At 41.2% G+C, this 288,358-nt stretch overlaps 1 protein-coding gene across 1 annotated transcript; it reads right to left on the reverse strand.

The window, feature by feature from the left end:
• Nucleotides 1-19,184: 19,184 nt before the first annotated feature.
• Nucleotides 19,185-236,378, reverse strand: LOC126469915 (DNA mismatch repair protein Msh2). The gene is made up of 18 exons (XM_050097303.1): nt 236,252-236,378; nt 221,447-221,496; nt 193,756-193,873; nt 180,730-180,872; nt 145,225-145,332; nt 110,431-110,592; nt 104,956-105,144; nt 101,497-101,669; nt 75,831-76,028; nt 71,283-71,494; nt 55,767-55,912; nt 53,476-53,647; nt 34,088-34,309; nt 26,645-26,877; nt 26,390-26,481; nt 20,982-21,204; nt 20,698-20,793; nt 19,185-20,354 (listed from the first exon to the last, which is right to left on the reverse strand). The coding sequence occupies exons 1-18, from the start codon at nt 236,283-236,285 to the stop codon at nt 20,217-20,219; spliced, it is 2,709 nt and encodes a 902-aa protein (XP_049953260.1). The 5' UTR covers nt 236,286-236,378; the 3' UTR covers nt 19,185-20,216.
• Nucleotides 236,379-288,358: the final 51,980 nt, after the last annotated feature.

The following is a 288,358-nucleotide window of genomic DNA, read 5'->3' on the forward strand; positions in this document are numbered from 1 at the left end:
CCTTGCTTTCAGCCATTCGCAGTACCAGCACAGGAAGGTCATTTTGGTTAGTGTTCCATGGCCAGATCAGTCAATCATCCAGACTGTTGCCCCTACAACTACTGAAAAGGCTGCTGCCCCTCTTCAGGAACTACACGTTTGTCTGGCCTCTCAACAGATACCCCTCCATTGTCATTGCACCTATGGTACGGCTATCTCTATCGCTGAGGCACGCAAGCCTCCCCACCAATGGCAAGGTCCACGGTTCATGGGGGGGGGGGGGGGGGGGGGGGGGGGGTCTCAGAGTAGGCAAAGCAATCTAAGTCCTGTTCATACCATATCAGAGTTCTGCCAATAATAACCAGAGTCGAAAATACAAACACTGTAATCCATTTCACTATATCAATCAGCACATACTTCACTGATTGCATAACAGCAGAGAAACGGGCAGCTGCTGACCAGGATGGTGGAGGTAAAGTCGATTTTGATCTGGCGTCACAGAAATCCATGGGTAGAGACCATGGTATATTTCAGGGACCCATGGTGGGTGGAGAGTGTCCCACGAATCCAGGTCGGGTAGTGTCCAAAGTCATTGGCATCCACCCAGAAATGAGAGGCCTCAGCACCAACATGCGCTGGTGGTGGGTACAAAATGTCTGAGTGGGAGGGGTGAGGGCAGTGGAGAAGCCACTCTGGGAGGCTTCGGGCTTTGACTGGGCTGGCCTGTAACAGAGGGTATTACGTACTGTGCTGGGTATCATTTCCTTGCAGGTGTTGGTCACAAGAAAATCTTCTGTTTGTTCAAGTCTATGAGCTGCGAGGTTGAACTCTAAATATGTCAAGGATGATTGCAGAATAGGACACTGGTGCAGGCTGCATTTTAGTTCTTCTGATGCTAGCCTCTATGACAAGAGCTCTAAGTTATGGAGATGGTCTTCTGGAGGCAATGCAGCTGGCAACACTTTTTGGTAATTGATCCATAAAATGTTGGAATAAGACAGGAGCTGATGTACTAGCTATGTTAAGTAACACTATCACAGCCTGATATATTAATGTCATTAGTTAATGATAAATCTGCATGGTTTGCATTAGTAGCTGTTGTTGTTTCTCCATGGGTGAAAAAATATGCTTTCACTTAATTACAAAAATGTTCCAAGTGTGATCTGCACACATCACGGGTACTGAGTCATCGGCACTTTTGTTAAGGCATATGATACTAACTAGGGACTAACATTGTTTATTATGCAATTTGAGATCCTTTACAAAACACTTCCAGAGTAGCACAAGCTGTCTTAGAGTAAGCAATTCAATCCGAGCTGAGTTCACGCAGTATCACTTCCGACAATAACAACAAGACTTTGAAATGCAAACACCATAAAACAAATCAATATTCCAATTGGTGTGAACTGTACTGATCATGTTACAACTGACTCAGACTGGCCATGGGATGACTTATACGAGGTGCATTCAAGTTCTAAGGCCTCCGTTTTTTTTTCTCCGGACTGGAAAGAGATAGAAACATGCGCATTGTTTTAAAATGAGGCCGCGTTCATTGTCAATACGTCCCAGAGATGGCAGCACCGCACGGCAGATGGAATTTTACTGCCAGTGGCGAGAATGAGAACTGTTTTAAATACTTAAAATGGCGACGTTTTCCTTACTTGAACAGCGTGGAATCATTCGTTTTCTGAATTTGCATGGTGTGAAACCAATTGAAATTCATCGACAGTTGAAGGAGACATGTGGTGATGGAGTTATGGATGTGTCGAAAGTGTGTTAGTGGGTGCGACAGTTTAATGAAGGCAGAACATCATGTGACAACAAACCGAAACAACTTCGGGCTCGCACAAGCCGGTCTGACGACATGATCGAGAAAGTGGAGAGAATTGTTTTGGGGGATCGCCGAATGACTGTTGAACAGATCGCCTCCAGAGTTGGCATTTCTGTGGGTCCTGTGCACACAATCCTGCATGACGACCTGAAAATGCGAAAAGTGTCATCCAGGTGGGTGCCATGAATGCTGACGGACGACCACATGGCTGCCCGTGTGGCATGTTGCCAAGCAATGTTGATGTGCAACGACAGCATGAATGGGACTTTCTTTTCGTCGGTTGTGACAATGGATGAGATGTGGATGCCATTTTTCAATCCAGAAACAAAGCGCCAGTCAGCTCAATGGAAGCACATAGATTCACCGCCCCCCCCAAAAAATTTCGGGTAACCTCCAGTGCTGAAAAAATGATGGTGTCCATGTTGTGGGACAGCAAGGGCGTAATCCTTACCCATTGCGTTCCAAAGGGCACTACGGTAACAGGTGCATCCTACGAAAATGTTTTGAAGAACAAATTCCTTCCTGCACTGCAACAAAAACGTCCGGGAAGGGCTGCGCGTGTGCTGTTTCACAAAGACAATGCACCCGCACATCGAGCTAACGTTACGCAACAGTTTCTTCGAGATAACAACTTTGAAGTGATTCCTCATGCTCCCTACTCACCTGACCTGGCTCCTAGTGACTTTTGGCTTTTTCCAACAATGAAAGACACTCTCCATGGCCGCACATTCACCAACTGTGCTGCTATTGCCTCAGCGATTTTCCAGTGGTCAAAACAGACTCCTAAAGAAGCCTTCGCCGCTGCCATGGAATCATGGCGTCAGCGTTGTGAAAAATGTGTACGTCTGCAGGGCGATTACATCGAGAAGTAACACCAGTTTCATCGATTTCGGGTGAGTAGTTAATTAGAAAAAAAATCGGAGGCCTCAGAACTTGAATGCACCTCGTATGCAGGAGTCTCATCAGAAGGTACTCATGATGACAAATGCCAGTTGGGTAGTGACACCATGATGGTTGACTTTAATGTTGTGCCAGCTACTCAGTTTCCATAATGACTTGGATGGCGTTACTATACACAGATTTATCAACCAAAAACTTAAAAACACTGTTTTCTGCCAATTCCTCCAGTCCCTTGATTGTTAGTTACAATGATCATATGGTTATAGGAACCTGAAGAAAGAGCAACAAATTGGAAAAGTAATTAAAAACAGTACCACACTTACTATGTTACCTTGAGAGGTACTTACATCTACCTTGATGTCATCCAAATCACTGTGAAGTGTGTTGCAGAGGGTACTTCTCATTGCGCCATGAAGTGTCTCCCTTCTCATTCCAATCACATATGGAACATAGGAATTGAATGCCTCTATGGACGTTATAATTAGTCTAATCTTGTCTTCACAGTCCCTACAGGAGCGATAAGTAGAGGGTTTCAGTATGGTCCTACATTCCTTACTTGGTACACATTCTTGGAACTTTGTAAGAAGGCTTTCTACACTGCTATCCACTTTTAAGTGGCTGACAGTTCAGATTTTTGCAGTGGACACACGGTACGTATTGGGGCAATCACACTGTTGTAAAAATAATCCAAAAGCCAAGATTGCTTAAATACTGTTCACTGGATAGTCAGTTTCAACACACTAAAGGTGCCATCATTGGACCTACATTCAGATCCGATGATGGCACCTTTAGTGTGTTGAAAGTGGTTATCCAGTAAACAGTATTTAAGCGATCTTGGCTTTTGGATTATTTCTAGTTCAGATTTTGCAGAATTTCCATGATGTTTTCCCACGAATAACCATTCATGCTGCCCTTGTTGTATACATTCGGTATCCTCTATTAGTCCTATAGACAATATTCCGGGATGTGTCACATGACTGTTTTAAGAACAATCTCCTTTGTAGACAGACTGCATTTTCCCAGTATCCTACAAATGAATGTCACATGCTTTACACACAATTCAGCTTATATGATCATTCCATTTCATTTATCTTCAATTTCTTACGACCAGATATTTTTATGAGTTGTGTTATTCCAACTGAAACTCAATGATATTGTAGTCATAGGATACTACATTTTCTTCATTTTGTGGAGGGCACAGTTTTACATGTCTGAACATTTAAAGGAAGTTCTCAGTATTTTCACGATTTTGAAACCTTATCAAGATCTGACTGAATATTTGTGCAGCTTTTGCCACATAATGTTACACTATAGATAACTGCATCATCTGCAGAATGTCTGAGGTTGTTATTAATATTGTCTGACAGGTCATTAATGTACAGGGTAGGCAAAAGAAAACTGACCAGGAAATAATTACAACAAAAGTGATGTGAAATTGACCCTCTTTAACAAGCATCACAGAAGATGCTGTAAATGATCATCACTGACATCGATGCAGCACTGTGTTCAACTTATCAAACTGTGAGACATCAGTAGCAGCTCTGCTTGAGGGATGGCAGCAACAGTGTTTTCAACAGTCTTCTGTAGCTATTCCAGTATGTGAGGATTATGTGAGGACACCTGACCCTTCAGTTTGCCCCCTAGGTGAAACTCGCACGGAGAGAAATCAGCAATCAAAGTGGCCAGGAGACTGCATTGCTTCTGCTGATTGACCTCTCCTCACCTACCACTTCATGCGCTCGTGACAAGGTTGTCGAGGCGGTGTGTGCTGTTGCTCTGCCTTGCTGAAAATATCCATACAGTCGTTCATCTTCTGTGACATGATACACCTGTGGATTAATCAGTTTCTGAAATTACCAGACAAAATTAACAATTTGATGAAAGAATTGATGTGGACACCAGACACTGCGCACCAAATAGCAATCCTGAGATTATGTGACAGCTCTTCGAAGTAGTAATTCATAATGGAATGTTTTCTTCCAAGTTCACATACCCTAACAGGCTGAACCAGCCTTCATCTGAAGAAATGAAAAACTGATGATCCAGGAGTCCTAATTCCACTTCACCCAGAAACCAATGACAGAACTCAATGTGAGAATGTTCATCTAGGTACTTCAAATCATGCACAATAGTAAATTTGTAAGGATATAAATGTAGGTCCTTTTTGATAACATTTTGACATGATAATCTCTTAATTCCTACTTGCACAGATAAACAGTGTTAGAGATTTTATTGGACTTTGTTCCAGGATTTCTTTCACTTGCGCAATGTTTCTGGTGTTCGAACTCTTGTTTTGGATAATTACAGTTTTTATTCACTGCAGAGCCTGTTTTGTGCCAGTTTGCCACTAAATTTTGCATCACAGAGATTGGTGGAGGTTTTGCAAAACACTTGCAAGCTTTATCTCTTCCATAAACAGTTCCACAGATGTTTTACACAATCTGTGTTTCACAAAGTAATTGGCAAAGAACACTCACTGTTTTATCGTCAGTACCAATGCATTCAACTCTTCACTAAACACAGCTCCGCATTTCACTCACTAAAATGAAATGACATGCCATAGTACTCAGGACAGAACATGTGGGACGTGTGCATGCGCAGATAGGTGAAAGCAACCAGCTGGTGCACCAAAATCATGGATTCAAGCATTAAAGAGCCTCAGTTCCACATCTGTCTGACAAATATTTTCTGGGCTGGTTTTATTTTGCTCACCATGCAGAACCTTAACAGAAATGTTCCATCATATTTCCCTATGGTACACTTGAAATTAATTCAGCATCTGTTGATGACTCACCATTTTGAGATAATATACTGCAACCTCCCAACCAAGAAATCTTCAGTTCAGACACAAATTTCTATTGGCATTTCATGAGACTGTACTTTAATAATAATCGATTATGTGATACAGTGTCAAATGCTTTTCAGATGTCAAGAAGTACTGCAACTACCTCATTTTATTTGTCCGTGGTTTTCACAATCTCATGTTAGAAAAGCGAGAGTAGTGTTCCACATACATATATTTTTGGAGTCCATATTGGCCGCTTTTGAGCAGCTCATTCTGTTCAATATATTTCATTAAATCTGAATTCAGAATATGTTCTAAGATTCCACAACAAATGGATGACAGTGGTTTATCAATTTGTGACCCAAAAGGTTGCAAGGTTTTGAACTGCAAACTGTGTCCGTGTTCAAACACAGCCAGTAGTTAATACGGCGTACAGTTTGCCTTGCTGATCACCCATCTGAGTAGCGTTCTTCCAGGCAGTATTCTGTCTTGGAGTCGTATCCAGATTAGAAGTGATCATTCTATCAACAAGAGGCACTCAACAACTTGGTACCAAAGGTAGGTGGTAGTATAGCGACATAGTACAGTCAGCATTAAGGTATCCATATACAGGGTATGAGTAAGAGCACTGTGATGTGAGAGCCTGTTAGTCAATTTACTCAGGAAGGGGCAAATAGAGGAAATATATAGTTGTCTTCTAATGCACTCATACTGTTAAAGTGACTGCTTGTAGCATTTTGGCCTCAGAGACTACCTGACCCTTGCAACTCTAAAATAGCATGTTTGCATGAAGAGTTCATACAGAATGTGAGGATGAACATAAATTTTTATCTTCATGTGAAGGTTGGCCATATTTTCTGAATGTTGCACATCCACTTCATGCTATATGGGTGTGTCCATAGCAGGATTACAGCAATTGAGACCAAGTTGTGATAACAAGTCCCTCAGGTCGGAAAACACAGATGCACAACTGGTCAAGTTCCCTGAGGTGCTTACCATTTGGCATAACCCAAGAGGCACACAAAGTTATACAATATGGTACTACAAACATGTCAGGATTGGCCCCTGAGACTGAATGAGTTACCAGATTTGGAGCAATTTTTGTAGTTTTTTTTGTCTGTTTTTTTGCTCTGGTCTTCACTTAACCTGCAGAGATAACAATGGAGATTTAAAAATCACAAAAATACTAGAAGATCTACCTTTAATTCCATGTAGAGTGAGTATTGTTTGCTGTGTACTACCAAAAATGAGTAGGTTTCATTGGCTGCTTGGAGATGAACAACTTTGCAGCAGATGGGCTTTTATAACTGCATTTGCAGGCATGTTGCTGACCTGGCTAGGGCAACATGTTAATTTTTTGTGAGGGTTTCTTCATAGTATTCATAAATGATGGGCAGTCATTGTGCACTGTAGAACTATTTCACTATATTCATACTGTTGGCTTCTGGTCACTTGTGTTTCCTGGGTCTTTTCCTACAAGCACACTGGAAAATCCGACTAAGCGTGGCTGCAACCAAAGATTACACACGACTATGGGAAGACACATGGGAAGAGACAGGGGCAGATTGGCTGTTGTTTTTGCATGTGACCTCACCCTGATGTGTCAATGTACCGTGTCTAAAATGGCAGTGCTTAATATAACTCACAGCACAGTTTCCCAAACTGTGTTCTGCAGGAGGTGAATAAGTGTTCCATGAAAAACTATTAATAACATGGTATATCTAAAAATAAAGATGCTGTTACTTACCAAACGAAAGCGTTGGTATGTTGATAGGAGACAATAAAAAACACACAAACACACACACAAATTTCAAGCTTTCGCAACCCAAGGCTGCTTCGTCAGGAAAGAGGGTAGGAGAGGGAAAGACGAAAGGATGTGGGTTTTAAGGGAGAGGGTATGGAGTCATTCCAATCCCGGGAGCGGAAAGACTTACCTTAGGGGGAAAAAGGGACACGTAGACACTCGCACACATCCGTCCGCACATATACAGACACAAGCAGACATTGTAAAGGCATTACAATGGAGAAAGCATTACAATGTGTCTGCCAGTATATACAACAAAATAAAAATTGTACTGAACCTGCACAAAGCTATCAAAAATAGATAAAGAAGAAACAGCATGAAAATTCATCTGCTGTAAAACCTGATATGTATTGGTTCACAACAATGGTGCACATTTATCCCACATAGGGTCCTGTGTTGCCATGAATCAATAAACCATTCTTTCCATTGTGTTTACAAAACAACACTTCTACCTACATGATTACTCTGCAGTCCACAATTCAGTACCCTGCAGTGTGTTCTTCAACCACGTTCAACCTATTTCTCTACTGTTCCACTTTCAAACAGCATGTGGGAGAAATGAATACTTACTTATTTCTGTGCAAGCTCTGATTTCTCTTATTTTGTGATGATGATCATTTCTCTTTTTGTGGGTGGCTGCCAAGAAAATGTTTTCACGCACTGAAGAGAAATTTGGTGAAAGAGATTTCATGTAAAATCCTGCCACAATGAAAAACAACTATGTTTTAATGACTGCCGTCCCAGTTCGCATATCATATCCACGGCACTCTCTCCCCCAGTTCGCAATAATAAAAAATGAGCTGCCCGTCTTTGGTCTTTTTAGATGTCCTCCATCAATCCTATCTGATGTGGATCCTGTACCACACTGCAATACTTCAGATGATGGCGGGCAAGTATGGTGTAAGCAGTCTCTTTAGTTGACCTGTTGCATTTTCTAAGTGTTCTGGCCAATAAAATGTAGTCTTTGGTTTGCTCTTCCCATAACATTATCTATGTGACTGTTCTAATTTAAGTTATTTGTAATTGTGAATCTTAAGTACTTACTTAAGTTTACAGCATTTAGATTTAGGTGATTTAGTGTGCAACTGAAACTTAGCAGATTCCTTTAGTAATCATGTGGATGACTTCACACTTTTCATTATTGAGAGTCAATTACCACTTTTCGCACCATACAGATATCTTATGTAGATCATTTTGCAATTGGATTTGACAGTCTGATGACTTTACAAGATGATAAATGACATCATCTGCAAAAAAATCTAAGAGGGCTACTCAGATTGTCTCCTGAATCATTTATGTAGATCAGGAACAGCACAGGGCCTTTAGCACTTCCTTTGGGAACCCCAGATATTACTTCTGTTTTACTCTATGGCCTGCCAATTACTACAGTCTGTGACCTTTCTAACATGAAAACATGAATACATCTGCACAGCTAAGATGAAACACATGCTCACGCAAACTGATTAGAAGTTGATTGTGAGGAATGGTGTCAAAAGCCTTCTGGAAACATAAAAATATGGAATCTATTTACATCCCCTGTTGATAGCACTTATTACTTTGCGAGAATAAAGAGCTAATTGTGTTTCACAAAAATGATATTTTCTGAATCTGTGTTGGCTGTCTGTCAATACACTGTTTTCTTTTACATAATTCGTAATGTTCGAACACAGTATGTTGGAAAATCTTACTGCACGTCAACAGTACCTGTATTGGTCTGTAATTCAGTGGATTACTCCTATTTCCTTTCTTGGATATTGGTGTAGATCTTTCAACATTTGAGTTGTTATATATGATTGTTAAGTATAGAGCTATTGTATCAACATACTCTGAAAGGAACCTGACCGTTATAGTATTTGGACCACAGGCCTTGTCCAAGTGATTTTTAAGCTGTTTCCTACAACGAGGATATATACTTCCGAGTTACTCATGTTGGAAGTTGTTCTTGATTCATATTCTGGAATATTTATTCCATGTTCTTTGGTGAAGGAATTTAGGAAAATTATGTTTTGTAACTCTGCTTTAGTGGCACTGTCATCAGTAACATCAGCATTGTTATTGCACAGTGATGGTATCGATCGCATCTTGGTGCTGGTGTACTATATATACGACCAAAATCTCTTTGCATTTTCAGCCAGATACCAAGACAGAGTTTTGTTGAGTTCCAGTTAAAATTTCGAGTTTCTATAAAACATCGCCCATTTTGGGGGCTCTGTATTCTTTTACATTTGGCAGGCTTTTTCTGTTGCTTCTGCAAGTGTTCGCACCCGTTTTGTGTACCATGGGGGTTCAGTACCACCTCTTATTAATTTATTTGATATACGTCTCTCAATTGCAGTTAATTCTATTTCTTTGAACTTAAACCACATATGGTCTACACTTACATAGTTTCAAAGGAGATGAGACTGCATCTTCGGAGGGCATGAAGGGAATTTTTATCCGCTTTTTTAAATAGGTGTATTTTGTGTTTATTTTTCATGGGGTTGGACATTATGGTATCCAGTCTTGCTACAACCACCTTGTGGTCTCTAAACCCTGTATCTCTCACGATGCTCTCTATTTCCTCAGCATTATTTGTTGCTAAGAGATCAAGTATGTTTTTGCAACCATTTACACTTTGAGTGGGCTCATGAACTATTTGTTCAAAATAATTTTCTGATAACGCTTTCAGTACAATTTTGGCAGACATTTTGTGCCTACCACTGACTTTAAACATATACTCTTCTTCAACATATTGAGGATAGATTGAAGCCACCACCAAATGTAATTGTATGAGTGAGATACCTATTTGATATGAGACTCAAGTTTTCTTTGAACTGTTCAGCAACTGTATCATCAGATAACTTCTTCAAACCAGAACTTCTCCAACCAATCTCTCAACTGGAACTGTCATTGTACGTGCCAAACAATAACCTAGATTGTGGCTCACAAGTGACACCACAGAAAGTTTGTAACAACTCATCACATAACTTTGTTAGTCTACTAGCAATGTCTGTAGGCATTCACTCACCTGCAGTATTCTAAAGCTGTTATCCTTCCTGAACTGAGTTGGTCACCAACTTCACAACATTGGTGTTTTGGGTGGAGTACTGGGATGGTATTGTCTTAATAATTACTGTTATTAGAGTGCCAAGTATTTCTTAGTATGCCAAATTAAAAAAAAAAAACCAACAACACAGCAAAAAAGGAAGTTAAACATGACATTACTGTAAACATTGTTCTGAACAAGAAAATATCGTATAGAAGACTTTGTCTAAAATATTTAATATAATTAGTGACAATATAAGTGAAGTAGCCTATAGCTCTGAGCACTGATTGTAGACTGAGCAAAAGGTACTAGTTTAAGTGCACCAAGGTAGGGATGATTGTAATTTTTCAGCCAATGTTGGGGAATTTTTGTGCAAACGTTTTTCCTCGGTGATTTCATATAACAAGCACTAATTACAGAAAAATGATATACACTGAGGTGACAAACGTCATGGGTACCTCCAAATGTCCTGTCAGACAGCCTGTTGCCTGGCATAGTGCAGCAACTCCATGTGGCATGGAAGGTCCCTGCAGAAATACTGAGCCTCACTGTCGCTATAACCATCCATAACTGTGAAAGTGTTGCCAGTTCTGAATTTTGTCCATGAACTGACCTCTCAGTTATGTCCCATAAATGTTTGATGGGATTCGTATCGGGCAATCTGGGTGGACAAATCATTCGGTTGAATTGTCCAGAATGTTCTTCAAACCAATCGCTAACAACCGTGGCACGGTGACATGGAGCACTGTCAACCATAAAATTTCCACTGTTTTGGAATGCAAAGACCATGAATGGCTGCAAATGGTCTCCAAGGAGCCAAACATAACCATTTACAATCAATACTTGGTCCAGTTGAACCAGAGGACCCAGTCCATTACATGTAAACACAGCCCACATCAGCTTGCACAGTGCCTTGTTGACAACTTTGGGTCCACAGATTCTTGGGATCTGGACCATACATGAATGCTACTATCAGCTGTTACCAGCTGAAATTGTGACTCACCTGACCAGGCCACGGATTTCCAGTCGTGTAGTGTCCAACCAATGTGGTCACGAGTCCAGGAGATGCGCTGGAGACAATGTTGAGCTGTTAACAAAGTCACTCGCATCTGTCCTTTGCTGCCATACCCCGCTGATGTCAAATTTTGCCACATTGTCCTAATGGATTCATTCGTTGTTTGTCCCACATTGATTCCTGCAGTTCCTTTATGCAGTGTTGCTTGTCTGTCTGCACTGACCACTCTATGCAAACGCTACTGTTCTTGGTCATTAAGTGAAGGCCGTTGGCCACTGCACTGACCATGGTGAGAGGTAATGCCTGAAATTTGGTATTCTTGGCATACTCTTCACTACGGATCCCAGAATACTGAATTCCCTAACCTATTTCCAAAATGGAATGTCCCATGCTCCACCTACCATCCCGCGTTCAAAGTCAGTTAATTCCTGTTGTATAACATGATTCACCTGAGCACAAATGACAGCTCCACCAATGCACTGTCCTTTTATACCTTGTGTATGTGATACTACTGCTCTCTGTGTGAGTATCACTATACAATGACTTTTGTCACCTTAGTGTAAAATGACAGTTATACTTTGATGGGAAGCTGTCTATTTAGGTTTCCTGCTTATGACTGCTTACATAACAAGATAAATAACTAAAGTTATAAATATGCTTCCCCTATGAGTATGCAGCACTTCCAAACTATCCAGCTCAGCATAATTCTCAAGCTAACTGGACACCTGCCTGAATCATGCCATGTGGTGTCTATCTTCCACTTACGTGGTTGGTTAGTTACATGTTCCATGGATCATCTTGCACAATACATCGCAATGATGTGGAACAAGTTATTTTAGATTTACATTGAAAATTAATTTGTACATATGGCTACATTATGAACATTTGTATGTTGTTGTTGTTTTTTCTGTAAAAAGAAAAAAACAAGATATACAAATGTGAGTTAGTAATTCCTACCCACCACCTTTTTACACATTACAGTAATAGAAACTCTTCTATGGAATAGAAGGTGAGTTACCCTAGAACATTATTGACTGAAAATATGTCAACTTATTGATTTGTCTCTCCCCAAGATTTGCAATGATTCTACGTCCAAATGTGGCAGAACTGAGTATGTTGTGTCTCTTTAAAACTGAGGGTGAGACCACTTGCAGAAAACCAGTCAATGATACTTTTAAGAACTTTGTTTGCCATTTCAACTGTTTCTGCAGTATGCTTGGACTGATTTCAGTACTAGTGCCTCCTGCAAAAAGAACTAATTCTGCTTGTTGTATACAAGACGGAACATCATTTACATATATGATGAACAGTAGTGTACCTAATATTGGACCTAGTGGGACCCCACACATGATTTCTCCCCAGTCAGAATTATGTTCCTGCATTCTTTTGATTAGATATGATATTCCCCATTGGTTGGGTACATTATCAATCCCATACAATGTCAGTTTATGTAGGAGAATACTGTGATTCACACAGTGAAACACCTTAGAGAGGTCACAGAGAATACAAACTGGCACTATTTTATTATTTAATGCTTGTAAAATCTAGTGAGTGAAAGCGTAAATGGCATTCTCGGTAGAGCAACCCTTCTGAAACCCAACTGTGACTTGCTAAGAATGACACAGTTGCTAAGGTGAGACACAATTCTAGAATACATAATACTCTTAAAAATTTTGGAGAATGATGTCAGCACTGCCAGCTGCATATTTCAACTAACACTAAATATGGTGTTTAAGTTAAAAAACCGAAAAATTTGGAAACATACCTAATTAACCTCTCATGTTAGGTGGATAACTATGTGAGGTCACAAAGCAAGCATACCACCTTTAGTAGCCCCACCAGATATTGATATGGAAAAAAAACATCATCGATCTGTGTAACTGCTAATATGTCTGCTGTGAGCTGTTAGTATGTCTGTGGTAGCATGTAAGATCAGCCTGGTATATTTCACTTCAATGTTTACCTAGGCCCACATTCTACAGTGACCTCCATGTGCCTTGTATCACAAAATGTGCAAAACTATTGCTTTTCTTCAGTATATCTTCCAAGTTGAAGGATCAGTATTGCCTCTCACATTCTTAAATTTCTCTAGAACCTAAGCTGATCTTCCCCAAGGTTGGCTTCTATCAGTCTTTCCATTCTTCAGTAGATAATGCCTGGAAGATAGTCCAAGATGGCCGCCGAGTAAGTGACGCCAGAAACTATTTCTGGAAAGTTAAGTGATTTAGACAGGAATATAATTTAGTTTAACGCCGCCAACAAATTAAATACGTGCATTAGTGTATCGTTTAGTCTTGCCGTTAAAGGTTTCACGTTTCTTTGCGTATTTATTCAGAAAACACGAAAAGATCGTAACTTCGCGAAGTCGCGTTTAGGCTTAAATTTTGTAAACATGTTTGTTGTTTCACAGTAATTTGACTAGTTTCTCGGCAACAAATAAGTAAACTACCGTAAATAGCATATAACTTACTTGTTTTAATACAGATTTCAGAAAAAACAGCGTAACTTTATATCAGAAACTTGCTTATATACATTTGTTTATAGGCCTAATTCTCATAACGTTTTTGGAGAATCAAACTTAAAGTATCTCGTTTAATTGTCCTTTTTTTTCATTCCATCGAGTGAAATATATAATAAATAGCGTATACCTTCATTGTTTTAATACAGATCTCAGAAAAACAGCGGAATTTTAACTCAGAAACTTGCTTATATACATTTGTGAATAGGCTTAATTCTTGTAACGTCTTTTTTGATTTTCGGTATTTTAATTGATTTATTCTAGCTAAAGTATTAATTTTGCCATGAGTGAGAAGTGCCTGACTTCCCGTAGAATTGTTAGTTCCAGGGTTTGGTGTGATGGATGCAGTAGTTTTTTTCACTGGGGGGACTGCAGTGGCGTGGGTGTCGGGAAAGTGGATCAGACTCATCAGTGGTTATGAAGGATTTGCAGCAGAGATAGGAAGATAGTGGAACAGGAGGGGAAAATTGCTGCCCTTCAGGCTGAGCTAGATCAGGCTAGGGAAGATCTGGACAGGTTAAGGAGGGAGAAGGGCAAAGATGGGTGGGAAGTGGCAACAGGTAACAAAAGGAACAGGCCTAGAACTAAGTCAAGCAGTTTTGTGGTGAATGTCAAAAATAAGTTTGACCTGTTGCTTCAGTTAGAAACTGATGAGCCTCAAGCAGAGGTAGGTGTAGACAGCACACAACAAACTTTCAATAATAAATTGAAAAATAATGTAGGAAAGTCATCGAAAAGGAAGAAAGTTTTGTTGTTAGGCAGTTCTCATGCCAGAGGTGTAGGCCAACTCCTGCAGGAGGAATTGGGACCAGAATACCAGGTCACAAATTTTTTCAAACCAAGTGCTAGTCTGGATCGGGTGCCAGAGGATTTAGGTTCACTCTGTAAAGGATTTACCAGGGAAGACACCGTGGTTATTGTGGGAGGGCCAGGGAACAGTATCGACAGAGATCCTGGGTACAGTATAGAGTGTGACCTGGTAAAGATTGTGTCGGCATCGACACACACCAATGTTGAGTTTGTATCTGTCCTGAGACGCCATGACTGGCCTCATTTGAACTCTTCTGTTGGGAGAGTTACTTTGGAGTTGGAACGGCTGCTTGGGTCGGGTGCGGGGGCTCATATTGGTGTGGTTCCTGTTGATTCTCTCAGTAGGTGGGACTATACCAGGCACGGCCTACATCTCAACAGGAAAGGGAAGGGTAAACTGGCTGGGGTAATAGCAGGAAATTTAAGGGGGGTAAAATACCAGTGGTTACAGGTGTTGGAGCAGTACCTTTTTTTAGGATAGGTAAGACAGAAAGATGTCAAGTTCTACGAGAGGTCAGGATTGAAACAAATCTTCAGTTTAGGGAAGAAATTAAACAGCACAATTCTAGCACATTGGATCACCAATCACAGCTGTCAATTATAAATTTTCACCAATCACCAGAAATTTTATCTCCACTAAGTTGTATCTCAGTCCTAGGTAATTGCATTGATGAATTAAAGTCACCCAACCCAGTTGACATAATCTGCTTCTCTGAACTCTATGTGACCACTGGTATAGGAACTAGGCCTAAGCACAATGAGAAACTCCGACAGGAGAGTACTGCAAATGTTAGAATAAGGAAAGGTTCTCATAAAAGTATAATTAAAAATAATGTAAGTGTATTTCATCAAAATATTGGGAGTTTAAAGAATAAAATAGATGAGCTTCTGGTTTGTTTAGAAGATTTAGAAGCTGAGGATGAAATAGATATACTATGCCTGTTTGAGCATCACATTGTTACTGATATGGATAAGGTAAATGTAAGTGGATATAAGCTCTCTGCACATGTAATTAGAGAAAATATGGAGAAAGGAGGAGTTGCCATATATGTCAAAAGTTATCATTGTGCAAAAAGTATAGAAACAAAAAAGTTTTGTGTAGAGAAACATATAGAAGCATGTGCCTGTTAGCTTAAATTAAATAAAGGCACATTTATAATTGTAACTGTATATAGGTCCCCATCGGGAAATTTTCATCTATTTCTGAAAATTTGGACTCCTTGTTGTGCTATCTGTCAGACAGGGGAAAGCAAATTATTATTTGTGGGAACTTCAATGTAGATTCTCTGAAAGAGGGTAATAGGAAAAATGACCTTGAAGTATTACTCAGTTCTTTCAATTTGACACCCGTTATTGATTTTCCTACTTGGGTGGTAAAGGATAGCAGCTCACTGATAGATAACTTCTTTATAGACCAAGATAAGTTTAACCAGATAAATGCTCAGCCTGTTGAGAATGGTCTTTCTGATCATGGTGCACAGCTAGTTACAATATATGACATAGCTCCATTCAGCAGTACTAAACAGTCCTCCAAAGTAGTACGTTCAGTCAATGATTTAATAATTGCAAATTTCAGGGAAAGCCTCCAGCAGTTAGACTGGGATGAGGTGTACCGTGAACCTGATGCCAATTTAAAATATCATTTACTTCATGACTCTTTTGTAAATGCATTTGAAAACTGCTTCCCCAAGAAAATAGTTAAACATACTCATAAGAAACCATGTAACAAACCATGGCTTACTAAGGGTATAAAAATATCTTGTAACCGGAAAAGGGAAATGTATCTGACAGCAAGAAAGAGTAGTGACCCAGAAACTATCAAACATTATAAGAACTACTGTGCTATATTAAGAAAAGTTATTAAAAAATCCAGAAGTGTGTGTTTCATGTCTGAAATTAGCATCTCTGATAATAAAATTAAAACAATTTGGAACATTATTAAAAGAGAAACAGGTCAACCAAGAGCACAGGAAGACAGTATTACCATCAAATTGAATGAAAACTTTGCGAACAAAATGTCAGAAGTTGAAAATATTTTTAATAATAATTTTCTAAATGTTGTGGATATAGTAGGATCCAGGTGTTCATTAGAAGATGCTAGGCTGTTAATGGAAGAGGCCATACCTGTGCAATTTGATACAACTGAAATCTCACCCACTTCTCCCTCTGAAATTAGGAAAATAATAAACTTGCTTAAAAGCAAAAACTCACATGGAATTGATGGCATTTCCAGCAAAATACTAAAAGCTTGTTCTCAACAGATAAGTAAGATTCTCAGCCACCTGTGTAATAGTTCTCTGGTACAGGGCATTTTCCCTGATAGACCGAAATATGCCATTGTTATACCTTTGCATAAAAAAGGGGATAGATCTGATGTCAACAATTACCGTCCAATCTCCCTTCTAACAGCTTTATCCAAAATTATTGAGAAAGTAATGTATTCAAGAGTAGCTTCACATATCTGTAAAAATGAAGTACTAACAAAATGTCAGTTTGGTTTCCAGAAAAGTTTTTCAACAGAAAATGCCATATATGCTTTCACCAATCAAATTTTGAATGATCTGAATAACCGAACACCACCCATTGGGATGTTTTGTGATCTCTCAAAGGCTTTTGATTGTGTAAATCATGAAATTCTGCTAGACAAGCTCAAGTATTGTGGCATGAGTGGGACAGTGCACAAATGGTTTAATTCGTACCTAACTGGAAGAGTGCAGAAAGTTGAAATAAGCAGTTCTCATAATATGCAAAGATCAGCACATTCCTCAAACTGGGGAACTACCAAGAATGGGGTTCCGCAAGGGTCAGTTTTGGGTCCTTTGTTGTTCTTAATATATATTAATGACTTGCCATTCTATATTCATGAAGAGGCAAAGTTAGTTCTCTTTGCTGATGATACAAGTATAGTAATCACACTTGACAAACAAGAATTAACTGATGAAATTGTCAATAATGTCTTTCAGAAAATTACCAAGTGGTTCCTTGTAAACGGACTCTCACTGAATTTTGATAAGAGACAGTACATACAGTTCCGTACAGCAAATGGTATGACGCCATTAATAAATATAGACCTTATCAGAAGCAGATAGCTAAGGTAGAATATTCAAAATTTTTAGGTGTGTCCATTGAGGAGAGATTAAATTGGAAGAAACACATTGATGATCTGCTGAAACGTTTGAGTTCAGCTACTTATGCAATAAGGGTCACTGCAAATTTTGGTGATAAACATCTTAGTAAATCAGCTTACTACGCCTATTTTCACTCATTGTTTGCATATGGCATCATATTTTGGGGTAATTCATCACTGAGGAATAAAGTATTTATTGCACAAAAGCGTGTAATCAGAATAATAGCTGGAGTCCACCCAAGATCATCTTGCAGACATTTATTTAAGGATCTAGGGATATTCACAGCAGCTTCTCAGTATATATACTCTCTTATGAAATTTGTTATTAACAACCAAACCCAATTCAAAAGTAATAGCAGTGGGCATAACTACAATACTAGGAGAAAGGATGATCTTCACTATTCAAGATTAAATCTAACTTTGGCACAAAAAGGGGTGAATTATACTGCCACTAAAGTCTTTGGTCACTTACCAAATAGTATCAAAAGTCTGACAGATAACCAACAAGTATTTAAGAAGAAATTAAAAGAATTTCTGAATGACAACTCCTCCTACTTCATAGAGGAATTTTTAGATATAAATTAAGAAAAAAAAAAAAAAAAAAACCCAAACAAAAAAATTATTTTTTTTAAAAAAAAGAAAAAAGTTGTTATATTAACTTAATTATGTTGTTAAATTAACTTAATTATGTCATGTATTGGAAAATTTGACTTATTCCACATCATTACGAAATATCGTATTCATGATCCATGGAACTTGTATTAATCTAATCTGTCAGTACTATGCACGAATTCTTACCACTGCTTTTTGTCTGTAGTTACTTTATCAGTCTTCTGTCCTACAAGACTACAGTAACACCTTTCAGTGTCTTCAGCATAACACTCTAGTCCTCTCTGTCAAATACCGTACCCCAGTCAACAAAATAGATGTTCATATCATTTTAAACTTTTAGTATTCTTTGTCCTATCATCATAAAACATCCAATAGCATCACACATTCCTTTTCCTTTCCTGAATCCAAACTGATCCTCCCCATGTTTTCCTCAGTTATTTTTCCATTTTTCTTGGAACAAAGTTACACACAATCTTTATAATGTTGCACATGGAAAAAAAATCTATCATCATGTAATCTTTGCATTCCTTGGTATTGTATTTCTTTATGTGATGGGATTAGGACGCTTTTCACCAAATCTTCAGGTCAAATGCCCGCATTGTAATTATATCCTTCTGATAGGTTTATTAATGAAAGAGGTGTAAGTATAGGACAAAACTTCATCCTATGTTTGATCTGGGAATGCAACACCACAAATAAATGAGGTGTCAGGGGTTTGAGAAATTTATGTAGCAAAAAACGTATGAAAAGAGTTTATTTTTAGTAATTAAATACAAAAATTAATGTAAATGTTCAAGTGCACTATGTTACACAATTAAATCAAATTATAAGATGACATTCTGGCAAATAAAAGCAGAACATAAAACAATACTGTCAATATCATTAGAAACTGCCTTCACAAAGAGCTTGAATGTAATGTGTGGATGAATGGCTGATGTAAAAAGACACAATTAACAGCAATGAGTAACAGAGAGGTAGGTTGGCTGAAAATTACAAACACAGGCCTAAACAACATGTGATTTACATACAAAACACACATTTCAACAATTAATGCTGAACTATTGAGTGACTACAAAACGGTACGGCCTCATTTTATTTCAGTCTTTAAAGTCAATATTTAAAAAAAGGAAGGGACAAAAATGGGAAAATGAAACACTTAAAATCAATATTTAAAGAAAAGTATGGAACAAAAATGGAAAATGAAACATAAATAAGGGTAAAGACTCACTCTCTCACTCTCTCTCTCTCTCTCTCTCTCTCTCTCTCTCTCTCTCTCTCTCTCTCCCTGCCTTGCATGACCTCACATATCTTACACCATTACGTAAGTGACACTTGTGATTCAGCACAATTCAATTCTTGTGATTTTTCAGTATTGAGCATCTTATGCTCTGATGCATAACACAATAATTATTTTGTAACCTTTTCTTGCATTTGTTTCTATATTGTATACCTGAACCTAATACTAATAATCTCGTCACAAATCATGCAATAAAAATTATCACAACAGGCCAGAAGATTTCCATCTCTGATCAAAATTTTGTCAAAGCAGTTAAATGATAAACTTTAAATTAAATTGTGTTAAAAAACTGCATGTCTTGATGAAATGCAATCACAGCTGTCTAAGAATGGAGCACAGTGGTGCCTTGTTGAATGAAGTGCCATAACTGCTTGTAAGCATTGTAAACTTTGTTGCAGCTTCAGTTTGTTAGAGCAGGCTGGTGCCTTTCCACTTATATTACAGCTTCGTAACATTTTATAGAAGTCAGGTACTTATCTACAGGAACTTTCAAAGACAAAAAATGTGTTAAATTCATTCAAAATCATATAGTAAAGACACAGCCCTTTCCCTTTCTTCTATGACCTTCCGAAATTTCGCATTTGGCGGCAGATCTTCTTTTGCAATAGTTTTCAATTTGTTCAGAAGTTTCTCCAACACATCTGGGTGTTCCTGTGAACATAACAAGGCTTTTTACAGAATACTCAAACATGTGGAGGCAAATATCACCTGACATAACACTATTGGCATTTTAGAAAGACCTCTGTTTCATGGGCACAAATGAAATTTATTAGACAAAAAGGGAGAGAAAATACTGCTCATATAGAAAGAGCAGCAATTGGATCACAGGTTGGTCTCAATGCACAACTTACTCTCGTGTAAATTACCAAGTCATTTTAGTAGAATAATATACACAGATACTTCTTATTAATAAAACTGTTTCCTGTAGCAAAGAAAACGATACGTGGAAAGACCAGGTCACTTTCAGATACGAATACACTGAACACAATCTTACCATTAGCTTTTCAAAAGAAACAATGCTCTCCTTTTCATTAATATCACCTCTGTCTAGATATTCAGTCTCATAACTCTTGAGCCTAGCAGTGGCATCCTGAAACATGAATTAAATGATGATAGGAGACACAGGCGTTAAACTGCATCACACAATGACTTGTCAAGATGAGCTGTCCAATTCACTAGTAATATTGCAAGTCACATACCACTTTCAGTATTACAATATTTTCTAATTTTATGAAATATTTACGAACTATCAACCACTGCCAACAATACTGCACTTACCTCTATCACATCATCTGGTAATTTGGCAACCTTAGCAACTTCAACTCCAAAGCTCCTGTTGCAAAATCCTTGCTCAATTTTGTATAGCATTGTAAGTTTACCATCCACAATCATTGCAGTTGCATGTAGATTGTGAACATTTGGTAGCTCATTTGCTAGCTCAGTTATTTCATCAAAATGAGTAGCAAATAATGTGAAACACCTTGTTTTCTCTGCCAAGTGCCTAGAAAATATTGGTTTATTATTCTCAGCAGTATTTACTGTGTTGTATACATAATTGTGGTACTACAACAGAAAATACAAAAAAAAAAAAAACAGCAGTCAAAAATGGAATGAGTACTGATGACCACTCAGTGCATAGTGGACGTGGTGAGCAGTAGATCTGCAAATAAACAAGCTTTAGAACATGGCAACTAAAGTGGGAAACTTGCATTCTGCTTTGGACAACATGCATACACACATGGCTACCTCTGGCTAAACTAGGCTGAGGGACTGTTGGGCAGAGCAGGTGAAATCACCACAGTAATAAGGAAAAGGATGGAAAGATAAGCAGAAAGATGAAGAGAAGAGAGAAGAGAAGCAAGTGTTTTGATGTGGAGGGTAGCAGGGTTAACAACAGGAATATGACACCAAAGGAAGCTCACTCTGATTTATGCTGGGATAAAACATTATGTGTGGGGTGTATGGAGGGGGAGAGGGGGGAATAGAAGGGAAGGCAGGAAGGAATGAGGAAGAAAGAGTGATCACATTTTAACAATGTGTAAATGATGAGGTAATTAGGGACACTGCACAAGTTTGGATGGGGGGAGAATGGGGTAGGTAATCAATAGTGTCATTTTCAAATGAACTATCTAAGCATTGGCCTTAAGCAATTTCGGAGAACCACAGAAAATGAAAATCTGGATGACCAGATGGTGATCACAGCTGACCAGATGGGGATCAGAGCCACTGTCGCGCTGAATGTGAGCCAAATGTCTTGCAAATGGGAAACCTTGCTGTCCTAGAATGTAAAGGGGAAACTGCTAAGAGAACAAAGCGAATAACGATTTATAGAACAAAAACTATAAATAAAACTACAGTGACAAGGCCAGAGGGAATAGTGGGAAGCAGGTGCAGTACTGGGGGAGTGAAGGGACAAGAAAATAGTGGAAATTGAGACTAGACAGACTGGGGGGCCAAAGGGTGTGATAGAGAAAAGGTTCTCAGTTACCAATTTGGAGAAGACAGTGTTCAGGGTGGGGGTGGGGCAGGGGATGTAGATTCGATCACCATGAGGGTGCTGCAGAGATGCTTGGTGAAGAAAGATGATGTTAATAATTATAGAAAAACAATATCTGAGGCAGACTGTAAGATGGTTCTATTACCTCTATCACATATCTTCATTTTTTTAAAAAAACCACAAGTAAAAGATAGGGGAGGTAATTATGTGTTTGGAGGCATACTGCCAGTCATTTTCAATGGTTTGTGTGTAGTCATCTTCAGAAACCCATACATTAAGCTCCACACGGGGACAGAGACCAAGTATGTGTTAATGGGCAATATACACTTTGGTAATTCAGCCTATCTGTAGGAAAGAAGTAGCAACTGCAATGTGGAAGTAATAACAGTGTTTGCAGGTCCACTGAAAGTTAAAAAAAAGAGACAGAGAGGAGGAAGAGCTTTCTAAGCATATTATGCACGCAAACAATTTTGTTAGTGATTTTCACTTATCTGGAACAGTCTCATCACTTTAAAGACACACAAAATTCAGTACTGAAGCTACAAATTTTAGTTTCCCTGAAACTAATTTTCACTTGAAGCACTCTCTAAATTTTTCATTTATAATATGGTTTTCTGCAGACTGTCACATACATAAATGGATCTGGTTGACCACCACCACCACTACCTCAAGCTGATTACACAAACCAGCAATAAAATATGAAGCTATTCTTGGACTCCTGTCTCCCTCTTCCTTTAATTTCAACTGGTAATGGGCAGTAAAAGGAAATCTACTGAAAGTTTTTGGTAAGCTATCTCCTTAGTGGATGAAATGCATTTCCTTGAGATTCTACCAGCCACTCTTTACAAATAGTTTAATATGAGCCTTCCATATTAAGTCGCTCCAGATACATCTTTTAGATTTTTTTCTGACACAGGGTGTATACGTGGACAAGGAAAAAAACAATTCCAGATTTCCCCCCGGATCTCCTGGTTAAAAATACACTTTCTCCCAAGTGAAAATACACTTCTTCCGTGTTAAGTGACAGTATACTATCCCTCGCAACTGTAAAACGTATGAATCATTTGAATGGTTATAGTTCTACACAGCGGCTTAGGACTTCCCAGCACTTTAGGAAACGATACTCACAGGGGGGAGGAGGGGGGGTTGTCAACCACAACACATTTTGGAAAGTTCTTTGATGTGCAGCAACATAAACACTGCAAATTTTCATATTACGAACGTATAAATTCGCATTCCACCAAACACCGCATGTTACTCTCCGAAGCATTGAAATGGAGATTGCGAAGCGCTTTTGTAAGCCAGTCATACCTCATGTCATGCAATCTCGCCAGCCGATGACAGCGGATATTCAGAGCATAGGACATGTGATGTAGTCAGCCAATAGCAACATCATTGTTAAGTAGTACAAACACACAAATAGGAAAAGTTTATATACATAGTGCTGTTACAAGAAAAAACCTTTCAGATATAGTATTGGTCTCTCTGATTTGTAAGCCGCAAGAGAAGCTAAGCTTTCACATATAATTTTGATCTTTTTTGTGCATTTTACACTTTAAGATACATCACACAAATGTGCCAGCAAAATGTTTAATACCATCATTAATCTCAGATCTTCTGGGCTGGAAATTCTGGCAAATGGATTGTCATCAAACAGTTTATTTTTAAATGAGAGTCAAACACTCTGTTATTTAAGAAATTCATCGTACATTCTCGCACATAGTTCATCTTGCATAAAAGTAAATTTACTCTGAAAATAAAGCTTTTCAAACCACAATTCGCAATATTTTTCCCATGATCTGTTAGAAACAGATTTGTTCCAGCAGTTGCTAGAGAGCGGCAGATAAGAGGCATCACCGCGCTTGTGCAGCTGCGATGACGTAGGAAGCCCGTATGTGTAAAACATTAAAATATCTTACATGATGTCATAAAAGAAACAAGACATCAGAGCATACTCCAAGAGTGTCGGAATTTCGTGAACCATACTGCAATAAATAATTCGTCTTAAAGTGCACATTCGTATGTCCAGATTGCCAACGAAGTAGGCCTCGACCTGATATTAAGCTCTTCAGTGTGGTGTTTGGGATGTCAGTTTTCTTGGAGCACCAGTACTGTATTATCTAATGCTGAGATCTTTATTATGGCATAATGCCATATGTGCCAGAAGATGAAAGTGTGCATTTGAAATGCAGCGAACAGTTGAAACTAGCCAATAGTGTGGTAACACTTCGTTTCAAATAAATTGGCTGTCTCAGCGGAAAAGATAGATCAAAAGCCGGATTTCTGTAGCAATGCGACAAAAGTAGCTTCATTATTCTGCAAGGCAATTAATGCTTGACTGTCAGAAAGGTGGAAATAAAATCTGAAACAAATAACACATTTTAGCCTTCCGTAATTACGTGAATGTATTTTAATTCACTTGATAGCTCCCAGCCACAGAAATCAGTTTGTTTTCATTTGAAATGAGAGCAGTAAACGAAGAGCAAACAGCAGAATTACTAAATGTAAACATGGATCACATGTGAGCCAAAGGATGAGCAGTCTTGTGTGCTATCATCTACACTACGAGAACAACTGACAGTAACTGTATATGGAGGGCTGCTCAAATTTGCATGCACAGTGGCCTGATGGCTAACTTTGATGCTTGGCTCAATGTATCTAATTTGTTTCTTAACAATTATTTTTCAGCACAATCTATCTTCCAACAACCTTGGAAGCTTTTCACACTGTTTCTGACCACCCTATAATATACCAAGAGCAATGTAATACTTCCTGGTAGTGTGATCAAAAGTACTTTAACTTTTGATGATTTCTTTCCACACATACCTCCCTAGGCCTTTAAGAAAACTAATAACATCAGAGAGCAAAGCTGAGTTTCCTTCGTATAAATGGCAGCTATTGAAAATGAAAAGTAATTACAGTAAACAACATTTCCAACTACAAAAGTTGGAAAGATAACAGTTAATACCCTACACTAAGATTACAATTAATGTGATATTCATATTCACAGTACAATTTTAAAATGCAAAACAAACTGTAGCGTTATGTGTATTTTCAAAGTGCAAATTTCGTAAGGTAGCACAGACTCTTCATAGAATTCACAAGTGTGAAAAGTGTTTTTGAATAACCTGTCTATATGTCATTTGGTCAGTACACAAATACCTTTGCTGTGAAAGGTTCTTGTATATTCCCACCTCCTGTATGTGTAAGATATCTGTAATTTTCTTCAACAATACTAAGAGATAGATGATTACTCACCACATAGAGGTGGTGTTGAGTCGCAGACACAATGAAAAGACTGCTAAGCTTTTAGCTTTCAGATAAAAAAGTCCTGCTTCAGAAACGTGTGCACCCCGCCCCCTTTCCCCATCACACACACACACACACACACACACACACACACACACACACACACACACACAGCGCGTTTACCATCTGTGGCTGCTCGGGAACGACCCATCTGTGAATCATACTTCTGTGATTATGTGTGTTTTTTGCTGTTGAAGGGGGCCATTTTTGTCAGAAAGCTAAAAGCTAGCAGTCTTTTCAGTGTGTGTGTGTGTGTGTGTGTGTGTGTGTGTGTGTGTGTGTGTGCAACTCAACACATCTGTATGTGGTGAGAAGCAGTTTATCCTTTTCATATTGTTGTTATTCTATCCTGGACTTCCCATTGTTTAATTTTTCTTCACTTGTTCTATGCAGATGGAACCTGTATCTATTACACTATTGTGCCAAACCCTCCAATAAAAGATAAGACATGATCTTCCTGCAGCTCCATTTTAAACTGAATTGTTTTATTGCTATTTTGCTTCAAAAGTTCCTTATATCATACGATTTAAATGCAAGAAGTCTACAAAATTAAGTAAGTATTCTTTGTGTAACAGCAGAAATAATAACTGTAATTCCATATACTAACCACGCATGTTATCAAAATTTTAGTACAACTACTATTTTGAACGATATAGCAGGGCACAAATTTTGTGATTGCTCTGTGGCATCACTTATGTTTAACACCCCCAAATTCAAAATGGGGGGCCAAACTGTTCTAAAAATGATCTGTTATTCTCTGACACTATTTTATCAGTAATGGTAAAATTAATTCAAGAATTAGATTACACACTTAAATATTGAGCTGAGCAACAATAAAAACTTAAATTTTCCCTGATGAAAGTTTTTCTGAGACACTCACTTTGAAATTGCCCATGCGATGCCACAACCTTCGTAAGTAGATGTACCCCTTCCAAGTTCATCAATGAGAACAAGAGATTTTCTAGTGGCACTCTGCAATGAAAACAATTTCCAAAATTTAATTATACTTACTTTCCTGAATTAGCAGCTTAGGACCAAATAATTATAAATTTAAGTGTCATTTATTTGTCTCTGAAACATAAATCTTGCAGTGGTGGAAGTGGAGAGGTCATTAAAAGCTCAGAGAAGATCTTACTCTAATGATGCTCGATGTTTCCATCATCTCCTTCATAAATGTTGACATTCCTTTACTCAGATCGTCGCTTGCACCAACTCTTGCAAATATTTCATCCACAACTGATATTTCAGCCTTGCTGCATGGTACAAAGCATCCAATTTGAGCCATGAAAACACAGATACCAACAGAGCGTGCATATGTGCTTTTTCCACCCATATTAGGTCCAGTAATGACGTAAAAGGTCTTCTCATCTATAAGAAATAAATCACCATAAAAGATTATTAACCTAAAAGATAATTATTATTTATTTATATAGTGTATGTTTTTTAAAACACAATATTAAATAAAATAGACAGTAAGCATATGCAATTTACAGACAGACACTTAAATTTTTAACATAAACAACTGGATTGTTCGGTGCCCGCAGGAAATCATTGGAAGTTCCATGATATGCCTTGCATTCTGTAACAATGTGGCAAACTATTTAACTGGCTGCTCCACAGTCACATTTTGGAGATGGAGCCTTACCTCATCTATAAAAAGAGTCTGTGCTACTGCCACGATTGGTGGGTATTGTATTAGTGGTTGCCATATTCTATGCAATTGGTCCCAAAGGTAGATGGTTTCTTTCTTATGCAAGGCAAGTTCTAGCAATGTGGAGAGAAAGCCGCTGTCCAGTCTCACTCCCATGGCTGCTTTCACGGACGGTTTCCTTGATCGAAGCTTGTAGTTTTCTAGGATAGCTGCATCTTGATAGATAGGGAGTTGCATGTTGGCTTGTATGTGTTTAAACTCACTGAGCGGGGCTGCTTTTCGTCGCAGGCCACGGTGTGGAAGTGCATGTGTGACTGATCTGTACAAGAGCACCGTATTCCACAGCAGAGTAGGCTAGTCAAAGTGCTGAAGTACGCCACGCAGCATTTCAGTAACAAAGCCCCAGGTTGTTCTGTACAGCTTATGTAGGATGATGTTCCTAGTTCATATCTTTGCTGCTGTGTTTACCAGATGTTTCTTGTATGACAGTGTTTGGTCCATTGTAACCATCGGATATCTTGGGTGTTAGTTGCAGTGACATATTCTGTCACCAAAATGGACTTGGACCTGTCTAGTCACTGCTCTATTACACAAATGACAGCAAGCTACCTCTGAAAGTATTTCCCCATTATCGCCAGATCAGATGTTGAGATGTCTTCTGTTTCTTCAAAATTTCGGCGTCCCACTGCCAGCACTCAGTCATCAGCATATCAGAACTTAGGGGATATCGTTTAGAGCACATCAGAGATGTACAGATCAAGCAGCACTGGGGTGAGGACAGATTTGAGGTAGTCCATCATTTAGCATCTTTGAAGAGCTTACCCTATTGTCTGGTGTCTACATCTACATACATACTTCGCAAGCCACCGTATTGCGCATGGTGATAGGTAACTTGTACCAAAATTAGTCATTTACCTGCCTAGATATTCAATTGACATGACTGTGTCAAGGACGACACTAATAATGTTGTATTTGAACATTATGGCATTGTTTTTTCTACTTATCTGAATTAACTTACATTTTTCTACATTTAGAGCAAGCTGCAAATTCATCACACCAACTAGGAATTTTGTCTGTCACTTTGTATCCTCCTACAGTCACTCAATTATAACACCTTCCCATACACCACAGCATCATAAGCAAACAGCTGCAGACTGCTGCTGACCCTGCCTGTCAGATCGTTTACCTATATAGAGAACAAGAGCGGTACTGTCACACTTCCCTGGGGCACTGTAGATGATATCCTTGTCTCTGATGAACACTCACTCACCATTAAGGACAACGCACTGGGTTCTCTTACTCAAAAGTTTTCGAGCCACTCACATATCTGGGAACCTATTCCATATGATTATACCTTTATCAACAGTCTGCAGAGGGGCACCATGTTGAAAACTTCCCTGAAATCTAGGTATACGGAATCTCCACGTTGCCCTTCATCCATGGTTTGCAGGATAACATATGAGAAAAGAGCAAGCTGACTTTTGCACGAGCAATGTTTTCTAAAACTGTGTCGATTCATTGACATCAGCTTTTCTTTCTCACGAAAACTTATTATGAAGGATGATCAAGAAATTTCCATTTAAAGGCTGCATAGTCCAGAACTGGCATGTGAATCAGGCAAAATTGCCACGAGTATTGAGGCAATTGTCTCACTGATGCACTGTACAGTAAAACACAGTGTCCTGCTGTACGAAGAAGTTCATAGCTCCCTGCTGTACATTCCTACATGAATCTTTGACTCTTCAAGGCCTTTTCTAAGAGATCAAAGGCACTAAAATCACATGGGGAGAGAACAGGACTTAAGGGCAGTTGCTTGAATATATCTCAATCATCTGTAATGGCTGAGGCTGGCCTCCCAGGTCAACTGGCATCTTGCTCTCTTCCATTGCCACACCAGACTGGTAAATGAGTTACTTGATAGAAGTCTTCAACCCACTTCACAATTATGTGTAGGGTCAGAATTTCCTTGGGTTCTCCGCAAGATCTTTTGCTAAGGTATGATATTGGTAGTAGTTGTATGCTTTGCACATTGATCTTTTTACAGGTGCATGAATCTTTTGCCAATCATTTGCAATTTCTTTTTCTAACTGACAGTAGCCTCTGATTCCTCTACATTTTCTGAATCTTGTTCTTCATCTATTTGCTTGGCACATAATAACTCCAGAGCATGATTTACAATCCGTTTAAATTCTGCCCATAATTCCCCTACGTTCATCACACTAGAATGAAATTATGTCCATTCATTGCCCAAGAGCATAGCTAATGACTGCTTATCTGCTCTTTCTAGCAAAAATACTCTTCTAGCTGTCTTGATGGATTTATTAACTTTAGAAACCATCCTTACTATGATGACATCATGATCACAAATCCCTGTCTCTATACTGACAGGCCTGTTTGTAACTACATGATCTAAAATATTTCTATTATTTGTGCGCTATTGAACTAGCTACTTAAGACAGTTTTTGAAAATGTGTTCCAAAGTACTCCCCGAGACTGACCATCACTGCCAACTGCAATGAATCCATACATGTCCCAGTCAGCGCGTTAAAGTCGCCCCCACAAACATTGCATCATTTGGCTATTTCTGCACTACTGAGCTTACACTTACTTTGAATGATTTCAGAATTGTCATTTGGGTGGCTGGTAAATACATCCAACAATTAACATTTCACCTAGACCTGTTATACGTGTACAGGTAACTTCACAGTCAGACTCATTTTCAACCTCGATCAAGACAATATTTTTGTGAACTGCAATGGACACTCTCCCACCTACGGTGCCTAATCTGTATTTTCGGTACACATTCCATGCCTTGATAAATATTTAGAGCTTCAGCTCTCAGTTCCAAGAATAATTTGAGTGAGACAGCTTACCTGGAAGGCACTAAATTCAGGAACTTTACTACAAATACTTCAACAATTTACTGATAATATTTTGACAGCTGAAGTGTCCTTACTCTGAGCATAGTCTGATTTCACTACCTGCAGTACTCAAAGTACTGCCTAGTCCACAGTCACAAATAATCAGTTACTTGAGTAGACGCTTCCTTTGCGTAGTGCACCACTGACCTATCAACAGAAGTCCTACAATTTTCCACCCATAATGCAGGTCCAGAAATCTACAGCCAAAACCACCACAGAGTCAGTAAATTATTTGGTTGAATCCCTCCACTCAGCTCCAAACCAAGCATGCTGTTTAATAAGTTGGGCTGTTTTTCTACATGCGATTATTTGAACAAGTTTGTGGAGAAGCCCTTGTCTCCAGGCCGCATTGTAAGCTGCTGACAGATCTATAATGCAGCTGATGTTTGTAAATTCGTATGAAAGCCGCCTTCTATGCAGGTCTTTAGTGATGTTATCTGGTTGGTACGGCTCCTTCCTGAGTGAAAGCCAGCTTGTTCAATTGAGTTTTCTCAAATATTGCATCAGAGATTCTTTTGTAGATGGCTCTGTGAAGAAGATTGTCCATTATGTTTAGAAGGGTTGCAGGATGATATTTTTTTGCTCGTTGCTTGGTTTTCATGGCATAAGGATGGCGATGGTCTTTTCCATTCCATTCAGAATCAGGGTTCCACAAGTTTCCCCAAGTGAAATTTCCTGGCACTTCTCTGATTTCCAGACAAGTTTCAGCATTTTTCCCTGATCTCAAAGGTAAGTAAAGACATAAGTAGACAAAAAATCTAAATATTTCTGTTCTTCTCCTCCATCCGAGCAAAAATGTTAAGTACTAACTTCAACATCTTTTGTAATTAACTGTTTTTAGATGGAGTAAGCAAGCCAAATGGTATGTGCATTTCATTAAGACCACTGTTGTTATTTTATTTCAATAAAGCAAAACACATTTGGTGACAAAAATACACATTTCCTTGGAGTTGCAAAACATATTTAAAATACCTTCACTGATTTCAGAAATAACCTTAGAAAAAAGTAGGCCTCTTGAAAGAAGGGGATAAGGCAGGGAAGAGCTGTGTAAATCAACACTACAGGGGACTGCCGATAAAACGTTGGTTCTACTATGCTCGTTATTGTCGGTTATTATCTACTGTGTTATGTCTATTATTTTACAGGTACTGTGTGATTGTTCTTTTGAGAAATATACGAGTACATTGTGTACAAACCACCAGGGACTGCCACAATTTTCTTCTTGTTATCGTCTATACTTTCTGATACATAAATTACTTTTGAAATGCCTAAATGACTACAGTAAATAAAATGTTTACAAAATGCCGCACTGTACAATGTACTTGCAGTGAGACAGTCGCAATTCCTGAAATCTGCCACCCGAGCCCATTGATTGCAGAGGAGCACCGCAGTCCTGCGTACTTTGATAAACCACGAAAATTTGCCACATTATGCCACACACAAACAGACCCAGTCTGTGGGTAGATCGGTGAGATTAGATCTGACAGGCAGGGCTTGCACATTAGTGGGAAATGATGGGCTTCAGATCAGAAGGCCTGCAATTTTGGCCTGTAGTGGAAGTCCACTTGTGTGCCAGCTACTCACATGTCAGACAACCTCTTGATGAAATGAGGCTGCAGTGATCAACCATACAACAGATACATTGAAGAGCCAAAGAAAATGGTACAACTGCCTAATATCATGTAGGGCTCCTGTGAGCACGCAGAAGTGCCGCAACATGATGTGGCAGGGATTTGATTTATGTCTGAAGTAGTGCTGGAGGGAACTGGCACCATGAATCCTGCACGGCTGTCCATAAATCCATAAGAGTATGAGGGGGTGGAGTTCTCTTCTGAACAGCACGTTGCAAGGCATCCCAGATGTGCTAAATAATGTGCATGTCTGGGGAGTTTGGTGGCCAGCAACTAGGAAGAGTGTTCCTGGAACCACCCTGTAGCAATTCTGGATGTGTGGGGAGTCGCATTGTCCTGCTGGAATTGCCCAAGTCCGTCAGAATGCATAATGGACCTGAATGGATGCAGGTTATCAGACAGAAAGCTTAGAAATGTGTCACCTGTCAGAGGCATATCTAGACATATCAGGGGTCCCATATCACTCCAACTGCACACGCCCCACACCATTAAAGAAGCTCCCCCAGCTTGAACAGCCCCCACTGACATGCAGGGTACATGGGTTCACGAGGTTGTCTCCATACCCAAATATGTCCATTCCCTCAATACAATTTGAAACAAGACTTGTCCGACCATGCAACATGTTTCCAGTTATCAACAGTCCAATGTCAGTGGTGACAGGCCCAGGTGAGATGTAAAGCTTTGTGTCATGCAGTAATCCAGGATAAATGAGTGGGCCTTTGGCTCTGAAAGCCTGTATCAATGTTGTTTCACCGAATGGTTTGCACGCTGACATTTGTTGATGGCCCAGCATTGAAATCTGCAGCAATTTGTGGAAGGGTTGCACTTCTCTCATGTTGAACGATTCTCCCGTTCTTGCAGGATCTCTCTCTGGCTGCAACGATGTCAGAGATTTGATGTTTTACCAGATTCCTGATATTCACAGTAAACTCGTGAAATGGTCGTATGGGAAAAACTCCACTTCATCGCTACCTCGGAGATGTTCTGCCCCATCACTAGCGCGGCGACTATAACACCATGTTCAAACTCACTTAAATCTTGATAACCTGCCATTGTAGCAGCAGTATCCATTCTAACAACTGTGCCCGACACTTGTTATCTTATGTACGCCTGTTTGCATATCTCTGTATTTGAATACGCATGCCTGTACCAGTTTCTTTGAATTTTCAGCCATAGGCTTTGTCAGAACACACACACACACACACACACACACACACACACACACACACACACCACCACTCAGACACAACTCGTGCACACAAGACAACTGTCTCCAGCCACTGCGCCAACAATATCTGACAATCAGATCCAAACAAACCACTCCTCACGTGTCTCTGGCTCTTGTCAGCAGTTGCTAGGCTAGCAGCAAGAAGTGGTGGCTGCACTGACTGCAGTCTGAGGGGCGTGGTAAGAAGGGGAGAAGCAGTAAGAATAAGGGAGTAGGGAAGCTGCGCCTGGCCAGAGATGATGCAAGACATCTCAGTAAACAAATCATTTCAGTTACTGAGACAAAAAACAAGATTTTCCCTGTGTTTTTTAGAATTTTCATGATTTCCCTGATATGTCTGAAATTCCCTGATTTCCAGAACTTGTGACAACCCTGAGGACTCTCCCTCTCATTATGATATCAGCAAGAAACTTCGCTAGCCATTTTTTGGTATATTTACCATAGTTCAGGAGGAATTCGGGATTAATTCCATTAGACCCTGGTGTCTTTCCCACTTTTACATCTTCATGAGTCACTGTTATTCCCTTGACACTAAAGGGCCATGAAAATAGAATATGGTTGGGGCTACATATCTTCAAAGCTGTGAGTTCATGTTTGATATAGGTGGTGAATGCTTAGTACCATGGGGTTACTGAAGCAGTCACAAAGTCATTCACAATCCCATCTGAGTGCAGGGCCATTTCACCTCTTGTATCCTTAGGCTTTCCACCTAATTTCTTTAAAAGTGACCAGGCGTCTCTGCTAGAATTTTTGAAGTCCAGGTTGATGACTGTTTCTGTCCATTTCTTGCATCAATGCACTTCCAATTTGTACAGCAGTTCATCAGCTATCTCTTTGTCTCCTCCTTGGAGGAGCTTCTTGTATAGTTTTACACACTCAGCATTCCATCTGGGTATGTACTACTAAAACTCAGAGTAATGCTAAAGAGCTGATAAAGATTGCTACACAATCTTCAGAACTCCTGACTAAAGCACATGAAAGTACAACATAATTACCGTTTTTGTGTTTATGCACAATAGAACTATTGGAAAATTTTGAACTTAAGGGTTGGATTGATGCTTACCATTCACTCCTCCTAAAACTAAAATCTCTCAAATGTAATAACAGCAAAATTTTAAATGAACTACTATTCTTACATGTTACTAACCTTTGATAAACTCAACATCATTTGGAACATATGAAAGTCCATCACAAATTTCCACGCAAGGGTGTCTAACTTCCTCCAACTTCAATATGCCAACATTTGACTCATGAAGAATGGGGCGGACATACTGCCTTGAAGCAGTAGCAGATACTTCTGCAAAACTGGCTAGAACATCTAGCCGAGCAAGCACAGCATTCAACCCATAAACCACATCATAGTAAGCACCTGCAAATGAGCAACATCAAACCATAATAATTGGTAACAAAGAGAATGGCTGAAGGATAAATAAATTTAGTGTACAATTCGTATTTTGCAAACTTGGAAACTCTACAAAAAGAGCCTTTCTTTGTTAGAACTGATCATTTGAATTATATTTAAAAACATAGTTCACAAACAGTAATGGAATCACAAAACAACAAAATTTTGCTGCAGAGAATCTATGTCCAATAAACAACCTAAAATATAAGGGCTAGCCCACTCTTACTAGCAATTCAACTCATACCACAAATAACAGATACAGCAAAAACCCCTTTTAACTCTTTTCAACAGATTTATTCACAATAGTGTAAAAATACAGGAAAGCATAGGAAACACAACCAGTGAAAATGAATTAAGTACTCTTACTGTCATTCTCTTTATATTGTTCAAAATATGAAATTAAAACAATTTAAATTTTGCCTATTTAAAAAATCTGAAATAATTAACTGTTTCCGTTTCTTTTTAACAGCAGTTGGCTCTACTTATCTCTACACAGTATACAAAGCATCAATCACAGATGCAGTGGCTGGGAGCTTACATATACAAATGTGTGTGTGGGTTTCCCTCTTTGTTCTGATCATGTCCAATGGTGTGCAAATAAAACATGGAAGAATGTCTTTCATGAAACCACATTAAAAAGATATTCATGTTTTAGTGCGAGACTTCTTATTGATAATTGTTATAAAATTATGGTAAATAAAACTTTTAACACAATATTTGTTAAAACATTGAAGTTGGCAGTCTTCGTAGCTAGTTGCTGACAAGGGGTCACTCAGTTCAAGTACATCCAGGTTGAGAAAGAGGGTGGAAATTGTCGTCATTTTATGGAGCGTCTTGAGGTGGAATGTTGTACATCTGATACCAGGTCGTACCAACCTAAGACTGTGGGCCTACTACTGATTAGTGTACTTCGCACAAAAGTAACAATGATTCATGAAAGCCCACTATCGACACAGCCCTCTTCAAAAACAATGTTTACTTGTATAAATGACTGTGAAATTAAATTGAAGCTGTTGTAATACAATGCAATGAGCAGACGGAAGGTTGCTACTAGAGTCACTTTTGTTAGATTGTGATTATCGTTAAGGCAGTTAGTCAGCATACTCTCCCATCCTTCCTAACACTGCAAACCTATAATGCAGGCAGCCATGAACCAACATGCCGACAATCAAAATCTTGCTTATGATGCTAATGCTACATTACACGATCATAACTATCATCGTACAAACTGAATGGCTCAAGGGAATGTTTAAAAGAATGACAGAAAGCAAAAGTATCAATTTTTGTTTCGATCTCCTAAATATTTTGATACATTATTTATTAGTAGTAAGTTCCTTGTTGATTTTATCACATTTTTCTTGTCTGCCTGCATTGTCAATTTTTCTCCTTAAAAATTAGATTCACTAGTTTTACTGGGCACATTTCTGAAATTATTTACTCTGGAATGCTGCAGTCTTCTTTGTTTTGTAGTGAAAATCTTGCTCTACGTAGTGTTCTATTGTCAAGATACTTTACGCAGAACATGTTCTGAACAGAAACTTTGCTGTCATGTTTTTGTGAGCACAGCAAGCAAAGATTGTACGTGTTTTCCAGAAGAATAATGACAAGACCTGGAGTAATCTTCATGAAGCATGCAAAGAAACTTAAAAGGTTTTACCAAAAATGTGTACTCTTGTGTTCAAAACATATATTTCAGAATAACACAATATATTACAAATGGTATCTGTGATGAGACAACTGCAGTATGAACAGCGTCAGAGCTTCAAAAAGGAGTTTGAAGTGTATGAAGAGCTCACTATAGAAAATGGAAGATATTAAACGTAAATGTGGAGTTCAGCATTTTGGATGGATGGATGGATGGATGGGATTAAAGGGACCAGACTATCAGGTCACTGGTCCCTTAATTCTTCGTGTGTCAAGCCAGGAACAGTCCACAGAGAGGAAGGTCACAGAAGACAAATCCCAATGGACTCTATTGTTTCCAGGAATCAAGGACAACAAGACATAGAAGTAGGTAGATGTGAGAGATGGGTAAAAGGGTGGAGGCGAAAGACTTGTCCCACCCCAGGAAGCAGCTATAGGCCTCCTGGAAATGTTATGCAATTGGAGACACACACTCTGCATCCCATCGGTGCTCCCACATGGTAACAAGAAAACTAGCAACATGGAAAAGATAAAATCTCAGGAAAGAGAAGAATGATGACAAATCTGTCAGTGAATGACAGATGTAAAAGAATAAGAAGAATCAAAAAGCTAGGAAGGTGGGAGCCAGGCAGGACTACTGAGCAAGGGCAGCCATGGACCCCTTGGGTCAGGGCAGGCGATAAGGCACCCCTCCAATCCCTCAACTGGCCATTGAGATTTAATGTGCCCTATGTCAGAGAGAGGAGTAAAAACTACTTTCATGGGTTACACATGAAGCTGCTTTGGCATCATCTGCTACCACCATAGGTAGCGTGTCAGCACCAGAGGCGGCGTGTCAGCAAGTTAAAGATCTCACCGTAAGACGGTCAAATTAGGGTAGTCCAGTCGAATGTGGGCCACTATGAGATGGACATCACACTGACAGTGGGGTGGATCCTCACACCAGAGGATGAAACCATGGGTCAGTCATGTGTGGCCAATGTGAAACTGACAGAGGACAGTACATTACATGCAAAAAGTATGAAGGGGCAACTGCCACATGTTGTGGTCTCCTTTATGGTTAGCAGTTTTTGAGAAACCAGGGCACACCAGTCCACATTCTAAGCCTCTAACAAATGTCAACGTAGAGTCAACCAAAGGTCCGATTTCGGTACCCCATCTCCAAAGTCGGCATTCTGGTAGCCAATTTGGCCAATCGGTCAGCATGTTTCTTCCCTGGGATCCCAAAGTGACCAAGGATCCATATAAAGATGACTGACCATCCAGTGTGGTGGAGGTCATCAGAAGATCCTGGATAATAACGCCCTACTGCTGTCAAGGTTAGCACTGGTTGACAGCCTGAAGACTACTAAAGAAGTCCCTGCCGATTAAAAACACTTTGAAGAAAACTCACTGTAGTCGGCTAGTCTCCAACCTTCCTGCTTCTGGCGGTATGAAGATGATACATTTGTAGTGAGGCCCCGTAGAATACAGACATTACCGATGTTTCTGACATCTGAACTCACTCCATCCGAATACACAATTCAGCATGGAAGTGTAAAAATGGCATCTTACCATTCCTGGGTGTCATAGTTAGAAGAGAAGCAGATAGTACACTGAGACACAGTGTCTACCACACACTAACTTACAGAGAGTTATATTTGCAGGCCGCAAGCTATCATCATCTTGCACAACACGGGAGTGTCTTGCACTCTTTGGTACATAGAGCACATGAGGATCCCCTGGGAATGGCCGAAAGTCTGCCTGGCAAGCTATAACACCTAAGAACTGTGTTCCAACAGAATGGCTATTTTGATAGATAGATATGCCATGAATTCTATTCAAAGCAAGTTCAAAGCAAGGAAGAAAATGAAGATGCAGAGGCAACCACTGCAACAGTGTTCTTGGCGTATTTTGGTGGCATGTCTTCAAGAATAGAAAGAATCCTCACAAGACACAATATTAAGTGTGTTTTTCGGCCACCAGCAAAATTGAGGAATCTGTTGTGGTTGGATATGTAGTGTATATAAGATCCCATGGCAATGTGGGAAATCTTTATGGGGCAGACATGCCAAACAGGGCAAGAACATTGTTTTGAACACCATCATCATATATGCCTACGGTAGTCTCAAAACAGCAGTAGCGGAGAATTGTCTGGACACAGGGTATCGCATGTTTTACAAGAAGACTGAACTTTTATCCTCAGTGTAGTCATTCTGGGACTGTGTTCTTAAGGAGGTCATGCATATGCATATCCATATGATGGACAATCTTATCAAGAGGGATGCAGGCTTTCAAGTAAGCAGAACTTGGGATTCAGTACAGACTGACTTAAATTAAAACAGGAGAAACAAGAACTTTCAATTCCTGACTTGACGTAGTGAACTGCCGAGATTTAGTTCAGCTTTTAACCACAGAAGCATTTGGTAGTATGGACATTTCACACAGCGCACACATGGAAGGCTTTTTTGCGGCCCCCAGCAGGGGACACTAATAAATTTCAATGCTGCTGCGCGATGATCATCGGCCGTGTCTTGCAGCGATACCAACAGCAACTGCTACCAACCAAAGATGTCTAACAGTTGTAGTGACAAAATCATGTGAGATTTGCACAATATGATCCGGAGGCAAACCTGAGTAGTGTATTTGCAACAAATCTGCCACGATAGCCTGAAAAGTCACAAGAATGACTATTCAGGGCAAGAATAAAGGTGGCTGAGGGCTCATAAAATGAGCCACCAATTCTGCAGTAAATACAATGCATCCGTTTGACAGGGAGCATAGTTCACTGCATCTTTGATGGGTGTAGACAAAACCGGTTTGTCCGTCGACTATACAGATGTCTATGTGTACCACGTCCGAGCCCCAATATGAGTCAACAATGTCCAGGAACAAGCAGCAAAAAACCATAGGGACTACTGGGTCTTTTGGTCCAAAGGAGAGGTTGAGGCAGATCCAAGGACAGGGTACACAATATGGGGGTGCACATGATTCCTCCTTGACAAGAGATGACAGTGGGGAAAGAAGGAGTTTAGAGCAGAGTCTCGTGACTCTAAACCTGGGTCTCTGTTGTGGGAGGTATATTTCCCTATTAGGAAAAAGGACATGGTAGTTCAGATGCTCAGGGGAGCAGAGTGTGTGTGTGTGTGTGTGTGTGTGTGTGTGTGTGTTGCATAGCTGAGCAGCAGTTGTTGCCACTTGATCTGCAGTGGAGGGAGGCCAGCCTCCCCGAGTAGGCTGTACACAGGGTTGTTCCAAAAGGCACCTGTTGCAAAGTTGACCCCTACAATGATGTACCAGGACCAGCATTCATAATGTTGAAGGCGATGCTGACTTATACGCAAGGCTCCTATAATCAAGACAACAGGATCGGAGCTTTGTAGAGCCACAAAAGTATAGACCAGTCTGCACCCCAGCTTGTGTTACTGAGACAGAGAAAAGTATTAACGCATGACTAGCACATTCACTTAAGTTGACGAAGATGTCAACGCATCAATCAGGCAGGGGCATCTAAGACTAATACCAAAAAAATGACACGACTCCACTGCTTTGAACATTTGGTCATTGAGGTAGAGTTCAGGTTGAAAATGGACAGTATGACAGTGACAGAAGTGCAGAAGTACATCTCTTGGCCGTGGATAACCGGAAGCCTTGGCTGAGAGCCCATACTGTGCCTTTTGTATGGCAACCTGCCGTCAGCGTTCAGCAACACCCACACCTGAAGAGCAATAGTGGGTGCTAAAGTTGTCAGCATACAGGGAGAGAGATACTGTAGAACCCACAGCCGCAGCGAGACCATTGATAGTCACTGGAAAATGGGGCACACTCACTCAATACAGAGCCCTGTGGGACCCCATTCTCTTGTATACAGAGAGTACCGTGACAAACACCAACTTGAACCCAGAAAGTATGGTGAGACAAGTTCCGCACAAAAATGGGAAGTTGGTCCTGGGGACATAACTTATGGAAGGTAACGAGGATGTGGTGATGTCATGTGGTATCATAAGCCCTACGCAGGTTGAAGAAGACAGTGACAAGATGTTGATGCTGGACAAAAGTTGACCAAATAGCAGACTCCAGGCAGATCAAATTTTCAGCAGTAGAATGGCCTTGGTGAAAGTAGCCCTGGGACGGAGTCAAAAGACCCTGAGACTCAAAGATACAGACACAGCCACTGTCTCACAATATATTCAGGCAACTTCCTAAGAAAATTAGCGAGGTTAATTGGGCTATAGTTTTCCATCTCAAGGGGTTATTTGCCTGGTTTCAGTACTGGGATGATCATGCTTTCACACCATTGTGACAGGAACTCGCCCTCACTCCAGATATGGTTGAAACTGGCAAGGATGTGACATTGGCAATCCACTGGTAAGTGTTTGAGCATTTGGCTATGGATGCGGTCTACCCCTGGAGTGGTGTCAGTGCTATGGGCTAGGGCACTGAGGAATTCCCACTCACTGAACAGAGCATTATATGGTTCCAGGTGATATGCACTAATGGTAAAGGACCTCATTCTACCCAATGTTTGAGGCCACCAAACGAAGGCTTACATTTCTCAGATGCAGTGGCTCAAGCATAATCAACCAAAATGTTCAGCAGTGTTTGGTACAGTGCAGATATCACCATTCACAGAGATACCAGGTACAATTGCGGTGTACGGGTGTCTGTAGAAGTGTCAAACCTTAACCCAAACATGCGAAGCAAGGACACATGGTCCCACGGTAGCAAAATACCACTCTCAGTATTCTCGTGTTCGTCATTTTACAAAGTGGCAGACTTGGGAAAGCAGCCATTTAATAGCAATGAGGTGCTCCATCGACAGGGGTCACTTACGGCATTGGAGAGTCCGCCTGCAATCTCTAACGGCCACGGCAAATTTTGGGGGGCCACCGAGGTACTGTCTTCTGACGGGGAGACTCCAAGGAAGAAGAAATTGCCAAGTCAGCAGTCGTGCTCTGGACAACTGCACCAATACCTCAATGTGGCAGGATGTGACGGGTGACAGCAGTGGTGAAGACATTTCAATCAGCTTTAGAGAGAGCCCATCTGGGTAGAATGACAGACAAGTAATGCTGAAGAAGGATGAAAATGATCACTGTCATATAGGTCCTCACAGGCTCTCCAATGGATGGATGGGAGAAGACCTGGACTGCAAATGGACAGATCAATGGCCAAATAAGACCCATGTGCCATATGAAGAATGTGGGAACACCAGCATTCAAGAGGCAAAGATCGAGCTCTGCGAGCACGTTTTTGACAACTTTAAGCAGCCAGCGGTCATAGTCCCACCTCACTGAAGTCACCCAATATTAGAAAGGATGGGGGGAGCTGAGAAAACATTACAGACAATGCATTCTGGGACACTTCATCTTTGGGAGGCACACACACAATACCAGCAGTAAATTCCAGAGATGTCTTCACATGAACAGCCACAGCCTCCTAAGTCATATTGAATGGTACTTGTCTGGTGCAGACAGAGTCCAGAAGATATATGCAAACACCACCCTATGTTCTTTCATAGTCAGTGTGTTTCTTAAAAATAGCCACGATAGCTGTGGAGGGTAGGGGTCAGCATTGCCGCATTCCTGGGAAACTAGTTTCCTGAAGGGCAATGCAAAAAGCAGTGGAAATGCACAAAAGATGTCACCAAATGGTGGAAAAAAACACTGCAATTCCACGGGAGGATCATGCTATCGGTATTACATAGGGCTGTGAAAGGATGAAGGAGGCAGGTCATGCTTCATGGCCAGGGTACCAGGTCATAAGTTTTGTGAAACCAAGTGCTAGCCTTATCCAGGTGACAGAAAACTTAGGTCAGCTATGTAGGAACTTTGAGAAGGAAGATCACGTAATTATAGTAGCGGGTGCGGGGAGCAGGGAGCAGGGAGTAGCCTGGCTATGAATCCAAGATGTAGTATTAGGAGTGACCTGGACAAAATAGGAGCAGAAACTGGGCACACAAATGTGGTGTTTGTGGAGGACTTTCAGCGCCATAATTGGCCCTAGGCAAACACTGCTGTAAGGCATGTTAACACTGAGCTAAACACGATGCTCCAGACACCGGCAAAATCTCATACACGTGTTGTTCCAGTTGATGCTATTTGTAAGTGGGGATACATTACACATGGCCTGCACCTAAATAGAAAGGGGAAAGATAAGTTAGTTTCTCTACTAACAGATACTGTGAGGGTGGCCACAGACACACAAGGGATGATCCCTGAGGTTAACAGGACCAGACAGGCAGATTTCTTAGGTTAAAGCTAAAGTCCAGACAAACAAGAATCAAGAAAAATAGAATAAAATAAGCTCCATGTACACTAAAGAGAGATAAAGCTAAGGTCAGTGTCAATTTTCTTCATCAAAATATCAGGAATAAAAAATAAAGTAGATGAGCTGCCAGTGAGTTTAGATCATCTCAAAAATAAGAATGAGATTGATATAACTAAATATCCACGGGTGCCCGTTGGACACTGTAGACCGGCAGTACACCCGTGGATATTTTGATTATCAAATACGCCGGGAGAAACGCAAGAATCACGAGATTGATATACTTTGTCTGAACACCATGTTTTTTAACTGTGTTGATGGAAAGTGTGAGTATAAATGGGTATAATTTAGTGTCTTACACTTGCAGATCTAGAATGGATAAAGGAGGAGTTGCCATTTACACAAAACAAGGGTATACCGTATTTACTCGAATCTAAGCCGCACTTTTTTTCCGATTTTTATAATCCAAAAAACCGCCTGCGGCTTAGAATCGAGTGCAAAGCAAGCGGAAGTTCTGAAAAATGTTGGTAGGTGCCGCCACAACTAACTTCTGCCGTCGAATATATGTAGCGCTACACAGGCATGCTTTGTAGGCACAAAGATAAATACTGGCGCCAAAACCTCTGCGTTGGTAAATAAATTAAAAAAAATGTGGAAGACTAGATTTTTTTCTCCGTGCTGAGTTTCGACCACTGCATATTCATACATTATCCAACGAAGTAAATACAAATTCCATATTGTTCATCTTCGAATGTAGCAGAATTTCAATGTAGTACGAAAATCCGACTGGCAAGACTGTTTGGGATATTTGTCAATGTGGCAAACTCTACGTTCTGAATTTTTTCCTACCTGTGAGAAGAGATGGTTGCTAATAGGAACCTGATGAAATGTGAATCACATGCAGTATTCTCTTCACCATAAGAATAATACGAATATAAACATTTTGCCATGTATTCTTTCGTGTTTGCTGCTATCTCATCCTGTATACCTAATAAACTACGAAACTAGAGTGAGACACCAGCAAACGCGGAAGAATATCCATATCGTGTCATGTTTATATTCGTATTATTCTTATGCCTAATAGTGATACAGTCAGAAATGAAGCACGGCAACTGACTAGATTTTTAAATCTAAGATGACTAATTTCTGTGCAGAATTTGATGTACTAAAGAAGCGGCCGCAAAGATTTTCAAATGGAGAAAAATTTTCGCCTAACTCTCGTTCAGAACATGTTCTATCATACGCAGTCTATTATTTGGTTCTTGTTGATCATTATCAAAGAAAGCAGCTGTGTAAGTAACAACAAATAGCAGTCTCTTGCCATTGTTTCGCTAATGAGACGATTCTTCTCTCTCTCTTTTTTTTTTTTTTTTTTTTTTTTTTTTAAATTGTAAGCGGCGGCAGCGCGCACAAAAGCAAGCCATGCCGCGATCGGCGACAGGCCGTAAACACGAACTATCAGAATGCGACGAACAATGCATGACGCAGTACAGTAATGCATTTTCAGCTTAGAGTGACGTAAACATCTACAACAAAGAAAATGGCACTTATCAGAGCAAAGCAAAATAAGCAATCGATTCAAACTAGGCGAAGCACGTGAAAAAGGAAGAGTACCCGTATAAATGCGGACGGAGCGCCTGGCGCACAGCAATGGCTACCTGGTAAAGCTTAACTGCCAAGCTTACGACTCCAACCAAACTACTGTAGCGGTATGGTCATTCATTCGACCTAAATTGTGTCTCATATTACAATGGACCAACTTTGTTTCGATTTGGAGGTGCGGCCTAAAACTTCTCTCTCCCCTTGAATTTCGAGTCTCAAATTTCAGGTGCGGCTTAGATTTGAGTGCGGCTTAGATTCGAGTCAATACTGTAAGTACAAAACTGTAGAAGTAAGCAAATTTTGTGTCTATCAGCACTTTGAAGTTTGTACATGTGACATAGAGCTAGATAATGTAGCATTGATATTAGCAACAGTGTACAGGTTCCCATTAGGAGATTGGGAGCTATTCATAGAAAAGTTTGACTCCCTATTATGCTGTCTGTCAGACAAAAAGAAGTTATTAATCTGTGGTGATTTCGATGTACACTTTCTAAGTAATTCTGAGAGGAAAAGTGAACCAGATGTGTTGTTAATGACATAACTTAGAATCAGTGATCAACTTCCCTACATGTATAGCTCAAGACTGTACCAGTCTAATAGCTAATGCATTTGTAAAGCAAAAGCATGTAAAAGTAACATATGCTTTCCCTGTGACAAATGGATTATCAGACCATGATGCACAACTGAATAATTTACAAAACCTAGCAGTGTGTACAGTTCAGAAACCATTAAGTAAAAGTGTAAGGCTGGTCAATCTGGTATCTATAGAGCACTTCACAGAAAGTTTAAGAAATGTGAAAAATTGATGACAATAGTACAAAAGAAAAAGCTGAACAGTACATGGAAGACTCAGTTTTGAGAAATCCTTGTGGATTAATTTTCATGCACCAACCATTTGTGAAATAAAGAAAATCATTACATCTTTGAAAAATAAATGTTCTATTGGAGTAGATGACATCTCTAACAAGATATTAGAACAATGTGGAACAGTTACAGCTGATGTTCCGAGTCACATCTGTAATGCATCACTTACTGGAGGTATTTCCCCAGATAGGTTAAAATATGCCAATGTCAAGTCTCTCTGCAAAAAAGGGGACACCACAGATGTCAATAATAACTGGCCAGTGTCCTTGCTTACAGCATTTTAAAAAATCATCGAGAAGGTAATGTACTCAAGAGCGGTTAGCCATCTCAGCAGTAATGGGACACTTAGTAAATCACAGTTTGGATTTCACAAATGCTGTTCTATTGAAACAGCAAGTACGATATCACTGCCCACATAACAGAGTCTCTAAACAGTGACTTATCCAAAGCATTTGATTGCGTGAACCATGACATTGTTACAGAAATTACAATTCTGTAGTATAAATGGAACATACACAACTGACCAGTAAAATTGCTACACCAAGAAGAAATGCAGATGATAAACGGGTATTCATTGGACAAACGTATTATACTAGAACTGACATGTGATTACATTTTCACGCAATTTGGGTGCATAGATCCTGAGAAATCAGTACCCAGAACAACCACCTCTGGCCGTAATAATGGCCTTGATACGCCTGAGCATTGATTCAAACAGAGCTTGGATGGCGTGTACAGGTACAGCTGCCCATGCAGCTTCAACACGATACCACATCAAGAGCAGTGACTGGCGTATTGTGATGAGCCAGTTGCTCAACCACCATTGACCAGACGTTTTGAATTGGTGAGAGATCTGGAGAATGTGCTGACGAGGGCAGTAGTCGAACATTTTCTGTATCCAGAAAGGCCCGTACAGGACCTGCAACATGCGGTCATGCAATATCCTGCTGAAATGTAGGGTTTCGCAGGGATCGAATGAAGGGTAGAGCCACAGGCCGTAACACATCTGAAATGTAACGTCCACTGTTTAAAGTGGCGTCAATGCGAACAAGAGGTGACCGAGACGTGTAACCAATGGCATCCCAAACCATTACGCCAGGTGATATGCCAGTATGGCGATGACGAATACACGCTTCCAACGTGCGTTCACCGAGACGTTGCCAAACACGGATGCAACCATCACGTTGCTGTAAACAGAACCTGGATTCATACGAAAAAATGACGTTTTGCCATTCGTGAACCCAGGTTCGTCGTTGAGTACACCATCGCAGGCGCTCCTGTCTGTGATGCAGCATCAAGGGTAACCACAGCCATGGTCTCCGAGCTGATAGTCCATGCTGCTGCAAATATCGTCAAACTGTTCGAGCAGAAGGTTGTTGTCTTGCAAACATCACCATCTGTTGACTCAGGGATCGAGACGAGGCTGCATGATCCATTACAGCCATGCAGATAAGATGCCTGTCACCTCAACTGCTAGTGATATGAGGCCGTTGGGATCCAGCATGGCATTCCGTATTACCCTCCTGAACCCATCGATTCCGTATTCTGCTAACAGTAATTGGATCTCAACCAACGCGAGCAGCAATGTCGCGATATGATAAACTGCAATCACGATAGGCTACAGTCAGACCTTTATCAAAGCCAGAAACGGTGATGGTACGCATTTCTCCTCCTTACACGAGGCATTACAACAATGTTTCACCACGCAATGCCGGTCAACTGCTGTTTGTGTATGAGAAATCGGTTGGAAACTTTCCTCATGTCAGCACGTTGTAGGTGTCGCCACCGGCGCCAACCTGGTGAGAATGCTCTGAAAAGCTAATCATTTGCATATCACAGCATCTTCTTTCTGTCGGTTAAATTTTGCGTCTGCAGCACGTTATCTTCGTGGTGTAGCAATTTTAATGGCCAGTAGTGTAATATGAGTGGTTAACAGTCAAATCTACAGACCAGGAAGCAAATATTTTCTTAATATGGATTAGGTGATTTATGGAAGTTTCACACTTCATCTAACTGGGGTGAAATTACATTAGGTGTTTCACAGGGTTCGATCACGGGTCTGCTCATGTTCTTGATATATGTGAATGACCTCCATTCTTATCTGAAACAAGAAGCTAAACTGACACTGTTCGCTGATGATACAAGCATAATTATTAATCCAGTTAAAGAAACTCCAATAGAAAATGAAACAAATTATGTCTTTGGAAAAGTTATTGACTGGTTTTCTGCAAATGGGCTTGCTGTGAACTTTGAAAAAAAAAAAAAAAAAAAAAAAAAAAAAAACACGCACAGTACATCCACTTTTCTATTGCAAGGAGTACAGTTCCTTCAATAAACATAACACATAAACAGAAGTCAGTAACTAGGATAGAGCATACTAAGTTTTTGGGTGTACATATAGATGAGAATCTTATTTGGAAAATTCATATTTTGGATCTCTTAAAGTGTCTAGGTTCTGCAACTTTTACAATAAGAATATCTGCTAATTTTGAGGATATAGAAATTAGCAAGCAAACATGCTTTTGTATACCTTCACTCTCCGATGTCATACGGAATTATATTTTGGGGTAACAGAACACTAGGCAAAAAGTATTCACTGCTCAAAAGAAAGTGGTTAGAATAATGGGTGGGGCTCATAGTTGCCAATCTTGTAGGCATCTGTTGAGGTTAGGAATTCTTACTGACTCATAGTACATTTACCCACTAATGAAATTTGTTCTCAACAACATTGACCAGTTTAAAAACAGTGACATTTAAGGTTATAATACCAGAAGAAAGAGAGACTTACACTATCCTCTACTTAACCTATCTTTGGCACATAAAGGGGTAAAATATGCTGCTGTAAAACTTTTTGATAGTTTCAAAAATGAACTGAAATCATATCCCTTCACAACTTCTTCTATACAATAGCTGAATTCTTGGATATGAATAAATACATCTATAGGTATAATATATGCATATTGTGCCAATTAAGGGAATACGAATTTTTAGCTTAAAAAAACCTTGATTCATGTGCGCATTTATTATTCACTTGACACGTTCCACATCATCAACAGTTTGCGTGAGATTGATCAATGGAAGGCCTAACTAATTAACTGCTGCTATCGGTTGTGAAGATATACCATGAATACCTATTTGTCCCAAATCAGGGTGCACAGTGTGGAGCAGACGGGAGGGGCGGGGGTGGGGTTCAGGGCCACTGGGATGACCAAGAACACTGCCTTGTGTACAGATGTGGAACACACTAGGTCTGTCCGCAGAGGGCTGCCGGAATCTCCCTCTTTTTGGAAGACTATTTCTTGATCTTACACAATTTAGACTTCTGGGAGGGCTTGTCAGCACCAGATACTGGGACAGAGAATGAATGCGAAACCTACGAGCTGCACCTGTGGCTCCTTCAGCCAGTTGCAGGTCATCAGAATCTTGGGAAGGAAGCATTCCAAGGGACCCCTTCCTGGTAAGGGGTGCCAAAGGAGGGCCTCACTTCTCCGGCTAGAGACTGGGGACTGGCATCTCTGATGGATGGGGACTCGATGCTCACAAAGGGGGTGTGGGGGAAGCAGTAGGAAGAGCGGCCAAGAGAGTGGTTATAGTCGAGTGACCCTGAGGGCGAGAGAAAGAAGAAACAGAGGGCAATGGCACACTCATTAAAATGGACGAAGTTATAGTAGCAGTAGATACGTTGTCATAATATGTGTAGGATGTAGGCTATTTTATTTCTCCTCGGCCTCTCGATATGTGAGGTGCTCAAGGGTCTTGTATTTCTGGATTTTCCTTTCTAGTTTGAAAATGATGCAGTTTGGTGAACAGGGGGAATGGTGGTTCCTGCAGTTGACACAGATTGGGGAAGGGATACAACCCTCACCGACAGAGCTGGTCTTGCAACACGAAGACCTGTCCAAATCCCACGTATTTGTAGCATTGCACGGGAGGAATATACAGCTTGACATTACAGTGATACACCATCACCTTGACCTCAGTAAATGAGTCAATTTCAAAGGCCAAGATGAAGGCTCCAGTATCCACTCTGCTGCCTTTCCTTCCCCATGGGACATTATGAACAAAATGCACACCTCGTTGCGCCAAATTAGCATGCAACTCATCATCAGTCTGTACAAGGAGATCTCGGCGGAAAATTATAAAATGTACCATATGCAGACTTTTATGGGGGTTGTGGTGACAGAAATGTAATCAGCTCGTCACAGGTGATCAGAGCTGGTGGCCAAGAAAGGGAGGCCATTTTGAGCAGAATGGAGTCACTTTTCATTTTTGAAATTGCTGCCATTTTTCCAAACCTGTCCTCGAGGTGTTCGAAGAACTATTGGCTTTGTAGTAAAAACAGAATCCCTGTCCATCCTTGAACAAGCCAAGTATTGAGGGGAATATTTCTCACCTTGTCTCTGAGCCCTATGTTCCTCCCATGGTGTAGCCAGGCACGGAAACATTTTGCAGTCATACTTCTCCTCATTTTAATATATGTTAGCTTCAGGAGACACTGCGGGACTGTGTGGCCAACAGCAGGAGGAAGTGCGAATCTTCTGCCATGGTACCACCCACTCCAAACAGGGTCTCTGCCCACAAGCACCACCCACCGACGGCGATGGTTACCTGGTCAGTAAACCATTGCCCCAAGTCCCACGAACCAGCAACGATGGGCACATACTGCTCGGCTCATGTGAGGAATTTCCAGCTTGGGCACCGACAGTGCAATTCCTGTGCGATCAAGGGGCTACCACAATGCAGGTACTTGACGAACCCCCTTCCACAATGGAATGGCTACCATGCTGGGTTTGGGTGTAGTACTGTCTCAAGAAAGAAGGGTGCAAAGAGAGTAAGGCACAAAAGGTGGAACACACACTATGCTGGATGACCTTCCCCGCACAATTTGCACTTCTGTAAAATTTAGAAAAGAAGCAGCAAGTCAAACCCAACATAATTTTGAAAAGAAGCAGCAAGTCAAACCCAACAACAGGGCCGTGTAATTAATAATGCAAAGTGGTAGAAGACCAGAAAGTAAGAAAATGAGTGTCCCAAAACACAAACCAGATCAAAGCACAATCGGCACGAAGAAGACCATCCAATGGAAAAGTGAGAGGGAAAAAAGAATAGGAGAATGTGAGACTTGCAGCAAAGAAAGGGAAGAAGCAAGCAAGGGCTAGGGCCCGGTAGTGGCCAAGCATGTAGTAACAAAAGGGATGTCTGGAAGAACCAGCATTTTGGCTCACATTATAAGTGAAACAGTGAAAAATCAACGAAAGGACATCACACACATCCATGCCCGAGGCAGGATTCAAACACTGAAAATCCAGGACAGAATAATGACAATATTATGAAAAGGACAGACTACTACTCACAGTATCACATAGATGCTGAACTGCAGATAGGCACATTGGAAAGACGGGCAAAAAAGCAAGCTTTTGGCCTTCATATGAATTAGACAAAACACACACACACACACACACACACACACACACACACACACACAGTGGGCATGCAAACTTAGTTCATACCCGCGTGACCATTGTCTCTGGCTGCAGAGCGTGGCCGAAAGCTTACTGTGTGTGTGTGTGTGTGTGTGTGTGTGTGTGTGTGTGTGTGTGTGTGTGTGTGTGTGTGTGTCAGTATCTATTTTGGATTAAGGCCTTTCCGGCCAAAAGCTTACTTGTTTGACTAGTAGTGCCTACCTGTGGGCCAACATCTCCACTATATGGTGAGTAGCAATCCATCCTTTTCATATTATCAAGTGAAATAGCAAGCTATTTTCAGCAGTTCATAAAAAGTCTGAAGATACATGTCACAATTACATATTTATATTCTATTTGCATTTGTTAGGATGAAGACACTAAAATTTATGGTCTCTAGTGCTGAAATTACAGGGATTAGACATGGCAAGAGTACGGAAAGTCGGAATTTCAGCAGAACACATTATCAAAAAAGCTATAAAAAGAATAAGACAGCTGTTACATGGTAACAGAGGTAAAGAAGATGACCCACAATATGAAGCAGGATATTTTTAATTAATAGCATGCAACAACAAAGGTAAGATGTTTCATTTGATAATTGAACGCTCTTTTCTCATTCTGAAAATGGAGTCCTTGGTGGGATACAGATAATGGGAAAAAAAAAAAAAAAAAAAACAACTAAGGGTGGTAAGTAACAACACAAACAAGGCTGATTTTACAGCAAGCTGCCATTCATCACACCGACTAGCAGTTTTGTCGAAGTCATCTCGTATCTTTCTTCTGTCACTCAATGACGACAGCACAGCATCATCAGCACACAGCCGCAGATCATGGCCATCCTGTTTGTCAGATTGTTTATGCATAAAGAGATAAGAGTGGTCATATCGTACATACTTCTCCGGGACACTCCTGACCATACCTTTTTTCCTCGATGGGAGGACTGGAAAAGGGTGCATTCAGCTTTGTGATGCCAATTGCTGATATACACAAGTGAATAGTCGTGGCTCCAAGAGCTAAGAAATTGACAATGGCCAGTAGAGTGGGCTGCAGACTTTAAGGCCGTCTATATTGCATCCAAATTATGCCAGTGGCAGAGGATGACACCAGAGGCCAAGTCGGTGTTGAATGACCTGTCACTGTTTCTTTTCTTTCATGTCGAGCGTGGCAGCAAGATGATCCAGTGGGGACTCCAGACGCAGCGGACGACGAGAGCTAACCACTATTGCATCGTGGTCGACAGCCGGAAGAACTGTTGAAACATCAAGCTGACCATTGTTAAAATATGTTTCATGTTTTTTTTTTTTTTTTTTTTTTTTTTTAATAAAAGGAAAGGGAGTTCAGTGTTGAACGTGGAAGAATAAAGTTTGTAATTGGATGTCAATTGGTTATCGACTGTTAAATAAACTTTGAGTTGGAAGTTGGAACAATCAGTTGACTCTGTTGTTACGACATGCATCGTAAGTATTACTTATGTGTGAGATTTGCAAGTTTTATTAAAATTCAGACTTCTTGAAGACGTTCTGGCAGGGTTTTGTTGAGAGTGTGGACAATCTTCAATGGTTGACTGGTTTGAAGTTTTATTGGTGAGAGGTCGACACGTATTGATATTTTGAAAATAATCGATACAGTGAAGTGTGTTAGGATTCTGCTTTGAAACTTTATCGGCAATAGTGGTCGGGAGGATCGGTTTTAAAGTGGAATATTTCGTTGAATGAGAACAGGATCGATTCTTTAGTGACATTAATAAATTATTTAAGGAAAAATCAGGAGAATTTCAATTTATTCTGGCAAAGATATCAAGGAGTGTCAGACCGCACAACAAATATATAGAAACTCTGTGACTTTGTTGAAATGTCAAAAATTTTTTGTTTACGATAAAACTTGTCTACAACAGGGACTGGTGAATTTCGCTGCGTCTATCCTTATCTTCTAGGTTGAATCTGCTACAGCTGAAAGTTTTCCTTTATGGATTTTTCAAGTAACTGGGAAAAGAACTTATAACTTGATCTGCTGCGGACTGTCAATATTGGATACACGGTTAGGATGTTGTGAAGCCTGTTGGTTTGCAGATTGCCTTTCTTTCCCCTGCTGCAGACATCATTGCTGAGTTGCTGAGACAGAATCGGCGGTTCAGCGCAAGCTCCCCCTCCCCAACAGCAGCACACCTGTGCGCTTGTTGCCTCTCCCCTGCAGCCATCAGCCACCCTTCCTCAACCTCGTCAAATCCTTTCTCGACCCTGAGCTGCAGCACTGGTACAATGAAGCCGAGCAGGTGCACGTAGGTGAACTTGTATTCTGTACTTGTTAGCTTCCTCAGTTTGTTCATATGAATGCCTCATATGCTTAGAAGTTACTCAACCTGTTGCTCTGCAGTTTTCACAAGTTTCTCCATAAACATATGCCAAGTCATGAACACATGTTCATGGCTATTTATTCAGCTGGGTTTATTTTATTTTATGTTGTCAAAATTATAATTAAAATACAACAATTGAGTAAAAAATAATAGTACATTCCATATTACAGAATACCCTTTGTTGCGGAGCAATAGACTGACCCTGCAATTAACATAGGGCAGAAATTTCAATCCCTTATCTCTTATCAGAAATCTAAAATGGGCAAGATAGGACCACATGCCTCAATGTAGTCCAATAAAGGAATATTCTGGATGAAATATATGATATAAGGCAAGCTATTTCACTTCATATAATACTTATTGGCAGAGGATAGATTTATTAACCACACACACACACACACACACACACACAGACAGAGAGAGAGAGAGAGAGAGAGAGAGAGAGAGAGAGAGAGAGAGGAGATGTTCTACAAGCTGCTCCATATCTGATGAAAGAAAGAGAGGAGAAGAGTAAATAAACGTAAGTTAGAAATGATTTTCTCCTCAGCATGGCACTATGCAGCACTGCGTTAAGGATCAGGACTATCTTAGCCCAATCTATGCAAGTAAAATCTGATTTTTTTTAAACAATGTAATACAATCATATGATGATAGCAAGAAGTTTTTTGCTTCCCCAGGACCACAGATATGCACACAAAACATAAAAAAATGGTCACTTTCAAAATTAGAAAATCCTCATCTGGTAAAAGAAATGAGAGAACTGGAACTGGAGGAAATGAGACTATTCCAGAATCAAGCAGAAAGTCATCCAAGGCTCCAAGTTAAGGAAGAGAGAGCATGCTACAACTTGCGAGAATTGTACAATGAATTGTCAGTATCAGGTAAATTGAGAAAATTTTGTGCTTCAAATAATATAGCATCCACTGATGTTACTAGTGCTGTGCCTGCTGTTGCATTTTTACCTGCTACGTTTATAATTGCTTTCACACTTTCCTCTTGTTTCTCTTCATACTGTCGTCGGAGTTCTAAGAAGTCTTGATTTATTGACACCATCGGATTAGTGATAAAAAGCACTCCACTTTTTGAAGTAGATATCGTAACATATCTAGATTTGTTTCTAAGACATTTCTCCTCCTGTAATGAATGGAAAATGGTAATAACCTAACCTATCATTATTACAATACTTTATGCAACATTTCTACAGAGCAGCCTTTAGGCATTTAATAATACACTTATACTCATTTTTATAGTCTCTGATGTGTCAAGTTAAAATTTTATTGGTATTTGCAGAACTTTTACACGCAAGAAAAAGATGGAGCTAATTTTTAAATTAATAAAGAGTAAAGAGACATGTAGGCATGGTAAACTATCTATTAACATCACTGCTATACTCAATAACCTGTGCAAACAAGTCTTTCCCCAATAGAACACGTGTGGAACCAGCTCGAATGTCAGTATACTGAGGCCTAGTTACAAACAAACAGTTGTGAGCCAGCTTGTCTCAGGAGAGGATACAACGGCTTTTTGACATCCTTTCCACCTGAATCAGTGCATGCACCTGGGCCACAGGAAGTGCAGAATCATACTAACAAGTGGGTTCATACTGTGAAATTCTTGATTTAGTAATCTCAAAAATAACAGCAAACACACTCTCAATCCATGAAGTTTAATTTCAGTTCCTTCTCCCCCCCCTGTGTGCTTCACTTTTTTTGTCCAGTATATATCACTTCTGTCGAGGATGGAATTTTGTATTCCTCGGGTGGATCCCTGTCAGACTGGGGTCTGTACGACTTTCCCTCTTTTTTAACCTTTCCCGACCTATCACGTTTTCCACTCTGAGGGAATCACCGACAGTTTAGTAAATTAGGATTTTTCTCCTTCTTATGTATGTCCATCAACAATAACTATATTTTCATCTCATTTCCTTTAATGTTATAAATACAAAACCTCATCTGCTTTGCTTCTTTTCACTTCATTACATACAATGTCATCATACTTTGGGGCACTTTTGTGCATTCACAAAGACTATTCCTAGACCACAACAGTCTGTGATAGCTACTGTCTAACTGTCATCTCTGTACATGTATTTCCTCATGATGTTAGTGGTTAGTAATATGGACTCATTTTGAAGTAAATTTAGCTTCTAGGAGGAAGAGGTAAAATTTGAATACTATAGTCTATAGTAAGCAAATTGAAAACTATGTCTGCTGCAGTAGTTATGCAGAATGGAAAGGTTTGTACAGGTTAGACTAGCACGGAACACTGTATCGAAGCAGCCTTCAGGCTGGAGACAAGTAGTCTTCAGTCTCAAGATAACAATCACCTTTAAGACGAAATGAAATAACAAATAGACTGGAGTGAAGGGTTGCATCAAGTATGGTGGGAGAGAGGGGAAAATGAGGACAAGGGTGGGGAGGGAGGTTTGGAGAAGAATGGCTGATGGTTCAGAGGGAGACAGCAGGTGTACGCACAGGAATGTGTCAAACTGGCACTGGTGAGACTGTGCAAAGCACAATGACAATGTTGAGGAGTCAACTGGCAAACCCCTATGCCACATCCACCCCCAATCCCTTGCCACATGGGTCATAGCCCTGAGGAAGACCTGGTACCGAGACCAGTCCTATTCAGCCACACAGCATATCCTATTCTGGCCCATCCTATGTCATCAAAGGCAGGGACACCTGTGAAAGTAGCCATGTCCACTGACCAGCTGCCCACCTGAATGAATGGCCACTGTCAAACTGTGGCTGAGGACAGTGTTCACAACCCATTTGTTGAACACATTGCTGAGAACAACTTTATTGATTTCAATGGCTGCTTCATGATCTGTGCCATCTGGATCACCCCCACACCAGCTTTTCTGAATTATGTAGAAAATGTGCTGACAACTCATCCTTTATTCCCGTAATTCTCCCTGCTCCAATCTTTGCTAGCCATCTGACCCATACTCACTTCCAACTTGGCCCAGGACCTGAATGCATTCACAACTTTTTCTCCACCAATGTCACCTTCCTATGTTCTATCACCCACCTCCACCTCATCATCATCATGACCCACCAATGATACGCAGATAACCTGCTTTCCCTTTGCACATAATGAGTTTTTTTTAATTACATACACTTACCACATATGAACAACAAATTAGCACATGTGCCAATTATTAAGACCTAAAAGATACATATTCTAAAATGTCCAGAAATACATGATTAGGCTGATAACACTGTAAATAGCTGTGCATGGCAAATGCTGTTACCTTCAGTGTCACTCTAAAACTGTATCCAGAATTAGCATTGAAATCTAGTTTGATGCTCTTCTGTACTACTAGATTGAGATCAGCAGCAACCTTTTTCATTTCTCTGTTTATCATTTCTTCCTTCTCATCCATATCCTGTCTTAATTCTGTAAATTAAAAAATACAAGGTTGTTAAGAAGTTGAAGTGACTGGTAACACTGTGTCATCTGAAATGAACAATTCCAGTTAGAAAGAAATAGTTACAGAAATTACTACACTCACAGAAGTGAGACGAAAATATAAAAAATATCAGATAATGTACAAGACTATAGTTAAACAACACATATGGTACATTTATTCAACTGTGAATTAACACTCAACACTTGGTCCAATCCTCTTCAGCTGGAACAAAACAGATTACTGTGTAGCTGTGTCTACTCTAAGCTCATTTCTTTGGCAATAATGAATACAAAAGAAGGCATACATAGTAGATACAATAATCCACTTTGTTCTCGGCAAGTATGAAGGGTGTGACTATCAAAAAACTGAACATTAATTCACGGTGGATAGAGTATTAAAACAGAGATTATTTAATCCATAAGGATACTGTTGCATAAGATTATGTGCCTACAAAGTTAGATTCAGACAACTGAACTTCCCAAATAAAAGTATATTTTCAGGATATTCATAAAAGAATTGCTTAAAGTAACTGCCAGGTTTACAAAGACTAGCTCCTTCCAAATTTTTCTTAGTTAACATACTACAACTGACATAAAATATGCATTCACACAAGACAGCTAAGTAAGTGATCTGCTTCTAAGGATACAAAATTAGTAAAATATCAAACTTTGCCCAAACTGGTTGTGAAATGGCAACTGCTTATTTGATGACAACAAGAGATTCTTAAATGTATATCCCTCACACAGTATAGCAGACAGGAAGTCAGGCACTGGCAATATATCATGCTTATAGCCGGATCTATTGTTATCTTGGAGTAATGTTATGACAAATCTCATGCTCCAAGTCCCAAGTGACAAGAAAAAAGATGCAGGTGACCCCCATATAACGAGGTCACAAGAATGAATTACAAATTACAGACAAATATTTGTAACATCGGTCTGCTGCAAAATTCTAAAGCATATTCTAAGTTTGAATATAATAAATTTCCTTGATAGAGAAAAGCTTATACCCACAAATCACCACGGATTTAGAAAGCACTGTTCACGCGTAACTTAGTTTTTCCTTTTCCCACATGATATATAGTGAACCATGGATGAAAGGCAACAAGGCAGATTTCACATTCCTAGATTTCTGGAAAGCATTTTACACAATGTCCCAAAGAACACTGTTAATAAAGGTTCAAGTATATGGACATGCTTTCAGATGCGTGAGTGGTTTGAAAACTTTTTAAGTAATTGAATCCAATACATTTTCCTGGTCACTTGTGTTCATCAAAAGACAACGGTATTGCTAGCAGCACCCCAGGACTGCTCTTGTTCTCTATATACAGAAACTATCTGATGGATAGGATGAGCTGCAATCTGCGACTGTTTGCTGTTGAAGTTGTAGCATATGGAAATGTGACTATTGGATGATACAGGACGACTTGGCTAGAATTTCTATTTGGTGTGATGAATGGCAGCGTGTTCTGACACAGTGACATCTATTAAGTACCTGGTTGCAACATTGCAAAACAATATGGAACATGATCACACCAGACTGAGCTGACAGTCGCTTCATTGGTGCTGCTCTGGCATAACTGCTGGACCCACCTTAACAACGGTTATTCGTTGATGGAAAAACAATGGAGGTATTATTTTACATTCTTTGTTGCACAAATTACTAGCGGCCATAGTGCACGATGATGTTAGGACCGGCCGTCTGATAGTTTCTGCCCACTGGTTCTGCCAAGAATTTGAATGGTGACACGTGTTTGGCATGGTGAGTCACTGGTGGTTTTCTTGGGAGTGAAGATTTCATTCAAATTGTCGTATGCTATGGTTTCAACACTTTTTCTTCACACTGCTGCAAAAATATTAATAAAATTTAACAAGGACTAGCTGTGTTACCACTGGTGACACCTTCCTCTATAGGTACGTTAATATAATGCGCTGCCAGGCTCCACGGACCGATGTAAAAATAATAGTTATAATGATTCTCAAATAAAATATATCATTGTGTTGCACCTATGGCACCAAGTTTTGCTAAATGATTAGCTTATTTATTAAGCCTGATCAGCTGACATACCACTGGTCAACATACAATGGCTTGACTACTGGCTTTTTCATGTCTTTCATACATTTCTGCATACTTCTCATAATGTTTTTCTCATCACAAAATCAAATGCATATACACTGAGGAGCCAAATAAACTGGTAAACCTGCCTAATATCACATAGGTCCCCCGTGAGTGCGCAGAAATGCCGCAACATGACATGGCATGGACTCATCTAAGGTCTCAAGTAGTGCTGGAGGGAACTGACACCGTGAATCCTCCAGGCTGTCCATAAATCTGTAAGAGTACGAGGGGGGTGGAGATCTCTACTGAACAGCATGTCGCAAAGCATCCCAGATATGCTCAATAATGTTCACGTTTCGTGAGTTTATTTTTTTTTTTTTTTGTGTAGGGTTTAAGGGCGCTCAACTGCTGAGGTCATTTGCACCCAGTCACTGGTGTTAGAGCACATGGAATCTGCTAAAACTCAAGGGGATGGGGGGACACCAGAAGGACCTGACAAAGATGCAGATAAAATAAGTAAAAAGGTTAAATGTCTTTGGACAAGCCAGTTAAAGTTATAAAATGCAGAATACGAGCAGCTGCTCGAGCATCATCAGCTAAAACATCCGGTAAAGTAGATGGCAGGGACAGGACAACACGAAATTGACTAAAACGGGGACACGACAATAAAACATGGCGCACTGTTAATGCCTGACCACAAGGGCACTGCGGGGCTGGGTCACCGGAGAGCAGGTAGCGGTGGCTAAACCGGCAATGCCCAATCCGCAACCTGGTCAGAAGGACCTCCTCGCGCCAAGATGGTCGGGAGGATGTTGTCCAAGCAGTTGGGAGCGGTTTTACTGCCCGGAGCTTGTTTCCTTGGAGGGATGACCAAGCATCCCACCACAACGACACAAGCCTCTTACATACATCCCCACAAACGTCAGATGACGGGACACAATGGGAGGCTGGCCGAGGCAGGAGGACTGCAGCCTTGGCTGCAGCATCCGCAGCCTCATTCCCAGGAACTCCTACATGTCCGGGAACCCACAGAAAGCTGACAGAACCACCATTGTCAGCGAAAGAATGGAGGGACTGCTGTATCCGTTGAATCAAGGGATGGACCGGATAGGGAGCTCCAAGGCTCTGAAGAGCACTGAGTGAGTCAGAGCAGAGTACATATGATGAATGGCGGTGGCGGCGGGCATACTGAACGGCCTGATGGTCGAGGAGCCGGTATTTAAAGGTGGCGGCCCCGACAACAAAGGCACAGCCGACACCATCGTCAGTTTTGGAGCCATCGGTGTAAATAAAGGTGTGACCGGCAAGTCGAGCACGAAGTTCGACAAACCGTGAGCAATACACTGCAGCCGGAGTACCCTCCTTCGGGAATGAGCTGAGGTCGAGATAAATATGAACCGGAGCCTGGAGCCGAGGTGGTGTCGGGCTCTCACCCTCTCTGAAGGTGGTAGGGAGGGCAAAATCCAATTGTCGAAGCAGGCGACGGAAGCGGACTCCGGGGGGCAGCAGGGCAGACACATACAACCCGTACTGACGGTCGAGAGAATCGGCGAAGAAGGACTTGTAAGAGGGGTGGTCGGGCATAGACAACAGCCGGCAGGCATACCGACACAGCAGTACGTCGCGCCGGTAGGTCAATGGTAACTCGGCAGCTTCAGCATAAAGGCTCTCGACAGGACTAGTGTAGAAGGCTCCGGTCGCAAGACGTATCCCCCGATGGTGGATGGAGTTGAGCCGGCGTAAGAGGGATGGCCGAGCGGACGAGTAGACGAAGCTCCCATAATCCAGCTTCGATCGGACTATGGACCGATACAAGCGAAGCAGGACAGTGCGATCCGCTCCCCAAGATGAACCGCTAAGAACTCTGAGGACATTAAGGGAACGTGTACAACGGGCCGCCAAATAAGAGACATGTGGAGACCAACACAGTTTCCTGTCCAACGTGAGCCCTAGAAACTTAGTTGTGTCCACGAATGGGAGAACAACGGGACTGAGATGTAAGGATGGCGGAAGGAACGCTTTATATCGCCAAAAGTTGATACAAACCGTCTTCTCTTCAGAGAACCGGAAGCCATTTGCCACGCTCCGTGAGTAGAGGCTGTCGAGACAACGCTGAAGGCAGCGCTCCAGGAGGCATGTTCTCTGGGCACTGCAGTAGATCGCGAAGTCATCGACAAAGAGAGAGCCTGAGACATTAGGTGGAATGCAATCCATAATTGGATTGATCGCGATGGCAAAAGGGGCTACGCTCAAGACGGAGCACTGAGGCACTCCGTTCTCCTGGAGGAAGACGTTGGACAATACGGAACCCACACGTACCCTAAACTTTCGACCCGTTAAAAAGGAATCAATAAAAAGGGGCAGGCGACCGTGTAGGCCCCACCTGTGCATAGTGCGGACCGCGGAAAGAGTGGACACAACTGAGGCAAACGAAGTGGTCAATGGCACGGGATGGAGGCGGTCGTACTTCTTCCGGGCCTCAGAATAAGAGAGCCGATCCAAAGTTTTGATTTCTTGTATCTTCTTCTCCTTCTGATATGCGGGGCAGTCTGAGGATCTAGGCGAGTGGACGCCAGGACAATTAATGCACCGAGGTGGTGGGGTGCATGTATGTTCCTCACGAAGAGGACGTCCACAATCGCCACAAAGGGGCTCAGCCTCACACCGTGACGACATGTGCCCAAAGTGCAAACACCTAAAACAGCGCATAGGAGGCGGGACGTAAGGTCGCACGTCACACCGGTAGCACATCACCTTTACCTTCTCTGGGAGAACGTCCCCCTCGAAGGCGAGGATAAAGGCCCCGGTGTCGATGCGACGGTCTTTGGGGCCGCACTGGACTCGCCGGACGAAATGCACGCCTCGGCGCTCCAGGTTGGCCCTGAGCTCCTTATCAGATTGTAGCAGGAGGTCACGATGAAAAATAACCCCCTGTGTCCTATTTAGTGCCAGATGTGGGACAATGGATACTGGGATGTCCCCTAGGCGGTCGCACGCCTGGAGCGCCGCCGACTGTGTGGCGGAGGTGGTCTTGATAAGAACGGACCCTGAACGCATCTTGCTGAGAGCCTCAATTTCCCCGAAGATGTCCTCAATGTGCTGAACAAAGAACATGGGCTTGGAGGTGGCGAATGTCCCCCCATCGGTTCGAGAACAGACCAAATAGCGGGGGAAGTACTTCGCCCCAAGCCGGTGGGCCTGTCCCTCCTCCCATGGAGTGGCCAAGGGGGAAAGGGCAGGAGAACCAGGACTAGAAACGGTACCTTTTCTTTTGAAAGACTCGGCCGCAGAGCGACCTGATACGTGTTGACGTTTCATCTGCGAAACGTCCGCCCCGATACCACCCACTCTGACCAGGGGCTCTCCCCACGGGCGCCACCCAGCCGCAGCAAGGGCCACCTGGCAGGATGACCATTGCCGGGAGTCCTGATTGCCCCAACGAGACGGGCATCTACTCCTTGGCCGACGTGGGGAGGGTGCAGCTCAGGTATCGGCAGTACGATCCCTGTGTTGTCAGGGGGCTACAACCTAGAGGGTACATGACGACCCCACCACAACAGGCTGGCTACCGTGCTGGATTTCTGGTGCCATGGAAAGTCCATCATGATCGCTGGGGCAGATGGAGATGCACTATGGGCGTAACTTGGACAACCCATCAGGCGTTTAGGCCCAATTTGAGGAATAGTGGGTATGGTTACAACGCCGGTGCAATGCTGAGTGCCAAGGTCTTCGTGCACTTAGGACCAGTGGTACACCACGTAAGGTGTCCTTCCCCAAAAGGCTCGTACTTCTGTAGAATTTTGAAAAATGGAGGGCAAACCCCAAGGGGGACCATCACATGGAAGGCCAAAACGGTTGAAACTCCTTTTAGTCGCCTCGTACGACAGGCAGGAATACCTCGGGCCTATTCTTACCCCAGACCCGCAGGGTGGGGGGGGTGAGTTTAGTGGCAATCAGAAGAGTGTTCCTGGAGCCACTCGGTAGCAATTCTGGACGTGTGGGGTGTCACACTGTCTCCTGCTGCAATTTCCCAAGTCTATCGGAATGCACAATGGACATGAATGGATGCAGGTGATCAGACAGGAGGCTTAAATGTGTGTCTACCCGCTCAATATGATTTGAAACGAGACTTGTCCATCCACGCAACACGTTTCCAGTCATCAACAGTCCGATGTCGGTGTTAGCGGGCCCAGGCGAGGCGTAGAGCTTTGTGTCGTGCAGTCATCAAGGGCACACGAGTGGGCCTTTGGCTCTGAAAGCCCATATCGATGAGGTTTAGTTGAAAGGTTCACATGCTGACACTTGTTGATGGCCCAGCATTGAAATCTGCAGCAATTTGCGGAAGGGTTGCACTTCTGTCACGTTTAATGATTCACTTCAGTCGTCGTCGGTCCCGTTCTTTCAGGCTCTTTCTCCGGCTGCAGCAATGTCAGAGATTTGATGTTTTACCAGATTCCTGATATTCGCAGTACACTTGTGAAATGGTCGTACCAGAAAATCCCCACTTCATTGCTACCTCAGAGATACTGTGTCCCACTGCTCGTGCGCCGACTATAACACCACATTCAAACTAACTTAAATCTTGATAACCTGCCATTGTAGCAGCAGTGACTGATCTAACAACTGCGCCAGTCAGTTTTTGTCTAATATAGGCATTGCCGATGGCAGTGCCGTATTATGCCTGTTTGCGTGTCTCTGTATTTGAATACGCATGCCTATACCAGTTGCTTTGGCACTTCAGTGCATAATTTTAATAATATTCGGAATCATTAACATAATCACAAAGTTATTGTTATCATTTGCAGCCTTTTTCCATAACGCTGAAAAAATTTGGTTAGTAAGAAAAGAAACTTGTGCAACAGAGAACTGTGTTCCACCAAATGAATTTCTAGAAGCCACCATATCCAAACACACAAATTTCATTCTGGAGACATAATGATGTTTTTATTTCCTACTTTTCGATAATGACACAGAAAACACATTGAATGTATGCAACAGTAAAAATTTTAATTGGCTGCTACACCTGCCCCTGCCATGGTCAAATCAAATATAATTTCACTGCAGACAGTACTGGACATCATGTTTGCTATGAATTCTAATAACTGCAGATCCTAGTGTTCTTCACTTGGTGTTGCCAGAGGTGAAAGAGGCATTTTGGTGAGAGCCAAAATTTTTGCCACTGCCTAAGTATCAAACTTGAATTTTTTTGCATACTAAGCAAGACTCAATCCACACAACAAATAAAACACAGATAAATCAGACTTTTTGACATTTGTCTTGTATTGAAATCTTTTCCAAGCAGCTGGTATCAGTTTAAGTGGGTTAAATGATCCGTATGCTGATCTCTTTTATTTAGAAGCTGACACCTTACTTCAGATACTGTGATGGGACTCAATTAGAATTTAGAAATTGAAAGCATGATTTCTCATCAGAAATCAATGGGAGCATGGTTTCTGGATGGTGTCTGTTTTCATCTGCATAAATGGTATCTCCCGGCAGGTTAAAAGAATTGGAAAAGCCAAGGTATTTGATTTTTTTCTTAGAAGAGAGGATACAAATGTTCCCTCACTCATTCAATCCATTTATTTATTTATTTATTTACTCGTGTCCAGAACATAACATACATGTATAGCTGATAGGCAGCAGCTCACAAAAAATGTAAGTACCTGATTAAAATCCATATGACATCCAAAATTTCACCGTTTGAACTGCTGTATCATTGGCAATAACCAGATCGTCCATCGGGCATAGGGCTGGGAGGTTTCTACAGTTGAGCAGGTGTTGATGATCTTGCTGTTCGCAACATTCGCATAGTTCATCTCCTGGAGAGAAACCCCATTTCTTCAAATTGATCTTGCACTGGTATACACCAGTTCTCAGCCTGTTGAGGACCTTCCATGTTTTATATGGGAGGTGACATCCTTTAGCAAGCTCTTCTTTATGGTTGTTCCAGTACCTCTCTGATGGCGAGTTACGCCAAAGCTGTAGTTGACGATTTGCAGGTGACGTTAAAAGTGGTTCTGTTGAACAGAGGAAACACTTTCTTGATCTTAATGTTGGATGTTGGTATTCACCTCCGAACAAGGGGTGTCTCCTGTTTCTGCTTCTCTTTTTCTGCTGCTGTTCTTCTTCTGATATGTGGAGGTGATATGCCCACGATATGATATATTTTACTAATAGGAGTTGCCCACAAACAGCCAGTGACAATGTGTCCTGTTTCATTAAGGGCAATGTCCACTTGTTTGGCATGGTTGGGGTTCTGCCACACGGGTGCTGCATATTCTGCAGTGGTGAAGCGTAAGGACAATGCAGATGTGCGAAGAACACAATCCATATTTAAACATCATCAAGTTCACTAACTAGACATAAACTGGCCAGAACCATAAAATGCAATTTTGCACAAATGTCTAGAAAATCATATTCAAAAATTTCCTATGCTTTCTGTAATACATAGTATGTTCAGATTATATTTGGGAACTGTGGGCACAGGCATAAAAGCACTGATGTGTAAAACAAGGTCCTGGAATTGACTCATCTTTCAGCAGGGTTTTTTCTGTTTGTACTCATTTGTATAAGGGGTAAAAGAAACTTGCAATTTGCATATTTGATATTCAAAATACGTAAGTTAAGTGTCCAATAATGACTCTGTAATAGAATATAGTATCTAAAATTTTGAACTGTCATCCATCGCTGGCCGTGGTGGCCAAGTGGTTCTAGGCACTACAGTCTGGGACTGCGCGACTGCTACGGTCGCAGGTTCGAATCCTGCCTCGGGCATGGATGTGTGCGTCGTCCTTAGGTTAATTAGGTTTAAGTAATTCTAAGTTCTAGGGGACTGATGACCTCAGCCGTCAAGCGCTCGGAGCCATTTGAACGATTTGTCATCCATCCTGTTTATTATACAGTACCACTTCTTACACACAAAAATGTAAACTGGGTAAAATACTCGATCCAGCTCAACATTTCAAATTCTCTGTCCATGTTCCCACAACAAAACACATCTATCATGCTATGAAATTCATTCTACACCACAAATTAACTAACATTTTATCATTTTTCTATAATTTTACCACATCTAATTAGAAAAAAATTAATTGGGAGATGATGAAGCTTGCACATGATAGAGTAGCATGGAGAGCTGCATCAAACCAGTCTCAGGACTGAAGACCACCACGACAACAACAACAACAACAACAACAACAACAACAATTAGAAACTTGAAAACTAATACTATCCTTTGCAGAAATCGTCCATTCAACCTCCATTTTCAGTTCTGACGATAACTGCAATCTGTATTCATCAGTATCCTATTTGCATGAATAAAACACCTATCCCTAGAATTAGCCTCTTAAACATATTATACAGTCCTCAAAATTTGACATATGTAAATCTATTCAAAAACTATTCCAAAGTAATGTGTGTTATAGAGTTACTCATCACAACATATCCCCAAAAACTTAGCTCATACTTTGCATGTAAATACATTTTTACTCCCACAAGCAAGATTTTAATGAGGTCTGACGAGCACCAAATTTTGAGCGAACAATAATTCAAATAAACTACACATATTACAAGAGAAACCCATCCAAAATATTACAAGTAACACATATAAATAACCCCTTGAGATTCCTCCCAAATCTTACATGCAGTACAATAGTATTCTTCTCCTTTGCAAATAATGAAATTAATTATGTACTGCCAACTGCCACGCACCATGAGTCATGCGATTAATGTCAACTCTCTCCTTGCACTGAGTTGTGACTCCATACATCTTACATAAATCTTAAATTCACCATTTTTACTCTTTATACAAGAAATACAACCCTCCAAATTTTTTACATGCTACATATGAAATTACACTTAAATAAACACATTAAGACAAGCCGTGGTTTTTATTCACAAGGTGCAAATCTGCAGCTGTTGCCTCTTATACCATATTTCTTGCCAGTCTGAATATGTTCTGAATCTCACTCCCCCCCTCCCCCACTTGCTCAAATCCATGCCCTCTTTCACCAATGGACTCTTACATTTACACACAAAATGTATGACTACAGCTGGAACACCATTTTTAGATTCGAGAAACGCACTTTCTTTGTTCATCAACATCTTTTATTTCACTTACGGGTTGCACATTTTTAATTTCACCCCTCTCTAAACAGTGCACCCTCAAACGATCAGTTTCAACGTTCCTTCTTTTTTCCTCCATATTGATGGTGCACATTATAATATAACAACCACCCTCAATTTCTTTATCCATTCCTAAATTCTCCTGATCGATTTCCAACTCATCTGTAGGATTTCACCCAAACTCACAACCTGTCATTTCATCATCACAGTAAGCATCAAATTTACTTTTCCTTTCCTCTGAAATAATGATATTAGTAGTTGTAACGTTTTCACAACTAACCACACAACTTAAAACTTTGACTCTCTTAAACAAATTCTCACTTATCTCCATCGAAACACTACAAATTCTATCACAATTGACTCTAACATCCAACGATGGTCTACTACCTAACACATTACTTTCACATTCATCCTTTGACATCCACTTGCAGTTCATGGTTTCATCAAGAACAAGTAAGCTTTCGGTCAAAAGACCTCCTTCTGAATTAGATCTCTCACACACACACACACACACACACACACACACACACACACACACACACACACACAAAAACAAAAAACCAGTGTCTTTGTCGGCTGAGGTTAGACTGACACCAAGAGACAGTGGTCATGTGTTACAGCTGTGTTTGTGTGAATGTGTATGCGTACATTATTTAGTTCACAAGAAGGCCTTTCAGCCAAGAGCTTACTCTTTTAGTAGTTTTATTGTTGTGCCTGTCTGGGAATCAGCATCTCCACTACTTAGTGGGTAGCAATCTATCCATCTCATAATACTGGCATTATTTCATCCTGGATTTTCCTTTGGCTGAAAATTACATACGCAGTTGTTTTTGTGGCAAGAGAAACATTATAAGTACACAGAAATGAAAGAAAAATGCAGTGATTGTGTCATCATTTGTTGACTGATGGAAGTCAGGTGGTCAGACTTAATAAATAATTAACCATTTATGAAAATCTGGAGCTCTAACTTCTCATTTCAGATAATAATAGGTGTTAGTATTAGACCTCAATATCCTTTTCATTGATTTTTTTAAATAAGATACCAACTTCAGATATCTCAATTATAAACAAGAAGTGGGCTTAAGTTGGATATTGTTCAGAAAGTTACATAATTCATTTTTTTATTATGTGCGCTATTAATAAAAATAATAACCACTGTACTCTGAAACGCAAAGATTCATTTTTTGTTATGACATTGATTCCTGACATCCGGCAGCTTACTATGAGGCGTGTTTTTTAAGTAAGTACCATTTTGAAATTAAAAAGACTTGCTAAAATATCTCAATTTTATTTTTATATGAAAGCCTGTACCTTAATCTACTTTTCTACTAATTTCCGTCAATATTGAGGCACTTGTCATAACGTTGTACCAGTTTTTGAATACCCTCCTCACAGAAGTCTGCCACCTGACCTGTTAATCACTGCATCACCACTGTTTTGACTTTGTCATCGTCTTGAAGACGCTGACCGCCCAAGTGTTTCTTCAAGTGCAGGAGCAGATGGTAGTCACTGGGCGCAAGATCGGGGCTGTACGGAGGATGATCTAGAGTTTCCCATCGAAAAGATGTGATGAGATCTTTGGTCTGATTCGCCACATGCGGACGGGCATCGTCTTGCAGCAAAACGATGCCCTTGCTCAACTTCCATGGACTGTTGCTTTGATTCTGGTGTGACGTAGGCCAACGATGTTTCATCCTCCGTAACAATTTGGATTAAGAAATCATCACCGTCGTCGTGGTACCACTCAAGGAAAGTCAAAGCACTGTCTAAACGTTTGGTTTTGTGCACATCCATCAACATTTTTGGTACCCAACATATGCACAATTTTTGGTAATTCAAGTGCTCGGTCACAGTACCATACAAAACACTACGAGAAACATTAGGAAAGTCATCCCGCAAGGATGAAATCGTAAAGCATCTGTTTTCTCTCACCTTATTGTCCACTTACTGCACCAAACTATGATTGACGACCGAAGAACACCCACTCTGTTGTTCACCATGCACATTTGTACAGCCATCTTTAAATGCTCTCGCCCACTTTCTTACCATTCCGTCACTCGTAATATTTTCTCCGTAAACTGCACAGATCTCACGATAAATATCAACCACTTTTAGGCCTTTAGCACTAAGGAATCTTGTAACAGCTTCACAGTTGGTGGGACTCACGATTATCGGAGGCATCTTAAACACTCAGTACACAACGTAAACAAGGAAGAATCAGACTGCAATGGTGTCAGAGCGTAGATTAAGGTACAGGCTTTCATGTAAAAATAAAATTATTGAGATATCTTAGCACGTCTTTTTTTTAAAACACATATATAGATGGAAGTGTCACCAGTGGTAATACATCCAGTTTATATTTGTCATATTTTATTAATATTTTAGTTGTAATGTCAACAAATTGTGTTAAAACCAGTGAATACAAAAATTATTAGGTTATTTTGTCTAAAACTGACATGGTGAGACCGTGGCTGTATACAATTAATGTAAGTTGATTCTAACAAAGAAAAAGACAGCAACCAGCCACTATTAACAATGCTATTTTATTTAAGTATATAGTGCCGTAACCGGTTTTGAACTGACAAGTTCATCATCAGACAGCTGTACACAGGATTCACAAGACGCACTTTACATAATCGTCAGTTTACAATTTTTATCCTCCCACTGTAGTGCAATGTTCTTGGTGTGTTTGTGCCATCGAAAATTCCGTGAAATTTTGTTGCAAAATTGCTATGCATATACCACATTGTGCAAAGCAACACACACACACACACACACACACACACACACACACACACACACACACAAGAAAAAGTATTTGCCACATGTGAAATTGATACAAAGATGGTACTCTTTATCAAACAACCTTCAAGGAACTTCCCTTCCAGATGAAAATGCACTATGAACATGGCTCGACAAGTTCTTCACTTCGAAACTGCAAAAAATTGAGGAATCAAAAAGTTACCCCAGCATTGGCAAGCTGTTGTAAATAGTGAAAGGGACTATATTACTGACAACTGAAGTCTCTGTCATGGGTATCTGTTGTGTTTATTAAACTTGGGGAAAACACTACACACCAACCCAATAGAATTAAATCTTCACTATGGAGAAAATCGCCAGCAATCCACTACGCCAAGCAGTTGTTGCCATTCAAGCACCTGATAGAGATGGCGGGCAGAAACCGTCTCATTGCCAGTCCGAACACTGTGGTGCACTATGACCCCTAGCAATTTGTAACAAAGAGTGTAAAAAAGGATCTCTGTTGTTTGTCCCATCAACGAATAAGTGTTGTTAGCATCGGTCAAGCGATTATGTCAGCGTAGCATCCACCAAATGACTGTTGACTTGATCTGGTATAATAAGTACTAGCTACTGTTGATTATGAGCTTCCCTTCAATTAATTCACAGAATTCCATGTGATGTAAGTACTTTTACCATTCTATTGTGTGAGAAAAGTCTGAGGAATTTGCTTATACTGCAGATTCTCAATTCTTATTGGTGTCTTTATACAATGAATATACGATAAAGCAGATGATGAAAAAGAGTGTCAATAGTGAAGCGCTTAGAACACCATCGGAAAAATAAATTACAAAGCAGTCTGAAAAAACATTTCTGAAATTCACTTCATGTCACAGAAAAAAGCGAGCTTCGGAAAATTAGCTGTAACTACTGGCTGTAATGCTAGTAGGTAACTGTTTTCCTCTATGACAACAACACAGCAGCCACCAATAATTAATACATATTAAACGAATATTTCCACATCAGTTATGGAAAGAACAATGCACTGTAAAAAAATACTTCCAAAACCAACACCACAATAAAATTAATCGTTTCCAATTGGCAATTACAGAAAAAAAGTGTATACTAAAATAACAATAAATACTAGCAATAAATAGTAGCTAAACTTTATTGCAAATTCTTAAAACACACACACACACACACACACACACACACACACACACACACACACACAAAAGAGGTACTAACAACAGGCAACAGAAGAATATCAACATATACACCTCTTTGGAAAAAAAAAAAAAAGTGCACTTGACTGTAAATGTGGTGTTGTTATCCTCTGGAACAATAGAATGAACAGTTCCTGCAACAGACAAACATATATGAATTTGCCAAGCATATGTGGGAGTTCGTGGAAAAATGACGAACAACAAAAAGTTTCACATTAGTTAACAAGATAGGTAAATGGTTTTAATTCTAAATTTCTTAGCAACTGTATGCTATATATTACAAAAAATAATTATATAAAATTATTTACTAATATATCACACAATTGACAAAGCTTTCAGGAATAAGAAGCAAAACATATGAGGTACAACTATAATTGCAGATTCAATTGCATAGGAAATGATAGGACAAACTTGATGCACTATTAAACACACAATTGAGGACCAAACACATCATTAGCATATGGAAAAAGTCGTCAGCGAATAACTGCTTGGGTCTATGAGCGTATACTAGAAAGCAATCCTGTATTAGATTACGAAAGTCCAGTTTAAAAACATACAATGCAGTAGAAGAGTGTCTATATTCTCTGATTGTGAAATTATACAGAACACTTTAAAAAGTTCAGACAGAAGTGGGGGGGATTTGTACCAATGACATCTGGGGACCTTCATTTGTGTCACTTGGTTAGTGGGGTTGAACTTCACAGGAATCTAAACTGGTCTCTAGGCATTCCAAAACAAAACATTCCAGCAATGATGGGTCATGACACAGAATGCTACTGACTGAGGGCAAGAGACATAATTAATATATGTTGCACCAAGACTGGCCTTCCAATCTCTGCACACAATCCCAAAATAGGGGACTGCATTACTGACTACCTTTTAGATTCAAAAGGAGCCACCTAAGCCAAAGCCAGTGGTTCTATAATATAGTTACAATGAAAGAATTGCTCCAAACATAATGATAGACATGATCTGTCTGCTGTTTTTATTTCTCCTATAAAACAAAATGCAACATCAGATTAAGAATCAGCAACATTGTGAAGAAAGTAGCTGTCAACAAACATGCAGAAATGCATCAGGACTTATTTCAACAAAACACAGAGATCAAACTGAGGAGAGAAAATGAAAGGAACAGTACCAATAATTTGAACAGCTTTCATACTTCTGAAAACATGTTTCAGATTTACAAATTTATTTTGTAACTTACCTTGCAACACTTTATCTGTGGATGGCTTCACATAAAATTCTCCCTTATCTGCAGATTCTAAGTCTACCGTGTATTCAATCAAACCTTTAAATTTTTCCATGTCGAAAATATATCTCTTCAGTGGCTGTACCAGCATTGTTCTGACAACAGGGTGGTTAACTGACTGCAGTCGATGTAACAAGCCTGGCAATTTTATTAACGCCTGATAAATCCTGAGGGAGAGAAAACAATATTAATTCACTGAACTAAGAAAAATAAAATTTTTTAACAGCATTTTTTGAGGATCATTTAGTAGAACATAAAACTGCATCAGTAACAACATATTTTATACGAAACAAAATGTAGAAAACTGAAGTCATCAGAAATCTTTATTTAATACAATACGTATTAACATACACAAACATTTACTTACGTATGTCCAAGTTACAGTTCAAAATTCTGAAATGTTTTGGATGCAACATTTGTCAAACCAATAGTTTTATTATTCCAATTGATTTAGATGAAAATTATGTTTACAGAAATAACGAAACTTAAAAATCTTCAACACATGACAGAAAGGAGGTTTGAGATTGAGAGCCCAGTGACAATTACAATTAAAAAAGTGATTCATTTTGATTTCACTGTAAGTATACAGTCCATACTCTATTTGCCAATTTTGCAAAGCATCTTCCTTATTCTGACAGCCACAGCCTCAAGAGAGGTTTGAAGGAGCACAGGTTCACTGCATACAAACTACACCTGACACTATTATAGTTGCTACAGACCTATAGTATCCCTTATAGCCACAGAGAGCAGGGGTTCACATTGCTGGGAACCAGGTTTCCTGGAGGGCAATGCAGATAGCAGGTATAAAGCTTACCAGTTGCCGTAGCTCAGCCAGGCGGTGGAAAAAACCACCACAATTCCACTGGAGGATGACATTGTGAGACTGGGAAGGCATGGAACATTCAAATAGGCAGTTTACGCCTCTGAGTTACCTGCTGCCACTGACTTTGTGCCTGAGCACTCTATATCCATTGCGTCTGAGGGTGGGTTGGTTGGTTGGTTTGTGGGATTGCAGGGCACAGACTGCTACGGTCATCGGTCCCTTTTTCCAAAATTTCAAACACCCACACAGAATAAAAAAGAACAATGGAAAATATGGTGGACGACACAGGACAAGACAGACTCAGACAAAAGGAATTAAAATCACACAGAGTGTGACAGTGGTTGGCCGACCATAGAGAGTAGGCCAAAGGCCAGACTCAACACAAAAAAAGACAAACACTTAGATTAAGTGATAAAAGCCCCCTGCCCGGAAAAAACACGCAAAACTAAGCCTGCCACGGCAGTGTCATCTGTTCAAAGGGCAGGGAGCTTATCTGGCAGCGCAAATGTCTGCCTGAGCGCAGATAAAAAGGGGACAGGCCAACAAAATGTGGACCACCAAAGCTGCCCTGCACCGACATAGAGGCGGGTCCTCACGGCGCAGTAAATATCTGTGCGTCAGCCGGGTGTGGCCAATGCGGAGCCGACAAAGGACAGCCGAGTCCCTGCGAGTGGCTCACATGGATGACCACCACACAGTTGTCGTTTCCTTGATAGCACGGAGTTTATTGGGTGTGGTCAGATCGCGCCATTCAGCATCCCAAAGCGCTCTGTGGAATTGAAACGTGTATATTTTGTAATTGATGCCATCAAACCATATTCAGGACAGTGGAAATTAAAATGTCCTGTGGTGTCTCTCCTGCTTACAGTCGGCCGGTTTGTCCCTCTTTTTTTTTTTTAAGAGAAAGAACTCTTCAGAAAATTTGCACTCTTTATTCCCTATCAGCTAACAACTTGCTGCTTTGTGTGACATAAAATTAAATATAGGATACATAAACCCAATAAAGACATCAGACAAGCAAGACAATACACATTTCTTTAATCCTTAGCTCCTAGAATTTTTGTCTCTCCAATCTTGCTACAGCTTTACATGGCGTGCTTTCCTTTCTGTGAAAGGATATATTACCTTATCAAAGTTCATCAAACATTTTGCTACATGAAAAGTTGAAATGTCGTTGTCTAATAGTGAAAAAGCTGTTAATACAAATAGAACCCAAGACTGTTGTGGTTTCTTGACTGATTACGTCTATTTTGTCACTGTCTTCTAGATAAAACAATATAGGCCCTTCTAATACTGCAACAATTGTAATACACACCAAATAAACGAGACTGTTTTGGCACAAATGGTATTTTGTAACGACAGAATATAATTCACAAAGTATCAATATAAAATACCTATTAGGCCTATTACAAGCAAAAAGTTTTATGTTAGTAAATAGTTCCACACTTCATTCATATGCTCCAGTTTCTCAAGCAAGAGATCGAAAAGTAGTAGTACGAAATTTTTATACAAACTTGGAATCGTCATATTTTCCATAATTTGTGTGATGTCCCTGTTTCTTCTCTTTCCTCGCTCTAACAAACAGTCTTGTTATCACTAATTCAGTAACTATTCCTGCCAATGTCACAGCTTATTCGCAGGGTTACTTCACTAACTCTGCCAGAATCACTGGTTTAGTTATCCCGCAATTATTCTCCGTTTAGGCATTGTTACGTGTTCGTACAACGCATTTTCTGTGCTTCTTCCAGAATAGAACATAAAGCGGCTGCTAGCCGGGGACTGTACAACTGGCCCTTACTAGTATAGCGATCTGGCCAAAAATGTTCTGTCAAAATTTCATATTCTTGGATACACTGAGAAGGTAATACGTAATCTTTCTTACCTGTTATTTGTTTATTTCCACTCCTGTAGTCTGAATCTATGGATTTCGCTAGTAATTATAACAACACTCATCATTCGCAAACCCAATCAACCACACAATCAGACAGCGATTGGCATTCATCCGTTCGGCCTTACTCCGCTCAGCTTGTATAGCCCCTTTTGTCTGTAGGAAAGTTTGTTTCTACAAGCGACGAGGAATCCCCTGACAGACATCACGTACACTATGCACACATTCACAAATCAACTTACGATTCATTCAGAAATCATCTTACAATGTGTCAAAAATGTTCAAACACCAACAGGGATGCGTTTCAAAGTCATATGAATAATCGGGAGACTAATGTGTTATGGACGCTAGTCGCTTTGTGAAACAAGTTCCCCCCCCCCCCCCTCAAGAATATGAATTTGCCCCCCCCCTATTTCAGTTTTCCATTGCCTGTCAAACCAATTAAGGAAGCTCTTGTGATTCACCTCTTTGCAGTGGCCACCTCATTTTTGTTGACACAATAATGTAGAACGAGTGCAGTACAAAACTGGAAGATGTCCTAACAATGTATGACAATTTTCACAGCCTTTCCAACAGAAACAGTAATATTTCCATAATACTGTCCAGAATTCTATTCTGGCAGGATGATCTGCGTTAATCCGTGTTTCGACCAAGTACACAATGACCTCACATGGTTCATTCGTAATTCTCAAAAGCACCAGTAATTCATTCTGTAACAGGTCTGTGCTTATACTTTTCTTGAAATTGAAACCAACAGACTTCATTACTATACATAAACGTCTTTCTCCCACTGCCATATCTACAGCAATGAACTGCATCTAGCGGCAGTGTGCATTAAGTTCTTTACGCTTTCTGTCTTCTTCTTTTTACCAAGTGTCGTTAAGTTATACAAGCCAGCCTTTTTAGGTTTACAGGGTATTTTTCTTTGCAAACCATCATTACCGCAATTCTGTGTATCTTCAGGGCATCTACAGTTATTTCCATCCCCCCCCCCCCTTCCCCCCCTGCTCTCAAAATATTCCAGTAAGGAGCTCACAAACTCTCACGTTTCACGATGCACAATTTGAAATCACTGAATGCTCCAAAGCAAGCACATTTTTCTGCATATGTTAACTACTAGCTTAATACATCCTGTCATATAAAATTAACAGACACCACTATAAGACGAGTTGTTACTTTTAGCTACCAATTAATCAGGTTGAGGTGATTGGTATGCAAACATCCACCGACATAGGGGTCAGTATTGTACGAGAAAAATACTCAGCTGCAACATTTTTACATGAACTACCCCAGCATTCAGCCTAACTGATTTTGAGAGCTGCGGAAAACCCAAACCCGAATGGCACGACTGCTCCACCATTGTGTGAGTGCAGTGTCTTTAGCAGTGCACCAGCTTCCCCATTAATTTCAAGTTGTTGGTATCACTAGTCAAACCTGAATTATTGGAGTTGCTTAATACTTCCCTTTCTTTTTTAAAATTTTAGATTCATCAACAGTATGTGTGAAACACTGTACTTTTTTAATGATATTTGGTCTATATTTTAACCAATTATACAGACAATTCAGTTTATTTTTCAGAAGCTGTATTCTTTCATTATATCAGTATTCAAATTAGGATTGATGGTTACTCTTGTATATTTTATTTCAGTTTCCTGGAAACTGACAGACTTTGGAGCATTGAAAGATTTTTGAATACAAAATTTTATAAAGACACTGGCCAACAGAAGCACAAAATTTTGTCTCAAAGAAAGAACACAAAAGACAAAAATACCAGAAAAAGAGTATTGCTTACTTGTAACAGTCTTGCAAGGTTGCTTTCTGCTGATGCAGGCGTTTTGCTAGGACCTGGAAATCTGGGATTCTGCGCAGATTTTCATCCAACAAGGACCTCCTTATTTCAGGTGAGTTGACAAGCACCTCTACAACATCAAGTCTCTCATTTATTAGGTTAATATCACGCAAAGGTTGCTTCAACCATTGTGACAGTAATCTGTAATTGAAAATATAAAAAATACCTCTTTCAGAGAATGCTACTACAGCTACATTCATTCAGAAAGTACATTGTGTATTAAAAATGTAAGTATGATTGAAAGTTACAGCATCACTTTTAAATAAATAAATTTTAGCTGCAGGAGAAGGTCACATTGCTCACTCCACAGCCATGTCTCAAAGTTACCCATTTCTAAATACTTCTTCTCATAATGACTCATTATCCTCTGTGTTTATATGAGGCAATAGCTCTGTGGTGAAAATACCACAGTGTTGACCTGCAGGTTTCTTTCACTGTTCTATCAAGTAGCTCATTTACATTGATAAAATTATGCCCTGGCATCCTGCTGCAATGAGAGCAGTATAATGGTCTGGCTAGTCTTCAATAATTTATTTGCAGGACATATGCGCTACTAGGCTTGTAAATGCCACAGGAAATTAAGACGACTAAAACATTTCCCATCATTATGACATATCTTCTAGCTGCTTCTGGACTGTTCACAGTTCTGTTCAATACGCAAACAGGAAAATACAAAAGCAAGGATGACAGAAGAAAATAAGGCGATAAATGTCACTTGTTAGCACCCAGTGGTAAACATGTAGTAATACCCTTTAAGATGGTGACCAGTGATAAAGTGTGTAAAATATTTCCCAAAAAATGTAAACAGAACAGGTAAATAGAAAGTACATAAAAAACGTAAGAGCAAAATTTTGAAATTGAGTAAACATATATCTAGTCTGCAGTTTTTAAGTGTGCTGAAAGTGGACATAAATACGTTTACCGCAATGAAAAGTGAGTTGATCTTATCACAAAACACGCAGAATCTCTCCGAAGACATTTTGGTCTCTTCAGATTTAAAGTGGTCAAAAGTGTCGTACAAAAGCAGTGCTGGTACTCAGAATATGAATGTAAAAAATCTGTGATGATAATTTAAACTTAGTAGACAAAAACTGCATCTGGCAGTGTTTGCGAAACACGCAAAGAAGAAAAGTGTTGTGTGAACAGAGTGGAACTAAAAAGTTCATCACTACAAGAAAATAAATCAAAGACAGCAACAGAGAGCACAGCTGATCTACTGACCTCAAAGTGTACTGTAAAGTCAATATTGGCTGCAGAAGACATAAAAAAATTTCCATTAATAATAGAAAAAGAAATTAGTTAAGCCTTAAACCTCCTTTTCAAAATATGACGAAGTGTATCGCTTCTATGCTGACCCTAAAATCAGAAATGAAAGCATTACAGTTTTGTGAAATCTGGTGCCAGTTTGTCTGAACTAAGAAATATGGTTGGGTCAAATGAAGTGAAATGATTAAATAGTCATGACGTTTTGTTCTGATTGGTGGTTCAAAAGACAACAACAAAAATTAGATAAACAAGGCATTCTACGAACTAAAATTACACTCCTGGAAATTGAAATAAGAACACCGCGAATTCATTGTCCCAGGAAGGGGAAACTTTATTGACACATTCCTGGGGTCAGATACATCACATGATCACACTGACAGAACCACAGGCACATAGACACAGGCAACAGAGCATGCACAATGTCGGCACTAGTACAGTGTACACCCACCTTTCGCAGCAATGCAGGCTGCTATTCTTCCATGGAGACGATCGTAGAGATGCTGGATGTAGTCCTGTGGTACGGCTTGCCATGCCATTTCCACCTGGCGCCTCAGTTGGACCAGCGTTCGTGCTGGACGTGCAGACCGCGTGAGACGACGCTTCATCCAGTCCCAAACATGCTCAATGGGGGACAGATCCGGAGATCTTGCTGGCCAGGGTAGTTGACTTACACCTTCTAGAGCACGTTGGGTGGCACGAGATACATGCGGACGTGCATTGTCCTGTTGGAACAGCAAATTCCCTTGCCGGTCTAGGAATGGTAGAACGATGGGTTCGATGACGGTTTGGATGTACCGTGCACTATTCAGTGTCCCCTCGACGATCACCAGTGGTGTACGGCCAGTGTAGGAGATCGCTCCCCACACCATGATGCCGGGTGTTGGCCCTGTGTGCCTCGGTCGTATGCAGTCCTGATTGTGGCGCTCACCTGCACGGCGCCAAACACGCATATGACCATCATTGGCACCAAGGCAGAAGCGACTCTCATCGCTGAAGACGACACGTCTCCATTCGTCCCTCCATTCACGCCTGTCGCGACACCACTGGAGGCGGGCTGCACGATGTTGGGGCGTGAGCGGAAGACAGCCTAACGGTGTGCGGGACCGTAGCCCAGCTTCATGGAGACGGTTGCGAATGGTCCTCGCCGATACCCCAGGAGCAACAGTGTCCCTAATTTGCTGGGAAGTGGCGATGCGGTCCCCTACGGCACTGCGTAGGATCCTACGGTCTTGGCGTGCATCCGTGCGTCGCTGCGGTCCGGTCCCAGGTCGACGGGCACGTGCACCTTCCGCCCCACGTATTGAGCAATTCGGCGGTACGTCCAGCCGGCCTCCCGCATGCCCACTATATGCCCTCGCTCAAAGTCCGTCAACTGCACATACGGTTCACGTCCACGCTGTCGCGGCATGCTACCAGTGTTAAAGACTGCGATGGAGCTCCGTATGCCACGGCAAACTGGCTGACACTGACGGCGGCGGTGCACAAATGCTGCGCAGCTAGCGCCATTCGACGGCCAACACCGCGGTTCCTGGTGTGTCCGCTGTGCCGTGCGTGTGATCATTGCTTGTACAGCCCTCTCGCAGTGTACGGAGCAAGTATGGTGGGTCTGACACACCAGTGTCAATGTGTTCTTTTTTCCATTTCCAGGAGTGTATGTGTAAGTCACACACACGAATATCAACAATTTAGGAAAAGATATGGTGCTACCTACTGTAAAGGTGACATGTTAAGATGCAGACTGGCACAATTAAAGGACACTTAGACATAAGCTTTCAGATACCGCCTTCATCATAAAAAGAAAACAAGAACAAAAAAGAAAGAGAAAGAAAGATGAAGGTAGAGGGTGACAGCTTGTGTGTAAGTGTCTAACTGTGCCTGTCTGCAACTTTATGTGCCATCTTTACAGTAAGTAGCAATCCAAATTTTCCTGCATTGTTGATATTCCAACGTGAAGCTTCCATTGTTTGATTTCACACAAGCAAATGTAATTTTCATAGCATATCACATTGTTAAACCTATGAATGAATCATGTGTAAATCAAGAAGTAGTTGGAGTAGGCAGTACACAACAAACTTTCAAAACGTGTTTTGAGAAGTAAGAGGTCACGAAAAGTTGTGAAGAAGAAGAAGAAGAAAGTTATGTTGTTAGGTAGTTTACATGGCAGAGGTTTTGGCCACCTGTTGCAGGATGAACTAGGGTCACGTTACTAGTTCACAAGTTTTTAAAACTTAGTGCAAGTCTGCGTCAGGTGATTGAGGACACAGGTTAACTTCACAAAGGAAGCTGCAACGAGACATACTGGTGTTGGGCTTGTATCTATTCTGAGGCACCATGACCAGCTTCATTTAAACTCTTCTGTTACAGTTAATTTAGAGGTGGAACAACTGCTTGGATCAAGTATGGGGTCTCATACTGGTTGGGTTCCAGTTGACTATCAGTAGGTGGGATGATACTAGGCACGGCCTTCACCTCAACAGGAAAGAGAAGGGAAAACTCGCTGGATTAATAGCAAATAACTTAAGGGGGCGGGGATGGGGATGGGGAGGATGGCACTATCACAAGTGGTAAAGTACTAGTGGTTACCTGTGAGAGAACAGCAGTTTTTAAGGGTAGGGAGGGCAGAAACGAAAGATGTCCAGAGACAGGGTGAAAATGCATTCACATTGTTAAGACAGAATGTACAAAATTCACACAAACACCCCCTGATTGAAAATTAGGTTCATACAGTTGTAATTCAGGCAGTGCACAAAATCAATTATCCTTAATGCACCACAATATCTAAGGACAAGGGGGTAAGCTTAATGATTGCTTATTTGTGTTGAAGAATTAAGAGTTTAGCAAACCAGTCAATATAATCTGCCTTCCTGAACATCACGTGACCACTGGTATAGATACGTTAAATGTTACTGGATTCAAGTTAGCTCCTTATTTCTGTAGAGAAAATATGGAGAAAGGAGGAGTTGCCACATTTGTCAGAAACTGTTTTGATCTCAAGACTATCGATATTAATAAATTCTGCGCAGAGCAGCTCTTAGAAGCTTGTGCAACAGTAGTAGTATTTCACAATCATTCCTTCATAATAGTAAGTATATACAGAGGACCTTCAGGAAACTTTAACATCTTCATAAATAATGTGGAAGCTCTGTTGTCCCATCCCACAGTAAAAAACAAGACAATAGTGGTTGATGGTGATTTTAATGTCGATTTATTGAAAAGCTCTGTCAGTGAATAATTTGCGCAATCAGTAACACTGCCATGTGCAGTAAGCAGTCAGTCTTCATCTGATTGGGATTTAATTACATGTGATTTTTCTCAATGTTCCTTCTTGGGTTCATTACTTTTTCTTGTGTACATCCGTTACAGTGCCAGATGCTAAGTTTGTTTTGTCTGCAGATAATACAAACATTGCAGTAAGTAGCAAGTGAAGTACAGATTTAGAAATGGCTACTAATCAAATTTTCACTGACATTAATAAATGGTTTAAAGCTAATTCACTGTCATAAAACTTTGAAAAGACCCACTATATGCAGTTCAAAACCTGTAAGAGATTTCCCTCCATAACGTATGAAGAGATGCAAGTCAAAAAGGTTCACAGTGTTAAATTTCTGGGATTACAACTCTATAATAAATTCAGTTGTAAAGGGCATACTACAGAATTGCTGAAGCACCTAAAAAAGACTTCATTTGCAGAGAGAATTATGTTGGATGCATGAGATATAAAAATTAAACAAAAACTTTCACGCTTTGCTTACTTCCATTCTATTACGTCATCATGGGATCACATTCTGGGGTAACTTGTAAAACCAAGCACAAGTTTTTAGTATGCAAAAGCATGTAATAGGACTCAATTGTGGTGTAAATTCAAGGACATCTTGTAGAAATGCATTCAAGGAACTTTGTTTTGTAACCACTGCTTCTCAGCATATTTATTCCTTAATGAAATTTGTTGCATACAATACATCTCTATTTCCAACCAATAGCTCAATATGTAGTATCAATATTAGGAACAAGAACAATCTACATAATGACCTAAAATCAATTACCTTGGTCCAAAAAGAGGTCCAATATTCAGGAACACCACATTTTCAATATATTGCCAGCAACCATTAAAAACTTGGTTTCAGATAAAGCACAGTTTAAACAGAGTGTGAAAGTTTTTATAGGCAACTCCTTCTACTCTACAGATGAATATCTTTACAGGGTCTATTAGACCAAATTAAGTAAAAATTTCTATTACAGTTCAGTTTTGACTGCACATGGTCGCAACAGTCAAGATTAGATATTTTGTATGTGATGAAGTTATTAAAACTGCATAACTATGTTTCATTCTGACAGTGTATTAATTCTGAAAATATTAGCAGTTCCATTGTATTTTAATGTATTTACCTATTTTGACAATCTCCAGACAAATGATCAGGGTAGTGAGTATTATATTCAAATGTTTTTATCTTATGTTGTACTTTCTGACTTATTCCACACACCCACGAGAAACATCTCACTTTTGGGTATATTTGCAAAATCTGAATCTAACCTACAAAGTGCAAATACTTATCTCTCTAAAATCTGCAAATGATTAAAAATGTTAAGTGTTGTAGAATCAAATGGGAATGGAAGAAGATTTCACACACACCACAGACTTCATATCAATGGCCTTGGAAAGACTTATTTACACAACACAATTACAGCTGCAACGCAGGGAAAATTAAGCACTCCAAGATCAGGTATGGTAATGCTAAGTTGAGCTTCAGATTGAGCAGCTTCAGATTTGTATGTAATGCAGAAAAACATACAAAAATGCAGAGTACTAATGATCAAAACTGCACTGTGACTGTCTCCAGTATGCTATTAAACAAACAGGTAGCATCCGTAGTCATTTGTTCACAAAACAGTAATAGTAACAAAAATATAATTGAAACAGTAAACACTCCAGAACCCACAGGCACTAAAGTGAATACTAACACAGTGCTCTGTATTTTGTATCAGAACATTCACTCAATAAGAAATAAGTTCTTGGAAATCCAGATTTAGTGTCTTCATGAGCTCAAAAATGAACCGTATTTACCAGAGTATAAGGCGCACTGGCATTAAAGATGCACCCCTTTTTTAATACTTTTTTTAAGTGAAAAATTTATCACTTGATGGATCTACTGCAAAACAATTGACACACTTGTGCACGTGGATCTAATATCTGCGAGTTGAAGGAAGAAATACTTGAAGCTGCCATGAATCTGAATTCTCATACAATAAATTATCCTCTGTACCATTCTGTGCATTACTTATCCCACATTTCTTAAATTATTTAATCACTGATTCAATTTTTATAGAGTTCCGTGAAGCATTGACCCACTCACAAAACTTGAGAAATGCTAGGTCTCTTCCTTCTTCCAAGTGTTGAATTTTCAAAATCTGTAGATTGTATCCATCTGTTTCACTCCTACTAAAGAACTCCCTGAAATGGTCTGTTGATACAGACATCCAATGGTTAATGATTGAAGCAGACAATTTAACCCTCCTGAAATACAAATAGGGCAGACGTTTTTAGTAGTGGCCTCCAGGTCACCTAGAACAAATTTTATCTACACACACCCTCCTTTCTCCTACATCCATCCAGCCTTTATTGTGTACATGGACAAATACATCAAAAGTGGCAATAATTTTGTCCCATCATCACAGCAGGATAAAATAAATGTGTAATGAGTTTTTTCGTGCCCTTAAGTTTTAAGAATAACACTTTTTGTGCCTTTTAAAATCAAACTTCTGTTAAAAGGCACATCAAAGGTTACCAGAGTCTCGTCCCTGTTTCCCATTTGCAAAAGCTGGAACTTTCCTATTTTGTTTGTGATGACGAAATTCAACAATTTGTTCTTCATACTTGTCTGGCATCACCTGTGTTATTTTTGCCTTGGTCCACATAGCTTTTCATAAACCTTGAACGTCATGATGTTGATCTAGTAAATTCAGTGATCTCTTTGTTAGTGGATGTTGCTTTCACTTTATGAATGACCATTTTTGTAGATACTAAAATTCCCACAGTTCTGCTTCAAGTTTCAGCCATTTAACAGTTACACTTCTCAGATTATGTTTACTGCAAGGTGCTTTTTTGAAAACATCTTCCTAATTCCGGAAAGTTATCATTTTTTTCAGTTGGAGGTGGCCCTAATTGCCTTTCTGCAGCCATGTTTCCATATTCTTTACTAAATGCAATCCCTTGCAGATTAAATTCCGTAGCATAGTAATGCAATTTTTCAGCCGTAGTTTGCAAATGACACCACAATACAGATACACCAAGTGGATCCTGAACACTAAACACAACAATAACTGACACTTGAATGAACAGTATAAAAACTGTTTCATTGGTTCATGGGTGTCGCGTCATACAATGTTGTAGAAGCTGTACAATCTTTCGACGAGACAGTTGCTCATCATTTTCAGGTGCTTACTGATGTGTTGCTACAATGGCTCGCCAATATATACCCTGACTTGCTAAGAAAGTGCAAAACCCTTGGCACCTGTGCTTTTCTAGCGAGTCAGTGTATATATTGGCACCTGAAGATGATGAGCAGCTGTCTCGTCAAAATATCGTGCAGCTTCCACAACATTATCCGACGTGATGCCCATGAACCAATGAAGCAAGAAACTGGACAAGTCATGAATGTCTAACGTGACAAAAACCAAAAGAAGTACATCATTTGGAGATTAAATAAACTTTGCCATCGAGTCACATGAATAAACTGACAAATGACGAACTGCATACATTTTCTATGTCTAAAATAGTAAAGTTACCTACAAGAATAACACCCACATCCTGCACCTCAATAGATACCATATTCATGAACACTAATTCTACACCTGTACTCAGTTTGCAAAATTTACCCGATGGCCTCTCTGATCATGAAGGCTTCTTACTTAAGGCAAACAAAAGGATGCAAACAAACCCTCATTACTAATGATCACATACATAAGAGATATTAAAGATGCCAACAGCTAAATGCTAAGGAGCACCTGCTAAAACAAAAGACGTGGGAAAAGTGTTTACAGGATTGCCACAAGTTTTCCAAAGTGAAATTCCCTGGTATTTCCCTGATTTCCAGTTTTGAGATCTCAAGGATAAGTAAGGACATAAGTTGAAGAAAAAAAGAAGACAAAGACGAAGAAGAAGAAGAAGAAGAAGAAGAAGAAGACAAAGACGAAGAAAACGCGAGGACTTCCGTAACTCTCCCCATCCTGTTTTGTTTTAGGGCACAAAAACAATTAGGGTCATACGCGTCCATGTCAAAACTGTGAAACACGAAGACAAAGAGAGGAGTTAAGAATGACTTCATGTCAATCCCCAACGACGGAAGAGAAGACAGGTAAAAACACGGATGTGGAGAAAGGTCTATAAAATACGCAATAGAGAAATGGAGGTCCAGAACTAAATATTAAATGGTCTTCTCCATATTGCTGCAATGGATAAAAAGTAAAATGCGGTCAACAGCGTGAGCACCATTCTCTAAAACAGCCGATAACTTAGATGGCAAACACAAAAGGGAATGTAAATGGTCAAAAAGAGGGCATTCCACCCCTAAATGGTGGACAGTTAAAATTGAGCACAATGTGCATGAAATGGTGGGCGAGCACCACTTAACAAATGGATATGGCTAAAAAGGCAGAGCCCAATATGCAACCTAGTTAAAATGACCACCTCATGGCTGGAGGGCTGACAGGAGGTCGTCCAAGCCACTGGAAGAGGCTTAATAACCAAGAGCTCATTCCCATGAAAGGAGCAACGCCAAAGTGATACCACCTCCTGACAGGCGGCAACACAGAGATGATCAGAGAGACTGTATGAACTAGTGGGGCTTGGCAGCAGCATCAACAGCCTCTTTTCCTGTCAAATCAACATGACCAGGAAGCCACATAAACATCACAGTGGCTCCATCAAGAGTGAGCAATTTAAAGCTTTCTTGGACTCATTGCACTAAGGGGTGGACCGCGTACAGTGCACAGATGCTCTGAAGGGCACAGAGAGACTGAGCAGATGACAATTGAAAATACTGTGTTGCTGGATGTACTTCGTGACTTGATAAGGGCGAAGAACTCTTGCTGTAAATACAGAGCAATGTGCCGGAAGCCGATACCGAAAAACGTTGGTGCCAATGACGAAGGCACACCTGACACCACAAAGGTACTATCGTGCAATTCCATGTGAAGGTCATGAAACTGAAGGCGGTAGAGCTAGGCTAGTGTTGCATCAAAGCGAATAAAGGCAAAGGTGAAAATGGGCCGCCCCACGAAGCCAAGGAGATGAGGAGTTCATATCCATCGGGAAAGCTGCCGGGAGCATGAAGTGAATCTGTTGGAACAAAAGCCAAAAACGAACTCCAGGAGGTAACAGAGAAGAGGAATGTGCCCCATACTGGCAATCAATGTCGTCATCAATGAAGGAGGCATAGGATTGGTGGCCACACATGGCAAATAAATGGCATGCATATCTGCTGAAAAGAAAGTCACAGCGGTAGTTTGGCAGCTTCTGCATACAGACTCTCAATTGGGCTTGTGTAAAGGTGCCAGTGGCCAAACAGATGCCACGATGGTGGATAGTATTGAGACGGCATAAGAGGGACGGACATGGAGATACATAAACAAAGCACCCATATTCTAGTTTCAAGCGGACAAAGGACCGGTACGAACGAAGGAGAGCAGTTCGATCTGCACCCCAGGAAGTACCATTGAGGACACACAGGACATTGAGGGACCGCGTACAGCAGGCTGCCAGGTAAGATACGTGGGAGGACCAAGAAAATTTCCTATCAAGCATGAGCCCCAGGAATTTCATAGTTTCAATGAATGGAAGAGCAACAGGCCCAAGATGTAATGAAGGTGGGAGAAACCAACTGGACCACCAGAAATTCATACACACTGTTTCGTCAATGGAAAAACTAAAGCCACTATCGATGCTCCATGAGTAAAGACAATCGAGACATTGCTGCTGAAGACGCCACTCAATGAGACAAGTCCGTGAAGAACTGCAATAGTTAGCAAAATCAGCAACAAAAAGGGAGCAGAGGATGCCATGTGGTAGACAGGCCATTATCAGGTTAGTGGCTATAGTAAAAAGGATGACGCTCAGGACAGAACACTGAGGTACACCGTTTTCCAGGATAAAAGTGTCCAACAAGACAGAACCCACAAGTACCTTTTTTAAAATTCCTCAAGGAAATAGAGCAGGCCGCCATGGAAGCCACACGTGAAGAGTGTGAGGAGGATACCAGTCTTCCAGCAGGTATTGTTGGCTTTCTCCAAATCGAAAAACAAGGTCACAGTCTGGGATTTCTGCAGAAAACCATTCATGACATGGGTGGACAAAGTGACAAGATGTGAATTGCAGAACGGTGCACTCGAAACGCACTCTGTGCAGTGGTTAGTAAATTGTGATACTACAGTCACCATACCAGCCAGGCATGAATCATATGTTTCACCACCTTGCAAACACAACTGGTGACAGAGATGGGGCGGTAGCCAGAAGGAAGGTTTTTGTCCTTACCGGACTTAGGTTTCTGAAAGTATTTGTATGGAGTGTAGCCATGTATGGAAGTGAAACGTGGATGATAAATATTTTAGACAACAAGAGAATAGAAGCTTTCGAAATGTGATGCTACAGAAGAATGCTGAAGATTAGATGGGTAGATCACATAACTAGTGAGGAGGTGTTGAATAGGATTGGGGAGAAGAGAAGTTTGTGGCAAAACTTGACTAGAAGAAGGTATCGGTTGGTAGGACATGTTCTGAGGCATCAAGGGATCACCAATTTAGTATTGGAAGGCAGTATGGAGGGTAAAAATCGTAGAGGGAGACCAAGAGATGAATACACAAAGCAGATTCAGAAGGATGTAGGCTGCAGTAGGTACTGGGAGATGAAGAAGCTTGCACAGGATAGAGTAGCATGGAGAGCTGCATCAAACCAGTCTCTGGACTGAAGACCACAACAACAACAACAACAACAACAACAACAACAACAACAACGTGACAGTAGCTTCACGCCAGCATCTGGGAAACATGCCCTCTGCCCAGATGCAGTTGAATGTATGAAGGACAAAGTGCTTGCCCACAAGAGGAAGGTGCTGCAACATCTGAATGTGAACATTGTCTGGCCCTGGGGCGGAGGATTGGGATGAAGTGAGTGCACGATCTAGCTCCCTTGTAGTAAAGGCGGCATTATAACACTCAATATTCTGAGAAGGGAAGCGTAGTGCCCAAACCTCCTCCATTTGTTTCCAGTGGAGGAAAGCAGGGTGGTAGTGGGAGGAGCTCAACATTTCCGCAAAATGGTGGCCCAAGGTGTTGGAGATAGCAATAGGGTCCACGATAACATCATCTGCTACTGTCAGGTCAGAAATTGGGCAATGGATCTTGGTCTCAAGAGCCATAGGAGGTTGGCCCACACGATGGAAGAGAGGGTGGAACTGTTAAAAGAACTACTGGATGAACTCCAGCTGGCTTTTTTGTTGTTCCGAAGAATGCGATGACAGTGTGCACGCATCTGTTTATAATTAATGCAGTTTACCATTGTAGGATGATTGTTAAAAATGCAGAGAGCACGTCTCTGTGCGCAAATTGCGTCGCTGCACACCTCAGTCCAACATGGGACCTGGACACGGCATGGTAAAGAGGAAGTACGAGGAATGGAACGTTCTGTAGCGGTAAGGTAACATTTGTAAGATACTGCACCTGGTCATTACAACTGGGAAAATCGTGTTTGTCAAAGATCGTCAGGGAAGAGTAAAGCCTTCAGTTGGGCTTAGTAAGCTGCCATTTGGGTGTACACCTAGGTGGGGTATGATTCAGCAAACGGATAGCACATCGGAAATGGTCACTCGAGTAGGTGTCAGAAAGAACAAACCACTCAAGACAATGGACAAGATGGGCAGAGCAGAATGATAGGTCCACATGGGAATAGGTGTGTGAGCAGTCTGAAAGGAACATGGGAGCTCCTGTGTTAAGGTAGAAAAGGTTAAGTTGATTAAAAAGGTCAGCCAAGAGGGCACCTCTTGGACAGGTTCTGGGAGAACCACAAATGGGATGGTGTGCATTAAAGTCACCAAGCAGCAGAAATTGGTGAGGTATCTGCCCAATAAGCTGGAGGAAGTTGGCTCTGGTGAGGTAGAATGATGGAGGGAAATAAATGGTACACAGGGAAAAGGTCAAGTGAGGAAGGAAAAGGCAAACTGCAACAGCTTGAAGATGGGACGTCAGGGAGATGAGTTGACTATGAACGTCATCCCATATGAGCAGCATGACTCACCCATGAGACAGAATGCCGACCTCTGGCAGATGGTCAAAACAGACCACGAAAAAGTGCGAAAGCTCAAAGTGGTCATGAGAATGCAATTTTGTTTCCTGAAACCAGAGTCCAAGTGGACACAGAGATTCTATAAGCAGCCGTAAATCCTCTTTGTTGGATCCAAGGCCAACTTTCTGAATAATAAACAGATTTACTGTTGCAAAGGACTGACTGTCTTCAGTTTGTGAAACTATGAGGAACAGTGGTGCATTCTTTGAATCATGAGCCTCATTCTGTTTATGTTCTGTAGACGTTGATTGTGAAGATGATTGGCTCATTGTGAGAAAATCCCCCCCATGATTCTCAGTGTCATTGATGGCATGCTCCTTCCAACTGGGGGGCCACATCACAAACTGGGGGGCCACTTCACAAAGGTGCACACCCACCTTAGGTGTTTGTTTACACCACACGTCCCAAACACTTGACAGAGGGACCAATTGGCAATTTGGGAAGGTAGCAGCTCAGTAAATCACCCCACCCTGGGCCTGGCATGCACCAGGGGGTACATGCAAACCTTACCTGTAGACCCAGGGCTGGGAATTATGCGTTACCCAGTCATCTGTTATGCATTGGCGAGCCTCGTACAGGGAGGAAGAAGGAAAAAAGAGGAGCCCCAAACGCCAAAGTGGAGGGAGGATAGAAGAAGGTGAGCGAAGAAAGAAGAAAGGAATTAAAAACAGCGGTGAGACTGTTCTTATATCAGCTTCAGACAGTGCGGAACATTCCCAAAAACACCCCAGCCATGTTCCCCAAAGGAGGGCAAAAAGAATAGCAAGAGGATAGGCACGCAGCACGGAAGGGCTAAGATGCTGTGAAGGTAGATTTCTCCCCCATGTGATCAAAAATCTTAAGTACTATCATCAACATGTTTTGGAATGAACTGCTAATAGATGGAGAAAGCAAGGCAGATGATATGTGTGTTTCATTAAGATAACTGTTGGTTTTTTTATTTCAATAAAGCGAAACACATTTGTGACAAAAAAAAATCTACATTTTCTTGGAGTTGCAAGACAGATTTAAAACAGAATGAGATTTTCACTTTGCAGCAGAGTGTGCGCTGATATGAAACTTCCTGGCAGATTAAAACTGTGTGCCCGACCGAGACTCGAACTCGGAACCTTTGCCTTTCGCGGGCAAGTGCTCTACCAACTGAGCTACCGAAGCACGACTCACGCACGGTACTCACAGCTTTACTTCTGCCAGTATCTCATCTCCTTGGAAGGTAGGAGACGAGATACTAGCAGAAGTAAAGCTGTTCGTACCGGGTGTGAGTCGTGCTTCGGTAGCTCAGTTGGTAGAGCACTTGCCCGCGTAAGGCAAAGGTTCCAAGTTCGAGTCTCGGTCGGGCACACAGTTTTAATCTGCCAGGAAGTTTCAGATTTAAAACACCTCCATTGATTTCAGAAGGGGGGGGGGGGGGAAAGAGAGAGAAAGAGAGAGAGAGAGAGAGAGAGAGAGAGAGAGAGAGAGAGAGAGAGAGAGAGAGTTGGCCTCTTGGGAAGAAGTGTATAAGGCAGGGAAGAGTTGTGTAAACCAATACTATAGGTGACCACCAATGTAATGTTGGTTCTACTATTTTCTTATTTTCGGTTATTAGTCACCTTGTTATGTCTTATTTTACGTCCTGTGTGGTTTTTATTTTGAGAAATATATGATTACATAGCATGGAAACCACCTGTGACTGCCACAATGTTGTTCTTATCGTCCATACTTTCTAATATGAAAATTATTTTTGAAGTGCCAAAATGTGTTAGAATAAATAAAATGTCTACAAAATGCTGCACTGTACAATGTACTTGCAGTGAGACAGTCACAATTCATGAAATCCATCGCCCGTGGCCTCTGGTCTGCTGAGGAGCACTGCAGTCCTTGGCCCTTGAATAACTATGAAAATCTGCCGCATTATGCCACACACAAAAGATCCAGACTGCAGGCAGATTGGTGAGACTAGATCCGATGGGCAGGGCTTGCACAATTGTGGGAAATGATTGGCTTCAGATCAGCAGGCCCGACCTGTTAGAGATACCCACTGAAATGGTCTGCAGTTCTGGCCTGTCATGGAAGTCCACTTGTGTGGCCAGCTATTTACATATGAAAAATGTTCAAATGTGTGTGAAATCTTATGGGACTTCAACTGCTAAGGTCATCATTCCCTAAGCTTACACACTACTTAATCTAAATTATCCTAAGGACACACACACACACACACACACACACACACACACACACACACACACACAGTCCCTGAGACTCAACTCATGCATACATGACCGCCATCTCTGAGAATCAAATCCAAACAAACCACTACTCCTGTCACCTCCCTGCCTCTCATTGGCAGCTGCTACACTAGTTGCAAGAAGTGGTGGCAGCACTGACTGCAAGCTGATGAGAGTGCTAGGAAGTAGAGAAGCAGTAAAACTGCGGGAATAGAGAAGTGGCGCACGTACTCAGCTACGCCCAGCCAGTGACGGCAAAACTATTTCACCTACTGAGACAAAAATGAGATTTTTCTAGTGTTTTTCTTTTCTTTCAAATTTCCACAATTTCCCTGACATATTTGAAATTCCCTGATTTCACTGATTTCCAGAACTTGTGGCAACCCTGGTTTATCTTGAGGATGAGATAGAAAATAAACCAAATATTTGTTCATAATCTGAGCAATTATTTCAACAGTGCCTTTCCCTCAATAACGCATACAGAAAAAACAATGAGGAGCGACAAATACAAAAGGATGTATCACCATGGGCATAATTACCTTCTGTGCAATCTATAAAAAATTTAACTTTACACAGGAAAAAAAGACAAACAGTGACCTAAATTTCCAACGATACTTTAAAAAGTATAAAAAACCTCCAGAAGGTAACAACTAATGTGAAACAGATCTCCAACCACTAACTTATCATAAACTCAGGTAACATGAGTAAGGTACTTTTGGAAGTTGTCGATGGTAGTGCAGGAACCAAAGCCAACTGCATATCACATGAATACCTCCAGCTAAATGAAACAAAGATCTCTAATGCAAAACAGGTTAGTCAACATTTTAACTTTAATTTTTCAGAGATTGCCAATAATTTAGAGCTAGTGACAGGAATCACTACACAGGCAGTATCACACACACCTATATTCCCACATCAGACAGGTCAATTTTTCTGAGGCCAGTAATCGAACAAAAGGCATTAAAAATTATGAGCCACAAAAATCACCATGTTCACGAGGAGTTGATGATATCCCAGATTACCTATTAAATAACATATCTGTTGAAATTTTCATACCTCTATGTAATTTTGATCAATAGCAGAGGATGTTTCCCAGAAGCATTGAAGACCTCGAAGGTAATTTCAATCTTTGAAAAGGAAGACTGATGATGTAAACAATTATCATCCTGTTTCCATACTCTAAACTATATCCAAGATATACTTAAGAAAGCCATATGCAGGGTGCTCCATTTATCTTGACCACCCTAAACAACTGTTTGTCCCCTAAATAACTGTTTGTCCAGATGCAAATTACAAAATGTTTCAAACAAATGTTCTTTAGCCATCATGGGGACATCAGTGAGCATGATTGCCTTTGTTGTAGCTTTGTTTTTTTACAAAGATATGAACAGCAGTATGACTTTTTTAAATGGCACCCTGTATTTTTATTCGGTAATTCATTCCCTCTCGTAAAGACCTATTCAATAATGTATCACAGTGTACCATTCACTGAAACACAATGTTATTAATTACATAACACAACACTGACTTTGAGCTTGGGATCACAAACTCTTCCACTTGCTGGAGTTGCCAGAAAACAAATGAAACCAAAGTAAAAACATAACACAAAACTGACTGACTCTCCTGTACCATTTTCCAGGAGTAGAACATTCAAAGGTGCTCAAAGTGGTGACCCTGGACACCGATACACTGGTGCACTCGTTGAATGAAAGAATTATTTACTGCTTTCAGTGTTGCCTGCTGAAGAGAATTACAAGCAAGCATGATACGTTCTTGCGTGTCTTCTGGAGTTGTTGGAATATCACGATAGACAACATCTTTAACACATCCCCAAAGAAAAAAGTCTAGAGGATTTAAATCAGGAGACCTAGCAGGCCAAGTAACTGTTCCTCCTTGACCAATTCATCTGGCAGGATACCTTTGGTTCAGAGCACGATGTGCACACAAGGCATTATGTGCTGCACATCCATCATGTGGACACCAACAAGCATTCGGGTTCTTAGTGGCACTTCATCCAGAAGAGGAGGAAGAATTCATCTGAGGAAGTTGGCATACGCTATACCTTTACACTGCCATTGATGGAAGAAGGGCCAATAATTGTAGTACCAAGCAACCCACACCAGACGTGAACTCTCCATTGAGGCTGATGTTCCACCTGTCTAAGCCATTGTGGGTTGTCGCTGGACCAATAATGCCTGTTCCTTGTATTTACCTGTCCTTTATTTGAGAAGGAACATTCATCGGTAAATAGAACATTGGAGAAGAAGTTCGGGTTGGCGAGGATTTGCTGCTGTGCCCACTGACAGAACTGCACAGGATTCTGGAAATCATTCCAATGCAATTCTTGGTGTAGGTGTACGTGGTAAGGATAGAACTGGTGATGTGTAAGAATACGATGTACACTGGTTTTAGGAACGCAAATCTCATGTTCAAGCTGTTGTGCGCTCACATGTGGATTCATAGCAACGGAAGTGAGAACAGTAACTTCGGCAGCTTCGTCTGTGCGAGTTCTACGACGACTGCATTGTCATGGGTTGAAACTTCTCGTTTCCTGAAGAATCGCAACAAGACGGCAAAACATCCGTTGTGAAAGTGGGTTCTTGTCAGGATATCGCGCTCTGCACAGTTCCGCTGCCTGTGTAGCATTTCGCCTACCTTCAGCAATAATAAAAGAAACGTTAAGTCGATGCAGTTTGTAAGGAGGACAGCCTTTACTGTATCCCTACTCTACACAACAGTACTTAAAAGGGGCAAACTACTGTACTAAATGTACCCGTGCATAAGAAAACAGTATTGCAATTACTGTTCTGCTAACTTACATTCCCCATAGATGAATAGTATTTCTACCTTCTCTTCATTGGTGTACATTCTACTCACGCGACTCTTCAACTGACGATGGTTGATGGAATGACTGGTGTGCATTCTACTTATGTTTACATTTGTCCTCGGTCAATATCAGCACGTTGATGTGTTCCATTACCCCAAGTACCTGCACTAAGCACTAGAAGCGTCAACATCAATGTTGTGTAATGTAATTAATAACACTGTGTTTCAGTGAATGGTACACTGTGATACATTTTTGAATAGGTCTTTAGGAGAGGAAATGAATTACCGAATAAAAAATACAGGGTGCCATTTAAAAGAGTCATATCACTGTTCATATCTTTGTAAAAGATGGCAGTCATGCTGATTGATGTGCCCCTGACGGGTAATGAACATTTGCTTGAAAACTGAAAAACAGTTATTTAGGATGGTCAAGATAAATGGGACACCCTCTACAATAGAACCAAAGCATTTGTAGAAAAAATGGAATCATTAAGCACACAGCAATTTGAGTTTAGGAAAAACAGGACTGTTAATGAAGCACTCTTCAGTTTCACTGAATAAATCCTTGAAACCTTCAATCAAAAGGAATTTTCTTCTGGACATTTCAATGACCTTAGCAAGGCCTTTGATCTCTGTATCGTTCATTCACTGTAGCTTCAGAAGCTAGAATCACATGGCATCAGAAGTACAGCAAATAATTGCTGTAAATCCTATCTCACCAACCAAAAACAAATGGTAGACACCACAAGCTGTGAATCTACAAAAAATTATTCTGACAAAGCCGTGTTAAGCTGTGGAGATCACAAGGCTCAGTACTGGGATCTCTCCTCTTCCTACTCTCTATCAATAACCTTCCTCTAAATCTCCCGAATACTTCTCCTGTGTTGTTTGAAGATGATGCAAACTTGCTCTTCTAGTTGGACTCAGTTCTGAAATTGAAGCTCAAAATTAATGACACAACTGAAAGATTCATCTCATAGTTCCACCATCATAATTTATTGTTAAAACACAAAGAAGACAGCTCATAAGCTCTTCTACCTATCCCAAAACCACCCTGCCTATACAGAACCCTTGCAATTGATGGCAAAGAAATTTAACTAATAACAGAAGCAAACTGTCAGGGATTCAGGATTGACAGGTCCCTCCAGTGTCACAACCACAGGACTAAACTACTAAAGCAAGCTTGGTAGTCTCTGCTATGCTTTCAGAATTCTCAGGCAATTGTGTGATGTAAATACACTAAAACTGTTTATCAGGGGCTTGTGCACACAATAATAGTATATGGTATCCCTTTCTGGAGGAAGAGGGGGCAGGTTACTCACAGAAAAATTTTCCTTATGCAAAAAAGAATAACAAAAGTAAAGGGAGGGAGGAAGGGGGAGGTGGAGGGAGGGAGGGGGAGGAGAGAGAGAGAGAGAGAATCAATACGATCTGCCACCAAAAACCATTTTCAAAAAGCTTAATATACTGTCAGTTCCCTGTATTTATATTTCTTATATTTTAGAGACAGTTTCTTTTGCAGAAAAGAAAGAGAAGAACAACTTGATCTCTTCACAACAACTGGAGAAATCCACTGCCATGACACAAGAACATCCATCTCGTGAAACAAAGATTAGCCCTCGAGTGGGTGCACCTACATATAAAGTATGCCATCCACAAATAACACCGTCTTGAACCATTTCACTGTTGCTTTACAATTGTGAACCCATACATATTCCTTCATTATTGCTTCAGACAACACAGCGATAAGCTGTTCTGTCATACATCCATGTGAACAGCAGTAATATACAATAAACAGCGAGCTAGCTAGGCAAGGAAAAAATTTATGATCCATGCAAGAAAATGACCCAACTTCCAAGCTAGCAGCACAATCTCACACTGAGGCAGTTGTGTACGAAATAATTAGGAATCAAATAAGCGACTGGCTGGGATCTGATGCAACCATGCTATTTAATGCTTTGAGTGGATCATCACTGTGGGGCAACAATTGTAGGCAGCAACAGAGTGATATAATGAAACTTTATTTTATTATTGTTAATTAAACTACGGGTAAAATAAGATTTTGCTCATACATGTTTACCTTGGTGACAAAGACAATCCATGTATACAAAGTGTGTCTGCTAATGTTATAAAGACTGGTGTGTCTGCTTGAGGGTTAAGCAGAAGTTTCAATGGGGTGAGGAATATGGGCCGCCTACTTTCCAACTAATTACCACTACCAATTAGAAATGGAAGCAATACCCTCAAGAAGTAAGTTAAGGATTTACTAATAAAATACAGTTTTTATTCTGACGACGAGTACTTTTAGGCAAACTTGCATTAACAACTTGACCTTATCCTCTCCCTCCCCTCATATCTTTGTGGTTATGCAGTGTAAGATTCTGTATTTCAAATAAATACATGAAAATGAACACAGAGGTATGTAATTCCAGTAATTAAATGAAACAAATTAAATACCAGTTTACCTTATCATGAAGAAGAGGTTTTTTTTTCCCAAAATTGTCAGTTGAGAAATACAGGGTCATCTTACATTTGCAGATCAAACTACTACTGTTGAGGTCAACAGTTTTACATTGTTTAATAGACTGATATAGTATCACATTACACGTACAGGTGAAGCTTTGGCTACTGAGGTCAAGTGCAGATTTATTTTGAAGAATTCGGAAGGGTAGGTTAGACAAACCATACTCGTGCTCGAACAGACTCAAAATTTCCTTATACCCCTAAGTGTGCAATACAGTATCAACCTTGCTTAACAATCGTGGAATTTGACTTGTGTAGAGCTAATGTAAGGAATACACAAGAAACTATGAACCAGCCCCCACAACAGTTTATTCCTCTGCTTAAAATTTCACAGTTTTGTGAAACACAAGAGGACATTGCATTAATTTCTATTATCTGATAATTCCTGTATTTGAACAAGTTGGCAATAAAAGTTCTCATACATGTATGGATACTGTACAGCTTTCCTTACACTTATGGTATTTTTAAAGTAAAGGTAATATTGAAATGTAAAAATGTTGTTCTTCAAAAAAATTTCTTGATTCTTAACTTGAGTCAATATTTTATTTGTTTATGAGATACTGTAATGATTTACCAAGTGGACTGCAAATGAGAAATTCGGTCACTGTTCACACAGAGTACTGGGTGAAAATGTTATCACCTTTTAATCAGCTATAGAATAAGGTGCTGACTTTCAGATGAAGCAAGAAAAAAATTAATCCAGAATAAAATGTCTAACTAACAAAATAAATCATATTAAAATGACTGAAATCATTGTTGTAACAATAAATTACAGCAGCAAGACCAGTCATAGAGACAGCATCGGCAGATGACTCTCTGCACTGTGAGAAGAGCAAAAGTTTGAGAATAGGACTGAATCATTATTACAATCTTTTATTTATGTATTAGTTGCTGTTGTTACTTATGACCTGCACCCTAGAAGATACTGCAGTCTGTGTTTCACAGTTGCTCAAGCACAGCACTACGGAAGGGAACAGATACCAGCCTGGTTGAGAACAAGAATGAGTGTAGGGTGGGGAGTGGTGAGCGGACAGCAAATTTCGCTGAACTGGAAACCAAGGGAATCTATACCGCATGCTTTGACGTTTCATGACCATATACCATGTTTAAACTGCAGTTTGGGTGAAACAATGTGAACTGACTTTAGAATCACACACATACACAATAGTAGTATACATTTCTGCAGGAGACAGTAGAAGTCTAGATATGGAGCAGTGGCATACTTAATGTGCTGCTTCCAACAGCAATGTTGTTGTTGATCACTGTGAGGCATGACGTGAACGAAAGGGAGTGTGTCTATGCAGCCAATGATAAAATGGTGGGCAGACAATATACACTCCTGGAAATTGAAATAAGAACACCGTGAATTCATTGTCCCAGGAAGGGGAAACTTTATTGACACATTCCTGGGGTCAGATACATCACATGATCACACTGACAGAACCACAGGCACATAGACACAGGCAACAGAGCATGCACAATGTCGGCACTAGTACAGTGTATATCCACCTTTCGCAGCAATGCAGGCTGCTATTCTCCCATGGAGACGATCGTAGAGATGCTGGATGTAGTCCTGTGGAATGGCTTGCCATGCCATTTCCACCTGGCGCCTCAGTTGGACCAGCGTTCGTGCTGGACGTGCAGACCGCGTGAGACGACGCTTCATCCAGTCCCAAACATGCTCAATGGGGGACAGATCCGGAGATCTTGCTGGCCAGGGTAGTTGACTTACACCTTCTAGAGCACGTTGGGTGGCACGGGATACATGCGGACGCGCATTGTCCTGTTGGAACAGCAAGTTCCCTTGCCGGTCTAGGAATGGTAGAACGATGGGTTCGATGATGGTTTGGATGTACCGTGCACTATTCAGTGTCCCCTCGACGATCACCAGTGGTGTACGGCCAGTGTAGGAGATCGCTCCCCACACCATGATGCCGGGTGTTGGCCCTGTGTGCCTTGGTCGTATGCAGTCCTGATTGTGGCGCTCACCTGCACGGCGCCAAACACGCATACGACCATCATTGGCACCAAGGCAGAAGCGACTCTCATCGCTGAAGATGACACGTCTCCATTCGTCCCTCCATTCACGCCTGTCGCGACACCACTGGAGGCGGGTTGCACGATGTTGGGGCGTGAGCGGAAGACGGCCTAACGGTGTGCGGGACCGTAGCCCAGCTTCATGGAGACGGTTGCGAATGGTCCTCGCCGATACCTCAGGAGCAACAGTGTCCCTAATTTGCTGGGAAGTGGCGGTGCGGTCCCCTACGGCACTGCGTAGGATCCTACGGTGTTGGCGTGCATCCGTGCGTCGCTGCGGTCCGGTCCCAGGTCGACGGGCACGTGCACCTTCCGCCGACCACTGGCGACAACATCGATGTACTGTGGAGACCTCACGCCCCACGTGTTGAGCAATTCGGCGGTACGTCCAGCCGGCCTCCCGCATGCCCACTATACGCCCTCGCTCAAAGTCCGTCAACTGCACATAAGGTTCACGTCCACACTGTCGCGGCATGCTACCAGTGTTAAAGACTGCGATGGAGCACCGTATGCCACGGCAAACTGGCCGACACTGACGGCGGCGGTGCACAAATGCTGCGCAGCTAGCGCCATTCGACGGCCAACACCGCGGTTCCTGGTGTGTCCACTGTGCCGTGCGTGTGATCATTGCTTGTACAGCCCTCTCGCAGTGTCCAGAGCAAGTATGGTGGGTCTGACACACCGGTGTCAATGTGTTCTTTCTTCCATTTCCAGGAGTGTATTTGGAAATAAGAAATCTGTGAACATTCTCATGTCAGTATATAAGCAAAATCCGATACGTATTCGTCAAAAACAACCACACTCTCAGGTCGCACCATAACCACAACCACAGAACTCGCAACATATTCCAAAGGAACAGGCAAATATTTGTGACAATGAAGATAGAAATTTCATGACTGTGCTATTACAGTGATGGCGATGATTAAAAATAGTGATACCGCAAGATGACAGGCTTAGTAAGCAAAAAGATAGCAATCTAATTACAGTTTTAGATTTAGAAAGTAATAACGACAAACTTTACAAACACCATCGCCAATTTTTTCTGTAATTCCTTTCGCTCAGAATGTTTTCCAAAATATGGCACAGAAACTGATAACCATTTATTTGGCATAGTATGTAGCTTCCAAATATAATTTTTTGGCATATGCACAAGAACTGTGTCTCACTACAGTTTGAAAACAATTTAATTATTCCCTCCTGGACATTCATTCACTCAAATACTTTTTCTTAAAATTATGTGTTTTAATAATGAGGACTTCAAGCAACAGCTGTAGTTATTACTTGTTAATGAAGAACAAAAATTTAAATGCCACCTCTGAAAGATTTTACTGTATCAAGAAGAAAAATCAACCAAGAAAATTTACATTACAAGGAGATAGTACTTACTTTCAGAAAGTGCAAGTTCAACTACTGTCTCTTTAAATACAACAAATATTTCTATTTTTGTAACATACACTACTGGCCATACCATGAATAGCATGCAACAAATCTTAAACTGGCACGAAGTGGGCTACATGCTTGGATACACAAATTATTAACATTTCAACGACTAAACAAAGTATGTAAGAGCAATGCCATTTACATCTCATATACAAGGAAAGGTCACATTTTAATGTCGGTTGGTTGTGAGAAAACTGTGTTACGCCCCATTTCACAAAAAGAAACGTCTACTCGCTAGTGTCGGATTTTGACAGCGGCAGGAATGTGGACTATCGAGAATGTGGTTTATGGTTTTAGAAATATTGCTACTAACATTGGCTGGGATCCCAAAAAGACACGTGAATACGCAATTATCAAGGAGGGCCACATTCGAGACCTTGTGAAATCTAGACAGCCTCACTCTGATTGTACAGAAGCGTACACATCGTCATTTTTCCACTGTGCCATTCATAAATGGAGCAGAAAGTGAATAATTAGCAGTGGTATGATGTAACCCCTATTGTGCACCATACGGTGGCTAGTGGAGTATCTACACAGATGCCAATGTAATGCCTGAGAGGGCAGTCCAACAGTGTCCACAGCACAACAGGCTACCAGCAAGGTGACCGTTGTCATGTCATCCCTCAATACAGCAGCAGAGACGGGTGCACCTGATGACAAAACTGGAAACAAGAGTGCCACGTGTTTTTCTGATGAACCACAGTTTCACGTACAGCAATATGATGGACTTATCCACGTATGGCGATTCTGAGGAGAACAAATGTTGCCAGACTGCATTTGTCAGCACTATACACGCTCAGTACTCAGTGTGATTGTACGGGACGCCATTGGGCACACCATATGATGACCTTCACTTCATATAGCTGGTAATTTGGACAGCACTTATTAGATTTCTGACCCATTAAGGACAGTGCCAATGACACCTACCACGATACAGAAGGTGTGACTATTGCCCCAGCCAGCACATTTTGCATATCTCTCACCCAACGAAAACATCTGGGCACAGGACACCAAGGGACTGCCACACTGATGGTCATCTGTTACTACAATTTATTAATTCTGGCATAAAATTGAAGCAGTACAGAACAATGTAGTCAGATATGCGATCTGAGTTCAGTTCGACTTGATACCCAGTCGAATTAGAGCGACTATTACTGCCAGAGGTTGCAGCCCTATCTACTTCATAACACACTTTGTATACCCTCAAATCAAAAACCATCAACAAATTAAATCATTTATTCTGTATATACACAATATGTAGAACTTCCAAAATTGCTGTCCTCCTTGCTGTAGCAATTTTAATTGCCAACAGTGTATGTTCCTTCCTCAAAGTGGAATTTAACAATTCTTATTCTTTAACAGTGCAGATATTACTGCAAGTTTTATAAAACTCTACAATTTTAGCATAAAGTCACCTGTTAGTTTTCACACAAAGCCTTGAGACATGAACTGCACTAAAACGATTTTAAGTGTGACAAGAATGGTTAATATAAATTTATATCAAAGATATCAAGACCTTAATATCGTCTTATCCTGGAAACACCTTTACTGAATCAAATGTCCAAGAACTCTTCCACACTCATCTCAAAGTTCAAAACTGTCAATGACACTCCTATTTTTTAAAAATTTCCTTGGTATCTCACTCTGCTAGCAAACCTGTGACAGACACAAAGACAGTCTTCCTTTTATTTAGTTTCTGTGGTTATCTTTCCTCACTGAAATGACTGCATTAAATCAATTAAACATATTTTCTTAACAAATAAATAAAAGTTGGAAACAAAAAAAAGTTTTCTGGAGGGAAATCGTCATTATTTCAGTTGTGAGTGAAAAATTAATCAAAACGCTGGAGCTCAGATTGCCTTTTAAGTGAATAACATTCTTCATTAGTGTTCAAGATTAGCATATTTTAAGTGAAATAGACAACTACATGACAGGGGAAGGAAAAAAAAAGGAAGAAGAAGAAGAAATTCAATCAAACCTTTGACCCTGGGGTGTGCGGCAGCGGTTTAGTAATGAGAACAGACACATTCCATTAGAGTCTGGTGTAGCTAGGACGCTTAATGCCTGCACAGCTGCTGCATCAAGTTTCATGTAACGTTTCAGATCAAGAGTATCCAGTAAAAACTGTCCAGCACCAGGTGTTGTCATCAGCTGAGGGACGGGAAAAATTACGTTACCATGTGGTAATAATGTTAATTATAGTATTGAATGAACATACAGAACAAAATGACTTTATCCTAAGTCTACCAACATTTGTTTAGGCTTGAAAGGAAAGTAGTTATTATTACATTTCACTTACACTACATACATCAGCAACATGAAATTAGCACCAACATTTTAAACTATCAACACTTTGATCAAAATTTTGCTTTGCTAACAATAATTCTAAAAATAACATGAAATCTGTAAGGTAGAAAACTAAGAATGCAATACAGGTTAGAGTTTTCCCTTTCTGCTTATACCAAAATCCTCACAAAAAACTCAGTTGGATAGGGATTAATTCTTTAGTGATCAGTGGGAACTATTGTTCCCACTTTCTTGTTTTCTCTGTAAGTTCAGTGGTAATCAGTGTTCCCACTTCCAGCTACAATCTCTATTAACTGTGTGTACTTTGTCAACTGGCGTGTAGAAGCTGCTTTATGTCTACATCTTTAGTCAATCTATGCAGAAGTGCTGCTTCTGCGTGAAATGGAGCCATTATTTTGACCGCGAAAGCTTTATTTGTATTCTGTGCTTTTCTTTTGTGTGTGAAGTGACTTGTATTATATTCTCCTACTTTTGTATTTACCAAGGAGATAGTATACGCCTGCATTTGGCAGCTTTAACTGAAAATCACAGAAATATTGCAAGACAAGCTACTGGGAACTATTTATCCCACTGAACTGCATGTGGTGCGCAAGTTGTGTGGTTGTGAAATTGGCATAATGTTTATTGTATGTTTTTCATTGTTTAGAATGCCTTCTGGATTAACATCAAAAGAGATTCTAAGAATTCTGCACTCATTACCAGAGGATGTACAACATTCAAATTTCAATGCGGTCTCTGATTCTGATGAAGACAACCATTCACCCGGTGCTGACTCCGATTCTGATGAAGAAATCCATTCACTGAATACTTTACAGATTTTGAACAAAATTAGTGACAACATTATTGTACCAAGTGATGATGATGATGATGATTTCGATTTGACAACAGAAGCACGTGAAATTGGAAAAATGTCTCCGTGTGATGCCAGTGTATCTAACTCAACTCCAGTAAGTGCTGCTTCAACATTTTTGCCCAATGCTAATACGTGCAGTGAGGATGTTTCCTATTTTGAAAATCTTCCACTAAAATTAGAATAAAGCCCAGAAACTCAGGCTAATTTCTCAAAGTCTGATAATGAAATAATATATTTCTAGTCTTTATTTACAGAAGACCTGCTGTTACACATTTGCAATCAAACTTATATGCGAAACAGGAAATATGTCTGATGAAGTCAAGGAAGAAAACAAATGAAGTGATTTCCACCTGGCAGAACATAAACATTCCTGAGTTAAAATCTTTTATGGGAGTGCTTATTTCGATGTGTATACATCAACTTCCACACCTCGGAAAAGTATTGGAGTAGTGATCCTATTCTTGGTGTGCCTGCTATCTCATCACAATGAGGACAAAGCATCAGTACAAAAAAATTGTTGAGGATCTGCACTGCAATGACAACAGCATATGTGTAAAAAAGGGACAAGCTGCACAAAATCTGGCGTGTCATTAGTGCTGTAACAAAGAAGCTGTGTGAAGTATAAAAACCACCTTCTGTTTTGGCAGTTGATGAATGTATGGTGGCATTCAAAGGATGTTTGACACAAACAATATAATATGTCAATGTAACCAGTCAAGCATGGTGCTTAGTTGATGCAAGGACAGGGTCCATTAGAAACTTTGACATCAATACTGGAAAAAAGACAAAGATGATAGGTCTGAATTTTCATTGGGTGAAGATGATGTGTTTACCCTAACAAATTCAATGGTTTAAAGTAAAAGGCTGGAGGCATCTGATAATTGCAGAGGAGAATTTGCATTTGCTATCAGGTTAAGTGTTGCAGCAGTCAAGTGGCAGGATAGTACATCTGTGTGTATACAATCAAATTATCACAATCCCAAAAACAACTGTTTCGAGGGCAATTAAAGATGGTAGCAGAAGTGAAGTATTCTGCCCTTTGGCTTTAGCAGAGTACAATAAAATAACAGGAATAGTTGATAGATTTGATCAGCTGCAAGAACGGTATGTTGTAGTCTTCATTCATTGCAGTGGCAGCACAAACTTTTTCTTTCTAGTAGTTTTACCAGTTGTCAATTCCTACATTTTATAGAAGGTTCAAAAGACAGAAACAGACCAACTAACTTTTCAGTTACACTGGCAAGGCAGCTCATCTGTGGCTTCTGTCATAAGCGAAGAGGAAGGCCTGTGCATCCAAACACTGAAAAGAGGTGTGTCTGGAGTTCCAGATGAAGTTCATCTGCAGAAAGTTTGGTCTCATTTACCCACAAAATGTGTAACAAACAAAAGACAGCACAAACGTAGTGCAAAGAAAAGAGAATGAAAGTAACGTGGAGCAGCTGTTGTGTGCCTTTGTGTATAGCACCCTACTTTTGTAAGTTCCATGGCACATCACCTTAATGAACTCAAAGGACAACAGAACGTAATACACGAAAATGTGTCTAGTATTATTTAAGATGTTTTTTGTACTTATAAACAAACTTTTTTTTTTCCTCCAGGGGTAGTCATTCCAGAGATCAGTGGGAACAATAATCCCCAGCCCCCTCTTTTTTTTTTAATAATAATAATAATTATACACTAATATCTGACTTTCAAGACTTCAGCTATGATTTTGAGTGTTGTTTCTTAGCCCTATAAAGTGCTGATATAAAGTCCACAACTTCCGTAAATAATTTAGTCACGAAAGAGGTAAGCAGGAATTTAGCCACTACTTTTTTGAAGGAGCTGTTACAGTATTTGCTGAAAATGATTCTACATCTACATCTAAATCGTACTCGGCAAGCGATCTATGGTGTGTGGTAGAAGATACTTTCGGCACCACTAACTAATCCCCCCTTCCCTGTTCCATTCACAAATGACATGTGGGACAAATGATTGTCAGAAAGTTTCAGTATTAGCTCTAATTTCTTGCATTTTCATCGTGGTCATTTCGTGGGATGTATGTGGAAGGAAGTAATATGTTTCCTGTCACTTTCACTTTATAACAGCAGTACTGAACATTTCATCTCCTGAAAATAAGTAGTGGAGAGTAGCTGTCTCATGATTTATTAGTATTCTTGACTGAATTTTCCTGTGATGCAATTAATTATGGGTTTTCACTTTTATATCATTATTAGAAGACTAACTCTTAAAAGTAAATTTATTCTCTCAAATGTTGAACAACTGGTTTAGTCTTACCTCAAGATATTTGACAAGTGCACCTAGACACGTTATAGCAACCGACAGTTCCATTTCTCGCAGCTGAATAGCATCTTTGATGTGGGTTCCCTCGAAATTAAGCAGTGAGTTCAGCTCATGGACCAGGCCATCTGATGTGAATTCTGTTTTTTTACGATTTGTAACCAATATACCCATTCTTTCAAATATCTAGAAATTGAGAAAACTGAATTAAACAAATTTGACAAAACAAAAACATGAATTTTTTTTTTTTTTTTTTTTTTTTTTTTGGCAGAAAGCAACAATCCATAGTTCTCCTAAAACTTAACTCTCATGTACCTAAACTGATACAGATAAACTGACCCACTACATAACAAGGAAGCCAAAACAGGGGAAAAAACCGTTAAAAACCATGGAAAAAACAGTGACATGGTAAAATTACAACAGAATTGCAACGGACAGAATGTGGAAGTCTCAGAATAGGACCAACATGTCGGAATTCTATCAAATGAGACTTAAGGTTAAAATGAAGGATTACTTTGCAAGCGTGATTCTGCATGTGTTCCAAGCACTAATCCCAATGGAATGGCTATATTCGGGAACACATGAATTCCTTATTTTTTAAATCTGAATTATTAAAAAAATCAAAAGTTTATCATCAGATTACATGGCTCATACTATCATAAGGGCTGTGAAAGAGAGAACTTATCAGTTCTAATACTGTATACTGACTAACAAAATTAAAGTTATTACAATAACTGAAATTCCTGGCTGGAACAGTACACAAAATAAAGGAAAGGAAACCACTCATCTTTAGCACATTGCAGGCAGGTCACAGAGACTGCTGCAATCCCTTAGAAATCTAACACTTTTGCACCTTCTTTGCATGGCTCTTGACCAAAAGATTATGAAGAAAAGCAAAACCTTTTAACTGATGTTTGTTATCATCCTATATCTCAACATCTGTTTAAAGCTTTTTGAAAGGTACCACATATTTACTGAATCATTACATTTTGAAAATTAGAAGATTCAGAGTTAGAAAAAAGTTTGTAATTGCAATAAATAAGAATATACTATAAAATAAATATACAAAATGATTTCATTGAATTTATACAACTCTTTTTCATTGAACAAAATTTGTCTTTGTGTGATATTGCTTGAAACAGTCAGGTAGACACAATCCTACATTACATTCTTCACACCACCATCTGGTCTCCCTTCTCACTCATTTGCCAGTACTGTGTGTGTCCTTTTCAGAGCAAACAATGCAGTAACTTGATGCATACTTCTTGCTTGTTGTCGATGGGACGTGAGTGGGGAAATTCCTTGCTGTTAACCTGTTTGCTGCGGAACCCTGCTTTTCATCTTCGTTGAAAGCTTCACCTGATTTCTTGAGAATTTGTTTTCCCACATTCACCATACATGTAAACAAGCTGGTTCGTTTGTGAGAGACAGGCCGAAGTTTCTTGTACAGGATGTAAGAATTGACCACGCACATCAAATACCTTTTTCCACCATTTCATTGTTCGTCACTGAAAATAATAATAGGTCACTAGCTGACCTCCATGATCAACACCAGTTCGATTTTTACTATAATCAAGTATGAGATTGGCTTCAGTTTTTCTACCATTCCAGCCTCGAATTTTGTCTTTGTAACACTACTTGTCATTCTATGTTTGGTGGAAAGGGCAAACACATCCCTAGTATCTTTCCAGTAAAGTGCTAGCACTGAATTTTTTCTCTTGAATACTATTCCACCTCTTCTTGGCTTATTCTGTTTGAATTCCTGTGGTGGGCCTCTTCTGTTTCTCATTGCTGTGCCAATAGCAGATGTGCCCTCATCAAAATAATTTTACAGAAATATAAAACCGGTCCATGTACAGTGTATGACCCTTACATAGATGACTGATACATAAACGTAGCATCACAGAATCTGCACTGTTGTCTTTTTCACATGCACCAGTGTACCCTTCACAGTTCAAAACACATCCTGTTGCTGAATCACTTAGAATGAAAAATTTTATTCCATACCTGCTCAGTTTGTTCTTGATATACATACTCGAAATCTAATTCTCATTCTGAATGGACATAAACCTTCATCAACTGTGAGGTTATTGCCAGGATAAAAACTGTTCTTGCTTATCAGTACAAAGTTATCAAAAAAAGGTCGGATTTTGTGTATAGGATCATGGTTTGGTTGACCCCTTCATATGTAATTATCATTGTTATTCACATGAAGCATAAAATAAATTGACCTACATCTGTCTCTTTTCACGATTTTTGCAGGTAAAGAGGAATCTAGCCTTAGCTCATTACTCTAATAGTCCGTAACATTTGGTTTGTGTACAAGACAGATGTGAGTAATTATAGCAAGGAACTGATAAATCTCACGTAGTGCCACAGAAGACCAACTGGCCCAAAGCGACCTGGAAGTTATCTTATTTTGCCTTCGCAATTTGGAAATTGTTGCTACAGAATAGCTGTATGTTTCTGTCTTCATGTTTTTTATGACATTTGCGCCAATGAAGATGCTCCAACAGTCAAATTCAGTGCTTTCGGCTTTCAAAGGTGCCTAGACATTACTTAAACCTTCAAAGAGCGGTAATTGATGTTGCACATCATCATTTACCTAGTCAACAACGTTGCTTTGGGACTCCTTCTGTTGTTGTATTCTGCCTCTGCCTCAATGAATGGGAGCTTCACAGTCTTCTAATTTATCTGATGGCTCATTTTCATTTTTGGAACACTCATCGTTACATTCAAAATAAATGATATGAGTCAGTGAAACTGCTGAGAATATGATTGTGATCCCTAAACACAATGACTGGCCATTATAATTACCATCTATTTCAGAAGAACTATTTTCAGTTTTAAACCTATCATCGTCAATTTCAGATTCAGATCCTTCGAGCAGCCTCAGAATTTCCTCTTCAGTCAAACTGTCCCCCATTTCACAACAAACATTTGTGATAAAGAGAACTACAGAAGCACACTGCAAGAAGAAATGCGCAGGAATTGTTTTGGCACCTTTTTCAAGTCATATAGCACTTAGAGGAGGCTGGAACACCATCTAGTGGCCGTCTGAAGTACTACAAGAATGAAAAACTCAACTCCAGACGTCACCACACAGATATAATGCGCAGCAACCTGAAATAAAAATAAAGAAGGTGGTGCTCTCAGATTCTCCGAGCGCTGACTGTTATGGCAATAAATTCGTGCTTGTAGTTTCTAGGGGCAGCGAGCAGAATGTGTTAACAGCCTGATGTGTGGCACATGCACACATAACAGAACACAGTTTTAACTAGCTTTTGAAACCTGGCTCTTCTCCTGAAAGGATGTACACACATTCTCCTTTAGACTATTGCCTTCTTCCACCACTCTTACCATCCTCTCTTCCCCGATCCTCCTCACTGCCTCTCTCTATATCTCTTATATGCTCTACCCCCCTCAGAACGCCCTTCCTCTTGTCATGCAGCTGCCAAATCATCTGTTTTCCCCACTCCTGCCTCTCACTGGTCCATATCCCCTCTTTGCCTCGTGTGTCCTCATCTATCACCTCTCCACATCTGTCAGTCCAAGCATCTGCTTTCTAATAATCAGTGTCGTCGCAGCCACAGTAGTGTGCGTTTGGGTTTCTGTGTGCGTGAACATGTCTATTTTCTGCCAGAAGCAGAGTCATGGCTCGAGAAGTTGATAGTACTGTGCCCCGTGTGTGTACGTGCCACACATCAGTCTGCTAAAGGTGTGTGGTTGTCTTCCCTTTATTTTAGGTATTAATATAAAGTTACGATATACATGGTATTAAATTTACAGATACTTTGCATTAAGGTTCAGCAGAAACGGCTGATTAAAGTGATACAGTTATACATACAATTACTTTTCATATACCATTATACATTAGTATTACTGAAGAAATCTTTTACACTACAATCACATCTTTTAAGTTACACTTCAGGTCTATTTTAGAATTTTTTATATGGGAGGTGCTCACACTTCTAGGTTTTTCCACAAATTTCATAAACTTCTAATGTAACATGTAACCTGATCTGTGTCTTGTCTCACACTGATGAGGAAAACAGCGATTCCCTCCAAAAGTTGGATTTCTATTTGTGAAAATGCATGCTTTGAATGATCATTAGTTTTAGCTTTTTCAATCAAGATTTGCAACATTGTTTTTAGTTAAGTCAAAATTCAGGATGCGGAGGGTGCATCGACACGCAACTTTTCTGCACTGATCACGAATTCTTAAACTGAGTGAAAAAATGCCATATCAAATTTAAATTGCTCACAAGATACAACCAATTGCACATAGGGTAAATATTTGGCAATATGAGATTTGACATATCAAAATTACACATTTCAATCCCTCTAGAGATATGAGGTGTGTGTCAAACAAATTTTTTCTTCCTATTTATTCAACTTTCATATCAAGTAATTTTTACTTTCTTCAGTTTCTTTCAGCCATCTCTGGTAAATAACACAGAAGAAGTATTTATTCTTAGTACCTCAATTTTCAAGCATACTTTTAGCAAAAGTACATGAGGCAATTCCTGTACAATGCATTAAATGGTTAGAATGTTTTTATGTGAAGAGTGGGAGACTGTTGTTACTTACAATGAAATTTCTTAAAACTATTCATGTTAGGGCAAAGTTATCATTTTCATCAAATCTTTGAATTCTATCATACTCTACGGTAGCCAGTAGTCAACTTCTTCCAAGCATGTACAAGTCTGTGGCATGCATTGTTTGGAGACTGTTCCTTGATTTCAAACTCATCTTCCATAAGATACAACCAATTCCACACAGGGTAAACATTTGGCTACTACACCATCTTCAGGCCCCTGGCCGACATGTAAGAAGATTCTTCCTCAGTTGTGATCAAAACGGGGGCCAGCAATACTGACATTATTTCATTTTTGCAACAGCGATCACTTCAACCATCATCTGCCGGCAACAGCCGGGTCCCACAATCATCTCTAAAAAGATGAACATACAGAGACATTCAGGGTAACTGTGCAAAACAAAAATTGAGGTGTTCGAACAGGAATCTGCATCACTGTCCTCCAAAATAGAGACACGATTCTTACCACTGTACAATCTTGCTCACCAAGACTTACTCAGATACCTGCATATGTACACATGGTTGTTACAGGCACACACGAGTAAGAAAATCTGAGGTAGAAGTGCTGAAATTAACCAATTTGTAACACAAAAACTGTGAGTCTATACGACTTTTTTTCTTTTCTTTCTTTAACAAAAGTTAGTGGAGGGAAGACTAGTTTCAACTTCACAGATGCTCTGCCAAGCAGTCATAATTGAAATTATCATACAGTGGATAAAAGCTGGAAACAATGTGCTACGTTTGACATTAAAATCTATTTAAATGTACTTTAAATATAGAAATTATAACTCATAGTTACCCACACTGACAACTACTAGTTTATCTTACACCAAAGCCACAAAATAACTATTATTTACAACTGTCATAACATTTACCTGCAGTGCTCCTTTCAACTCTGTATCTGATGGTGGTACAATACACTCCTTGGGACCTAACTGCACTATTAATGTCTCCAAATTAGAAAAGTATTCATCATCTGGAAATTCGGTGACAGACATTCTGCGTTCCCCAACATCTACATATGCAAGACCAATAACCTGCAACAAAAACATACAGCAATGATGGCATAAACATTTTGACAATGCTAGTGGGAGTATTTTTTTTTTACACTGTCAAACACTGGCATTATAGATGTAGCAGGACACAGATTCGAAAGCTACTTCTGGATTAGTCGCTGAACATATGACAATATCAGTATGTGCAACATACATGTTTTGCTATTGTTACTGGAAACCTACATCAATTTTGTGAGTCAATGATGTACATAATTACAATACCAGAAAAAAAATGACATTCATTACACCACATTAAAGTTACCGTCAGCACAGAAAGGAGTGTACAATGCTGCAACTAAAAATTTTTGAATACTTTCCCAGCCATATAAAATGGCTGACAGACAATGAAGTAAAATTTGAAAACAAACTGAGAAAGTCTCTCCTTGAAAACTACTCCTGTTCCACTGAAGAATCCCTATTATTGTAATGAGTAAAATATGGTGGGTAATATTTATTAACTCACAGCTGCATATTTGCTGAAAAGAAGTATCATCTTATAAATGTTCAGCATGTAACCATATTTACAAAGTAATTTGCAATGTGAATATAAAATGACACATTCCTCATCATTATGATTTATCGTGCAAAACGATCCATGAACTAACTAACTTGATGAAGGTTGCCCAGAACAGTAAAAACAACAACAACAACAGTGAGACCATTATTTTCCATTATGCATTTGATGCAGTAAAATGTTCAGAAGAAATTTACTGCGCTTCCAATGCCTTTAAAAAGAATTACACATAAGATCTGGCAAAGAACAACAACAGAATATATTCCATACAGTTTTGTCGTCATTTTCATCTCTCCTTTATCTCTAGTTGGGACATTCATGGTACTTCTTGACCTTCCCCCAATCTTTCCAATATTCTACTTTTATAACTATTTTGTTTCAGCCCAGATTCCTCCACCTTACACTAGTCTTTATCGAGTCAATCCGTCTTGCTCTAGGCCTCCATCATGTCCTCAAACTTGGCTTTCATTATTTGTTTTGGTATTTTTCCACCTTATATTCTCTTTACATGTCCAAACTATTTTCTTCTCAATTCTATCAATCAACTTTTTTACTCCAATTCCCTTCATTCCTTAATCTCTCTCTCCCTCCCTGTCTTCACTAACATGCTTCTTAGGAATTTTATTTCACTGACTTGGACTCTAGTCTCCTTTCTTCTTGTCACTGTCCATGTCTCTGATGCAAATGCCAGTATGGGTGAAAAGTACTTTTTGTACAGCACTTCCTAAAATTTCATTGGCACCTTCCTTCCCAGACTAAATCCCTCACACACTGGCAAAATGCATTGTTCTTTTGTACCCTTTGCTGATTTCGGTCTCCATCCACGCATTCTGCATTGACACACTTCCTATACATTTAAAGTTGTCCTTTGTCCTTTCCCTTCGCTATCTCATCTGGTTACCACGATAGCCTCGGTTCTCTCCACACCGTATTTCATGCCATACGTCTCTGAATTTTTTTCATTCAAAACGTCTAATGGTTCTTGTACATCCTTACTGTTAGTTCTCCACAACAAAATAGCATCAGTAAATAGCAATAATTTCAATCTGCTTCCTCCACGAGCTACTTATGTCTCTCACACAATTTCACAATTTTAAATAATAATTGTGACATCACATTTCCCTGTCTGAACCTCATAACATTCCTAAACCAATCAGTTCTTCCAACATAGGAAGCTTTTGTCATACAATGTTTGAAGAACTTAAATTGTTTGTTTTCCAACTCCCTTTCTCTCCAAGGTTTTCCATATCTTTTCTCTGGGGACACTACCACACTCCTTCACTAAGTCAAGAATTGTCATTATCAGATCTTTTTCATACTTGCAGTTTTGTATGTGCATCAACATACACTGATAAGCAAAAAGATTATGATCACTGCCCTCAGCAAATTGGAATGCTACCTGGTGGCATTGAGAAATCCACTGACATAAGTGACTTTCGTAAAGGACAGATTGTTATAGTCTGGCACCCACTGAAAGTGGCTGAAGGGTAGTGAAACCACAGGTGACATGACTAACATCCACACCTCATCACACAACATGGAGGTCAAAGGCTTGCACGCTCTGTAAAGCAGATCTGTGACAGATCTGATGGTTGTTTTGGAGCACTCTAGTCATGGCACATTGTTAAACATCATACTCTGCAGCTGATGAGCACACGTGTTCCCATGTTGAACCAACACCACCATCGGTTGGAATTGCAATGGGCAAGGGATCAAAGAGACTGGATAAAAATGTGACACCTGGCCAGATTAAACACGTTTCTTGTAGCACTGGGTCAATGGTTGTGTCCACATAGGTCATCATCAAGGCACATGGCTACTTGAAAAATCACTGCACCATAGACACATGCTGATGGGGACAGTAAAATTCTATGGGGAGCATTCACTGATGTAACACTTCTGGGATGCAATTGGCAACATGCTCCGCTACCACAAACCACTGACCCATAATTTATGGGACTTACAGGACCTGTGAGAAGATAGCTGGTGTCACATACTTCAGGAAACCTACCAAGGGCTTATCAAATCCATGCCATGCAGAATCATTGCTGCATTGAATTCTAAATGGGGACCACCACACTACTAAGAAAGTGGTTATAATGTTTGGCTCATCAGTTTACATTGTTAAACATTGGTAAACTAACGCCTTTATTTGGTAGAATACTATCTTTCCCTTTTCTATCAGAGCAAAAACATTGCAACTATATTCCAAAATTTATGAAAAATAATGGTGGATAGCATGCCAATCAAATACTCACTTCAACTGTAAGAGAAAGAACAGAGTCCTAAACAACTACACAACATACAGTTAGCTGTCAACAGAAATTAATTAGAATAATCTGTAAACTGGATTTCCAAACAGTTTTCAATGTCTTTTTATTTCAAGTACAGTACATAGTAGTACAGTGACATACATATTTGGAAGAAAGATCTAAGGGTGCTACATCAGAACTACATATTGCCACATATTTTATGCAATTTTTCACGCACTGAATCTTAATGTCTATCACTAAATATTTTAGGATAAATCTCCACATAAGCCCTTTGAGGCGTGTTGAACAAATAATTTTTAATACAATACATACACTGTTTAAATATCTGTCAAGTGCCAGTAACCAAAATAATGCTCGAAACTATAAAAATTCATATTTTATCCCCAGACATGCTGGTCTGGTTCAAGCAAACATGTATTGGCTGTGGCTTTCTTATTAGATACTTTCCATAGGTAAACTCAGGCTCATTTAGTTTTTGCATAATGAAGACTGATCAATCTATTCACAATGACAAGTTGGCTTCTGTCTGGCCATTCATTCACTAGTTGTTAGCATTTGTGAACTTTCCCTTGTAGTAGATGTTACAAGGCAGTAGCCATAATCTTAGAACACAGCTTTACAGAAAATTCTGAAAAGTTCTGACTATAAAATTGCATACAGATTAATCAGTGTCACATACAAATTACACGTGGAAAATGAAATGATGCCAACTTGTGTAGTAATCGTAATAAATGAGACTGAAATTTTGTATAAAAGTTTATATTTCATTCCAGGCATGAAGTAAGTAAAAGGCAACCACCCACAAATCTGGTGCATAGTAACACATAACAGAAAACAGCATTCACATTAGTTTTCAAGGATTAGCTCTTTTTCTCGCAGTTGGTTTTGTGTGTGTGTGTGTGTGTGTGTGTGTGTGTGTGTGTGTGTGTGTGTGTGTGCGCGCGCGCGCGCGTGTGTGTGCTATTGCTAGAAAAAGAGATATTTCTCAGAAGCTAGTGTGAATGCTGTTTTCTGTTAAGTGTTTCTGTGCTGCATGCATTGCTCTGCTATAGGCTATTTTACACATTGCTCCATCCAAGAATTTCCATTATTCTTCTTTCACTTCAAAAATTCATACTCTGTACACTTAATTGTTGGTAGATACTCACAGTAAAAGGACAATATATACTGTTCAAACTTTCCATAATTAGTTCGTTAGTTTACTTCCATGGATGATTATGCACGACAAATCATAATGATGTTGAACAAGCCATTTTACATTCCCATTGCTTGTAACTATGGCTACACATTGATCATTTATAAAGTTTTTTTTTTATGTACAGATGTGAGATGCGAAGTAGTAATTCCTACCCACCACATTTTACGTATTACGATAACAGGAAATTCTTTTATGGAATAGAAAGTGTTGTCACAGGGAACTGTTTCAGTTTGTTTTCAAATTTTACTTTGCTTTCTGTCAGATGTTTTATATTACTGGGCAACTGATCAAAAATTTTAGTTAAAGCATTGTGTACTCCTTTTTGTGCTGAAGACAACCTTAATGTGGAGTAATGAATGTCTGTTTTCCTTCTGGTATTGTAATTTATACATCATTATTCCTTTGGAACTGCAGTGGATTATTTACAGCAAAGTTCACAAGGGGAATAAACACACTGTGAGGCAGTAGTCAGAATGCCCAAATCCTTAAATAGATTTCAACAAAGTGATCATCGGTAAGCATCACATACTATTCTTATAGCACATTTTGACTTTCTTTCTTAACACCCTCTGTACCAGGCCTATGTTATGTACTAGTCCCTAGAAACCAGGCAATTTTGTCAATATTTAGAAAATCACATCAAATCTACTTTTTGGATTGTGGCAAATTTGGTACCACTTTGAAGCTGCACTTTTAGTCTTTAATTCTGTGCAAAAGAAACTACTTTGGAAGGCACAGCTTTAAGGCACAGTTACAGAAATCACATAGGTGTTTTTAAAAATTTAGAAAAATCATAAAGATAAGAGAATGTGATTGTTATTCATTTTTAACTAATATTATGGCACTACATAACATATTTCTGTCAGTATACAATAATTGAATACAAATTTTACACAATCATATTGTTTTTAGTGTGGAAAATTTTGAAGCAAGGTTCCAGGCAGAGTGAAACACCACACTGTTCACATTCGTACTGTGTCTCTTTGCAAGAAGCTTTGCAATTCTCTTTCTTAGTCCTGGCACTGCACACGTGACACACACAAGCAGTATATTTCTTTGTAGTTGGAGGTATGTGCTGCAAAAAATGTCTCTTTGTTAGCCGACCCACAGTTCCTTCATTCCTTTGTATGACTTGAAGTGTACCATCTTCAACAAGCTGAGCTGCAAGCACTGTTATGAAGTGCGTTATTGTTGGTCTCTGATATCCACTCCAATTTTATTCAGATTGTAATCCAGTACCTGAAGTGGTTTCATTACTACAGACCCATTTTTCTTAGCATGCGTACCAAATGCCTGATGCCTTGTACACAATGTGTACACATCCCTCTTATCCTTCCACTTCATTGTTAATACATTATCTTTACACTGAAAAGACATTTTGAGCTTTCTCAGTTTATTAGATACTAAATCTTTAGGTAATCCTTTCCTACATTTGTTCACAGTACCAATAGCTCCAGTACCTCTGTCAGCCAGTCGCTGAAAAAGCTCTGGACTGGAATAAAATCGGTCTATATACACAGTATGACCTCTCTTCAGCAAGCTGCTGTCAGATAACAATCGCAATACAACAGCAGACGAAAAATTGTCAACAATATGCTTACCAGCATAAACTTCAAAGTTTACAAAATAGCCACTACTGCCTTCATCAACAGCATAAACCTTCAGTCCATACTTATGAGGCTTATTTTGCATGTAAACACTGAAGCTCACACGACCTCAAAATGGGCATATGCCTTCACCAATTGTCAGTTTCTCTGAGGGATGATATGCCTGGATACATCACTCCTTCAAATTCCAATAATAAGGTAAAACTTTATAAAGTGGGTGAAATCATTCTTCACCTGGTTTTTTCTGTTTAGAATTGTCGACAAGATGCAAGCACGACAATATCTGAGTAAAACGCAAAACAACTCATCACTTGGGGGCAGAAGTTACAACTAATAACAGGATTAGTGCTCCAGTGGTCCACAATGTTTGGCTTTCTTGAAATACACATGTGGAAAAGCATACTCAAGAAACGCCTCATCTCACTTGTAGTCACTGGCTTCCAGGAACTCAAAACTGAATTAGGTTTCATGTTATTTCCTCCTCTTTTCTTCTGGATTGTCTTTTATGCATACAAATTTGTCTGTATATTGAGTTATTTTATGTCACTGTCAGTAAGAAACACTTTACTGCAATCCAGTACAGAACTTGAGTCATCAATATTCACTAGAATCTGCCCGGGTGTAGTGTTGACAGACAGAGGTCGGTAGGTGTCAAATTCAGTCCAGTCAACATCTTTTGGATGTGGCGCAGCCACTGGATTTGAAATAACACCTTCAACATCATTCTCGTCTGCCTCTGAAGAAAAGCTGTCACCGATCTCACTCTCTAAAAGGAATATCACATTAGATGTAACTACCTATATCTCTTACAGAAGACATGTTCAGTAGAAATGTGTGTACTGCACAATTATGAGCAGTGATATGCTGTTGAAAATTCGGAAATACGTACCTTCAAACACACCATTGTATTAAGAATCATCAGAATTACTCTACATTATTCAGAGTGCTGCCATCATTAATCAAATCCGTGATTTCTGCGTCTGATAAACACCGCCAAGACATGATTGCAAACATGAAATAACAACGACAAAAGGAAGACTGAGAACACAAAGATAAGTTTCAACATGAATTACAGTGCTGTAGACAACACTGCTGTGATATCTATGGACGCATTTTGTTACTAAACATCTGTAAAACGTATAACGCTGGCCAAACCTGTAGAAACATTGCGGTGTTTTGCATTAAATTAAATGTAGCGGCCCGTAAATTTAATGGGTTTGGCGCTTAGAGTGTTAAAGATGAGGTACCCCAGAACATTATTCCATATGATGAAATTGACTGAAAATATGCAAAATATGTCAACTCACCGATTTCTCTTTCACAAAGATCTGCAATGATTTATATTGGTTAAATTAGTAAGTACCACTTGCTGCATTCTTTTGGTTATACATTATATTACCCATTGGGTGGCTGTACTATCAATTCCACAAAACTTCAATTTATCTAGGAGAATACTATGAGTGGCACAGTCAAATGCCTTAGATAGGTTGGAGAAAATACCAACCGGTACTATTTTATTACATGACGTTTGAAAATTTGTTGACTGAACACGTAAATGGCATTCTCAGTAGAGCGACTTTTCTGACATGCAAACTGCTATTTGCTGAGGATATTATTATTGCTAAGGTGAAGCGCTATTCTAGAATACATCACCTTCGCAAAAGTGTTGGAAAATAATCTCAGCAGGGCGAAACAGGTCAGCAGTTATTAACATCTTTCCTATCACCTTTTTTATATGGAGGTTTTACAATTGCATATTTCAGTCTCTCTGAAAAACTGCCTCGAGTTTGTGATGAATTACATATTTCGGATAAGACCTCACTTATTTTATGGAAACGAATCTATTAGAAACACCATCAAAACCAGTTGAGCTTTGATCTATGAAAGAAAGGAAAAGCCAGCCACCCTGCAACACATTAAAACCTTCACCCTAAAAGCACTAAGGTGGAGGACACAAGCTAAAATTCAGATCGAATGATAAAACCCATCCTTATGGATGAAATGTAAAACCAAATCTGTCCACGAGGCGTTGTCCGCTAAAATCAATGATAACGAGTCCGGCAACCGAAGATGAAGTTGCAGGGCAGCCAAAGGAGGACATAACAGAAGAATATGAGCCACTGCCAACTGGGCACCGCACCGACACTGAGGCAGGTCTTCACGGTGCAGAAAGTAGCCATGGGTCGCCCATGCATGGCCAATGCGGAGCCTGCAGAGAACCAGAGTGTCCCTGCGAGACGCCCTCATCGAGGACTTCCACACATTCGTGGTCCCCTTAATGGCTCGTAGTTTGTTGTGCGTACTGAGATTTTGCCATTCTATCTCCCAAAGCTGAAAAACCTTGAGGTGTAATAACGAACGCAGGTCACTTGCAGGGATGCCCATCTCCAGAAGTGGTTTCCGTGTAGCCTGTTTGGCCAGCCTATCAGCAAATTCATTTCCTGGGATTCCAACATGACCAGGAGTCCAGACAAACACCATTGAACGACTGGACCGTTCCAGGGCACAGACGGACTCCTGGATGGAAACTACCAAAGGATGACGAGGGTAGCACTGGTCGATAGTTTTCAGGCTGCTCAAGGAGTCAGTACATACGAGGGCTATGCCGAAAGTTTTTAGCAACCCGTAAACCGTCAGGCGGAGGACAATGGGGTTGTTTTCATTCGAAAGAGCGATGTTTTTTGACCTTGGGACGTGCGCGTGCAGCCCCTGGCTATCGGTGATCCCCCCACAGCGCGGTAAGAAAGCATATGCAGTGCTGAGTCAGAGATGGTGCAGGATGGAGCTGTCGCGCCGCGACTTTCGCGCCATGATTTTTTATGATTATAAAAAGGGTTTAAGTGCCGAAGAATGCCATTCTTCTTTGCTGCGTGTTTTTGGTGAAGCTTCCCCTTCTAGGGCCACAGTTGGAAATTGGTTTCGCGAGTTTTCGAGGGGTCAGCAGTCAATTGAAGATGAACCTCGTCCCGGTCGCCCAGCAACAGCTGTGACTCCTGAAAACATTGATGCTGTGAGGAAAATGATCAAAGAAGATCCACATCTTACATTTTGCGACATTGAAGGGACCCTAAATATTGTATCAACAGCAGCACAGACCATCATTCATAGTCACTTAGGCCTTACTAAGAGATGTGCCCATTGGGTGCCACATTCCCTTACAGAAAGCCAAAAGGAAGCGAGAGTGGACTGGTGTCGTTTCATGCTCGAAAAATTCAATGGAGGGAAGTCCCAAGACACCTACAATATCGTCACAGGTGATGAAACATGGGTATACCATTATGACCCTGAAACGAAGAGACAGTCTTCTGTGTGGTGCTTTCCAAGGGAGGAACCACCCACAAAAGTTCGACAAAGTCGAAGCTCTGGAAAAAAGATGGTGGCAACTTTTTTCACAAAGATCGGGCATCTCACCTCTGTGACCTTGGACACACGTTGTACAGTCAATGCTGAATGGTACGTGAACGATTGTCTTCCAAAAGTCATCGCCACATGGAAGTCACAGCATCCAAAATCAAAGAGTGGGCACCTTCTGCTGCTTCACGACAATGCATCTGCGCACAGGGCTGCCAGAACGATGGACTTTCTGGAGAAGGAAAAAGTGCGAGTGTTAACCCATCCCTCCGATTCACCTGACCTGGCCCCCTGTGACTTCTTTCTGTTCCCTAAGACTAAGGAAAAAATTCGAGGGCAGCAGATTTCATCAGATGAAGAGGCCATTGCAGCATACGAGAGTGCACTAAGTGACATCCCAAAAGAAGCTTGGACTGACACATTTTCTAAGTGGTTTCAGAGAATGGAAAAATGAATACACGCTAATGGAGAGTATTTTGAAAAGTTGTAAACTTTTTTTGCAAAATAAATTTTGTTCACACATTCTGCTAAAAACTTTCGGCATAACCCTCATAAAAGAAAAGACTCCCCAGGGCATGAACTGAGGTACTGAAGTGTACGAGAAATGGCCACCAGCCCTGCAGTGAATACACTGCAGCCATCGGGTAACAAATGCTGTTCAATAAGGCTGCCATGCACATAGGCAAAGCCAAAACGACAATCAGTCATCGAGCTGTCGTGTAAACCACTTCAGAGCCCCAGAACACGTCAAGCTGCAGGTTTAATGGAGTCTTTAGGGCCACGTGAAAGGTCCAGACAAAGCTGTGGCCGAGGTGTACACCATGGAGGCATACGTGAATGGACCACAAGTAGAGGTGGTCAAGGGAAGGACTCCAGTTCAGAGAGAAGGGACAGCACGAGAACCACAATCGTTAGCCCCAACCTGGGCCACTGATGCAGGAGATGGACTGCCGCAGGCGGGAAAAGGAGATGGTAATTCAGATGCTCATAACTGGCGAGCAGTTGCACATGTCTGATCTGCAATGGCGGGACACCAGACTCCACCAGTACACTGGTCACCAGACTCGCCCTAAAAGCTCCTGTCGCTAGTTGAACCCCACAGTGGTGCACAGGGTTGAGTAAATGCAATGCTGAAGGCGCTGCCGAACCATAAACCACACTCCCATAGCCAATACGGGATTGGACAAGGGCTCTGTAGAGCTACAGCATTGTAGAGCAATCTGCATCCCAACTGGTGTTACTCAGGCAACACAAGGCATTGAGGTGGTACCAGCACTTCTGCTTAAGCTGACGAAGATGAGGGAGCCAAGTTAATCGAGCGTTGAAAACCGGTGCTAGGAATCGATACGTCTCCACTACAGCGAGTGGATCATCATTAAGGTAAAGTGCTGGTTCCGGATGAACAGTACAACACCGACAGAAGTGCATGACACATGACTTTGCAGCTGAAAACTCAAAGACGTGGGCTACAGCCCATGACTGCGCCTTCTGGGTGCTGCTCAGCAACACCAGTACTGGAGCAGCAGTATGAAATGCAGAAGTTGTCTGCATACAGAGAAGGTGAGGCGGAGTGCCCAACAGCTGCTGCTAGACGGTTAATGGCCACTAAAAATAGAGACACTTAATACAGAGCCCTGTGGGACTCCATTCTCCTGGATATGGATGGAAATATGGGAGGCACCAACTTAAACACAGAAAGTACGGAGCAACAGAAAGTTTTGGATAAAAATCAGGAGCGGGCTCCGGAGACCACACTCATACAATGTGGCAAGGATATGATGTCACCAGACAGTGTCGTATGCTTTACGTAAGTCAAAAAATACGGCAACCAGGTGTTGGCGTCTGGAAAAACGTTGTTCGGATGGCAAACTCGATGGACACAAGATTATCAGTGGTAGAGCGACCCTGGTGGAAGCTGTCCTGACATGGAGCCAGCAGGCCATGTGACTCCAGGACCCAACCCAACCGCTGACATATCGTAAGTTCCAGCAGGTTACAAAGAACGTTGGTGAGGCTCATGGGCCACTAGCTATCCACATCACGGGGGTTTTTACCGGGTTTGAGCACCAGAATGACAGTGCTCTCCCGCTATTGTGATGGAAAGATGCCATTGCACCAGATCCAGTTGAAGATGATGATGATGCGTCATTTGTAGACAGATGAGGGATGTTTAATCATCCGGCTGTAGATCCTATCAGGCCCAGAAGCTATGAGGCGCTCCAGGGAAGGGTGCCACTTATGCCACTGTAGAGCTCGCCGACACTCCTTAATCGCTTCAGCGACTTCCAGGGACCACCATGGGACTGCCTTATGCCGAGGACACTCTAAAGAGCGAGGGATTGCGTTTTCTGCCGCAGAAACAATTGTTGTAGTCACCTGCTCAACCATCACATCGACGTTACCGTGTGGGGGAGATTCAATGGTGACAGCAGAGGTGAAAGTGTCCCAGTCTACCTGGGGACGCGTCCGAGGGCTCACACTGGACCAGTGACAGGAGGATGGGGAACTGGTCACTACCACACAGGTCGTCATATGCCCTCCAGTGGATAGGTGGGAGACGTCCTGGGCTGCGAATGGATAAATCAATGGCCGATTAACTACTATGAGCCACACTGAAATGTGTGGTGGCCCAGTATTTAAGAGGCAGAGGCCAAACTGAGACAGTAAAGTTTCGGCATCTCTGCCTCAGCCGGTAAGCATGGTACCACCTCACAAGGTTTTTGTCATCAGTCTACTGACTGGTTTGATGCGGCCCGCCACGAATTCCTTTCCTGTGCTAACCTCTTCATCTCAGAGTAGCACTTGCAACCTACATCCTCAATTATTTGCTTGACGTATTTCAATCTCTGTCTTCCTCTACAGTTTTTGCCCTCTACAGCTCCCTCTAGTACCATGGAAGTCATTCCCTCATATCTTAGCAGATGTCCTATCATCCTGTCCCTTCTCCTTATCAGTGTTTTCCACATATTCCTTTCCTCTCCGATTCTGCGTAGAACCTCCTCATTCCTTACCTTATCAGTCCACCTAATTTTCAACATTCGTCTATAGCACCACATCTCAAATGCTTTGATTCTCTTCTGCTCCGGTTTTCCCACAGTCCATGTTTCACTACCATACAATGCTGTACTCCAGACGTACATACTCAGAAATTTCTTCCTCAAATTAAGGCCGGTATTTGATATTAGTAGACTTCTCTTGGCCAGAAATGCCTTTTTTGCCATAGCGAGTCTGCTTTTGATGGCCTCCTTGCTCCGTCCGTCATTGGTTATTTTACTGCCTAGGTAGCAGAATTCCTTAACTTCATTGACTTCGTGACCATCAATCCTGATGTTAAGTTTCTCGCTGTTCTCATTTCTACTACTTCTCATTACCTTCGTCTTTCTCCGATTTACTCTCAAACCATACTGTGTACTCATTAGACTGTTCATTCCATTCAGCAGATCATTTAATTCTTCTTCACTTTCACTCAGGATAGCAATGTCATCAGCGAATCTTATCATTGATATCCTTTCACCTTGTATTTTAATTCCACTCCTGAACCTTTCTTTTATTTCTATCATTGCTTCCTCGATGTACAGATTGAAGAGTAGGGGCGAAAGGCTACAGCCTTGTCTTACACCCTTCTTAATACGAGCACTTCGTTCTTGATCGTCCACTCTTATTATTCCCTCTTGGTGGTTGTTCATATTGTATATGACCCGTCTCTCCCTATAGCTTACCCCTACTTTTTTCAGAATCTCGAACAGGTTGCACCATTTTATATTGTTGAACGCTTTTTCCAGGTCAACAAATCCTATGAAAGTGTCTTGACTTTTCTTTAGCCTTGCTTCCATTATTAGCCGTAACGTCAGAATTGCCTCTCTCGTCCCTTTACTTTTCCTAAAGCCAAACTGATCGTCACCTAGCGCATTCTCAATTTTCTTTTCCAATTCTTCTGTATATTATTCTCGTAAGCAGCTTCGATGCATGAGCTGTTAAGCTGATTGTGCGATAATTCTCGCACTTGTCACCTCTTGCCGTCTTTGGAATTGTGTGAATGATGCTTTTCCGAAAGTCAGATGGTATATCGCCAGACTCATATTCTACACACCAACGTAAATAGTCGTTTTGTTGCCACTTCCCCCAATGATTTTAGAAATTCTGATGGAATGTTATCTATTCTTTCTGCCTTATTTGACCGTAAGTCCTCCAAAGCTCTTTTAAATTCCTATTCTAATACTGGATCCCCTATCTCTTCTAAATCGACTCCTGTTTCTTCTTCTATCACATCAGACAAATCTTCACCCTCATAGAGGCTTTCAATGTATTCTTTCCACCTATCTGCTCTCTCCTCTGCATTTAACGGTGAAATTCCCGTTGCACTCTTAATGTTACCACCGTTGCTTTTAATGTCACCAAAGGTTGTTTTGACTTTCCTGTATGCTGAGTCTGTCCTTCCGACAATCATATCTTTTTCGATGTCTTCACATTTTTCCTGCAGCCATTTCGTCTTAGCTTCCCTGCACTTCCTATTTATTTCATTCCTCAGCAACTTGTATTTCTGTATTCCTGATTTTCCCGGAACATGTTTGCACTTCCTCCTTTCATCAATCAACTGAAGTATTTCTTCTGTTACCCATGGTTTCTTCGCAGCTACCTTCTTTGTACTTATGTTTTCCTTCTCAACTTCTGTGATGGCCCATTTTAGAGATGTCCATTCCTCTTCAACTGTACTGCCTACTGCGCTATTTCTTATTGCTGTATCTATAGCGTTAGAGAACTTCAAACGTATCTCATCATTCCTTAGTACTTCCGTATACCACTTCTTTGCGTATTGATTCTTCCTGACTAATGTCTTGAACTTCAGCCTACTCTTCATCACTACTATATTGTGATCTGAGTCTATATCTGCTCCTGGGTACGCCTTACAATCCAGTATCTGATTTCGGAATTTCTGTCTGACCATGATGTAATCTAATTGAAATCTTCGCGTATCTCCCGGTCTTTTCCAAGTATACCTCCTCCTCTTGTGATTCTTGAACAGGGTATTCGCTATTATTAGCTGAAACGTGTTACAGAACTCAATTAGTCTTTCTCCTCTTTCATTCCTTGTCCCAAGCCCATATTCTCCTGTAACCTTTTCTTCTACTCCTTCCCCTACAACTGCATTCCAGTCCCCCATGACTATTAGATTTTCGTCCCCCTTTACATACTGCATTACCCTTTCAATATCCTCATACACTTTCTCTATCTGTTCATCTTCAGCTTGCGATGTCGGCATGTATACCTGAACTATTGTTGTCGGTGTTGGTCTGCTGTCGATTCTGATTGGAACAACCCGGTCACTGAACTGTTCACAGTAACACACGCTCTGCCCTACCTTCCTATTCATAACGAATCCTACACCTGTTATACCATTTTCTGCTGCTGTTGATATTACCCGATACTCATCTGACCAGAAATCCTTGTCTTCCTTCCATTTCACTTCACTGACCCCTACTATATCTAGATTGAGCCTTTGCATTTCCCTTTTCAGATTTTCTAGTTTCCCTACCACGTTCAAGCTTCTGACATTCCACACCCCGACTCGTAGAACATTATCATTTCGTTGATTATTCAATCTTTTTCTCATGGTAACCTCCCCCTTGGCAGTCCCCTCCTGGAGATCCGAATGGGGGACTATTCCAGAATCTTTTGCCAATGGAGCGATCATCATGACACTTCTTCAATTACAGGCCACATGTCCTGTGGATACACGTTACGTGTCTTTAATGCAGTGGTTTCCATTGCCTTCTGCATCCTCATGTCGTTGATCATTGCTGATTCTTCCGCCTTTAGGGGCAATTTCCCACCCCTAGGACAAGAGAGTGCCCTGAACCTCTATCCGCTCCTCCGCCCTCTTTGACAAGGCCGTTGGCAGAATGAGGCTGACTTCTTATGCCGGAAATCTTTGGCCGCGAATGCTGATTATTTATCAAAATTTAGGCAGTGGCGGGGATCGAACCAGGGACCGAAGACGTTTTGATTATGAATCGAAGACGCTACCCCTAGACCACGGGCTATGGGCATTTAAACCTCCCAAAAGTAGGAAAGGGTTATGGAGTTGATCAATCAGTGCAGCTAATACATTCAGGGGTACTGCACCATCTGGAGGAAGATACACATTGCAGACAGTTATTTCCTGCGTCATCCTTATTCTGACAGCCACAGTCTTAAGAGGAGTTTGAAGGGGCACATGTCCACTACAAACTGAGTTTAGGACACAAACACAAACTCCACCTGACACACTATTATAGTCGCTACAGTTCCTGTAATATCCCTTATAGCCGCTAAGGGGAGGGGTCCGCATTACTCAGAACCAGGGTTCCTGGAGACCAATGCAGATAGCAGGTATAAAGCTTAACAGTTGCCGTAGCTCAGCCAGTGGTGGAAAAAACTGCCACAATTCCACTGGAGGATGGCATCCTGAGGCTGGGAAGGCATGGAACATTCAAAGAGGCAGTTTACGCTTCTGAGTTACCTGCTGCCACTGACTTTTTGCCTGAGTCGTCTATATCAATTGTGTCTGAGGGTCTGGCAAGATCTAGGTCCTCAGAGGACGTCGAAATCTCCACCCCATCCTCAGATGCAGAGCTTGTAAGTAGCGGTGGTGTGGGTGCCACTGCAATCTCATTGGACTTAGGGGTTTTCTTTTTTGATTTCTCTCGCTGATCCTTGGGGATCCCTGGCTGGAAGGACTTCACTGGCTCAGCCTCCAGGACTGAAGATGACCGTGAAGTCCTACAACCAGCAGCTTTGGGCTCTTCAGCCACTGGTGGGTGTCGTCTTTCCTGCTAGCAGAAACCTGGGAAGGGAGTGACCCAAGGGACCTCTCTGTAGTGAGAGAAGCCGAAGAAGGCTTATGTTTCTCCCATAGTGTGGACAGGGAGGGTAACGATTTGGGGTCGTACTTCTGTGCATTGAATCAAGCTCGCGATCGCTTAGAGACTGCTGGCGTTTCACCACTAGCAAGAGATGATGGACTACACTTCATCACGTGTCACCCGCCCTGATGCCACCCACTCCGACCAGGGGCCCTCCCCATGGGCGCCACAGCAAAGGCCACCTGGTAGGATGGCCATTGCCGGGAGTCCCGATGCCCCAGGGAGATGGGCATCTACCCCTTGGTATACGTGGGGAGTTAACGGCGCAGGGATCAGCAGAGCGATCCCTGTGTGGTCAGGGAGCTACAACCAACAGGGTACATGGCAGCCTCACCACAATGAACTGGCTACCATGCTGGATATCAGGTGCAAAGAGGTCCGTGGTCATAGTCGACGCAGAAAGCTACACTGCATAGTGCATGGTGGAAAATGCACCCAGGAAGGTGTCCCTGCCCAAGAGATGGAGAATGGGTGGGATTGCAATGCGACGACAAGAAAGTGGGCTAAAGATCTCAGTGCACGATGGTCATGATGCACCATGTAAAGCGCCCTTTCCCAACTGGTTCGCTGTCCGGGAAAATGTTGAAGAATGGAGGTCAAACCCTACAGGGGACCATCACGTAAAGGCCGAAATGTGTTGAACTCCTTTTAGTCGCCTCTTACGACAGGCAGGAATACCTCGGGCCTATTCTAACCCCCGGACCTGCAGGGGGAGCCAAGTAAGACGAAGAATTTGCCAATGAGAAAGATTTGTGCAATTATGTCAGTGGTAAGGAACCAGGTGCGAGAGAAGTTGGCACATGTGCCTGATTCAGATCAGAATCTTTTGTATCCAATTCTGGAGGAATACGCGTGGCTATTCAAGGAGCAGCAGTATCTGCCAGCAATTAACCTTGTACAGCATGAAATTCCGAAGGGGGATGCTAGACAGATTGCTCAGAAACCATACGGTGAGCCAAAACATTATGACCACATGCTTAATTAATAGCTTGTTTGTCTGTCTTTGGAATGAAACACATAAGTGATTCTATGTCTCAGGGATCCGACAGTTTGTTGGCAGGTTTGTGGCATTAGATGTGTACACACAGGTAATGTAATTCACATAAATAACGGGCCACTGAATTGCCTACATGGTAATAGTACCTGATAGTGACCCAAACGAGTTCCACAGGCTTTACATCAGATGAATTTGGTTGCTGAGAAATCAACGTGAGTTCACTATAATGCTGCTCAAAGCACTGCAGCACATTTCTGGCTGCAAGACAGACAATTATACTACTGAAAGATGGTAGTGCTGATCGGACCGACATCAAGTATGAAGGGATGCAGGTGGTTCGCAGCTGTCAAAGTGTCTTCGATTACTACCACAGGTGTTGTGCTAGCACAGGAGAATGTTGCCCACAGCATAATACTGCTCCAACCAGCCAGTGTCCATGGCGCACTGCATGTTTTGAGCACTGTTCACCTAGATGATGATGTTTGTTGAGATGACTATTGACCTAGTGTAGTAAAAATGTGATTCACCTGAAGAGGCAACATGTTTCCATTGATTGACAGTCAAATCCCCATAATCTCATGCCCACTGCAATCTTAACTGGCGATAGGTCAACATGCGAACACATAGGGGTGGTCTGCGGTGGAGCTCTATGTGCAACAACGTACGATGAACAATGTGCCACGAAACACTTGTGTGCGCTCTGGCATTGTGTTCTTTTGGCAGAGATGCCACAGGTCATCATCTATTCTACTTCACAGAACAGACAGTCTTCCGAACACCACGTTCTGTGAAGAGTTGTGGATGTCCAACCATTTATTGCCTAGTGGTAGTTTCACTGTCCTCCTACCTCCATCCTTAGATGCTCACAACAGCAGCACATGAACACTTGACCAGCTTCAGCATTTTCGAGATACTCATTCACAGGCTCTGCATAGTAATAACCTGCCCTTCGACAAAGATGAATATGTCAATGGATTCCCCATTTGCAGCCCATATCTTCGCTACGGTGATCTACCGTCCATGTCCATTCCATTTACATACCTTTGGTACCACATCTCGTGCCCACAACACCACCAGTCAGCAATCAACATTGCAGTGAGGAGTGGCCGTAATGTTTTGGCTCATCAGTGTAGATAACCATACCATTTACAATCTATTGTTGAAGAAACTATTCAGTAGCAGCTGGCTGCAGGGATAGTTCAACATTCTGCAAAGCGCATGGTCTTCACCTGTAGTCGTGGTCGCAAAAAACAAAAGCAGTAAACAAAGTCACTACCCGAGACACTTGCCCTCTATCCCATATCAAAGAAACACTGGTTTGATTGTGGGATTACCACCCCTGACGTGTTCTGGGTACCACCAAATTCTGATTGCACCACAAGATTGCCCCAAAACTGCTTTTGTGGTTCCTATTGCATTATATCAGTTTCTCCATATGCAGTTTGGTCTAAGGAATGGGTCTGCCACTTTTCAAATATTTGCTGACTTACTATTGAGAGGTTTGAAGGCTATTATGTGTCTCGTGTATCTGAATGACATAATAATTTTTTCAAGGACAGTTGATGAACATGCAGAGAGATTAAGGAGCGTGTTGTCTAGGTTGCAAACTGCACACCTTAGTTTGAAAATAGAGAAGTGCTCACCTCCTAAGTCACTGTCCAGTACCTGGGACATATTATTAGTGCAGATGGAGTTAGGCCAGACCCCAGATTGATAGAAGCTGTAGAAAATTTACAGTGTCTACAAACGTTGAAGAGCTGTAATCATTTCTGGGACTAGCAAATTATCATCACTGTTTTGTGGGGGATTATACTGTGATAGCCAAGTTGTCAAAGAAGGCTGTTGAATTTGAATGGACAGAGGAATGTGACATAGCTTTGTTAATCTATCCACTTTTTGAAAAACGATTTATTCTTTCCACAGATGCATTTGATTAAACTGTGGGCACAATTCTTTCTCAGGAGTACAATGGTGAGGAAAAGCCTATAGGTTATGTCTCTAGGCAGGTGAATTCAGTTGAGATTTATTATTGCACTACCAAGAAACATCTTTTAGCACTTATGTTTTGAGTCAATTATTTTAAATGCTACTGATATGGGCACAAGTTCACTGTTTTCACCCTCGTATGGATGTTAAGTTCAAAGGACCCCAGTAGGTTAAGTCTATGTGCACTGAAAATAACACAGTATGATTACACAGTATGTTACAAACCTGGCCATCCCATCAAAATGTAGGCTCATTAAGCTACAAAGTCAGAATTGTTCACAAGGATGATACTTCAATAGAGGGGCTAAAGGAAGCACAAGATTGAGAAGTAGAATGTCACTAGTACACATCTCACGTAGAATTTGTCACTGAAGATGGTATTCTATTTCACAAGGCCCTCTTGGGTAACAGAGTGGTAATACCTAAATAATTATGGCAGTGTGTTATGGCACAATGCCATCACAGTTTGCAGGCCTGCCATAACGGGTGATGTGCCACAAATGCTAGGACATCCTCTCACGTTTGGTGGAAAGGTAGACAAGCAAATGTACAGAAATATATTCAAAATCTAAGGAACAAAATCCCTTTACATACCCTCCCAGAAGCTACGAGACCATTTCAAACCGCCATGTTCGAAAATGTTGGTCCCTTTCCATGAAGTACCCAATACAATAAGAACATCTCGTCTATTCTTGATCACTTTTCTCGGTACTTAATTCTAGTACCACTCACATTTATGAGCACTGGAACAGTCGCTTGCGTCTGTGTGAATTACCTGGTTCGGAAGCCCCAACACTATATTAACTGACTAAGATTCCAACTTCATGTCTGCCCTACTTGTACAAGTATGTAAACTGTTAAGAATCAAGAGATGGTGCACAACACCTTTTCATCCACAGGCAAACAGCTGCCTCAAACGCGTCCATATGACAATTGTTTAAATGCCGTCTTATTACGTGGAGAAGACTCGTGTAGATTGGGATAAATATGTCACTTATGTTGCTTTGGCATATAACAGCTGCATGATTAATCAATTGCATGTATGCCCTACAAAGCAGGCTATGGAAGGCCAATGAACTCCCCATTTGCATTTGGTAACTTCCCAACTGGAGTAATTACGAGCAAAGTAAAACTATTGGCCTGCCATCTTAAGTCAATTTGGAAATAGCTTAAGCAGAACAGCACCAAAACCACTCAACGTCAGTTGTAATGTAGTAACAAACGCACTATGCTACCATAATATAAACCAGGTACTACTCCGAAATCCAGTAGTACGACAGGGAAGAACTAAAAAGTTCATTCTTTAGTATGAGGGCCCTTACTCTGTTTTACAGGTGACATTCCCGGTAAATGCAAAGATTCAGTTGTCTGATCATACTGTGCTAGTGCATTTTGATCAGCTTAAGCTGTACCATGGCCCAGCTGTGCTGTTGCCAGATGTACCAACTAGCCCCGTTCCAAGCAAAGGTAAAAGAAAAGAAGGGCAAGCCACAGCCCACATGCTGTCACTACACCTCAAGAAATGGGAACCCCTACGCCCTAAGCTACAGAGACCAAGTTTGTTTTCTAAACAGAAAAGAAAATACACTGTCAGACTTTTAGTAGAGTATAAAATCTGAGGAAAAAATTATGTAAAGGTATGAGGAAGTCTACAGCACCAGTATGATTTGGTATTTGAATATAAACATGGATCAGATGAACATATTTAATTGCAATAAACAAACTAGTAGAAGCCGACCTCGGGGAAGATCCGTTTGGATTCCGTAGAAATACTGGAACACGTGAGGCAATATTGACCCTTCAACTTATCTTAGAAGCTAGGTTAAGGAAAGGCAAACCTACGTTTCTAGCATTTGTAGACTTAGAGAAAGCTTTTGACAATGTTGACTGGAACACACTCTTTCAAATTCTGAAGGTGGCAGGGTTAAAATACAGGGAGCAAAAGGCTATTTACAACTGGTACAGAAACCAGATGGCAATTATAAGAGTCGAGGGACACAAAAGGGAAGCAGTGGTTGGGAAGGGAGTGAGACAGAGTTGTAGCCTTTCCCCGATGTTATTCAATCTGTATATTGAGCAAGCAGTGAAGGAAACTAAAGAAAAGTTCGGAGTAGGTATTAAAATCCATGGAGAAGAAATAAACACTTTGAAGTTTGCCGATGACATTGTCATTCTGTCAGAGACAGCAAAGGACTTGGAAGAGCAGTTGAACGGAATGGATAGTGTCTTTGAAAGGAGGATATAAGATGAACATCAACAAAAGCAAAACGAGGATAATGGAATGTAGTCAAATTAAGTCGGGTGATGCTGAGGGAATTAGATTAGGAAATGGAGACACTTAAAGTAGTAAAGGAGTCTTGCTATTTGGGGAGCAAAATAACTGATAATGGTCGAAGTAGAGAGGATATAAAATGTAGACTGGCAATGGCAAGGAAAGTGTTTCTGAAGAAGAGAAATTTGTTAACATCGAGTATAGATTTAAGTGTCAGGAAGTCATTTCTGAAAGTATTTGTATGGACTGTAGCCATGTATGAAAGTGAAACATGGACGATAAATAGTTTGGACAAGAAGAGAATAGAAGCTTTCGAAATGTGGTGCTACAGAAGAATGCTGAAGATTAGATGGGTAGATCACATAACTAATGAGGAGGTATTGAATAGAACTGGGGAGAAGAGGAGTTTGTGGCACAACTTGACTAGAAGAAGGAATCAGTTGGTGGGACATGTTCTGAGGCATCACGGGATCACCAATTTAGTATTGGAGGGCAGCGTGGAGGGTAAAAATCGTAGAGGGAGACCAAGAGATGAATACATTAAGCAGATTCAAAAGGATGTAGGTTGCAGTAGGTACTGGGAGATGATGAGGCTTGCACAGGATAGAGTAGCATGGAGAGCTGCATCAAACCAGTCTCAGGACTAAAGACCACAACAACAAGATGCATGCTGCCCCCCTCAAAATGATAGAAGAAGATGCCTGAGCCACTTTATTACATTTAAGTGTCTTCAGGCATAGAGTAAGTTTTAGTGTTACGGATTAGTGACTAGAGCAGTGGAAAATGAACTATGGTGTTTTAAAGGAGAAAATGAGTAAAGTTATGATCTACTGAACATCAGAATCAGATAAAATCGTGGCAATCTGTGCCAAGTAGTTGAGGAAAAACTGTTAAGGTACTACTGGGCCTATGAGAACAAAAGCTAGTGAGACAAAGAGATGACAACTGCTAAAATTATCAACGACCTCGATTGTTTGGAGCAGAGCTCAGAACTAAGGAAGATAGGTTTTTACAAGTTTTACATTGAAGCTAAATGACTTTGAATTGAACATGACAATTTTGTGACATAAATATTAGATAAAGTTTATGAATACAAGCAAACTAGATTAGTTGCTCAAATATTATGGAGTGCCTCTTATATGCTTACCAGTAATTAATTTCACAAGAATACTTAAGTTCTATAGGAGCCTAACTTAAGTGTGTATGTACAGGCAAAGGATATTAATTATTTTCTGGAAGAAAAGCTACCAATTGCTTTTCATGCAATTCTCAGTGACACTCATCGGCTATTGCAACAATTTTAATTGAACACAAGTTAGTGTACATTATTTCCATAAGAACTGGCAGTAGTTAGCAGTGACAAGGAAAGTTTATGGTGGAGGATTCCAGTAATAACACTGCTGTGCTACAGGTGTCATATGGGACGTATGAACTAACCGTAACATCACTGAGTCACAATGACGCATGATATGGAGGGAACAATCAACTTTGGTGACATGGTGTTTGCTTGTTGACATGCAAGGGAACGTTTGTTTCTGTGGTGAACTGGAATAAACTTTTCATAACATGGTTCCTTACACTACTGATGCGGCATGGTGTGCTTGTATTGACTCTGCTGATGAAAACCTGGTGGGTACAAATAACCGCATGCTGCCACACGTTACCAACGTTATTCCGTACTTACTTCCAAGGAGCAGCCAGCTCAGGATAATCTGGACTGAGACACACTGACAGCACAGAATCTATATCATTTTTTCCATCCAACAACAACGAGGTATTTCACCCTCCCTTGATGCAGTATTCCATACTTAGTTTTAACCTATTTTACCCTGAGGCATGGGTGACACCTTGTTCTGTCAACCAAGCAGGCAATCGACACTTTGAAGGGTGAAACAACATATTGATAATCAATCAGTAAGCAGTTGGGCAGTTCTAAGGAGAAAACCCTCTAATTGTGGCCCACATTAGGCCTCCAACACACATGTTGTGTCCCATATCTAAGCATGGAATACACTAGGTGCTGCAGCAAGTGATGTATCTGCACATGCTCAAAGTCTTGCCCCCTCGAACTTCTCTATTGTTTTACTGGTATACATTTCCATTTTTATGCTTTCCGTATATCCGGACACGTATGTGATAATATGATTTGAGGCATTTTCCCCCTTGAGTAATTTTGATGCTGTGAATGTTAAAAGGCACATTACTGCCATAAAATCAAGTACACATGCGCGAGATCCTCTGCAAAACCAATTGCAGTCTTAAGCAGAAGTGCCATTTGGATCTGCTCTAATATGCCATGTAGTGCCATTCAGTCACACTCTACAATTATCTGCTATGTCTTATTACTGCGCACTTCATTAGTACATTGACAAATACACTTCGGACACACCACGACACTCGGCACTAACAAGTCATTTCACTTTGCTAAGAGAAAATAATTAGGCTTTATTGCTATAATTCTACCACTAAGCGTACAGAAAACAATTTCTGGCTCCTCAGGGTTAAAACACGGCTACTAATGGGTTCCCATGTTACATCTGGTAACCATTTTGCTAAATTACTTTGTCAGCATCCAGCTTCCTTCCAGCCACTGTCAAGAAATATACAATATTGTCAATGTGGTGTCACCGCCAGACACCACACTTGCTAGGTGGTAGCTTAAATCGGCCGCGGTCCATTTAGTACATGTCGGACCCGCGTGTCGCCACTGTGTAATCGCAGACCTAGCGCCACCACCAAGGCAGGTCTCGTGATACGAGAGAGCACTCGCCCCAGTTGTACGAGAACCTAGCTACCGACCAGATGTACGAAGCCTTTCTCTCTCATTAGCCGAGAGACAGAATAGCCATCAGCTAAGTTAATGGCTACGAACTTGCAAGGCGCCATTAGCCATACAGTGATTGTACTTAAAGTCTCCTGTGTATCGTCAAGATCGATGTACCTCAATCAATGAGTAAAGTTAAGTATTAAACCTGCTCCGTACTTTTCTTCCTAACATTAATTACGTATCCTGTTCCAGTACTTCACGCCCGTCTGCGTTAGTCTAGCGTGCATTTTCAGCCATCTCAACTTCACGGTGTCGGCCCAGATACCGACACAACAGTCTAACCATACACCCATTCTTGCAGATGAGCCTGCTTGGATTTTTTCTTTACCTGCAACTCGGAATCAGCATTCCGTCCAATTGATTCTGGTAACCGAATGCTTCGGTTGTACGATAAATAATTTCCAGTATCAGATTACACCGGCAACTCATGTGATTCGTAAGCATTCAGAACTGCACAATGCCTCATATTTCTCCTCTCTTCTTCATTTCTGGGTTGACACAAAGTATTATCGTTACACATGTGAGTGTGGCTCACTCCATCAGCTGTTGAACAAGTTAAATGTTTCATGCTATCCTATTCCACATAACATACTTCACCAGGTCATTCAATGACATACATGTAACTACCAATCGACATTACTCCTGTTGACAGTTATATTACTTGAAATATATCATAAGTTGATTAACTGGAACAGTGCTAGAACTTATTTGCCCTAATGTAACATGGTGCGTATTACTGTAAGCATCTGGATTGGTATAAGACGGCTGCCACAAAAGCCTCATAAGCAAATGATAACCACATTCACCCAGACATTTCAGTACCATCACACTCTCCTCAGCTAATACTGATCCTTACCATGATGTGCTGTACTATGTTTGCTCTACTTACTAGTGTTGTGAGTGCCCCACCTTTCCAAAATCATTCATTGCCATCCGCTTTAATGTTTGAGCAGTTGGATAATGTGCTGTACACCCCTCACCAAGCCAGTATAGTGGCTGACTTGAACTTGACTGTTTTAAAAGAAGAAGAAGAAGTAGCACTACAACAAATTACCAGTCAATCAATGGCATGTGAAACATTGTTGCAAAGGTCAGGCCAAAGGAACACTTTGTACCTTATGGGACATTAAGCAGTTGCATATTACCACCCAGGAACAACCGTCAAGCATTTCAGAGGCCATGCCACTGAAACACAGTGAGTGAGCTGTGTTCAACGCGGGCGGCACTGTGCCGAAAACAATATCCGGAAATCCTTACAGAGCTGATGCTGGTCGTTGGGATAAACCACTTAGACAAGTCACTTTTTTTACTGCCCAAAACCACGAAACCCTCGTATACCAGCATGTGCAACTCACACATATAGAGGGCAATCTTCTGCTGCTACCAGACAAATTTGTAGTATACCTATGAACTAATACAACAATGAGGAGGTGAGGCATTCAATCCAGCATGAACTAGTTACTATGCACCAGGAGCTGTCAAACTTAACTGCTACCCTGGGAGAAGCTAAGGCACAAAAAATTCTATTTTATGACACCCACGCAATCCAATTCATGTTACTACATTGCATGCTATTACTCAGCTCAGTTTACAACAAAAACTTAAGTCCTATCTTATTACCCACTGGACTGTTCTAGCAAACACTTACAAACATCTCTTTTCAGTTATTATCACCAATGCATATGGTTTAGCCTATAAGGGGAGTCAACTCTGACAAATTATTATTCTGTTGTCAAGGTGTACTTATTGTGATTGGTAGACGTTTTATAGGCACCAGTACCTTCACCTGTCACTTGGGCCACTTGTGAAATCTAGTGTTACCATCTACACTCTTTTCTGGTTGCCTGAACAGCCACCCAAAAACAATTCCTCTGGAAAACCTAGTATGTCCTGATCACTAGTAAAGATCGAATGTGAAACACATGTGGCGATATCTCTCAATGCCTTTCAGTCTCGTATGCACAACAATTATTACATGTGTTCTTGCTATCACTTAATACTGGGGTAAAGAACTGTGAAATTACACCATTCCTAGACAAGACTAAAACACCTCCTTACCCTCGTACTGTCCTTCACATACTAAAACCTTGGTTTGTCCCTGTTAAATACAGCTTCTTGTACTCTGTGCCACATCATATCTCACATTGGTTTTGATCTGTTACCAGACTACGCTCCTGTCTCAGACCCACCACGTCATCACATCAAACAGTGGATTATTGTTTAACATTTCTTCTTCTAAAACAATTATGCCCACTGTTAAGCCTCCTGCTTATTTAACCTACTCCCTTGACACTAGTCTTCAGCCTTTTATGTCATACCTGCCTGAAGAAACTACTATCTCACCACACCCAGACAGCTTTCCAGTGTTATCAAAAAATTGTAAGTCTCGATGCTTAGATTCAGTTAACAAATTATTTAAAGCTTAAGAATATGGACAAACCGCTCAATCACGCAATTGCGCATATCATTCAATGGAATGACAAAGATTACGTGCACTGAGAGATTATTCCCAGTGCTGTGATTATCCCTGTAACTTTAATCTCTGTTTGACCTGTTGTATGGGTGCTATGTATCGTGGCCATTGTGAATGTTTTAAGCCACGACCTCAACCAATACCCAAGCAGCAGCCCTCCAATGAATATCATGGTTAATACTTAGGCACACTTCAAGTATGGCCCTACCTTATGTTAAGATGTAAAGGTTATGTTCCTTCTAAATGGTTAAATTTTGTGTCTTGGCATGGGGATCACACACTGTCACTATAGTGGATAATTGTGTATCAAAGAATTTTGTTTTTGAACATTAAAAGTCCTGCATATCGGGCAAAAGGATTATTGTGCAATTTTTATTAAGAAACATAGGTGATTATACAGGTTTTGTAAACCACAGTTACACAAATTGCCTTACTCTTTGTTTGTTGAACAAAGCCCCTTCTGTAACATTTATGTTAATAATAGCTGTGCTACTGTTACTTTTTAAATGGCTCCACACCCTCAATTCTTGCGTGGGCCTGACGTGAGCCCTGTCCTCGAGTGTTCCAGTCACCATTAATCCCCGAGGCCTACTTTCTGAGCCCGCCAAATACCCCTACAGCAGCACCAATCCTGTTGGCTTTCACCGCAGCCCTACACTGTGCCGCCAAGCCTACCGCGCACTGCTCAACTGCTGTCTAGCTGACTGCTTTGACCGTGCCCTGTGCTGTCCACAGGCTTTGACAGCAGTTGTTCTCCTCACATAGCCCTTACACCTACTGCATTACATATCAAGACAACTCACAGAGCCACTGCTCTGTAATTTTGCTTAATTTTGAAACAAAGCGTTCTTGGGCGTTCCACACATGACTTTCAGGAATGTCATAACCAAAGCAGTTAAAAAAAAAATAATAATAGTATGATGTGTACCATGTCCCTTTTAAGTGATTCTATATTCAATCCCCCCCCCCCCCCCCCCCCCCAAAAAAAAAAAAAAATATTTCTAAGGTCCCAATTACCACAAATGTCAGGAGAACTTTCGGCCGGAGCCATTTAAATTAGCATTCAATTTAACAATTTGTAACTCATTTTTAGGATCCATTTAACAGCTCTCATGGAAGAGGGAGGAAATTTCATTGGTGGGCAGTTTTATTGAGAGAAAAAAATGGGTTTCCGCATTTTTTTTCCAATTTGCAATTTTAAGTGTCTTTCATATGACACATGGTACTGCCACTTTGGCAAGACAGTGACTGAGTCTGGGTTGGCATAGTACCGGATGTTTCACGTAACATTCGTGCTCAGTCCACACGAACATTGTCCCACAGTAGCACCGCTGACTGGAGATGCTATCTTGAGTATTCCTGACAAAGGGATGCCCACTGCAGCACCCTCTGCCCACCAACAGGACTGGAGGGCAGTCACATGGGGCATGCAGGACAGGTTGGTGAGAATGCGTTGATATTGAGAACGCTCTATGGCCTGTCAGCTTGGTCTGCAACTGGATGTGTCCACTAGTTCCTCCACCGGGGAGGGGGGCCTATGCCACTCAATTAACTGCAGCAGCATCCTGTTGCCGTAGCAAGTTTGAGTTTAGTGTACCCCTTAGGCTTAGGATTCTGAAGAGACAAAACCTCCACTGGTGACTGGAAACAGTCTTTTCTTTGAAGGTTTTCTCTAACCACCACTAGATGCCCTGCTTCCTGTTCATTTTCTCATCCTGACCAAGTTCAGCAAGTATAGTACACATGTACTGAAAGATACTACAGCTTTTATTCACGTTTTGAGAACACAAAGGCAATGTTTCTGCACCTACGCAAATTTCTGAACCTTGTAGCATGTGTCTGGGAAAAAAAGTTTCAGAAGAATGGAACATGATATCATGGGGTCCAAATGTTTAGTTTTTAGGTATTCAGAAATGTAAGATCCGAGGAAAAAGATAAGTCTGGGATACAGCCTATTGCAGTATCACAATTGAAAAGTGGATACATCATTATGAAGACTTGCTGGTCAGCCATGAAGACCCCAACACAATAGATACAGTTAACACAAATCACTGGAAGGCAATTTCTAAGGCTGAGTTACAACTAGCATCAAAAAAACAAATAAATAAATAAAAGTAAGAAAAAAAGAAAGAGGGCCTCAGGACGTGAAGGCTTGAATGTGTAAATTTTCAAATGTGGAACCCACGGAAAAAAAAAGTTTTTACCAATGTTGAGTGAGGTATGACACACATGGAAGACTCCAGAGGAATGGGAAGTGTGTGATATAATTAGTTTCCATAAGACGGGTGAGCCCCCCATGAACCGTGGATCTTACTGTTGATTGTAAGACATTTCCAGCTGCAGATGTGGGCTCTGACCACTATCTATTGGTTACTAACTGTACATTAAAATTCAAAAATTTGTAGAAAGGTACGAAATTATGGAGTTGAAAGAATCAGATGTTATAGAGTGTTTCAGAGGGAGCATTAGGCAACAATTGACAAGAACAGGGGAAAGGAATACCGTAGGAGATGAATGGGTAGTTTTTAGAGATTAAATAGTGAAAGTAGCCCAGGATCAAATAGGTGAAAAGACAAGGCCTAGTAGAAATCCTTGGACAACAAAGGAGGTACTGAATTTAATTGATGAAAGAAGAAAATATAAAAATGCAGTAAAAGAAGCAGGTGAAAGGGAATAGAAACATTAAAAAAATTTGACTGATAGGAAGTTCAAAATGTCTAAGCAGGAATGGTTAGAGGACAAAGGTATGGATTTAGAAACATATTTCACTAGAGGAAAGATAGATACTGCCTACAGGAAAATTAAAGGCCTCTGAAGAATAGAGAAGCAGCTGTATGGATATCATGAGCTTAGATGGAAAACCAGTTCCAAGCAATAAAGGAGGAGTTTAAAAGTGGAAAGTCTATACATGGGAGCTACTCTTGAGAGCAGTATTATAGAAATGGAAGAAGACATAGAAGAAAACGAGATGGGAGATATGGTACTGTGAGAAGAATTTGACATAGCAGTGAAAGACCTACGGTGAAACTAGGCCCCAGGTAGAGGACATTCCACCTGAACTACTTATATCCTTGGGAGAGACAGCCACGACAAAACTCTTCCATCCCATGTGCAAAATGCAGGAGACAGGAGAAATACCCCCAGACTTCAAGGAGAATATAACAATTCCAAAGAAAGCTGGGGATAATAGGTGTGAATATTAGTGAACTATTAGCTTAATAAGTCATGCTTGCAAAATGCTAACATGAATTCTTTACAGAAGAATGGAGAAACTGGTAGAAGCCAACTTTGGAAATGGTTGGTTTGATTCTGAAGAAATACAGGAACACATGAGACACTACTGTCCCTACAACTTCTCTTAGAAGATGGATTAAGGACAGGCAAGCCTATATTTACAGCATTTGTAGACTTACAGGAAGCTTCTGGCAAAGTTGACTGGAAAACTCTTTGAAATTCTGAAGGTAGCAGGGACAAAATACAGAGACCAAAAGGCTGTTTAAAATTTGTTCAGAAACCAGACAGCAGTTGTAAGGGTCAAGGGGCATTAAAGGGAAGCAGTGGTTGAGAAAGGAGAGACAGAGTTGTAACCTATCTCTGATATTGAGCAAGCATTAAAGGAAACCAAAGAAAAAACTGGAATAGGAATTGAATTCAAGATAGAAGAAATAAAAACTGGAGGTTTGCTGATGACACTGTAATGCTGCCAGAGACAGCAATGGACCTCGAAGAGCAGTTAACAGAATGGACAGTGTCTCGAAAGGAGGATATACGATGAACATCAACAAAAGGAAAATCAGGATAATAGAATGTAGCGGATTAACTCAGGAGATGCTGTGGGAATTAGATTAGGGAAAGAGACATCTGAAGTAGCACATGAATTTTGCTGTTTGAGCAGCAACATAACTGATAATAGCCAAAGTAGAGAGGATATGAAATGTAGACTGGCAAGGCTAGAAACTTATTTCTTGAGGAGAGAAATTTGTTAGCACTGAATATAGATTTAAGTGCTAGGAAGTCTTTTTAGAAAGTATTTGTGTTGAGTGTAGCCATGTATGGAAGTGAAACATTGATGATAAGCAGCTTAGACATGAAGAGAATAGAGGCTTTTAAAATGTGGTGCTACAGAAGAATGCTGAAGAATAGATGAGCAAATCATGTAACTAATGAGGTGGTACTGAACGGAACTGGGGAGAAAAGAAATTTGTGGCACGACCAGACTAGAAGAAGGGATCAGTCGACAGGACATTCTGAGGCATCAAGAGATCAGCAATTCAGTACTGGAGCAAAGTGTTGGGGGTAAAGTTATTAGATGGAGACGAAAAACAAATACAGTAAGGAGATTCAAAAGGATGTAGATTGCAGTACTTATTTGGAGATGAAGAGGCTTGCACAAGATAAGAGTAGCATGGAGAGCGGTATCAAACAAGTTTTCAGACTGAAGACGACCACCACCACCACCACCACCACCACCACCACCACCACAACAAGATGATGGGTGAAGAAACCACCTATGATAATTACAGAGGAGTCACATAAATGGATGTCACACAAAATTTAAACATCAACAGTTATGAATAAATTGCAGCATTAAGCTGAACAGGGACTGTCGGAATGCCAGCGTGCCTTTACAAAAGAAAGGCTGCATCCATACACAGTCTTTATAATTATACAGATATGAGATATATAAGAGAAAAACAGAATAACACCCACCAGGCCAACAGCCTATCCAGGATCTAAGCTGGGGAAGGGAAATCCCATTAGTTTTGTGGTGTACTGCAAAATGGATTTCACAAGAAATGGTTCTGGGACTAGTCAATATCCATTGCATGTTCTAGTTTTCTCAAAGTAATACTGAACTGATACATCAGTCTGTTTGATGGGGCATGATGAGAGTTGGGTTTGTGGTGATTGCTAAATTTTTTTGGCAGTTGGCGGAGAGTTGGGGATTAATGACAGCTGCCTTCTCTGCCCTTTACAAGGTTAGCACTTGTTGCACGCAACAGATTATATGCTAGTTTTTGATTATGCTTCCTAGATTGTGGAATATACTAAAACATTATACAATATAACCCCTGAACTCAATATTTTCTGTCTTCACGCCTAGCCTACCAGGATTGTTTATGTCGCTAATTACTACAAGAATGCAAACTTTATTTAAATTAGTCTAAAGCAGAATTGTGTATCTAAAATTAATTAACCCTGATGTGCTGTTGTCCACTGCAGTGGACAGCTGTTAATGTCACTTCTTTGACATATTTAATCAGACTGATTAAAAACATCAAAGAAGTCACATTAACAGTGTACAAATGCACCATAGGATTAAATTCCCAGAATTTGTTAACTATGAACCTTTATTATATTTAAAATGCCAGGATCACCTTAAATGAACTTTCAGTGTGGCACAATGAAAGCAATCTTAAAAATAAAGTCTCTTTCCAAGAATTTCCAGGAATTCTGCCAATAGACACAACCTAAAATTTATATGTGCATCTGTCTTTGTCTCTGTGATGACCTGATAAAAAAGTAAATATAATGCACACTGTAATATTTAGTATCCTTCTAAATATTTTCGTGCACCACTTTATAGCTTTTTCTTTCCACAAAGACAGTTTGTAGAACCTGATTTCTTCAGACTTTTTCACCTCCCAACTAATATCTAAACGGTGTGTTGCCGCAGACATGTGCACACTTAGCTGACAAAGTACTATTGCCCATCTCCTATGGACGGTAGAGCAATACAGTTCTACTTGCGAAATTGCAACTGGTGAGTACACAGTCAGATTGTCGGCAGTGCAGACACTCTTGGCACACAAGTGCATACTTGAGTCTACAGTTTAGGGGGTTAATTTAACCAATGTTATCAACTCCTTTATGATCAGGCATAGTACTAAAAGGCACAATAGGAAAGTCGTTAATAGTAAATCAAGGATAAAAGCAAGGCTGAGGCCTTTCACCTATGTTGTTTGATATGTACATAAACAAGACTCACCAACAGCAGCAGAAGATGAACTGAAAAGGAATACAGATGGGGGAATAAGGGAAATAATGATGGTGTTATGACAATCTTGCTTGCATGTGACCAGGTGCTAATAGTAGGCTCCGATGACAACTTGCGAAGAAATGCAAGAAAACTGATAACATACTATGTTGAGACGGAAAGATCCACGACAGCTCAAGTGCTGTTGCCAGCTTTCAACTGCAAACCACTAACAGCTGTAGGTGAGAACTGTAGCCATCTATGGAGTTGTGACAACACGGAAGTGTCGCAAAGAAAACATTTACGAAATCGCATTACGTTATCGGTCGAGGTAGGCCCGTGAATCTGGTGTGCCCAACCCACTGCAACTTACAGGGATCAACTTACAACGACTCAACTACACAATTGTATAACATGAAAATATTGACCAGGAAACTGAAAACAAAGGTTATGTAAGAAAAACACGTACAGAGGGCTAAGAAGCTGGTTAATGAGAAATAACACAACTGATGCTTTCACTTAAATCTCTTAATAGCAATATATCTTAACAATGTGGTAAGAACTGTCAGCCTAAATAGCTAAGTGGTCAGCGTGGCTGACTTTCCAGAACAGCCAGAGATTTTCCTCAGTGGAGGACTGGAACAACGTCCACTCATACTTGTTTTGCCAACTGAGGAGCATATTAATTGAGAAGCAGAGGTTCTAATGTTTGGGAAGTTGACAAGAGTCGGGAGGGCGCTGTGCTTGACCCAGTGGCCCTCATACTGCATCCACATGAAGGCATTACAGCAGAGGGCAATACAGTGACTGATCGTCATCACGTGGTCCTCTGAGCCTGAATGTGGAGCTACTTTTTACTTAATGTGGTAAGAACTAGTGAGACTTTGAAAAAATAGAAAAGTACCACAACAACTGGAATGAACACAAAGGATGGATAGCTCTAAACTTGCTACATTGGCTCTAGATCATAAAACATATGGGAGGAGAAACAATAGAAGACCTAAGAAGAGAAACTGAATCGATGCAGAATTAAATGGCACTTTGGGAAACATGCGAGGGAATGTATAAAATAATCTCAAAACATTCTTTGTTCTATGAGAAGTGAGACATGGGGATTAAGGTAACAAAGTAAGAGAAGGATAAAAACATTAGAAATTGTGTTTTTATTACAGACCAAGGGGATTACTTTATGAGATAAAATTGGAAGTTGTGCTACCTATAGGATAACATTAATATTAATAAAATGACCAATGAAGTACCCATGGCAATGACTAACATTTACAACAGATGAGCCAGTGACATACATACGTCTATTAGAAGCCTAAAAGAAGAAAGGATATCAGTCACCTGCAAGGAAAATGGAATCAGCTCTTACATAAGTTTTTGAATGGGATTTTTACAAATAATTGTTTACAAGATGAAGAGGATACCTATAGTGTATGGTTAGCAGATGTACTTGTAAGAGACAGCTGCATTTGTACCCAACAATGAAAATACAGTCTTGGTTGAAAAAGTTGCTCAATGTTTTTGCTATCCACTATGGAATTGGCGAGGGACCCACTTCATTGTCAGTTACCGATTTATCTGTTGTTATGATCTGAGCCAGTTGACAACAACGTCTGTCATGCGCACTTTTTATTATTACTGTCACACTCAGTACCCACAGGTTACTTGAAATGGGGTAATAGCAAAAGATAATTTACATAATGACCTCTGGAAACCAGAGTATGCTTGATATTAGGGATATAGAAAACCACTACTCTGGCAGCAATAAAACACAAGGAATCCTGCCACCACAGTACTTTGTCCTTGGAGTAACTGTTACACAGACAGCCAGTGTATCACATGAAAATATCTTTCATAATCAACACTAAATTATTCCCTCCACCAAGAACACACAAATGCTTACTCTCCAATATATCACTTATAGCAAAGTCAATTGCTCACCAGTGTCTGTCCAGGAAATGTAATACTAGTTGTGACTGAAATTAGTGATAGGAAAAGAAATGTTGCATTACCCGCATTACAATAAACACTGTTCTGATACAAATTATTTTGTTTCTCAGAAATAAATGAATAATCTTCATAGAAAACAGGAAAGCACAACAAAATTGTCCCCAGTAATCTATCCATTTGCAACAGCAACAGGTGGGCTTCACATGTGTTAATAACATCCTGAGAAGCAAAAAGTTTATTTTATTAACAATACTAGAACTAAGATACATGGTATTTCATACCTTGGACTTTGTACCACTGGCTGCTCGTATTGCTACCACAGAAGAGCTGAGCATAATGTCTGTATTGAACAAAATCTTCTCAAACTGATACAGATTCCCAGGGGAACCCTACAGCAAAGAAAAATAAATGTTAGACATCTGCTATTATTTATAAACACAAACTCAAAATCAGTGAAATCACAGATGGTATTACTATAAAACGTAAAAAAGACTGTTACAGGCAAGTCATATCTTGTGCAAAATCGAATACAGGAGAAGATAAACGGAATTTGCATTATGTTTGTACATACAAATATAATAAACACTACACTTTTGAATCTTTAAATTTGCAGTAAGTTAACCATGTGGTTCCACAAAAAGCAAATAATAGTGTACTTCACTTGCGAACAAACATTATGAAGAACAGTTAGTTAGTTACTTTCATGTTCCATGGATCATTTGTATGGTTGATTGTGATTATGCAGAACTAGTCATTTTACAATCAAATTACACATTCATATATAAATATGACTGAAAACTGATCACCTACAATTTTTTTGCATTGCTGTAGGTTGATTCCTACACATCACTTTTTACACAAGGCAAAATTAGAAATTCTAATTCATCTTCAAGGTTTTATACGACTATAGAGGAAATTAAATTGTGATTTTTATGTGATGGAACTATATTACTGAAAAAAGACCAAATGCAAATGGAAAGATGTACAGGAGAAATATTTTAGCTTCTCATATGCCTTTGAATAGAGTGCTGCTTACTTGCATATGATAACACCATGTAATTCCCCTCATGTCAGAAGTTTGCATACTACTAATGTTCTGCTTTGTATACGCCATTTACAAGGATGACAATATAAATATGAAGAAACTGCACTGTGCATTCACTTGATCACTGATCAAAGATTACAAGACAAAATACAACTTTTCTGGGATAAATTTTATGAAAGGTATACGAGAAATGACTTATTACATGTATAAAGAGGCATATGCAGAGCCAGAATACAGAATTATCTGAGCAAATATAATCATCGAAAGAAGATAAAAAATAATCACCTGCTATTTCTGTCCCCATTCACATTGTGTATTAAAGTGATGGAATGCTTCAGAGAAAGCCTGCAATATATCACACAGAAATTTCCCAATAATTTTATAATAATAGATGGAGGTTTCAATTGACCATTTGTAGTCTGGGAGACTCACAGATTTAGATTGGGTGACAGACAAAAATTCTTGTGACATTGTACCAAAAACTTTACTGAAAATTATTTTGAACTGTCCTGAGACAAAATTAGTAGATTTGCTGGCAACAAACTGACCATAATTTGTCGATATATTGAAGTGAGGAATCTACATCTACATTTATACTCCGCTAGCCACCAAGCGGTGTGTGGCGGAGGGCACAATTCACGCCAAAGTCATATTCCCCCCCCTCGGGCGAAGGAAAAATGACTTAACGCCTCAGTACGAGCTTTAATTTCCCTTATCTTTGAATGGTGACCACTGCGCGATTTGAAAGTTCGTGGTAATAATATATGCTCTACATCCTCGGCGAAGATCTGATTTCAGAATTTAGTGAGCAGCCCCTTCCGTTTAGCACGTCGTCTATCTGCGAGCGCGTCCCACTTCAAACATTCTATGAGATTTGTAACGCTCTTGTGATGGCTAAATGTACCAGTCACAAATCTTGCCGCTCTTCTTTGAAGCTTCTTAATCTCTTGAATCAGACCCAACTGGTAAGAGTCCCATACAGACGAACAATACTCCAAGACTGGACGAACTAACACATTGTGTCGGAAGTTCCATGCAGCTTTTCATGGATGATGCTGTAGTATACAGAGAAGTTGCAGCATTAGAAAATTGCAGCGAAATGCAGGAAGATCTGCAGCGGATAGGCACTTGGTGCATGGAGTGGCAACTGACCCTTAACATAGACAAATGTAATGCATTGCGAATACATAGAAAGAAGGATCCTTTATTGTACGATTATATGATAGCGGAACAAACACTGGTAGCAGTCACTTCTGTAAAATATCTGGGAGTATGCGTGTGGAATGATTTGAAGTGGAATGATCGTATAAAATTAATTGTTGGTAAGGCGGGTGCCAGGTTGAGTTTCATTGGGAGAGTCCTTAGAACATATAGTCCCTCAACAAAGGAGGTGTCTTACAAAACACTCGTTCGACCTATACTTGAGTATTGCTCATCAGTGTGGGATCCGTACCAGGTCGGGTTGACAGAGGAGATAGAGAAGATCCAAAGAAGAGTGGCACGTTTCGTCACAGGGTTATTTGGTAAGCGTGATAGCATTACGGAGAGGTTTAGCAAACTCAAGTGGCAGACTCTGCAAGAGAGGCGCTCTGCATCATGGTGTAGCTTGCTGTCAAGGTTTCGAGAGGGTGAGTTTCTGGATGAGGTATCGAATATATTGCTTCCCCCTGCTTATACCTCCCGAGGAGATCACGAATGTAAAATTAGAGAGATTTGAGCGCGCACGGAGGCTTCCCGGCAGTCGTTCTTCCTGCAAACCGTGCGCGACTGGAACAGGAAAGGGAGGTAATGACAGTGGCATGTAAAGTGCCCTCCGCCACACACCGTTTGGTGGCTTGCAGAGTATAGATGTAGATGTAGGTAGATTGTAAGCAATTTCCTTTGTTGAAGTAGTGAATCACTTCAGGATTCTACCAATAAACTGCAATCTATAGTTTGCCTTGCCTGTTACTTGTGTAATCTGATCATTCCATTTGAGATCATTTCTAACAGTCACACTCAGATGCTTGACAGATGTTACCGCTTCCAAAGACTGGGAATTTATTTTGTACTCATACATTAATGGGGATTTTCACCTTCTTATACGCAGTAGGTTACACTTACTAATAATGAGAGATAAGTTCCAGTCATTACAACACACATTTATTTTCTGCAAATCCTCATAGATTTGTTCACAATTTTCATGTGATACTACTTTCCTGTAGACTACAGCATCATTGGCAAACTGTCTAATGCCGCTATCAATACCATCAACCAGATCGCTTATGTAAATCATAAAAAGCAGTGGACCTATCGTGCTGCTCTGGGGCACACCTGATGTTACGCTTGTTTCTGTTGAAGTCACCCCATTCAGAATGACATACTGCTCTCTGTCTGTTTGAAAACTTTCTATCGAACTGCATATATCATCAGATAGACCGTAAGCGTGCACTTCTTGGAGCAAGTGACAGTGCGGAACTGAGTCGAATGTCTTTCTTTAGTCGAGAAATACGGCATCAACCTGGGAGCCGGTATCTAGAGCCTGTTGTATATCATGCACAAAGAGGGCCAGCTGTCTCTCGCATGACCGCTGTTTCCTAAAACTGTGCTGGTTTCTGCAGATGAGCTTCTCAGTCATTATGTCTGAACACACAAGGCTATTGTCACTTCACTGATCACTAGTGTTAAAAGAAAAGTAGGATACTGTTTCTGGTTAACAATTACAATAAGAAAATGATCACAAACTACCCATGTAGCTAGCACTTGGAAATAAATGAGTGTGAAATGAAAAATAGCAGAAGCCAGTCCCTAAAGTGAAGGGTACTGTATCTGCCAAGGTACCCATACATATACTGGATAAGTGAAAACTGGCCCCTCTGCCAAGAACAGTTTATTGTAGGTTATTGTAACAACAGAGCAGAGCAGAGCAGAGTGGAAAATGGCACAGATTGTTCCAATTTTTAAGAAGGGTTAAGAGTACAGATGTCTAAACTGTAGGTCTATAGAGCTGTCATCAGTTTGTTGTCAAATCAGGAAACATGTTTTGTCATCGTGTTTGTTAACTTTTTCTAGGCAGAGAAAGTCCTGCATGGTTTCTATGAGCACCAATCATTTGGGCAGATGTCAGGTAGATTTACTGCAAAAAGCTAAGAAATTTTAACTCGCTAATGTGGTATCCTAATTGTACCCGTACTTTGATTAACTGAAGAAATGTGTTATTTACATTTTCAAATATTGAAGGTACTCCATTAGGCTTGAGTGTAATACTTGCATTGTCAGTGAAGAGAAATATGTCTGCATCTTCATTATATGATCAAAGATTATAAATATATAACAAGAACAAGAGCAGATCCAGTATCAGTCGTTATGATACACCCCAATTGATTATTCCCCATTCTGAAGGAGCCATTTCTTTGTGTACACCCCGCCCCCCCCCCCCCCTTTCCCCCTGAAGTTTCTTGGTGGAACTATCAGCATCCTTACAGCTAGGTAGGATGAAAACCATTTATCAGCAAGGCCTGCGATTCGATAATATTTGACCTCCTGCACAATGCTTTTGACAATTCACAGAAAATACCAGTTGGCAATATTTTGTCATTTAAATTTTGTATAATCTGAGTCATGTTCTGTGGAGAGTCCCTTTTGAAATCCAAATTTATCTTTTGAAGCACAAGCTTCATGTTCAGATGACAGTAGAGTGACTTCAGTTGCAATATTTGATTCTTATCTTAAGTTAGAACAAATTTAAACAGAGATGTGTGTAAAAATTTTTTTTAAATGTATAAATGTAATAAGTCATTTCTCGTATACCTTTCATAAAATTTATTCCAGAAGAGTTGTATTTTGTCTTGTAATCTTTGATCAGTGATCATGTGAATGCACAGTGCAGTTTCTTCATATTTACATTGTCATCCTTGTAAATGGCGTATACAAAGCAGAACATTAGTAGTATGCAAACTTCTGACATGAGGGGAATTACATGGTGTTATCATATGCAACAAATTGTCATCAGCAGTACATACAACAGCGTAAACTCAAATTAGGTTTATATATATATATATATATATATATATATATATATATATATATAAAGATGATGAGACTTACCAAACTTCCGCCTCGACTGACATCTCTGCCCAAACTCTTTGCCTTTACAAATGTCTGCGCTTGTGTCTGCGTATGTGCGGATGGATGTGTGTGTGTGTGTGTGTGTGTGTGTGTGTGTGTGTGTGTGTGTGTGTGTGCGCGCGCAAGTGTATACCTGTCCTTTTTTCCCCCTAAGGTAAGTCTTTCCGCTCCCGGGATTGGAATGACTCCTTACCATCTCCCTTAAAACCCACATCCTTTCGTCTTTCCCTCTCCTTCCCTCTTTCCTGATGAAGCAACCGTTTGTTATTTATTCCTGTCCATCCTTGGAAATGGGCGGAGCCCTCCACTTACATTTGTGCCAGTGCTCACAGAAGAACTTCAAACCATGGTAAGTAATTGACTTACAGAGCCTGGAATTCTGATCATCATTCATATATTTTGGGCCTTATTCAAACTAGTGGTGCACTTTAGCAGTGGTTGGAAGTGACATTGTATCTGCTCCTTATAACCCATAATTTTGTGACTCATCAAAATGTGAGACTTTACATCACAATACCACTGTTTTTAACACAGTTGTATGACACACTGACACACAATGGAATGATCAAAGGTAACTACCAAACACATAGTTGAAAATTTAAGTGCTTGCTACGAACATAAACATGAAACTAAATATTACAGCTCACAAATCCCCCCCCCCTCCTCTCTCCCCCCCCCCCTCAAAAAAAAAAAAAAAAAAAAATTCATGGGTGCATTCAGAATCAAAGAGGCGAGCGCAGCCAAACAACTGTGTGCAGTCTCGCAGTCAGCCTCTAGCATACACGATTGTGCTCCACTGGTTAAGTGGCGACAGCCAAGGGTGGGCAACCAGGTCACTTGGTTGGCCTTACTCATACCATTACATGAATTCTACGTCTACATCAACATGGCTACTCTAAAAATCACATTTAAGTGGCTGACAGTGTGTTCATCAAACCACCTTCACAACAATTGTTTTCTGTTCCACACAGTAACAGTGCACGGAAAAAACGAACACTTATATCTTTCCGTGCGGGCGAGCTCTGATTTCTCCTATTTTATTATGATGATCATTTCTCCTATGTACATCACCATCAACTAAATATTTTCATATTTCGAGGAGAAAGTTGGTGACTGAAATTTCTTGAGAAGATCCCACAGTCCACTCCCAAATCCTGGCTCAAATGGTTCAAATGGCTCTGAGCACTATGCGACTCAACTTCTGAGGTCATTAGTCGCCTAGAACTTAGAACTAATTAAACCTAACTAACCTAAGGACATCACACACATCCATGCCCGAGGCAGGATTCGAACCTGCGACCGTAGCGGTCGCTCGGCTCCAGACTGTAGCGCCCAGAACCGCACGGCCACTCTGGCCGGCCCAAATCCTGCATCACGTCCATAACGCTTTCTTACCCATTTCTTGATGATGCAAAATGAGATGCCATCCTTTGTGCTTTCTCGATGTACTCCATTAACCTTATCTGGTAAGGATCACACACTGCACAGCAGTACTGCAAAAGAGGATGGACTAGTGTAGTGTAGGGAGTCTCTTTAGTAGATCTGTTGCAGCTTCTAGATGTTCTGCCACCAAAACACAGTCTTTGGTTCAGCTGAATTTACAGCCATTAGATTTGATTGATTTATCATGTAACCAAAGTTTAACAGATTCTTTTTATCACTCATGTGGATGACGTCACACTTTTCATTATTTAGGGTTAACCGCTCATTTTTGCACCATACAGATATTTTTTCTAAATTGTTTTGCAATCTATTTTGCTAGTCTGATGACTAGTAGGTGATAAACGACAGCATCATCTGCAAACAATTTAAAGACGGCTGCTCAGATTGTCTCCTAAATCTTTATCTGTGTAACGAACAGCAGAGGGCCTGTAACACTACCTTGGGAAATGCCAGAAATCACCTCTGTTTTACTCGGTAACTTTCCATCAGTTACTACAAACTGTGACCTCTCTGACAGGAAATCACGAATACAGTTGCATAACTGAGATGATATTCCATAAGCAGACAATTTGATTACAAGCTGCTTGTGAGGCACAGTGTCAAAGAAAGTCTTCTGGAACTTGAAATATGGAATCAATTTTAATCCCTTGTCAATAGTACTCAACACCTTGTGCAAGTGAAGGGCTAATTGTGTTTCAAAAGAACAATGTTTTCTAAATCAGTGGTGACGGTGTGTCAACAGACCATTCTCTTCGAGGTAATTCGTAATGTTCAAACACAACGTATGTTGCAGGTGTGGCAAATGTGTAGCCAGTACAGAACAACCAAGTCCTTGTGAGAGGCTTGCATGGAGGATCGCCACACACCAGTAGTCTCCTTGATGACCCAAAGTATGTTGGGCCCCCAATTACCAAGGACTTTTTGCTGCAATACTGACTGGAGATCACATTCTGGAAGGCCAATCTCCAGGGCTAACTGGAAACTGCACGATACGGCCGAAGACTGCACCTTGCAGCTGCCGTTCAGCAACTGCAATTCCAGTGGAGCTGTAGTACAGGCAAAAGTCATCAGCATACAAAGAAACTGATACGGATGCTCCCACAGCTGCATCTAGCCCATTGATAGCAACTAAAAAGGGGCAGACACTCAAGACAGAGCCTTGTGGGACCCCATTCTCCTGGACTCAGGAGGAACTATGGGAGGGACCAACTTGCATGCGGAATGAACAAAGAGACAGAAAATTTGGAAAAAAAATCTAGAGCGGGCCCCTAAGACCCCACCCATGAAGCGTAGTGAGGATGTGATGTCGCCATGTTGTATTATAAGCCTTCCGCATGTCAAAAAAGATGGCAACCAGATGCTGATGGCAGGCAAAGGCTGTACGAATGGCAGACTCCAGGCAGACCAGATTATCGGTGGCACAGCAGTCCTTACGGAACCCACGCTGAGACGAAGCCAGAAGACCCCAAGACTCAAGTAGCCAACTCAACCTCTGGCTCACCATGCGTTCGAGCAACTTGCACTGGATGTTGGTAAGGCTAATGGGGAGGTAGCTGTCCACCGCCAGTGGGTTCTTGCCAGGTTTCAACACTGATATGATGATGCTTTCCCACCATTGTGATGGGAGCTCAGATACAGTTGAAAAGGTCTAGGAGGTGTTGCTGGCAGTCCACAGAGAGGTGTTTGAGCATCTGACAGTGGATGCGATCCAGTCCGGGAGCCGTATCAGGGCAAGTGGCTAGGGCACTTTGGAATTCCCACATACTGAATGGAGCATTGTATGATTCAGAGTGGCGTGTATAGAATGAAAGGCTCTGATGTTCCAACTGCTCTTTCAGGGAGCGGAAAGCCAGCGCGTAATTTGTAGAAGCGGAACTATGAGCTTAATGCTGTGCTAAGAGTTCTGCAATTGTGTCTGACTCAGTACAGACTGCTCCATTCAGGGAAAGCCCCAGTATGCTGACAGGGGTCTGATATCCATAGTCACCTAATCTTGGTCCAAACCTGCAAAGGAGAGGTACGGATGCCAATGGTGGAGACGTACCTTTCCCAGCACTCCTGCTTCCGTTGGCGAATAAGGCGTCGGGTTCAGGCACGGAGTCACTTAAAGGTAAGGAGGTGTTCCAGTGGTGGGTGCCGCTTATGACATTGGGGGGCCCGCCTACGATCACTAATCACTTCAGCGATCTCCAGTGACCACCAAGGCACAGTCCTCTGATGGGACCCGGAAGAACAGGGAATTGCAGATTCCGCTGCAGAAACGGTGTCTGTGGTTATTGTGTGAACCACTACATCAATGGCGTCATGAGAAAGAGGTTCAATAGTGGCAATGGAGGTGAGTGAGTCCCAGTCAGCCTTATTCAAAGCCCATCTGGGGAGGCACCCAGAAGAGTGACGCTGTGGCAGTGACAGACAGATCGGAAAGTGGTCACAACCGCACAAGTCGTCATGCACACTCCACTGGGAGTATGTGCCATGTGCCACTCAAATGTGTGGAGGCACCATTATTTACGAGAGAAAGGGTGAGCTGTGCCAACACTTGTTCAACAACAGTGCCTCGGCCTGTTGCGACCAATCTGCCCCACAAAGGGTTATGGGCATTAAAGTCGCCCAGTAACACAAAAAAAGATGGCGGCAGTTAGGCAATCAGTGCAGCCAATACATGCTGTGGGACATCACCATCCGGTGGAAGATAGATACTGCAGACAGTAACACCCTGTGGCGTCCACACCCTAACAGCGGCAGCCTCTAAAGGTGTTTGAAGAGGTACACAGTCGCTGTAAAGAGAGTTAAGGATGTAGATGCAGACTCCACCAGTATCCTTGAATAAGCTGCCCGATTCTTATAATAACCCTGATACCCTCTGAGAGCGGGTGTTCACATCACCGGAGACCAAGTTTCCTGGAGAGCAATGCAGAAGTAGGGTGAAGGCTGATAAGTTGTCGTAGCTCAGCAAGGCGGTGGAAAAAACCACTGCAATTCCACTGGAGGATGACATCGTGAGACTGGGAAGTCATGGAACATTCAATGAGGCAGTTTACGTCTCAGGGTTTGGGGTTTGGGTGAGGGTGAGGGTTTGAGTCAGTCTCCGGGACTGAGGAGGATCGGGAATCCCTACGACCAGTTGCTTGTGGGCACTTCAGCCATGAGCAGGCATCACCTTTCCCACTGGTGGAAACCTGGGAAGGGAAGGGCCCAACGGACCTCTTCCGAGCAAGAGGAGGCGAAGAAGTTGGACACTTCTCTGTCTTAGAAGTGGGGACGGACGTCCCCGATGGTTGGTTGGGGGTGTGTAGGGTGTTGCTCCCAAAGTAAGTGGTGCAGGAGCAACAGGGAGGGAATTGCCCCCACCATCAAGGGGGCAGGTGTAGTTTCCCAGCTCTGACACGTGACTGAGGTAGGTGGAGCTGATGGAGCTAGAACAGTTGCAGCCACGGCGTAAGAGGAGGTCATACGAACAGGGTGGAGGCATTCAAACTTCCGCTTAGCCTCAGTGTAGGTCAGTCGTTCCAGGCTCTTATATTCCATGATTTTTCTCTCTTTCTGTAAAATCCCGCACTCTGGCAAGCAAGGTGAATGATGCTCTCCGCAGTTGACACAGATGGGAGGTGGAGCACACGGAGTATTGGGATGTGATGGGTGTCCGCAATCTCGCCATGTGAGGGTGGAAGTACAAAGAGAAGACATGTGGCTGAACTTTCAGCACCTAAAGCGTCACATCAGTCAGGGGAGGGATACAGGGCTTGACGTCACAATGGTAGACCATCACCTCGACCTTCTCAGGCAATGTCACCCTTGAAGGCCAAGATGAAGGCACCAGTGGTAACCTGATTATCCGTTGGACCCCGATGAACATGCTGAACGAACTGAACACCTTGCTGCTCTAAATTGGTGCGCAGTTCATCATCAGACTGCAAAAGAAGGTCCCTATGGAATCTAATACCCTGGACCTTACTTAACCTCTTATGGGGTGTGATGGTAACGGAAATATCCCCTAAATTGTCACATGCAAGTAATGCCCATGACTGGGCAGAGGATGCTGTTTTCATCAAAACCGACCCAGAGTGCATTTTGGACAAGACCTCTACCCCCCCCCAAACTTGTCCTCTAAATGCTCTACAAAGAACTGAGGCTTCATTGTCATGAAAGACTCCCCATCAGCTCTCATTCATACTAGGTACTGGGGTGAATAAGCTTCACTGCCAACCTTAGCCTTTCGTTCCTCCCATGGTGTGGCCAGGAAGGGGAACAATTTGGGGTCATACTTGTGCACATTGAAATGAGCCCTTGAATGCTTAGAGACTGCTGGTGGTTGGCTAACGGCACAAGAAGATGTGTCACTCTTCATTGCATGTCATCCGCCCTGATGCCATCCACTTCGACCAAGGGCCCTCCCCAAGAGGGCCACCTGGCAAGATGGTCATTGCCATGAGTCCTGATGTCCCAGGGAGATAGGCATCTACTCCTTGGCATACGTGGGGAGTTAATGGCACAGGCATCAGCAGAGCGATCCCTGTGCTGTCAGGGGGCTACAACCAACTGGGTACCCGGTGGCCCCACCATAACGGACTGGCTACTGTGCTGGATATCAGCGCAACGAAGTCCGTGGTCATCATCGGCGAAGAAAGCAACACCGCATAGTGCATGGCGGAAACCACAACCAGGAATGTAACTTCACCCAAGAGATGGAGAATGGGCAAGATTGCAATGCGACAACGAGAAAGGGGGGCAAAAGATCTCAACGCACTACGGACACGATGCACCATGTAAGGCGCCCTTCCCCAATTGGCACTCTTTTTCTGGAAAATTTCATGACAGTAACGTTCGTTGGCTTAAATTTTGAGGTGGGCAGTAGCAAACAGTTGTATATGATGTCTGAAATTGAGACAAGGGGTACAGCAGCATCTTCACAGTCTAGGAGCCATCTGTGGGTGTTTTAGATTGTGCTGCAGTGAAGAGCGCTTAACACTTATGTTTGATATCGACTGCACCTGTTTCATGTACTTTCTGTGTCTTCTTATGCTTCACATGATATCTGTGTCACTACAGTATAACCCCCATTTTGTGCGGCCCCAATTTAGCATAAACCCGCATTTAACGGAAGAAATTTCAAGTCCCGAAAATTATTCCATAACTGCAATGCAATTTTATATTCAATTTAACGCAATTCACATTAAGGCAAAGCCCACATTTAGCGTTACGAATATTAACTATTGAAAACAATACTATAGTGGCTTTCACGGCCCGGATGCAAGCTGCACTTTTTATCCGGTTTTTGGAATCCAAAAAACCGTCTGCAGTTTACATTCGGGTGCAAAGCCTAAGAAGTTCTGAAAAATGCTCCTAGTTGCCGCCATAAGTGCTTACGACCTTTATTGCTGCTTTTTGCCACAGAAGCCGTCACAGAAGCCATTGTGTTAGTGTCGATAAATGAATGTTAAAGTATTTTTTATCATGAGCAAATTTAGCAATTTTTCAAATATTCATAGCAACTAAAAAAACTCTTCACATATACACCATCAAAACAGACGTTTTGAAGAAACGTGACAAGCGTAGCTTTACATTTCGACAAGTCCAGCTAATGAGAGCAGCCCTCGCAAAAACGTTTGTTTCAGTCTGACTTTTAACTTTGGTAAGACATGGAGACAGCAGAAGTAACAACTTTCAGCTTGTCCCAGCAACAGAAAAGCATTTTCTGGACCAAAACGTGGCTGCCACTGTGAGTTGGAAGTCTTAGTGAATGATTTTGTGAGGAAGCAGCCACAGTGCTTACCTGTAACTGCAGAAATAATTCATGTACAAGCAAGTCAGAAAATCCAGGATTTTCAAGGGAGCCGCAATTGGGCCTGAAAAATACAGGGAAAAACTCGTCACATTTCCGTGCTACATCATCAAACTGCGCACCGGAAATTCATGCTGGCTTGTACAGCCGATGGCCATAAACCGCCACCATTCATTTCACATTGAAGACTTTACCAAAGTCCGAAGTGTTTCCTAAAGATGTTATTGTACGTGTTAACAAAATTGGCTGGGTCACAGAGGACATGGTTTTATAGTGGATCAGACCTGTCTGGCAATGTCGCCCTGGTACCTTGCTAGGTTTGCTGCGTATGATTGTGTTAGATTCGTACGCAGCTCACTGTACACCAGCCGTGTAAAAAAAAAAAAAAAAAAAAAAAAAAAAAAAAATTTTGCAGAGGGTAAAACTGACTTAGTTGTAAATCCAGAATGGAGGACGTCCATTCCGCATCTGTTAGATGTTTGTTTAAACAAACCTTTTATGGACAAGCAGAAAAATATGTATACACAGTGCCTAACAAAAGACATATTAAGTGTGCAAGCTTGTATCAAGTGTGCATCTTGGAAATGTCTCCCAAGTGAAACTGATTGTTGCACATTTAAAAAATACTGTATTTCTAATGCACTTGATGGCACAGAGGATGAAGCTTTGTACGAAAGTAGCGACAAGGAGTCGCTAGTGTTAATAATAAAACATGAAATATCATGACTGTGTTCCAGTATGCAGTGCAGCGAGCTCGCCTGCGACGTCACTGCTCACAATTCACGTGCGTGAAGATCCGGAATACTGTATTTCAATAGATATTGTGAATTTTCACTGTTGTAAATGTCCCAAATACCCGAGAGATAGGGCCACTTAATACTCTATCCATCATATGATGAGCCATATCTTTCACTTTTAAGTGCAGCTTGAAATCGGGGTAAAATTTATTTATTTATTTTTCCGAGTCTCATTTCTGGGGTGCGGCTTGCATTCGAGGTTGGCTTGCAATTGGGTAAATACTGTAGTTATACAGTACTTTCAGCACTTTCTAGCGGGATTTTTTGGAACTTCTGTAGGCTTTGCTTTCAAATGCAAGCATTGTGTAATACGGGCTTTAAGAACCTATGAACTCCAGCATTTATATTGGATACGATCGACATCTTCCACATCAATTCCTCGATACATGCACGAGCAAACTTGAACTTAGCCGACCGCGGCCGAAGACTAACAATGTACAGCATGCTAACACTCACGCCACTTTGCATGCTTGCATGCAGCCGAGCTCTGTCCGAGTCTGTATGTTCGTAGCAGCATTACAGTATAGTGTCAGTTTACATACGTTGCATCAGTTCATGTATTATTGTGTATTGCGTGGAGAATCCAGCTGCGTATCAGTTTGCTCACTCACATTCGTTGTTGTAGTTGACTATGGTAGCAAAAAGAAGGAGAAAGTGAACTTGATTCGGGAAGTGGACAAAAATGCAAATGTACCCGTAAGTGAAATGGCTCGACGCCTGGGATTTGCACAGTCTTCATTGTCATGAATATTGAAGAATAAGGAGAAGATTCTGGATCAAGAAACACAGTGCAGTTCAAAAGCAAATCAGAGGAAAAAATGTTAAAAAGTCGCCGTACGAAGAAATAGAATCTAAGCTAATGGAGTGGTTCAATGGAGCAGATGCTGAACATTTACCAATCAATGGGGCATTGATAAAAATGAAAGCATCTACGATATTAGGGAAACTTGGGCTAACAGAATTCAAAGCTTCGAATAGTTGGCTGGATAGGTTCAAAAAACACTATGGGATAACTTGCGTGGCAGTATATGGAGAGGGTGCTGCAGTTAGTGATGAAAGTATTGAACACTGGAAAGAAGAGGTACTGCCACCCCTCTTGGAAGGTTTCGAATCTTGGGATATGTACAATGTGGATGAAGCAGGCCTGTTTTACCAACTCCTGCCCTCTAAAGCCTTAAGCGTTAAAGGAGAAGCATGCCATGGAGGAAGAATGAGCAAGCCGAGGATTACTGTTCTCTTATGCGGCAACGCAGATGGCAGAGCCCAGCTGGATCCCATAGTAATTGGAAAGTTCCACAAACCACGTTGCTTTACGAACATTGCTACACTGCCATGTAAGTATTATAGCAAGAAAAGTGCTTGGATGGCTGCGGACTTGTTCAAAAAGTTCTTGCAAGCTTTTGATGCAGGAATGGGTGCTAGAAACAGGAAGGTTGTTCTCTTTATGGATAAGTGTCCTGCTCATCCAGCAGACTGAGGATTTCTGCAGAATGTGAAAGTGCATTTCTTTCCTGTGCACTGCACAAGCAGACTCCAGTCCATGGATCTAGGGATTATTCATAGCCTGAAAAGCAAGTATCGGAAAGCTCTTATCCTTAAGGCACTTGCCTTCATTGATAGGAATGAAGTTCTTAAATTGAACCTCCTGCAAGTAATGCATACGCTCACAGGAGCTTGGAAAATGGTAACTAAGGAAACCATTTCAAACTGCATTCATAAGGCTGGATTTAATTAAATGAGCACTCGCAACAAAGACTGTGAGGAAGCAGTAGTGGACATGCATGATTTGGTGCAGGTATCCAACAATTTACCCATCACTTATGATGAATTTGTGGCTTGTGATGATGATGCCATCACTACATGCATCCGAGATGTTGAGGAAATCTGCAAAGATGAAGTAAAGTAGAATGATGAAGATATCGAAGAAGACGATGATGATGTTAGGGATGAACAAATGCAAACACAGTCATTCAGTGAAGCTATTGCCAGCATAGACATTGTCCCGAGATTTGTCACAGCATTTTAAGTGGACAACCCTGTTATAGACAGAGCAAGTCAATTGGAGATGGACATTTTGAACCTAAAATCCAACAGTGTTAAAAAGCAGACTACCATTTTTGATTACAGGTATTTCAAAAAATGAGGCACTGTGAAAGTTGTGTAAATGTGTGTGTGTATATAGGAAAAGTAACTCGATTTATTGTGTTACTGTAATTGTGTAAGTATTTTGTGGATGTTTTAATTTTGTAGTGTGCTGGGAAACTATGATCTTTGATTACTGTATTAGTGCTACAAAAGTTATAATTAAAGTATAGTGTGTAGGGTAGATATTACCTTGTTTTATTCTTGTTATTCTGTAACTTTTGTGTGTTCGTGGAATTCATGTCATACAGGCAAAGAGTTCTGGAAAAGCTTTGATTTCTATTGAAACCTTGATTTAAGGTAAACCCCCATTTAAGGTTAAAAAATTCTGGTCCCTAGAAAAATGTTAGATAAGGGTTCTACTGTATGGTGGTTGGTTGGTTTGTTTGTTTGTTTAGAAGAGGTGGGAAGGGACCAAACTGCTAGGTCATCGGTCCCTTGTTCTGAATAAAACAATGCCACAAGAGTGAGAATAAAACAAGCGAGACTGACAACACAAAACGGAGAGAAAGGAAAAACCACAAGAACGACGGAAGGGCAACAAACACTTAAATGGAGAAAAGAGGAGAAGAAAACCACAGAAACGCAAGAAACAGGTAGAAGAGATTAAGACAACAAAACAGATTACCATGGCTGGCTGACCATGAGAATAAAAAGGAGAAGCCAGCCACTCTGCAACACATTAAAACCTCCACCCTAAAAGCACTAGAGTGGAGGACACAGAGGGGCAAAGAACATGCGTTAAATTTAGAACAAATGATAAAACCCAACCTCACGAATAAAACATAAAAGTAAATCAGCTGATGAGGCATTGTCAGATAAAATTAGCGGCAACGAGTCCAGTAACCAAAGATTTCATTGAAGGGCAGTCAAAGTGGGACAGAGCACCAGAATATGGGCCACTGTCAACCGAGCGCCGCATCAACACTGAGGCGGGTCTTCACGGCACAGAAGGTAGCCGTGGGTCGCCCGAGCGTGGCCAATGCGGAGCCGCCAGAGAGCCACAGAGTCGCTTTGAGAGGTCCACATGTAGGACTGCCGCACATTCGTAGTCTCCTTAATGGCACGCAGTATGTTGTGCGTACTGAAACTATGCCATTCCGTCTCCCAAAGTCAAAAAACCTGGCGGCATAAAAATGAATGCAAGTCATTTATTGGAATGTCAATCTCCATAAGCGGTTTCCATGTAGCCTGTCAGCAAGTTTGTTGCCTGGGGTGCACACAAACACCACTGAACGATCGGAAAGTTCCAGGGCATAGACGGACTCCTGGATGGTCGCTACCAATGACGAGGGTAGCACTGGTTGATAACTTGTAGGCTGCTCAAGGAGTCAGCACACAGAAGAAACAACTCCCCATGGCATGAACGGATGTGCTCAAGAGCATAACATATAGCTACCAGCTCTGCAGTGAAAACATTGCAGCCATTGGGCAAAGAATGCTGTTCAATATGTCCTCCACGGACATACGCGAAGTCAATGTGACCATCAGCCATCAAGACGTCAGTGTAAACCAGGGGCGGGCAGGAATACTGCACGTGTGCAGTTAACAGGTGTTCTGTGTGCACACAGGGGCAAGCTGGCCACCCGCTTCTCTCCCCTCCCCACCATACCGTCTCTCCACTCCTTCCTCTGTAATGAGTTTTGTTTCCTAGCTAGCTTTACTGAATGAAGGAATAAGGTTAGTAGGAGTGCTTGAAAGAAATTATGGTTTGAAAGATGACCTATTACCTACGATACATTTTATGTAACTATCACTGGTGGGGTTTACAATACGTTTCATGTCTGGAACAAAATTTCTACATATAGACAAACGCAAACAGTTACGTCAATTTTCATCACTAATGTTTGCTCTTAACCGAGACTTATTAATTCTCATAACAAAAAAAAATCTCTCACAAACGTATGTCTAGCCAAACATTGACACTATCTTCGCGGCTTCACGATGGAGACGAGGAAACTCTTGCTGTGGAAAGTCGTGATAAAAGTCTGTTACATGTCTTGCCAAAAGGAATTTGTGTCTCACACGAGAATTACACTGTAGATACTATTAATTCCATTTGGAAATTGGGATGAATATCATCTGCAGAAACAGCAAATGGTCTCGAGAACCATTCAAAAGCTTCGGATAAATATGATATATCCCCAAATCGCTTGAGAAATTCCTCTTTTATTGCACTAAGTACGGAAACATATTCTTTGCAATTCTGTTCTCCCACAATAGACAGAGTAGGGAAATGCACTGCATTCCCTGACGAGAGTTGTCGTTCCCACAACTCAAGCTTGCTAGTGAAAGCTTGCACCTTTTCAGCCATTTCACAAATTAGCTGATTTTCTCCTTGCAAATATGTGTTCAATGCATTCATGTGTCCGGTTAACGTCCACTAAAACTGCAAGGTCAGCAACCCACTCTGGATCTTGGGGCCCTACCTTCCTTTGTCCTTTAAAAACTGATTTGTTGGTATTCTCAGCTCGAAAACTCTTGAGTACATTACTGCAGCTAAGCCAGCGAACTTCAATGTGGTACGGTATGTCACCATACTCTTCCCCAATTTCAGCTAAATACGTGTGAAACTGTCTATGTGCAAGCCCGTACGATCTCAAATAATTAACTGCCCGAATAACCACTTGCATGACGTCCTCCAGATTTGCTGCTTTTGCACAGAGTGCTTCTTGGTGCAAAATGCAGTGGATGCTGTACAATGATTCTTCCGTACGCTGTAGCTTTTTTCTTAGTAATCCAACTTATGCCATTTGTTCCCATTTCATTGCAGGTGCTCTGTCTGTTGTCACTGACACCAAACGTTCCCAGTTTAAGCCAGCTGAATCGACAGCTTCTTCAACATCTGCGCCAGTGGTCGTGCTTTTTAAAGATATCATATCTAAAAAATCCTCTTATGTGGAGAGCAGTGTCCACGCCGCGGACATAAATCACTAATTGCGCAGTGTCTGAAATATCTGCGGACTCATCAAGTGCGATGGAAAATGCAATAAACTCCTGCACTGCACTCCTTAATTGACGGTAAACGTCCCTGCCATGGCACTTGTACGACGACTTACAGTCCACCGAGAAAGAGTGATAGCTCAAAAGCGCAATCTTATAACTTGCACGTACCGCTTGGTTATCATTGTTGTCGCCCTGAAAAATGGAAAACAGTGCTCCATAAAATGTTAAATTAGTTAGATGAGACACATGACGGAAGAAAGTCGCAGATCTCTCACGACAACAGCAACTTAGGTCAGATTTATCCAGTATCGTCAGATCGCTCTTCTTAAGCTCAGTCAATTTCGCCATCCTCTCAGAAACCGACAATAAATTGTACTCGTTCTTGTGAAATTTATTATACTGGCGTTCAATACTAAACTTCCGCTGACCAGCGAGAATACTGCCCCATATTAAACATTTCGAATTTTCACATTTTTGTACAAAGAAAAAGCAATTCTCCCAGTCCTTTTTAAAAGATAGCAAATCTCCACTTCTCCGTTTCCTTGATTCACTCTGCATTTTCCAGTTCTTGAAATACAACTTTCATTACGTAGTGGTGGCTTCACATCAACGTCCGCAGCTTAGCCCGGTACTACGCTGCCACAACCTGCCAGCTGTCGCCACTGCCCCTGTCGACGATTGCGCGCGAGCAGCACACGTGCAGCGGTGCGCGCTCATGAGCCGCGTGCAACGTTTGCCCGCCCCTGGTGTAAACCATTTCATGGCCCTAGTACATGTCAAGAATCGGGAGGAAGTGACAGCAGAGAACCGCAGGTTGAACAGAGTCCTTTGGGCCATTTGAAAGGTCCAGGCGAAGCTTCGGACTAGGTGTACACCATGCATGTGTACGCTAATGGACCTTGACTACAGGTGGTAAAGGCAAGGACTCCAGTTCAGATAGAAGGGATTGGATACGAACTGCAATTGTAAGCCCTGACCTCGGCAGTTGATGCGGGAGATGAACTGCTGTGGGTGGGAAAAGGAGGCCGTAATTTGGATGCGCAGGAGAACTACGAATGTGTGCAATGTAACTGGCAAGCAGTTGCACGCGCCTGACCTGCAATGGAGAGACTCCAGACTGCCAGGACGCTGGTCGCCTGACTCGTCCTAAAAGCTCCCATAGCTAGTCAAATGCCACAGTGGTGCACTGGGTCGAGTAAACGCAACGCTGATGGTACCACCGAACCATAAATCAGACTCCCATAGTCAAGGCGGGATTGAACAAGGGACCTGTAGAGCTGCAGCAGCATAGAGCGATCTGCACCCCAGTTGGTGTTGCTGAGGCAGCGGAGGGCATTGAGGTGCTGCCAGCACTTCCGCTTAAGGTGACGAAGGTGAGTAAGTCAAGTCAGTCAGGCAGTGAAAACCAGTCCTAAAAATCAATGTCTCTACTACAGTGAGGGGATTGTCAGTAAGGTAAAGATCCGGTTCCGGAAGAACGATATGACGCTGCCAGAAGTGCGTAACACACGATTTTGCTGCCGAAATTGGGAAGCCGTGAGATAGAGCCCATGACTGCGCCTTGCAGATGGCTCCCTGTAGGTGCCGCTCAGCAACTCCAGTACTGGTGGAGCAGTACAAAATGCAGACGTCACCTGCATACAGAGAGGATGAGACAGACAGTCCTACACCTGCCACTAAAAACAAAGATACACTCAATACAGAGCCCTGTGGGACACCATTCTACTGGATTGGGAGGCACCAACTTGAACATGGAAAGTACGAAGTGACAGGAAATTCTGGATAGAAGTTGGGAGCGGGACTCTGAGATCCCACTCGTATAATATGGCAAGGATATGATGTCCCCAGGTGGTGTCATATGCTTTCCGTAAATCAAAAAAGACGGCAAGTTGTTGGCGTCTGGAAAACGCTGTTCGGATGGCAGACTCGAGGGACACAAGATTATCAGTGGCAGAGCTACCCACGCGGAAACTGCAGTGGCACGGAGCCAGTATGCCACGTGACTCGAGGACCCAACCCAACCTCCGACACACCATACATTCCAGCACCTTACAAAGAATGTTGGTGAGGCTGATGGGTCGAAAGCTATCCACATCAAGCAGGTTTTTGCCAGGTTTGAGCACTGGTATGATGGTGCAATGGAAAGACACAATTGTAACAGATCTGGTTGAAGTTCACACTTGTAGTCAGGAGATGTTTAAACATCTGTCTGTGGATCCAATACGGCCCAGGAGCTGTGTCGGGGCAATGTGCAAGGGCACTGAGGAGCTCCCTCTCTGTAAATGGGGCATTATAGGGTTCACTGTGGCATGTAGTGAATGAGGAACGAGAGGACTTTCCCTTCCAGCGGCAGTTTCAGAGTGCAAAAGGCTGGGAGGGGGGGGGGGGGGGGGGTAATTCTCTGACACTGAGGTGCCAGCAAAGTGCTCGGCAATCATGTTTGCCGTTGGTAGATAACACCAGGAATACCTGTTGGGGTCTGGTACCCAAAAAGACATCTGATCTTTGCCCAGACTTGGGAAGGTGACATATGGCACCCAATGGTCAAGACGTGCCCCTCCCAACACTCCTGCTTCGGTTGTTCGATAAATTGGTGAACACGGGCACACAGTTATCTCCTGCTTCGTCCTTATCCTGACAGCCTGAGCTTCAAGAGAGGTTTGAAGTGGCACAGGTTCACTGCATACCGAGTTCAGGACATACACACAAATTCCACCTGACACTCGATTATACTCACTATGGTTCTTGCAATATCCCTTATAGCCGCAGAGAGCAGGGGTCTCCATTTCTGGGAACCAGGTTTCCTGAAGGGCAATCCAGAAAGCAAGTGTAAAGCTTAAGAGTTGCTGTAGCTCAGCCAGGTGGTGGAAAAAACCACTGCAATTCCAATGGAAGATGACATTATCGTGAGGCTGGGAAGGCATGAAGCACGCAAGGAGGCAGGTCATGCCTCAGGGTCACCTGCTTCCACCAACTGAGTATTTGTAGCCGTTTCTATGGTGGATGAGGCATCAGTGAGATCCTGGTCCGCAGGGAACACTAAGATCACCACTCCCTATCAATTCTGCATCTGAGGATGTGGTGATGTTGGGGCCACCAGAGGGTCCTTTTCCTTAGCAGACTTCTTTGTTTGCTTACCCTCTCGCTTCTCTTTAGGAGGTTGCTGGGAAGATTTCTCTGAAGCAGCTTTAGGCACGGAGGAAGACCGTGAAGCTCCTCGTCCAGCAGCTTTTGGCTCCTTCAGCCACTGGCGAGTGTCTGCCGTGGCATTAGTGGAGACCTTGGGAGAGAGGGCCCCAAGGGACCCATTCCACATGAGAGGAGCCAGAGGAGGCTGTTGCTTCTACAGCAAGGGGAACAGGACCGATGTGCCCTGCCTTGCTCCCGAAGTTGGAGCTTTGGGAGCAACGGACAAAGATTTGCCCCCTACTATAACGGGGGCAGATGTGTTATGGTGGCCTGGAGGGCCCACTGTTTGCTGCACAGAGTGAGGAACCACTGGCACATGGGACAGCGATGGTGACGTAGCTGTAGCATATGTCAACATCAACCGAATGGGGTGTAATCTTTCAAATTTACATTTAGCCTCTGTGTAAGTCAACCAGTCTAGGGTCCTGTACTCCATGATTTTCCACTCCTTTTGGAGTACTGGGCAGTCTGGCGAGCAGGGGGAGTGGCGCTCTCCACAGCTGATGCAAGGGGGAGGAGGCGCACATGGAGTATCTGGGTGCAGTGGGCATCTTTAACGTCACAGTGGTAAACCATCACCTTTACCTTTTCAAGCAATGAATCACCCTCAAAGGCCAAGATGAAGGCACCGGTAGCAACCCAGTTGTCTTTGGGTCCCCTGTAAACGTGCCGGATGAAATGAACACCCCACCGTTCTAAATTGGCACGGAGCCCTTAATCAGACTGCAAGAGGAGATTGCGATGGAAAATTATCCCCTGCACCATGTTGAGGCTTTTATGGAAAGTGACAGAAACAGGAATACCACCCAGATTGTCACAGGCCAATAACCCTCAGGATCGGGCTGGAGGTGACTTAGTCCGCTTCATTACGGGTTACCCGCTCTGATGCCACCCACTCCGATCACGGGCTCTCCCCACGGGCGTCACCCAGCCAAAGCAAAGGGTTGGTTGGCTCTGAATTATAAAAATCTGGCGCCAAGACAATAATTTTCAGAGCACTTATGACATAAGAGCCATGATTATGTGGGCTGTCTTTACTTTAGCCACAGAAGATCGCCTTTGGCTCAAGTAACCTTTTAGTATTGTATTTATTTGCATGGACCACTAATTTGTTCACATTCAAATAATAAGCACTTTAATTTTAACTTTGTGTTGGTAACATTGATTTGTTCCTCGGTCATTTTATCAGTCATTTTACCCAGACAGGATCCTCTCCCCAGAGATACAATATATTCAAGTTTCCTATGTTACTGAACTGGATAGTGCTTACGGCTTTAATAGTGCTCATTAACTTCTGTGGACCAGCAAATTCCTGAAGTATTCAGTCAGTTTTGTTTCTGAAATTTTCTACATGATTTGCATAGGTGAAATATTAACGTTTTGCAAAAGAATGAAAGCTAAGAAAAGAACTAATTACTTTATTTGATTTTTATTATTATCAAAATAGAAGTTCAGAGTGCTGAAACTGAACAAAATAGTGATCATAAAAAGTGATTGCTGGCCATCACAATTTTTAAGTGTCTATATGATGATTATATGCTCCACGGGTATTTTAACCCTTTCGTGAGCCGTGGGAAACATGCTTCCAACTACAATGAACTCTGTCCTAATCCCATGGGATTTACAGTTCCCACCTCTGTGCGGTGTTACCACCTAGTGAACAGTATAGGGTACTACTTCCAATCTGAAGTTCCCGCCGTTTTTGCTGTACCTTCCCACAGAGGCATTGTATAGCTGCTCTGTAGAGGAGCCTTTCAGTGCTGTTTCCATGACATTTAGTGATTGTTTCCTCAAAGCTATAGTATAAGGTAAATACTTTTAATTTACCCAAATTTATGAAGGAAAACGTAAAATTGGAACGAGAAGAATTCCAGTTTGAAACAAAAGGAGCCATTTCTGCAGTAAAATGGATGGATAACCGTCGTCACTTTCCTGTCCTCAATTCATGACCCATGAGAAACAGCCACAGTGAAAAGGAAAAACAAGGATGGTACTAGTACAGAGATTTCTTGTCCTGAAGTTGTGGCAGAATACAACAAAATAATGGGTGGTGTCGGTAAGTTTGATCAATTACGAGAAAGGTATGCTATTGGCAGACATTCTGTAAAATGGTGGCACAGAATATTTTATTACCTGGTGGACGTTGCTGCAGTGAACAGTTTTATCCTGTGCAAAATAAGTAAAAGAGAAAGTGGACAGCATGATCAGCTCACCTGCAGGATCCATCTAGCCAGACAATTGATCGCTGGCTTCTCATCCCAAAAAAGGCGTGGACAAAAACCTGTCGTTCTGGCAAAAAGGGGTAAAGTACCTGAAGATTTTCCTCATGTGGCTATAGGGGAGCATCAACCCATTTTAGGAGAAACCTACTGGACATGCCGTCATTGTAGTAGCAAAGCTGCGGAAAAGAGCACTCGCTGTGCTTGTACATATTGTCAAATACCACTTTGCATAGACCCACGTTTCAGGAAATTTCATGGCAAGTAATTGTGAATAATCACTGTAACAAGAGAAGTTGTTTTTGTCATTTAACTCCAAGGAAGGGCAGTGGGAAGAATACTTCCCAACATGTTGTGTGATCTCACTTTCACAGCTGGAGCAAATTTGATATTCTGTACGATAAATATACCTATCTGTTAACTACTATCTGCTCTCCATTCATTAAAAAAACTGCTCAATAATTTTGCCCACGAAAGGGTTAAAATGTTGTTTTATTCTTGTATCTGTGTTTACATGTGTACCTTTACTGTGACTTGCTGCAAGTACTTGTTCTCACCCCATTCAACATACTGTACAGTTTCTGGGTCCCTACGTTAAATTTTTAGCCAGTACTACAATCATTATTACATTCAAAGTGCTTATGAAGTAAAGTAATCATTATAACAGATTTTGTGTTCTAGAAAGGTTAACAGGCTACAGCTTGTTCAGACCATTATAGTCTCAGGGACCCCACCTTTCACTTATGCTCTTCCTCATCCAAAGAAGTATGTGCTCCCTTTGAAAACATATAGAGGTAGTAAACACATCAATCAGTACAGATCATTTCTGTGTCAATGTTTTTCAATAGTTAAGTGGTAAAAGCTCCTAATGTCCCGATTACTTGCACTCCTCCTTACTAATTGATTTTGTACAATGAACATTAGCTTTCTTGCTTTAAATACTGACAATATAAGTCAGTGACATTTTACTGCCAGAACATTTTAAGCATATACCTGTACTGCTCATGACAAACTGCTTTTCCAATACTTGCTAGACTGTGCTACTGTTTCATGTCCTACTTGCATAACTGATTTTAGTACCAAGTGAAGTCATATACTGTAGTTAATTTTCTTGATGAACAGTGTAACAACTTAGTACAGCTTTGCCAAATTAGGATGGTGACCATTCTTCTTTTATTTGACCACAGTTTGCTTGACCTTAACCTTGGTTTGACTCCCACTAGTTGAACTACTGCTCCCAATCAAAAATTAGTGATTCAGGTAACAAAATTTTGTCCAGTACCTGTAACACACACCCACAGTCATTTTAAATTTCTTCCATAGGAGTAACATTATCAATGAATTAATCACGTGCTAGTAGCCGGTAGCATTAAAAGGGGCACTATAGTTTACACTGCAAGTAACCAGAGACAGTCCAGGACTCATCAGCGTATGCCCTCGTGCCTGTGGCAATGAAGATCGAAACTATGTTTTATATTTCATATTACCTGAGACAAATTGTGTGAAAATCAAGGAACATAATACAACAGGGAATTACTGAATGAGGCAGTACAGCTTTTCAGACACAAACCTCATATCTGCAAAGCTGAAGCTCTTATGTCTGGTCATCCTGATTTGGGTTCTCCACTATTTTCCCAGATTGCCAAGGCAAATGCCGGGATGATTCCTTAATCAAGGTCACATTTGACCACCTGTCAAATTCCCACAGGCTACCTGTCTTATCCTCATATAGTAAGTCAAGTATGCTGTGTGTTATGTATTTTGGTGTACTAATCTGCACTGCATTACATTAGCAAAAATCCTGTATCACTGCGAAATGATCCTTGACTGAAAAACGATACATAAAATAACAAACAAATGTTTCAGTTGCTTTTTAACCTCAGGGACCTTTATTTCTAAGTAACAATGTAGGAAAAGATATATTGCTATTTAGAAAGAAGAAGACACATTAAGTGCAACCGAACGTATCTTCTTTATGGTAGGCTACAATATTTCTTTTTCTGCAATTTTGATATTCCTATGTGTACTTGTTTTATTTATAAGTAATCCATTTGATTGAGCAACACTGTAACAATTATACCTCTGAACAATGTTCCTTTGTGATTTTTTTATTTTACTTATTTTTTATGCGAAACGTAAAAGACTTGAGGTTTCCTTTTGCTGCCTTCTGTTTCCACATCAGACTGGCTGACATTTACGTAAGACCAGAACTGTTTGGCATTATTTGAAAGATTTGTTGCTAACACGTTACAGGAGGAGGAGGAGGAGGAGGAGATTAGTGTTTAACGTCCCGTCGACAACGAGGTCATTAGAGACGGAGCACAAGCTCGGGTGAGGGAAGGATGGGGAAGGAAATCGGCCGTGCCATTTCAAAGGAACCATCCTGGCATTTGCCTGAAGCGATTTAGGGAAATCACGGAAAACCTAAATCAGGATGGCCGGAGACGGGATTGAACCGTCGTCCTCCCGAATGCGAACATGTTACAAATGAATGGGTACTGCAATAATATCTGTTTACTTAGCATTATCCGAATGTTGTTATTAAATTAGGAAAGGTCTTTCACGTCCTTAATCAACTTACACGGCACATGCTTATATAGAGTGTGATGCACATTAAGTATACAATTCATCTACAATTCCTGTGTGTCCATCATACTTTTAAATGATGCCCCATTTCTGTTTTTGGAAGTAGGATACTTAATACTGTCTTATAATGAGAATTGTGAAGCTAATGAAGCTAATTTGAAAGCAATCTTTTTCCTTGCACCATGGAACCTATTCAAAATAAAATGGAGGAGAGAACCATGGAGCCTATTAAAAACAAAATTGAGGTGGACAGATATTAATACAACAAATCTAAGAAAAACAGATACACTGGGAACTTCTATATTATGATTATGATTTGACGTTTGGTGTGGATTTACAATATTCATATCAAATATAAGCAGTATTAGGCGAAGAGATTTCACGAATAAAGGAAGACATTACTACTGCTCTTGTAATCGATATACTGTAATCAAATGCAAATGTATATTCAAATCCTAAAAAATGATAGTTGCTTCAGGTAAGTCTTATAATCAGACTCACCACTGGAATTTCAACCACCACCTTTCTACTACGAATGTGAAAATATCTTGTTGGCACCCATCTACATACGAAGAAATGATCCATCACAACAAAACAAAAGAAACCACAGCTCACACGTAAACACTCAAGTGTTCATTTTTCCAGTACAATACTTTTTACATTAAGCGGTATGTAACAAACTATTACGAGTTGTCACGTTACATTGAAATTGTAGCTTGCAGTGGAGCCAGGAGAGGTGGTGAGATGTTGGTTCTCACATTCTTTTCCATATTTAGTATATCAAATTCTATGGATAACACGATGATGATAAAATTTCAAATTAATAACTTCAGTAGTTTCAGAGATATACCCAGTTAGGGTCTGTAATGTGTACTCGTCTACAGTATCAATTGAAACTGCAGCCAAGTAAGAGGTTCATATAATCTAATTTTCTGGAACTGTCTTTAGTTTCGTTACCACAGTTTTATGATATAATTAAAAGTACATTTGAAAATTATTATTTCATTGTGGTTGTGTTTTTTGGAGAGAGGGGGGAGAGAGAGAGAGGGGGGGAGGAGAGAGAGAGGGGGGGAGGAGAGAGAGAGGGGGGGAGGAGAGAGAGAGGGGGGAGGAGAGAGAGAGGGGGGGAGGAGAGAGAGAGGGGGGGAGGAGAGAGAGAGGGGGGGAGGAGAGAGAGAGGGGGGGAGGAGAGAGAGAGGGGGGGAGGAGAGAGAGAGGGGGGGAGGAGAGAGAGAGGGGGGGAGGAGAGAGAGAGGGGGGAGGAGAGAGAGAGGGGGGAGGAGAGAGAGAGGGGGGGAGGAGAGAGAGAGGGGGGGAGGAGAGAGAGAGGGGGGGGAGGAGAGAGAGAGGGGGGGGAGGAGAGAGAGAGGGGGGGGAGGAGAGAGAGAGGGGGGGGAGGAGAGAGAGAGGGGGGGGGAGGAGAGAGAGAGGGGGGGAGGAGAGAGAGAGAGGGGGGGAGGAGAGAGAGAGAGGGGGGGAGGAGAGAGAGAGAGGGGGGGAGGAGAGAGAGAGAGGGGGGGAGGAGAGAGAGAGAGGGGGGGAGAGAGAGAGAGGGGGGGAGGAGAGAGAGGGGGGGAGGAGAGAGAGGGGGGGAGAGAGAGAGGGGGGGAGAGAGAGAGGAGGGGGGGCAGGGTGAGAGGAGGGGGGGCAGGGTGAGAGAGAGGAGGGGGGCAGGGTGAGAGAGAGGAGGGGGGCAGGGTGAGAGAGAGGAGGGGGGCAGGGTGAGAGAGAGGAGGGGGGCAGGGTGAGAGAGAGGAGGGGGGCAGGGTGAGAGAGAGGAGGGGGGCAGGGTGAGAGAGAGGAGGGGGGCAGGGTGAGAGAGAGGAGGGGGGCAGGGTGAGAGAGAGGAGGGGGGCAGGGTGAGAGAGAGGAGGGGGGCAGGGTGAGAGAGAGGAGGGGGGCAGGGTGAGAGAGAGGAGGGGGGCAGGGTGAGAGAGAGGAGGGGGGCAGGGTGAGAGAGAGGAGGGGGGCAGGGTGAGAGAGAGGAGGGGGGCAGGGTGAGAGAGAGGAGGGGGGCAGGGTGAGAGAGAGGAGGGGGGCAGGGTGAGAGAGAGGAGGGGGGCAGGGTGAGAGAGAGGAGGGGGGCAGGGTGAGAGAGAGGAGGGGGGCAGGGTGAGAGAGAGGAGGGGGGCAGGGTGAGAGAGAGGAGGGGGGCAGGGTGAGAGAGAGGAGGGGGGCAGGGTGAGGGAGAGGAGGGGGGCAGGGTGAGAGAGAGGAGGGGGGCAGGGTGAGAGAGAGGAGGGGGGCAGGGTGAGAGAGAGGAGGGGGGCAGGGTGAGAGAGAGGAGGGGGGCAGGGTGAGAGAGAGGAGGGGGGCAGGGTGAGAGAGAGGAGGGGGGCAGGGTGAGAGAGAGGAGGGGGGCAGGGTGAGAGAGAGGAGGGGGGCAGGGTGAGAGAGAGGAGGGGGGCAGGGTGAGAGAGAGGAGGGGGGCAGGGTGAGAGAGAGGAGGGGGGCAGGGTGAGAGAGAGGAGGGGGGCAGGGTGAGAGAGAGGAGGGGGGCAGGGTGAGAGAGAGGAGGGGGGGCAGGGTGAGAGAGAGGAGGGGGGGCAGGGTGAGAGAGAGGGGGGGGGCAGGGTGAGAGAGAGGGGGGGGCAGGGTGAGAGAGAGGGGGGGGCAGGGTGAGAGAGAGGGGGGGCAGGGTGAGAGAGGGGGGGGGCAGGGTGAGAGAGAGGGGGGGCAGGGTGAGAGAGAGGGGGGGGCAGGGTGAGAGAGATGGGGGGGGCAGGGTGAGAGAGATGGGGGGGGCAGGGTGAGAGAGATTGGGGGGGGCAGGGTGAGAGAGATTGGGGGGGGCAGGGTGAGAGAGATTGGGGGGGGCAGGGTGAGAGAGATGGGGGGGGCAGGGTGAGAGAGATGGGGGGGCAGGGTGAGAGAGATGGGGGGGCAGGGTGAGAGAGATGGGGGGGCAGGGTGAGAGAGATGGGGGGGGCAGGGTGAGAGAGATGGGGGGGCAGGGTGAGAGAGATGGGGGGGGCAGGGTGAGAGAGATGGGGGGGACAGGGTGAGAGAGATGGGGGGGGACAGGGTGAGAGAGATGGGGGGGACAGGGTGAGAGAGATGGGGGGGACAGGGTGAGAGAGATGGGGGGGGACAGGGTGAGAGAGATGGGGGGGGACAGGGTGAGAGAGATGGGGGGGGACAGGGTGAGAGAGATGGGGGGGGACAGGGTGAGAGAGATGGGGGGGGGACAGGGTGAGAGAGATGGGGGGGGGACAGGGTGAGAGAGATGGGGGGGGGACAGGGTGAGAGAGATGGGGGGGGGACAGGGTGAGAGAGATGGGGGGGGACAGGGTGAGAGAGATGGGGGGGGGACAGGGTGAGAGAGATGGGGGGGGACAGGGTGAGAGAGATGGGGGGGGACAGGGTGAGAGAGATGGGGGGGACAGGGTGAGAGAGATGGGGGGGGGACAGGGTGAGAGAGATGGGGGGGGGACAGGGTGAGAGAGATGGGGGGGGGACAGGGTGAGAGAGATGGGGGGGGACAGGGTGAGAGAGATGGGGGGGACAGGGTGAGAGAGATGGGGGGGGACAGGGTGAGAGAGATGGGGGGGGACAGGGTGAGAGAGATGGGGGGGGACAGGGTGAGAGAGATGGGGGGGGACAGGGTGAGAGAGATGGGGGGGGACAGGGTGAGAGAGATGGGGGGGGACAGGGTGAGAGAGATGGGGGGGGACAGGGTGAGAGAGATGGGGGGGGACAGGGTGAGAGAGATGGGGGGGGACAGGGTGAGAGAGATGGGGGGGGACAGGGTGAGAGAGATGGGGGGGGACAGGGTGAGAGAGATGGGGGGGGACAGGGTGAGAGAGATGGGGGGGGGACAGGGTGAGAGAGATGGGGGGGGACAGGGTGAGAGAGATGGGGGGGGACAGGGTGAGAGAGATGGGGGGGGGCAGGGTGAGAGAGATGGGGGGGGGGCAGGGTGAGAGAGTGGGGGGGGGCAGGGTGAGAGAGATGGGGGGGGACAGGGTGAGAGAGATGGGGGGGACAGGGTGAGAGAGATGGGGGGGGGGACAGGGTGAGAGAGATGGGGGGGGGGACAGGGTGAGAGAGATGGGGGGGGGGACAGGGTGAGAGAGATGGGGGGGGGGACAGGGTGAGAGAGATGGGGGGGGGACAGGGTGAGAGAGATGGGGGGGGGGACAGGGTGAGAGAGATGGGGGGGACAGGGTGAGAGAGATGGGGGGGCGGCAGGGTGAGAGAGATGTGGGGGCGGCAGGGTGAGAGAGATGGGGGGCGGCAGGGTGAGAGAGATGGGGGGGCGGCAGGGTGAGAGAGATGGGGGGGCGGCAGGGTGAGAGAGATGGGGGGGCGGCAGGGTGAGAGAGATGGGGGGGCGGCAGGGTGAGAGAGATGGGGGGGCGGCAGGGTGAGAGAGGGAGGGCATGGTGAGAGAGGGGGGGGCAGGGTGAGAGAGGGGGTGGCAGGGTGAGAGGGGGGGCAGGGTGAGAGGGGGGGGAGCAGGGTGAGAGGGGGGGGAGCAGGGTGAGAGGGGGGGGCAGGGTGAGAGGGGGGGGCAGGGTGAGAGGGGGGGCACTTTAACAGTGAACTGGCATCATTTAATTCCAGTAGGATGGATGTAGAGGAATTATGGGCAAAGTTTAAGCAGATTGTAAATTGTTGCCTGGATAATTGTGTGCCTCATAAGTGGATTAAGGATGGGAAAGACCCACCATAGCAATAGTTAGCACAGATTCGTGAGTGTGTGAAAAGATGTATGCACAAAGCATACAACTATCCCCACCATACCATAGGAAAAGATCTGGCACAGAAATGAGAAAAATCGGGTCCTATGTAAAATCTCTAAGTGGGTCTAATGCTTCCATCCAGTCACTTGTTGACCGGTCCAGTGTGGCACTTGAAAATAACAAAACAAAAGCCATAGTATTAAATTTCATGGTTAATCCATTAGTGCCCATTGTCCTTGATTGAGGACAGTCATTTTTTCTGTCACTATTGCAATGTATGCTACTCCAAACCAACAATGGGCTCTTTTTGTTGTATAGTAAGTCTTCCGTCAACAATAGGTATCATTAATATCTCTCTGCTACAGTTGTTCAGTTGAAGACTTGACAGAAGTGAACTGTTTTGGCAGACGGTTAATTCTATCTAAGGTCAGCATCACTGCCTTTTTCTGGCTGCTGTGTAATTTAATACTGTGATACTGTTTAGTACTTACGAAAGTGAATATAGTTTATTCCATTTTGTGTCCCAGTGCATCAAAACTTGCTATCCTTGTTTGAGGACACTGGGCGTTTCTGTGGCAAATGTTATGTTTTTCAGTCTTTTCATATTTCTTTGCCATTGCTCACCATGTTTTTAAAACTGTTGAAGAGGTAGTAGAATATTTATTTTCTGAAGAAATAGACACATAGTAGTTCTACCTCCAGATGTAGATGGGCAGACTGATGAGGAAAATATTGAAGATGACTTGTTAGGAAATATATACGTGAGCAATATTGCAGGTACTACTGAAATTTTACATGAGAGTGACAACGAAGACACTCCTCATGCTTCTTCTAAAAGCCCATAAAGAGGAAGTTAAATGGTGTGATCAGGTTCCGAAATATTCATTTCCTGACTTAGGGTAGAAAGCTTCTAGTCTGTTGGATGAACTGAAAGAAAAGTTGTATGGTCTCGCTCGCATGCAGGTTTTTGAAGAACTCTTCTCAGAAGAGATTCTAAGCATGATTGTAGAGGAAACTGAAAAATATGCTGAGGAGTGTAAAAATAAAATGAATTTTTCAATTTTACCTGAACAAATTCTTGTATTTGTTGCGTTCTCAATCTCTACCGGCTATCATAAATTGTCCAATGAAAGAGATTATTTGTCTCAGGAGGATGATCTCTGAGTCCAAACAGAGAAAGATGTGATGAGTCATAACAGGCATCTTGAACAGAAATCTGTAATACATTTCAATGATAACAGAAAGGCCAATGAAACAAGAGTGAGAAATCTTTCAAAATTTGCAGAGGCTCTGGTATTAAGTTATCAGAAATGGAGAGTCTTTCAGGAAACTCTGGCAGCTGATGAAATGATTGAGGGATACTATGGACATCACCATATAAAGTAGTCTATCAGACTGAAGCATTTCGCGTTTCGTCACAGGGTTATTTGGAAACCGTGATAGCGTTACGGAGATGTTTAAGAAACTCAAGTGGCAGACTCTGCAAGAGAGGCGCTCTGCATCGCGGTGTAGCTTGCTCGCCAGGTTTCGAGAGGGTGCGTTTCTGGATGAGGTATCGAATATACTGCTTCCCCCTACTTATACCTCCCAAGGAGATCACGAATGTAAAATTAGAGAGATTAGAGCGCGCACGGAGCCTTTCAGACAGTCGTTCTTCCCGCGAACCATATGCGACTGGAACAGGAAAGGGAGGTAATGACAGTAGCACGTAAAGTGCCCTCCGCCACACACCGTTGGGTGGCTTGCGGAGTATAAATGTAGATGTAGATGTAGAAGCATACACTTTGAATACAAAGTTTGGGCCTTATTGGCTACTGTTACAATTTGTTACTGTATTGCAGGAAAGACCAGAATAATGATAAAACAAATCTACCACTGGTTTCCGAAGTAGTTTTGAGAATGTTGTCCATAATTGATGGGTTGAATAGTTACGAAGTATTTTCTGATTATTACTTTACTAGTCATGACCTGCCTGTCCGACTGAAGGAACTGGGATTCCGTGCAAGTGGAACTATAAGAGAAACCAGAACAAGGAAGTGTCCCGTATCACCAGATAATGTTATGAAAAAGAAAGAAAGGGGATATTTTCAGTTCAGATGTGACAGAAAGAAGTAAGATTTGATCATAAAATGGAATGACAAGTGTTTTACACTAGCAACTAATTTCAACACCGTCGAAATCCAAGGTTAGAATTCATTCCAAAAATAAAAGGTCAGTGTTCCATGACCACATGCATTGAATATATACAAGAATTTCATGGGAGGCGTTGACCTTCACAACTGGCTAATACAGATACTTACCATTGCAGTGGGTGGTAAAGCCTGGTACTGGTACCTTTTTACACAGATGGTGAACATGACAGTTGTGAATGTGTACTTGGCTTTCAAGAGGTGCACTGAAGGAACTTCTCTTTCAGTGAAAAAATTCAGGACACAGATTGCGAGAGCATACATGAAGAAACGTCTTGAAATGAGGTCAGCTAAGGTAAGACCAACAAAACTTATCTCACCTTCCAGGAGTAATTTATCAGATACATGGTATGACCAAAAGCTGCACATCATCCGGAAGTGTGAAAAGGAAAGACAATGCCCATTGAGAACTCCAAAGTAAAGCCGAGAATATATTGTGGGAAGTGTAATGTTATGCTCTACATACAATGCTTTCCCAAATATCCTATCAGGCCTTAACAAAATGTCAGGTTTCAAGAATTTTTAGGTTAAAACTTTTGTAAATGTTACTTACTGTGAAATAAATAATAGTTTTGAAATGTTATTTTGAGTTTATAATTGCCAGTTTCTTTATCCCTTGTCAATTCTCCTAGTCAGTAGTGTAATGACAAAATTACTACGAAGCATCCAGTGTCCTCAAATGATGATGGACAAAAAATTTACATTTAGGCAACAAGTGAACAAAATTTCTTCACATTTCCATAAATTGGGTTGCCAGGACACAGTTTTCAAAAAATACAGAATATATGTTAACCAAAAATAAATTGGGTGTTAATGGTTTAAGAATTGTTCACAGAGGGCAACTGTACAAACATACCATCGTTTGAGCATCGAAAAAATTCCCATACGGACGGTATAGTAATAAGCATCCCTGGCACAGAGAAACAACTCAAAAAAACTCAGAAGAGTTCGAGCCAAGTAAGTCACCAGGTGTGGATGGAATCCGAGTTTGGTTTTTCAAAGAGTACCCTACAGGATTGGCCCCTGACCTATCCTGCATGTATCGTGGATCTCTCATCCAGCGCAACATCCCAAGCGACTGGAAGAAAGCAAGGTGACTCCTGCATATAAAAAGGGCAGTATGATGGACCCATAAAATCACAAATCAATATCCCTAACAGAAGTTTTCTGCAGAATCCTTGAACACATTCTCAGCTCTAATACAATAAATTTTCTCGAGACCGAGAATGTCGACAGATCAGCATGGTATTAGAAAACATCACCTGTGTGAAACTCAGCTTGCCCTTTTCTCGCATGATACACTGCAAACTATGGATGAAGGGCAACAGGCAGATTCCATATTTCTAGATTTCCAGAAAGCATTTGACACAGTGCCCCTCTGCAAACTCTTAACAAAGGTACGAGCGTATGGAATAGGGTGACAGATATGCGAGTGGCTCTAAGACTTCGTAAGCTATTGAACCCTACGTGTTGTCCTCGACAGCGAGTGCTCATCAGAGACAAGGTTACTGTCAGCAGCAGCCCAGGGGATTGATAGGACTGCTGTTGTTATCTATATACATAAATGATTTGCTTGACCAGGTGTGCAGCAATTTGGCATTTGGTTATGATGCTGTGGTGTACGGTAAGGTGTTGAAATTGAGTGAAAGTAGAAGGGTACAAGGTGACGTAGACAAAATTTCTAGTTGGTGATCGCAGCTAGCTCTAAATGTAGAAAACTGCAAGTTAATGCTGATGAGTAGGAAAACAAACTTGTAAAGTTTGGATACAGCATTAACGTGTCCTGCTTGACACAGTCCCGTCATTTAAATATCTGGGGATAGTGTTGCAAAGTGATATGAAATTTATTGGGAGAATTCTAGGAAGGTGTGGTTCATCTGTAATGTAGACTACATATACGATGCTTGTGAAACCTACTCTCGAACACTGCTCGAGAGTCTGGGGTCTCTACCAGGTCGGATTAAATGAAGACACCAAAGCAATTCAGATGCGGGCTGCTAAATTTGTTACTGGTAGGTTCGAACAACACCCAAGTGTTACACACATGCTTCAGGAACTCAAATGGGAATCCCTGGAGAGGGCGACATTCTTTTTGAGGAACACTTTTGAGAAAATTTAGAAAACCAGCATTTGGAGTTTACTACAGTAGGATTCTGCTGCCTCCAGCATACATTTAAGGACCACAAAGATAAAATATGAGAAATATGTACGGAGGTATTAACAGTCATTTTTCGCTCGCTCTGCTTGTGAGTGGAACAGGAAAAGAAATGACTGGTAGCGGAACAGGGTAACCTCAGTCACATGCTGTATGGTGAATTGCGGAGTATTTATGTAGGATGTTGATGTAGGGGAGAAGGATGGTAGAGAAATAGCTTGAGGGTGGTTCAATTAACCCTCTGCCAGGAACTTAATTGTGAACTGCAGAGTAATTAAGGCTAATCACATAAATTTCGCTTTAAACAGTGTTAGCAAAGCAGATGCTGGGTTTGCTCTTGGCACCCCAAAACACAATTAGTTTTTATTACAGACAGAATTAAATAAACACCTTGGCTAGGATTAACAAGCAAATTGTACTACCACATATGCAGACATCTGATATTTACACTCAAATTTCATAATGAAACCAAATTAAATAAAGAGAAGCTAATACACTAACCTTGTATGTTGCTGTCCACGTAGAGTCGTCATCACCAGAACAAGTAAAAACTTCTACACGATATTGTCTTTCAATCAACAAATGTTTCACAAAGCGATCAAATGCTGCCTTCTTCAAACAGGTATACTCGAGTTTACCTCCATCTGTAAATTTAAAAAAAGGGTCAAAATTGAAAGAAACCCACTGTAACACAACAAGAATGTCAAATTACAAACACACATCATTTGTATCATTCAGTCTAGTAGTCGAATACGAAGACCTAATTTTAACATCAGTCTTTATGAAAAATTATAGTTTGTTTCCGTGTATATGCACATCTAAGTAAATACTCCGCAAATGAATGTGAAATGGAGGCTATTTTATGTTGTATGAGTGTCTGATCCTGTGATCTGAGTTACCTGCTTTTTCTTTTAACCTTCCACAAACTCTCTCTCATTACTCTCCAAGAAGCGAATTATTAGTTTCAAAAGCTAGGATAATGTTGTCAATTTTATGTGTGCACATCGGCAGATGTGTGTGTGTAAGAAATAACCTCTCTACAAAGAACACTTTTTTCATCATGGTCAGTCCTCTGCAAGAACTGTCAGTAACTCAGATTGTTCAGTTTCGGGTGCAGCAGTCGCACCACCTCACAGAAATGATGGCAGACTGCTTGATGTGCCATCAAACCAGCAATGCAGTCTCCAGCATTGCCACAGCAAGGGGCATCTGTTTCCACACTGCCATTCTACGTATTCAATTCCAAACAAGAAGACTGGTTCGAATACTACGTGCAGCTGGCTCACACACTTCGCAGTGCATCACAATGAAGGTAGTTAGAGCCGACCACATTTTCTTGCAACAGTTGGAGTGTCCCTCTACCAGTTCACCTGCCAACTTTTTCCCACCGCTTGCCCTGAAAGTGTTCCTTATGAAGGACTAATTGGTGCAGTGAAGTAGTATGACGACCACCAGATTAATGCGGCAACTGTGCATTACAAATTCTTTTGCTTACAGAGGCAACCCAGTCAGACAAATACGCAGCAGGTGGCCAACTTAAGATGACTTACATGCCATAGCAAATTCTAATGTGAGTGCAGCCATTATTATAGTGATGCCATGATTAGGGATGCCATTATTCAAAATCTTTCAAGGGCCTCAAGTTTCCTGAACCTAGCTTGCTGCTGATTTTGGAATTAGTGAACAATCAGGACTCGTGTGATAGTACAGTGGTAGACTGATTCCACAGTTCAGAGTAATGGTAAGCAGGTCATGGCCGTACTTTGTGCATCGAAGGAGGCAAAGTCTTGGCTAGGGTGGTGACGTAAAGAAAACCGGTGTACTCGGCAACAGACTAGTGGAGTTAAAACCTGCCCTCTGTGTTTTGTGATGCACAAGTGGCAAGCACGCCATGTCATGATGACAAGTGTTATCACTGTGATAAGCATGGTTGGCTTCAATCTGCCTGCCTGCAGAAATGCTCAATAAGCTCTTTGCACATTCTCCAAGGTCTCAGTCAATCAACATAAATGCAATTGTTTCAAAGCCAAATAGTGATGCTAGTGTCAATCAGTGCAAAGAAAGTGCAACAGCGGAGAAGTCTCACAATTCTTCCATCCAGCATAAAACTAATAAATTGTTTGTCATTCTGCAGATTGGCAAATGTAAAATATTCATGCAATTGGAGACTGGTATGTCTGTGACTCTTTTGAATAGAAGCACATGCGAACTTTTGAGGAAGACCAATTTATAAAAATCTAGGGCAACTCTTTCTGGGTATGGTGGACATGACATTCCTGTACTAGGTATTCACAGTCTCCCTGCTACATTTCCTAACATTATTAAAACAATTTCATTCAGAGTGTAGTGCTCATGTGACAGTGGAAATATTTTTGGTACGGACTCTTGATCTGTTTGGTTTGCACATTCAAGACGATTTACTCTCTACGAACTTCTTTGTGCCTACAGACAGGGTAACTGAATTTTGGGATGAATTTAGTGTCTTTTCGAGATGGCCTAAGCAAAGCTAATAATTCTAAGTCTCACATTAACACGAAAGGCAACGTGCAACCACTCTTTTGCTGAGTACAGTCCATCCCTCACATAATCAGAGATCAAATGGCCTAGGAACACTTATCTCAGTATGATAATGGTGCGATTTCCCTTTTAGCAGCCACTCAGTGGGCATCACTTTTAATGATTGTAAAGAAACCTTCAGTCAAAATATGGTAAATCCACAGATGGTGATTGACTATCTTCCTTTGCCACAGCCTGAGAAACCCATAGGCAAACTTAGTGCAGGTAATTTCTTTTCTAAGACTGATCACTGCAATGCTTATTTGCAGCTACCCATGGATGACCAGGCATGGTAAGTTTTTGTGATCAAAACCCACATTGGGTTATCCAAGTTTTTGCAACTGCCCTTTGGCATTGTGTTCGCACGTGCAATTTTTCAAAACTACTTGTCACAGTTGACGGCTACAGTTCCTTCTTGTTTGAATTATTTGGATGACAGTAATTTTGAGTTGTATTCCTGCTGAACTTTTGTCGATCTCAGGATATTGTTTCAAGTGCTCTAAGATGCTGGGCTGAAGCATAATAAAGACAATTGCTCCTTCTTCTACACTGAGACTGAATATTTGGGACACGTTATCAACAGCCGAGGTATCCACCCTTTCCAGTCACACTTATCTGCCATATAGGACTTACAAATTCCTGGTAACATCAGTGAACTCCGTGTTGTGCAGGGTACACTAACTCATTACATCTGGTTCATTCCAAATAATGCACAGACTACAACTCCATTGCATAATCTTTGATGAAAGAATGTTCGGTTTGAGTGGACTAAGCAGAGTCAAGTTGCATTTCAGAAACTGAAAGAAGCTTTACTGAGCAATCATTGTTTGGTACATTTTGATCCTGCTAAACCAGTCATGCCAGACACATGCTCTTATGGGATTGGACCTTTGGACTGGCCAACTGCTGTCACATCCTAACTCCTCAACAAAGCACAGTGCAATTATTCGCAGCTGTGAAGGAAGCTCTTCCTGTCCTATGTGGGGTGGCCAAATTCCATCAATGCCTGTATAGCACAAAATTTTACTTGGTTACAGATCATAAGCCTTTCACCTTATTCTTCAGCCCTTGAAAGCCAGTCCCTCTGCACAGCACAAAAGTTGCAGTATTGATCTCTGCTCCTCTGCAATTATCGGTATGAAACTGGCACCAGCTAAGCTTTTGAATGCAGACACACCTTCTCGCCTAGCAGCTGCCACTGATTCAGCATTTGACACCTCAGAAGATTCTTGCTTCCACACTGAAACACTTGATAGTTTTCCCATCAACCACAGACGGATTGCTCAGGCAGCAGCTGTGGACACCAGCCTCAAGGTTCTGTTTCAGTACCTCCACACTGGTTGGCCACATTCAATGAAGTGGATTAGCAATCCGGTTGTATGCCATTATTTTGTGCTCCAGTACAGCTTATCAGTCCAGCAGTGTCACTCCCTTACATACAGACACTGATCAGTCTCATGTGGTTGTGGCACATTTGCTTTAAAAGGAAATTCTTCACCTTCCTCATCAAGGCCATTGGGGTATTGTACACACTAAGCAGCTTGCCCGATGCTTGAACAGCACAACTTACTTCACAATGTCCAGCATGTGCTGAACACAAGGTTGCTCGGCCACAAAAAATTTTCGATTTGCCCAAGCCCAGTGCCCTTTGGTAACATCTGCATATTGACTGCCAGTCCCTACTGGAATTACTGTTGGCCTATTGTTATTGACACCTTTAGCAAGTGTTTAAGAAATGTGACTAAGATTAAAGAATGGAGACTAAAGAAAGTGGAAATGAAGAACACCAATAAAGTCTGATACGTTCAAAGTTACCAACAAATGAAACAGGTACTGCAAATTAAGAGTGGGAAAAATGTAAGACAACATCAGATAACTGCAATGTACACATCTGTGATAAAACAAGTGGGTGGTACAGTAAAACAAAATGAAACCAACTGGTGGAACGGCAGGGCCAAGGAAGTTACTACGGAACAAAAAAAAAAAAAAAATAAATAAATAAATAAATAAATAAAATAAAAAAAATAAAAAAAAATACAAACCCAAGGGATCAAACCAGTTGTTGTTGTTGTTGTTGTGGTCTTCAGTCCTGAGACTGGTTTGATGCAGCTCTCCATGCTACTCTATCCTGTGCAAGCTTCTTCATCTCCCAGTACCTACTGCAGCCCACATCCTTTTGAATCTGCTTAGTGTATTCATCTCTTTGTCTCCCTCTACGATTTTTACCCTCCACGCTGCCCTCCAATACTAAACTGGTGATCCCTCGATGCCTCAAAACATGTCCTACCAACCAATCCCTTCTAGTCAAGTTGTGCCACAAATTTCTCTTCTCCCCAATCCTATTCAATACTTCCTCATTAGTTATGTGATCTACCCATTTAATCTTCAGCATTCTTCTGTAGCACCACATTTCGAAAGCTTCTATTCTCTTCTTGTCCAAACTATTTATCGTCCATGTTTCACTTTCATACATGGCTACACTCCACGCAAATACTTTCAGAAACGACTTCCTGACGTTTAAATCTATACTCAATGTTAACAAATGTCTCACCTTAAGAAACGCTTTCCTTGCCATTGCCAGTCTACATTTTATATACTATCTACTTCGACCATCATCAGTTATTTTGCTCCCCAAATAGCAAAACTCCTTTACTACTTTAAGTGTCTCATTTCCTAATCTAATTCCCTCAGCATCACTCGAGTTAATTCGACTACCTTCCATTATCCTCATTTTGCTTTTGTTGATGTTCATCTTATATCCTCCTTTCAAGACACTATCCATTCCGTTCAACTGCTCTTCCAAGTCCTTTGCTGTCTCTGACAGAATTACAATGTCATGGCGAACCGCAAAGTTTTTATTTCTTCTCCATGGATTTTAATACCTACTCTGAATTTTTCTTTTGTTTCCTTCACTGCTTGCTCAATATACAGATTGAATAACATCGGGGAGAGGCTACAACCCTGTCTCGCTCCCTTCCCAACCGCTGCTTCCCTTTCATGCCCCTTGACTCTTATAACTGCCATCTGGTTTCTGTACGAACTGTAAATAGCTTTTTGCTCCCTGTATTTTACCCCTGCCACCTTCAGAATTTGAAAGAGAGTATTCCAGTCAACATTGTCAAAAGCTTACTCTACGCCTACAAATGCTAGGAACATAGGTTTGCCTTTCCTTAATCTAGCTTCTAAGATAAGTCGTAGGGTCAGTATTGCCTCACATGTTCCGATTTTTCTACGGAATCCAAACTGATCTTCCCCGAGGTCAACTTCTACTAGTTTTTCCATTTGTCTGTAAAGAATTTGCATTAGTATTTTGCAGCCGTGGCTCATTAAACTGATGGTTTGGTAATTTTCACATCTGTCAACACCTGGTTTCTTTGGGATTGGAATTATTATATTCATCTTGAAGTCTGAGGGTATTTCGCCTGTCTCATACATCTTGCTCACCAGATAGTAGAGTTTTGTCAGGACCGGCTCTCCCAAGGCCGTCAGTAGTTCTAATGGAACATTGTCTACTCCCGGAGCTTTGTTTCGACTCAGGTCTTTCAGTGCTCTGTCAAACTCTTCACGCAGTATCATATCTCCCATTTCATCTTCATGTACATCCTCTTCCATTTCCATAATATTGTCCTCAAGTACATCGTCCTTGTATAGACCCTCTATATACTCCTTCCACCTTTCTGCTTTCCTTTCTTTGCTTAGAAGAACCAGTAGAAGCTCAAAAACTGAAAACATTGGAACAGGCACATAGAGACAAGAAACTTAAGAGTTAAAAATGTTGTCGAAGAAGAAATGGAGAGAAGACGGGAAATATTCACTGAAAGACTAGAGGAGGACAGTAATGGTACCAAGAAAATGCTACACAGTTAGGTATGAAGCAAAAGATCATACGGGGAAGGCACGATAGTGGCAGAAAGACAAAATGCGAGTATACGACACGACGCAGAAGGGATCAGAGAACAGCTGAAGACATACAATACACTACTGAATGAAGAACATATAGCAGAGGAGGAATATTTTTATTTACTTTTACAAACAATGAAAAACCCAGGTTGGGATATCAATAATTATGGAAAGGATAGATTGCTCCTCACTGTAAAGATGATGCACTGAGTTGCAAATAGGCACACTAAGTTTTTGGCCACAGCCTTCAACAGAATAGAAAAACACACATGCATTAACACAAGCAAGTACAGCTCACACACAAGTGACTGCTAACTCTGGCTGCTCAGACCCTGATCTGATTATGGCCATTGGGTCCTCTCTCAACCTTAGTATGCATATCCTAATTCCAACAAACCCAGAGAGAATTAACTTTTCATTGCTGTACGAAAGTCTTGAAATTAAGCCCTCACTCATCACGTATGTTCACTTGCAATATTCAATAACATGAGAGATTCTATAAGAAATCTGTGTCATTAAAAAGTGTCACTTATATTGTCTTCTTTTTACTACACATTTACATAACCTAGGTCCAATGGACACTGCAGTTTGTACTGTAGTGTCATTATATTGTATTAGATTGATTGTAATCAATTACTGTTTGTTGGAATTCTGTGAATGCATCATTGGCACACGTGTGTATTGTTCTGATTGTGGGAAATGCATTGTTACAACTTGCAACCTTGATCATCTGTCAGATAGCATACACTTGCGTAGTATAAGAGGTTGAAGTATTGCAACAGATGGTTATGAGTGTATGAAGCAGTATAGAAATGTTGTGGGGGTTTGCTACACAGTGAATAAAATTTGGGCCTTACTATAGTGAAGACCCTTGTAGGCAAATGCTGCTGGTACACCCAGAAATGTTATAGTAGATGATTATTTTACAAGTGTGCCACTGGCACTCAATCTCTTGAGTAAAAACCTAACTCTTGTGGGAACAATGAGGATGAATAGAAGAGAAATTCCAGAAGAGATGAAGACAATGGTAGAAGACATGTCAATCCTTTCAGGGGCAAAATAAAAATAATAATAATAATAATTTTTAATTTTTCCTTGTTTTTATTGTATTATTTTTCATACAGTGAGACAGAAAAATGTAAAAATTAAATGAAATATACATAAACTGAACACATACAGGGAGGTTTCAAATGGACCTGCAGTTCACACAGCGCCTTGAGTTCCCATGTTTTGGCAGATGTTTTGCTTCCAATATACGTTTCTCATGGGGAACAACAGTTTTGAATTTTTTTGCAGATGGTTCTGACAGTGTACTGGGATGGCCAGGACTATCTTTGAAGATATTACTGCCTACCAGGGGTGTGGCAAAACGTCTTCGAAAATCCTGTAGCACTTGCTTCACTGTTGGATTACATAAGCGAAACAGAATAAATGCACTTCCAATAGAAATACCAACTAGATACCAAAATAATCTTAGCCACCACCTTCGTGATTTTCTGTCTATTACATAAAAACTGTTCATCATATCTGCCTTATCGACACATCCCATATTTGCATTATATGTTTTCACTATTTTTGGGCAAGATACCTTTGTGATTTTTCCATCCTTTTCTTTACAGCTGACTTCTTCAACACATACAGGCAAATAAATTGTAGACAGCAACATGAATACACGTTTGTCTTTCCATTTGATGCAGGCAAATCCATCAGAACGAACTGACCAGTCAAACTCTCCTCTTTGCAACTCTTTGTCTGTTTTTAGCGTAGGAAGTCCTTTTCTGTGTGATCTAATTGTTCCACAGGTAAAAAGTCAGTCATCTTTTAGCTTCTGTAAAAGTGAGACACTGATAAAAAAAAATTTGTCAAAGTATATGTGGTATCCCTATCCTTCCACAATTCTCTCCCCAAAGGATTTTTCCACTATGCCTTCAACTTTTCCAGTATATATCTGGAAATCACAAATATATCCAAGCTTATCAGCTCTGACCCAGGTTGTATCCCCTCTTGATTGGCTTTTGGGGCATATATTGTTTGAATGCGATTCGTCCTTTGAACTTCACCATGCATTCATCTACAGCTTGCTCCTTAGTATGTGGATAGATTTCTTTGAAGTTTATCAGTATCTGATTGATTAGTGGATGGATTTTATATAATTTGTCATAATTTCTGCTCTCCTTTGGAGGCATAACAGTGTTGTCATTGATGTAAATACGTGTTAAAATCCAGCTGAACCTTTTTACCAACATTAATGAGGAAATGTACTCATCTAGAAGTTCCTTATGGGATGACCAGCAATCACAATAATAACAAGGTTTCTTGATTCTCATTAGAATGTTTATAGCCAAAAATACTTTTAGTTCTGCTCTAGAAACAGGCCTGTAATTGCCACCTATCTGTGTTGCGTACAGGTTAGACTGGAAAACTGTGTGTTCTAACATAGTGTCAAAAAACAGACACAAAAAAATCTACTGGTTGCATACCTTCACTGTCATTTTTAAGTTTTCCTTGTACACCAGCTTCCTCTGAAAAATTGGCGGCAAACTTCATTGTACTGACGCCCTTCTCCATGGAAAATTCGCAATGGAAGATTGTGGCAAATCATCATTAGTGCTGAAACTATCATCACTATCATTGTCAAAATGGTCCTCACACTCACTTTCCAAAATAATTTGAGATAAAACAAGTGTTTTCATTTGCAAATCCGGATCACTGTCTTCAGCTAGCACATCATTTTCACTGTCACTGCTAGTGCCAATCTGTGAGTCGGGATCTAAAGGAATATTTGCGAAAACGCACTCCAGAATTTCCTCATCCTTTAGTCTGTGAGAATACATTGTGTGAAACTGGAAAAAAGAAAATTGTCACACCTACTAATGGCGCCATTACAGGAGCAGTGGTTTCAAATGGAACCACCACAACATTCATGGAAATAAATGCATTATTTTGTTATTATTGCAGTACATATAGTATTAATGTAAACAGAACAGTATTCTGCATTTAATACATGCTTAAAAGTTACCTAATACAGAAGAATACAGCCACAATTTGAGAACAAAGACGTTCGCACACAGCGTACAAAAACGGAAATTCAACTCGCCTCATTACTTGCTAAGAATTACAGATTTTGAAGCAGTTCCAGTGACACCTGCTAGAGGGCAGCACCAACTAGCCTGCTGAATGGTGTCCCCAAAATGAGAAATGAGAAAATTGTAGGTGGTTTCAAATGGAACCACTTCCCCTGAAAGGGGTAAAGTCTATTTTCATTTATGAAAGAAGCAATGGTAGTTAGTTTGTATTTCACAAAAGAAAAGCAAGTTTGCAATGTTCCTATATTGTGAAATTTTATAACCAAACGAAGGATGGTGTGGACCAGCTAGTGTGCAATTATGCAAGCAAAACAAAAACTAAACGCTGATCCATATCTCTCTGGTCCAACGTAATGGATGCATACAGTCAATTTTTTTTGCCTTTATTCTTTACTCAACAAAACATCCCGCATATCACCAAGGGCTTTGGCAGAAGAGGAGACTATTCAACATGGAAATGTCAATGAAGTTGATCCAGCCATTAACCAGAGGCTCTTAATTCCTTTCAACAGAAATCCATACACCCTGATGTTGAGTAGTTCATTACTAACCCTCAAACACAAAACAGCAGTAGTAACAGCAACAACACAGTGGGTCATTGAAAGGGAATGATGTTCATTGTGCCCTGCTTCAAAGAATATAAAAACAAAGTGCACTGTTAGTACACAAAACATGCATGCCAGGACCATAGCAGTGTGGTGTGCAATAATTGTAATAATTAGTGTGATGCTTTTTTGTTCAATGATTTGTTCTTTGTCAATAACATACTCAGCAATTTGTGAACAGCTTGTGATAAATAATATTGATAGCTTATGTTTCAATTTTCATGACGTGATTTATTCAAAGATAATTATTCAGGATTTAAAAATACTCTTTTTATGTTAACAACACTGCTAAAATGATCTCAGCTGTCTTATTTATACTGATAAATCTTAAAAACAAAATACTCATGCATAACATCCACAAAGTACTTTTTTTAATTCAAAATATCTTATTAGACAATTGATCCATTGGAACCGTGGTATGTAATTGGGCAACAGATAAAAGTCATGCATCGAACGGTTAATCAAACCAGGGTTTCACACAAACAGTACCTGTATTACACCATAGTTATGCAAGAAATAACTGTTTTAATATGACAAGGGTTTGAGAGCATATAGTGGCAATGTGAGTAAATCCTGACTATGAACTAATGAAGTTAATAATTGCAGTACTTCCACTACGACAGCAGCAACCATATATAAATTTTCAATGATATATTTTTCCCACGTGAAATGTTTCCCTCTATTACTTTCAATAAATGATGTATACAGCCAACCAGCTACAGAAAGTTTATTGTAGTAAGCATTGACCAAGTTTCAGTACCACTAAGTATCTGCTTCAGAAGGCATAAAAAGTCCCTTATAATGTTTTAAGCATATTACAAAATAAATATCTAAAATAACCAAAACATTACAACAGTGAACTGAAATACAAGGAATAAAATTGGCACTTGCATAATTTACATTACATTAAATTATGAGCATACATTACGAGCTAAAACAGTCAGATAGCATTAATCATAGATGAAGTCTGCCATGAACAACAGCAAGAGTTACTCCACAGATACAGCTTGTTATAAGAACAGACATTGAACCAAACGTGTGGCAAATAGTTACAATGCCACGTAAACATAGCTCAGTGTGTACCACGTGCCTAGTGCTAGTGGTATGATAAATGCTCAGCTGTATGAAATACATACTTGAAGCGGTAATACATCAGTATAGTATACATTTAAGTGTTTCAAATAAAAGAAATTGTTCACAGTGTACGGGGAAGGACACTGTAAAAGAGAATATAGAACCCACAAAATAACATTTCTTTAAACAAAATGAATAAAATGACTGATTACAAGAATATATGCTCAAGTGTATCAAAGAACACATTACAGCAGGACTCCCATAAGATATTACAAATGCCAAAAACAAAAATATAAGATAGTGTGCAAAAAAGAAATTTTTTATACAGATACTTGCACAACCAGAATACAGTGCCACCTGGCATGTTATCAGTAATGAAATATGGAGTCCTCTAAGTAAAGTAAAACCAACATTTCCTAAATGGAAGTGAAAAGAACATGAGCCAAGACATCATACAGTTGCGAGCAGTGGCTTAAAAAAATTATAGAAACTTTTGTTTCTCAACTGTAGTTGTTCATTTAATATGAGGCCATTATTGTTGATCGTATGTCTCAAGAGTTCAAGTTCTTCAAAGACATCAAGCTCCCACCATTTCTTCTCTTCATGTAGAAACGTCATTTCATCTACTTCTCTTGGATTGTGTCCTAATATTAATAAATTCTCTGATAAAGTGGAATTAGTAACACTACTACACTTCTTCCCTAACAAGTGTTCCTTGTATCTTACGTTAAAGACCCTACTGGCCTGTCAGATATAAAACACAGGACACGTACCGTACACAAGTTTTCAAACTCCTGAGCTACTTGATGCTTCATTTGAAATTTTTAAATTATAGGTTACATGTTTTTGTTGCCTGTTATTTGTGGAGAATGCAGCTTAGCATCCATATTTCTTAACCAACAGATGCTGAATGCTATACGATATGTTACCTAAGTAAGGTATTGAAATAAGTTTTCTTTTATTGTCACCAGTATTTTGACAGTTACCTGGAGTACTGAACTATTAGCTTTTGCTTCAAAAATTTCTTCTGCTATTCAGGATTCATAACCATTATTACAAGCTACTGTTTTAATTAAATTAATTTCTTTTTCTTAAGGTTAGCTGGTGATAAAGCCATCACTACAGTGCGATAAATAGCTGAATCGAAGAAAGCTGTCTTGTGGGACTGAGAATGTGCTGAATCAGCAGGTACAATTTGGTTGGTGCTTGTTGCTTTATAAAAAACATTGGAAGTTATTCTGTCATCAATCGTGGTTGAAATGAAATCCAAAATATCTAGCTCACAATTTTCATTTTGCAACTGAGAAATGAATTTAATTTTCTCATTAGGATCATTAAAAATGTCCAAGAGTTGATCTACTCCATCACAAGTTCTATATAATCAAAGTATCACTCACATATCTTAAAAGTAGGACTGAATGCCTAATTCTGTAGAAGCACAATTTCTAAAAATAATTCTCCTAGTGGATTTATAAAACGTCTGTTAGAATGTGCATGAGTAACCCATTGTGAGGCCATCTGGCTGTTTAAACAGTTTTCCATTAAATTCAAAATAATTGAACTGTGTAAAATATTTAATTTGTTTATATATTACATGTTTTTTTTCCATAAGCGAGCAGATATTTCTCTACAATTTCTACAGTTATTTGTACAAATTAGTAATCTCAAAAGATATTAATTTTGTTTCTTGGTTACATTCCAGATTTTTAATTTAATTTACCTAGATTTTACTATTATCCACTGAATATTTATTTTGAAAAGTATCATTTTTTACTCTTTCCATCAAGAGATCTGGCTGTTCACAGTACCCACAGCTAATAATGTTCACAACTGGAATTATATTATTTATTTTATGGAACTTGAACTGAGAATGCAGCTTAGGAGCCTATGGAGTCAGGTGGTGGAACATCTCTTAATTAACTGTTTAAGACATTCTCCTGAATGTTTTGAAGAAGATATAACCATGTACAAAGTTTGTCCTGTATACCTCGACTCCTAAACGACACATGGACATCTGGTGCGACCTGACTGAAATACAAAATGCAGACGATTCTGTTCTGGAAAAACTCATCATGGGGGACGAGACTGACTTAATTCATTATAGTCACACAATGATTTTCACTCAATCTTCTGCAAACTCACAAACCTGCCTTTTGTACCATCTTACAAAGTTATGATAACATGGCATGCAACAATATATATCTCTCCTGAAGTATTAAAGGATCCACATACATTGACTTGGACACAAATCGTATTGTGATTTTTTTTGTAATTTTCATCATTATAAACTTAGCCTCAACACATACCTGACTGTAGGTATCTCACATCTGACTTGTAGATCTCTTTTGCAGCAAATACAGCATCCTTTCCATGTAGCACATACAATCCATTTCTATCAAAAAATTGTATTGTACTTGATGGTTTCTGAAAAATACATCACAAAAATAACATGTTAAATACCCATACTAAAACATTAGTAGTGACATATGCTAGAGGAACCACCATGTAAACGTCATGTGATACATTACACTAACAAAACAACAAAAATAATCAATTTTTGACAATATAATGTCATTGGATAGGTAAAAAAATTCTATTCTCCAAGTGGCAGCAGGAGAAGCAGAAAAAGGGGTATAGTTTGGAAAAGTCTCCCAGGAATCTGGGTCAGAAGAGATTTACTAGACAGGATGTGGCAGAAAGACTGATTGTTGAGGACTGCACTGGACAAGATTTGAAAACCCGAGAGCTTAAAGGTAGAAGACAGGGTAATATGCAAGACAGATATTACGTCTAAAACATTGTGCACAAGTTAGTAAGAATAAAAAACCTAAGTGGATTGTATGTAATGAAGGTGGAAGGGGGACAGCAAAAAATAGATACATCTGAAAATAAAAGATGTAGATAACTAAAATGGAGTGAAGAAAGGAGAAATGCTAAGTTGGAAGAAATTAACGTATATTAAGTCTGGGTGGGTGGCAATAACCAAGAATATGTTGTAGTGCTAGTTCTGCTAGTTCCCACATGCGGAGTTCTGAAAAACTAGTGTCCGAGGGAAGAATCCATATGGCGAGTGTAGTGAAACAGGCACCGAGGTCACTTTGTCGAGCATTCTCTGCAACAGAATATTGTGTGCTGCCGGTACATACTCCCTGCCTATGCACAGTCATCCTAACTAATTACTTGGTGCTAGTCATGCTGATTTAAAAGGCCGGACAGTGTTTACGTACCAGTTGGCATATGACATCTGTCGTTTCACAAATGGCTCTCCCTTTTGCTAGTTACAGGGCTGCTATAGGTGGTGGTAGGAGGGTGAACAGGGCAAGTCTTGCAGCAGGGACAGTCACGGGGGTTGGAGGAATAGGGTAGGGAGATGGGAGCAAAAGGAGCATAGGATCTAACAAGGGTATTGCCGAGATTGGGAGAGCGACAAAAAGCCATTCCAGGTGTGGTGGACAAAATCTCAGACAGGATGTACATTATTTCACGGCATGATTTTAGAAAGTCATAGCTTTGTTGAAATAGCTGATTAACACAATCAGTACCAGAATAATACTCAAGGGACAAATGGTGTGCTCCCCGGAAATCTGCTTTTGCACTAGGCTGGTGGGATAATTACACCCAGTGAAGGTGAGGTGAGAATGGTGGCGTATTGCTGTAAAGGGTCTGCACGGGAAGGAATATCCGACGTGGACAATACGGCAATTGTCAGAATATCAGTACTCCAGAATGAGATTTTCACTCTGCAATGGAGTGTGCGGTGATATGAAACTTCCTGGCAGATTAAAACTGTGTGCCGGACCGAGACTCGAACTCGGGACCTTTGCCTTTCGCAGGCAAGTGCTCTACCGACTGAGCTACCCAAGCACGACTCACGGCCCGTCCTCACAGCTTTACTTCTGCCAGTACCTGTTGTTTGCTAGTAGGTTTAATGTGGACAGAAGTGTGTAGCTGGCCTTTGAAGAGGATGAGATCAAAATCAAGGAAAATGGCAGAAAATTTGGAATAGGTCCATGTGAAATTTAATTGTAAGAATGTGTTTAGAAACACCAGTAATTTTAACAGGTCAGCTTCATCATGAGTCCATATGGCAAAGACGTCATCAATGTATCTAAACCAAACCAGGGGCTGAAGGCTTATGGATCCCAGGAAAGCCCCTTCCAAGTGACCCATGAAAAAGCTGGCTTGGAAAGGAGTCATCCTCAGTCCCATGGATGTAGCCCTGATCTGTTTGTATGTCTCCTCCTCAAAGGTGAAACAGCTGTTGCGAAGTATAAAGTTGATTAAGGTGAGCACGAAGGATGTCATATGTTCAGAATCAGGTGGGCACTGACTGAGGAAATGTTCAGCAGCAGACAGACCACCTACGTGAGAGACATTGGTAGAGAGGGAAGTGACATCAATGGCGGCAAGCAAAATGTTTGGTGGGAGTCGAATGGGCACAGATTTCAGACAATCCACGAAATTGTTGGTGTCTTTAATATAGGAGCAAAATCTTTGTACTATGGGTTGCAGGTGTTTATCAGATAAGGCAGGTATACATTTGGTGGGTGCTTTGAAGCCAGCAACTATAGGATGGACAGGATGATAGAATTTGTGAATCTGAGGAAGAAGGTAAAAGGTGAAGCTGTGTAGTCTGAGTTGGTTAAGAAGTTCTATGGATTGAGGTGTTAGTCCATGTGAGGAGCCTGAGGTTTTAATGAGGAACTGGAGGTCAGTTTGTTTTGTTTTAGGACGCAAAAACAACTAAAGTCATACGCACCCATGTCAGAACCTTAGAACACTAAAACGAAAAAGGAGTTAAAAGCGACTACATATTAAGCCCAATCAACAGAAGGAAAGGCAGTGAAAAACAAGGGCTTCCTCTTGGATAAAGGTCCTGAAAATACTTCGTACAGACAGCGGAGGTCCTGAACTAGAGATTAAATGTTCTTTGCTATATTGCTACGATAGATAAAATATAAAACGCGGTCAACAGCCCCCCACGTCATTTGCTGTAAGGGTAGATAACTCAAATGGTAAACATAAATTAGAATGTAAGTGGTTAAAAAAAGGGCATTCGGTCATGAAATGGTGAACTGCCAAAGGTTGATGACAATGAGCACAATGTGGTGGGGATGGGGGATCACCACTTAGCAAATGGCGATGGCTAAAATGACATTTCCCAATATGCAACCTAGTTAAAACGATCTCCTTGGGCCGAGAGGAGGCCGGCCAAACCGCTGGGAGTGGTTTAGTTCCTCAGAGCTTGTTCCCATGAAGGGAAAACCAGTGGTTACGGGATGGACTGTGTACGGCACACACAGTCTCTGAAGGCACCGAGAGGATCGGAGCAGATGACAATTGAAAAGCCTGTGTCGTCAGATGTACTGCATGGCCTGATACAGGGCGAAGAGCTCTGCTGCAAATACTGAGCAGTGTTCTGGAAGCAGGTACTGAAAATGGTTGGTGCCAATTATGAAGGCACACCTGACACCACAGTCAGTCCAAGACCCATCAGCATACACATAGGTAATATCACTAAGTTCTATGTGAAGGTCAAGAAACTTACAGCAATAGACTGAATCTGGAGTAATGTCCTTAGGAAGCAAATTAAGTCCAAGGGAACACAGGCCGCTGCACGAAGCCAAGGTGGTGAAGGGTTCACACCCATTGGGAAAGTAGCAGGTACCATGAAGCCGGAGCAATAGCTGAACACGAACTCCAAGAGGCAACATAGAAGAGGAATGTGCCCCATACTGGCAGTCAAAGGAGCCATCGAAGGAGGCATAGGATGGGTGGCCAGGCATGGCAGACAGACGGTACATGTATCTGCTGAGGAGGCCATCACATCGGTATGACAGCGGTAATTCAGCAGTTTCTGCACAGAGACTCTCATCCAGGCTATTGAAAAAGGTGCCAGTGGCCAAATGGATGGCACAATGGTGGACAGATATGCAGATGCACAAATGAAACACACAGTCTAGTTTCGAACGGACAAGGGATTGGCATGAAGGGAGGAGGGTGGTTCGATCCGCTCCCCAGGAAGTACCGCTGAGGACATGTAGAACACTGGGGACTGGGTACAGCTGGTGACCAGGGAAGATATGTGGGAAGACCAAGAAAGTTTCCTATCAAGCATAATCCCCAGGACATTCGTAGTTTCAGCAAACTGAAGAGCAACAGGCCCAAGACAGTGGAAGAAACCCATTGTGCTGCTAGAAATTCATACAAACAGTTTAGTCAGTGGAAGAACAAGAGCCACTGTCGATGCTCCATGAGTGAAGATGATCGACACATTGCTGAAGATGCCTCTCAATGAAACAAGTCCATGGAGAACTGCAATAGATGGCAAAATCGTTAACCAAAAGGGAGCTGCAGATGCCCAGCCTTTATGGGGTTAATGGCGATATCAAAGAGGACTATGCCGAGGACAGTGGCCTGAGGCACCCTGTTTCCCTGGATAAACTTGTCCGACAAGGCGGAACCCACATGTACTTTAGAAACTACCTTTTAAAAATTCCTGAAGGAAACAGAGCAGACAGCCTCAGAAGCTCCACGTGTGGAGTACAGAGGATACCAGTCCTCCAGCAGGTGTCACAGGCATCCTCCAAACCAAAAAACATGGCCACAGTCTGGTAGTTCCACAGAAAACTGTTCATGACATGGGTTGACAAAGTGACGAGATGGTCAACTGCAGAACAGCACACATTGAGCAGTGGTTAGTTGATTGCGACACTTGAGCCACCATTCCAGCCAAGCATGAATCATACGTTCCATTACCTTACAAACACAGCAGAGAGAAATGGTGTGGTAGCTAGAAGGAAGGTGTTTGTCTTTACCAAGATTAGGTATTGGTATGACAGTGGCTTCATGCCAGCATCTGGGTAATGTGCCATCCTCCAAGATGCGATTGTACATACGAATAAGAACATGCTTGCCTGCAAGAAAATTGTGCTGTAACATCTAAATGTGAACATTGCCCAGCCCTGGGGCGGAAGATCAGGACGACATGACAGCACGATCTAGCTCTGGCATAGCAAAGGCGGCATTGTAGCTTCCACAATTCTGAGAGGAGAAGGGTATCATCCGAGCCTCCTCCACTCATTTCCAATGGAGAAAGGTAGGATGATAGTGGGTGGAGCTTAAAATCTCCGCAAAATAGCGAGACAAGGTGTTGAAGATAGCAGTAGGGTCCACAACAATATCATCTGCTATGGTCAGGCCGGAAAGTGGGGAAGCGACCATGGTCCCAGAGAGCCGTCGGAGGTTGGCCCACATGACAGAAGATGGAGCGGAACTGTTGAAAGAACTAGTAAATGAAATCGAGCTACCTTTTCTGCTATCCCGAAGAATGCGAGGACATGGCGCACGCAACTGTTTATAACAAATGCAGTACACCATCATAGGACGACAGTGAAAAATGTGAAGAGCGCATCTCTGCATGTGAATTGCCTCACAGCATGCCTCACTGCACCAAGGGACCAGGACACAGCATGGTAAAGGTGAAGTGCAAGGAACGGAATGTTCAGCGTTGGTAAAGATTATGTTTGTGAGGTACTCTGGCCATCACAACTGGGGAAAGGTTCATGGAAGGTCACCATGCAGTAGTAAAGCCTCCAGTTGACTTTAGAAAGCTGCCAACTGGGTTTACACATAGGAGGGGTAGGAGTCAGCTAATGGATAGCACATAAGGAATGGTCACTGAAGTACATGTCAGAGAGAACAGGCTACTCGAGATGATGGGCAAGATGGGAAGTGGACAACGAGAGGTCTAAATGGTAATAGGTGTGTGTGAAGTCTGAAAGTGACATGGGTGCTTCAGTGTTAAGGCAGATGAGGTTGAGTTGATTGAGATGGTCAGCAAAGAAGGCTCCTCTCTGACAGGTTCTAGGAGAGCCCCAAAGGGGATAGTGCACATTAAAAGTCACTGAGCAGCAAAAAGGGATGAGGGAGTTGCACACCAAGCTGGAGAAAGTCTGCCTTGGCAATACCGAGTGACGGAGGGATGTAGATGGCACAAAGGGAAAGGGTGAAGCGAGGAAAAAAAAATGTGGACCGCAACAGCTTGCAGCCGTGTGTTCAGCGAGATGGTTTGAGTATGAATCTCATTCTGGATGAGCAGTATGACTCCCCTGTGAGATGGAATGTCGTCCTCAGGGGAAGGTCAAAGTAGACCGGAAAGAAATGCAAGAGATCGAAGTGGTCATGAGGACGCAATTTGTTTCCTGGAGGCAGAAAAGTGGACACAGATTCCAAGATCAGCCGTAATTCCTCCTTGTTGAATCTAATGCCCTAAATGTTCCACTGGAGGAGAATCATGATGGGGAAAGGGGAGAAGGGAAAAAAATAAGGGCTTTCATCTCAGCAGCTGCCAAGTGCCAACTTTCTAAGACTCACTGCTACAGGGTGCACAGACTAGGGATTCTGCTCCATAATATCTACAAAGATGTTGGCATTCTCCCTCGATAGGTCTGTGGATTCCAGAACAGAAAAATGATTAGCACTGCACACTGGCAAAAATGGAGGTTAGTCAGGTGACAGTATGACATGCACACACCATTGATGAAGATCTCAGAATTAGTGAAGGTGAAGACCTTTATCCTTTGTTTGATTTCTTGGAGCCTTTGCGGTTGGCAGATGAAGACTCAGATGTTTGTTGGCTGGAGGGACATAAAAAGTCTTCAGGGGAGTATTCCTTCTGCCTTTTCCTGCTTGCAGGTGTGTAACAGGTGATTTCACTGCCATAGGCAAAAATTTGGTAGCTTGTTGTTCAGCTGGAGGTGAAGGAGATGAGAATACTACCATAACACTGGGTGATTTTACAAGAGTGGTGCTGAATTTGAGGTCACAAGTCTGCATGGCCATGTCCTTTGTGGAGCCAAGTGTGGCAAGAACAGTACTGTACGTGTCAGATGATAAAATGCAGGGCTCTTGACCCACCAATAACTTGAGAGTGACAGGATAAGGCATTTTTTCCTTCACCCAGCTCTCCTGAACAGACCACTTTTCGAGATACAAGGGACATTCTCGGGATGAGGCTGCATGGTTACCAATGAAACTGATACAGCAGAAAGGAGGAGGCAAACAATCGCCCTCGTGAGCATCCCTACCACAAGTAACACATTTGGCCAGGTTTCTACACAACATTCAAGTGTGAGTGTAACTGACACTGGCAGCAGCGCATCAGGTTCAGAATGTACGGTCAGACTATGATGACTTTTTGGCGTACTTTGAAGCACTACTTCATCAAACGCGAGAAAAAGTGTGTGTAGGCACTGATGCACTGCAGTGATGCCCCGATCAGAGAAGTAAGTTTTGATTTCTCCCTCAGTTAAACCATCTAGCAGCCAAGTGTAAATACCACCACACAAAGAATTTAGTGTTCGATGGGTCCTGACACTAACAGGACAACTGTGGAGGAATGAAGTTGCAAGCAGTTGTTGGGTTTTAAAATCACAATTGGTACCCACAAGCAAAGCAACTCCTGACAGAGGGACCAACTGGCAATTTGCTAGTAGTTGCTATTACTGAGGTCCCTGGCTTGCATGCAAGAACTGTACAGCCTTGTCACAGGGCCAATGTCCATTATAACATAATACAAGTGCCTGAGGAGAAATTCTCTGCACTTAGTATCTCCACGGTTGTGAGCATTCCTCAAGGTTGTGAATATTCGTAAGACTTATGACTTGATCCCATAGTCCTGTGTAAATGAAGCCATCTCAACAATGACCAAAAATTTGCGAAGACTTGCAAACTCTTACTATACTTGTATATGTAAGTAGTTTTATTAGAGATTTGTTTACCAATGACAGCATGCACGTCAACGCACTGATCTTGCCCTATAATGAAACATACTAACTAGGAATAGTTGAAATAAATTAGAAAATCAATTACGTACATAAAACAAAGCACAAAATTAGATCTGGTGTTACAGTCTTTAAAACTGAGGGCCAACCTTTCTCTTTTATGAAAATGAAGATTATATTCATGTATGTTAGTGGTAATTAGTTAAAACTGGGAAAGAGACAACAAATTTAAAGAGGCAGATAGCAAAACAAGGGCGGAAGTAAAAATATCCCAGCTTGCTTCCTCACACACTGAGCATCACATCTGCTCAGGGGTGGAAAGACTTAATGCCTGACTGCAATCTGAAGTCTTCACCCTGCAGGAAACAAAGAAAAAGATGAGGAGTGGTTATTTTTGTTCTGAACTGTCAAGTGCAGATCAACTGCAATACCCGATTCTTGTTTCAAGCAATGTTATGAAATGTTTGCCATTGAAATTTATGTAATTAATTCTACTCTTTCAATTGTAGCAATATATAGGGCACCTTTAGGGAATGTTGGCCCCTCTAAGAAGCAGTTCAGTTCACTTTTACTGCACCTAATTAGCTGTGAAAGAGAAACTGTCGTTTTTCCCAGAGTAACTTCAGATTCAAGTGCTCTAACTGCAAAAAATTTTTTATAGACCAAGAGAAATTGAGCAGTATCATCATTAGTTAAATTACTGAATGGTCTCTCTGTTCATGATGGTCAATTACTAACAGGAAAATTTACCAGAATAAACCTGAGCCCCCGATGGAAGATAATAGCACCTATAAGTGATTAAACAATTAAGACCTTTAAATCATGTCTCCAAAATGTAAATAAATAATAATGAGCAAATAGGGAACATCATGATGGATACAGGGATTAGTGACAATAAGGTGGTTGTAGCAAGGGTTAATACCTCAACATCCAAACCTACTAAAAATAATTGCAAAATGCATCTAAAAAAATGAGGGTAGGTAAAAATTCACTTGATGCCTTCCTAAGAGGCAGCCTCAAGTTCTTCCAATTTGACAATGTAAGTGTAGACAAGATGTGGTTTAAATTCAAAGGAATAGTATTAATGGCAATTGAGAAATATATATCGAATAAATTGCTAAGAGATGGTACTGATCTGCCACGGTACACAAAACAGGTCAGAACACTGTTGCAGAAGCAACAAAAAAACATGTCAAATTTAAAAGAACACAAAACCTCCAAGACTTGCAAAGTTTTACAGAAGCTTGAAATTTAGTGTGAACTTCAATGCAACCTGCTTCAACTAGTTTCCACAACGAAACCTTGTTTCAAAATCTGGCAGAAAATCCAAAGAGAGTCTGGTCATATGTAAAGTACACCAGTGGAAAGACACAATCAATACTTCTGCTGCATGATAACAATTATGTTGTTATAGGTGACAGTGCCACTAAAACAGTTACTAACCACATTTTTTCTGTAATTCCTTCACAAAAGAACACTAAGTAAATATTCCAGAATTTGAATCAAGAATAACTGCTACCATGAATAACTTAGAAGTAGGTATCCTCATTGTAGTGAAGCAGATTAAATCACTTAGGCAAGGTCTCCAGTCCAGATTGCATACCAGTCAGGCTCCTTTCAGAATATGTTGATACAATAGCTCCATATTTAGCAATCATATACAACAGCTAGTTAGTCAAAAGATCCATACCCAAAAATTGGAAAGTAAAACCAATACCCAAGAAATGGAAATGTCGTGTGGCTAAGGCCTCCCGTCGGGTAGACCATTCGCCTGGTGCAGGTCTTTCAATTTGACGCCACTTCGGCGACCGGCGCGTCGATGGGGATGAAATGATGATGATTACGACAACACAACACTCATTCCCTGACCGGAGAAAATCTCCGACCCAGCCAGGAATCGAACCCAGGCCCTTAGGATTGACAGTCTGTCACGCTGACCACTCAGGTACCGGGGCGGACACCAATACTCAAGAAAGGAAATAGGAGTAATCTTCTGAATTACAGACCAATATTGCTACTCTCAATTTGTGGTAAGATTTTGGAACATATACTGTTTTCGGACTGTGTGAGTTCCCTCAAAGAAAACAATTTATTGACAAACCGCTGACACGGATTCAAAAAATATCATTCTTGTGAAACACGGCTAGCTCTTTTTTCTCTGAAAGTAATGAATGCTACCAACAGGTGATGTCAAACTAATTAAGTATTTATAGATTTCCAGAGTGCTTTTGATACCATTCCTCACAAGCGACTTCCAATCAGATTGTCTGCCTATGGATTATCACCTGGGTTGTGTGACTGGAGTCATGATTTCCTGTCAGAGAGGTCACAGTTCAAAATAACTGACCAAAAGTCATCAAGAAAAACAGAAGTAATATCTGATGTTTCCAAGAGAGTACTATAGGCCCTCTGTGTTCCTGATCTACATAAAGAAATTAGGAGAAATTGAGTAGCCTTCTTAGATTGCTTGAAGATGATGCTGTCATCTACTATCTTCATGTCATCAGATGATCAAAACAAATTGCAGAACTATTTAGACAAGATATCTGTATGGTTCAAAAAGTGGTAGTTGACTCTAAATCATGAAAAATAAGAAGTCATCCAAAATTGACCCCAAAAACCTTAACCTAAAATACACCCATGACAATATGACCCCCAAAATTTTAAACTTAAGCAAATTTTTCACTTCACATATACCACTTTAGTTCACCACCAAACTCACTAACAGCAGTTGCTGTTTGCATGCTCTACACCTTCACTATGCCAGAAAAACCTTTAAATATACTTATCACTTCCATTCAACAACTCATTAAGTTACTGCTACCCACAACCATCTGTTGCCACCATTAATTAATCATAAAAACATGTATCTCATTATTCTCATTACCATCTGCAATATTATCAGTATTGTCAACCTCACTTACATTACTCTCTTCACTATCTAAGTAAAAAGTTCTCTTACCATACACATCTGTTTTTTGCCCTGCAAATATTCATTATTGTAACTCAATTACTGATCACCATCAATAAATAAATTTGCCTGCACAGCTTATTCACTCATATAACTAGCAATATAATTTCTCTTCATTGACATTCAATGTGTCATTCCCAGCTTCCACCCATAAAGCAGTATCTGCACAGCAGAAACACTTTCACTTAAAATACCGAACACAGGAACCATTGCTTGCTCACAATACCTTTCAACCATATTAATCACAGGCCATATTGCCTGCATTCAAGTAACTTCAATAATTGCAGCATATACCTCCATGTATATCTCTGCCCATAAACATCTACCACAGGCTGGATTGCCCACACACAAATAACTTCATCCTCATAACTATAGCACATACCCCATCTACAAAATAACTTCAGACATATTTCACCTAAATCAGTTTACTAATGTTGCCATTCACACAACTTTTATATCATAGCCCACATTCTTCTCTCAAGTACCACAGATGAAGTCTAATTCTGACCTACAACTGCAATCTAATGATACCAAATCCACATTTTCTCTTCAACAATTACAATTAGAATCTAAATATTATCTTCATCAAATAACCCCCCACATAAAATTCTTATCCCTCATTATCTCCCTGCAAAATATTCCACAACCGTCTTCTAACCAAACTGCATGCCTATAGAAAGTAAAATCTAGAGTTCCCCAACAAAGTGTTATGGGCCCCTCTATTGTTCCTTATCTATATTAACGACATAGGAGACAATCTGAGTAGCCCTATTAGATTGTTTGCAGATGATGTTGTCATTTACCATCTTGTAGTAAAGTTGTCAGATGACCAAAACTAATTGAAAAATGATTTAGATAAAATATCTGTATGGTGTGAAAAGTGGCAATTGACCCTGAATAAAGAAAAGTGTGAAATTATTCACATGAGTACTAAAAGAAATATGCTAAATTTTGATTATGCGATAAGTCACTCAAATCTTAAGACTGTAAATTCAACTAAATACTTAAGGATTACAATTACAAATAACCTAAATTGGAACAACACACAGATAATGTTGTGGGTAGCGCAAACCAAAGACTGATTCATTGGCAGGACACTTGGGGAAGGTGGGAAAGGTCTACTAACAAGTATTTGTATGTGCTTGTCTGCCCTGTTCTGGAGTATTGCTGTGCAGTGTGGAATCCACATCAGGTGGGACTGACAGATGACATCGAAAAAGTTCAAAGAAGGGTGGCTCACTTTGTACTATTGTGAAACAGGGGAGATAGTGCCACACACATGATATGTGCATTGGAGTGGCAATCACTAAAACAAAGGCGTTTTTCGTTGCGACGGGATCTTCTCATGAAATTTCAATCACCAGTTTTCTCCTTCGATTGCGAAAACATTCTGTTGGCACTCACCTACAGAGGGAGAAATGATCTTCATGATAAAATAAGAGAAATCAGGGCTCTCACAGAAAAATTTAAGTGCTTTTTTTTTTTTTCCACACACTGTTCGAGAGAGGAATGGTAGAGAGACAGCTTGAAGGTGGTTCACTGAACCCTCTGCCAAGCACTTTGAGAATAGCAGAGGAATCATCTAGACATAAATGTACGTGTGTACTTACTTCTTCCTATCATCAGGCTGCCTATAACTATTCCATCTCTTGGTCCTATTTCTTTCCTTACTTAGTGTCCAATCCCATTTGCGACAAAGTTCAGTTTTCCAAATTCTGTCCCAGCTGTTCCCCTTTACTCATTTCAAACTTACATGACCTTTTCAGATGTGCAAATTTTCTCAATTCTTCCTGCCAAAAGCCCCTTATTGTGAATCTTTCTGCCCCATCCACAGGTCATTTTTAAATCAGATTTCTTTAGGTTGCCTCCACATCCTGTTCACAAAAATTTGCCTAAACATTATGTAAGACAAAAATTGATGTGAATTTTTATTGTTCCAGGTATGATCATAACCAGTGTAAGGATTTTTAGGTGCAAATTTCTGATGAAACAAGGATGGGAAAAGATTTTTAAATAAGGTAAAAAAAAGGGGCAAAAGGTGCTGGTTTATTCAACTAATTAAACAATCTCTCTTTCTTCTCTTCTAGTTTACTGAATTAAAAACAAGTACATCAAATTATCACTCATCAAAAGAAGGGAAAAAAAACAAAGCATTGTACATAAGACATTAAGCATCTCTACATTTTTAAAGGTAAGTCTGTTTCTATTATTCGACTGAGTGTCTTTGTAGATATTAAAGATTCTTTCAACATCCACAGAAACCAATGAGGCAAACCTTGCATTCAGTAGGAATAGCAACTCCTCAGATGTAGCGAATTCCTCAATGTCTAGATTTTTCTGAAGGCTAGGCTTAAGTTTGTCTTTGGCAAAGGCATCTAACTGCTCCCTCATGGAATTAAAATATCCCTTGTTTTTCCTTTTCCAGCCCTTGTTCTTGCAATAGTTTAATAACTGCAGTCAGGTACTTGTAACTATGGAAACAACGTACTTCTCTCTGCAAATTATATACTTTCTCCAGTAACAGAAGTTGCTGTGCCTTCAAAATTGCACCTGCATAGGCTGGATCCAAAGAAAGCACAAACACTCTAATTTTGTCAAAATTCTCACACAATATAGCAGCACATTCATCCAAGATCCCCTACGAGTAATGACCAGGAAATTTGTAAGGGGCAGGCCAGTGGTTTCCCTGTAGGTAACAACACAACTCTTGAGTTTTCAGTAGAATCTTGTTCAGGGCAGAGATGAACTGCTTTGCAATGTCATATTCGCTATGGATTCACAAATCCTGTGAAGGGTATGAACCAAGCATGCCACATGCTTCAACTTAGGAATTAAAGGTTTCAATTGGTTACCAGCTGAAACCATGTGGGGAGGCTTGTCCATAACCACAAGAAGTAGTTTTTCGAACTCGATACCAGAAGGCCAGCGTTTCTGGTAGAAGTCCATAACTGATTGCATTACTGTACTGGAATTAGCTTTCTGCAGCTAAAAATTTTACAATATGGGCTTAACCTTCTCCCCTGCTAAAGGAAAAACTAAAATGTTCAAAACATATTGTCCCACTGTATTATGGCTTCACCCAAAATAATTCCCACATCGCAATCAGACATTTTCTCCTTTATTTTTGTATGGTTTCTTCATAAACAGGCTCCATGTAGTTTTTCTCAAAGTACTCTCATGGGGCACTGACATCTTTGTGTATTTTTCAAGAAAGCCCTTAAAGGCTGGATGGTTCACTTGAGTGGAAGTCCTGCTTGTGTTTGAGCTACACACAAATCAATGTTAAATTCCTTCAAATTTTTACTTTTAGAGGAATTCTGTTGAAACACATTTTGTAATCGAAGTTGCCTTGATTTGTTTGCTTGAAGTATTATTCATTTGATGCTTATAGCTGGAAATATATTGTTCGATGTGATCTCACTAGTGTTTTTCACCTAACAAAATTCCTGAATCCAAATAGTACATCGCATATCAGTTCCATCACAGTTTAAGAAATCTTGTTTGAATTCCTCAGCCAGAACAATAAATCGGGCACTGGACATCTCTCTGGAAAAATGCCTTGAGTTAGAGATGCATTTCATATTTCAGGTAAGATTGGCTTACAATGTGGGAACACATTTTTAGCACTATATTGGAAACACCATCAAAACCGGATAAGCTTTTCTTTTTGAGAGAATGTAAAATTTTCGTAATTTCAGGAGGAGAGCTTTGTGACACATTCAACTGACTGCATTTTATGAAAGTTACACTTTCAACATAGTGCTGTTATTTTGCTCTTGGACTGTTTGCTCCTATACTTTCCACTGTATTTAAGAAATGATTCTTAAATGCATTGGCTACCTGTGACTCACCATTTATAGCCTTTCCATTCAGTTCAATAGTGATGATGTTTCGTCTCTCGTTGGTTATCCTGGTTCTCACTTCACTACATTCCATATAGCCTAAGTCTGTTGCTGGAATCAATGATTTCTGAGAACTGCTTATTCCTTTTTTTTTTTGTTTTTTTTTTTGTTTTTTTTTTTTTTTTAGTAACCTTCCTAGTAATTTTGAATAGATTTTGTAGTGTGCAACTAATGCAGGGTCTCTGCTTGTTCTTGCCTACAGATACATTTCCCTTTACCTTTCACAAGAGTCTTTAATCCCCTAGTGGTCCATGGTTTTTTTACATAGCAGTTTAGTGTCCTTTCTGATTAGCTTATGCGGAAAGCTATTTTCAATTAATGATAAATTCATATCATGGACTAGATTAAATTTTATGTTAGCATTTGTTTCACTATAAATTTCATCTCAAGTGATCTTTTGTAAATACTTTCTTGCTTCAAGCTTCACCAAGGAAAACATTATCAATTTTGAGTCCTACTGTTTCTATCCACCCGTGATGAAAAGTTAATTACTGAGACCAAATTGTAGCATGCAAATAAGGTTCCCAGATCATTTTTCCTATCAGAGTCATTTAAAAAAGCTACAATGTAGTCACCACATTATTAACAGCTTGCTGCTAACAGATAGCACAGTAAGAAATCCATACTCCTCACAAACCTTTCAAAATTTCCCAGTGGGGATCTACATACTGCCACCAATTAAAAGTGCACTATTTTTCAGTATTAATTCAAAAGCACACACTTCTATGTGCTGATCACTACAAAATCTACTTGTCTGAATATTCTGGCACATGTGTTCTGGCTTAATGAATGTAGTAACTACTCCTTTTCCATATTAGTTCTGCATCAGTAAGCTGCTTTTATATGTAAGTTATGGAAAATGTTATGGAAAAGGGGCAGTTGTACTCTTTATCAGTGATGGATCATAAGTTCCAATTGCCCTTCCCAGCAGCAACTCTGTGGTGCTGGAAAGCTGGATCCTGACTGGCGGGGGCAGTAACAGTTGCAAAATAGGCTGCCACATCCTAGGCAAAGTCTCATGGGCTGGTTTAGAGAGTGCCATTCCTCAGTACAGCAGCCACTGGACACCTCCATCCTGTCCCAGAAATCATCCTGATACCTCCCACACAATGGTACTGTTTGTGGAATGGTTAAGAGTAGTAGAGAACTGTTGCCAAGATCTCTTCTTGCTCTCACAAATAATATGGTGACATTAAGCCCTCACCACTGGAAAGGTGGGGAGGCTCTCTGCAGTTGTTTGGCACTGGAACCTTCGCAGAGCCATCCGTGCAGTCCCAATTACAGAATGGCAGTCATCCTCCAATGGGGGACAGGAGACCTTTTCAGTTGTCCACAAAACTGTGGAATGGATGTGGTGGATCATTTGAGTAATTTTGATCCACCCATTCCTGGACACTGACACAGTGTTCAAACTCAGCAAGGCAGCTGTTAAGTTTCCAGTTCGCTCTACTGAGTGCCCATCATGGCAGTTTTATATTGGGAAATAATATGCATGGCAGGCGAATCCAGACAGGTAAGGATTACTGCTGTGCAAGTCACTGACCACTCCCCACTGAGTAGTGTGTGCAAGGGAGCATGAAGAAAATGGGCACTCCTCCATTAGCTCTCTCTTCACTAAGGTCGTCCTTTTTGTGGAGAACACATCCACACAGCACAAGCGTGTCAGAAGATTTGAAGAGACTCCTGAAGACATGTACACAGTGGCTGAACCTGAGTCGGTACACAACCATACAAGTCCTGAACCCCAGTAAGTTCCACTTAAGCGGAGCCGGAATGATCCATCTCCATCATGTTGAAACGAAATGATCATATGGCACTGTTGGCCGGGAGGCCCCATGCGGGGCAGTTCGGCCACCGTATCACAAGTTCTTTTTAGTTGATGCCACTTTGGCGACTTGCTTTTGTCAATGATGATGAAATGGTGATGAAGGACACACAACACCCAATCATCTCGAGGCAGAGAAAATCCCTGACCCTGCCGGGAATGGAACCCGGGACCCCGCACGTGGGAAGCGAGAACGCTACCGCAAGACCACGAGCGGCAGACTCCTCCATGTTAATTTTAGCAAATAGAAGGAACATTTTTTCTAAAACCATTGAACATATTACTCTGAAATTTGGACTACATTTTCAGTGAATATTTCTCTACAAATTTATAATGCCATGTTATGAAATATTTATTGGTTTTTGTTTTACAATTTTTTTAAACAGATGCTTTTTATCTCTAAAATTTTGCACTTTTTCTTCTATAACTCTTGAATTATACAATATTTTTTTTTACAATTTGTAATAAAAACGAAGGAAAACAAGTAAACAATATTGTGTATAAATTTAATTGATATACTGTTAGCAGTTTTTGAGAAAATGTTCCTCAAAGATGAAAATTTTAAAGTTACGGGAAATGGCTTCCAAAGTTTTTTAATACATTTCCGTCCCATATGATGGATTATCAGCATTCTCTTCTTTTCCCAGTGTTAGTTTCCTTTTCACTGGTCTTCTCTTTCCTTTTGCTGCATGTTGTAGGCTTTTGTCTCTTCTTCCTGCACCGCTTACTCTTTCTTCATCAATTAGGCGCACTGTGGAAATGGTGTTGTGTCCTAGTTGGAAACCTAAACGTTTCAGCACATCACATTTGATAATGTTTCCTTCATTGTATGTTGCCATTGCATCATACACTCCAAAATGCAATGTTTTTATCTGTACAAACACTCTTTTGGGAATCCTAAGCCAAATTAAATTATTTACACTTTCATTTCAATTTTGGATTTTCCCATGTAAACACTGCTCTAATAAACTTGGCTGTGATAAATCTCTGAATATGGGCTTGATTACATCAATTACAGCATTTGGCAAACTGTTTTTATGGGCATATTCCTTTCCTGATTGGTACTTACACCATGAGTCAACACCTGTAGGGCATAGTGCACGTTGTGGGTGCTTATTTGTTGATGCAGTATGAAAAAATAAAGCCCATACTGCTCTCCTCATATGCTCAATGCTTCTTATATTTTGCCTAATTGCATACCCATAATACCTCTGCAATCTATCAATTGCTTCACCTGTCAATCTTCCTCTTCCTCCAAGGGTCTTACCATCACTAAGCTTCTGGGATACTAATGTCTGCTTTAGTTTGCGCATGCGCGCCCCCATGCGCTTCTGCATATGTCCAATGCACTCCTGTTTTTTAATGTGAATTTCATTGCCACAAGGTTTGAGTTCCTCTACAACTTTATATCCCTTAGAATCACCATCTCCTAGATAGTTAGTGTATCATACAATATACCACTCCTGTGATCTGGAAAAAAATTGCTTTCAGTCCCTCTACTTCCATCGCTCCACTCGTGGCATGAAAATTCCCTTCACAACTTTCACTATATTTGTCCTTGGTATTGCCCTTACATCTGCAATGTTTTGAGAGAATAGCAACATCAATTACTTTGCAACTGTCTCCACTGGTAGCAGTCACAACTCCATTTAGAGACTTATGACCTCTACATTGCCATGATCCATCTAAAGCAACAGTTAAATCTCTACAATTCTCATTATCTGTCACAGCTTCTTCAGCTGCTTTCTTCATTGTTGCTTGAGCAATATCTTCAGCAGAAGATCCCACCAATTCATTTTTAAATCCAAACTTGGTTGGTGGTTTTGGCAAGTTCATAATTCCACATAAGACTGTCCCTGCAGCATTGCCCTTGCCAATGCAACACAAGCCATACACTAGCCTAACATTTATATCATACACCTTCTTTCCACTATTACCACTACGAGGAATACAGCCAGAATTAGAAAATGAAACTTCTGCAGCACATTTGTTACACTTCAAAAACATTTCACATGCCAAACCAATGTGTGAAGTTATTTTCAATTCCAGTTCTCTTTCTTTGCACACTTGGCACAATACATTATGTTTCAAAATGTCAGAGAGCAAGGATATGTTAATTATTTCATTCACATAATTACTGTCACTCTCATAGTTTTCAAATTTTTCTTTGCTGCCACAAAGTTTCTTGCTGCAAGAAGTTCTATTACAATCATTTGGAGTAGTCGGTGAAGCAGTCTGAGCAGCATCTCCCTTCAAAACCACAAAAGATTTCTTCTTCCATTCATTGTGCCTTTTCTTAAACATTCAGTTGCTGAAACAGGGCATACTGATATCCACAAACCAAACACGTAAAACAGGTACGAGCAACATTCGTCAAATATGCAAAATTGAACAGCTAAACAACACAGAGCAAATTCCACAAGTCAACACACACGGTATAGTGTTTATGTTTACCGTTATGAACAGTCACTTGTCACAGAGATAAAGCCATACAACGTTGGAAAACAAAACACTGTCTAATTCTGCAAAGATACCCTGCTTGCAGCCAGCGAGCGGTGCCGTCAGAGGTGACACACCAAGTCGCTGCAACCGTTTGTGCAGCGCGTTAACTTTGCAGCAATAAAAAACACTTAGAATTCACTTAGAAGGGTGAAACTTTATTTGTTTTATTCAGAAAACCCCAAATAATTTTACAATGAAAAACCAAAAACATTAATTTTGTCATTTTCATCGTTCCGGCTCCCCTTAAGTGTGTAAGTGATTTGAATGGTGAGGGTTCCTTCTGTCTTTCCCCGGCATTCCGCCATGGTGGGGAAACTACAGGTGAGGAGGGGGGCATCACTTTAAGGACTCACTGGCACCCTAAGGCAAAAGTCAACATCAGTACCAGCAATTTTATGGTCTTCATCAGATAGAACCATCAGATAGAATACGCATGGTCCGATGGTTCCAGAGTAGACTGTTTTGGCCTTCTGGTCTTCGTCCCCAGCTTGGACTTTGAGGACAACGGCAAGACTGATGTAACAGGAACACACTGCTACATCTCTTCCAGTATCTGCTGCAAGGGTTTTCTATCCTGGCCAACATTACTTTCAACAACTAATAATGTTTCAGCGATAGGAATGCTGGGCTGCAGTACCAGCATCGCAGGCTGGCAGCAGGTAGCAGGTAGATTTGCCCTGCTCAACCATTATAGTCTGAGTGCTAACACTGATCTTCTGGACAGGCTGCTTCAACACAAAAGCAAAAGACTTCACAGGACTTAGTGGCTGAGTGACCTTAAATTCCTTCTTCATGTCACAGTATGAGACATGTTGGGTGACATTTCTTAAATCCCTACTATAAACTGGAATGGCCTGGGAGCAACTAACACACATGGGTGGGGCAGTGTATTGAATACCCAGTTTGTGGCTGTGGCACCAAATATTCCACATGTAGCCCGACCACTACAACCCTTAGTGATGAGACTGAAGCACTGACACTCGAAACAGCACACTGGATCGGGAATATAAGGTCTAACCCTAAGGTGGAGAAAGCCTGTTCCAAAATACTAGGAAACTTTGGCAGACTGAATGTTAGGATAAAAGATGCTGACTTCTGAAGCTCACCATCACGCCTTTTCATAACATTATGGACTTCAGTTACCTGTCCAATTCCCAATTCGTCTTGCAGTTCGTTTCTACCCGTATTCATAATGTCCCGGCATGTTACAATTCCTTTAACACTATTTAACTCTGTGTACAGCTCACTGTTGGGATATTTGCCAAGCAGCTTGACAGTCAACAGCTTGTTTACTTGGGGAGCCGTTACAGTCCTGAGCAGGAGAGTAGTGTTGTCCAGCCTCTTGATAGATTTGAGTTGCCCTGCAAGTACCTCCAAAGCTTTATAGATATAGAAGGGTGACCTTCTTCTTCTTCTTCTTCTTTTTTTTTTTTTTTTTTTCCCCCCCCCCCCCCCCCCAAAATAACTATACACATGTCTCATCACAACAAAGACATTATCTTCCTAAGAATGTGGGTCATTACTGTTAATGCTTTAATGACATTTAGAAATAGCGCAGGTGAACTAACCACATGAGGCCTGTTAGGAGTTTGGATGTTAATACTGCCCAACAATTCACCCAAACTGCTGAGGAGCAGAAATGTCAGATCTAGGCTTCATGGAGTTTCTATAAGCAGCTAGGGAAGGAAGTCCACCCAGACAAAGTCCACTTCCCTGAGTAAGCCATATACCACTGAGGTGCGGCAGGTTCCCTCAAAGGTTGCCTGCTAATAACTGTCCCTCTTCAACAGCCACACATCTCACCAGTATGTAGTACATCTTGAGACTGAGAGGTTTTTCTCTTGTGATCTGGGTGGTTCAGCCAAGGTCCCCAGTCCTTATGACACACAATGTACCACTGTTAGCAGTGCCAGTTGTGGTGACAGTTTGAGTGGCGCGGCCTACTGCCTGACGAATTTGTAGCAGTTCTGAAGCAAATGCCATGAAGTGTTTCCTTCTGTTTAGAAACAAGTTGAACTCGTGAGGCCTTAAGTCAGGGGAGTGCAGTAAGTGGTATAGCACTTAGCAGCCCCATCAGTCAAACAAATCAGTAACAGCTTGCACTGTACATGCTTGAGCATTGTCCTGCAAAATGATGGTCAGGTCCTGCAGAAAGTGTCATCACTTCTGTATCTAAGCTGGTCGTAGGTTGTGTTCCACAAATGAACAGCATAGAGACAGAAGTGATGACTTTCTGCAGGACCTGACAATCATTTTGCAGGACAATGCTCGAGCCAGTACAGTGCAAGCTGTTACCGATTTGTTTGACTGATGGGGCTGCTGAGTGCTATACCACCTACTGCACTCCCCTGACTTGAGCCACTGTAATTTCAACTCTATTTCTAAACTGAAGGAAACACTTCATGGCATTCTCTTCAGAACTACCGCAAATTCGTCGGGCAATAGACCGCGCCGCTCGAACTGTCAACACAATTGGCACTGCTAAGAGTATCCTACGAATTCCACATTGCTGGCAACGGGTTATACACAATGCTGGTGACTACTTTGAAACACGTATCTATTTTGTATGAGCTGTAAATAAATAGTTGCCACTATTAAATTTACAACCCTCGTATATAGATTTTATGCTTTTTTTTCCGTAGGGTGTTGCAATTTTCATAAGCTGGAGACTATAAACACAACCCTACTTCAACAAACACACAAAATGTCATCCTGTGCCTCAATAATAATGTTATCCTGTAATATTCTTAGTTATAGGAGGGAGCAACAGCCAGTTAAAAGCAATTTGCACCAGTTGTAGCATTACATAAAGCATTGTTAACAAATGTGTGTAACAAAGTTCCAGCTTGGCCACAAGCAAGAACACCCCTGATAAAACTCTTGGATCATTATATATTATACTCTAACACAGCATACTTCTTCAAATTGTTATTTTTAAGACATGAAAGAAAACATCAAAACATTTTTGTGTCAAGGCATCAACCTTTTGTCCACCATATGATGCAAACAAATTAGTAAAAACACAGATGATGAGACTTACCGAACGAAAGTGCTGGTTGATAGACACAAATAAACACAAACATACACACGAAATTCAAGCTTTCGCAACAAACTGTTGCCTCATCAGGAAAGAGGGAAGGAGAGGGAAAGACGAAAGGATGTGGGTTTTAAGGGAGAGGGTAAGGAGTCATTCCAATCCCGGGAGCGGAAAGACTTACCTTAGGAGGAAAAAAGGACAGGTTGTAAGGTTTATCTATTATTGTACTATTAGAATCTCTTCAGTCATTTTAAAATTCAGGCATGTTTCTCTAATAAGAGTAAGCAGTTCTACGGTATCTACATCTGTAACTGTACTTCACTAGCGAACATATAATGTTTGGCAATGGATACGTAGTACAACACAACCAATTTCCTCCAATTTGTTCCATTTGTGGATGGGACATGGGAAAACAAGTTTTCACTTATCTCTTTTCACAAGCTCAATTTTCTCCAATTTAAACATAATGGTCAATGCACGTAAGTTACCTGCCCAGATAGCCACATGGGTTAGTACTCCGCTTTTGGGATTTGGGAATACATGCTGGCCCCAGATCAAATCTGTTTAGTGGATTAATAATTAAGGTCAGTGTGGCTGCCAGCCTGGATGTGGTTTTTGGGCAGTTTCCCCACATCCAACTAGGTGAATACTGGATTGATACCAATGTCTGTATCAGTTACTCAATTAAAAAACCATTTCGAAATAATGTTCACACAGATTTATGAGGGCTAACACTAGATGCAGACAGTTGGAGTAAACAAATTCTATCACTGGGGAAAAGGGTGAAGGTGGAGGAGGGGAGAGTGGCATGTGGCAGTGGGATGGGCAAACGAACAGGCTACCATCTACCACAAATATTGCCAAATCCAATAATTAACATGTCAAACTCATGACGATACAGTACGAAGGCCAGGAAAAAGAAGAAGAAATGAGATTTACGTAAGCAGAAATTCAATCTTGACTTTAACTGGAATATGATCTCTTGAAATTTTTAGTGTAAGGCTCTCTGCAATACTCATTGTCTCTAACAGTAGTTTGTTAAGCATTCTGTTTGTTGACCTCTCCAGCAGACTAAACAATCATGCAGAGTCTCTTTGAACTTGTCAAATGACCCTTTTGTAAGTGATTTCCTTTGAGGGAGAATTAACACTTCCTTAAGATTCTCCAATAAAATCTCAGTCTTGTCTCTACCATCCTGTACAGCTAGATTCGTGCTCCACCTTAAATCATTCTGGACATATGCTCCACTACAAAGTGTAAGACTCATCCAGAAAACAATTGCCTGATAGCAGCTATGCCATCTCTAAAATTATTTAACCTAGAAGCATTATTCCAGCACTGTGTGCAGGAGATAATAACCCAGCCAAAGAACTTTCATTCTACCCACAAACCTTTCTACTTCTCTCCAAGCAGTTTTCCGGCACTGACACGGATGGCAGTTATGGCACTGTGCGTCTTTCCAGTCCAGTTTTCTATTAATAACTACTTCTCACAATACTTGTGCCCCGAATCATATACAGACTTGTCCTTCGAAAACAACGTCGCAGCTCGAGCTAGGCTCAGGCACATGTGCCACAGTGCCATTTAAATAATGTAAGAATTCCTGAATCAAGCTCTCACTCTGTAGCAGAGTGTGGGCAAAGTATAGGCTGATCTGAAGCTGTTAAAATAGCTCGTGTGTCATGCTCCGTTATCTCTGTCAGCGGCATGCACCCAAACCCACATCAAAGTCACTGCCTGACAGAGTTTAAATCTTTCAGAAGGCTTTTGAGGAATGTAAAAATTGCTTCCGGTGCACAGTGTTGATATAGCAACAAAAAGTCACTGAATGAACTGCACATACAAGAAAACAAGGTCATTTTATAACTAGTATATAAGTATTTAAATAAACTACTGCTAGTTGCGTAATTAAAAACTTTCTGCAACTGTTCATCAGAACTCTCATCTGGGGGCTATTCTTCAATTTATTACACAATACACAATTATTCACTCCACAAATCGTAGACATCAATCACATGGTTAGTAGCGCAAAATCAAATCGTGAACAATCTTCATTAACATTCACACTACGTCCTTTAATCCAGCAACATTGTGTGTGTGTTTCTCAGTAAGTTTTCTTTCCACATGCATCTGTCAACAACTTGACACTTCTATTTTGCAGCGAGTGGTCTCCTTTAATCTGAAGGTATTTACATTTCATAAAATGAAATGTACGTATGATCAGTTTAACTATAATATACTGTATACGAGACCTACACAACAGGAGATAATCTTTAATTTAGCAAAAACATTTATTTTCTGTCCTCGAGGTCACAGTGGTTTATATCCTCGAGTTCATTTCAGAGCTGGACAATGCAAAATTTCTGCTCCATATATGTATCTACAGTACATGCAGAAGATGCTATGGTCCCAGTATTGAATATCCACATAAAATGTGTACCATTATCAGGAAGTGATAAAAACAAACTTATATAAAGATAACTTTTTCCTTAATTACTAGACCACTGTTACAATGTCTCGACCACACAAAAATATCTTCCACCAAAAAAATTTGAATCAAAGTTTTAACCATTTTATGTGTTTTCCCTAGATCTTACACATTTTGAATTAATAGTGAAAAGACCGTGCACAGTTTACAGCAGCACATAATGTAAAACAACTTCTAATTCATATAATGATCGCAAATGTGTTTTAAAGTTGATTAAATGCTTCTTTTGAAATGAATAATTTTTATAAACCACAAAGCCCGAACAGTGTATTAAAACTGCACCTTTATAGTTTTATCAATCTTTTGAAAATATTCTAATTAATGCTACAGGACTGTATATTAAAGAGAGAAATGGCAGAATTGACATTTCACTAGCAGAATTTCTTGGAACATGTCAAAAAGGATAAAAATTCAAGCAGTTTGATACATGCCAGATCCACGAAATAAAACTGTGTGTAACATTACACTCGAAGTAAAATTACTTTGTAATTGACAGATGGCAGTGGTGGCGAGCAGAGTTGCTGGCTTATATGAAGCATGCCATATGCTCATGCGATAGACAGTTGCACGTGCACCAAAAAAGAAACAAATCGTCTACTTACCGATTGTTGCCAAAATCTTTATAGGTAATGGGGAGGGCAGTGTTGGGGGCTGCTGCTGCTGCAGCTGAAGTGCAGCGAAGCGAAAGATACCACAATCACACGTTATAGATGAATAACAGCAATGAGATGAATGTTCTGTCACACATATATCACAAGGTAGGCACAATCGTATTTTTGGTGATACAGTACACCACTAACAGATGCATACCACTTAAATACGACTCACTTTCACTATCACCTTTGTGGTCACTACAACTGTTGTCAGTTTTCATTGAAATAACAACCTCATCTGTGTCATTTTACATTACACATGCATTCTCCCATGCTTTTCTTATTACTGACTTTGTGTGTCATACAGCATTATACCAATCTGATAATGAAGTTTGGTTTACAGCATCCTCTGTCAACCTTTCCACTTCTGCAAAGTGTATACTTTTTGTTGTTCTTTGCCACATAACCTTTAATTTGACTCCATACAAGTACAATGGAATTGAAATGGCAGTGATATGTTGGCAGTCTGAGGACTGTTGGGCTATATTTTTGCCAATTTATCAAAACATACAGGTAAAGGTAGTTTATTGTGGGCCACAAGATCCAGTAATTCAACCTTGGCACAATCATTTGGTATGTTGTTCTAACCAATTGATGTTGTCTTTTTCCTGGAAGTTACTGTAGGTGCCTTATCGAGATTAGTCAAATGGTATGGGGCATTGTCCATAACTATTACTGAGGGGGAAGATGGTTCTTTGATATAGACAACAGCTGCAGGACAATTCACAGATTCCAACTGTGTGTTCCTCTGGCTGGTATAAATCTCAATTACATTTTAATACATCAATCAACAACTATAGGGAATAACAATTGTAATGAGCAACGGCTCTCCTTCCACCCTTAAAAACAATTTCAGTACAATGGCCAAATTTTGTACAAAGTAGCATGCCGAGCCCAAGAGACAGCAGCAATTAGCTGACGCCCGGACCCTAATGCTTGACTCACTGACACACAGTAACTGGTAAATTAGAATGGACTTCAAAGCCTGAACTCTTGTCTGCACCCTTCCCTCAAGCTATCCACTCTTTCAACAATATTCCTCTCTTTTTGTCATTCACACATGCATCAGTACACCCTTTTCCTTCGTGAGATGAAAGTTAATGACAATCTGACAATCCTTGTTGTATCCGTACAGTGGTTTAGAAAAATCACCTAAACCAACTTACATCATTTACACATCCAGCAAACAACAAATTTTACAGCTCAGTTGGCTGAGCTTCTTGCAGATAATATAGGGGGAGGGGGGGGGGGGGGAGGGGGTACCATCACACATAGCAAGATCCCTGCAGTTACTGGTGTCATAGGGGCACCTTTTTTTATGTTAGAATCAGGATTCAGGCACTTGTTTTGGAAGAAGTGAAAATAACAGAAGAGCCCCACAAAATGTTTAATAATGCACAGAAAAGTAAGGTTAACTTATTTCATCAAAATACAAAAGGACTGAGTAGTAAAATAGGAGAGCTTCTTGTCTGTCTGGAAAATTTAGAGCGCTCTGAGAAGATAGACATCCTGTGCCTGTCTGAGCACCACATAACCACAGGGTTAGATAAGTTACATATAACAGATTACACTACTGCAGTTTACTCATGCAGAAATAACATAGAAAAGTGAGGAGTTATGTAATACGCCCAGTATTGTCTAACGCATCACTAACTCAAGGCATTTTTATGAGAGACTGAAACATGTTGTCATTAAACCCCTCTTCAACAAAGGTGATAAGAGAGATGTCAGTAAGTACTGATGTATTTCACTGCTGAAAGTCTCCAAAATTTCTGAGAATGTAATGTATTCTAGAGTAGTATCTCACCTTAGGAACAATAATATCATTAGTAAATCACTGTTCAGGTTTCAGAAGGATTGCTCCACAGAGGATGCTATTCACGTGTTTACTCGCCAGATTTTACAAGAATTAAATAATAAAATAGTACCAGTTGGTATTTTCTGCAATCTCTCTAAGTCACTGACTGTGTGAATCAACAGTATTATCATAGATAGATTGACGTTTTAGGGGATTGATGGTATAGGCAACCTATGGTTAATGTCATATCTAACAAAAAGAATGCAGGAAGTTGTACTTAGTAATTCTTAGTATCCAGGATCGTAATTATGACTGGGGAGAAATCACGTATGTGGTTCCCCAGGTTTCAATGTTAGGTCCACTACTGTTCCTCATATATGTAAACAATGTTCTGTCTAGTATAAAACAAGCAGAATTAGTTCTTTATGCAAATGACACTAGTATTGTAATCAAGCCAAGGATACATACAGAAGCAGAAGAAATGGTAAACAATGTTCTTAAAAGTATCATTGACAGGTTTTCTGCGAATGGTTTCACCCTCAATTTTTAAAAGACACAATATATTCAGTTCTGCACATCTAGGGATACTACACCAATGATAAGTGTACCACATGGAAAGGAAATAATAAGTATGGTGGAAACTTTAAAATTCTTAGATGTCCATATTGATGAGAACTGGGGAGGGGGGAACCTCTCTAAAGCAGCTTAGTTCAGGAACATTTGCACTTAGAATCTCTGCAAATCTTGGGAAGAGAGAAATCAATAAGTTGACATTCAGCATATTGTCACTCAATAACACCATGTAATTACTGAGTTGTTTCTGAACTTACAATATGTACGACAAATAAATGAAGTGACACGAGCTAGAATGTTTCTTATATGGTGATAATTACAATAACAGTACGAAAAACACTTATTAAATTCCAGTAGACAAATTTCAAGAAGTTATCAAATTTTTAAAAGTATTTGATCAGACACAACTGCACAAAAAAGTGTGTCATTACTGGATGGCAAGTACATACATCAACTTGCTTACCTCAGGTAAAGAAGTATAAAATTGAATGAACTTCTCCGTTTCATTGTCACCTGAAACCAAACAATAATGAAAAATTTTAAAGAAATAAAACACACACACCAAAACAGAACAGTGCAGGCCAATAAATTAAAACAAATGAATATGTATATCAAGAAAGCCTTACATAACATTCTAACATGTAGGGTTAGAGTAAATTTAACACAACAGAAAACAATTGCTTATATCACAATCATAAAGTGTGATCCGAACATTCTCACAAAATTAAAGCATTAAAATGCAGAATACTGTAAACAATGTACCACACACACAACCTGGCAGTCCTAGGATACGAAGGAAGGAATGAATTAATGCCACACATCACAAGGCACTGCCCTACCATGAAGAGGTGTGTAACACAGTCTCAGCTTACATGATATTTAAAAATTCTTCTGGTTTATTGTGTTACCAATGTAAGTATGTGTTCATCTGCATGACAGTGATAAGAGTGTGAGTGGGGGGGGGGGGGGGGGGGGGGAGATGATAATGCGAAGTTTTCATCTCATGTGGAGTCATTAACAGACTGAAATAAACTAACCACTCATTCTTTGAACCTACACGTAATAAAACGTGATGTCGTCATGGTCTACACAATCTAAAGACTGCTCTCTGTGCTGCACTAGCCTCTTCATATCTGCAGCCTACAGCCATCTGAAGCTCCTTACTGTAGTGATCCTAGTAATCCTTTGGTCTCCCTCTACTACTTTTACACCCAGACATCCCTCCATTAGCAAAATGGTAATTGGTTCGTGCCTCAGGATGTGTCCCATTAACCAGACATTTAGTCACATTGCCCCATAAATTTATTTTTCATCAATATGATTCAATAGCTCCTCAATTATTACCTCTAGCTAACAAATCTACAATACTTTTCTGCAGCACTACAGCAGCATCTATCCTCATCTTGTCATCCATGTTTCCCTTCCATCATATAGGACAACACTCCATACAAATACCACAAGAAAATTCTTCTAAGTCCTTAAATTTATATTAGATGTTAGCAAATTTCTCTTTCTCAGAAATATTTTTGTGCTACAGACAGTCTGCATTTTATATTCTCTATACTTCAACCAGCACCGGTTACTTTTGCTATGTAAGCAACAAAACTTGTCTATTATCTTCAGTGTCTCATTTCCTAATATAATTTTTTCAGCATCACCCAATTCAATACAACTAAGTTCCATTGTGCTTGTTTACTTTTGCAATGTCAATCTTATGACCTCTTTCAAGACACTTGCAGGAGGGCTAGTCTGTAAAGTTTGGAAGGGCTAGTCTGTGAAGTTTGGAAGGTAGGAGATGAGGTACTGGCAGAAGTGAAGCTGTAAGAACAGGCCACGAGTCATACACAGGTAGCTCTGTATGTAAAGCATTTGCCTGCAAAAGGTAAATGTCCTAGGTTCAAGTCCTGGTCTGGCACACAGTTTTAATTGGCAAGGAAGTTTCACATTGGCACAAAATCTGCTGCTGAGTGAAAGTTCATTCTGGAAACTACTCACTCCATTCAGCTGCTATTCCAAGTCCTTCGCTATCTCTGACAGAACTATGTCACTGGCAAACTTCAAAGTTTTCATTTCTTCTCCCTCTCCAAATTCTCCTTGCTCAGTGTACAGATTGACCAACATTTGGGATAAGCTACAACCCTGTCTCACTCCCTTCTTGATAACTGCTTCCCTTTCCTGTCCTTTGAGTCTTATAACTGCAGTCTGGTTTTGCAGAACTGGCAAAAAACCTATTGCTCCTTGTATTTTATAATGCTGCCTTTAAAATTTCAAAGAGAGTACTACAGTGAATATTGTCAAAAGCTATCTCTAAATCTACAAATGCTATAGTTCCTCACTTCTCTGGAACCCAAACTTATCTTCCCCCGAGGTTGGTTTCCACCAGTTTTTCCGTTCTTCTGTAAATAATCCATGTCAATATTTTGCAACCATACCTTACCAGGCCGATACCGTGGTAATGTTCACACTTTTCAACACCCGTCTTCCTTCAAATTACAGCATTATTCTTGAAGAAGTTTGATGGTATTTTGCCTGTATCATGAATACCAAGTGGAATAGTTTTGTCATGGTATGTTCTTTCAAGGATTTCAATAGTTCTGCTGGAATATTGTCTACTCCAGTTTTTGTTTTGAACTAGGTCTTTCAGTGTTCTGTCAGTTCTTCTCACAATATCAATCTCCCAAATCATCTCCATTTACTTCCTCTTCCCTTTCTACAATATTACCTTCAAATTCTTTTCCCTTGTAGAGCCCTTCTATATATTTCCTTCCACCTTTGAACTTTATGTTCTTTGTTCAGTACTCATTTGCCATCTGAGCTCTTGATATTCATACAGTTGCTTCCCTTTTCTCCAAAGGTCTCTGTAATTTTCCTATAGACGGCATCTAGTTACAAATGTTTCTAGATCCTTGCATTTCTCATCTAGCCATTCCTGCTTTGTCGTACTTCACTGTGTCAATCTCATCTCTGTATTCCATTTTGCCTGCTTAATTTTTATATGTTCTCCTTTCATCAATCAAGTTCAACATCTTGAGCAATTATTGCTAGTTATTGGTTACCCTACTGAAAGAAAAACTGCCTATATCAAGACATGTAAATGTAAAATTTCAGAGAAGATAATGGCAGTTGAATACAGCAAGACCTCTGGGCTCAATGACTGTTACAGCCTGGGAATTATCTTAATATTATTCCAGAAATTTGAATGTTAGCTGTAAATTGGGGCACTATTCACTCAGGAATCACAGGCAAAAAAACTGCTGTTTGTCAGCTATCACATACAATCTAGCTATCAACCTGTGTGTCAGCTATCATTGACAATCTAGCTCTCAAATTTGGTGCACGATTCTGACCATAATGAGATACAGCCGGGTGGTGAAACAAGGTATACTCCAGAAAATTGCCATGCCCATAGCTTCAACTACGGTATAAAAAAATAGTCATCTATGATGCAGAACAAATAATAAAAACTATCCATTGCTATTAAAGATCACATACTGAGGTGACTATTGGATACAAAGTGTGTGTAAACCAGTTTTACGTCAAACAACCATCAGCATTTTCAGAAGACACTGGTCAAGTTAAAGTTACAGATCCATCCATCCATCCATCCATCTATTCATCCATCCTGGTGCCCCGTATTCAGCCAATGCCCAGTCGGGACTGGTCTCCAACTACGTGGAGAACCAACCATACCTTTAACATGGACTATTACACAGTTTCGATGTCAACATGCAATAACCACTCAAATGGCAGGTGGCAGCACAAGCAGTGGAGGGTATGTAAAGTGTCAGGGGTTGCAGAAAACAGTGCAGTCATTGTCGGATTGTGAAAACGAAACGATTTATCTGATGTCCAAAATGGCATCGGTGGCTTTCGAGCCAAGGGTGGAAGCATTTACGAAACAACTAAGTTTGAACAATGTTTTTACGCCGCCATGGTTAAAATATACCATGGATGGAAAAATGGTACTATCTAAAACCGGCGCCAAGGCTATTGTGGGCCATATGACACGAAAGAACAATGGCTGCAGATATGTTTACAGGCAAATAGATAAGCAACTGTTGAACAATTTACCACCCACATGAACCAAGGGGCTACTAACAGTCTCTCCTCAACAACCAATCAGTGAATGTTTTTATGTATGTGCCTCCACAGCAGACACCTAATTCATGTACCCATGCTAATTGCTGTTCATTGGCGATGAAGGACGGATTTTTCAAGACAGTCTTACAACAGTATGTCAACCAAGTAATGACATGTGGCCTTTGAGATGAATCACATTTTATGCTGCACATTTTATGCTGCATCGGACAGATGATCGTAGGTGGGTGTAGCATGAAATGGCTGAAAGCAAACACCCTGCAACAATTGTTGAAAAGGTCCAAGCCAGAGGAGGAAGCATTATGGTCTGGGGAATGTTTTTGTGGCATTTCCTGGGTGATTTCATCATTCTGGAGGACACAAAGGATCAACAAAAGTACACATCTATCCATGGGGGCCATGTCCACCCCTACATGCAGTTTGTTTTTCCTCAGCATGATGGCATTTATAAGCAGGACAATGCAACATGTTACACATCTCACAATGTGTGTGTGTGGTTCGAAGGACACCAGTATGAGTTTACCATACTTCTCTGGCTACCAAACTCCATGGATTTAAACCCAATCAAGAATCTATGGGATCACCTTGATTAGGCTGTTCATGCCATGGACCCTAAAGCAAGAAACCTAATACAGCTGGCCACAGCACTAGAGGTGGCATGGCTGTCGGGTTGCCACTCACAAGGTCTCGCCCAGGATACCATTAAATATTTGAATGATCTGACCCAGTCATCAAATGCAAAAAATGAGATGATATGGAGAGTCTTGTTGATATCCACTTTTATCTCAATGAAAAAGTCCAGTAGAGAACCACAACAAAGACAAGCTCAACAACAGAGAGAAATTTTGGGTAAACATAAACATTACGAAAACGTGTAGCTTGGAGGAAGACCAAGTGAAGCACAGATCCAAGCAATGTAGAGAAGACACTCATATAGAAAGAAAATTTTTTTGTTGTGCCACACAATTACTGTGTTGAGAGGCTCCTGTGTGGAAGTTTGTAGGTGCACAGGGAATGGTTTGGGTTGCACAAGATTGGGTTCAGAAAGCGTACATCTACTGATAATACAATACATAGGGTTACAACTGTGGAGGACAGTGCCCTCAAGAAATATGGAGTAGTTACAATAGTGGACATCAAAGGTGCCTCTGATAATCTCCTATGCTCTGTGAACTATGTTACAACAAAGGAATTCAAGAGTCAAAGCTTCCGAAACAGAACTAAAGAGTCACAGCATGTGGTACTTGTGTAGAACAAATAGGAGGTACATAAGTCTTGATGTCTCTTCCTTACACTTTGCTGCTGCAAAAGGACATTACACCACAACACGACACAGTGACATCTATTCCCAGACACACAGTTCATAAGTTTGTGAAAAAAAAGAAAGTGGGACACAAGGGAGATTTGAACACGGATATCCCCTGTTGCAGTCCAACACTATGACCACATAACAACAACAGCGTGGCTTTTTAAATTTGGTCGATCTTTGACTGATCACTGTTTCTATTTTGCTTTTCTTTTCACAGTTCAATACACCTCCTTCCTGTTTTCATGCTTGATCTGTGTTCAATTTTTGACAGGCTATCTACTGGGCCATCTTACAACTAAATCTGTGTGGCTGGAGTGCGATGAGGAGTTGTCCTTCCTTGTAAGAACGAAAGGAAACTCTCACTCTCTCTCTCTAATCTGTGTCAAATCTCTGAATATTATTGAAGAACAATTATTGATAAAAAAATTATTATTGAATGTATTTAACAGCTGGCATGTGTTTCTTGATGACAAATTTTATTCTTAAATGTTAAACTGTTTTCAGTGGGAAAAAAAGATTTATTGTCAGATGTTGGGGTAGGGCCTGTTTGGACCTTTTTCAATTTAAAAGGGAAAGAAGTATCCTGTAAATATTGCTTTAAGGAACACAAAGTGTCACATTCCAACAAAGTGGAACAGCGTATCAAAAAGTGTGTGAAGTGCTCTCAGAATTTCAAAAACGTGTGAGTTAGGAACAGTGACAGAACAACTTTCCAATTTTTTTGCAGTAGTACAGGAAAGTCAAAATACTACCTACAGGCTAGCTACTTTATATAAACCATACTTTATTTCAAAAACACTTTAAACTTGTGTCATTTTCTTTTTTATTATGTCTACACCAAGAATTGACTACATTAAAGTTGTAAAAAGTTCTGTTTACAGTCCAATTTATTTCCCCTAATAACTCTCCACTAACTCTCAAACAGCGTTTTCAACTTGGTTACCCAATCAGCGAAGAAGCAGTGTCGCAAAACACCTTTTCCAATACCAAATATCAGCTTAAAATTTGTTTATTAGTGCCGCTTATCAATTAACTTTTAAAATGCACAAATACCTGGGCATTTATGAATTTTGTACACTTGCCCAGGCAATTATCCGGGGCATTTGCCCCAACTTATAAATGCCAAGACATTTTACACCACTAATCAAGTGACTGTAAAAATGCTCAAGTGACTCCTGTATGTAAGAAGGGTAAAAAGAACAGAACCACACAATTACAGACCAATATTCTAATATCAGTTTATTGCAAAATCCTTGAACATATTCTCAGTTCTTAAGACCGAGAACCTTGTACCCATGGATTAGTATGGTTTTAGAAACCACTGTTCATGCGAAACTCAGCTTGGGCCCTTTTCTCGCGTGATATACTGCGAAATATGGATGAAAGGCAACAGACAGATCCCATATTTCTAGATTTCCGGAAAGCATTTGTCACAGTGCCCCTCTGCAAACTGTTACCAAAGGTACGAGCATATGTAATAGGTTCCCAGATATGTTAGTGGCTTGATGACTTCTTAAGCAACAGGACCTAGTATGTTGTCCTTGACAGTGAGTGTTCATCAGAGGCAAGGGTACTGTCAGGAGTGCCCCAGGGAATTGTGAAAGGACCCCTATTGTTCTCTATACAAAGTTGAGTCACTGTAGGACAATAGGAGATGACTTACACAAAATTTCTAGTTGGTGGGATGAATGGCAAATAGCTCTAAATGTAGAAAATCTAAATTAGTGGATATGAGTAAGGAAAAAAAATCCATACTATTTGGATACAGCGTACGTAGTGTCTTGCTTGACACAGCCACATAAAAAAAAATTGAAGCGTAATATTGGAAAGCTATATGAAATTGAACAAGCATGTGAGGATTGCGGTAGGGAAGGTGAATGGTCGAATTTTGGTTCACTGGGGGAACTTTGGGAAAGGGTAGTTCATCTGGAAAGTAGACAGCATGTAGGACACTAGTGTGACCTATTGTTGAGTATTGTTCAAGTGTTTGGGATATGGACAAGGTAGGATTAAAGAAAGACATTAAAGCAATACAGAAGCGGACAGCTTGATTTGTTACTGGTAGCTTCAAACAATACGCAAGTGTTAGGGAGATGTTATGATCCACCAGGTTGCAACTGACACTAATCTCTCTCTTGCTGCATCTCTCTTTTTCGCTATTTCTCCCTCCATCAAACTACCAAAAATACAATCCCCGGAACATGTAGTTAACTAACAGACCAAACACCACTTTCAAATTTTATCTTTCCTCACTTTCATAGCTGTTATTTTTATGTATTGTGACCCAACTGACTTTCAATCAATTTAGTTTTATTCTTCCTCACAGTGTACTTCTTTCCCTTACCTTTCCCATTGTGTCTCTCTCTCTCTCTCTCTCTCTCTCTCTCTCTCTCTCTCTATCTATCTATCTATCTATCTATCTAATCTCCAACAGTGTGCCTGTGTTTCATTTTCTTTTTCTTTGACTTGCTGACCGACCACGATCACTATCGATTACTCAAGTTTTGAAATCTCATCTCATGTGAGCTTTCCTTGTTAATTACCATCTAATCCTTTAGAATGAATTCTTTGACTGAGGATTACAAGATATTTTTCCTGCACAGTCCTTGAACAGCATCAGTTCCTTGAGCACTGTGCTCTAAACTAAGTACTGATCACTTTCACGTAGTTTCTCTCGGCAGGTGGTGAACAATTCAACTCTGACAAGTGGTCTGTAACGTTCAGAAACAATTTCATGAATATTATGATTAGGTACTGAACTACAAATTACTACAGCCTACTGTACACTGGACAAAAACATTGACGGAGATTTTAAACAGAGATTCATAGTTTTTATCACACAAAATTTCACGGTTTATTTTTTACTGGAGTATTTATTGCGGTAACTAACAATTTACATTCCTCTCAAGTGTACTAATTAGTCAGTCAGTTGTTCCACAGATCAAATTCACAATCAATGTTATGATGTGGAACTTGTCAACAGAACAAACATAGAATTTATGTACAACTAAAAAAAATAAATAAATAAATAAAATAATAATAATAAAAAAAACATAGCATGAATTGTTAAGCAGAAAGTTCTTTGATCTACACCTGAAAACATTTCTGCTATGTGTCAGACATTTTATTTCTATTGGTAGATTGTCAAAGAACTTTATAGGTGCATATTTCAAATCTTTCTGCGCCATAGTTAAGATTCATTAAACGGTAATGCAGGTAATTTTTTCCTTCTAGTACTGTACTTGGAAATAACTCTGTCACTCTCAAATTTCAACATATTGTGGAAAGGAAAATTATAAGTGAATAAATGTACCATAATGCTATGGTTAATATTCTAACTGCTTAAAGAGTTACTTGCCAGATATTAACTGGTAAATATTTGATACTCTGTAGAATCTAACTGGCAAATAGAAAACAGCAATGTTTTATTTACTTTACAAACGAATTAATGTATGTGTGTGAACTCCACACAATTCTAATCGCTTTTTTGCGGTATGAACAAATTCTGCCTAAGTGACGGGTTACCCTAGAATTTTACCCCAGAAGACATCAATGAATGCAAATATGCCAAACATGTTGACTTAGTGACTTCTGTATTCCCAAACTTGGCTATTATTTTTATGGCAAAAGTAGCCAAACCTAAATGTTTGAGCATGTTTACTATATAGCTTTTCCAGCTTTTAGTTTTCACCAATATGCAGACCTAACTTACAATTCTATAACCTATAGGTCATTTCTTGTTTGTATACAAGGTTAATGGAGATGAGATAATCCAGGGAATGAGACTCATGTAAGAATGAAATGGATCACATCACCATGTGTAGTTTTACTAACCATAATATGCTTTGCAAACAGTTAACTAGTTTCACACGTAAGATACCAAATGAATCTACTTGCTAGCTGGAAAGTCACAGATAGAAACAATTAACTAGCTATAAGGACAATACTACTGGTACAAGTTACATAGTGAAGCTCACTTGAATTTTTCATAGTTTATGTACGATACATGTATATACTACGCATTAAAATTTTCATCAGAGACTTGACCATTATCCATGTAGAAACTTCAGAAAGCAAGTTACAAATGTCCTCTAATGTAAGACCATTGCATAACAAGAGTGTTACATTGTCAGATGTATACACTTCGAGATTCCTGCACAGACCGTTCTGTTGAAGTACGGATAATAGGTACATCACAGTGTGCACCTGAAATGGTACAGCCATTGGAAAGAACGATTGGCAGAATGTTCCGAAATACTTGTTGGCTATGTTGAAACACAGAGTCATGTATCTGGATCACTTTGGCATGTAGTGAGCTTTCAATAATAGTTACTTGGTCTGCCATAATGTGTAAGTGTAGCCCCTGTCACAGAGCCGAGTGGACTTCCTGGAGCTTAGCAGTTTAATACAATGTAATTTAATATAGTTTCCGTTTTCCACATACTTCTATGGCGAAATGAATTGTACCTGCACATTTTACTACTGTTTATTAACTTAAAGTCCTCTGCATGAATTTTACGGCATGACCTTCCTATGAGCCGATTTTCAATCGTAGTGTAAATTGGAGTTGGCGTAACAGCAGAATGTAGTTTGCATCCAGTGACTTCTTGGGTTAATGTTACATACTTGTGATGCAGAGAGAAACTGATTAAAGATAGACTGGGTCTGCCCATGTTGGGTATGGATACGAGTGGAATTGGCCACTGTCCATAAACAGCTAGAAGGTGTGTTGCCAGGGCTGATCGACTTCAGGCTGCTGCCCTGGGCTGTGAAGGCGCTGGGGCACCTGAGGCAAATGCTTTGGCATCTCTGGAGCCTATAGTGCTGGCTAAGATCCGTGAGAACGCTGTGCCTTCCAATTCGCACATCCCAGGTGATTGACAGTTACCCGCTGATAACTGGTGAACAATGGCAGAGTTGTGAACCTCTGAGTGGAAGGTGAAAGTGGGTGCAAGCAACACGGCTCTACCATTATGCCTCAAAAACTGGTTTGTGGTATTGCTCACTGATGAAAGTATATCTGAGCCAGCCCTGAATGCCTTTTCTGTTGGGACTGAGGCCAATCTTCCTTAGGGGTCCGGACAAGTGCAGAGAATGGGACTGCTTGTCACTGGGAGCTCTAGGTTAGGCAGGTAATGGAGCCCCTCAGGAACATAGCAGGCAGGTTGTGAAAGAAGGCCAGTGTCCACTGTGCTTGCTAGAAGGTCTTGTCCCATATATGGAGAAGGCTCTGCCAGCAGTGATTGAGCACACTAGGTGCGATGCGCTGTGAATTGTGGCTCATGTCGGCACGAATGATGCTTGTTGCCCCGGTTCTGAGGCCATCTTTGGGTCCTACAGGCGATGATTGATTTGGTAAAGACAGCTAGCCTCACTCGTGGGCTGGAAGAGCTATAATTTTGTAGTATAATTCCCAGAACTCATCATGGTCCTCTAGTTTGGAACTAAGTGGAAGACTTAAACAACTTTCTCAGATGATTCTGTGACAATGTTGGATGCAGATTTCTTGACATCCCCTGTTTGGGGGAGAAATGTAAGAAAACCCCCTTAACAGGTCAGGTATGCACTACACACAAAAAGTGTCTGAAACGGTAGCAGAGTATGTGTGACGTACACATGTGGGATTTTTAGGACAGAGAAATCCCTCCACGGATCCAATTTGGTGCGTTCAGAGTCCAGACAGGGTAGCATTTGTCATATCAGATTGGAGAAAGAAAACATGAACATAATTCAGTCAACAACAGGAACGTCTACAGAAGTGCTCCGGAACCAGTCTTGCTTATAAATTGTAACTCTACCCACATTTTACTAGGGGCAGAAACTAACTGAAATCAAATGTCACTAGGAATGAAATTCTTAACTCCAACTCTAATGTATATTGCAAAAATAGCTGAATGCTGGTAGTGCACAATGTTTATAGCAATAATGGATAAAAAGGATGTCAGCACCTTTTCTGTTGCATGCTGCAGTTGGTAACTGTTATGTGTGGCGAATTATGAATAGTGAACACAACGGATGATGAGTCAGATCATTAGACAACATGGCAGGACTAATGAGAAAATTGTGTTCAATAAAGGACATAGTGATGTGGAGTGTACAAAATAACACAGTGACATAAAAGAATATGCTGTGCAGAATTTGTCGCATAAAGCAGAATATGTCGTAAAATTTAAACTGTGCTCTTAGGTTTTTGCGTAACCACAGAAATGACGTTTCAAAAATACCTCACAAAGTTTTCAAAATGATCACTGGGCTATGCCAAAGACCAATCTATTGCAACAGCAAGTTTTACTCTAGTCACATTCATTGGCTTCGTTAAATATCAACCAAACTAAGATTTCAGCCTAAGCTCTACCTTGGGCTACACTGCAGATCCCTGGCACCACAAACTGTTTTGGTTTTAAGCTTAGGTAGTTGGTGTGGTATTGTGGGTTGTGGAAGTGTTTTCAGTGAGTTATTAAGTTTTGTGTGTGTGTGGGTGTGTATTTGACGGTTGTGTTAGGTCTTATTGGTTTGGTGTTTGTGTGGAAAGAAGTCTAATTTTTTAATTGCTTTTTTGCTATGTAAGGTTATGACTGAAGTTCACGAATGTATCATTACATTCTGAGGTGGGGTGGTGATATGTTGTCTGTCATACAGTTTCTGCATATGTTTGGCCTTATTTGCTGAATATGTTAGGTGTAATGTTTGTGGCAACAACATGATGATGAGAGTTCTGGCCGCTTGGACCAGGGACGCGTATATATGGCATTGTTGGTATGACAATATCTGGTACCTGGTTTGAGAAATCTAGATTGCCAATGACAGAGATTGTCTTGCTTACTTATTATTTTTGTTATCAGGTCTGTATAAGTTTTTATGTGCAGAAGGCTGGTGTGAGTGAGACAGTTTTGGACTGGTTTTCTTTTTTGTCGAGAGGTTTCTCGCAGAGAGGGCAGTTGGGTGTGCTGGGGATTGTTGAAGAAATTGATGAATCACAGCTTGGTAAGAGGTAGCATGGAAGGGTCAGTTCTCGGGTTGGTTTGTTGGTGTGGGGGTTGTTATTTTGGGAGGGGGGAGGTTGAGGTTATGCTACTCATGTTCTTAGTGTTTTGCAGTTTCATAGTAAGAGGGAACTAGTGGGTCTGATTGAGGAATATATTGAGGAGGGTATTACTATAATTTCTGATGCATTTTTGTCTTATAGGGGGATGGGGAAGAGGGGTTATAATCATTCAGTAGTTAACCACACTATCGATTTTAAGGATTATGAAACTGGGGCTTGTACTAACATGATAGAGTGATTTTGTGGGGCAATTAAATCAGTTATAGGGAAGAGAAAGAGGAGCTCTTCCAACATACAATCCCATTTAGATGAGTACTGCTGACGGAAGTGTGTCCCTGCCAAGTTTAGTATTTTTTGTTTTATTTTGAGGGCTGTGGGGAGGATGTGCGGGCCGGGGTAGGTCGGTTGTGTTTTAACTGATGCAGGACCATTACTTTTCATGACACTCATATACATGATCCAGTAGATAACATCAGAAGTCCCACATTTTTCACAGAGGGCGCTATTCTATACTGAAAAGTTCAAACACTAGAAAACTGTAGCGAATTGCAGGAAGACCTGCAATGGATTGACATATGGTGCAGGAAGTTGCAACTGACCCCTCAACATAAACAAATGTAATGTATTGCAAATACATTTACAGAAAGAACCTTTATTGTACGATTACACGACTGCAGAACAATCAATGGAAGCAGGTAAAATAATTAGGAGTAAGCAGACAGAGCAATTTTAAATGGGACAACTACATAATACTGATCATGGGTAAGGCAGATGCTAGACAGATTCACTGGACGAATCCTCAGGAAATGTCATCCGTCGACAGGAGCAGTAGCTAACAAACACTACTTTGATGAATACTTGTGTATTGCTCGTCAGTCTTGGATCCATACCAGATAGAACTGATAGAAGAGATTGGACAGATTCGAAGAAGAGCAACACATTTTGTTTAGGAAGAGGAGAAGCACCACGAAGGTGCTCAGTCAACTCCAGTGACAAAAGCTGTAAGAGAGGCAGTCTGCATCACAGTACGGTCTATTGTTAAAATTCCAAGAGCATATGTCTTTCGAGGAGTCAACCAATATATTGCTCCCTTCTACATATATCTCGCATAAAGACCGTGAAGATAAAAAGTAGATTCTAGTCCACACAGAGGCTTACCAGCAATCATTCTTCCCGTGAACCATTCCCGACTGGAGCAGGAAAATGATAAAAGTACAGTGGTGCACAAAGTACCGTCCACCACACACCATAAGGTAAATATGATGCGAATGTGGACATGAGGCTGTGTTACGGACAAATCTGTTACCAAAATCTTTAATCCGCATTTCCATTCATTGGCTTCATCAACTTATATTTAAGTTATTACTTTACAACCTAATTTAAACCTTGGGGTATACTACGATCATTCAGTTGCCAAAGGCAAAATTTCACAATTTCACAGTAGGAAGGGGAGGAGGACACTACCCATCTCTAGCAATAACTGCTGTTTCTCAGAAAGTGCAACTGTTCACAAATTTTAGTTTTTTTTTTTTTTTTTTTTTTCTACTTCTCCTAAATATAAGTTGTCGCATGGCCACTGCTTCCGAAAAATCTTCCTTCTAGTATCATCCTTTTTATTAATCAAGCTAAAACTGTCCACAACCTAAGGACTGCTCTCTCTCTCTCTCTCTCTCTCTCTCTCTCTCTCTCTCTCACACACACACACACACACACACACACACACACACACACACACAAACAAATGCCAGTAGTGAAAGCAATATCTGGATTTTACTCTTGCACATAAACATTGAGCCATACAGCATTTTTATTAGTGCTCAGTAACTAATCTCTAACCAGACTACGATCTGAAATACCTTCTTCAGTTAATTGCTGGCAGGATCTGTGTCAGATCTAATGATACACAAAAGTGGGAGTGCCAGATAGCAGCCATGACTAGAGTAACGATACGGTAACTTGACAATCGATACGGTTTTGTGAAAAACTAAAGAAAAGTGTTCCGAAAGTATGGTAAAAAACAGAGGTACAAGGATTCTTTCATTCACCACATTTCATGACAATATTTACAGCACACTACTTCACTGTGTTTACATGGATACTTCCATTTTTGTCAGAAGCAAGATTTAAAAGAAAAATACCTGTACCTAATGTAATGGGTCTCCTTTACCTTCATATACGGCTATGATCACACAAACTAGTGAAAGCGCAACGAAGTGTAGTAAGTACCTAGGCAAAGAACTGAATTCCACAAATGATCATTTATTATATTTCTCATTCACTTCTATCCATTACAAAATCAATTTCAGTGAAGCTTCAGTGCATAAAAACGCACCCTATTGTAAGACCTCTATCCTAACCTCAGAAACGGCAGCTTACAGCGATTAAAAACTGAGATCTGGGATATGACAATACTGGTATGTAGCTTTCCACCAGTAAAACAAAAGCACTGGCGTTTTACGTTAAATGCACTTTTGTTTCGTACACTCAACGCGAGGAGATTTTCAAGGATGTGGAACATGTCACAAAAGCACCTCACACAAAGCGAAACTGAAATGGTCACTAAGTAAAAGTAAGAAACTTAATGTAGAGATCACAAAGTCAAACTCAAGGTAACAGCTATTTTGAAACGGGTACTGACAAAGAATTTGCTCAGTAACAATAATACGACATGATGGTTTGATGTCTTTCTCATGTTCAGAATGGAAAGAAGTATCAGCGTGAACAGAGATGAAACACGACTTATCCAAGAGCACCTTATTTGGGACGACTCATAATTTTAAAATATAAATCTGTTCACAAGTACTTCAAATACATACTTAAGTTCAAATATGGGCCTTTTGCATCTCCCATGTCGATACAACACTTAAACTGCTCAATTGCAACTTAACAACACGAACATACACACAACACAATCAAGTTCCCTCCTATTCCAAAGCTCTCTCCGGAAGATATGCTATATACTACGTGCCTTTACTTGTATATACGTTACAAGAGGTACTGTGGATGCGCTCTCTTCAAAGATATACTTTGACTTTCTCGAAGGCATCAACAGATGTCTCAGTTGTGAAGGTATCGCCACAGTCCAAAGCCGGATTTACAGACGCATTTTTGTGGCTTCCTGTAGTGGCATCGTGAGCTACCGTTCACATAGAACGACATAAATTCTACGTAGTTGCACAGCTGTCAATGTGGCGTCAATGGAAATCATATGGACGAGTATGAATGTTACAGCGCAGTTTATGGTATTAGAGCTATGACAAGAGTTAAATACAAGGAAGATGAAACCCAAATTTTGCATCCGAAAATAGATTTCATCCAACACAAAAAGGCGTCATTTGTAGACATAGTAGTAAATCGTTCTGTTAAATTTCCGAATTTAATTAACTTAAACGGTATAGCGTGTGAAAGAACACCGATAAAGGATGTTCGAATGTGCCCAGTGATACATCTGTGGGCTCATCTATGTTGTTTGTCGAATTTAAATACAAGTAATCTTTAGTGTGAACGTACTTTAACAGACTGTAACTGTCAAAAAATTGTGAGCACGGACTTAATGTTGGTTTGGAAGAATCTGTGGTAGAAGTACTCAGAAAAGAAGTTTCCGTAACAGAAAATTATTTGCGGAATATGAAATCAGTATTAATGCAAGTCAACACTGAAGAATATGTGCAGGACGAAAACCAACGGAAAGACATATTAGACCTAAGATCTCAACTTGTTTAGTGCGAATAACAGAGAAATTTGTGCTACAAACGGAGAACAAGTTTGATATTTTTGGAGATGAAGACTTTAAATCCGAAGGAAAAGGAACGACAAGGAAAACTGATGATTGGGAAGATAGTAAGAAATTTCGAACAAAAGTGATCGAAAAAGTCACTCGTACATAAACCATGTACTGAAGAAAAACGGCAAATTCCTTGTTTTTGCAGACTGCCATGGTAAAGGAAACACCGAAATTTTGCGCAATGCTCAACAAAGACTTGACATAACTGGAACTGTAAAACCAAGAGCACCTATATCTGAAATTCTAAAAAAAATATGAAAGATCGTTACAATCTGGAAGCAAATGTACTGTAATAGGAGGTGCAAACGACGTTTACTGTAATGAAAGTAGGCAAGCAATGAGGCTTTTGAAAAATAAACTTCGAAATAACACACATATTATCTTCTGTGTTGTGGCTATTCCACACAGACATGATTTAATATACATATCAAAGAAAGTTTTGCATCACACAAAGTCCCAGAACTTCTGAAGATAGCCGTCCACTGTGGATATTGTATCACAGACACAGTCCCTTTGATTGTTCTGAGATGTCACTGAACCCACCCAAAGATGTAAACAACCATGCATGAGCAGTGCCTATTAGACAGAGGGGGTCCGACAGCCGATCAGTTCCAGTCATTCTACCAGGAAGGAGGTACACGGCTCGTGTTGACTGTAGTTCAACCATGCCTAGATGGTCAATACCGCGGTTCGATCGCGTCCGAATTGTTACTTTGTCTCAGGAGGGGCTCTTAACAAGGGAAGTATCCAGGCGTGTTGGAGTGAACCAAAGTGATGTTGTTTGGACATCGAAAAGATGCAGAGAGTCGGGAACTGTCGATGACATGCCTCGCTCAGGCCGCCTAAGGGATACTATTGCAGTGTAAGCCCGCTACCTACAGATTATGGAACCCTGACCATATTGAATAATGTTTTTCATGCAACCATCGGACATCGTGTTACGAATCCAACTGTGCACAGTATGCTGCATGACGCGCAACTTCTTTCCAAACGTTCATGGCGAGGTCCATCTTTGCAACCACGACACAATTTAGTGCCATACAGGTGGAAACAACAACATGCCAAATGGACCTCTCATGATTGGCATCACGTTCTCTTAACCAATGAGTGTCACATATGCCTTCAACCAGACAACCGGCGGAAACGTGTTTAGAGGTAACCTGGTCAGGCTGAACGCCTTAGACACACTGTCCAGCAAGTGTAGCAAGGTGGAGGTCTCCTGCTGTTTTGGGGTGGCATTATGTTGGGCCAAAGTACACCAGTGGTTGTCATGGAAGGTGCTGTAATGGCTGTACGATACGTGAATGCCACCCTCCAACTGATAGTGCAACCATATTGGCAGCATATTGATGAAAAGGGCTGTTGATGGACGACGTGACCCACCAACCACTCTGGGGGGACTAAACTGAATGGCTGTTGAGGAGTGGGACAATCTGGACCAATTGTGCCTTGATGAACTTGTGGATAGTATGCTACAGCAAATACAGGCATGCATCAAAGCAAGAGGACATGCTACTGGCTATTAGAGGTACTGGTGTGTACAGCAATCTGGACCACCACCTCTGAGGGTCTCGTATGGTGGTACAACATGCAATGTGTGGTTTTCATAAGCAATAAAAAGGGTGGAAAAGATATTTATGTTGATCTCTATTCCATTTTTCGGCACTGGTCCCGGAACGCTCAGAACCGAGCTGATGCAGAACTTTTTTTGATGATGTAGAATAATTGTGTTAACATTGAAATAATGAGAACTGACAGGAAACTACACCAAATTTTCATTTCCCAGTGCCGCTTTCATACCAATTGATGGCTCTGTAATAGAGCATTTTACAACTCATGGTCTGCACAAAAATAACAAGTAAAAAAGTCATAGCTGCTGAAATAATAAAAGCTGTTCTGTCAACAAGTAAAGTAAACAACATCCCATTTTCGCTGCCAGCAGTGGTAAATTTAGAAAGCCCAACCATACCTGCATAAACAATGGAAAATCAACAGGATCACTACCACAAACTTCATTTGCAGCAACAGTGATTGTGGAGTCTCAAAATGTAGCAATCAAACCTAGAACTGCTGACCCCTGCACTCATTAGCAGCAGTGTCAGAAGCTTCATCTGCTGTTGACCTCCCATCAGTGGCTCAAGACCTTTTATTAGTATTAGTGCCTTTACAATCTTCAGCAGTGCAAGATCCTTCACAATCTGATGTGTTGCACCATCATCAGCAGTGACAGAGGCAAGCAGAAGAAGCACAAGAACCAGGAAACACACAACTCTACATGGTTTTGGTACCTGGCCTCAGTTCCAGGACTAACTTAACTCAGAAACATGCAGGTACACTTCCTACAATCTCTAGCTACAATTTAGAACAAAACAGTGACGTCAGAACAAAGAGTTTGGGGAATGACAAACTTCATGGTTTTTCACCAGAATATAATGAATCTAAGAAGCAAACTGAAGCAGTTGTCTGTTTACATTAATGACAGCAATGCAATAAACAATGTAAATATATTATGTTTTACTGAAAATCATTTGAATGAAAGGATTGAGATGATACTATGATATGTATATATTTGTTCTGATGTCATATATACACAATACAACATTGTAATTCAATGGATTAAGGTAAGGTTATAATGTATATTAAAAACAATAAAGTGTACAGGTCTGTTGCTGTAAGAAATTACTGTGTTGATCAACATTTTGAGGCTTGTTGCATAGAACTCCATGTTAATACTCTGCCTATTTCTGTGGTTTCTGCTTACGGAACTCCCTCAGAAAAGCTTTGTGTGTTCCTCAAAAACATTTTAATTCGCCTCTTCTCTAAAATCAGAAAAATTATCATGCTTGGTGACTTTAATGTAAATTTCCTTACTTATAACAATGATGGAACATGAAACTTCCTGGCAGATTAAAACTGTGTGCCCGACCGAGACTCGAACTCGGGACCTTTGCGTTTCGCGGGCAAGTGCTCTACCATCTGAGCTACCGAAGCATGACTCACGCCCGGTACTCACAGCTTTACTTCTGCCAGTATCTCGTCTCCTACCTTCCAAACTTAACAGAAGCTCTCCTGCGAACCTTGCAGAACTAGCACTCCTGAAAGAAAGGATATAGCGGAGACATGGCTTAGCCACAGCCTGGGGGATGTTTCCAGAATGTAAAGTTTGGAATGTAGGAGACGAGATTTTAAATGGCCTTTCTCACTATGATGGGCAGCTCTTAAAAATGCATTATGTAAGCCCTGCTAAAAAGAGTAGTTTTATCAACATATCGTTTATACTAATCAATAGAAAGATCTAGAAAACTTCAGAGACATTTGCAGCAGTTAGAATGGAACACAGTATATAAGACCAAAAATGACAATGATAAATTTAATCTATTCCTAAATGAATTTATTACCCTTCTTGAAGATGTATTTCATAAGAGAATTGCAATTAGTACCAACCTGAGTGATTACAGGAAGCAATGGCTCAGTAAGGGAATCAAAACAGAGTGTAAAGCAAAGAGAATGCTTTATGTTTCACCACGAAATTGTAACTAACCTTAAGGCAGGAGCTCCACAAATTATACTGTAGCATTCTAAAGAATGTAATTAAAAAATCCAAGAGTATGTTTATCAAATCTTATACTGACAACTCAGATAATAAAATAGAAAATATATGGAAAGAGATCAAAAGGGAGACAGGAAAAATTTCAGAAGATACAGACAGTATCAAAGTGTGTAATAATGGAAGCACCATAAATGTGGCAGATCAAACTTGTTGTAAGGGATCTATAACTGAAGCCATGAACATTCTTCAAAAAGCAATGCAGAGCAAAGTAAGTCAGATGCATATACCTTATGTCACAACTGATGAGAATGAGAACGAAATAAGCCGAATGAAAAATAAAAATTTCACTGGAGTGGATAACATATCTATGAGAGTACTGCAGCACTACTGCAAAATTTATTCTTGAAGTTCTCTGTCACATATTTAATGAGTCTATAAAGCAATGTACTGTCCCCAGTAGACTCAAATATGCAATTTCTACACCACTGTTCAAAAAAAAGGTGATAAAGCTGAGGTTTCCAACTACTGGCCAGTTTCATTGCTAATAACTCATTCTAAAATCCTAGAGAAACTTAAGTTCCATAGAATCATGGATCATCTTAATAAACATAACATCGAATGTGTAGATCACAGAATTCTATTTACAAAGGCTGAGCACCATGGCTTATCTGGTAAAGTAGGGATATGGCTTGAATAATATTTAGGTGACAGAAGGCAGAAGGTAGTATTGAATAATGCTGCAATGGCCCCTGCTTGCTGTGATGGGGGGTACAGTAAAATGGGGAGTACCACAGGGCTCAGTGCTTGGTTCGTTTTGTTCCTTATCTTTATCAATCATCTGCCATGGTGTATGACACAAAAAGCAAACTTCACCCTGTTTGCAGATGACACAATCATTACGATAGAGAAAGTACCAAACCACAGTCTAGAGAACTCTATGGCCATTATATTCAAAGAATCTCTAGATTGGTTCACTTCTAACAGTCAGTTCCTCGATGTTAACAAGACTCAGTTCATGCAGTTTCAAACAGCAAACAAAAAACTTGAAAATACTGAAATAAAATGTGGTAATAAAGAAATATGGAGAGTTGAGTGTTCCAAATTCCCAGGATTACACATTAACAACACTCTAAACTAGTCAGTTCACATCATTGACCTATGTTAAAGACTGAACTCGGCAGCATTTGCCATTCACTCAATTTTATCTGTTTGTGACTTGGAAACAATCAAATTCGTGTGCTATGGATATTTCCATTCACTTATGATGTATAACATCAAGTCCTGGGGAAACCAGTCACGAGAAAATAAAGTCTTTATTGCGCAGAAGAGAGTCATCTGAATTATGGGTTGAGTGCATCCTAGATACTCTTGCAGAACTTATTCAAACAACTGGGGATCCTCACCGTGCCATGCCAATACATTTTATCACCAATGTGCTTTGTGAACAATAATCATACAATATACTGACAATGAGTGAATATCATGATCATGATACAAGAAGTAAACATGATCTTCACAAAGATATAAAAAATCTCTGCATGGTACAGAAAGGAGTACATAATGTGAAGGACAATCAAAGAATTTAAAATCAGAGATGGTAAAATAATCTATGTTAAACTGAGTGAAAGTCCAAATCCACAATAGCTGTTTATTGTTTTTTTCCCTCTATGACGACTGGTTTAATACCCTAGACATATATCTTCGGGTCATATAAAACCAATACTTCTAGTGCCACGACTTCCGAGATGCAAGTGCGCATAAGAACATGTCACTCTGTAGTAAAACCATCAATGAATTGGCAGACAGGCATCCGATCTGAACCATGCATGATTAGTAAAACCTCTCTAAAACTTTGTCAAAAGTTGAGCCCAGATAGAACATAACAATGTACATCCGATAGGATAAAACCATCGTCAAACGACATGGGGGAAAGAAAGAATTAAAAGACACACAATCCTAGGGAGTTATGAACATATTACAATCAATATATTAGCAGGCGTCAAAGAGAGCTGCATGTTACAGCGCTAGCCACACACTGCTATCACTGTAACATGCAGTTCTATTTGATGTCCGCCAATATATTTTAGTATGTTGGCAACTCCCAAGGACTGTGTGTCTTTTAGTTCTTCCCCCCCCCCCCCCCACCATGGAATTTGACAATGTTTTTATCCTATCAGATGTAGATTGTCATGTTCTGTCTGGGCTCATCTTTTGACAGAGTCTTAGAGAGATTTTACTGATCATGTACCTTTCGGATTACATGCCTATCTGCCGATTCATCCATGGTTTTACTGTGAAGTGACATGTTCTCATGCGCACTTGCACCTTCAAAGTCATGGCACTAGAAGTATTTGTTTTCTGTGACCTGAAGATGTTCCTCCAGAGCAAGGAACCAGTCATCATACAGGGGGAAAAAAGCAATGAACAGCTATAGCGGATTTCGACTTTCACTGTTAAATAAAGATTATTTTACCATCTCTGATTTTAATTTATTTGATTGTCCTCCATATTATGTGCGAATTCTTTAGCTGTTGTTGGCTGACCAAGAAGGTTATTTGTTGTGCAGAAAGGAGTACATTATTCAAGCATAAGAGTATACTATAAACTCTCAGTTCATGCTAAATCAGTCATTGCAGATGAGACTAAATTCAAAAACAACTATAACTTTATCTTTTGAATAGTTCTTTCTATTCTCCAGTTGAATTTTTTGACAATGTGTAATAATAAGTGAAATGTGTTTAATTTTAGGCATTCTTACAAGAAACGACTATGTAGCACTGTACGTCAGTTGTTGACAATGCTTTTTATATGAATTAGAATGTAAGCCTTATAATTTGTTTGTGTAATCATCATTACTACTATAATCTAAGTTAGTATCTGAACATGTGAACCTCATGTATCTGTTTACATATGATTTAGGTTGTAAGACTCATGACCATTTACACATAGTTATTATTGTAATAATCTGACATGTTCTACATCCTAGTGACACACTCGCATCCAGGATCCATGGAACTGGAAGATAGATAAATAAGTAAATAAATAAGAACAGTGATAAATCAGTGGCGACAAGCACATTTATAAAACAAATAACGCTTGGAGACAAAAATGCTGTCTGCAATTACAAACTAACCAACAATTGACGTGTAAATGTTGTCTGCAGACACACCACTTTTCGAATATTTTTGAATCTTATTGTATTCGTTGATATAGGTATTTCGAATAATTACTTTCTAGTTTAACATCCAGGAGCTATTTATCGAATATTATCCACAGTTTATACTACGCTATGGCTAAAAAATCACGAAGTTTATATGGCACACTTTTTTGGTTACATATACAAAGTTTATTTATTCATCCAACAATCTTTTAAGATTGTGAATATGTCATTGGTTTGCAAATATTTCGCGTGCGTGCACACACCCACCCACCCACACACACACACACACACACACACACACACACACACACACACACACACACACACACACACACACACATGTACACTGGTGCAGAAAACCAAACACACTTATAGTTCCAGAAGCTGTGAAGGTGTACCTGCCGACCACTGGTTTCATTTTTTTCAGTAATAAAATGGAAACACACTGAAATCAAATGGAGTACAGCGGCAATTACTCCACAATAGCTGCGACAGAGTCTTTGTGTTTCGAATTACTGCCACCAGGGAGCTGTCTCCATCTGCATCGTACTTCGCAAGCAACCTAATGGTGTGTGGTGGAGGGTACTTTTTGTACCACTAATTGAGCCCTCCAACCCTGTTTCACTCACGAATATTGCATGGGAACTATGATTACCGGCAAGCCTCAAATTTCTCGAATTTTCTTCTCATAGTCATGACCCGAGACGTATGTGGGGGACAGTGATATGTTGTCCAACTCTGTTCAGGAACTACTCCCTCGAAATTTCAGTAGCAAATCTCACCATCATGCACAAATCCTCTCTTGTAACGTCCACCAATGGAGTTTGTTCAGCGTTTCTGTAATGCTCTCGCGCCAGCTAAACTATCTTGTGATGAAACGCGCCGCTCTTCATTGGATCTTCTCTATCTCTTCTATCAGTCCTACCTGGTAGGGATCCTACACAGATGAACAATACTCAAGAATTGGTCGAACAAGCTCCTTATGAGCCACTTTCTTTGTGGATGAGTTACATGTTCTTAAAACCCTTCCTATAGAACAGAGTCTGACATCTGCTTTTCCCAGTATTTGTTTTACATGGTCATTCCATTTAAGGTCGCTCTGGATAGTTACTCCTTGATATTTTACTGTAGATAGTGTTTATAGCGGCATGTATCAGTGGTGTAGCTGTACAGTAGTGGCTTTCTTGTGATATGAATGTGGAATATTTTACATTTATTTACGTTCAGGGTCAACTGCCAGAGCCTGTACAGTTCATCTATTCTCTGGAGGTCATTCTACAAATCGTTTCTATATTCTGGCGTTGCTAGTTTTTCATAGACAACTACGTCATCTGCAAACATCTTTAAAGAGCATCTGACGCTTTCTACTGGATCATTGATATATATTGTAAACAGTAACGGTTTGTAACAAAAGTTCCCAAATTTAGAGCCCTCCAGGAAAGTTCTCGCACTCAGATTATTCTTGTGCTACTCCAGCTGATAAAGAAACCCACATCCAAATAGTCACCAGGAACCAATATATGTTTAATGTAAAATTGTCTGCCAGTTCTCCCAGTTTTTCTTCTTAACAAATAAAAATATGACATGGTTTAAGATCTTAGACTATCAAGAGTAAGACCTTGTGAGAATCCAAATGTATACATTAACGAAACGAAGCCACAGGGCATTTCTTTGTGGAGAAAAAGAATTTCGGACATATGCTGAGTATCAAACCATTTTTTGTTGTTTTTATTCACAATGACTATCCTGTCATGTGGACAGTTAGGGTGATCAAAGAATATGCAAAATAATTACAAACTAAAAATTTTATTTGTGCTTAAAACGTGAAAGAATGTTTGTTGTAATATAATTGGTCACTTATCATAGAATATGTAATCTGTTTCTTATCTGAAATATATTTTATTTATACTTTGTTATTTTCTTAGTATGAAAAAGGAGAATGTAAGCTTTGTTAATAAGTAATTAAAATTTTTTATTAATCTTAAATATTAAAGATTTTGATTGCAGTTTTTATAATTTTTACAACTGATGCTGGCATAACCAAAGGAGCTCCTATATTTAAAAAAATAGCTAAATATGTACAAATGGCTAATTTTTAAGGAGTGACTAATTTTATGTAAATTCCTTAAAGTCACACAGTCTTGCACAAATTCTATGTCTAACGTTGTATAAGAGTGTTGTTTTAATAAGTCAAGATCTTACAAAAGTTCTCTTAATTAAAGAAATTTGTCATATAACTTGTTTTTTAACCACATTTACACTATTTTGCGGTAGTGAAGTACTTGTTCCTGGATATTTAAGAAGTTTATTAGCTCTTGAGCTAAGCTATGATTGTACATACTGATTATATATTGATTCATATGCTGCCGGGTTATCTCAAAACTACTAATTTCGAATTACGTTAAATCATAAGAAATGGAAGTTTAGAAATTATTAACTGAGACATGGACTGCCCTAGAAGCTGCTGCAATAAATTAAGTTTGCGAAAGGAACAGATGCAGTGATCCTTAGTCCAACGCTTTTGCATTTTTGTTGCAAGAACTGACCTATTAGGATTGCTGTTGTTTTGCTCTTCAGTCTAGAGACTGGTTTGATGCAGCTCCCCATGCTACTCTATCCTGTGCAAGCTTCTTCATTTCCCAGTACCTACTGCAACCTACATCCTTCTGAATCTGTTTAGTGTATTCATCTCTTGGTCTCCCTCTACGATTTTTACCCCCCACGCTGCCCTCCAATACTAAACTGGTGATCCTTTGATGACTCAGAATATGCCCTACCAACCGATCCCTTCTTCTAGTCAAGTTGTGCCACAAATTTCTCTTCTCCCCAATTCTATTCAATACCTCCTCATTATTTATGTGATCTACCCATCTAATCTTCAGCATTCTTCTGTAGCACCACATTTCGAAAGCTTTAATTCTCTTCTTGTCTAAACTATTTATCGTCCACGTTTCACTTCCATACATGGTTACACTCCACACAAATACTTTCTGAAACGACTTCCTGATGCTTAAATCGATACTCGATGTTAACAAATTTTTCTTATTTGGAACCGCTTTCTTGCCATTGCCAGTCTACATCTTATATCCTCTCTACTTCGACCATCATCAGTTATTTTGCTCCCCAAATAGCAAAACTCATTTTCTACTTTAAGCGTTTCATTTCCTAGTCTAATTCCTGCAGCATCACCCGATTTAATTCGACTACATTCCATTATCCTCGTTTTGCTTTTGTTGATGTTCATCATATAGCCTCCTTCCAAGACACTGTCCATTCTGGTCAGCTGCACTTTCAGGTCCTTTGCTGTCTCTGACAGAAATACCTCGAAGTTTTTAATTCTTCTCTATGGATTTTAATTCCTACTCCAAATTTTTCTATTGTTTCCTTTACTGCTTGCTCAATATACAGATTGAATAACATCGGGGATAGGCTTCAACGTTGTCTTACTCCCTTACCAACCACTGCTTCCCTTTTATGCCCCTAGACTCTTATAACTGCCATCTGGTTTCTGTACATTGTGTAAATAGCCTTTCGCTCCCTGTATTTTACCCCTGCCACCTTCAGAATTTGAAAGAGAGTATTCCAGGCAACATTGTTAAAAGCTTTCTCTAAGTCTACAAATGCTAGAAACGTAGTTTTGCCTTTCCTTAATCTATTTTCTAAGATAAGTCATAGGGGCAGTATTGCCTCACGTGTTCCTACATTTCTACGGAATCCAAACTGACCTTCCCCGAGGTCGGCTTCTACCAGATTTTCCATTCGTCTGTAAAGAAATCGTGTAATTTTTTTGCAGCCGTGGCTTTTTAAACTGATAGTTCGGAATTTTCACATCTGTCAACACCTGCTTTCTTTGGGATTGGAATTATTATATTCTTCTTGAAGTCTGAGGATATTTCGCCTGTCTCATACATCTTGCTCACTAGATGGTAGAGTTTTGTTAGGCCTGGCTCTCCCAAGGCTGTTAGTAGTTTTAATGGAATGTTGTCAACCCCCGGGGCCTTGATTCGACTTAGGTCTTTCAGTGTTCTGTCAAACTCTTCACGCAGTACCATATCTCCTCTTTCATCTTCATCTACATTCTCTTCCATTTCCATGACATTGTCCTCAAGAACATCACCGTTGTATAGAACCTCTATTTACTCTTTCCATCTTTCTGCTTTCCCTTCTTTGCTTAGAACTGGGTTTCCATCTCGGCTCTTGATATTCATGCAAGTAGTTCTCTTTTCTCCAAAGGTCTCTTTAATTTACCTGTAGGCAGTATCTATCTTACCCCTAGTGAGATAAGCCTCTACATCCTTACATTTGTCCTGTAGCCATCCCTGCTTAGCCATTTTGCACTTCCTGTCGATCTCATTTTTGAGACGTTTGTATTCCTTTTTCCCTGCTTCATTTATTGCATGTTTATATTTTCTCCTTTCATCAAATAAATTCAATATCTCCTCTGTTACCCAAGGACGTTTGTTAGCCCTCATCTTTTTACCTACTTGATCATCTCCTACATCTCAAAGCTACCCATTCTTCTTCTACTGTATTTCTTTCTCCCATTCTTGTCAATCGTTCCCTAATGCTCTTCCTAAAGCTCTCTAAAACCTCTGGTTCTTTCAGTTTAACCAGGTCCCATCTCCTCAAATTCCCACCTTTTCGCAGTTTCTTCAGTTTTAATCTACAATTCATAACCAATAAATTGTGGTCAGAGTCCACATCTGCCCCTGGAAATGCCTTACAGTTTAAAACCTGGTTGCTGAATCTCTGTCTTACCATTATATAATCTATCTGAGACCTTCCAGTATCTACAGGCTTCTTCCATGTATACAATCTTCTTTTATTATTCTTGAACCAAGTGTTAGCTATGATAAAGTTATGCTATGTGCAAAATTGTACCAGGTGTCTTCCTTTTTCATTCCTTACTTCCATTCCATATTCACCAACTACGTTTCCTTCTCCTCCTTTTCCTACTATCGAGTTCCAGTCACCCATGACTACTAAATTTTCGTCTTAGATTAGATTGGATTAATACTAGTTCCATGGATCATGAATACGATATTTCGTAATGATGTGGAACGAGTCGAATTTTCCAATACATGACATAATTAGGTTAATTTAACAACATACTTAAGTTAATATAACAACTTTATTTTTTTGTGTTTTTTGTTTTTCTTTATTTTTTATTTATTTTTTTTTTTTTTAATATTTTTGTTTTTTTCTTTTTTTCTTAATTTATATCTAAAAATTCCTCTATGGAGTAGAAGGAGTTGTCATTCAGAAATTCTTTTAATTTCTTCTTAAATACTTGTTGGTTATCTGTCAGACTTTTGATACTATTTGGTAAGTGACCAAAGACTTTAGTGCCAGTATAATTCACCCCTTTCTGTGCCAAAGTTAGATTTAATCTTGAATAGTGAAGATCGTCCTTTCTCCTAGTATTGTAGTTATGCACACTGCTATTACTTTTGAATTGGGTTTGGTTGTTAATAACAAATTTCATAAGAGAGTATATACACTGAGAAGCTACTGTGAATATCCCTAGATCCTTAAATAAATGTCTGCAGGATGATCTTGGGTGGACTCCAGCTATTATTCTGATTACACGCTTTTGTGCAATAAATACTTTATTCCTCAGTGATGAATTACCCCAAAATATGATGCCATATGAAAGCAATGAGTGAAAATAGGCGTAGTAAGCTAATTTACTAAGATGTTTATCACGAAAATTTGCAATGACCCTTATTGCATAAGTAGCTGAACTCAAACGTTTCAGCAGATCATCAATGTGTTTCTTCCAATTTAATCTCTCATCAATGGACATACCTAAAAATTTGGAATATTCTACCTTAGCTATATGCTTCTGATTAAGGTCTATATTTATTAATGGCGTCATACCATTCACTGTACGGAACTGTATGTACTGTGTCTTATCAAAATTCAGTGAGAGTCCGTTTACAAGGAACCACTTAGTAATTTTCTGAAAGACAGTATTGACAATTTCATCAGTTAATTCTTGTTTCTCAGTTGTGATTACTATACTTGTATCATCAGCAAAGAGAACTAACTTTGCCTCTTCATGAATATAGAATGGCAAGTCATTAATATATGATAAGAACAACAAAGGACCCAAGACTGACCCTTGTGGAACCCCATTCTTGATAGTTCTCCAGTTTGAGGAATGTGCTGATCTTTGCATGTTACAAGAACTACTTATTTCAACTTTCTGCACTCTTCCAGTTAGGTACGAATTAAACCATTTGTGCACTGTCCCACTCATGCCACAATACTTGAGCTTCTCTAGCAGAATTTCATGATTTACACAATCAAAAGCCTTTGAGAGATCACAAAAAATCCCAATGGGTGGTGTTCGGTTATTCAGATCATTCTAAATTTGACTGGTGAAAGCATATATGGCATTTTCTGTTGAAAAACCTTTCTGGAAACCAAACTGACATTTTGTTAGTACTTCATTTTTACAGATATGTGAAGCTACTCTTGAATACATTACTTTCTCAAAAATTTTGGATAAAGCTGTTAGAAGGGAGATTGGACGGTAATTGTTGACATCAGATCTATCCCCCTTTTTATGCAAAGGTATAACAATAGCATATTTCAGTCTATCAGGGAAAATGCCCTGTTCCAGAGAGCTATTACACAGGTGGCTGAGAATCTTACTTATCTGTTGAGAACAAGCTTTTAGTATTTTGCTGGAAATGCCATCAATTCCATGTGAGTTTTTGCTTTTAAGCAAGTTTATTATTTTCCTAATTTCAGAGGGAGAAGTGGGTGAGATTTCAATTGTATCAAATTGCATAGGTATGGCCTCTTCCATTAACAGCCTAGCATCTTCTAATGAACACCTGGATCCTACTATATCCACAACATTTAGAAAATGATTATTAAAAATATTTTCAACTTCTGACTTTTTGTTCGTAAAGTTTTCATTCAATTTGATGGTAATACTGTCTTCCTCTGCTCTTGGTTGACCTGTTTCTCTTTTAATAATATTCCAAATTGTTTTAATTTTATTATCAGAGTTGCTGATTTCAGACATGATACACATACTCCTGGATTTTTTAATAACTTTTCTTAATATAACACAGTAGTTTTTATAATTTTTGATAGTTTCTGGGTCACTACTCTTTCTTGCTGTCAGATACATTTCCCTTTTCCGGTTACAAGATATTTTTATACCCTTAGTAAGCCATGGTTTGTTACAAGGTTTCTTACGAGTATATTTAACTATTTTCTTGGGGAAGCAGTTTTCAAATGCATTTACAAAAATGTCATGAAATAAATTATATTTTAAATTGGCATCAGGTTCACGGTACACCTCATCCCAGTCTACCTGCTGTAGGCTTTCCCTGAAATTTGCAATTGTTAAATTGTTGACTGAACGTACTACTTTGGAGGACTGTTTAGTATTGCTGAATGGAGCTATGTCATATATTGTAACTAGCTGTGCACCATGATCAGAAAGACCATTCTCAACAGGCTGAGAATTTATCTGGTTAAACTTATCTTGGTCTATAAAGAAGTTATCTATCAGTGAGCTGCTATCCTTTACCACCCGAGTAGGAAAATCAATTTCTTTTATTTCATCATACGTTTCATCAGTCTCTTCGTCATCTGCGGAGCTAGTTGGCATATAAACTTGCAGTACTGTGGTAGGTGAGGGGTTCATATCTATCTTGGTCACAATAATGTGTTCACTATACTGTTTGTAGTAGCTCATCTGCATTCCTATTTTCCTTTTCCTGTTCCTGTTCAAAATGGGTCAAATGGCTCTGAGCACTATGGGACTCAACATCTTAGGTCATAAGTCCCCTAGAACTTAGAACTACTTAAACCTAACTAACCTAAGGACATCACACACACCCATGCCTGAGGCATGATTCGAACCTGCGACCTTAGCAGCCTCGCGGTTCCGGACTGCAGCGCCAGAACCGCATGGCCACTGTTCCTATTAAACCTACTCCTGCTTTACCCCTATTTGATTTTGAATTTAAAACCGTGTATTCACCTGACCAGAAGTCTTGTCCTCCTGCCGGCAAACTTCACTAAGTCTCACTACATCTAACTTTAACCTCTCCATTTCCCTTTTTAAGCTTTCTAACCTACCTGCCCGATTAAGGGATCTGACATTCCACGCTCTGATCCGTAGAATGCCAGTTTTCTTTCTCCTGATAACAACGTCCGCCTGAGTAGTCCCCGCCTGGTGATCCAAATGGGGGACTATTTTACCTCTGGAATATTTTACCCAAGAGGACGCCATCATCATTTAGCCATACAGTAACGCTGCATGCTCTCAGGAAAAATTACGGCTGTAGTTTCCCCTTGCTTTCAGCCATTCGCAGTACCAGCACAGCAAGGCTGTTTTGGTTAGTGTTACAAGGCCAGATCAGTCAATCATCCAGAATGTTGCCCCGGCAACTACTGAAAAGGCTGCTGCCCCTATTGAGGAACCACACGTTTGTCTGGCCTCTCAACAGGTACCCCTCCGTTGTGGTCGCACCTACGGTACGGCTATCTGTATTGCTGAGGCGCGCATGCCTCCCCACCAATGGCAAGGTCCATGGTTCATGGGGGGGGGGGGGGGGGGGGGAGGGGGGGCTATTAGGATTAACGGAACAAAAATTAATTTGGAAATTTGTGGTAAGGTCTTATGGGCCCAAACTGCTGAGGTCATTGGTCCCTAAGCTTACACACTACTTAATCTAACTTAAGCTGACTTACGCTAAGGACAACACACACACACACACACTCCCATGCCTGAGGGAGGACTCGAAGCTCCGATGGGGGACCAGAAATGTGGGTATTACAAGTACACGTTTTCCCTGTAGTGATTCTGACAGATGACTTATGTAGATCTGGGTTGATGGATGGAAGAAATTCGATAATCAGTGAAGGATGCTTTCATGTTTCCATTCCCCTGAAACTGCTTTCAGGATGTTTCGAGAACATACTACTACAAACCAAAAAAGAACTAACATTAGTACATGCCACATCTGCTCATAATCCGAATATTCATATGAAGGAGAGTACTCAGGATCTACATGTACAATATTTACTGTTCAGTTCACATTTAAGTCCATGGCAGAGATTACTTCTCTGCTGCTTACCGGCCGGCCGCGGTGGTCTAGCGGTTCTAGGCGCTCAGTCCGGAACCGCGGGACTGCTACGGTCGCAGGTTCGAATCCTGCCTCGGGCATGGATGTGTGTGATGTTCTTAGGTTAGTTCAGTTTAAGTAGTTCTAAGTTCTAGGGGACTAATGGCCACAGATGTTAAGTCCCATAGTGCTCAGAGCCATTTGAACCATTTTCTGCTGCTTACCTCTCAGATATCTGGTGGAAAAAATGAACAGTTAAATCCTTTTGTAGCAGCTCTTATTTTTCTTATTTTATTACAATTATCGTTTCCCCTGTGTAGGCGGACACGAACAAAATATTTTAGTATTTGAAGTTGACATTTCGTAAAAAGATTTAGTCGCAACGAAAAATGCCTTTGTTGTAATGTTTACTACGAGCTGCCCTTCTTCGAACATTTCGATGTCCTCTATAAACCCTATCAGGTTTGGATTACGTACTGCGCAGCAGTGCCCCAGAAGATTACAGACAAGCATAATGCAGGCTGTCTGTTTAGTAGATCGATCTGTTACCTCTTCAAAGGATCTGTCAATAAAATGCAGACTTCGTTTCGCCTTACCCACAACATCATCTATGAGATCGCTCTAATTTTACCATGCTTTTCCAATGAGTAAAGCGGTAGTTCGTGAGGCGTGTTGGAAGGGTCCTGACATTTCAGTTCCGTAGCTAGGAACTGCATGAGGCTCCACTACTGCCAGCAGCATCTAAAGAGATTAGAGAATCTGGAAGCACAAAGTCATACGATTCTAGTTGTCCAGACAGACAGAAAGAATAACATTACAACTGACACTAGTAAGTTTGGGCGCTGCAACCAAACCAATGTAAAAGTCTATCTTTAGTTACCTGTACGATAATCTACATCTAAATTTCTCAAAAGAAATATCTGCATAGCTATACGATTATACACCCGGTTTTCAGCTTCATATTATGTCACCCCTCTTCCTCTTAGAACTAGCTCAATTCAAAGATCGTGCACCGACCACTGTTATAGAGCATTCACGACACAATGAAAGAATTAAAAGCTAGAATATCATCGTACAAATTGAGTATGATGGCTGTACTAATGCCCCTGAAAAGACACCTGTGACTGGTGTTGTAAGCCAGCCTTTCAGTTGCTACAGTATCAATCTACAATGACAGCATATAAAGTGATGATTCTTGACGCTGAAGCCTTAACGAATGATGCAATGACGTTCGAACAAATATCGGGCTTGCAGCCGGTTTTCGATTCACTCGTTTCACGATATTTCGACAGGGCACCTGCCAGTCATCTTCAGGTGAGCCATCAAAGACTGACGAATATTTGCTCCGTTCTACCCTATATAGCGCGCTGCGAATATTCTGCGCACGCGTCATTGTTCAAGCTGACACATGGACCACACCTCATGGTGGCAGCTCCCTCGCTGGTGGAACCGCGTGTCCTCTGTATTGCCGCTCGCCGTGGTTGTTGGCGCACTCTGCCATCTTCGATTAGAACAAATTGTGGAGATGATGGGGTTCCACGCACTGTCTAACTGGCAGTCACTATATACACTGAAGCGCCAAAGTAACTGGTATAGGCATGCATATTCAAATACAGAGATATGTAAACAGGCAGAATATGGCGCTGCAGTCGGCAAAACCTATATAAGACAACAAGTTTCTGGCGCAGTTCTTAGATAAGTCACTGCTGCTACAATGGCAGGTTATCAAGATTTAAGTGAGTATGAACACGGTGTTATGCCGCCCGCTCTGTTTTCCACTTAAATTCCTACGCCACCTACTCCCACAACCAGGCCCACTTTACCTTCATCCGCCTCGACAGCCTTGTTTAAGCCCCTCTCTCACCGTACCGATTCCTTCCCGCCTCCCACCTCCTGGCGTGTTACCAGTATCGTCTCCTCTACCTCAACACTCTTCCCTCTCTGCCAACAAATACCTATTCATGCATACCATACCCCAGGACCAGGTTGACTCCTTCATCCTTAGTGAATCCTTCCTCCAACCTCGCCATGTTGTCCGCACCTCTCCCTATCTCCTTCACTGCACCGACAATCCCCTTCCCCTCACCTGAGGTGGGATCGCTATTGGCCACCTCAAACATTTCCCTGTATGGCCACAAACCCTCCTCAATGACCCAACTGAACATTTTCTCCTCAGCATGTTTTTTCCCTCCCTCACCATTACCTGTGCCACTATCTATATCCATCCCATAGCTCCTCTACCCTATGACTTCATTTCGCATGTTGACTGTACCTTCTCCACGAATGTGATTGTCCCTGCCCTCAACATCCACAGCTGTGAGCCTTCCACCCTTTGGCAGTGGCATCAGTTCCTTGCCACCCTCCATGGTGACCTTGTTCCTGTCCCACAACACACTTGTCCTGAAAGTAACTCCAATCCCGATGTTATTCTCACTTCCCCCAACCTCCTTAATCGCATCGCCATGGACATCCTCGATCCTATTGGTAGTGACCACCTCCCCGTCCTTCTCACTGTCTCCTCTGCCATCGACCCCTGCAGCCCCCCCCCCCAGCTTCTCCTCCAAAGTCCGTGCATAACTACCGCCGTGCCGAATGGGATGCCTACCGGGTTGAAAGCCACTCCCTCACTTTTCACCATCCAACTGACGTCACCCCTGCCTCTTCCTTCCTCCAGAAGACCATCACAGGCGCTGTGGAGGCCCATGTCCCTACCAAACTCATCCACCCTCACCACCCTACACTTCCTCCACAGGCCATCCTTCCTCTTTACGAATTCCGCAGGCTCTACCGCTCCTTCCTCCGCACCTGTGACTGGGATACACTCGTCCACCACCGGCAATTACAGCGACACATCTGGAACCTCCTTACAGCAAAGAAACGCCGGGACTGGCACCAGACATGCACATGCCTCAACTCCACCCTCCCTGTCAACTCCTCCAAGTACTGGTCAGCCTTCCACCACCTTACTGGTAGCCATCCCACCCCACATTACCCTATCCTCCATGATGATCGCACCTTTCCTAACAACATCATTAAGGCTAACCATTTTGTTTCCACCTCTCTGAGGTCTTCTCCATTACTGATGATCCCCATTTTGGTCACTCCCTCTTCCCCACCGTCCTTGACCACAGTGATACCTCTGTTCCACCATTCGCCCCTAGCTTCCAGTACTTGGATCAGTTATCCCCCCTAAGAGATCAACAGTCCCATCACTGCACACAGCATCACACTCGTTCTAGGATCCAAACGCAACACCGCCCCTGGTCATGATGGCATCATCTACCACCACCCCAAGGAATCCCCCCCATCCTTCGTAGCTGTCCTTGCTATCCTGTACAATGTCCTCCTCTCCACTGGATTTTACCCTGATGTATGGAAGACTTCCCGTGTCCTGCTGTTCCCTAAACCCACCAAACCCCCCTCTGATACCTCTTCCTATCATCCCATCTGCCTCACCTCCATGTTCAGTACGGTCTTTGAGACCATCCTCTCCCATCATATTCACCACCACCTTAACCGGCACCACCTCCTTCCCTTTACCCAGTGTGGCTTTCGGCCTTCCTTCTCAGCTGACGACAAGCTCCTTAACCTTACCAATCTTCTTTCCCTCCAACTTAACTCCCACCACTCCGCTATCTCTATTTCCCTTGACCTCCAGAACGCCTACGACCGTATCTGGCATCCTGGGCTCCTCTGCAAACTCCAGACCTATGACCTTCCTATCAATTACATCCATCTCGTTGCTTCCTTTCTCTCCCTTCGTCACTGCTACGTCACTACCCTCAATTTCAACTCCCGTTCCTTCTGTTCCTCTGCTGGTGTGCTGAAGGCTCCGTCCTTTCCCCTCTCCTCTATCTACTGTACACTGCTGATACGCCCAAACCTCCCCTGCCTGTTCATCTCCTCCAATTTGCTGATGACACAGCCTTCCAAGCCCTTTATCCTTCCCTTCAACAGTCCCAACGTACCCTCCAAATCCACATTGACCAGTTCACTGCTTGGTGCAACCAGCGGTTCCTCCGTATCAATCCCTCCAATACCCAGACGGTCGTCATAGGCTGCACCACCCACTCCTTCCATCTCCATGATTTCTACCTCACAATTTATGGCCATCCTATCCACCTCACTTCTACCCTCAAATACCTTGCCCTCACCTCACCTGGACTCTCCATTTCCTTACCATCCAACACAAAGCGGACAACAGGATTTGCCTCCTGAAACTCCTGTCTGGCTGGACATGGGGACTGCATCCTTCCACCATCCTTCACACCTACAAATCCTTGGACCACCCCACCCTTTGTTATGCCAGCATTGCTTAGATTTCCGCCCCTCCCAGTTTCTATAAAGCCCTCTAAATCCTCGAGCGCCATGCACTCCGCCTCGCCTTCTGCATCTGCCTTCCATCCCCCATGTGCATCCTCTATGACCTCATCCCCTTTCCCCACCTTCTCCTTTTCCTTGAACACATCTGCACCCTGTATATTTTACGCTGACTCGATCCCCCTCACTCCCTGGTGTCTCCCTTCCTCTGCACCCCCAGCCCATTGCTGTGCCTTTACGATTATGTCCCACCCTCTCTCCATCTCCACACCCTGCACCTCCTTTCCCAAAGCAACTTCCAGCATCTACCCTTCCCGGATGACGAGGTTCACCCTGATGTCTACCCTTCCTACCAATTCTAACCTCACCTTCCTCCTACCTCCTTCTCAGGGCTCCCTCTCCTCCCCCTCCCTTCTCCTGAGTGGCTTTCCCCCTCCTATATCCCTTCCCTCTACTGTGCTCCCCTTCAGTGTCTCTACATTCCCTCCTGCCTTATCTTCCCTCTTCATCTCCCACCCTGCCCGCCTCCTGCATCTTGGTGCGCCCCCTGTCCCCTCCTTTTCCTCTTCCTCCCGCCCCCCTTCCCCCCTCTTTTTCCCTCCTCTCTGACCTCCAGTCCTTCATCAGGTCCCTATCAGCAGTTTTTATTCTTTATGAGTGTTATGTCGTTTCCAGTGGTTTTGTTTTCTTAAGTGCCTCGTTCTGTGTAATTTTTATACTGTAGTCAACTTTTAACTTGTGTCTGACTGCAGTGATTTTAAGTACACAACGAATTACCAGCTGTTTTCTTTTAACTCTATGCCGACTTTATAATTGTCCCCCAATGTCCCCGTATTAGTGTATATTTTAAGTCCCATTTACTGTGTTTCATGTCCCCCTTTTTACCCCAGTTTTTTATGTAAGAGTTCCCATTGTATATTTTTGTTAATGCCGTTTGGCTGAAGAGCAGTGGACTGTGCCACTGCCACCCATCCCCTGCCCCATAGGGGCAGGACAATGAAATTAAAATAAAGGAAAAATGGTGGCCCATCAATAAGTGTCAGCATGTGAACCATTCAACAAAATATCATTGATGTGGGCTTTTGGAGTCAAAGACCCACTGGTGTACCCTAGTGTACCCTTGGTACGACACAAAGCGCTATTCCTCGCCTGGGCCCATCAACACTGACGTTGAACTGTTGATGACTGGAACTACACTCCTGGAAATGGAAAAAGGAACACATTGACACCGGCGTGTCAGACCCACCATACTTGCTCCGGACACTGCGAGAGGGCTGTACAAGCAATGATCACACGCACGGCACAGCGGACACACCAGGAACCGCGGTGTTGGCCGTCGAATGGCGCTAGCTACGCAGCATTTGTGCACCGCCGCCGTCAGTGTCAGCCAGTTTGCCGTGGCATACGGAGCTCCATCGCAGTCTTTAACACTGGTAGCATGCCGCGACAGCGTGGACGTGAACCGTATGTGCAGTTGACGGACTTTGAGCGAGGGCGTATAGTGGGCATGCGGGAGGCCGGGTGGACGTACCGCCGAATTGCTCAACACGTGGGGCGTGAGGTCTCCACAGTACATCGATGTTGTCGCCAGTGGTCGGCGGAAGGTGCATGTGCCCGTCGACCTGGGACCGGACCGCAGCGACGCACGGATGCACGCCAAGACCGTAGGATCCTACGCAGTGCCGTAGGGGACCGCACCGCCACTTCCCAGCAAATTAGGGACACTGTTGCTCCTGGGATATCGGCGAGGACCATTCGCAACCGTCTCCATGAAGCTGGGCTACGGTCCCGCACACCGTTAGGCCGTCTTCCGCTCACGCCCCAACATCGTGCAGCCCGCCTCCAGTGGTGTCGCGACAGGCGTGAATGGAGGGACGAATGGAGACGTGTCGTCTTCAGCGATGAGAGTCGCTTCTGCCTTGGTGCCAATGATGGTCGTATGCGTGTTTGGCGCCGTGCAGGTGAGCGCCACAATCAGGACTGCATACGACCGAGGCACACAGGGCCAACACCCGGCATCATGGTGTGGGGAGCGATCTCCTACACTGGCCGTACACCACTGGTGATCGTCGAGGGGACACTGAATAGTGCACGGTACATCCAAACCGTCATCAAACCCATCGTTCTACCATTCCTAGACCGGCAAGGGAACTCGCTGTTCCAACAGGACAATGCACGTCCGCATGTATCCCGTGCCACCCAACGTGCTCTAGAAGGTGTAAGTCAACTACCCTGGCCAGCAAGATCTCCGGATCTGTCCCCCATTGAGCATGTTTGGGACTGGATGAAGCGTCGTCTCACGCGGTCTGCACGTCCAGCACGAACGCTGGTTCAACTGAGGCGCCAGGTGGAAATGGCATGGCAAGCCGTTCCACAGGACTACATCCAGCATCTCTACGATCGTCTCCATGGGAGAATAGCAGCCTGCATTGCTGCGAAAGGTGGATATACACTGTACTAGTGCCGACATTGTGCATGCTCTGTTGCCTGTGTCTATGTGCCTGTGGTTCTGTCAGTGTGATCATGTGATGTATCTGACCCCAGGAATGTGTCAATAAAGTTTCCCCTTCCTGGGACAATGAATTCACGGTGTTCTTATTTCAATTTCCAGGAGTGTATGTTGGCTGTGCGAATGAGTCTTGTTTCAGATTAACCAAGCAGATGGTCGTGTATCGGTATGGAGACAACCTCATGAATCCAATGACCCTGCATGTCAGCAGGGTACTTGGGCAATTCCAGCAGGACAGTGCGACACCCTACACTTCCAGTATTGCTACAGAGTGGCTCCGGGAACACTCTTCTGCGTTTAAACACCACCGCTGCCCACCAAACTCTCCATACATGAACATTATTGAGCATATCTGGGATGTCTTGAAACGCACTGTTCAGAAGAGATCTCCAGCCCCTGGTACTCTTACGGATTTATGGACAGCTCTGCAGGATTCATGGTGTCAATTCCCTCCAGCACTACTTCTGAAATTAGTTGAATCCATGTTATGTCATGCTGCGGTACTTCTGTGAGCTCGCGGGAGCCCTGCACAATAGTGGGCATGTGTACCAGTTTCTTTGGCTCTTCACTGTATTTAGATAAAATGATTAAAAAAGACGAAGTACAAGTGTAATGTGAGCTGATCTAGCCACAATGAGCTGAATCGATAGCACAAGTGAAGTGTGGGCAGAACAGTGAGTAGTAGGGCACTGTGGATTCTGGTCAGAAAAGTGCTGACATTAGTATCAGCAGTTCTCATCAGTGTTGTCATATGACGGCTAGGACAGTTGTGTGTGTTTTATTTAATTGAAATCAGGAGCTGCACAGTCTTAACTCCAAGGTAATTTCAGGAAACACAGCATGTTGCCATGTGCTAAGGCCATGGATAGTAGGGCTTCCCCACCCATCCTGCACTCCTGCATAAAGCATCCCACAGCCCATGATCCCATGATCCCATAAGCCTCATACCCACACTCAGCAGCTATGTTCGCATTATTGACTTCCAAAAATATGTTTAAGGACCGATTTTCTAGTCCTCACATCGATTACTTTGATTTGAAGATATATATCATTCGATTTGAAATATTGAAACAAATCGATATCATATTTCTATATAACTCATTAAAAACCAAAACTCGTATATAAAATATAAATAATGAAATAGGAATTATCATTTGTTGAAAATTAGTTTTTTTACTTAAAACACTTTCCCACAACCTCTGAAAATGAAAACAAATTCAAGAACACTGTCACATCCTACTTGCTCCTGTCACCAGCAGATAGCTGCACTGAAAAATCGATCTGCTTGGAAAAAATAAATAACGAATTAGGAATTTGTTGAACACAAGTTTCACCTTAAATACCATTCCAAAAACCCAGAAAATGTGAAATAATAGCAAATCCCAGTTCCTCCAGTCACCAGCAAATAACTTCATTGTAAAATCGCGACCATAGTCTGATTTTTGTACCACACCAATACATGGCTTCAGTAACAATTAAAAACTCAAAGATCGTAAATTAATTATTTTCTTCATCTAAGATGTTGGAAATATTCTCAAATGTCCTCGAAATACTACAGCATTGCGATGTTTCCATTGCTTGTTGAGGTTATTACATGAAAACGCTGTTTCATGTCACAATTCAGCAAGAAAGTCTGCAGTGTAAAAGAAAATGCGATTTAATTTCCACATATACACGCATTTGCCAAATTAGTGCCCAAAATTCCGAAGTATATATCCCAATAGTAGATTTCAACATTTGACATTTGGGAATGTGGGCCTAAAAATTCGATGTCATATGACTATCCTGACCAGTATTACAGCAGCAGAAAAATAAGTGGTATCTAAGTGGCAAATAGACAGACTGAAGGTAACTAATTAGACACACACTCAAATAAAATATTTCACCCTCATAGTATATCTTTCCGAATTTTTAAATGGTTCTCAAGCACCTGTTCAGGAGGTACAAGTATAATGCATCATGTTATTCACTAGGAACATCATAAACGAAACTATAGGTTGCCTGTTATTGCTCTTATTAATAATAAGAGGCCTACTAAAGTGTACGTAAACAACAATGGTTTGCGGTCAGGAGGCACCCTACGAGCTTTTTATGCTGTATTTGTTCCACTTTATTGTCCACAACATACTGAAAAATATGTCAGCTGTGCTGTTACGTTGTTAAGTACGTAAAATGAGTATTCGATATGTGCAGTTGCATTTCTGCAAACTATGACTTGCAAAAATAAAAACCAGCGACCAACTACAACACCACATACGCCCACATAACACAATTGTTTTATTAGGAAAGGAGGGAAAGACTATGGTGTTTTTATTACAAAAAATGTTACTTATACAACAGAACATGTAGCCCACAGCTTGTAAACACACGAACAAAGATGCTAACAGTGGGAAATGTGACATTTCCAAAGACGATATCAGAGTCGATTTCTCGGAAAAAAACTATGTACCATAATACACTGCGTGACGCTTCGCATTTCGCAAGTGCAAATTTAATAGTATCACAACTAAATTATTTGTTTAACTGATTAAAGTACATTATATTGTAATATAAACAAAATTTCAATGGAAAGTCGATTCTGTATACCTTGCATACACAAAGGGCCATCATAATACACGTAACATAAGGTTTTGTATGATCATCCTCCGTTACTATAAAGGCTAAACAAATGTCACAACACATATTAAAGGGATGGTATCCACTATAACGCACAGAAATGTAGAGTTGGAAGTTATCATGTTCTAAAAAAAATTAGTGAATCACAAATGGATATGACGTTACCAATTCTACCAGCCCAATATGCTACCCCCTTGTGGAACATACTTAATAACAAGCACTCAACAACATAGTGCATGTTAGGACTTCCTGTGAACAAAGCTTAAACAAAGTGGCTGTAAATATTACAAGGTACGGTACCTCAACATTGTATTGTAACAGCTTGACATTGCCGCTTCCAAGAGACGATGATTTCAACGCCTTAATACACGGAAAATAATGTGATTAAAGCAGTAATAGCGGTGCGCAATTACTAATAATTGCTGTAGTGACGTAATTATATTCCATAACAGAGTAGCTGAAAAGTCATCTAGTACATACGCAAACAGCTTGCACAGAGAACAAACATACAATCCATTCTGTAGTGGTTCCCATATGGTTAATACCATGGTGGGCCATGTGTGTGGTCACTTTATGAAATCTATAAATTTGTTACCAATAACGTCGCCCACTCCTGAGCTTGTGATTTCATATACATAACAGAAGTTTTACTACTCTACAATCGGAGGTCACCCGAGTTAGTCAACCCTAACCATCTTATCATATAGTGTAAGCCTAGATGTCGCTGAATATGCTAGATGTCACCTCTACCTAGGAAAAACTTTACGACACTACTGGTTCCGCTAATGTAGATTTATTATGTAGTTTCGTGAGGTAGAATACCTGTGCTGTATATAAATTATAAATTTATGGCATAGTCAGCAAATAAAGGCCAGCGAATAATAATGTAATGGGATAATTTAATGGTAAATACTCCGATTTGTGTGACAGAGTACCAAACAGCGATGGACAGACTGTATCACTGACGGGATTGTGGAGAACAATACTGCCCCTGTTTTAATATGGCACTTCTGTCGGAGTCAGAGTAGCATATCACTGCTGGATGCTGGTAGAACATAGTACTTAATGGTCTTCTTCTTCGTCAGTAGACGAGCAGCAGATTGGCTTCCGACCAAGTGCTAGCAGAACTGACAGAGTTACAGCATACAAGTGTAGGAGACAAATTACACTACGAGTGCTCGAATACAATGAGTGGAACCTGCTATAACTGAGTGATAGTAATTTGTCATTTGTCATCCAGTTCTCATGGACTGTAACCGATGTAACTGCATCCAGAAGGTGGAGCTGCTGCTGTGTTAGTAATCAACAAAAAGCCCATACTGCTGACATTTTGCTCTCAATACATGTCATTCTACGTGTAATATATCATAAAGTTTGCATATGCAGCACTTTGGTAAGGCTCCCAGCATACATAACAATAGTAACATACACTATGTCATCAAAAGTATCCGGACACCCCCAATAACATACGCTTTTCATATTAGGTGCATTGTGCTGCCACCTACTGCCAGGTACTCCATATCAGTGACTTCAGTAGTCATTAGACATCGCGAGAGAGCAGAATGGAGCGCTCTGCGGTACAAACGTACGCAAGATTTCCACACTCCTAAACATCCCTAGGTCCACTGTTTCCGATGTGGTAGTGAAGTGGAAACGTGGAGGGACACATACAGCACAAAAGCGTACAGACCGACCTCGCCTGTTGACTGACAGACACTGCCGACAGTTGAAGAGGGTCGTAATGTGTAATAGGCAGACATCTATCCAGACCATCACACAGGAATTACAAACTGCATTAGGATCCACTGCAAGTAATATGACAGTTAGGCGGAAGGTGAGACAACTTTGATTTCATGTTCGAGCAGCTGCTCATAAGTCACACCTCACGCCGGTAAATGCCAAACGACGCTTCGCTTGGTGTAAGGAGCGTAAACATTGGACGATTAAACAGTGGAAAAACGTTGTGTGGAGTGACGAATCGCGGTACACAGTATGGCATTCCCATGGCAGGATGTGGGTATGGCGAATGCCTGGCGAACGTCATCTGCCAGCGTGTATAGTGTCAACAGTAAAATTCGTAGGCGGTGGTGTTATGGTGTGGTCCTGTTTTTCATGGAGGGCGTTTGCCCACCTTGTTGTTTTGCGTGGCACTATCACAGCACAGGCCTCCATTGATGCTTTAAGCACCTTCTAACTTCCTACTGTTGAAGAGCAATTCGGGGATGGCTATTGTATCTTTCAACACGATCGAGCACTTGTTTATAATACACGGCCTATGACGGAGTGTTTACACGACAATAATATCCCTGTAATGGACTGGCCTGCTCAGAGTCCTGAGCTGAATCCTAAGAACACCTTTGGGATGTTTTGGAACGCCGACTTCGTGTCAGGTCCACTCCGTGAAGAATGGACTGCCATTCCCCAAGAAACCTTCCAGCACCTGACTGAACATATGCCTGCGAGACTGGAAGCTATCATCAAGGCTAAGGGTGGGCCAACATCATACGAAATTCCAGCATTACCGATGGAGAGCGCCACGAGCTTGTAAGTCATTTTCAGCCAGTTGTCCGGCTACTTTTGATAACATGGTGTACACCAGTCGCGATGTCAATATTGCTTGCTTTATGCAGATTTCCAGTTCCCCAGTCGTATCTAGATTTCGCCATACACAGTGTTTAATGTATTATGTAAGCCTTGCCTGCACATCTGCTATGTATTTTTATATTTCCAATTACAGTTTATATTCTTCCGTTATGACAACATTTACTCTTTTTCTTACGACTTGTGGGATAAAATTATTTGTGAGCACCAGTCCCAACTCAGTGATATCTGTAGCTGAAGGTATCGTGGAGGATAATACCCTGACCTGAGAGAAATATGTTTTCTTCGCCTTAATACAGCACTTCTGTGTAATACTTCCGTTGCCTTTGTTGGAGTCAGCGTTAAGAATTTCCACGTAGTTTAAAGGTAGATAATTAAAACTGTATGCAGACAGAACATAATTAATAAGCTTTTCACTGTTTTGGGTGTCACGAAGGGTTATTTGTGCGCCAGTGGATTTTCGTGTTTTCTTATTACACCTGTAGACAAACTGCAGAACGTTGTCAATCACCACACAGAAGTTATTATGTAACTTATTCGTAAATGACACCACGTGGACATGATTGACACAGGGTACAGTGGAGCACATTGTAAATACAGTTCGTTGAAGTCTTATACACTTTAACAGTATTGTTCAGGGTCAAACACAAGAAGATACACTCTGTAGCCTCCAGCCTGGTAATACCATGGTCCTTAGCCAAGGAAGATGTAAAAGTTTCTCGTAGTGGGGTACAGACACATTATAAAATCTGCAAGGTGGTTGTCATTCCTGGACTTGCAATTTGACTTATAAAATTATTATATATCTTTACTCTACAAATTGGAGATCAGCCACATTGAGCAGTCTGTTATAACTGTCATATCGCTGTCGATAAACACAGTGCTCTTTCCCTGACAGTCTTCTTCCATACAGAAGTTGTAGTTTTATATTAGGTAGTTACACATATCCACTTTGTTAAAAATCCAGGCAAAATCTTGTGTTATGTCCAAATCCAAAAGGTAATCGTCATGTACATTAAGCTGCTGCAATATTCCAGGCAGCTCTTCCATTACAATACCAATTTTAATGTCGGATAATTCCACTTTATGTGGTATAACTGCACGATGTTTCTATTTCCTAGAAATGATTTCGAGTGCTCCCTTTTACATTTTTTCCAGTATTTATCACGTTTCCATGTAGGAGAAGAAGTAGCTTCGCCCTGATGATATGTCGTGCAGTGACGAACTTGGAGAATTTACTATCTACACAGTTACTTCTTTAACATTACAGACTTCCCTTCTGTAACTGCTCCTGACAGTCCACTTGATTGCAGATTTTAACAAACATACTGTTATCATGAAACGGTTCTGTAAGGGATGTAAGCAGAAAGTGTACCATATTTGGTGCAATTTATACTACCAACATCAGTAACAAGATTGTCTATGATCTCCACAAGAGGATGGAATGGAAGAAAGCTACCCCTCCTAAAATTTTGAAGAATTTACCGCAGTGGTATCTATAGTGGTATCCACAGGATGAATTGCCTTGAAAACATTAACAAACTAATACCATTCTCATCATCACTGATACCTCCTATCTTTTCAAGAACATTTTACAATGATACATGAAATGTAAGTGAAGAAAAACACAATTACTTAGTCGTGAATTTCAAGAAATTCGTCCGTTTCACATAAACCAATAACTGGAAAAAAGACACATCACAATAGCCCAAAAATACACAGTGAAATACATTCATAAATATCACAAACAATGTCCAATATACAGTGTGATTCACGAAGATATGCAAATATTTTAATATGTTATTCTACAAGTAAAAGTAAAGAAAAAAAGTATGGAGTTACGGCCAATAAAAGATTTTGCCTGAAACTTAGCAAACTTCGCTAATATGAAGCCCTTGCAAAACTGTACAAGGTTAAAGTAAAGCACGATTTCCATTTATTTTGTTGTTATTGGTCTGGTGAATCTAATAAAACATATCCTAGATGTGTGTCTGCAGTAGTTTTCCAGAACATCCAGAGAAGCAAAGATTATTGTACATGTAAATTTGTTTACTTCCCATTAAGGATGTAGAAACGTTTATGTCATTGTTGGCAACCATCAGTGAGTTGTTTCAGTTGGAGACATTTTTGATTATTTATTGTGAATGTATTGTGAAATTGTATGTACTCTGTACAACTTCCTTAATAGTGAGCTTTGTTTTTTTCTGGTTTAATATGAATTCACGTGTGCTATGGTATTAATAAAAACAGAATATCTGACGCATTCATAACGTTTCAGTTAACGCTATTACCATCATTTTTCCAAAATTAAATTCTCTACTTCTGTTGAAAACTTTGTGCAATTGTCTGGAATTAAAAAAAAAATAGTTGGGCCAAGTAGATAATAAATTAAAATTTTTACGAAAGTACATCTTTACTTCTCTGGATGTTCTGGAAAACTACTGCAGAAACACGACTCTGATATATTTTATTAGATTCACCATATCAATAACAACAAAAGGAATGGAAATCGTGCTTTACTTTAACCTCATACAGTTCTGCGATGGCTTCATATTAGTGAAGTTGCTAAATTTCAGGCAAAATCTTTTATTAGCCGTAACTCTGTATGCAAACATTTGCGGACCTATGTTTAAAAAACTTTTTTCTTTAGCTTTACTTGTACAATAACATATAAAATATTTGCATATCTTCGTGAATCACCCTGTACATGGTAATTTACATAGCGAACAAGGTAAAATTATTGAAATATATAAATATGCCGCTGCCCCTGGCGACGACTATGCAATTAGCTATGCCTGTGTCCCGCCGAACACCACTGAAGACCTCTAAACTCGCCACTGTTGCTCCGACGCCATCTCGCTGTCTGTGACTATGGAGTTCCCTAGTGGCCAGTCGCGGTATTATGGCCTCAGACTTCTATGAGCGCCACCAAGTCACACCAAATCGTTCGTTTCACTGCCTGTCAAAGTTTGGTTGTTTTGTTATGCTGCCATTCTAGTATTTGCGACGCTGCTGCTCCCAATGGCGACTACTTCAACTGCTGGCTATCGGTGGCGCAGAGTGTCCAGTAACAAATGGGAAGTGCCCTACACCACATCAAAGTTTATTTGTTTCCTAGCCGTCACAAGTTAAACGGTACGTCACGGCGTAATACGAGTCTGAAAAACACTAGGCCACAACTCTAATCTATCACAATGCTATTAGACGCATTTAATGGTTCTAATTGATATGGCTATGGGCGCCCAACCTAAACTATTTAAATTTTACATTGTCAATAAATTTTATTGAGTATAATAAGAAATTCAAACAAATGCACAAATTGCATCATTCCACTCAGTATCGCAGTTATTTTAGACTACGTCATATCTTTAGTTGTCAGAAATAGTTTTTTTGTCATAATGTCATTTAATTTCTGCACATTTTCACTTCCATGGAAAGTTCAGCGTGATATTCTTCCAACTTCAGCGTGTTAGGATGCTTTAACCTGACCACTTTATATAGACCCTTATACAGGGTGGTCCCTTGATAGTGACCGGGTCAAATATCTCACGAAATAAGCATCAAACGAGAAAACTACAAAGAACGAAACTTGTCTAGATTGAAGAGGGAAACCAGATGGCGCTATGGCTGGCCCGCTAGATGGCGCTGCCATAGGTCAAACGGACATCAGCTGTGTTTTTTTTAAAATAGGGACCCCAATTTTGTATTACATATTTGTGTAGTACGTAAAGAAATATGAATGTTTTAGTTGCACCACTTTTTTCACTTTGTGATAGATGGAACTGTAATAGTCACACACGTATAACTACGTGGTATCACGTAACATTTCGCCAGTGCGGACGGTATTTGCTTCGTGATACATTACCCGTGTTAAAATGGACAGTTTACCAATCGCGGAAAAGCTCGAAATCGTGTTGATGTATGGCTATTGTGATCAAAATGCCCCAGAGGCGTATACTATGTATGCTGCTCGGTATCCTGGACGACATCATCCAAGTGCCCGGATAGTTCATCGGGTAGTTACGTTATTTAAGGAAACAGGAAGGGTTCAACCACATGTGAAACCTCAACCACGACCTGCAACAAATGATGATGCCCAAGTAGGTGTTTTAGCTGCTGTAGCGGCTAATCCGCACGTCAGTAGTAGACAAATTGCGCGAGAATCGGGAATCTCAAAAACGTCGATGTTGAGAATGCTACATCAACATCGATTGCACCCGTACCATATTTCTATGCACCAGGAATTGCATGGCGACGACTTTGAACGTCGTGTACGGTTCTGCCACTGGTCACAAGAGAAATTAACGGACGATGACAGATTTTTTGCACGCGTTCTATTTGGCGTCGAAGCGCCATTCACTAACAGCGGTAACGTAAACCGGCATAATATGCACTATTGGGCAACGGAAAATCCACGATGGCTGCGACAAGTGGAACATCAGCGACCTTGGCGGGTTAATGTGTGGTGCGGCATTATGGGAGGAAGGATAATTGGCCCCCATTTCGTCGATGGCAATCTAAATGGTGCAATGTATGCTGAATTCCTACGTAATGTTCTACCGATGTTACTACAAGATGTTTCACTGCATGTCAGAATGGTGATGTACTTCCAACATGATGGATGTCCGGCACATAGCTCGCGTGCGGTTGAAGATGTATTGAATGGCATATTTCATGACAGGTGGATTGGTCGTCGAAGCACCATACCATGGCCTGCACGTTCACCTGATCTGACGTCCCCGGATTTCTTTCTGTGGGGAAAGTTGAAGGACATTTGCTATCGTGATCCACCGAAACAACGCCTGACAACATGCGTTAGCGCATTGTGAATGCATGTGCGAACATTACGGAAGACGAACTACTCGCTGTTGAGAGGAATGTCGTTACATGTATTGCCAAATGCATTGAGGTTGACGGACATCATTTTGATCATTTATTGCATTAATGTGGTATTTACAGATAATCACGCTGTAACAGCATGCGTTCTCAGAAATGATAAGTTCACAAAGGTACATGTATCACATTGGAACAACAGAAATAAAATGTTCAAACGTACCTACGTTCTGCATTTTAATTTAAAAAACCTATCTGTTACCAACTGTTCGTCTAAAATTGGGAGCCGTATGTTTGTGACTATTACAGCGCCATCTATCACAAAGCGAAAAAAGTGGTGCAAATAAAACATTCATATTTATTTACGTACTATACGAATATGTAATAAAAAATGGGGGTTCCTATTTAAAAAAACGCAGTTGATTTCCGTTTGACCTATGGCAGCGCCATCTAGCGGGCCAACCATAGCACCATCTGGTTTCCCCCTTCCTGCTAGACAAGTTTCGTTCTTTGTAGTTTTTTCGTTTTACGCTTATTTCGTGAGACATTTGGCCCGGTCACGATCAATGGACCACCCTGTATATATATGGTGAAATTTCTGTATTACATGCTCGTCTTTCTTTGACTGGTGGGTTCATATTAATACAAGGTCCCCACCTCGATGATGATCTGATGCACCATTTTATTGTTATGTTTCTTCCTTTCTTCAACTTTCTTGAGGAGGAACTGTTCTACTCTTTCCAGACTTTCTTGCCATGTTTCGTTTTCAGCTGTCACGTTGTTCATACTTTTCTTGTCAAACTGTCTGGCGTCACGTCCACTAAAATTTTCACCAGAGTGTATCCAGTAGAGTCGTGGGGTACATCCTTTATTATATCTTCAAAAGTGCTTGTCCACTGTGACAATTTACTTTGTTGGTTATGACAGTAGGCCCGACATAGCCCATTAATCTTTTTCATATTTACCGGTCGGTCTCTTTCAGGTTCAAATACCTTTTTCGCTTGTCTTGCATCTAAAACCAAACGAACGTGCCCATTCCTTTTTAACCATGTGAGCGTACAAGCTGTGGGGGGAGATTAGAGCTGCAGTTTCCCGCCGCAGAGCACGTGGGTGATGGTTGCTACGGGGCCGTGGCGAGTGACTAGCGTTTAGGTGGCCTTGGAAAAACCCGAGCGCGTACTAGGCAGGGGCACGTATGGCCGTGTTTGCGCGCTTGGAGGAATTTATATTCCAGAGAAAAACCGATAAAAACAAAACTAAGAGTGACACAGAGATGCGAGTTGGCTCTCATCGACAGAAAAATATGTAAACCTAAATCATGTAGACGCGCCACAAAAATATATAATAGTTTAAAAGTTACTGTTGTCTTACAAGTTGCAAACTTATGAAAGTTCAAAAGCTAATATTTCGGCAATGCTTTGGCCGATTAATATACACAAAGTGTCTATGGATGCGGCTAGTAGAGCTGCATGGAGCAATCATAGCCGATTTAGCAGAATCTGTACCGTTTTTGAATGAGATGTCGGAACATGGGATTCGACTGAGAGAAACTGTGTTTTTGGTAATAAATAAATTTAAGGAGACGAAACTAGCGGTAGCATTCTAAAGTTTAAAGAAGTAGGTGAATAATTAATTATGTATTTTTATTTGTTTATTTATGTTTAGTATAAAAATATGGGAAAAGCAAAATAACACTAGAACATTATTTGTGTATAACGGTCGCAGATACCAAAAATTGGACTTTAAATTGTTATTGCTCAGAAAATTACCATATTTTTCAATATAGTGTCACGTAGAGGAAGATGTAAATAGATGAAAGACGAACACTATTCAGCACTTGCACATACAAGAGCGCGGAGCGAACTGCCTCCGGCCAGATACACATACAGTATGCAGGGTGGTCCATTGATCGTGACCGGGCCATATATCTCACGAAATAAGCATCAAACGAAAAAACTACAAAGAACGAAACTTGTCTAGCTTGAAGGGGGAAACCAGATGGCGCTATGGCTGGCCCGCTAGATGGCGCTGCCATAGGTCAAACGGACATCAGCTGTGTTTTTTTTTTTTAAATAGGGATCCCAATTTTGTATTACATATTTGTGTAGTACGTAAATAAATATGAATGTTTTAGTTGGACCACTTTTTCGCTTTGGTATAGATGGTATAGTAATAGTCGCAAACGTATAAGTACGTGGTATCACGTAACATTCTGCCAGTGCGGACGGTTGTGGGGAAGACTGTGTTTTATTGGCAGAACACTTAGAAAATGTAAGAGATCGACTGAAGAGACTGTGTCCACTATGGTTATCCCTCCTCTTTTCGAGTAATGTTTTGTTGACGCCGAACTACATAGGGAGAAATGATACTCATAACAAAATAAGAGAGATCAGAGCTCGCGCAGAAAGATATTGGTGTTCGTTTCTCCCGCACGCTGTTCGAGATTGGAAAATAGAGAATTATTGAGACGGTTGTTCCATGAATCCCCTGCTGCGCACTTAAGTGTGATTTACGGAGTATCCATGTAGATAAAGATGTAGATGTCAGCAAGAACGCGGAGCTGAAGAGTTGGCAACGTACATCCGGGAACATGTGATGGGTTTTAACAGTACTGTTGTGCTCGAGATAAGTAGCAAAATGAAACTCCCTGAATGTTCTAATCTAGATTAACTGCAGAAAGGAGGACAGATAACTGTTAAAGCTTGAGAAGAGTGTTGATATTTGTTTATTAACAGCTGGTCGCAGAAACCGTTAGTCCATGTTGGGCAATCGTAAAGTGAGGCACGGCCGAGAGTGATGCATTACAATAATGATGAAATTTTATCATTACTGAGGAAACTGATTTTATAATAACGTTGTTGATATGAGAAAGAAATTTTGACTGACTTGATGACGACTTCATAATAAGATAAAGCAATTTTCTTTTCTTTAATTACTCGCGAACTGCTGCCTGTACACCATTATAACAATTTGGTATCTAACATAGAACTTCCCCCTTTTCTTAATTAGGTAATATTACTGGCAATTTAGGAAAGATTAACTCAATTAGTGCAACCTTTTGTAATTTACGATGAACATACATATTTTGTAATGTCATTTCTTTGTAACTCCTGGTTACAATGAGAACACTTTTGTAAAGAGCCTTTTCTAAATTTGTCAATACATTTTTTTAAAGAAATCAGCATTAACACAATTTACCATGTCATCATCCATTTCCGAATCTTTGTCATTCACTAGATAAAGTTTCATAATAGCAGTTTAAAATGCAGACACATTACGTGGACTCATTACACATGCAGGTTACCTGTAGTTAGTTTGCCGCTCAGTAAATGAGATGCGCCTTTTTAGTAGTTTTCATCTGCAGCAGCAGCAGCTTCAGTTTCCTGAGAGTGTAGCCTGAGCATTATTCATTACCACAAGTAAGCCAAAATTAGAAAAAGAAAAAAAATACATTGCAGCTACAAGGGGCTTCCTTTCATTCGATTAGAAATCAGTTAAGGTTTTGTCAAATTTCATCTCAGAGAAGTACAGAAATATGAAACAGAGTGTTATGATTTTTGAAGTGAAGTTAGATAAAAGCTGACTATCTTTATTAGGCGACTCAGTACAGTTTCTTGGAAATCGCAGAGTCAGATTATTTTCTGTTTCTATTCGTTCTTTGCGTTAGAGGCAACCTTTCAGACAGACGAAGCAAAGCAACTGTCAATGCAAAATCAATAAATAGAAACTTGTAAATTGCAACGATTCATTTTTTAAGACACTTTCAAGCTGTAAAAGAGATATTTTATAGAGAGAAAATAAGATATGTACTAGAATTCGAGAATTTTCCTAGTTTGTATATCTCAAAATACTTACTGAAGAAGGAAATGACTGACTCAGATGCAGATTTAAACTATAATTAAACTATAATTAACTATTAAACTATAATTAAGCTCGATGTTATCAAAACTACTCCAAATACATACAAAGAAAGTGTTTTCTGTGTGAATGTACATGCAAGAATTAATAAAGTTCGAAAAATATTATCCTTTCTTATTCACTGCCCCAGCAAAAATTCTAAAAAATCTCCTATTTATGATGATCTATGTGTGTGGGATATGAGAGTTGTATGATCTCGAAAAATATGCAAGACTACACTGGTCTTGCGGCTTAATTTGAAAAACTACAGACGACTGTCAGTTCACACACTGACAGCAATCACTTTACATTCCATGCAGTCCACTTATCAACCTGGCCATGCATTTCCTAAATTGTTTCTGCGCTCTGAAGGTAGTTGCTACTGTTAGCCTGCATTCGAGGTTATCACTTTTACCAGCATCTTAAATAAAACTTGAATGTTGCGGAAAATTAATGGAATGGTTGTACTGTCATTATTGTAGTCAATTAGTGATGGGTGATTAATACATCAACATGGAATTGATATTTTGTAAAATGACAAGAGTTTATTAATCATAAAAAGGACAAACAACACAAGTTAAGCGAGATAACAAGTAAATGAACTGTTGGCAACACTAATAGAGGCAACAAATAATTAGCACTCCACTGGGTGGCGTTCGGTTGGCAAAGACTAAGCTGTATCTGCATAATCTATTTACCCTGGCTTAAAACATGGATAACCAAATCTGAAATTATCTAATGCTGAATTGGTTGGCTGGCTCTGAGCACTATGGGACTCAACATCTGTGGTCATCAGTCCACTAGAACTTAGAAATACTTAAACCTAACTAACCTAAGGACATCACACACATCCATGCCCGAGGCAGGATTCGAACCTGCGACCGCAGCGGTCACGTGGTTCCAGACTGAAGCGCCAGAACTGCACGGCCGGCGCTGAATTGGTTTTCATAGATTTATTCTACACAGAAGTTATGATACGTTGGTGCACCTGAGAACAATTGGCGAGACTGTGATTCTGTTTGCCCCAACAAGCTCGAACAGCAATACAACATCGGTTTCTCGATGTGTAGCTCTGTCCCAGGTGACGGTCGTGGAGAAAGCCTCTGTAGAGTAGCGGTGTGGGGTACCAGTAATTTGTTATCATGGGCAGGAAATATGTAAAGTCACAGGCACAGCAACTGTCAGACGGATCGCAATTACTCTCTAATTGAGCCTTGAAATCTCGACAGATATCAGTGTGTGACTGTTCCATTTGCCGGTCATACCATGGACGAAATGGATTCACTTATAGGGCAGCATGCAAAGAGACGAAACTCCAAGGCTGCAGACCTGATTCGAATAAGTTTGTCCTTAGCACAGGAAGTTGTCCGAAATGATTAAGATCCAGACTGTCAGTACAGTTAAGACTTCAGCACAGGCCCCCCAGTCAAGACCAGTTCCAGTACGAAGTCACGCCCAGGAGGAGTGTCCCAAGAGCAACCCTCTCATAACTAGAGTCGAGACGAGAATCTTCTCTCCAGACTGAAGTCTGAATCAGAACGCCATTTCTCTGCACGTTCCCTTCCATCCAAACTTGGTAAACTCGAAAAGTGCACAAAAGCAACTGCCGCCCCCCGCCCCCCCCCCCCCCCCACGGTTTTTTTTCCAATCTCGTGACTCCACGATCAGCGTGTCTCCTCTCTAGCTCATTTGCTTTACCTTCTGACCAATCCTAAAGAAATAAAATAACATTCTTATCCCTGTTGGAGAAGCTGCTAATCTCTGACTCGCATATTTCCGCTCAGGGAGGAGAAGAAATTACACACCTGAATTGTGTTTCCCACTACCAGCTGAGGAAGCATGTTTTGAGAGTTTTGTTTAGGCCTAAAGTGAACAACACATTCATTACAGAGATCATTATCTTGACGGGCCAAATATTACCGCATGTCAGACCAGGGATTCGGCTAAACTAAGAGAGATGCTTTTGTGTCCCAACATAGACCATTTGAGGGCCTTCATAAATTGTTCAAAAGGCCCAAAGCTTTCCAAAAGCTCAACAGTCAGAGGGAAGGCACCACCTGATGGCTCTATCTATATCGTCTGGTCTAAGGCGAACATGGAAACTCGTAGATTTTTATGAACGCCAGCTCCTAACACAATGGGCGTTTATAACACTGTCGAAATGCCATGGCCAATTAACCTACTTTCTCTCCTGTGCCCCTATCCTATCTGTGGCCAGAGATGCCTAACAGGTAGATTCTGGTAGGCAGTTTTCCGTCTCTTCAGCGAGAGCATTGCCTCCACACCAGTGCAAGAAAAATCTTGGCATCACCATTCTGTCCCTGGTAAGTGCTTCGAGATGTTCCTCTCTCTCTAAAAGCTGCATGTAGTATCCAAGCTCCGAATGTCCATTGCAAGATTTACTGTTAAATAACCAATCTGCCTGCTTGTTCTCAGCATCAGAAAAGACTATTCGAAGAACTACCATAAATATATCACATGCATTAACAATGGACATGCTCCTATTAACGCCTGCTCATGTTGATAACTTCGTGTCGTATCCCAGAAAATGATATCTGGAGTGTAATAACAACATTGAAGAATAGCCTTGAATATGAAAACAACTGAGAGAGTGACTTTTCCTCTCTCAAGTAGTTCAAACTAGATAGCTGAAAGTGTAGTGAACCACTATATGACTTTCTGGTCCTACATTCCAATTTTTTTCATTTTTTGCATACGTAACACATTAACCATGATTACGGGCTTATTACTCCAATATAAAAACTGCAGAACCCCACATATAAACTGACATCTTTTCTGTGTGCAGAGTGGCTCACCATTGGATTATGACGGCAGGGATTCATTGAGCGCTATCTATTTTCCGTTACAAGCTGGTATTCTTTCAGTTTTAAACACTGTAAATGGTTGTTATGTTGTTATTTCCAGATATGTTCTTGCAGCTCGTATGTATTGGAATACAGTGCCTTAGTATTTAGAATCCAAACAAAGGGTGCACTAGAATCTTACAGCTGGGTACGGGATAGATAGTTTGATTTTACTCTGTGCAAGACTTCTTAAGAATATTAAAGATCATCTAACAGTATTTAAGATGTTATCCATTCTACTCTGTGCCAATTGCTTACATGCGGGGATGTGGTGTCTATTTATGTATCAAGTCACAAGCCCACAGGTGACGTAAGTTATTGGTAACGACCTTATAGATTTTTTATAAAGTGCACAGACATGTAAATACATCTTCCTTGGCTAAAGAACTTTGTATTACCTAGATGGAGACCACTACGGAATGGATCTTGTGGATGTTCCCTGAGGAAAACTGTTTAGGTATATACATGATGACTTCTATCTTTTTTTTAACTACTCTTCTGTGGAATGTAATTACGTTACTCTTAGAATTACTAGCAATTACCCGATACTAGTGCCGCTGTAATCGCAGTATTTCGTCTCTGTTTTATGTGTACTACAACGTCGATATCAATAGTGAAATGAAGAAACAGGTGTGAGGTAGCGTAGCTCCGTACCTCTGTTTTTTGACTAGGGAGAGGTCAGGATTCCTTGCAGAATTTTAAAAAAAACACCATCTGTGTTTACAAGATTACTTGCTAATTTAATTTCAACAGCTTCCTTAATAACACATTCTCAACAACTGGAAGTGAATACCAGAAACTCTGTGTTGTTATACTTCATAGGATGAGCGGTGCTCGGCTGTTGTGAGCTTTTGTGCCACTTATGCTCAGCGCACCAGTCCTGCTCTGTCCTGATAGTCTGACCAAAACATGGAACGCCACAGCTGCAATGAATAGCGTAAACATGTGCCTTACGCAAACCAGGATCATCCTTTACGCATCTTAAAGGGATCCTGATATTCGGTGGTGGTCAAAACAAACACTTGACACCATATTTCAGAAAAATTCGACAAATCCTCTTCGAAATGCTCCATGCGTAAGGCAAAAGGACCATAGACTTTGGTGTCGCCTCTATGTTATGGTCACCCATCCAGTGCTCAGTTAATTATAGTTCATTATAGTGACTTCGAGTTGGGCTAACTCAGCTGACAAACTCTCTGGGTCCGACAATATTGAGCGTATCACAGCATCGATGCTGACCCCACAAAAAGTGTTGACAGGAAAACTAACAGCCTGCCAAAGCAAAGTTCTTTATCACAGGAGACTATCAAGAGTATTAATTCTTATTGCAGTGTCCCCCGTGGGTTATATGGCCTCCTTACGGCCAACAAGCAAAAGGTTCTTCTTCCTCTGATTGTATCATTGGTGCTCCGACACATTGTTTAACAAATCATCTTGTTACTCTGTTGACCCCTTTAGTAGGCCGGTGTGAGCATCAAACTCGGCGGATTTGTTACGTCGACTAGAGGGAATGTGTTTGAACGATTCTGATACTCTAGTAAATTTGATATGGTCTCTCCCTCTACATCTACATCTACATTTATACTCCGCAAGCCACCCAACAGCGTGTGGCGGAGGGCACTTTACGTGCCACTGTCATTACCTCCCTTTTCTGTTCCAGTCGCGTATGGTTCGCGGGAAGAACGACTGTCTGAAAGCCTCCGTGCGCGCTCGAATCTCTCTAATTTTACATTCGTGATCTCCTCGGGAGGTATAAGTAGGGGGAAGCAATATATTCGATACCTCATCCAGAAACGCACCCTCTCGAAACCTGGCGAGCAAGCTACACCGCGATGCAGAGCGCCTCTCTTGCAGAGTCTGCCACTTGAGTTTGCTAAACGTCTCCGTAACGCTATCACGGTTACCAAATAACCCTGTGACGAAACGCGCCGCTCTTTTTTGGATCTTCTCTATCTCCTCCGTCAACCCGATCTGATACGGATCCCACACTGATGAGCAATACTCAAGTATAGGTCGAACGAGTGTTTTGTAAGCCACCTCCTTTGTTGATGTACTACATTTTCTAAGGACTCTCCCAATGAATCTGAAACTGGTACCCGCCTTACCAACAATTAATTTTATATGATCATTCCACTTCAAATCGTTCCGCACACATACTCCCAGATATTTTACGGAAGTAACTGCTTCCAGTGTTTGTTCCGCTATCATATAATCATACAATAAAGGATCCTTCTTTCTATGTATTCGCAATAAATTACATCTGTCTATGTTATGGGTCAGTTGCCACTCCCTGCACCAGGTGCCTATCCGTTGCAGATCTTCTTGCATTTCGCTACAATTTTCTAATGCTGCAACTTCTCTGTATACTACAGCATCATCCGCGAAAAGCCGCATGGAACTTCCGACACTATCTACTAGGTCATTTATATATATTGTGAAAAGCAATGGTCCCATAACACTCCCCTGTGGCACGCCAGAGGTTACTTTAACGTCTGTGGACGTCTCTCCATTGATAACAACATGCTGTGTTCTGTTTGCTAAAAACTCTTCAATCCAGCCACACCTGGTCTGATATTCCGTAGGCTCTTACTTTGTTTACCAGGCGACAGTGTGGAACTGTATAGAACGCCTTCCGGAAGTCAAGGAAAATAGCATCTACCTGGGAGCCTGTATCTAATATTTTCTGGGTCTCATGAACAAATAAAGCGAGTTGGGTCTCACACGATCGCTGTTTCCGGAATCCATGTTGATTCCTACATAGTAGATTCTGGGTTTCCAAAAACGACATGATACTCGAGCAGAAAACATGTTCTAAAATTCTACAAGAGATCGACGTCAGAGATATAGGTCTATAGTTTTGCGCATCTGCTCGACGACCTTTCTTGAAAACTGGGACTACCTGTGCTCTTTTCCAATCATTTGGAACCTTCCGTTCCTCTAGAGACTTGCGGTACACAGCTGTTAGAAGGGGGGCAAGTTCTTTCGCGTACTCTGTGTAGAATCGAATTGGTATCCCGTCAGGTCCAGTGGACTTTCCTCTGTTGAGTGATTCCAGTTGCTTTTCTATTCCTTGGACACTTATTTCGATGTCAGCCATTTTTTCGTTTGTGCAAGGATTTAGAGAAGGAATTGCAGTGCGGTCTTCCTCTGTGAAACAGCTTTGGAAAAAGGTGTTTAGTATTTCAGCTTTAAGCGTGTCATCCTCTGTTTCAATGCCTTCATCATCCCGGAGTGTCTGGATATGCTGTTTCGAGCCACTTACTGATTTAACGTAAGACCAGAACTTCCTAGGATTTTCGAATTCACTGAACGCTTCACGCAGAGCCCTCCTTACGCTAACTTTGACATCGTTTAGCTTCTGTTTGTCTGTGAGGGTTTGGCTGCGTTTACACTCGGAGTGAAGCTCTCTTTGCTTTCGCAGTAGTATCCTAACTTTGTTGTTGAACCACAGTGGGTTTTTCCCGTCTCTCACAGTTTTACTCGGCACGTACCTGTCTAAAACGCATTTTACGATTGCCTTGAACTTTTCCCATAAACACTCAACATTGTCAGTGTCGGAACAGAAATTTTCGTTTTGATCTGTTAGGTAGTCTGAAATCTGCCTCCTATTACTCTTGCTAAACAGATAAACCTTCCTCCCTTTTTTTATATTCCTATTAACTTCCATATTCAGGGATGCTACAACGCCCTTATGATCACTGATTCCCTGTTCTGCACTTACAGAGTCGAAAAGTTCGGGTCTGTTTGTTATCAGTAGGTCCAAGATGTTATCTCCACGAGTTGGTTCTCTGTTTAATTGCTCGAGGTATTTTTCGGAAAGTGCACTCAGTATAATGTCACTCGATGCTCTGTCCCTACTACCCGTCCTAAACATCTGAGTGTCCCAGTCTATATCTGGTAAATTGAAATCTCCACCTAAGACTATAACATGCTGAGAAAATTTATGTGAAATGTATTCCAAATTTTCTCTCAGTTGTTCTGTCACTAATGCTGCTGAGTCGGGAGGTCGGTAAAAGGAGCCAACTATTAACCTAGCTCGGTTGTTGAATGTAACCTCCATCCATAATAATTCAGAGGAACTACCCACTTCTACTTCACTACAGGATAAACTACTACTAACAGCGACAAACACGCCACCACCGGTTGCATGCAATCTATCCTTTCTAAACACCGTCTGTACCTTTGTAAAAATTTCGGCAGAATTTATCTCTGGCTTCAGCCAACTTTCTGTACCTATAACGATTTCAGCTTCGGTGCTTTCTATCAGCGCTTGAAGTTCCGGTACTTTGCCAATGCAGCTTCGACAGTTTACAATTACAATACCGATTGCTGCCTGGCCCCTGTATGTCCTGACTTTACCCCACACCCTTTGAGGCTGCTGCCCTTTCTGTACTTGCCCGAGGCCATCTAACCTAAAAAACCGCCCAGTCCACGCCACACAACCCCTGCTACCCGTGTAGCCGCTTGCTCCGTGTAGTGGACTCCTGACCTATCCAGCGGAACCCCGAACCCCACCACCCTATGGTGAAAGTCGAGGAATCTTCAGCCCACACAGTCGCAGAACCGTCTCAGCCTCTGATTCAGACCCTCCACTCGGCTCTGTACCAAAGGTCCGCAGTCAGTCCTGTCGACGATGCTGCAGATGGTGAGCTCTGCTTTCATCCTGCTAGCGAGACTGGCACTCTTCACCAAATCAGATAGTCGCTGGAAGCCAGAGAGGATTTCCTCCAATCCATAGCGACACGCATCGTTGGTGCCGACATGAGCGACCACCTCCAGATGGGTGCACCCTGTACCCTTCATGGCATCCGGAAGGACCCTTTCCACATCTAGAATGACTCCGCCGGTATGCACACGGAGTGCACATTGGTTTTCTTCCCCTCTCTTGCTGCCATATCCCTAAGGGGCCCCATTACGCGCCTGACGATGGAGCTCCCAACTACCAGTAAGCCCACCCTCTGCGACTGCCCAGATCTTGCAGACTGAGGGGCAACCTCTGGAACAGGACAAGCAGCCATGTCCGGCCGAAGATCAGTATCAGCCAGAGACAGAGCCTGAATCCGGTTCGTCAGACAAACTGGAGAGGCCTTCCGTTCAGCCCTCCGGAATGTCTTTCGCCCCCTGCCACACCTCGAGACGACCTCCCACTCTACCACAGGTGAGGGATCAGCCTCAATGTGGGCAGTATCCTGGGCAGCCACAGTCTTAGTCCGATCGGGGGATGCGTGGGACGAACTGGCCGTCCCCAACAAACCCCCATCCGGACCCCCACTGTGATGCCCATTGGCAACAGCCTCAAACTGTGTGACCGAAGCCAACACTGCCTGAAGTTGGGAGCGAAGGGATGCCAACTCGACCTGCATCCGAACACAGCAGTTGCAGTCCCTATCCATGCTAAAAACTGTTGTGCAAAGAACGTCTGAACTAATCTACAGAGAGCACAAACAATTCGACACAAAATTTAAACGGTTATTAAAATACAAGATTGCCTAGTAAATGCAGTAATGCTGCTACTTGCGCACTGCTGACCACTGCTCGGCGGCGGAAGGAGACTACGCGATTTTACACTATTCAGGTACTAAAACGCGATGCTACAACTCTCAAATACTATAATACGCCCGAAATTTATGAATTAAACAATGCAAATACCAAAAACACGCAAAGAAATTAAGAATTAAACTATGTAACAAATAAGTGAGCTAAGAGTATACGACTTGCTGCTGCAGCTGCTTATCCAACGGCGGCAGGGAGCACACTGGCTGTGATCAACCGACACTGGCCATTCAAAACAAAAACAGAAGACAGACGACTACGCGAATTTACACTATTCAGGTACTAAAACGCGATGCTACAGCTCTCAAATACTATAATACGCCCAAAATTTATAAATTAAACAATGAAAATACCAAAAACACGCAAAGAAATTAAGAATTAAACTATGTAACAAATAAGTGAGCTAAGAGTATACGACTTGCTGCTGCAGCTGCTTATCCAACGGCGGCAGGGAGCACACTCGTATTCCTCTGTCTGATTCGTTACAATTGAGTGAGGTTAGGTTTGATTCTGAATTAACTGTTGTGTCGGCTACTGTGGGAGCCAGCACCGGCACAAACAAGGAAGGAGAGAAGTTGCGATGGTCAGTGGCAGGAATCTAAAATGATCTGTACATAACACTTTCAAATTAATAGCTTACTTTATTTCTAAATGGGGATAAAAAAGCAACTTGTTGTTATGAAGTGGCTTTGTGTGCTTGCTGCGTGTCCTACGTGGGTTTACATTACACACTATTACTACTCCCAGAATGCAGGCTAAGTATCGTCTTCCAATTACTCGGTACTAATGCTCTCAAAGTCTGCGACCAAATTGGAGCCGACCAGCGATGGGCGGCTGGTTAAGCCATCGTGGACAGGAGGTACTGCACTCTGTCTTCCTGGAGGTGTGGCGCTGTCAGTTCTTTCCACTGTCGCTTGGGTCAGTGCCTTCTTGATGCTGTTTTGTGGCACCGTGCTGCTCCGTGTGCAGTCGATGCTTTATGACTGCACATCAACGAAGTTATTTGGACATGTGTTGACTTCCACTTACTTTTTATTCAATGACCAGTACAATGATCAGAGTTTAGCCGTTGTCATAAAAGGAAAATAGCCTGATATCACACACTTGCAATGCATCTCAATTATTTCCTTGTATACCAATACCTGTTTTCACACCTTCACTAATACCTCCCGTCGAATTGCATCTGGTGCGCTCTTGAATGTCCGTGGACACTCAATATGCACAGTCGTTGTCCTTGTCAGCAGCCGCAGTTGCACATTTACTGGTGATGTTATTTCATTACTTGGTATTGATCCTGGTGGCATCTTACAAACTTCTTCATTTTTATATGAGGTTTCGGGATTGCTGTCGGATCACGTTGACTTCTTATCTCAATATTTCGACTGGCAACCGTCCAGCCATCATCAAGTGAGTCTCTGCCATTGGAGTGTGCTAGTTCACAGATTCGGATGTACAACAGCAATTGGCGCGGAGATGCATGCGCATTGGCGGCTGTCACAGTAGCGTCCTCTACTGAAATCCGCCCCCTCTTTAAATACTGTTCCATCTGTGGCGCAGAGGTGCATGCGTAAATGTGAAACTACATGTCCGCCCTCTGTCTGTCAACACGATCTGGCTGCAATCCCTGAGTCTCCTTGAATCTTCAGTATGTTGGGAAAATTTCAAGAATAACTTCTTCGTTTTCTCTCTTCGGAGTGTGTACGCTTGACATCACACACTGACCTACTCTGCACTGAGTTAATGCTTCGCTGCATCTTCCTGTTTTTCTAATGCCTTAGTGTTTGCTCACTGGACCTTTCTCCACATTTCCCTTGCCGTTCTCGCGAATTCCCGCACTGTCTCTCCTTTCCTGCCTTCTTTCTGGCTAATCATGACGAATGGCGACATCATCTTTTTCCATACATCACCTTGAATTGCGACAACCCCGTGCTAGTGTGTACGTTGGAGTTGTATGTACTTACTACAGAGAATAGATATGTGTCCCAGTCTGAATGGTGTGCGTTCGTGAAATAACTAGGCATCTTTCCAATTGTTCGATGAACTCGTTCCATCCTTCTATTAGCTTGTGGATGAAGTGAATTAGCTCTTAACTTCTTTATTTTTAGCCACCGACACAACTTCTTATTGAAGGCTGACATGAAGTTCGCCCCTTGTTCTGTAATTATCGTCTCTGGCATCCCGAACTTCAATAACCACATATTAACCAACACCTGCACGACTGTGATTGCCTCCTGGTCCAGCATTGCTACCATTTCTATGTAACCAGAAAAATGGTCTATTAAGGTAGGCCGGCCGGGTTGGCCGAGCGGTTCTAGGCGCTACAGTCTGGAACCGCGCGACCGCTACGGTCGCAGGTTCGAATCCTACCTCGGGCATGGATGTGCGTGATGTCCTTAGGTTAGTTATGTTTAAGTAGTTCTAAGTTCTAGGGGACTGATGACCTCAGAAGTTAGGTCCCATAGTCCTCAGAGCCTTTTGAACCATTTTATTATGGTACCACAAAATGATTACCTGCTGGCGTTCGGCTGAACGGGGCTAACACCTCCACGCCAGTGAACTAAATGGTTCTGTTGCTTCTGGAAATAGCTGTAACTGTACCTGCTTTCAATTTAAATTTACCTGCTGCGCACATTCCACACACTTTCTAACGTATAGATCAACATATTTCTTCCTTCCTTTCCACCAGCACTTTTCTGACACTCTCCAATTTGTCACCCTTTGTCCCCCACAGCCTGATAAGATGTGACCATGCATTTCCTTTAATACTTGAAGCTTCAACTTGGCTGGCACAACCACTTCTGATGCTAATTTCTTTTCTCTACATAATAATCCACCATGCATACGACATCGCTGTTGTTCCACATACAGTCTTCGGGAGTGCTCTGTACTGCTTACCATTCCCCAATGTCCTGACCTGGTGCCTGTATTACAGCTATCTTCCTGCTCAATCCGCCCACATTACTGTTTTTCTTCCCCGGTTTGTGGATTACTTCAGATTCAAATTCACTGAATTTCAGTGAAAACCTGATCAATCTACTGAACGGGTCCTTTAAATCGACTAACCACTTGGAGGCAGTGTGGCCCTTCACTGCCTTGAATCTTCTTCCATACTGGTAACACCGGACGTTTCTTGCTCCATACACCAAGCTAAGCACCTCTCTCTCTGCTGTGGAGTAATTCCCCTCTGCTCTGTGCAATTGTCTTGATACCAAGGCAGCAGGATGTTCCTACGACTCACTTGCTGACTAAGAATACACCCAAGAGCGTGATTCGACACATCACATGACAATATGAACTCATTTCGAAAGTGTGAACGCTCCAACAGTAGATCTGACGGCAATTCGTTCTTAATTCGAGAAATGCTCCCTGATGTAACTCAGATCATACAAGCTCAACACTTTTGTAAGTGGTTTTACAATATATGTAAACCCCTTCACTAACTTCATATCACAATTCTTGAGGCCCAAAAAGGATTAAAACTCTTTGGTTGCAGAAAGTCTTAAACTGGTTGTACTAACCTATGACTAGTTCTTATACCATATTTACTAATGATATGGCCAAAATAGTTAAATTCCACCAGAATGACTGTTAAACCGGCTGCTTGCAATTTGTTGAATATATCCCTTAGACGTTGTCTATGCTCTTGCATATCTCTTGAAAAGACGATTATGTCATCAAGATACACTAGACATTGACACACTTTCAGTCTTTTCAGAGCTGCATCCGATAAACTCTGGAATGCTGCCAGTGCATTTTGAACCCAAAAGGCACCCTTCTATAATGGTGGTGGCTACAGCATGCAGAAACGCCGTTTTCTGTCTATCCTCCGGAACCACTTCTAATTGAGGGTACCACTCATTAAATACTTTGTCAAGAAATACTGGATTCACCCTAGGTTATACGACATCTCTGTGACTTTCGAAATTGGGTAGGCATCTGTCATAGTCTTACTATTCAAGGGTGGCAATCCCATAGAAAGATGGGAACCTCCTCAGCGGCATAATTATCCACATTTACGGGTACTACTTTTCCCCTGTCCCTCTCTTGTATGTGTACAGCACAACGTTTCGCCAAACAACATGCTGTATTCAACACTTCATTGCTTTCCAGTGGATCTACTACATATAACATATCAAGTGGCAAGTCAGGCTCCACATTCACCAGTAACGAGATTCAGGTGCCTCCTGTCACACAATCATACGAATCAAGCCTAAATGACATTACTTACAGTATAACTTCCTACTGTATTCCAATACATGTCATAGAAGGTGAATTAAGGTATAATTTTGATGCAGAAAGTCTAACACTAGGACCAGGTTGTAGCCCTCTCTTACATGAGACACCAAATCCTCAAATTGCTTAGACTTAATTGCTTCCAACGAAAAATTCATCACTACTGTCCCCAGTAGTTGTGTATCACTATCCCCCACCCATACAAATTGGAACTTGGTGATTTATACCTACTACCTCTCCTGTGGCCAACAAAAGATGCCCCCCTGTGTCTAACGAAACTTTATATTCTCTACCTTCTATTACACCCACTATGGTACATTCTACCTCTGTATTCTCTTTTACCATGTTCATATTTACTAGGAACTCCTTCTGGCTGGTGCGGGGTTCCCTCTTGAGCTTGAGTTATACAACTTACTATTGAGACCACTTGTCCAGTTACCAATATTACCCCTGGCGATGGTCCTTACGAACCCTAATATTATTTCCATTAAACCATCTGGTGCCCACGCCATCTCTATTACCCCTCTTTGGCTGATAGCATTGTCTTTGCACGTGACCTGCACAGCCACAATTAAAGCATCGTTCATTCGATGCAAACACGCTCCTTTGGTCCCTTACACCCGTGCACACATCAATCTCCTCACACTCCCATGTTAGCCTAACTGCTGCTTAGAGATCTTTCAGCGCCTGACTGCACGCCTTCCTAGACATCTCTGGTGAAAAAGCTCTGTTAAAAATATCAAGCCCAGGGAACTTGCTTTCCTATAACAGTATTTTGTTCAGTCCTCACTCTGCGTTGACTCACAAGTATACATTTAATTTTCTAATCTTGTCCGCTAAATTCTCAACCACTTCACTATGCCTGTTAGAAACCATACTCAACTGCTAATGGAAAAACCAATCTCTGTTTTGTTTCCTGTACGTTTATTATAGCCCCTGCCTGAGTTGGTCAAAATTCTGCACATTGCTTAGCACATTGGTCTATGCACTGCACTGTACACTGTACCTCATTTCCTCTACTCAACGCAATCCTACTATCGGTAACAACTGTTAATCAGACCAACCCCCTATGTTACCTGATGACCTGTGATCCTCCGAGAATGCCAACACATCCTCAGATGATCAACAGAGAATGGAGAAACAAGGTTAACAACTGCTGGAATCACACCTAGAGCCTGTGACCTTAACACCTCAATTTCCTAACCTTTCTCCGTCACCTTATTGCCTTCAACCAAATTCTCTGCACTTAAATGAGTCACCTGATTCTCCAACGACTGTATAGACGTCTTGCGTCTCCGATTTTGCCACTGCTTCATCCTTACTCATCTTTACGACTCAAAACGAATGAAAACCTCAAAGCATCACAAAACAATAATATACAAGTAATCTAGGTAGAATGGATAGTCGCAGAGCGTTCCACCAGCCTACTTCTGGATAATCAAGAGCTACCTGGACTCTCTACACTGCTGGCCATTTGCTCAAAACTATTACATGCAAGGCAAACAATTGCCACAGACTCGGCACAATGGGCAGAATGCCCAAGCAAGTCTCAGTGAGTAAAAAACACAGGTACTAACCATTCAGCTGTAGAATTCACAATAAACTGTGAGAAGTCCACTGTTTCTTCCGGTTAGAAAATGTGTAATCACCCCCCCCCCCCCCTTGAACGTCACCTGCGTGACTATAACCACGGCACTGTAGGCTGTGGTTTGGACCCATGGCTGCTGTTGGCGATGCTCGGTTATCTCGGATCGCGCTGCAGGTGTACCACGCCCTCTGCTCCTGATTGTGGCGACGTCGGCAGTGTTGATAGCACTCTGAAGGGTGCAGTGGCATGTGGTGGGCTGGTGGACCCAGTTGAAACACTGTTGACAGTTTTTAAGAATGACTTTAACTTACTTCTATACT

Source organism: Schistocerca serialis, chromosome 3 (assembly GCF_023864345.2).
Source record: "Schistocerca serialis cubense isolate TAMUIC-IGC-003099 chromosome 3, iqSchSeri2.2, whole genome shotgun sequence".
NCBI lineage: Eukaryota > Metazoa > Arthropoda > Insecta > Orthoptera > Acrididae > Schistocerca > Schistocerca serialis.

What these genes read in the sequence shown, in the direction of transcription:
- LOC126469915 (XM_050097303.1), bottom strand. Translation starts at nt 236,285, where the DNA reads ATGGGAGATGCAAAAGGCCCATATTTGAACTTAA. An exon ending in CACTTGTCAAATATCTTGAG is followed by an intron (nt 101,670 to 104,955) that starts GTAAGACTAAAC and finishes CCCGTCCCTCAG; the next exon opens with CTGATGACAACACCTGGTGC. An exon ending in TGATGTTGAGTTTATCAAAG is followed by an intron (nt 26,878 to 34,087) that starts GTTAGTAACATG and finishes TATTTCTTATAG; the next exon opens with ATGAGAAGACCTTTTACGTC.